The sequence below is a fragment of the Mesoplodon bidens genome (genome assembly GCF_964165515.1).
Source record: "Mesoplodon bidens genome assembly, chromosome: 9".
NCBI classification, from domain to species: domain Eukaryota; kingdom Metazoa; phylum Chordata; class Mammalia; order Artiodactyla; family Ziphiidae; genus Mesoplodon; species Mesoplodon bidens.
Genome location: NC_138166.1, coordinates 15,665,382 through 15,953,739, shown reverse-complemented (window position 1 = coordinate 15,953,739; position 288,358 = coordinate 15,665,382). Strand labels below are relative to the sequence as shown.

Genomic DNA, 288,358 nt, shown 5'->3' with positions numbered 1-288,358 from the left:
AACAATCCCAGTTGATATGTTTCAGCACTTGTTGAAAGCAGCTATAAAATAGAAGTACACCGCTAAACCCCCTGTTTTGGGAAGGAAATAACCACAGTAATCATCTTTTTGCAGTATACTGATCAACTGTGTGTTCAAATTTCTACTATGATCTTGATTTCTAGAAGTTGCAAAGTATTTTTCCATTGTCTTGAACAACTTAGTTGAGCGGGGGAGTATTTTAACTAAACAGCAACCATAATTTTTTCATGTATTAAAATTGAAAACAGAGAGTTAAAGTATTTTTAGGTTATTAGAGGTTAAATCATCAAGTATCCTTAAAATGGCTAAGGGATGTGCATATGTGTTTTCACTAATTAGATTGCCTCATTTTCATTTTTACTCTAAATTCCTTAATCTCTGGAATTCTAGACATAGGTTTGTTTACAAATGGATAAAGTTTTCCAAAAAGAAACAACTTTAGTTCCTAAATTAAGTATTAACATTTTGCCAGGAACAAAGTATGACTGTCTTAGATTTGAGCCATAATGTTATTCATTGTTCCCAGAAACCTTTTGACTATTACTACAAACACCTTTTATATTAGCAACATTAGAAATACACTAAGAAATACACCTAAGAATGTGTAAAAACTCCTCTGTTAAAGATTTGAAGCAGAGAAAATGAATACAGCAGTGATCTATTTTTCATACCCTTGAACACCATCTGCTAATATGAGTAGTGAGAAATTTTCAAACTGGGGGTTCTTATATCACAGCCAAATTTCCACAAAATCTCTTATTTTCCCAAATTCTGACCTGGGGCCTTTCATCCCACAATCATCACTTCTGCCTACCACTCAGCCAACATCTTGTCAAATCTGGCTGCAAGATTAAGTTTCCCGATTCGGAATTCAATATAGGAACCCTAAGGATATAAGATCCAAGCTGGAACATTCTGTTTTTTTTTTTTTAAAAAAAGGATAAGATTGTTTCAACCCAGAGACCACGGTTTGCCCTGACCATCATGATGAATCATCAGGGCTGACTCGAAGTGCAATGAGCCTGATGTTCTTGGCTTTATTTGTGCACATTAAGCAGAATTTTACATTTGTCCCAACTCTCAACCTTTTCTCCAAAAGGTTGAAAGAGCCTTGCTTTTGAGTATCATTTAAGGCTTACAGAATTAACTAGCTCTAACAAGCAAATCTGGCCTGCCATAGCCTGATATTGTGCGCCTGGCTCCATTCTTACCCATGCTACCCTTCAGCTTTGGATGAATACCACTGAACATCTAAGAAACATCTACCTTTCTTTTCATATATCCTCAATATCCATTAGGGTTTCTGGTGCATGCTTCTGTGCTGGTGCAATCTTTGCCTCTCACTCTCAAAATAAACAATATTTGCCTCTCATTCTCAACAATATTATCTCTCAAGTAAAAGTTTGGCTATAAATACAAGTTATTTAAAAGATTTGTAATTTGGATTTTCTTTTAGTATTCAAATTCAGGTCAATATTTACCTCTTGGCACATTGTTTCTTTCATTAAAAAAAAAAAGCCTCTGTATAAGTTCTGCACTTTAAAAAAGCACTTTGTTGTTTCAAAGAAGAGTTTACCTGAGTTCATCCGATCAAGGCTAAAAACACCACGTAGGGCTTCCCTGGTGGCGGAGTGGTTAAGAATCCACCTGCCAATGCAAGGGACACGGGTTCAAACCCTGATCAGGGAAGATCCCACAGGCCACGGAGCAACTAAGCCTGTGCGCCACAACTACTGAGCCTGTGCCCTAGAGCCCGCAAGCCACAACTATTGAGCCTGAGTGCCACAACTACTGAAGCCCGCATGCCTAGAGCCTGTGCTCCACAAGAAGAGATGCCACCGCAATGAGAAGCCTGCACACTGCAACTAAGAACAGCCCCTGCTCGTCGCAACTAGAGAAACCCAGGCACAGCAAAGAAGACCCAATGCAGCCAAAAATAAATAAATAAATAAATAAATAAAATTATTTATTTATTAATTAAATAAATAAAAATAAAAACACCATGTAACAGGTATTTAATATTTTTTAAGTATACGTGTTTCTTTAAGTTTTTAGGTGTTAGAGATCGATGTTCACTTCTTAAAATAGTTTCCAATTAATCATGAGAAATCAAAGTCATAAAATATGCAGAGTCAGCATTATAATAACCACCAGAAACATGTATATTATTAATAAGGTTGCTATTTCACAACACCCAAGCACTGGTTACACTCTTGTAAAAAGCTCCAGAAAAAAAGTGTTTCTTAATTTTAAAATTCGTGTTCCAGCATTGTGAAGCTAATTTTTTTTCCTTTTGGCTTTGTTTTAAATGTTTATTTGTCCTGTCCTATTGTTTCACTGCCTATTTGTGTGCTCTACTATTGCTAGACGAGATGAAAGATGCTTACAAAATACCTTACTGAAAACACTACCTACAGAAGCAACTGTGTTGGTGAATTTTCCACTAACGTTTTGCTTTGTTTTGCTTCAGGTCTTGTCTCTCTTTCCAGTGCCCTTTGCTGCCTGGGCAGCCCACGAGGATTCACTTTTCACTTATGACTCATCCGACTGACTCTGGATTACAGCGGAAAAGAGAAGAAAGGCTGATGGAAAAATGACACTGAAGGAAGAGAGCAAAATACCAGAGCAATGAGTTTGAGTAACTATGTTCTTTTCATTCAAGGTGTCAACACGTTGATTTGCATCTTTGACCTTAGGAGGTGGGAGCTGGATATTGTAGGAGTATCTCTTCCCACTGGAATAATCCACCCCCCTGGGGGAGGGGGTGGGCTGAACATAGGTGAAATTTAGAATATTCTGTTGATTCTCAATTTTTATTTCTTGTTCTCTGGTTAGAAAAATGCTGCTAAGGGAATAAGGTGACAGTTCACCTAGAATCAGTACCAAGTACCAACAGCTAATCTCTCTCTTTGGAAAAAAGAGTCCTTCATATCACGGGGGTTTTAAAGCTAGTGATAAAACAAAAAGCTATTTTCTGAAACCAGCCCCTTGAAAAATAAAGTGTTCTTAAAATCTACAGAGTTGCCTTTAATATAAACAACCAGAGATGTTTTCAATTATCTTGCTACTACTTACATACAAAGGTTTTATATTTAGGAGAAGTGGTAGCATTGAAATAACAATAATATGGTTATTTACAGTTGGGCTAAAGAAAACAATACAAGCATAGGGTAAACAGGAAAGAATTTATCAAATAATAATTAGTAAATTTTCACCAAAATTGGCTCACGTGGTATAACTGGGAAGAACGAGACAATAATAGCTAGAAAGAAAAACGAATCTTACTGAAATGTAATGACAACCTCTCACAACCCCTTCTATAAATTTTGATTACAACTTTGGATCAGCTCAAGACATTATGAGTCAACAGAGTAATTGACATGTGATCCCAGAACAAGGCTTCACTCAGTAATTTACTTTATTGGACACACATTTCACCTACCAAAAAAGCAAAAAGAAGGAAGGGGAAAAAGAAGAATATAAAGGCAGGCTTGAAATTATATTTAGAGCGGCTATTATCTCTCAAGTAAAAGTTTGGCTATAAAATACAAAATTATTTAAAAGATTTGTAGGGCTTCCCTGGTGGCGCAGTGGTTGAGAGTCCGCCTGCCGATGCAGGGGACACGGGTTTGTGCCACGGAGCAGCTGGGCCCGTGAGCCATGGCCGCTGAGCCTGCACATCCGGAGCCTGTGCTCCGCAACGGGAGAGGCCATAACAGTGAGAGGCCCGCGTACCGCAAAAAAAAAAAAAAAAAAGATTTGTAATTTGGATTTTCTTTTAGTATTCAAATTCAGGTCAATATTTACCTCTTTGCACATTGTTTCTTCAGGTCTGATCCTTTTATATTTGCATTTTATTTCACAACTTTATTTTCTACTCAATCAAGCATTAGAAAAAAAAGCATCAGCTTATATGATATCATAATGAGATTGAAAAGTGGAGTTTTTCAATATTTGTGAACATGTTAGTTAAACTGTAATTTTGGTAAACAATAAAGTTGAAAAGAGAAAGATGCTTTAAACTGTATGATTAAATGCAGCTGACACAGCAAAGAAATGGTCAAGGAAGGAATACCTCTTTCAATGACCTACAGAACAAGTACTATAGATTTTACACATAGGAAACATATACATTCAAACTTTCCTTCATAAGCATTCATATGTGAAATGTTTCAGCAACCTCTCTCTGTATTCTAGATATATGAATTCAAAAGCTTTAAATTCTTAAGCATTGAAATAATACTTGAATAGTATATAGAGTTTCATTAATTGGCCTTAGAAATAGAATAGAAAATTTAGTTTCAAAACCAGATTTCAGGGCTTCCCTGGTAGCGCAGTGGTTGAGAATCTGCCAGCTAATGCAGGGGACACGGGTTCGAGCCCCGGTACGGGAAGATCCCACATGCCACGGAGCAACTGGGCCCATGAGCCACAACTACTGAGCCTGCGCATCTGGAGCCTGTGCTCCGCAACAAGAGAGGCCGCAATAATGAGAGGCCCGCGCACCGCGATGAAGAGTGGCCCCCGCTTGCCACAACTAGAGACAGCCCTCACACAGAAATGAAGACCCAACACAGACAAGAATAAATAAATAAATTTACAAAAAAAAAAAACATTTCATGTGCTGGTTGTTCAGTATTATTATTAATATTACTGTATAGTATTATTACTGTATTGACAGATTTTACTTTAAGGGACAAAATTGGCTTTACAATTTAAACACCTGCTCAAGTTACATAGTTAACTTCAATTTAAAACTATTTTAAAGGTAATAAAAACTGAGTTCATCTGATAGAATATAAAAAGCTAACATCAACTTTCCTCCAAGTATAAGTGGAATATTGCATGAAATGTTTAAGGTCAGTTAGAAATACACAGTACAAATTCAATTTTGGTGAGTTCCGCACTTACAAAAGGCATACTAGCAGCAGAAAGAATAATCGTTAATTAATTTGTATTTTTCTAGTAGATGATTTACCTATAATAATACCTTGAAAAAAGTATTCTCAATTAAATCCAAACAATAATAATTACACATCCCCAAAATATATAAATTTGTTGAAGCAAATAGGTCAATTTCAAAGAAAGGTGGGCATTCACACCTACAAAAAATGACTCTAAAGTATATGAGAGTTATGCTTGGCACACATAAAACTGGGTTAGTTTAGCCTCAAAGTTTAATTTTTATAGAAGGGGTATGAAAAGCAGTCTCCATGGACTGAGAACAATCTGCAAGTGTATAATTTACACACTGTCAGGGTCCCCTCTCCCTAGGCCACCTCCATTTCACACATCAGCTTGACTATGTTCTAGGTAAGCACATAGTTCTTAAAGCATCATTAAAATACTGTTTGGAACAAGGGAGGGTATAAACAAACTGACCTATAAAATTGTTTTGATGCTAGAACAACGAAATATTTGTGTGTTCTAGAACCCTCATATGAAAAAACATGCACTGAGGTACTGTTAAGCCAAATGCACCCAGTTACCCACACTCACTCCCCTTCTGAGCTCTTAGCACAGTCACTGAGTATGGTCTCAGACAACTGCCTTCACTTTCTAAGGTGCCACTTTCAAACACTTTAAATTGTCCAAATCTACCTTGAAAAAAAAAAAGACCCATTTTACTGGTAAGGAAAATTGCAACAGCTTTTGATTGCACCTCCCATGCTGTTAAATATGGTTTCTTTCCTCTTCTCCAAGTACTTCAGCCATGTCCACTGGGCATGCACACTAGAGCCCTTTTATCCAGCTGTCTCTCCCATTCCCAGCAAACTCTTAGATGTGCCTGATACATATTTTTATCTAATTTGCCTCATCTGTTGTTTTTATTAACAACTAATTTAATATCCTCTGTCCTATAATATTTCCAGAAGTCAGTATATAGAAACACGCAGCCAAGCCCGGACCCTCAGGCCTGCACATAAAGATGGCAGGCTAGCCTAGGGTCCTCTGGGACAGCAGTGCCAGAAGGATTGGACACGATGACCCGTCTGCATGAGATGAGAAAAAAAAAAAAACAAAAAAAAAAACCAAGAGGTCTGTAATACTGATAAACTAAGCTGTCACTCACAGGCCACCAGCTCAGGTCTGCAAAAAAGATGCAGTGAACATTGAATGACCATGAGAGGTAGAAATGTGTCTTCATTTTAAAAATGATATTCAGACCCACTGGTCAGAACCTGCTTAACTATTTAATTTGAATTGATTTGAAAATCATCTGAAGGTAAAATCCCTCCTATGGTTCCAAGGGTTAGGAAGCTTGCTACAGATGACTATCAAAAATCTGGTTTGATTTCCCAGAAACTGTATGAATGAACCAAGTTTCTTTATCTTGAGATACCAGGCTGGGAGTTTGTTCTTAAGTACTAGACTGCTTAATTGCTTGCTTGGGGAAGGGAAGGCCCTGGGGGAAAGGCACGTACAACAACATCTCTTCTATCTCTTCCACGAAGCCACTGCACTCTCCCGAGCTGGATCATGACCAGCAACGCAGAGAAGTCCCCTCTTCCCCTCCAGTGGAAGCATCTAGATATGCGATCCCAGAGATGAATGAAAAAAACCTGAAGACCCTATTTCACGGGAATCTTTCAGTATTCTGAATGGAAAATATCATTGAAAACTAGTGATTTGCTCCTCCAACTTAAAGCCATGTAGGAACGGAACTCAGACCAGAAAAAATAAAAGGACAAAAATAATTATCATTCCAATACGTATTTTGAGAAGGAAGACAAAAATTTGTATCATCAACTGAGACTGATTCACACCTGCTGAGTAGGGAAAAGATGATATTGAAATCAAAAGCTGAAAAATAAACCACCTCTTTCTGGTTATGAGTGACTAAAAAGCAAGAAAAATTATTTTCACATTCTTGTCCTTATTGTTAGAAGTAGTGGTTTGAGCCAATATTCCTACCTGTGCTATAACAGTTAAAAGGAAATCATTTCAAATCTGGATGTCATCTTTCTTTTTATATCTATAGATATGGGTTCAATTAGGTTTTTTGATTTTAATAGTATGTATATGGGACAGGATGCTCTTTTTCTTTGCTCTTGAATATTAGTGTTTCAGTTTCTGAACTAAAAATGTACAAAATAGTTTTTGTACATATTTAGTACAGAAAATTTTACAACCTTCAGAACAACTGCTTTTATAATTTACAAGCTCGACATAAGTATCTGGGTTTTTTTTTTAAGAAATAATTTATGAGAAATGAAATCTTCAGAAAAAAACTGGCTACTTTGATGCAACTATTTAGTAAGTATAGTAAGTATCCATAGCGAGTAATTAACATATATAGTTCCTGGACACACTTAAAAGCCTTTAAAAATCACTTAAAGTACACACAAAATACAGAGCGATGTAATAATAGCAACCAATATGAAATCCTGACAAATTCGAAGTTTAAGTCTGGTATTTATAAAGTGTATGCCAATTCCTTTTTTTTTTTTTCAGTATCTACTTGAACCTTTTAAAAGTATATACATGAGCAATTATTTCCAATAAACAATATTGAATAACAAATTAGAAATATCTCTTCTGTTTTTTTTAACCAAGCTTCTTTTCCCAGCTAAGGGAAATATATATGAAAGGAAATCCTTTTTCTTATTTGGTACTGAAACACAGTAATTTTGCACAGTATTAAGGCCGTACTGTGGTCTACAGAAGAGAGAACATGCTTGCCAACTAAGAAAAGTTTTATTTAGCAGGACAAGACAGTTATCAGAGCTCAAGTTTTATTTCTACATGAAAAGGCTATCTATTTTCACAGGTATGTATTTCATTCCACATGGCACAATTATTTTAGCTATATTTCACACGCTTGCTCATCAGTGAATACTTATATTGAAATGGGTACTAACAGTATATAAAATCAGTCTTTACATATTTTTTTCCTGACAAATATATGCCCAGAGACTTCACTTTATATATGTCTGTAACACAAAAACCAACTTGAAAGTTTTAAAAAATACTGTTCTGTAGAAGCAGCTATCTACGGCTTTTAAAACAGTATGAGCCTGTGGAAACACCGTATTATATATCTGACATTTTCCATCTAAAAATACATTATGAAGCATGCTGGTATTAATAAACCATGTGCTTTCAGACCCCTAAAGTGCTTTGCTATAATTTTGTTGACGGTATATTTCCATCCATACTATTAACATACAGCAAACAAATTTTAGGTCATCACCTTGCCAGCCTGTCTTGATTGGAAAGTGTGGGGGAAAAAAAAGGAAAAAAAAAACTTTTAGGAGTTCTTCAATATTCGTAAGCATATTCTGATTTATGAGTTAACAGTTCCTAAGTAAGCAGAGATAACTGAGAAAAATTTTGGTCAAAAATACATTACACACAAAAAAAGCAAACCAGAAAGCAACCACATATATTCCCTTTTTCCTCACCCCACCCCCATCACAGGCAGAAAAATCACCCTTCCTTTGCAGCAGGGCACGCTCATTCCTCTCATCCCTTCAGTTATTGGAAGGCAAATGAAAATACAATGACCCTTTCCTCTTCTGATTTAGCTCACGCCGCAAACATTTAAACACAAACTGAAACTACTGATTTCACAGAAAGCACCGAAACAGAAAGAGCAAGACTCACTGACCCATTTGGAAGAAGACAAAGACGACAGAACAGAACGGGAAAGCTCTAAAAATCAGCTTGTGAGGCCTCTGAGAGATATTCTTCTGGCATTTCATCACAGCAGCCCCAGACCAGTTCACCTCCCTAGATACAGGGTGGAGGCACTAAATAGAGCTGTTTATTAAAGCTGTTGTGTGGATTGCATTAGGAGGCGCAGGCAGACCACCTGGACCTTTCAGGCTGTGGCAGTGTTTAATTTGCAGCCTGCCCGTCCGCAGCGGCCAAGACCACTACTACATACATCTAACCAGGCTCGATCACACATTATCTAGGTTGGGAGTAAAGGCACGTGTATCTATATATTTATATTTTCCATAGAGCAAGGGAGAGAGAGCGAGAGAGAATATAGCCAAAATCAAAACATTGAACAGAAAATTGTTAACTACCTAGAAAACATAACACTTTATCCTCTTCTCACACTTTCTTCCAGAGATCACAATCTTAACGGAAAATAAATTCTAAAAAAAGTATATTTTTAAACATTCAGGCCAAATGATAAATAAATTTGTTCTTTGGGGTTTCTTTTTTGTGGTTGTATTAGTTTGGGTTTGTAAGCATCACATTGAAGTTTGAGCTGAGCTTTCCTAGCTAGATTTTAATGGGTGCCTTTTCCCTTTCACACTTTCAGCGCTATGCTGGCAGGTAGCTGAAGATACAGATAGAAAGATGGTACTGTAAATATGAATTATGTGAATCATATGGTGAGACCCTTGTGGAAAAAAGGGGAGTTGAGAAATGGCTGACTCCATACCTGACCAATTACAGCTCGCATGGTCCCCGTGTCCTGCTGGGCTGAGAGATCGCAATCCATCATATGTTGTCTTTGAAAAGGAGAATGGGGGTTTCTGGCACGCATCTGTCAATCAACTTCTGCACTCACAACCATCACCAAAAGCAAGGGGGGAAAAAAGTCAAGCTGCTCCACCAAATAGGATGAAACTGTCATGTGACCTCCGGCAGACATGCACACACACATTCACTACCTCCACAGAGCGTAAGAATCTTCTGTAGATATGAAATGACATTGACAAATATCCAATACCAAGTAAATAAAGTGAGACAAACAGCTATTCACCAAAGACAAAACATTGGCTGTAATCTCCCACTAAAGGTTTAACAAACCTCAGAGGATCTTTTTTTTTAAAATGCTCTGGAAACCTATGTTTAAAACAAAAATAAAATTAACTATTTCATGTACTAATGGAGACTTTGATTTCTATGCCACCATATAATTTTTTTCAATGATAATTCATTGTCTTATTTCTCTTAACCTGTCCCTAATGATTTTATCTTCAGATTCTCTAAATGACCTTTTGATAATATGCACTAATCTCTTCAGTTTATATAATGTCACCTTTATGGAAAAGCATGAAATGTTCACCATTGAATAACAGATACCTTGCTATTTGTTAATTGGAAACGAACATACACAATCATTTGTGTAAACTGCGATGACCACACAAATGTAAAATATTCAAAGTGTGTAAATAGTAGTCACTAAACTTTTTATCTTTTAAAAGGTTCGGATATGATTTATTTGCAGCTCGTCTAAACTGATGCAACGTGATAACAAAAATTTCAACTTTTTTTCATTTAATTTAAGCTATTTCATCCCACACACCCTAGGATAGATTGTTGATGTATTATGAGTCAGCTATTGTAAGAGTGACATGAATATCACCTAGAAGTTATTTAACCCTTTCAGGATTAAGATCAGAACCTGATTTTCAAAACAACCTGACAGATATTCCAAAGTTGCTCTTTGAAAATCCAAAACCATAAATAGTATCCATTAATTTGGTGGCTTTGTGGAGTTACTGACGTTTGCGTTTGTCCACTTTTTAAACTTAAGTTCATCAGTTGGTGTACTCTCACTTTTCCAAAAAGAATTTACAGGAATACTTCGTGTTATTAAAATGGGGATGTTTTTTCAAGGTTCAAAACTAACATTAAGCTTGAGAGGTAAAGGAGTGATGAGAAATGTTTAATAGAGAATATATATTCTTATATATAACGTTGTATTGTATCATCCCTTGAAAATTAAGTACAAGGAACTTCAAGAAAGAAAAGAGAAAAAAAGAAAAACAATTTCCAACATGTTTAAAGAAAGCTTTAAGAGAACAGAACCAAGGATTGAAATCTCATCGACTTCTCATTAAGTGTTGCCTCACAATATAAAGATTTACATACACACACGCGCACACACACACACACCCTTAAATCTGCATCCCCAAACAAAAAAAGAAACTGCACCAACTGTGTAGCCCTCCTGAGAACTGACGACGGGAAAGGTCCTCCTAGACATGATTAAAATGCACAGATAGCACTGACACCCCGTCCCTGCTCCTGGAGACACGGACACACACGGGTGTTTCTGCAGTCACCCCAGATCAGACGCTGCTGGCGCGTCGGTCACCACCTCTGGCCGGGGAAGGGGAGGCGGGGACAGCCCCCCGCCTCCCCAGCCCGGAAATCTGGGCCGGGGTCGCCGTGGGACCCGGGAGGGCTCTGCCAAAGTTGCCCAAAGCCTGAGGGCTCGCAGAAGGCAGGTGGGGCGCGGGCGCTCCTGGCGTCGCCTTCCTGGGACAGGGAGACACAGACACACAGACAGACAGGCAGACAGACAGGGAGCGCGGCGGGACCGGGAAAGTTGCGGAGGAGGGGCTGGGCTGTCGTTCTCACCTCTGCAGCGCAGCGCGGGGATCCTCTCACTGCCACCTCCCTGCTGGCTCAACCTCCCCCTGAGATCGAAGCTTCCTGGACAGTTTGGGGGGTAGGGGGCAGGCTGAAGGATGAAGCCAAAGACCCCCATTTGAAGCTCCAGGTGGTCCGGCTTGACGTAGGGACAATTGTTTGCTTACACTAGGGTTATTTACATGACCTTCTGGCCTGTGTTAATTACCGTAATTACTATCGACGCTGGGGGAGCCCGGAGCCAGGTTCTGTCAGGCGCTTGATATTATGTTACCTCACGAAAGCCTCTTAACAACTCAGTGAGGCGGGGACAGTCATTCCCATTTTACAGATGACCTACAGAAAATATATAACTGCACAAGATTAACAGGGACATGATTCACACCTGCTCGGAATCCAAAGACGGAGCTTTTCCTATGAAACCAGAGTTGTGTGACATTCAGAATAACGGCTACCATATGTACAGTACAGACTCATTCAATAAATATTTATGGAGCCTGTACTATGTGCCAGGTGCTGTGTTAAGTGCTTGAGTTTCGGCAAAACATAGTTCCTCAAGGGTTTTTACATCCTAGTGTTTGATCAGATACTTGTCAAATAATCACAGAAATGTAAAATTTTTAATTATTCTGAGAGCGGTGGAGGAAAGCAAAACCTATATCAAAGGCATTGACCTGGTCTTGGGTGTGTGTAGGTTGAGCAAAGGGGAATTAAGCAATTAACTTGAAATAAACTAAAATTGGAAGAATGTTAGGGAAGAAAAGGGAAAGGGTATGATGGAGTAAACATTCTCTGCAGAAGAAATGTGCAAAAGGCGGGGAGGAGCGTGGCTTATTGGAAAAGCTTAAGGAAAGCTTTCTGCCTTGTGTGGAGCACAGACTTGAAGGGAAAGAGAGGCTGGAGGTGAAAACCAAAGCACATAGGGTCTCTTCCGTTGTATCAAAGATTCTTTACCTGAGCCAGGAGCACGGTGAAGCCACTGAAAATACTTTAGCAGTGTCTCACACTTAAATTTTGAAAGATGTCTCTGGCTATAGCGTGGAAAGTTAGGGCTGGGGCGGGGGTAATAAAAGTGGATTTGGTGAGACCAATTAGTTATAGGGGGGTGGTGATGGTATTGCACGGAACTGGATGATTTCAAGATGAGAGGTAAAATTCACAGAACTTGGTGGCTGATGGGTAGTGGAACTGGAAGGAGGTGACTTTCTGGATTCCACAAAACATACAGTGGGTGATGCCATTTTCTGAACTAGGGAATCAGGAGGAAAACCAGCTTGGAGAAGGGCAGTATGGATCATAATTTTAGTTTGAGATTTATTTTCACTACAATCCTCAGGGTGAGAATGATTATCCCTTTTCTGATGAAAAATCTAGGGATCTCAGGGATGAAGCAACTTGCCCACGGCCAAGTAGCAGCAGGGAAGGTTCATCTGAGGGGAAATCCAGGTTCCTGACCCCTGCATTAGACTGATTTGGAATGAGTTGGTGGTTCTGGGTTGTCCAGTAGATTAAAATTGTCCTAACCAGGAAACCAAGGTAAAATTGATGACCTGAACTCTTCTTAGGAGTCCCCACAATAAGTCTCCAGATGACATGAATTAAGGCATCTTTGGTGTAAAATTTGGTTGAGACCCTAGACCCTGCCCATGCCCAAATAAAATGGAAGGAATGAAGTTCAGGTCTAGCATGGCAACGGCAGGAAGAATGTAAAGATAAAAACACAAAGGTAGTTTTGAGTTATTCAATTAACAGTCCCTATTTAGCATCAATAGTAATATCTCCTGGTAGGTTACTCTGGGTAATACAGAGACTTGAATAAGATCTGCTTCTTAACATTCAAAGATTCATAATTTAGTAGGAAACACAGACACATGTAAATGACTTACATACAGCACAGATTGCTTTTAAAAAATAAACTAAATGCATAAAAAATTCATCTGTGGGGATTGTTTGATTCTATGTGGTGGAAGATGCTTACATTTTTAGGTATCACAACATACAGGCTTGCGTCAGGATCTCCTCCAGCCCTTACCTCTGACTGGGTGTGGTCTTCAGAAAGTGGCCACTTCTCTGTGTCGTGAGTTTCTCCTCTTGTAACTCCTCAAGGGTACTGTGAGGAGGTAAGGAGATAATGTCTTCTGAGAGCTTATTGAGTTATACTCTGTAGGTATGCAGCAAATGTTAGTTATTTTCCCATATGGAAAGACCATAGGAAGCCAGGAAAGATGAATCCTTCACCACCGTGAAGATGGTGGAAGAATTTTGTGATACAAACAGAGGATATTTTCTGTTCAGGGCAAAGGGAAGAGCATGAGAAAAATCATCTGGTCCTCTGTCAGTGTGGGTGGCAGGCACTTTTAAGGTTAAAGCAATGGAAAACAAATGGAGACGGAGAGGAAATATTTCAACTAACTTTTACTCCCATGTTCACAAAAGAATTTAGGAAAGAAGATTCCTTAAGTGAAATAGTCACCATTACCATCACCTCTTCTGCTTTCCCCTCTCCCCACCCAATTTCCAGAAAATGATGCTTTTTTCCAATCCTTTAAGACCCCCTCCTTGCATCACAGATCAGCTAGAAATGCCCATTTCCCAACAGCTGACCATCTGGTATATAAGACAGAAACAGGTCACCACAGATCAGACCCAGTCCCCAACTTCTCAGGAAATGAGATAGAGATGTCCTTAATTTCTCCTTTTTGTTAGTGAAGTATAGGTGCTGTACAATATTATATAAGTTCCAGGTGTACGACAGAGTGATTCACAATTTCCAAAGGTTATACTCCATTTATAGTTAATATAAAATATTGGCTCTATTTCCCAAGATGTCCTTAATTTCCTAATGACTAAAACCCTAAGGATACTGAAAGAGAAATACTGCACAGGGAATCAAGATAGAGTAGAGGTATTGGTCATCTCTGTTTTTCAATAAATCCTCTGCAGTGTTTAAAGTGAGAAGAGATAACACAGCTGAGTGCCTCTAAAACACAAGAACCGTGAGAAGAAAACTTTCAAAAAGTCACCAAGAAGAAGCCACTTCTACTTAATCTATTTCCGCTGACGCCATCACAACATGCACATTTACTTCAGTTCTGTACTACCTGCCTTTTCTCTCCGTTAACACTTGTTCTATCTCTAGCTAATTGTTTGTTTCTTCATTTGCTATGGTTTTATCATTTCTCTGCTATTTTTTGCTTTTTATTCCTTTGTTTCCTGGTCTCTAAAAGTCTAATCTCACCATTCCTCCACCAGTTTGTTTATTTTTTCCCCAGATATCCCAACCCCTGTTCTTCTTACATGGCCACATGACTTCAGCCTTCTTCCTAGAGTATGAATCATGGCAAAGCATCCTCTAGAATATGGCTCACCATGTAGTTGTTGCATGATTTTCAAGGCTGATGTAGGAATCAGGATAACAGGTGGATGAGAGACAGCACAGGGGGAGTAGAAATACACAGTCAAGCCTTCTCGTGGACTTCCCTTTCTACAGTCTTTAGTTCACTCCCCTTTGGTTCATTTCCTACCTTCTTTTTCAAGGTCAAGTTTTCCTGGAATTTCATTTGGCACCTTAAGCCAAATGAAATCCGCTGCCATCTCTATTTGCACCCCCTCCTCAATATCACATTTGCCTCCACTTTAAAGTTTTGTAGATCATTTCTCTAGAATTGTCTTTTCAACCATGATCATTTTCCCCAAACATTCCCAACTTTAGATGGATTTTACTTCCACGGGTCCTTGAGCAGTATAACTACTCTGTACTCTGGGATCTTTTGTTGTTGTTATTTTCATATTTCTAGGGAAATTGAGGACAGGAAAAGTACCAAAAGCAGAATGATTATTTTTAAAAAAGAGAACAGGGGGTGAAGAGAAACTGCTACACAACAAGACCCAGGGGATACAGCATCCATAGCGGTTTGGCAATGCTGAGCCAGACACCATTGGTTGTGAGGACCTGTGATTTAGTTTTCTTTTACAACGTAGTTTGGGAGCATTATTTTTCCCCTGAGAGGCAATGACAAGATTTTGCCTTTGAAACGAATAGCTGAGAAGTTCAACACCCTGTTGTCTCTGGGCAAGGATAGCCTGTGAATATACTAATGTATTATCAGATCTTCAACATCATCATCTTTTTTTTACCAGGTGACCATGCTCAATAAAAACAGAAAAATCCAGCTGAGGGAGCAAATGTCCCTTAATTTCCATTTTCCCCTTTTCATGCAATGCTTTGGTTACAGCTATGCACTTTGGTCTTCCAGAATATATTTCTTCTGCCTGAACATCCTTGAAAAAAGGCATGAAAATGCTCCTGGGTTTGATTGTACGACCTGCAGTTTTGGTGTCTGAGCCCAGTGCTAACACATAACTTCGCATGAAAATTTCCCGTGGTGGTACAAACACACAGTGTGTTTCCTTACAGCAGCAGTGCACTAGGGGGACACTTTCCTCTTTATTTCATGGCTAGAGCTCACATGCCTGAAAAAGCCAAATACCACTGTCCATTTATTCCAAATATCAGTAGGTTCACAGCACTTTGACCCAAACCCGGTTCCACTCTTTCAAAGACAAGCACTTTTAAACGAGTGTCTGCATAGAACCAGTTTCACTGAGAATTTCACACATAGCTCTAACTTTGGAAAATCCACGTCTATCCTGGTTTTCTCCATCATCATCATCATCAACAGCCATAACAATAATAATCATAGAAAACATGGGGTGGTCCTCAAGGTGTAACTCAATATGATGACTCTTGAGGGTCCCTGAGACCCTTTTAGGGGGTCCATGAGGTCAAAACTTTTTCAAATAATAATAAAATGAGATTTGCCTTTTTCACTCTCATTTTCTGAGGAGAGTACGACGAAATTTTCCCAAGGCTTCCTGATGTGTGACTTATAGCAGATTGAAGGCAGAAGCAGGTATGGTTCCAAGTACCAATATCTTCTAGTAAGCCAGACACTACCAAGAATCGCAAAAATGTGAAACAATGCCGCTCTTCTCACAAATTGTGTGTGGGAAAATGTAGTTATTTTTCATTTAAAAATGATGTTACCATGTAGTTATTTTAAATGACTTCATAAATAAACCTTTTTAAAAGTTTCTTGGTTTTAGGGACTTCCATGGTGGCACGGTGGTAAAGACTCCACGCTCCCAATGCAGGGAGCCCGGGTTCCATCCCTGGCTAGGGAACTAGATCTCACATGAACGCCACAGCTGGGAGTTCACCTGCCATAACTGAGAAGGCTGTGTGCCACAACTAAGACCCAGCACAACCAAGTAAATAAATAAACAAATATTTTTAAAAAAATTTCTTGGTTTTAATTTCTAGTATAGCAAATATTGATAAATATAACCCATAAGCATATATGGGTTATATTGATAAATATAACCCAGAAGCTTTGGTGGGTACTAAACAATTTTATAATAGTGTCAAGAGGTCCTAAGATTAAAAAGTTTGAGAATGGCAGACATAATAGAGTATTTACTATATACCATGTGCTGTCCTAAGCACTTTATATATTTATTTGTTTTTTGCCAGAGTTCTTTATATATTTTGGATATTAACCCCTTACTAGATCTATCACTTGCAAATATTTTCCCATTCCATAGGTTGTCTTTTGAGAACCTTTGCATTTATAATAGTTATTAAAATACTGCAACTCGATAGCAAAAAACCAAATCATCCAATTTAAAATGGGCAAAGGACCTGAATAGACATTTTTCCAAAGAAGATATACGAATGGCTAACAGGTACATGAAAAGGTGCTCAACATCGCTAATCTTAAGGGAAACGCAAATCAAAACCACAATGAGGTGTCATGTCAGGTCCCTTAGAACAACTATCATATCGTTAAAAGACAAGAGATAACAGATGCTGGTGAGGACTTCGACAACAGGGAACCCTCCTACGCTGTTGGTGGGATTGTAAACTGGTGCAGCCACTATGGAGAACAGTATGGAGGCTCCTCACAAATTAAAAATACAACTACTGTATGATCCAGCAATTTTACTCCTGGGAATATATCTGAAGGAAACGAAAACAGGATATTGAAGAAATATCTGTATCCTCATGTTCATTGTAGCATTATTTACAATAACCAAGATATGAAAACAACCTAAGTGTCCATCAATGGATGAACAAATAAAGAAAATGTGAAAAAATATATATATATACACACACACACACACCATGTACAATGGAATATTATTCAGCCATAAAAAGAAGGAAATACTGCTATTTACCACAATGTGGATGGACCTTGGGGGCATTATACTAAGTGAAATAAATCAGACACAGAAAGAAAAATACTGTATGATCTCACTTATATGTAGAATCTAAAGAAAGAAAAAACCAAATTCATAGAGAAAGAGATGAGATTTGTGCTTATCGGAGATGGGGGGTTATGGGAGTGGGAATTGGATGAAGGTGGTCAAAGGGTACAAACGTCCAGTTATGAGTTAAATAAGTACTAGAGATATAATGTACAGTATACTGACTGTAGTTAACCCTGCTGTATGGTATATATGAAACTTGATAACACAGTAGATCCTAAGACTTCTCATCACAAGGAAAAAAACCATTTTTTCCTTTTACTTTTGTTTTGTATCTATACGAGATGATGGACGCTAACTAAACCTATTGTGGTAATCATTTCACAATATAGGTAAGTCAAATCAATATGCTGTACACCTTAAACTTATACGGTGCTGCATGTCAATTCTATCTCAAAAAACTGGGGAAAAAATAAATGCAAAATTTCTTAGAGATGAACCCACTCAAAACAATAATTGTATCTATGAGTAAATTGAGATATGCAGTGCCTCCTGGATAGGAATATTGTTTAAAAAATCATTAAATTAAGGTCTTTAAACGTTTTATACAGAATAGTCATCTGTGATCCACATCAAACCTGTGTACCAATACTTAAGGAATATCCCCAGTGACTGCCACATGCGTCACAGCAGGGCCCAAAGGAGCAATAATTGTGTGGGCCCATTCCCGTCTCTACCACTAACACCTTCATAACACTGGGCCTGAACGAAGGTGTTGGCCTTTTAATATCCTTTCTAGTTATAACATTTGTATCTGCCAAATCCCCATGTCACTTGGCAAATAGATCTGTGCAGAACAAAAAAAATGAAAATCTATAATTCTTAAATATCCATTCAATTGCAAAACTATAGTTGAAGTGCTGGACAAAAAAAAATGAAGCCCATGAATAATTGCACATTATTTAATTATTTATTTTAAAAATTCTTAGATATCTCTTATGAGAAAGGCACTATGTTAGATGCTGAGTGCAGTCTGTGATGAAGATTAAACACAGAAAACAATATGGTACCTCCTCTCAGTCAGCTTACAGACTCAGGCTTGGAATCAAAACTTAAACAAATCAACTTGTAAAAAAATTTCTAAATTACTAATTCTGATAAAGACCGTAAAGGACATAGACAAGGGGACATGAGAGAATATTAGGCTTTTTCCATCATTAATTTTTTAAACTGCACTATGTTTCACAAAAATAATTAGCACAATTATTTAGAACGATTCCATGACTCAATAAATGAACTCAAGCTTTTCACCAGCTCTTTAATATCACGAATTCCCCATTCATGGATTCCTGATTTTGATTAATATTTAAGTAGGCTGGATTCTTTTTTCAAATAAGATTTTTAGGCTATTACAATCCTGAGCAATTGCACAGTTACTGTTGCCTTAACTGTAAATAAATTCTTGGTTGGATAAAGTGTTCATGAGTGACATTAGGTTTTCTTCAGCTTTATAGACACTTCTCCATGATTTCTTTCTATCTAACATTTCAGAAGAAAAGTCTTTTGTAGGGTGACCAGCTTCATATGCTTAAATATTTGAAAAGTTTTAGTCTTTATTCTTTGAATTTGGTGTTTTGCTGAGAGTCAAACCATTCGCTTTTGTTACTTTTTAATAGGAAAAATTGCAGAAATACACAAAACTAAAGAGTACAAGGAACCTCTGTGTAATTACCATCCAACTTCAACAACCACCCTCGCTACCAAACTTGTGTTATTACCTCGTCTCTGCTTTCTTGGCTAGAGTGTTCTAGAGTAAATCCCAGATGTCATGTTCTTTCACTCCTAAACATTTCAATGTGAAATTCAAAAATATATATATAAGTAAAGAACATTTTCTTACATGACCACAGGCCATTAAATTATTATTACTTAGTACTATTAATCAGTTAATAGTATTTCATATAATATTCAATATTATAATATTCAGTCCACATTGAAACTCTCAAAATTTACATATTGTCAAAAATATGTTTTTACTGTTGCTTGGTTGAACTAAGATTCAAATAAGGTTCATTGTTTATATTTTCTTATACTGCTTAAGTTTCTCAAAAAACTTACCATAAGACATTCCCTCTTTATTTTGTTTCTTTTTTTAAAGAACTTGTTTATTTACTTATTTTGTTTTTTTGGCTGTGTTGGGTCTTCGCTGCTGCGCGGCAAGCAGGGACTACTCTTGGTTGTGGTGCGCAAGCTTCTCATTGCAGTGGCTTTTCTTCTTGCGGAGCATGGGCTCTAGATGCACAGGCTTTAGTAGCTGTGGCTCGTGGGCTCTAGAGCACAGGTTCAGTAGTTGTGGCGCACGGGCTTTGTTGCTCCGTGGCATGTGGGATCTTCCCGGACCAGGACTCGAACCCGTGTCCCCTGCATTGGCAGGCGGATTCTTAGCCTCTGCACCACCAGGGAAGTCCCTGTTTCTTAAGCTTTAAAGTTTGAAGAAATTGAGTCCGTTCCACGTTCTGAATTTTGCTGATTGTTTTCTCCTGATATGATTAAATTTGTTTCTCTAGCTCCTATATCTCCTGAAGACTAGAAGTTAGATCTAAAGGCTTGCCCATATTTAAGTTCAAATTTCATCATGGATGGTGCTGTAGTTTCACACTACATTTTATCAGGAGGCACCTAAAGTCTGGTTAGATCCTTAGATCCAAACTATTCCTTGGTTCACTTTTAGAGATACTGAAGTTCAGGGTTCAGGTGCTGACAGACTGTTCCCTTCATTGCAAAAGTTTCCATTGACTTTTCATCAATAGTTTTATGGCTCATGGATGACCATTATCTGAAATTGTTATTCTTTAGAGGTTGCAAAATGGTGATTTTTCTAATTCTGTAATTCCTTCTGTATTTATGAGCAGTTTGTGTACAGAAAAGCTTGGCCTCATCCACTGAAGACATCTGGTTCCTCTGAAACACAGTTCATACTGCAAAGGCAGGCTCAGTTCTCTCCTTTCTTTTATATATATATATATATTTATTACCATCTCTATTGGAGTATAATTGCTTTACAGTGGTGTGTTAGTTTCTGCTGTATAACAAAGTGAACCAGCTATACATATACATATATCCCCATATCTCCTCCCTCTTGCATCTCCCTCCCACCCTCCCTACCCCACCCCTCTAGGTGGTCACAAAGCACCGAGCTGATCTCCCTGTGCTATGCAGCTGCTTCCCACTAGCTGTCTATTTTACATTTGGTCGTGTCTATAAGTCCATGCCACTCTCTCACTTCCAGTTCTCTTCCTTTCGTTATCAACTTTCAGAGTGACTTGTGCCCTAGCAACCTCCAATATTGTACAATGAGTTATGTTTGATTTCTTCTTTTAAGATCACTAATAACTCATAGGTTTTTATATTTCCAGTGAGTTTTAAACAGTTGCAACCATTACTCTCATTGGTGCTCAGACTGACATCTTTTGCCATGGGAGCCCATCCAGCTGGCTATATATGCTTTTGACATGATCCCATTAGCCTTTGATGCCAACAAGATGTTCCAGGACCTTCCTGTACATTTCCCAAACTATTCCTTGGTTCTTTTTAGAGAAGAATAGTACTGAGAACCACTGATTATACATTGTTTCAGAGATCAAAACTCGAAAAAAAAAATTCAGGGAGAAAAATCATGAATTCACAATGATATTTCCAACTCAAAATTTAAAATTAGAGATTTTTCTTGACTTCTTTTATTTTGTACTTTATCTCGGTCTCTATTTTCTCTTATGATAAATATTTTGGTTCAAAAATAACATTAACGTAATTACGTGCTTGTTTTACCCCAGAGTATATGTAAAATAGTCTGTAAAATATACTATTCTTTGTTATTTTATGTCTATTTTTTGGATACAGGATAAGCCATTTTCATGAATATATGCAGTATTTCACTTGTGGGAAGTTTACATCTATTCTATTTTTGTTCTATTTATTATCAATTATGCATTATTTGAACCTTCTTTCTCTGCTATATATATTTAACATCTACTATATAATCATTTAAACCTATTAGTTCTTTTCCTCTATATGATTTTCTGCATGGTTGGGTTAGGCCCAGCTGGACAACTTATGGGGCTGTGTTTCAGGAGAGAGCACCCTTCCTGTTGTCATGGTTACTATTCATGTAAGCATGCAGGATCTTATAGGATTTCAGGATGCAAATCCAAGTTTAGGTATCAGTACCTGCAAAACTTGGGGGTCCCCATTTAGGTGAGAGTTTGAATAGGGTTTCTCCCACTGGGAGAAACACCAGTCCCAGCAAACTTTTGGAACTTTCATTGGATAGATAGTTCTGACTGCTGATCTCTACTTCAAAACACACAGGAAAGTACAATCACATGGAATATAATATCAAACAACAAATACAAGTTTAAAGGCAAAACTGGTCTGATCAGAAAGAGAGGGAAATGCATGAGAAACAGAAGTAAAAAGAAAATGGAAAACCAACACAGTAAGCTGTCAAGTTGACACAAAAACACTGAGGATGGGCTTTTAGATCTCGTAATGAAAAGGAGCTGGGATTTAAATGCACAGTAAGGACAAGAATTGAACCTCCAGGTAATGATAGATGTGAAATAGAATAAAGTCCCTTTACGAAGATCATCTCTCCAACTGGTTGAAACCCAAACCCAGTCCTAGTATATGTTTTAGGTGTGAGTTTATCTTTTGTTTGTTTGTTTACATAGTAATCATAATGAAAATTGGTCCAAGGCACATGGCTTACCTGGGGTATCAGACAGAAGCAAATATAAAACTGCTCTAGAGGACACAGTCATAGTTTTTTCATATAGAATTCCCCTAGGGAAGAAAAATTAAAGATAAGCTTATAATAAAAAATATATATATATATATGAGAAAACAGTTCACCAACAGCAAGAGTCATCAGAAACAATAAATAGGGAGATAAACACCTTATATTCTTTATATTTTTTAATGATTAAATGGATAAAATTATAATTATTAAACAAATTAAAGAAAGTATTAAATCTTAAAGAAAGAAGAAAATCAGTGGGGGGAAAAAGAGCATCAAAGAATCAAATAGACCATCTAGTAATTAAAAATATAACTAAAAATCAAAGCTCGGGGGCTGTTGGAAGATGGCGGAAGAGTAAGACGCGGAGATCACCTTCCTCCCCACAGATACACCAGAATTTCATTTACACGTGGAACAACTCCTACAGAACACCTACTGAACGCTGACAGAAGACCTCAGACCCCCCCAAAAGGCAAGAAATTCCCCACGTACCTGGGTAGGGCAAAAGAAAAAAGAATAAACAGAGACAAAAGGATAGGGACGGGACCTGCACCAGTGAGAGGGAGCCGTGAAGGAGGAAAGGTTTCCACACACTAGAAGCCCTTTCTCAGGCGGAGACTGCGGGTGGCGGAGGGGGAAAGCTTTGGAGTAGCGGAGGAGAGCACAGCAACAGGGGTGCGGAGGGCAAAGCGGAGAGATTCCCGCACAGAGGATCGGGGCCGACCGGCACTCACCAGCCCGAGAGGCTTGTCTGCTCCCTCGCCAGGGAGCTGAGGCTCGGGCTTCAGTCGGAGTGCAGGGAGAGGACGGGGGTTGGCGGCGTGAACACAGCCTGAAAGGGGCTAGTGCGCCACAGCTAGCCGTGAGGGAGTCCGGAAAAAAGTCTGGACCTGCCGCAGAGGCAAGAGACGTTTTCTTCCCTCTTTGTTTCTTGGTGCACAAGGATAGGGGATTAAGAGCGTTGCTTAAAGGAGCTCCAGAGACGGGCATGGGCCGCAGCTAGAAGCGCGGACGCCAGAGACGGGGGTGGGATGCTGGGGCTGCTGCTGCCGCCGCCAAGAGGCCTGTGTGCGAGCGCAGGTCACTGTCCACGCCCCCTTTGCGGGGAGCCTGTGCAGCCCGCCACTGCCGGGGTCCCGGGATCCAGGGGCGGCTTCCCCGGGAGAGCGCACGGCGTGCCTCGGGCTGCTGCAACGTCACGCCGGCCTCTGCCACTGCACGCTCGCCCCGCACTCCGTACCCCTCCCTCCCCCCGGCCTGAGTGAGCCACAGCCGCCGAAGCAGCTGTTCCTTTAACCCCGTCCTGTCTGAGCGAAGAACAGACGCCCTCCTGCGACCTACACACAGAGGCGGGGCCCAATCCAAAGCTGAGACCCGGGAGCAGTGAGAACAAAGAAGAGAAAGGGAAATCTCTCCCAGCAGCCTCAGAAGCAGCGGATTAAAGCTCCACAATCAACCCGATGTACCCTGCATCTGTGGAATACATGAATAGACAACGAATCATCCCAAATTCAGGAGGTGGATTTTGAGAGCAAGATTTATGATTTTTTCCCCTTTTCCTCTTTTTGTGAGTGTGTATGTGTATGCTTCTGTGTGAGATTTTGTCTGTGTAGCTTTGCTTCCACCAGTTGTCCCAGGGTTCTATTCCATTTTTTGTTTTAGTTTTTGTTTTAATTTTTTTAAAAATTATTTTTATTTTAATAACTTTATTATATTTTATCATACTATATTCTATTTTACTTTATCTTCTCTCTTTCTTTTTTTCCTACCTTCCATCCTTCCTCCCTCCCTCCCTCCTTTCTTTCTTTCCTTCTTTCTTTCTTTCTTTCTTTCTTTCTTTCTTTCTTTCTTTCTACTTCTACTAATTCTTTCTTTCTACTTTTTCTCCCTTTTATTCTGAGCCGTGTGGATGAAAGGGTTTTGGTGCTGCAGCCAGGAGTCAGTGCTGTGCCTCTGAGGTGGGAGAGCCAACTTCAGGACACTGGTCCACAAGAGACCTCCCACCTCCACATAATATCAAACGGGGAAAATCTCCCAGAGATCTCCATCTCAACACCAGCACCCAGCTTCACTCAACGACCAGCAAGCTACAGTGCTGGACACCCTATGCCAAACAACTAGCAAGACAGGAACACAACGCCACCCATTAGCAGAGAGGCTGCCTAAAATCATCATAAGTCCACAGACACCCCAAAACACACCAGCAGACGTGGACCTGCCCACCAGAAAGACAAGATCCAGCCTCATCCACCAGAACACAGGCACCAGTCCCCTCCACCAGGAAACCTACACAACCCACTGAACCAACCTTAGCCACTGGGGACAGACACCAAAAACAATGGGGACTACGGACCTGCAGCCTGCAAAAAGGAGACCCCAAACACAGTAACATAAGCAAAATGAGAAGACAGAAAAACACACAGCAGGTGAAGGAGGAAGATAAAAACCCACCAGACCTAACAAATGAAGAGGAAATAGGCATTCTACCTAAAACAGAATTCAGAATAATGATAGTAAAGATGATCCAATATCTTGGAAATAGAATAGACAAAATGCAAGAAACAGTTAACAAGGACCTAGAAGAACTAAAGATGAATCAAGCATCGATTAAAAACACAATACATGAAATAAAAAATACTCTAGATGGGATCAATAGCAGAATAACTGAGGCAGAAGAACGGATAAGTGAGGTGGAAGATAAAATAGTGGAAATAACTATTGCAGAGAAGAAGAAAGAAAAAAGAATAAAAAGAACTGAGGACAGTCTCAGAGAACTCTAGGACAACATTAAACTCACCAACATTCGAATTATAGGGGTTCCAGAAGAAGAAGAGAAAAAGAAAGGGACTGAGAAAATATTTGAAGAGATTATAGTTGAAAACTTCCCTAATATGGGAAAGGAAATAGTTAATCAAGTCCAGGAGGCACAGAGAGTCCCATACAGAATAAATCCAAGGAGAAATACGCCAAGACACATATTAATCAAACTGTCAAAACTTAAACACAAAGAAAACATATTAAAAGCAGCAAGGGAAAAACAACAAATAACACACAAGGGAATCCCCATAAGGTTAACAGCTGAACTTTCAGCAGAAACTCTACAAACCAGAAGGGACTGGCAGGACATATTTAAAGTGATGAAGGAGAAAAACCTGCAACCAAGATTACTCTACCCAGCAAGGATCTCATTCAGATTTGATGGAGAAATTAAAACGTTTACAGACAAGCAGAAGCTGAGAGAGTTCAGCACCACCAAACCAGCTTTACAACAAATGCTAAAGGAACTTCTCTAGGCAAGAAACACAACAGAAGGAAAATACCTACAATAACGAACCCAAAACAATTAAGAAAATGGAAATAGGAACATACATATGGATAATTCCTTAAATGTAAATGGACTAAATGCTCCCACCAAAAGACACAGATTGGCTGAATGGATACAAAAACAAGACCCATATATATGCTGTCTACAAGAGACCCACCTCAGACCTAGAGACACATACAGACTGAAAGTAAGGGGATGGAAAAAGATATTCCATGCAAATGGAAATCAAAAGAAAGCTGGAGTAGCAATGCTCATATCAGACAGAATAGACTTTAAAATAAAGACTATTAGAAGAGAAAGAAGGACACTACATAATGATCAAGGGATCGATCCAAGAAGAAGATATAACAATTGTAAATATTTATGCACCCAACATAGGAGCACCTCAATACATAAGGCAAATACTAACAGCCATAAAAGGGGAAATCAACAGTAACACATTCATAGTAGGGGACTTCGACAGCCCACTTCCACCAATGGACAGATCATCCAAAATGAAAATAAATAAGGAAACACAAGCTTTAAATGATACATTAAACAAGATGGACTTAATTGATATTTATAGGACATTCCATCCAAAAACAACAGAATACACATTTTTCTCAAGTGCTCATGGAACATTCCCCAGGGTAGATCATATCTTGGGTCACAAATCAAGCCTTGGTAAATTTAAGAAAATTGAAATTGTATCAAGTATCTTTTCTGAACACAATGCTATGCGACTAGATATCAATTACAGGAAAAGATCTGTAAAAAATACAAACACATGGAGGCTAAACAATTCACTACTTAATAACGAAGTGATCACTGAAGAAATCAAAGAGGAAATCAAAAAATACCTACAAACAAATGACAATGGAGACACGATGACCCAAAACCTATGGGATGCAGTAAAAGCAGTTCTAAGAGGGAAGTTTATAGCAATACAATCCCACCTTAAGAAACAGGAAACATCTCGAGTAAACAACCTACCTTGCACCTAAAGCAATTAGAGAAAGAAGAACAAAAAGCCCCCAAAGTTAGCAGATGGAAAGAAATCATAAAAATCAGATGAGAAATAAATGAAAAAGAAATGAAGGAAATGACAGCAAAGATCAATAAAACTAAAAGCTGGTTCTTTGAGAAGATAAACAAAATTGATAAACCATTAGCCAGACTCAACAAGAAAAAAAGGGAGAAGACTCAAATCAATAGAATTAGAAATGAAAAAGGAGAAGTAACAACTGACACTGCAGAAATACAAAAGATCATGAGAGATTACTACAAGCACCTCTATGCCAATAGAATGGACAACCTGGAAGAAATGGACAAATTCTTAGCAATGCACGAACTGCCAAGACTGAATCAGGAAGAAATAGAAAATATGAACAGACCAATCACAAGCACTGAAATTGAGACTGTGATTAAAAGTCTTCCAACAAACAAAAGCCCAGGACCAGATGGCTTCACAGGTGAATTCTATCAAACATTTAGAGAAGACCTAACACTGATCCTTGTAAAACTCTTCCAAAATATAACAGAGGGAGGAACACTCCCAAACTCATTCTACGAGGCCACCATCACCTTGATACCAAAACCAGACACGGATGTCACAAAGAAAGAAAACTACAGGCCAATATCACTGATGAACATAGATGCAAAAATCCTCAACAAAATACTAGCAAACAGAATCCAACAGCACATTAAAAGGATCATACACCATGATCAAGTGGGGTTTATTCCAGGAATGCAAGGATTCTTCAATATACACAAATCAATCAACGTGATACACCATTTTAACAAATTGAAGGAGAAAAACCATATGATAATCTCAATAGATGCAGAGAAAGCTTTCGACAAAATTCAACACCGATTTATGATAAAAACCCTGCAGAAAGTAGGCATAGAGGGAACTTTCCTCAACATAATAAAGGGCATATATGACAAACCCACAGCCAACATCGTCCTCAATGGTGAAAAATTGAAACCATTTCCACTGAGATCAGGAACAAGACAAGGCTGCCCACTCTCACCATTCAACATAGATTTGGAAGTTTTAGCCACAGCAATCAGAGAAGAAAAGGAAATAAAAGGAATCCAAATCAGAAAAGAAGTAAAGCTGTCACTGTTTGCAGATGACATGATACTATACATAGAGAATCCTAAAGATGCTACCAGAAAACTACTAGAGCTAATCAATGAATTTGGTAAAGTAGCAGGATACAAACTTAATGCACAGAAATCTCTGGCATTCCTGTACACTAATGATGAAAAATCTGAAAGTGAAATCAAGAAAACACTCCCATTTACCATTGCAACAAAAAGAATAAAATATCTAGGAATAAACCTACCTAAGGAGACAAAAGACCTGTATGCAGAAAATTATAAGACACTGATGAAAGAAATTAAAGATGATACAAATAGATGGAGAGATGTACCATGTTCTTGGATTGGAAGAATCAACATTGTGAAAATGACTCTACTACCCAAAGCAATCTACAGATTCAATGCAATCCCTATCAAACTACCACTGGCATTTTTCACAGAACTAGAACAAAAAATTTCACAATTTGTATGGAAACACAAAAGACCCCGAATAACCAAAGCAATCTTGAGAACGAAAAATGGAGCTGGAGGAATCAGGCTCCCTGACTTCAGGCTATACTACAAAGCTACAGTAATCAAGACAGTGAGGTACTGGCACAAAAACAGAAAGATAGATCAATGGAACAGGATAGAAAGCCCAGAGATAAACCCACGCACATATGGTCACTTTATCTTTGATAAAGGAGGCAGGAATGTACAGTGGAGAAAGGACAGCCTCTTCAATAAGTGGTGCTGGGAAAACTGGACAGGGACATGTAAAAGTATGAGATTAGAACACTCCCTAACATCATACACAAAAATAAGCTCAAAATGGATTAAAGACCTAAATGTAAGGCCAGAAACTATCAAACTCTTAGAGGAAAACATAGGCAGAACACTCTATGACATAAATCACAGCAAGATCCTTTTTGACCCACCTCCTAGAGAAATGGAAATAAAAACAAAAGTAAACCAATGGGACCTAATGAAACTTCAGAGCTTTTGCACAGCAAAGGAAACTGTAAACAAGACCAAAAGACAACCCTCAGAATGGGAGAAAATATTTGCAAATGAAGCAACTGACAAAGGATGAATCTCCAAAATTTATAAGCAGCTCATGCAGCTCAATAGCAAAAAAACAAACAACCCAATCCAAAAATGGGCAGAAGACCTAAACAGACATTTCTCCAAAGAATATATACAGATTGCCAACAAACACATGAAAGAATGCTCAACATCATTAATCATTAGAGAAATGCAAATCAAAACTACAATGAGATATCAATTCACACCAGTCAGAATGGCCATCATCAAAAAATCTACAAACAATAAATGCTGGAGAGAGTGTGGAGAAAAGGGAACACTCTTGCAATGCTGGTGGGAATGTGAATTGGTACAGCCACTATGGAGAACAGTATGGATGTTCCTTAAAAAACTACAAATAGAACTACCATATGACCTAGCAATCCTACTACTGGGCATATACCCTGAGAAAACCATAATTCAAAAAGACTCATGTACAAAATGTTCATTGCAGCTCTATTTACTATAGCCTGGAGATGGAAACATCCTAAGTGTCCATCATCGGATGAATGGATAAAGAAGATGTGGCACATATATACAATGGAATATTACTCAGCCTTCAAAAGATATGAAATTGAGCTATTTGTAATGAGGTGGATAGACCTAGAGTCTGTCATACAGAGTGAAGTTAGTCAGAAAGAGAAAGACAAATACCATATACTAACACATATATATGGAATTTAAGAAAAAGAAAAAATGTCATGAAGTACCTAGGGGTAAAACAGGAATAAAGACACAGACCTACTTGAGAATGGACTTGAGGATATGGGGAGGGGGAAGGGTAAGGTGTGACAAAGCGAGAGAGAGGTGTGGACATATATATACTACCAAACATAAGGTAGATAGCTAGTGGGAAGCAGCCGCATAGCACAGGGAGATCAGCTCAGTGCTTTGTGACGTCATGGAGGGGTGGGATAGGGAGGGTTGGAGGGAGGGAGATGCAAGAGAGAAGGGATATGGGAACAGATGTATATGTATAACTGATTCACTTTGTTATAAAGCAGAAACTAATACACGATTGTGAAGCAATTATACTCCAATAAAGTTGTAAAATAAATAAATAAATAAGTAAGTAAGTAAATTAGGGAAATAAATAAATAAATAAAAATAAAAATAAAAGCTCTATGTATAGGCTAAAGAGTTGAATTTAAGTGAAGAGAATAAAGTAAAGATACAATGGTGACTTTATTCCTGTCCAGTCCTAATGGACTTCAGGACACGGCAAGGGGGAAGAGTAAGCTGGGACGAAGTGAGAGAGTGGCATGGACATATATACACTACCAAATGTAAAATACATAGCTAGTGGGAAGCAGCCCATAGCACAAAGAGATCAGCTTGGTGCTTTGTGACCACCTAGAGGGGCGGGATAGGGAGGTGGGAGGGAGATGCAAGAGGGAGGGGATATGGGGATATATGTATACATATAGCTGATTCACTTTCTTATATAGCAGAAACTAACACACCACTGTAAAGCAATTATACTCCAATAAAGATGTTAAAAAAATAAAAAAAGAGACAATGGAGAGCTCAAAAGGAGAGATATAAATTATTCAAGAAGGTTTAAGAAAATAGAGCAGAACAAAGAGTTCAAACATATGTCCAATATATGAGAACTCTTGCTGAAAGAACTACTCAAAGGTGTATTTGGAGAAGAAGAAAATTGAACCCAGATTGAAGAATTCAAGAACCAATGATAAACCAAAAAAAAAAAGAGTAATTTTTTTAAACCTATACTAAAACAAAACTGGTAAACATGAATAAATCTAAATAAGCAAGGACAAGGGAAAAAATGGTAAAATATTAACAGGGGATGAGGGATAAAAATAAGGTGGAATTGAATTACTAAATGAAATAATTGATAAAATGAGAGGGATGGAGTGTGGAGTTAAAATATTGAAAAGTCTTTTATTATTCAGAACAAGGGTATAAATATTGATAATCTCTAGATATCAAGTATGCATGTTAATTTTTATGGGTAATAACAAATAAACAGTAATATGACTTAACCAATAGAGACACAAAAGTCAGTAAAGTATAATCCATTTAATAGAAAGCAAAAAAGGAAAAAACCTGAAAGAAATACATTGTAAGAATAAAGCAAAATATTCAACTGTGGAAATAAATTTATATACTGGAAAGTTTACAACAAAAATCAGGCAAGGATGGGAGGAAATTGGAACTATTTACCTTCTGATGAGAATATAGTTTGGAGAAAATTAGATAATACTTTGTAGAGTTGAAGATGTGCATAGTTTTGATCCTCTTTTAGAAGTCTACTCTAGAGAAAATCTTGCATCCATATGTGTTTAAGGAAACATATAAACAGATACTTATCCCATAACCATTTTCAATAGCAAAAGATAAAGAAAATCCTAATGTCTGTAGGAGAATGGATGAATTGAGGTTTATTTATACAATGGAATGCTATACAACAGTTTAACTGACTGAAATAGATCAACATGGAAAACTTTTTAAGGGTAATATTTAGTTGAAAAAGAAAAACAAGTTGCAGGACTTCCCTGATGGTCCAGTGGTAATGAATCCACCTTCCAATGCAGGGGATGAGGGTTTGATCCCTGGTAAGGGAACTAAGATCCCACATGCCTTGGAGCAACTAAGCCTGTGTGCCACAACTATTGAGCTCATGTGCCTCAACTAGAGAGCCCCTGTGCTGTAAGCTACAGAGCCCACAAGCTCTGGAACCCGCATCACAATGAGAGAAGAGAAAAACACACATGCCACAGCTAGAGAGAAGCCCACGTGCCAAAATGAAGACCTGACACAGCCAAATAAATAAATTAATTTAAAAAAATGCTACTCAAGAAAAACAAGTTGCAATAGTAATGCATGTAGTATCATCTGAATCACGTGAATTTCAAAAGCACAAAATAATATGCCCTATTTATAGTCATATTCATTTATAGTAAAGGTATACAATCATGCATAGAAAGGAAACACACCAAATTAAAGAGTGTGATTATGAGTGTGATTATCATATCAAGCATCATATCAAACATCTTTTCCGACCGCAATGCATGGGATTAGAAATCAATTACAGGAAAAAAAAAGTAAAAAACACAAACACATGGAGGCTAAACAGTATGTTACTAATAACCAAGAGATCACTGAAGAAGTCAAAGAAGAAATCAAAAAATACCTAGAGACAAATTACAATGAAAACACAATGATCCAAAACCTATGGGATGCAGCAAAAGCAGTTCTAAGATTGTATTGTATACAGCAATACAATCCTACCTCAAGAAAAAGAAAAATCTCAAATAAACAACCTAACCTTACACCTAAAAGAACTAGAGAAAGAAGAACAAACAAAACCCAAAGTTAGTAGAATGATAAAGATCAGAGCAGAAATAAATGAAATAGAAACAAAGAAAACAATAGCAATAATCAATAAAACTAAAAGGTGGTTCTTTGAGAAGATAAACAAAATTGACAAACGTTTAGCCAGACTCATCAAGAAAAAGAGGGAGAGGACTCAAAGCAATAAAATTAGAAATGAAAAAGGAGAAGTTACAATGGCCACTGCAGAAATACAAAGCATCATAAAAGACTACTACAAGCAACTCTATGCCAATAAAATAGTCAACCTGGAAGAAATGGACAAATTCTTAGAAAGGTATAACTTTCCAAGACTGAACCAGGAAGAAATAGAAAATATGAACAGACCAATCACAAGTAATGAAATTGAAACTGTGATTAAAAATCTTCCAACAAACAAAAGTCCAGGACCAGATGGCTTCACAGGTGAACTCTATCAAACATTTAGAGAAGAGCTAATACCCATTCTTCTCAAACTCTTCCAAAAAATTGCAGAGGAAGGAACACTCCCAAACTCATTCTACGAGGCCACCATCACCCTGATACCAAAAACAGACAGAGATACTGCAAAAAAAGAGAGAAAATTACAGACCAATATCACTGATGAATATAGATGGAAAAGTCCTCAACAAAATACTAGCAAACAGAATCCAAGAGCACATTAAAAGGATCATACACCATGATCAAGTGGGATTTATCCCATCTAAAAAAGAGTGGTTATATGTATATGTATAACTGACTCACTTTGTTCTATGCCTGAAATTAACACAACATTGTAGATCAACTATACTCCAATAAAAATTAATTAAAAAAATAATATTTATTAATGAGTGGGAATTTGAGTATGGGGACAGGAGATGAGTGATAAGAGGAGAGGACAGGAGAGGAGAAGGGCTGTCCCCCTCAGTAAGAAGCTGTAGCTGAGTTGATAGAATTGAGGCTTCATAAGCAGGTACATTCAGTCTTATGCTTTCCATTTTCTACTATGTGATGCTGAAATGAACTCAACACTAATCCCACCTTCCCACCACAGCCTTTCCCTATTACATGCCTGAAACTTCAGGAAACAAACACATATTCCTCCTTTGCTGAGTAGCATTCTGAAGGATGGAAGAATTAAGGAGAAGGATGAATAATTGGGAAACACAGGGACAGAAATGTAAAACAAAATTTGAAAATTCAGCAGAAGGCAGCACTCAGAGCCATAGGTAACTTGGATGAATGCAAAGGTCTGAAAATTTTTTGTAAATCTTAGTAAAACTATAGAGTGTCCACAGACTAGAGTTTGAGATTCTATTACAAGTTAATCACTAAAGGGATGTTGCTTTAAGCTTAAATTATACATAATGGCTCATCTCTGGGAACCCTGCTTCCCAGGTGATGAGCATTAAGCTAAAATACCTTCATTTAGCTCGGAAAACATCCTGACCAGGCCCACCTGTGAATGACTGCAGGGAGGGAGAAATTAACACAGCCCCTACGGAGGCTGACCTGAACCAGGAAGTGTTTGACTTTACTTCCTCCCCTGTTAGTATAAAAGAAGGCTGAACCCTAACTCGGGAAGATAGCTCTTTAAGGTGGTGGTCTGCTGTCTTCTTGGTCTGCTGGTTTTCTGAATAAAGTCACTGTGCCTTGCCCCAAGGTCATGTAGTGAGCAGTATGAGCTTGGACTCGGTAACAAATTTTGGTTAAACCAGCTAGGAGCCTTGCTGCTCGTGGCTAGCTGGCCCCCAGTTGGGGAATTTTCAGGTAAGGCCCTAGCAGCTGCTGCGACCACTTGTCCTGAGTGTCTTCCCTTCAAAATTCCCTGAAGTAACGTTGGCTGCCCCAGCACTTGGCGGTTGGAGCAAAGACTTAACATCTGGGAGCCGACCGACTCCGTACAGTAGGGTAAGTCACTCTGGCATGTACAGCCAGAAAGTCTTTTTCCTCCATTTGGGGCTTTTTTTCCTCCGGAATAAGCCAGTTCTGGCTTATTGAGTATAGCACGCTGTTGGAGAGAGGAAACAGTTGCTGGACTTTTACCTGATTTGTTAACCGGTTTGTTTGCTTCTGTTCTGTGTTCATTCATGGTGGCATGTTTATGCTTTTGGTGCTGGCATTTGTGCGCTTTTGGTGCTTTGTTGTTCTTGAACTTATAAATATGGGAAATACTCCATCTGTCCCTAAGGAAAGCCCTTTGGGGCATATCTTAAATGAGCAAATAGAGCTGTTGAGCCTATGACTAGGAAAGAGATGATATTCGATGGTAATAGTGTGTGGTCCCAATATATGCTAGGATCAGAGCAGTGATGGCTCCTGCATGGCTCACTCAGTTACTATGCAGTCTTGCAATTGGAATTCTTTTGTGAAAGAGCAGGGGGAATGATGAGATTCCATATACACAAGCATTTATGCTAGTATATCAGGGTGGGAAAGAGTCAGACAGTTGCTACATTATAGTGAAAGAAACCCAGAGGAAAATCTATCACACGGGAAGGAAACGGGAACAGTCAAAATGGCTGTCCCAGCTGCTTCAGTCCTTATGCCATTGTATTCACCTTTCCTCCCCCTCCCATTCCTATTCAGCCCTAGTTCCCAACACGGAGGCTCCAGAGTGGTCTGACTGGCTCCCCTTCCTTATAGGGATCAATTAAAAAATCCTGTGTCTCTACCAAACGTAAGGTAGATTGCTAGTGGGAATCAGCCGCATAGCACAGGGAGATCAGCTCGGTGCTTTGTGACTGCCTGGAGGGGTGGGATAGGGAGGGTTGGAGGGAGGGAGACGCAAGAGGGAAGGAATATGGGAACAGGTGTATATTTATAACTGATTCACTTTGTTATAAAGCAGAAACTAACACACCATTGTGAAGCAATTATACTCCAATAAAGTTGTATAAAAAAATAAAATAAAAAATAAAGGTGACTCCAATCTAAAAACAAAACAAAACCAAAAAAAATACGATAAGAAAATTAGGGTGCATTCATGTAAACTAAAAAAAAAATCCTGTGTCAGTTCCTGGGGAACAGGGATCTGGTCTAGTATCACCATTTAAGACCCGAAAGGGCACCCAGTTTGGGTTAGGCAATTTCCCTTAACGCCTTTATCCCATAGGGGGCCTAAATGCAAAGGCCAGACGGCTGGGTTTCTATGGATGTATAGTCCTTTGTCCACCTCAGACTTGTTTAATTGGGGAGATCAAAACCCTCCTTATAGGGAGGATCCTTTCCAAATGACAGAATTGTTTACTTCTGTGTTTGATACCCATCACCCTTCACGGGCAGACATACCTTCTTCTCAATCTGATGCTTACAGGAGATGAAAGGAGAATGGTCACTGATAAGGCCAGGGAAGAAGCATACTAGCTCCACGTAACAAACTCAAATGGTACACCTGAAGCCCACTTGGCAGGACCCACAGCTGAACCATATTGGGATGCTAGTGAGGGAGGAATGCGCTTATTAGAGCGCTACTCATTAGTGCACCTTGGCAGGCTTTAAAAGGGGAAGCAAAGGAACAGAGTTCGAACAAAATTCAAGAAATTGAGCAAAAACCAAATGAAGACCCCTCTGAAGTTTTGGAAGGGATTTATCAAGCCTAGTGATATTATAATGATGCAGATCCCAAGGCCCCTGAAAATACTGAGGTAGTAAATTTGATCTTTTTGGGCAAAGCCCTTCAGATATCAAGGAGAAATTTGTGAAAATTCGATGGTGCATTTGGAATAAACCCTTCTCAGGTGGTGGATGTTGATTTTAGAGTGTTCAACAGCAGGGAACAATGACAGAAGAAAGAAGATGCAAAACGAAATGCCACATTTTGGGCAGTGGCATTGGATTCCCTGAAGGTGAGTAACCCTAAGTGAGGGAAGCCCCCATTGGGGAAGGAACAGTGCACTTGCTGTAAGCAGGAAGAACACTGGAAAATAGATTGCCCTAGGCTAACACAGAAGAAGAAAAACAAGACGAGAGCCTCTCATATAGGAAGAGAGGAACACTGATGAATGAGGAGGCCCAGGGGCTCCCTTGGACTTGAGGTGCCCAAATCCAGTATCTCCATGAGAGCCCTGGGTAAAATTTATGGTGGGGAAATGAGCTGATTAACTATCTGATAGATACAGGTGCAACACACCCTGTGATAAACACCAAGGTGGCAGAGAAAACATCTCAATCCATCCGGTCACAGGAGTCTCTGTAGGGGAACAATATTGATCATTCTTTACAACCTCTAGAATGCTAACTAGGGGACCTCACCTGAAACATAGTTTCTTATATATGCCACAGTGTCCAATCCCTCTTTGGGGCCAAGATTCTTTGTAGAAAAGGATAAAGAGGGAGCCAAAGAGTGGGGTTTCACTGGCACATCACACCTCGCCTGGCTGGAAATGTAGTGCACAAGGAATTGTTTCGATTCCTGAGGCACTCTTGGACACTTTGCTGCAGCACATTCATAATAGTGCCCATCAAGGGAGAGATGCCACCCTTACAATGGATTCAAAAATACATATAATGGGGCTCAACCTACAAAAGACCATCCAGCGAGTCATTCAGAATTGTGAGATTTGTGCTAAAATAACCCAAAGACTGCTGCCAGACCTCCCCAGATGGGGACTCAACACAAAGGAACCTGCCCCATCAAGAACCAGAAAATAGACTTTACTCAAATGCCTTGAGCTGCAAGAAATTTCAGATAACCTGCTAGTGTCTGTGGACACTTTTTCAGGATGGGTGGAAGCATATCCCACCTGGACAGAAAGTCTCTGATGGTTAAAGCCCCCCTTAGGGAAATGATCCCCTGATTTAGATTAAGACACTGAAACTACATTCCTCCTGGAGACCACAATCAACAGGGTAAGCCAAGAAAATGAGTCGTACATTAAAAAACATTGCTTATGTCAAGAGGTTAATTTAACTTGGGATAAGGCCTTACCAGTTGCCCTGCTACCGAGCGGTGGCTCCCAGAAACAGGCTCAAATTTAGCCCCATTGAGATATGGTATGGTATGCCATTCCAGGTGTCTGCTCAGGCAGGAGAATCTGTAAATGCTCTAAAAGACCTAGCAGTTGCCAATGATGTTAAAACTTGGGACTCTGTACTAACCTCTGTTCGTGACTTTGCCTCCAACAAGTCTGCCTATGCAACTGAAGGAGATGGGAATTTCATTGCAGCTGGAGAAGGGTCATCCAATCTGTTTCCAAATAAATAGCACAGGAATTGAGTATGTGTATTGGGACCTGGAACCAAAACCCCAAGTTCAATTACAAATTGGACCACACAGTGCTAAGGGGTTCCGTCAGGTTCAAGTAGTTGTAGATAAACAAGGAAAGAGGATTGTACTACTGACTATAAAGATGGTAAGGAATATTCCCCATCCAAGGCTGATCAGTTCCATCCCATAATCACCCCTTTGCTGCCCTGCCGACCACTTTCAGCAAGAAGTAGCCAGGGAGGTCTTTTTCCGTTTTTCCACAGGATTGTGGAAATGGATCATTGACAGTGGGGAACTGTAATACGGAAGAACCTTTGTATTCTATTACAAGTTAATCACTAAAGGGAGATTGCCAATAAGCCTAAATTATACGTAATGGCCCATGTCTGGGAACCCTGCCTCCCAGTGAGCTCTAAGTTAGAATACCTTTGCTTAACTCACAGGAAACATCCTGACCAGGCCCATCTGTGAATGGCTGCAGGAATGAAGAAAATAACATTCCCTCTGGAGTCTGACCAAAACCAGGATTTCACCCCTCCCCTTTTAGTATAAAAGAGGCCTGAATTCTAACTTGGTAAAGATGGCTCTTTAGGGCACTACTCCACCGTCTTCTTGGTCTGCTGGTTTTCCAGATAAAGTGGTTATTCCTTGCCCCAATGACTTGTGTCTCTCAATTTATTGGCCTGTCGTGCGGCAAGCTGTATGAGCTTGGACAACAGTCTTAATAAGATCTTAAGGGTCCATGTTAGCTCTATTGACACCTGGTTTTGTAACTTGCTTTTAGCATTTGATACAGATGACAAAAACTACTACTTAAGAGATACCATACCTAAGAAATAAGCATAATATGGACATAAAAGCTTTTCTTATTCCAGCAAAAATGGTAGATTTAGAATAAGGGAAGTAAAACCATGCTCAACATATCCTACACAGTCAACAGGTGCTATTTCATGCTTCATGTTAATAGAGAAATACAAGTTTAATCCCGCAAGACATCAGACTGATCCGCTATTTTAATATCTTGCCAAAAGGGTCTGGAGAGCTAGAATGATCAGGAACACTGGATGCCCTGACGACCCACAGGTATGCCTGACAGTCATAATTCTAACGCCTTGAAGACAGACTAAACCAGAAATTATGGCTTGCCACTACTTTAAGAAAGGAGAAAGGATATGCCAGCTATATAGAAAAAAGGGAAACTAAGGGCTTGAAAACTGAGGAGCAGGATAGAAAGGGACAGCTACCCTTCATCATAAGCCTCATTACTATTTCACTTAACTGTAAGCCTATACGTATTATTATGACAAAAACAAAAATTAATTTGAAAAGTAATCATTTTCGTTGGTATATTAACAAAAGTAAAACACCTTATTCTTAAAATTAATCTCATCTTTGTTTTAAAATTAAATATTCAGTAGAAAAATTTGAGAGGGGGAAATTAAAATGTGTTTTGTAAGTGTTTTCATTTTATTCGGTCTCATTTTCTAGAGATGCCATGACAAACCTATTGCCGGGTAATACTTGCTTCCTATGCCATTTGCTTCTTCAGAGAATTATTAAGGCAACGGTGTGTTCACTAAGTTAAATCTCTGGTCCTACAGAAGAAAGCACAAGTGAAACCTCTCGAAACCTATGTGGTGTACTCACAGTGAATGGTAGATTGTCATTGCTATTTGAAGGGACATCATTGTTTAGGACTTAAGAGGAAAATTTTGCACTTTATTGCCTATTTAGATTTTGCAACGGAGTATGGAAACGTATGTTAAATAACAAAAGTTAATTGTTCGGGTTTCTTAAAGTTAAAATCTGTCCTATTTATAGTACAATCTCTAATCAATGTTGGCATCATTGCTACTCCCAGTCAGCTGAGTATTGGGCAGGTAATGACCCACTTTCCAATATACCAGTGCTTAAATCCCCTTTTATTGTCTTTCCTTTTTTTAAATAGATCTTTATTGGAGTATAATTGCTTCACGATACCATATTAGTTCCTGTTGCACAACAAAGCAAATCAGCCATATGCATACACATGTCCCCGTATCCCCTCCCTCTTGAGCCTCCCACCCACCCTCCCTATCCCACCCCTCTAGGTCATCGCAAAGCACCGGGCTATCTCCCTGTGCTATGGTGTTGCTTCCCACCAGCCAATTTTATATTCGGTAGCGTATATATGTCCCAGCTTCCCCCTCCCACCCCTTGTCCTCAAGTCCATTCTCTGTGCCTGCATCTTTATTCCTGCCCTGCCACTGGGTTCATCAGTACCATTTTTCTTTTTTTAGATTCCATATATATGTGTTAGCATATGGTATTTGTTTTTCTCTTTCTGACTTACTTCACTCTGTATGACAGACTCTAGGCCCATCCACCTCACTACAAATAACTCAATTTCATTTCTTTTTATGGCTGAGTAATATTCCATTGTATATATGTGCCACATCTTCATCCATTCTTAAATCCCCCCCCTTTTTATCTTTGCGGTACGCGGGCCTCTCACTGTTGTGGCCTCTCCCATCGCGGAGCACAGGCTCTGGACGTGCAGGCCCAGTGGCCATGGCTCACGGGCCTAGCTGCTCTGCGGTATGTGGGATCTTCCCGGACCGCGGCCCGAACCCGCGCCCCCTGCATCGGCAGGCGGACTCTCAACCACTGCGCCACCAGGGAAGCCCTTAAATCCCCTTTTAAATGAAGAGCTCTGCCTAGGGTTCAGAAACTTCTTGAGGAGATTTGCTGCTTTTTCGTTAAAACAGTGGAGAGCTTTAAAATACCTTCAGAGCTTTATGACCATCCTGTTTTCAGTCTGAAGTCTCTGTCACTTGGTGAAGTGACCTTTCAGGTAAGTTTTATAAGATTTGACCTCTCAGGTAAGGTAAATTACCTATTGTTGACCTTAAAAACAAAACAGTCAGTTATTCTACCAGCAAAATGAGTTTATTAGGGACTAGCAGAGGAATTGCAATTCGGAATATGCCAACTATGGCATACCATAGGCAATTCTGGAGAGCAAAGGAGAAGAACGTTCTTTTATAAAGGAAAGGAGGAAGTTGGGAGGAGCTATTCTGAGTGAAAGTTCATTGGAGGAGAGTGGGAGTTCAGAGTGGTAGAGGCTGCCCTGCTGCTGAGCTAGGAGGAAATCTTTCTTCCTGCTGGGGTGTGAAAAGTAAGCTTCTTCCAACTGAGGAATGCAAGCCGCGATGAGTGGCAGTGCTTGAGAGCACCCTCTTCAGGGCTTCCCAACTCCATTTAAATGAGGTTTCCTTTATTTTCACACTATAAAAAACATATATATAAATTTTTAAAGAAAAAGAATAGGAGATTTTCCTTGGAGTTGGGGTAAAAGCAAGAACAAAAATCTCTCATTGTGCAGAGTCAGGTTACCCTGTACAGCAGCTTAGGTTGTGTACAGCACAACTCCGGAGAGTGATATTCACATAGACTGTGATGATATTGGTACTCCCAGAGATTTACAATACATGTCCCTGTAGTGTCAAGCAAAGCCAATGAACCCCCAGATCACCAATGATATGCTTTCATTCAGCACACAAAGATATTTTCAGCACCTAAAACACAGTAACATTTTAACTTTTTCTGATTAAAAATGTATATATGTGTGTGTGTGTGTATATATACATATATGTGTGTGTGTGTATATATGTATATATATACTGCTTTTATAAGGTTTAGTATCTCCAGGAAAGTACAAGCAAGGGAATAGAAATCACCAGAAATATATCACTAATGTATCTATTAGGAGTGTGTTAATTTACAAATAATTGGCATCTGTACTGCTTTTAGTCACTCAGTCTAAGATTCTCACATTGTCCACTTTTCTTTTTTTAAGTTTCAATAATGTCTTTTTTTTTTTATAACTTCCTCAAAACTCTGGCTAAGTTTCTTACTGAATAGCTTTTGGTTTTGGTTTTTATTGTGAGTAGAATTTTTTTTTGAGATATGTAAATGTTGACCTTCTGGCTATATTGCACCCTTCTTCCAAATCTATTTTTCTGAATCCTCCAAAACTAGGCTGTTTACCTTTTCTTAACTTCATCCTTTGATTCTCTACCCCTGAACCCTGAAAATCTATTGCTTGCTCAGTAACTAGTGGGAAACCGTATGTCAAAATACAACCTTTGATATTTTATTATTTCTTGTATTCCAGCCAGAGCAAATGATTAACATTGTGTTTGAATTGGCTGATGCTATTCTGAAAAACTCTGATCCAAGACCTCTCTTGCTACCTATTTTACTCAGTTATTAATATAAAAAGGCACACTTCATGATAAATGGCAAATCATCATGTCCTTCCAAATGAGACATTAACTTGTTAAGAGACCCTGTAACAAATTTTTCACTGGGTTTTCAGTTTGAATAATGAAATTCCATTCAACTTGAGTTACATTAAGTATATCCTGTAATGAGTACTTCCAGCATATCTTCCTCTATGGGGACAATTATGTCTTACTGAACAGCAGGCTGAGAATACATCAAAGAGGACTATTCTAGGGCTTCCCTGGTGGCGCAGTGGTTGAGAGTCCGCTTGCCGATGCAGGGGACACGTGTTCGTGCCCCGGTTCGGGAAGATCCCACTTGCCGCGGAGCGGCTGGGCCCGTGAGCCATGGCCGCTGAGCCTGCACGTCCGGAGCCTGTGCTCCGCAACGGGAGAGGCCACAACAGTGAGAGGACCGTGTACCACAAAAAAAAAAAAAAAAAAGAAGACTATTCTAACAGCCCAGTGCTGTGAATTGATGTCAAGAAATCATAGTTTGCAACAGCTAAACAGACAATAGTTTTTGTCTATAATTGTGTATAGACAGTTAATATGATGGTTAATATTTCCTACATGAGAAAACATTGGCAATTTCAAGCATCCTGTAGCCTTAATGTTGAACATGGTAAACAGAGTAGATTAAGAAGCAGCAGAATCATCTAATATTAAATTTTAAAGAAATCTGAAATTTGAGAGACTCTCCAGCCCACTCCTTAGAATAGGAGTGATCCAAGGGTGTCTTTTAAAATATGAGAGCAAGCCAATAGCAGACTGAATCCAACCCACAGACACCAACTAGAACTAAGCTACCCAATGAAATACCTGGTTCTATGACTTTACCAACTACTGAATGCTTCATGAAATATACTTTAGATAGACAGCCCAGGACATGAGAGGTAAAGGCCATAGAGGATGTTTATTCTTACCAATCTCACCCATGATTAAGGGCAGAGGGAAATATTCTCATTTGGTTTGTAGCTAGTGTATGAGGATTGAAAAGCCAGCTTTGGATTATTTACTAGTAGTGTTTCCAAGCAGTAGCTCCCTAAAGGTTTGACACAGACTTGAATGTCAGCATGATTACCGGAAGGTAATCAAAATTAAGTGTTTTAAAGTAAATCATAATGTCAGTCTCTGTATGAATTTGTTAGGACTGCCATAACAAAGTACACACACTGGATGGCTTAAACAACAGAAATTTATTTTCTCACAATTCTGGAGGCTAGAAGTCCTTAATCAAAGCGTCAGCAGGGTTGGGTTCTTCTGAGGCCTTTCTTCTCCCTTTGCAGAAGGCCGTCTTCTCCCTGTGACTTCCCTGTGTGTGTTCTAATATCCTCTTCTTAGAAGAACACTGGTCATGCTGGATTAGGGCCCACCCATGACTTCATTTTACCGTAATTATACTTTAAAGCATTATACTTTATTATACTTTAATAATACTATACTATACAATAATACTAATAATACTATACTATAAATAATACTATAATCATTATACTTAATTATACTTTAAAGTATAATTTTTATTATTTATTTATTTATTTATTTATTTATTTTTTTGCGGTACATGGGCCTCTCACTGTTGTGGCCTCTCCCGTTGCGGAGCACAGGCTCTGGATGCGCAGGCTCAGCAGCCATGGCTCACAGGCCCAGCCACTCCGCGGCATGTGGGATCTTCCCGGACTGGGGCACGAACCCGTGTCCCCTGCATCGGCAGGCGGACTCTCAACCACTGCACCACCAGGGAAGCCCCTAAAGTATAATTTTTAAAGTGTAACTTTAAAGACCCCATCTCCAAATATAATCACATTCTGAGGCAGGGGGAGTTAAGACTTCAAAATATGAATTTGGGGCCGGGGCACAATTCTGTCCATAATAGTTCTGCACTAAACTTTTCCTGTGTAGTTTTTAAAACACTTCCTTCTGATTCTCCCTCTTGCTCACTAATCTCCAGTCCTGTTGGTCTCCTCTCAGTTACTAAGAAGTACTGAGATCTTTTCTGCAAGAGAGCTACCTGGACGGCTCAACCCACCCAGCATTGCCTCACTAACACCTCGCCATCCTCAAGGTCTCAGCTTAAATGTCTCTTCCCCAGAGTCAGAAGTTAGGCTTTCCTCTTCTTTCATAGTATTCTGTACTTTTATTTCACAGTGTGCATCATAGTTTGCATAGATACATTTATTTGCAAAAGCATTTGTCATTCAATAATATAAATTAACAGGTGTCACGTACAATAATCAAAACAGATATGCTCCCTGCCTTAATTAAGTTTATAGAGATTAAAAATAACAAAAAGTCATTATTTTGTTTACCTACATATTTACCATTTCTAGTACTCTGTTCTTTAAAGTGGATCCAAATTTCTATCTGGTATCATTTTCCTTTTGCCTAAAGGGCTTTTTTTTCCCCTTGAAGTACAGTTAATTTACAATGTTGTGTTAGTTTCAGGTGCACAGCAAACTGATTCAGTTATACATATATACAAGTAAATATATACTTTTTTTTACATTCTCTTCCATTATAGGTTATTACAAGATATTGAGTAGAGTTTCCTGTGCTATAGAGGAGGTCCTTGTTGGTTATTTATTTTATATAAAATAGTATGTATATTTTAATCCCATACTCCTAATTTATTCCTCTCCCCTTCTCCTTTGGTAACCATAAGTTTGTTTTCTACATCTGTGACTCCACTTCTGTTTCATAAATAAGTTCATTTGCACCTTTTTAAAGATTCTACATATGAGCAATATCATATGACATTTGTCTTTCTGTGTCTGACTTACTTCACTCAGTATGACAATATGTAGGTCCATCCATGTTGCTGCAAAAGGCATTATTTTGTTTTTTTTATGGCTGAGTAATATTACATTGTATATATGTACTACATCTTTATCCATTCCTCTGTTGATGGACCTTTAGGTTGCTTCCATGTCCTGGCTATTGTAAATAGTGCTGCTATGAACACTGGGGTGCATGTATCTTTTCTACTTATGGTTTACTCTGAATATATGTCCAGGAGGGGGATTGCAAGATCATATAGTAGGTCTATTTTTAGTTTTTATTTATTTTTGGCTCTGCTGGGTCTTTGTTGTGGTGCCCGGGCTTCTCACTGTGGTGGCTTCTCTTGTTGCAGAGCATGGGCTCTAGGTGCGTGAGCTTCAGTAGTTGTGGCTCGTGGGCTCCAGAGCACAGGCTCAGTAGTTGTGGCACAAGGGCTTCATTGCTCTGTGGCATGTGGGATCTTCCTGGACCAGGGATCAAACCCATGTCCCCTGCATTGGCAGGCGGATTCTTAACCACCGCACCACCAGGGAAGTCCCCTATTTTTAGTTTTTAAGAAACATCCATACTGTTCTCCATAGGGGCTGTTCTATTTACATTCCCACCAACAGTGTAGGAAGATTCCCTTTTTCCCACACCCTCTCCAGTATTTATTATTTGTAGACTCCTTGATGTTGGTCATTCTGACTAGTATAAGCTGTTACCTCATTGTAGTTTTGATATGCATTTCTCTAATAATTAGTGATGTTGAGCATCTTTTCATGTGCTTTTTGGCCATCTGTATGTCTTCTTTGGAAAAATGTCTATTTAGATCTTCTGCCCATTTTTTGTTTCTTTTTTGATATTGAGCTGCATGAGCTGTTTGTATATTTTGGAGATTATGATGTCTGTTGCACCATTTGCAAGTATTTCTGCCATTCTGTGGGCTGTCTTTTTTATTTATGGTTTCCTTTGCTGTGCAAAAGCTTTTAAATTTAATTAGGTCCCATTTATTTCTGTTTTTATTTCCATTATTATAGGAGATGGATCCAAAAAAATAATGAGGTGATTTATGTCAAAGAGTGTTCTCCCTATGTTTTTCTCTAGAGGTTTTAGTGTCCAGTTTTACATTTAGGTCTTTGATCCATTTTGAGTTTATTTTTGTGTATGGTACTAGAAAGTGTTCTTATTTTATTCTTTTACCTGTAGTTGTCTAGTTTTCCCAGCACCACTTATGGAAGAGGCTGTCCATTGTATATTCTTGCCTTTTTTGTCATAGATTAATTGACCATAGGTGTGTGGGTTTACTTCTGGTTTTCTATCATGTTCCCTTGATTATGTTTCTGTTTTCGTGCCAGTACCATACTGTTTTGATTACTGTAGCTTTGTAGTATAGTCTGAAGTTAGGGAGCCTTATTTCTTTCAGCCTCCATTTTTCTTAAGATTGCTTTGGCTATTTGGGGTCTTTTGTGTTTCCATACAAATTTTAAAATTTGTTGTGTGAAAAATACCATTTTTAATTTTGTAGGAATTGCATGGACTCTGTTAGATTGCATTGGGTAGTATGCCTATTTTGACAGTATTGAATCTTCCAATCCAAGAACATGGTGTATCTTTCCATCTGTTTGTGTCATCTTCGATTTCTTTCATCAGAGTCTTATAGAAATATATCCTGCCACTCCCTTCTGGCCTGCAGAATTTCTGCTGAAAAATCAGCTGATAACCTTATGGGGATTCCCTTGTATGTTATTTGTTGTTTTTCCCTTGTTGCTTTTAATATTTTTCTCTTTGTCTTTAATTTTTGTTAGCTTGATTAATATATGTGTCTTGGCGTGTTCCTCCTTGAGTTTACCCTGTATGGGACTCACTGCTCTTCCTGGACTTGAGTGACTATTTCCTTTCCCATGTTAGGAAAGTTTTCAGCTCTTATCTCTTCAAATATTTTCTCACGCCCTTTCTTTCTCTCTTCTCCTCTTGGGACACCTATAATGTGAATGTTGGCACATTTACTGTTGTCCCAGAGGTCTCTTAAACTGCCCTCGTTTCTTTTTATTCTTTTTTCTTTATTCTGTTCTGCAGCAGTGATTTCCACTGTTCTGTCTTCCAGCTCACTTATCCATTCTTCTGCCTCATTTATTCTACTATTTATTCCGTCTAGTTTATTTTTCATTTCAATTGTATTTTGCAACTCTGTTCTTTAAATCTTTTAGCTCTTTGTTAATCATTTCTTGTATCTTTTTGTCTCTGCCTCCATTCTTTTTCTGAGATCTTGGATCATCTTTTCTATCATTACTCTGAATTCTTTTTCAGTACTCTGAATTCTTTTTCAGGTAGATTGCCTATCTCCACTTCACTTAGTTGTTGTTCTGAGGTTTTATCTTGTTCCTTCATCTGGGACATAATTCTCTGCTGTCTCATTTTTTCTAACTTTTTGTGTTTGCAGACACGTAGGCTATGGAATTGTAGTTCCTCTTGCTTCTGGTGTCTGCCCCCTGGTGGTTGAGGCTGGTCTAAGAGGCTTGTGCAGGCTTCCTGGTGGGAGGGACTGGTGCCTGCCCACTGGTGGGTGGAGTTGGGTCTTGTCCCTCTGGTGGCCAGGGCTGTGTCAAGGGATGTGTTTAGAGGCAGCTGTGGGCTCAGGAAGACTTTAAGCAGCCTGTCTGCTGATGGGTAAGGCTGTGTTCCTGCATTGGTTGTTTGGCCTAAGGAGTCCCAGCACTGGAGCCATTGGGCTGTTGGGTAGCGCCAGGTCTTAGTGTCAAAATGGTGGCCACCAAGACAGCTCACACCAACGAGTACTCCCCAGTACCTCAGCTACCAGTGACCTTGTCCCCACAGTGAGCCACAGCCAACCCCTGCCTCCCCAGGAGACCCTCCAAGGCCAGCAGGTAGGTCTGGCCCAGGCTCCTATGAAGTCACTGCTTTCCCCTCTGCTCCTGCTGCAGGAGACCTTGTGTGTGCCTTCTAAGACTGCCATTTCTGTTTCCCCCAGTCCTGTGGAGTTCCTGCTATCAAGCTCCACTGGCTTTCAAAGACAAAAGCTCTGGGAGCTCCTCCTCCTTATGCCAGACCACAGACTGGGGAGCCTTATGTGGGGCTCAGAACTCTCACTCCTGTGGGAGAACCTCTGCGAAATAATTAGTTTCCAGTTTGTGGGTCGCCCACTCAGCAGGTATGCGATTTGATTGTATTGCAAATGCACCCCTCCTACAATTTGGCTGTGGCTTCTTCTTTGTTTTTGGAAGTAGAATACGTTTTCTGGTAGGTTCCAGTCCTTTTTTGTTGATGGTTGGTTATTCAGGAATTAGTTATGATTTTGGTGTTTTCATGATAGGAGGTGAGCTCAGGTCCTCCTACTCCACCATCCTGTCATCCTAAGTTTTTCTAATCAAACACAGTCAGCCTAATGTTTTTAGACATGTTAAAACCCAAGTAAGATTGATGGAGAATCCAAAATGATAATTTACGTAGAGAACCATTACAGCACTTTGTACAGGGGTGGGGAGTGATGCATAGAGATGGTTTGCTTATGAAGAAACTTTCATCTTAAAGGCAAACTTGGCCTCCTCAGAATCAGAATCTAGGGTTGGGCCTTTCCTGAATATCCATAGCACAAGAAAGCTCCTTGGGATACATTTTAGAGGAATGTACATTTTATGATCTCAAAGTCATCATATTAAGTTTTGAAAGGCTGCTCACATTGAATTAAGAATAATCAGATTTCATTAAATTCAATAGGATTTACTTTTCTGCAGGAGCTTGAAGATGGCAGCATTTTTTCCTCTGTATCTTTAATACTTAGTACCATGCCAGACCCTGGTACTGGGCAGGGTGTAGAGACACAACAGCTATGATTTATGTTACAGTCTTGCTTTAAATACCAAGTCATTCTGACATCAAAAACTTTTTAATGAAGATATATTTTTAATCATAGAACATTGCTGCCTTAAAAAAATTTCCAATGGAAGAAAACAATTAATTTTCTCAGTTAAATAAACAAAAATTCCTTGAATAAACTCGCTGCATTTGGGGACAGTCAGTATTGGATGAAATTTTTCTCATTCTAATGTAAGTTCAAATTGCTTTGTTGTCTATGACAAAATGTAACAAATGGATCAAACAAATGTCAAGTGATGCATTCTAGACCTAAATCTGCTTTTATTTAATACCAACTTCTAGTTCTAGATGTCTTCCAGTCTCCTGGGGCGGTCTTTCCTTTAATATCTGAAGTGGGATGACACCAACTTATATCACATGTATTGTAGGAAGTCCAAGACTTCACCAAGATTTTAGAGTTCATGGTCACCTCCCACTCTAAATGTATGCCTTTTCTGAATTCTTAATTGGTCAGTTGAGTTCAGAAAGAGACCGATATTCATTGGTCAATGAGTGGGCTGCTCTCCTCTCCCTGAACTCCCTTAATCCATACTCTACCCCATCTCCTGTCTTTCATTTCCTCAAAGGACCACTAACCACCACTGTTCTATGTAGCAGACATTTTATTGAAGGCTTAGGCTAACAGAAGTGAATTATGTACAGACAGGTTAGAATTGGCAACCACATAAAATTGAGTATTAGACATCACTGTGCTAAGATGCGGAGGTCATCTCTACTGCAGATAATTTTTCTGTGAGTCTTTCCTCCCCTCCAGACTCCACTTGCTTCCATTTCCCTGGGTCCCTACTCTCAACTATATCACACCTTCTCCATCTCTCCCTCTATGCCCCCAACTCCCATTCAAGCTTGACACCTCCTAATGACTCCTTTTATCCAAGGGGGAGAAATTCCCATTACTTTGTAATGTTGAGTAATTCAGTTCTCTATCAGCCTCCATCTTAACTTTCCAGACTGTGCTCTGCAGATTTTGTGTCAAGGAAGCTATTTTATTCTAGAAAAGAGAAGTTTTTACCCTAGGAGGAATTCTGCCTTTCTCCAAGGCCTGCAAGCTTAAACTGAAAGATAGATAAGTAAATAAATAAACTTAAAATAGCTTTTTTCCTATCTTAGTAGAGTTGTTATTAAGGAGTATATTTAATATAGATAATTTCAGAAAAGGGGCCAAAACTCCATTCTTAAATTCTTCCTGAGCTTTAATACTATTTGGAAGAAACTGAAATGGTATTAAAACTTTGTATATCTTAAAACCCTGTGTTATATCTTAAAACCCTGTGTTATAATGTCTATAATTTGCTTAAAAATACTTCAGTACAGACAGCATGATGTAAATGGATGTGTGTGTTAATTTTAATCCACACCCTAGGGGCTGTCACTTAACCTAATCAGGAAATTACACTCAAAGTGGGGGGGTCAGCTAGCATTTAATGAGGAAGGCCACAGCTCTCCAGAGGCTACAGCTATCTTTATCTTCAATCAAAACTAGACACTTTGCTAATTGACATACTGAATATTGAAATGGATTTGTGTTGGTAAAATTACTGGCTTGATCATTAGGGCAAGGAATGTTAGAAATGGTTAAGTTAGCTGAACTTGTGGCATTTGATGCGTATGGACTGAGTAAATTATTTTAGGTGTGCCCTGTCCTTGCACGAACTGGAAAGCCCTCAAGATGGCATCCGGGGTATGATGCCAGTCTCGATTTTAAAGGCTAATGGTTTTCTATGGCCAATTATCAGGTCAACTATCTTCTGTCTTCGGACTGTGGCTACATTTGCTTCAAATGAACCTTCATTCAAGGGGTTCACTGATCATTTAAATAACAGAACTAGGTCTCCATGGAGCATACGGACTGAGTTGCATGATGGTGTATGTGTCCACTTGCTAAAAATGTTTAGCCAATATTTGTACGTGTGGCAGAATTTGTTCTGAAACATTGCTTTCCTTAACACCAGAATGTGGAGAATTAGCTAACTATCAGAGTTTTGATATTAGTGGCTACCAATATCTACAAAAAAGAAGCTAATAGTTGTGTGTGACCAAACTGACTCAGATGGGTTCAAAACCCTTTGATAGCCAGAGTTTCACTATGTCAGGGTCAGTATAGACTCGGGCAGCACACTGTACAAAGTTGGATGAGTAGAGCATTCTTAGTAAATGTTGAATGAGTGAATAACTAGGGTGCACCATAAATCTAACTAGGCTGGTGGCGAGATAAGAATGAAGAAGAAAATGGATTGTATTTGTTCACTTTGTCGCTTTGGTGTATCCTGTAGGAATCTGAATATGGATGAGGTAGAGCTGAGATGAAACAGGCTAACTAGATCAGGACAGGGTCTTTCCTGTCTTTCATTAGACACTCTTGTCAGCATGCAGAAGTGATCAGGCCCAAAAAATTGTTTCGCAAAACTAAAGTGTTTGCAAAACTAAGTTCTGGCACCAGAACTACCAGTTTGTTGATTTGTAATAAGAAACAAAGGTCACATGGGCCGAAATTCTGGCATCAAGGTGACCAAGGAAAGTCCTATAAAAGAACCTAAATGGGAAGATAAGTCAAAATAAAGTTACCTGGTAAACATGGGCATTAAGTAGAAGAATCAACAAATCAAATGTTTAACCCCCAGGTTGTGCTATTTCATCTTATCTATCTCTACCTTAGGGACAGTGTTGACAATGGAGCACAAAGTGGATAGCCAAGGCTCCGTCTCTACTGATAAGTTCTGATTGTCTTGCAATTATGTCTTTCTCTAGAAAAGTTATACCTTAAATTTGGTCACCATTGAATCTCGCAAGTCTGGGTCCGCATGTCACTTTAAGGTGGTTTAGCATGACTTTTTATGTGGACCCTAGTGATGTGCTTCATGTTAGGGTATATTTGGCATCTCTCATTCTTGGTACTAACAGCTGGTAAATATCACCCTTCATCAAGGAAGCATAGCACATACTACAGCACATTACAGTACACTTCACAAATAACCTGTCATTTTGTCTACATGCTTGTGATAAACATGGCGATCTGAATCACAAAGCTTGAAAAGATATCTGAAGGTAGTCTGTTCTAAGCTATCTTTTTTTTCTCAGATATGTATGTCCAAATTATGATACTTATTGCATTTTTTCAGTGCCCATTATGAAAACATTACATTAAGCTTTATGATTATTCAAAAGAAGCACAAAAATCATATCCTTTCTCATGAGGAATCTTTTTTTTTTTTTTTTGCGGTACGCGGGCCTCTCACTGTTGTGGCCTCTCCCATTGCGGAGCACAGGCTCCGGATGCGCAGGCTCAGCGGCCATGGCTCATGAGCCTAACCGCTGCGCGGCATGTGGGATCTTCCCGGACCGGGGCTCGAACCCGGGTCCCCTGAATCGGCAGGCAGACTCTCAACCACTGCACCACCAGGGAAGCCCCTCATGAGGAATCTTAAATTTAGGAAAACTTGGTTCAGGTACAGCACAACCACACTTGTTACCTGGAAGTACTCAGCTTTGGATGCAGAAAGAAGCCAGTCTCTTGGACAAATGTGGTCCTTTCTCTGTAACATTCATCTTAAAATACTTGTCACTGAAATCAAGACTAGTCTGATAGACTTCTGTGAAGACAGTGTAAATGAGTTTCCATAGACCTACGAGACACTTACAAAAAAAGGAGCTATACAAGTCCTAAATTGTTGACATTTGCTATACTCATACGTACACCCATGCAGGGAGATGCATAGGCTGCATCTTAAATACAAAACAACTGGGGCAAAATCACACTTATGTCTTGGAAACAAGAAAATCAGCGGTTAGAGGCTTGGCATGTCTGTAATTCTGCTGTTTTAATGCCATTATCAGTCTCTGAACAGAAAAGTTGGTGATTTTTATTTTGAGATGATACAAAATTGTTCCACTGATCTTAAATTTGACTTCAGAAGACACGAGATGCTACATTTTATTCCTAAAGCAGCTGGATTAAAATGTAGAAATTGCCGTATACAAGAGTTTTCTCAAAACTCTGAGTATGTGTTCTAGTCAAAAAGGGGTGTAGTTTTGTAAGGAGAATCATTAATTTTATCTTCATGATTAAAAAGCCTATTTTAGCATCTGATTAAATCTAGAGCTGTGCAGGACACTTGACAGAGAATTGCCTGTATTTGGGGACAATAACAAAAAAATAATCCCCTGTAATCTCATCCCAGGAGGAAAGAATGATCACTTTTTTTTTTAGCACCTCCTGACATTTTTCTTATGGACAGGGTTTATATAATTATAGTCTAAGACAAGAATTTATTGACAGACTCACATGTCTGAGATCAAGAAATGTGTTTTATAACAAGGAGCTAGTTGTCTCTTGCTGCAAGAGCCCTGACAGGCAGTGAGGGGCATCTGGCCTGTCCTTGTTCTTGGCTACTACCCTGTATCTTGGGGTGACATTACTCGCGCTGACTACAAACTCTTAGTGGTCCCCTGATCCCTCCCCTGAAATGCACTTCAGGGCTTCTTTCCTGCAGGTAGGAACAAAGTCTGTACAATATTTAATGCTCAGTCATTCCTGAGACAGTTCCCCTAGATTCTCTCTAGTGTTGGATGTTAACAATTTTAAAACTCAGCCTTCTACATGTCAAGCAAAATATGTCTTTCATTTTTATTTTACTTTTAAATTTCTTTGAATACGAAATATGATACATTTTTTCATGTGTTTATTGGCAATTTCAGTTTCACTTTTGTGAATTGTCTTTTCCTCCTTTCTCCTGGATATGGTTTGCAACTAATTTATATGTGATCTTTAAAGATGAACATTTTAACTAATAAGGACCTGGACCTACTGTATAGCACAGGGAACCCTACTCAATACTACGTTATGACCTATATGGGAAAAGAGTCTAAAAAAGAGTGGATATATGTATATGTACAACTGATTCACTGTGCTGTACAGCAGAAAGTAAGGCAACATTATAAATCAACTGTACTTCAATTAAAAATATATACATTCAAAAAAGATGGACATTTTATGATTTGTCTCCCTTTAAAAGGTTTTTAAAAATATATTTATTGCTCTCATTTTTATTTTTTAAATATTTTTATTTTACATGGAGTATAGCTGGTTAACAATGTGTTAGTTTCAGGTATATAACAAAGTGATTCAGTTATACATATACATGTACATATTCTTTTTCAGATTCTTTTCCCATATAGGTTATTACAGAGTATTAGTAGAGTTCCCTGTGCTATACAGTAGGTTCTTGTTGGTTATCTATTTTATATATAGTAGTGTGTCTTTTAAAGGGTCTTTGATGCACACAATTTTTATCAAATTTTTCATTTCTCTTTTAGTGTTTTTCATTGCATTTATAATCAGAAAGTCCTTCTCCCTACTAAGAGTAGTTACAGGTATTCACCTGTTCTGTATTTTGTTTTCTCAGATGTTAAAAACTTAACTCCATTTGTAATTTATTTCAGTGTATTAGATAGGATGTAATGCTTCTGTTATTTTTTTTCAAATACCTAACACTCTGAACGCCATTTATTGGATAATTCATGTTTCACCATGTAGGTGTGTTGTTTCATTTTGGTTTTGATCAAGTAGTATGTAGAATTTATTTTAGGTTCTTTATTCTATTCCATTAACTGGTATCTACATACTGTTTTCATTACTGTAGCTTCACTATATGTTGTAATATTTTTTAGGGGAAATAATTCAGCATTGCTTCTCTATTCAAACTCCTTTCTGCTAATATTGCCATTTCATTCCTCAAGAATAACTAGAGACATTTTTCAGGTTCGCAGGAAACATTTTTTTTTTGTATTTTGATTTCATAAACCTATAAATTCATTTGAGAAAACCAATATATTTATAATAACAATGGGATATGATTTTTGAAATATTTTATATTTAGAAAATGTTGCAAAATTAATGTAGCCACCATTTATGAAACACTTGCTAATATTTATGTTTTAGGCAATTAAATAAACAATTAAAATTAGCCTGCAATATGTCCATGCTATGTTTATCAGAATATGATTTATGAGAGAGAATGTACCTAACACTACTGACCCCATTTATGAAGGACTAATGTAACCAATACACATTACTCTTATAGATGGTTAAGATGGTTTATTTTATGTTGTACATATTTTACCACAATTAAAGAAATTTTAGTTGTATATATGAAGGACAAATGAGGGTAGAGACAATGGAAGGGACAGGGCAGAATTGCCTGATTCCTCTCACCAAAATCATCATAGCCTCTGCGCCTGCCAGGACACCAGCCATTCCTTGGGTCTATGCAATTGCAATGCTACATTTTTTTGCTTGATTTCATGGGTACTTCAGGGGGAAAACACGGCAGACTGAGTCAGTAGTTGTTAGCTAGGCATCATTTTAAGATCCTCCCCTTTTACAAATACACATACAACATTTTACAAAAATACATCCAATATTATGTTGGATCACACAATGATATCAGGGAAGGAATGGGGAAAAATTCAACCTTTTTAAATCTAAGGATATGCCAGGGCTTTTTTTTTTTGTTTTTTTGTTTTTGTGGTACACGGGCCTCTCACTGTTGTGGCCTCTCCCGTTGCGGAGCACAGGCTCCGGATGCGCAGGCTCAGCAGCCATGGCTCACGGGCCTAGCCGCTCTGTGGCATGTGGTATCTTCCCGGACCGGGGCACGAACCCGTGTCCTCTGCATTGGCAGGCGGACTCTCAACCACTGTGCCACCAGGGAAACCCTGCCAGGGCATTTTTGGTGCTGTTCGTTTTCATCTTAGATCCTCTGATTCCAAACCTGGAGATCCACACACTCCTCTTCCTAATTCTTCCCCCCTCATTTTAAAGTGCAAACCCTGGTTTAGAGCAGTGGTCCAAGGATAGGACTATAATCGAAGGTATTGTCCTAAGAAATTCGGCTTAGAATAAACCTCTTCCTTCTCAGGAGCTCTGTGTGTGTGCATGTGTGCGCATGTTTGTGTGCGAGTTTTAATTTCCTCCTATTCACCTCACTGGTGAAGGAGGGATCCCCAACCCTAGGACTGGGGGGTTGGTTGAACAGATGATACCAACACTGGACAGATGCGATGGACAGCAGTTTATTCATTACATAAACTCACCGTCAGAGAGAACATCACACTCCACACAGGGCCACATGGGATTTGTGCTCAGGGACGGAATGAACAACCTAGAGGGTGACCTAGAGCATGAATAGAGGCACACTGGGGTAATTAGCTAATAAATCTACATTTATACCCCCAAAAAAGACAGCTGTGTGAGAGGCAGTCTTAGTATCAGGACGATGGGATGCCCCTGGTTCCCACGGGAGCATGTGATTGGCTTGCTTGAAAAATCCCATGCACTGGCAGGGAAGTGAAACCCACTGCTAAGGAATAAGCAGGAATGGTGTTGGTCCTTTGATAAGGAGGGTTTTTTAGGAGGTGACTGTATCTGTGGGAGCAGAGTGGGGAGGGGAGATTGTAGCTAAGTCATTCAAGGCCCTTCCAGTGTTACCAAATGCCAAGGCAGCACATAATATGAACCTTACTTTTAGGCCTTAAACCACTGTGTGTGTGTTTGTGTATGTTTGCGTGTGCACGTGCATATGTTGGGGTGGGTAGGGGAATGGAGATGTGTAGCCATTGAGTGTCTGAGGGAACAAAGGGCACTGAAGGGTAGATGGGGGGCCGACAAGATGAAGGGCACGCCTAACCTGTTGGCCTGCAGGGTCCCACAGGAAAGGGTGTGCTTTTACGCAGCTGCCATTCCTGTTAGCCTGGCCCTGCTCCCCTGCTCGAGTCCTCTTCTGACCTCTAGGGCCAAATACCCAAAATGGTTCTTTTCACATGTACTCATGTGTGTGCACACACACACACACAGACAAACCCATGTCTCCCTTTCTCTCTGAAACTGGTAAGTTGAGAGCCAGCTCTGTCGGGTCATCACAGAACCCCCCGTTGTGTTGGTATTCATGGTGGTCGTGCAGGTTACTTTGGCAACATGTACATTGCTTTTTTGGCTTTTATTGTACAGTCACTACTATACATTTTCTGTTTTGAGTTTTGTAACTTTGTAGCATTTTAGATAATATTGTCTTTGTACTGTGTTGTGTAGAGGAAAGAATTGTGTTGAATAAACCTAGGATTAGAGTGCAGCTCCAGTGTTGGGTTCGCTGCCTCCTTCCTGTCCCTTGGCCCCAAAGGCAGCTTCAGTTGTGAGGTAATTAAACATGGTTGTCTAAAAAAAAAAAACAAAGATGAAGGGCACGGCCCCCTTTCCCCCTCACACCTAGGCCAGTGCTCTCAAAGTGTCATGGGCAGAACAGCACTGGTCCCCAAACCACTGTCATCGGTCTGCAGTGGGACAGGTACAACAATCCAGAGTAAGCATCTAGATGCTTTTTTAGCAACTTGACACAGAACTGATAGTACATGATTCTAGGCACATGTGGGCAAAGCAAGCGCGTCACCCGGGAAATGGCTTAACACCCAGGAGCAGTCAGGCATTTTTACCAACCAAAGTGGCACCTGGTGAATGTTGGTCGAGAGAAGTCTTATTTCATTAATGGGGAAGTCTGCTCCTGCCCTCCTATCCCCATTCCAATTAAGTATAAAATACACAGTTCAGGATTTGATGCCAAACCATAAAGGCTAGAGACGAGCCTTGCCACCCAGCACTAAATATTAAGGGAGAGATTTAATGTAAACGGCAGCATATGGTAAGGCTGATGATTTCTCATAAACTACACGGACTAATTTAGAAAGGAAAAAAGAAAAAGGCAGAGAAGCCTGCAAGGAAGTAATAACCCAGAGGTAAAAAATATTGATTAGGGAAAAATATTATCTTAATCAAAATATGTCTTTTAGCTAGAAGTTGTCTGGGCTCCAGAAAGAGAAAACAAAGCACGTTTCTAAGATGCACATTTTTCCTTGTGGTTTTTGTTGAATAATGAACAAGGCCATTGCTCTTTCTGAAGTCTTTGCCGTGTAAATAAAAATAAAGGCTTTCCTAATTCTACAGGAAACCTTATTTACCAGTCTGGTCAGAAGTCAACAATATTAATTATTTTTTAAATATCTCAATATATTCCTGTGACTTTTGATATTTCTTGATGATATATCCTGACCATTTGTATAGGGTTTGTCACATACTTTTATTTTCTTCTAATGAGAGCTGCTTACTTCTGATCTTTTTCATCTGTCTTCAGAGGCAAATGATTCCAAGTAACTTGTTTCTCTCAGCATGTGTCTGGTGTTCAAGCAACTTCTTTGTAATCTCCTTCAAGTTTAAGCTTGATCTTTGAAAATAAAAATGCACATGGCATATCCCAACTATTACAATTGGACAATTGGTTACGCCACGTGTATTTTTATCTTTAGGGATTTTTATAAATTCAAAGTGAATCTGAATCTCAGTAGGTAAGAATTACTTCAAATTCTAACACCTATCCAGTTTTTTTTTTCATCTTATAATGCACAGTTGCCCTCGAAATTTTATATGCCAAAATGTCTTTATTTTCATACGCCATTTGGACACCAAGGAGTTTATTCATAGGAGAAACTGTCCGTGGGAACCCATGATGATCTCATTCTGCATACTATACCTGGAGAGGCTGAGAACGAGTGATGTACTAGGAGCAAAGGGGGGAAAGCAAAACTAGAACATATTTTCTCACTACTCACTCTGTTTCAATGAACACAAAGTAAGAAGTTGATAAATTATCCAATAAATGTAGTCATTATAGCCTAGAAAATTCAGGTGTGATTGATGATCAATGACCCAAATCCTTCAGGGACCCAAATCCTTCGGTACCTCGATCCCCACTTCATGTATAAACAAACACTGGCTCTCCCAACGCCTCCTTTACTGACCAGTGCTCTCATTCACTTTGCTTCTGAATATATTTGCAAAACCTTTGTGTGTGAGAAGAACGATAGTCTTTACTTTTGCGTTGAAAGTAAAGAAAAATAACACCAAAGATTGTTCTTCAAATCCTTTTTCCCTTCATCCAAATATGCAGTGAGCGCCCCCTGTTGGCTGCCTGGCAGCCAGCAAGTCATAAATATACAGCCTTATCAGTCATAAGCACACAAAGAAGGGAGCAAACCAGAAGGGCCATGGTCATTTGGCCTCCTGTATCAAAAGCGGGGGAGGGGAAATCAATATTTGCTTAATAGAAAAGAAAAACATTGATAGGGAAGGAAGTTTTATTCTCTAGCTTTTAATAGGCCTCTAGGGAGGGGAACGTTCTCTTTCTCTCTTTTTTTTTTTTTTAAGCTTAAAGCTATAATTCACTTTCCATGTTAGATGAGTAAGAGTTTCTAAAAAGAAGAGTGAACAGAAAACCTAACAAATATATTTGCTTTTGCCAAGGCCATGTTTGACTTTTTAGCTTGTGTCTTTATTCATGTCAAAGGCTAAGAAATCTACTGTAATTGCTAGATTCTGTCCCCCTCCTCTACTGCAATATTATCAAGTAGGATGACCTGGGCATTGAAGGGAAGAAAAATGGTTAGGAGAAGAATACATAAGCACACGCATATACTTTCCTTTTGATATCCTAAGGATTGAATCAATAAAAATAGATTTCCTTTCTATTTATCATAAATATGCTTTCATCACCTCCAAGCCTACCTGCTAAAATCTGGTTTTACTCATCTACAGGGAAGTATAGATTTTACATTAAAATTGTTTTAAAAGTACAATCATGGGTTACTTTTAAAACAATAACTATTTCATCAATCCTGCCAATAGAGGAATAAGATGAAAATTTCTTCAAGAAATCTCTTCTCTTAGAAAGTTTAAATATTTATTTTGTTACTCTGCTATATACCTCTTCCTAACTATAAATTTGAAATATAGGATTAGTGAGTGGCATGGCAAGAACGCTGGAATAAGAATCAAAGGACTTGGGTTCTAATCCTGACTTTGCCACTTTCTCTTCCTAGAACTGTGAAGGCCATTTAATGTCCCTGAGTTTCAATTTCATCTGAGAAGTGGAAGTCATTAACTTAATCCTGAATTCAAGATATATGACATGCTAATTACCAGAGGCATTGCCAGGCGCTTAGCTCTGGGTGCCATGTGGGAGAAGGACTTATGCTAACAATAAGCTTGTCCTGAGCTTCTGCTATGGCCCCATCACTGGGAATATCAGTGACTGGACGCATAGGAACTCATAGGAGCTCAGCTCTGGAGTCAGATTGGGTCCCCACCCCATCTCTGCCACTTTCCATCCAGTTAATGTTTCTGAAACCCAGTTTCCTACACAGAAACATTGAGTTGTTTCTCTGAGTCACAAGGTTGGAAAATGGCAGGAACAGGATTGGAATGCAATCATGCACTTGAAGACCACAATCTAGAAGAGAATTGGCCAGAACTTCCCTCGTGGTCCAGTGGTTAGGACTCTGCGCTACCACTGCTGGAGGCATGGGTTTGATCCCTGGTCAGGGAACAAAGATGCTGCGTGCTGTGCATGTGGAGGAAAAAAACAAAAACAAAACACTTAGAAGAGAACTGGCCACAGCCATTGGAGGGTCATTCAGCTTTGTCCCTTTATTTTTCATTCTACTTCTTGAAGGATGCTGAATGTCATGCTAAAGAATTTAGACTTTATCTTGTAGTTTAAGGGAAGTTAGTGGAATATTTTGAGTAGGGAAGGGACATGAGCATGATTAACTCACCAGTAGGTTGAGAGAATTTAAGAAGCAACTATATGTGAATGGAATACATTTGTGTGAATTATTATGATTCTATTTCTTATAGGTAATCAATTACAGGTGATCATATAAGGAAAAGACTCACAGACTATCAGTCCATTATCAGATTATGGTGTTCTAATACGATATCCTCTGGGGATAAAGTAAGAACACTCCCTATAGTTCCGAGATACCTTTTCCTCTAGAGGAGGAAACTTCCTATGTGTCCGTCATACTGGGAAGAATATTCCAGAACAGGAAATGAGAAATTGGAAACTGAGCCTTAATCAGTAGCCAGAGATAAACCTTTCTTGCCTGAAGTCATCTTTCCTTTGGCCTGGATTCTAAAAAAAAAAAAAAGCTTGAGGACTGTCTACATTGATGTGGAAAAATGGCCTCAGCCAAGGGAGGCAGCCAGGGCTGGGCAGCCAGTCCGTCCCACCTGAAATTTCTCTCTTGCCAACCTTGGAACATATCAATGTGATGAAGCTGCTGCCGTGTATGTGAAGAGCAGAAATAATTTTAATATTGTTGTCTTAAAAGGCACACATTAGTGTTGCTATAAAGCTAATGTACATCACCAATGGCACTTCAGTTCAATACCTAGTCCTTAATCTAACTAGTTAATTTTTGACAAAATGTGGCAGAGTTATGTTAAACTTTGGTCATAATTTCTAGTACATGTAGTTCTGATTTCTAGGTTGTACCCTTTGGAGTTCATTTGGGGGCTGGGAGCAGGGAGGGGGGAACTGTGCTTATTATGAAAGGTCGGCATTCAGTGATTACAGCTTTTCTAAAATCCGGGTCAGGGGTTCATAAAAGGCTTTTGATCCATCAAAATACCTTCTCTGAGTCTCCAGAATGAAAAGAAGGTAGAAAAACCATTTTTCAAGGAGATGCTCTGCCTGTTCTTAAGATGTGGTCAGTTCAGTTATTGACTTATTCTGTATCACAGTCACCCAGTTAGAATGTTCTACTTCAAGTGCATGTCTTTGAAATGCCACATCATCTTTTCAAAAGCATATGTCTTCAATTTCTAGAAAATTCCTCTCCCTCGTGGATTAAGACAGTGGTTCACTTCTTTACCAGGGGCAGCCTCCTCCAGGAGAGCTGTTTGGTTCCATCTTAACTATCCTGCCAGGGGGTGGCCTGGTTTTTAATTCCTGGAAACCTACAGATATACTCTCCACCCTGGAAGAGGCTCTTAGCTCAAAATGTACTTCTTTAGAAAGGCTCACTGAGAAAAAGAAGTAGAGGGGAAAATACCCATCACAAAGCCATGTACTTAAGCTGTCTCGTTCAAGCACCACTTAATGGCTTGGAGCTGACCTGCAGAGACCAGGATTTTGACGTGGGATGCGACCAATCAGTGGCCTCTTAATCAAGGGCTGCCCAAGGGTGTCAGGCTCTGGGTGAGCCTCAATTATTGAAGGGGTTTGGGGAGGAAGAGAGGAAATAAGAAGGGCAGGCTACTTCTCTGAAGAGGAGAAAATTGATACAGCAGTGGAGCGGAAATTGTACTGAAGGAGGCCATCCTGTTGGCAAGGCCGTGATTAGGAGCCAGACCCGGTGGAAAGCACTCGCAATAGATGGAAATGGCCTCCTACACTTCCAACAGAACTTATCAATAGAAGTGGGGAAAATGATCTGTCAGAGGCTCTTCGTGCATCGTTTACCCTGGGTTTTTTAAACTGTAATTAATGCCAGATTTCACCCCTTGGGAAATATTAAAGGAAAGCTCTTTCGTTCAACTATACAGGTTGAATGTTTATGGCTAAACTGAAATGAAAATTGTGACAATGAGGGGCAGTTTTGGACCAAAAAATTAATAATAATTACCAAATGAAAGAATGGAAGAGGCCTTGGGGGGGCACCCAGGCAGACCCCCGTTCCATAAGTTCTTTGAATGGGATCAGATACATACACTTCTGCACCCACAGCTGCTCTACACCGTGAGCGACATGAGGGTTGGGATCTTGTATTAGTCAGCTTTGTGTTATCAGTGCCTAGCACTGGGCTTAATTCACATTGGTTAACATCTGTTGAGAAGCCATGAAACAAGAAAGTATAAAATAGTTGAGTACAGACTGACCGAATACCTCTCTGGCACTATATATATACATGTACATATAAAATACTCAAGTGTTGTGGTGACGGTAAAGGTATGTGTTGGGAAGCTTGGGGATCAGGTTGGATTTGGTTTTTTTGTCTGTTTGTTTTTTAACTTAAGTTTTATTTTATATTGGCGTATAGTTGATTTACAGTGTTAGTTTCAGTTGTACAGCAAAGTGATTTAGTTATACATACATATATCCATTCTTTTTCAGCTTCTTTTCCCATATAGGTTATCACAGAATATTGAATAGAGTTCCCTGTGCTATACAGTAGGTCCTTGTTGATTATCTATTTTATGTATAGTATTATGTGTATGTTAATCCCAAACTCCTAATTTATCCCATATCTATCCCCTTTGGTAACCATAAATTTGCTTTCTATGTCTGTGAGTCTGTTTCTGTTTTGTAAATAAGTTCATTTGTATCATTTTTTTAGATTCCACATATAAGTGATGTATGATATTTGTCTTTCTCTGTCTGACTTACTTCACTTAGTATGATAATTGCTAGGTCCATCCACGTTCCTGCAAATGGTGTTATTTCATTCTTTTTTATGGCTGAGTAATATTCCATTGTATATATGTACCACATCTGTTGATGGACATTTAGGTTGCTTCCATGTCCTGGCTACTGTAAATAGTGCTGCTATGAATATTGGGGTGCATGTGTCTTTTTGAATTATGGTTTTCTCTGGGCGTATGCCCAGGAGTGGGATTGCTGGGTCGTATGGTAGTTCTAGTTTTAGTTTTTTAAGGAACCTCCATACTCTTTTCCATAGTGGCTGTATCAGTTTGCATTCCCACTCTCATTGTCTGAGGGTTCCCTTTCACCACACCTTCTCCAGCATTTACTGTTTGTAGACTTTTTGATGATGGCCATTGTGACTGGTGTGAGGTGACTGTAGTTTTGATGTGCATTTCTCTAATGATTAGTGATGCTGAACGTCTTTTCATGTGCTTTTTGGCCATCTGGGTTTGTTTTTATTACTGCCTAACTCTGGAGAGATTTCAGCCTGACAGTAATTTGCTTCATCCAAGATGCAGTGAGCTTTCCTTTCTCCTCAGTATTCTCTCTCTATGTGTCCAGGCCCCTTGCACTCCACTTCAGGTGGCTTTTGTGTGTCTCAGTTGGGGTTGTCTACCCATGACTAATGGGCTGGGTACATAGGGACCTAAAGAGGCAGTCTTTCTACCAGACACTCAGCAGACTATGTGGTGACAGCAATGGAAGAGAGATTCTCACAGAGCCTCAGTGCAGGGATGACTAACAAAACTATTCAGCACAGGGAACGTATGGTCCTCACCTAACTGGAGCCAGGAAGTCTCCCAGGTGAACCCTGCTCATGGGACCAGATGCTGGAGCAGAACCGGGTGAATTTTCCTAGGGTCTCTCCTAAATTTCTCCCACTCATACCCTCTTCATTTCTCACTCCCTTCAGCCTGGGTATTCCTTTCTGGTCTTACAGTTAGAAAGCTTTTTATCCTATTAATCACACCTCCTTCATGTTCTCCTGAAGCCCAAGTAATCGAAAATTAAAAGCCAAGACTCTGTATTTCTGCAGTGCTGGCCCACTTCTGGCGAAATGAATAAAGAATGCCAACCTGACTGAATGGGAGAAAAGAGAGGGGTAGAAGAAGTGGTGGCGGGGAAGGACCTATGAATTAATACTTAAAATACTCTTAAAATAGATTATCCTGTCACATAAGCCACTGAACAACCCATTTCTCCATGGATGTAAGAAGGGAGATTGAAAATATCCTTTATTAATATTTCCAATATGGACAGAGCATGCATGTGATCTTTGCACTCACATCACAAATATCAAGCCTTCTGTGGCCATCTGGTTTACCTTATTATCAGGACTCTTCCACTCAGCAGGTTAGAAAACTCAATTCAAAACAGCTGAAAGAAAAAGAATACTATCTGATATACCTGAGAAATACAAGATACACCTAGAATTCCTTACTTCTTTATCCAGTGGCTCAAACACTCTTCCCAGGACTCTCTCTGCCTCTTGCCATCCGCCGGTAGAGCTTGGCTTCATTATTCGTTTAGGCTTTCTCCAGCAAGATGAAGAGGGCTGCTAATCACCTACACCCATATCCTCACCAGTTGGCAACCCCAGAAGAAAGAGGCCATCCTCGACACTCATGCCAGCAGAGAAGTTTCAATCAGTGGGGCTTGGGTTAAACGTCCTTCCTTTTCTGAAGGGGTTACTGTGTCCAGGAGGAAATGTATTATAATTGGCTCAACTTTAGTTGCTTGAAGGCTGAAAATGGTGAGAAAGCCAGTGTGATTGAGCCCCACCAGGATCACCTATAGATCAAAGGAGAAAGGATGTGAAAATGTTCTAGAAAGTCAAAAACTAGAGTTAATCCAGTCTACTTAACCTTGTTTTCTTATTATCAAAAATTATTATCCAGGGCCTCCCTGGTGGCGCAGTGGTTGAGAGTCCGCCTGCCGATGCAGGGGATACGGGTTCGTGCCCCGGTCTGGGAGGATCCCATATGCCGCGGAGCGGCTGGGCCCGTGAGCCATGGCCGCTGGGCCTGCGCATCCGGAGCCTGTGCTCCGCAACGGGAGAGGCCACAACAGTGAGAGGCCCGCATACCGCAAAAAGAAAAAAAAAAAAAAAAAAATTATTATCCAGTGTTTTTCAAATTGCTAGGTTGTACCTCAACTGCAGATAATGAAATCAATTTAATGGGTAGTGACCATAATATTGTAGCATAGCATAGCAGAAGATTGGATAGAATGAAAAATTTCAAGATGTCAGTGTGAATCACATAAACTAAGGGTATGATTTCATGGAAATTTTGTTTCAGTTGTGTGCAGTGTGTCTGTGTGTGTGTGATCTATCTACCTGTCTAACTAGGTCATGATGTAGAGTGAGTTTCTTCCTGTGGGATGCAGTAGGTAGAAAACAAAATGAAACAAAACAAATAAAACCCCAAACAAATAAAAACCTTTAAGGTACAGTGAGTTAATCCACCTGACAGTGAGACTTTAAAGCACACTCTTAATTTTTTGGAAGATGAAAATTAATTCTACTTTACACTTGGAAAGATTAACTACTCCCATTAAGAAAACAAATTTGCTTTCCATATTTAATGATTTTATGCCAATATGTTTCTAAAGGCTTTGGTCATGAAAGCAATGGAACAAAAAATGTTTACAGCCCTAACAATAAGTGCCTATGATTTGAATATTCTAGATCAGGTACTGCAAACTCAAAACCTCAGAGGCAGTCCACATAGCTGGCTGTGAAACAACACAAATGGCACATTTTATCAAATATATTTGTCAAACATATTTTATAAGAGCTGGAGAGAAAGCAGCATCCTGATGTCTTTCAGAAAGCAGAATGACAATCTGCAAAGACTCAGGAGAAACTAAGTTTCCAAAGTCGTAGGTTTGTTTGCAGGACTAAGTTATTTTCTAACTTACTGGATGGAAGACATATAGTAAAATATTTAATTGTTTTCATCCTCAAAGGATAACCTGGAATGGAAGGGGGGAAATTTGTTATAGCCAATATTAAACACTGCAAGAAACTTACTTAACTGGAAGTTGAAGTAAACAGTCATCTGTTTATGGAAAAATACCCTAAAGGCTTAAAAGACCTCTAGTTTCCAAGGGGCCCCAATTCACTTGCCTAGGATGGAAGAACCATTCTATGGCTGCAAAAAAATGTTATAGTCTCGTGGTAACTAGGCATAGAAAACGGCCCCTTGCACCTGCCTAAAATTCTAGGAAATTTTCTATAAGTACAAACCAAGATATGTTTCCTTGAGAATAGATTAATAGACAATTTTTATTGCTGTTGTTAAGGCAATAAGAAGTGATGGTTCTGAAGCCTGAGACTTTAGCAATCAAGTATGGAAGTGGGTTAGAGGGACAGGGGATAGGGAGATTATTCTAGGTAAAGAGGTCAACATGTGCAAATGCCCAGAAATTAGAGAGGGTGAGGCATGTAAGGCACTCCAAGTGATTCTTCATGGCTGGAGAAGGAAGAGGTAGAGAGACTGGTGGTAGGTGAGGGTAGTGAGTTGGTGCACATAAAGCCACTGGATTTTATCCCAAGCGCAATGGAGAGCAGATGAAGGGTATAAAGCAGAGGAGTTTTATAATCATGTATCCCTTCTAAAGTATCATTCTAGCTGCAGTGTAAATAAGGATGTAGAGCGAGACAGGAATGGAAGCAGAGAGACCAGTTAGGAAGCTGTTACAACAATCTAGGGGAGGGCTGGTGGTGAGCTGAACTAGGAAAGACAATGGGGATGGAAAGACGTTTACAGAGAGGAATGTTAACAGGTTGAATTAACAGAACTTGGTGACCTGTTGGAATCTGGAAGTATGAGTGAAGGAGATGAATCAGGGATGACACCCAGCTTCCTTTTTTTTTAATTGAAGTATAGTTGATTTACAATGTTGTGTTAGTTTCAGTTGTACAGCAAAGTGATTCACACATACATATTCTTTTTCAGATTCTTTTCCCTTATAGGTTATTACAAAATATTGAGTATAGCTCCCTATTCTATACAGTAGGTCCTTGTTGGTTATCTATTTTATATACAGTAGTGTGTATATGTTAATCCCATCCTCCTAACTTATCCCTCTCCTCTAATTCCCTTTTGGTAACCATAAGTTTGTTTTCTATGTCTGTGGGTCTATTTCTGTTTTGGAAATAAGTTCATTGGTATCTTTTTTTTCATATTCCACATAAGTGAGGTCACATGATTTTTGTCTTTCTCTGTCTGACTTACTTCACTTAGTATGATAATCACGAGGTCCATGTTGCTACAAATGGCATTATTTCATTCTTTTTTGTGGCTGCGTAATAGTTCCTTGTATATATGCCACATCTTTATCTGTTCATCTGTCAATGGACATTGAGGTTACTTCCAGCTTTCTGACTGGGGCAACTGCATTGTAAGGTGGTGCCAATCATGGCTAAAGGAAACTCAGGAGGAGGAGGTTTGGGAGAAGAGATAATCGATTCTGTTTGGGGTGTAACCTCAAAAAGGGGAGAAGAGAAAGACTTAGTAAGAAGTATATCATATGGCAACAATGTATTTGAGTCTCTGTAAATTTAGTTGAACACTAAATTCTCACACTCTGTGGTATCTACTCTTAGGTAGAACTGTTCCTTAATCTTTGGGTTCATGTATCCACTCTTGCTACAAGCCAGTTGTTAAATGAATCAGTACCATCTGGGTAAATGAATAATAAAAACCATGCCTTTTGAACAGTGTTCAAAATAAATTACATATAATGGTATGTTGTTAATATTTTTGAGAGGGAATCAGGAATCTTAGATACATTTCATGGATAAAAGGATCCAGTGAAGGGCTCAAGAACAAACTCATGGAAACTCAAGGACAAGCTGCTGCCCCATGTAATCTTTTGGAGAGATTAAATAAATATCCTCCCAGAATCCTTCCTGAAGTAAACGGTGAGAGAAAGCATTGAAGCACACTGTACTCTGACAATATTAACTATGTGTCACCAGGTTTAGTGTATGTAAATGCCAGTATCTCATGCATGGAGTGAAAGATAACTTCCTGACATCATAAGTGGGGATGGTGCCAGCTGAGGAACCAACAGCCCTTGACCTTGCAAAAATCCTCATCTTGTCAATGTTGGAAGAGAGCTTTCAGGTTGCAATACATGTTACCCAAAAGGTGGCACAGATCTCGCATGGCCAGTGGACCTGGACTCACTCTGGCATGATTTCTAAGAGTTTCAGCTAGGCTCTCCCAATTCATGGAATGCGGGATGAGCAAATACAGAGCCACTGTTATAGGACGAAATGACTTTTGGGGTTGTGGATGCAGTCAAGGCATTGATCTTCCAGCCACTTGCAGCACCGTGGCACTGGGAGAATAGGGTATGTTACCAGTGGATCCTTTCCCAGGTATGAAGTTACACTGAAATGATAGCAGGTCTGCAGAGACTATCACTATTAGAGTCTGAATATTTTCTTCAGTCTTTCAGTGTAGCATAAAAGAAGCATATTAGATGATATTTACAAACCGTAGACCACAGTGCAAACTTAGCAATATTTTACATCATTAGAAAGAGAAAAACCTGTCATTCATCTCAGTCTATTTGAGGAAGAGGAATGATTTCCAAGAACTCTAAGATGAGAACTCAAAGAAGGTAGAAATCAACGCTCTGCAGGTTAACCGTACTTTATTTAGGAAGTCTTGAATTGCAAAAAAGTCATGTCTAAGTCCCGGTCATTCAGAGCTTTATTCCTTTTTATTGACAAGCAGAAGACTTATCTTCTAATCACATGCCACTTAAATAAGAGGAGATTTGTTCATTTGAACTCAAAGTATATTTCTTACAATAGGAATACTCCCGTGGCAGTTGCAGGTAGGTTTGGGGCTAGCCTCCTGGCTGGCATTAGGATTTTCCTGAACACTCTCTCCTTCATAGTCATCCTACCTCCAGATCAACCAGGAATGGGAACCCAAGACTAGTACACTCCTGACCTAGTCCCTGAACCAAATAATGAGCCAGTGTCTCTGAGGGGCTTAGTATCATAGTTTCTCCTGAATTTCTTGAAACTGCCTTTCAACATGGCTCATGGCCCCATATCTGGCTCATCTGAAATCTAGCAAAGAACGTATGGTCAAATCAGTTAGGGGCTGAAATCCAGCTAACATCAGAAGGATGTCAAAGTCCTGCAGGCAAGTGAGGCAACATACCAAGGAGAGGTGAGAGTGGCAATTGTATGCTCATCCAAAGAGTGGAGAATTGAGTCCTGTCTTTATTTTGAGATATGTTTCCTTAATCCCTAAGGGCTGGGACTCAAGACATGTTTCCCTGGTTACCAAAGCCCATTTACTAGAGCAAAGGGCAGGGAGGATATGACATGAAGATTGCTTAGTGGAGAAAGCCAACTGTGCATGAGTGCATGTCTGTGTGAATGGGTGTGTGTGTTTGTGTGTACGTACATATCAGTTAAAAGAGTTAGGACTTTTTTGACTGTAAGCATCAGAAAGCTCATTTAAACTTGTTTCAACAACAAAAATATTCCTGGGATATCTCACAGAATCAAGAATTCTTTTTAGCTCTTTCAGTTTTATTTCCAAAAATCCCAGGGAAAGGATGAAGATCAATAAACGATTGATATATCCAGCAAGCGGAAGGGCTTTGCAGGCACCATGTGGGTGGTAGGCCAGAAGCATGAGGTGGTAGGGAGGCAAGCCAGAGAAAAGGGTGCTGGACAGAAAATCTAATCTATGTCTACCACAACATACCATAAATACTTAGAAGAGGCTTTCTGTACCATTAGGCTTTCTCAACTGCAACAAAGAGTCCAGGAATGGAGAAAACAAGGGTCAGCCTTGGTAGAGAGAAGCCCATCATTTATATCAACTTATGGTGAGACATGGTTTTATTCTCCCTGGCCAATCCTATCATAAAGACCTTTCCACTCTCCTGCACCAATGTCAGGCACTGAAACACAGTGAAAAGAAGGGGGGCAGTGACTCTAGAATGAAATAAGGGAAAGGGGGTGGGACCTGGCCTGTGGGATCAGCAAGTCTAGAACATCCCAGTTCAAAGTAGGATCTACAGGAACAAGAGTGAGGGAAAGCCATGAAGGGAAGAGCATTCGAGTTGGCCTTGGGAGGTGGTTGGTGGGGAGATGAGGCAGGGGAGTTTGCTTCAGAACTTTCCAGGAATTTATATGGCAAAGGAGAAGTTGGTAATATATCAACTAGGGATGGCAGGCCTTGGGTTCTTGTGCTGCTACATGTGTATGGTGCGGACTGGGGTAACTATTTTTCTCCAGTAGCTGTCAAACCAGCTAGAAATCACATGGGACTCTAACAAGGATTACCTAAAGATGCAGGTCTGGCTTCGCTTTAGGATGCAATGTTATCTTACATGTTCATTTTGTGAACCTCTTTCTTCCTTGTATTCTCCTTGGTAGAGCTCTTTTTTTAAGGGGATAAGGCTTCTCTGGTGATATTAAAGTCACTTCCCTCCTTAAAGCAACAATCAAAAGGCTCTAAACCCAATTTCTCTGTCAGGGACCTGTAATTAAGATGGTGCCGTCCTATGGTAACGATGTCTTAAACAGTAGAGAAGCTCCATGGTTGTCACATCCCAATAAATGACTAGAATCCAAGGGAAACACAATAAAGTAAAAAATAAAACCATGTGATGATTAGGTTTGGTTTTCTTCATGAACCAATATTCAATGTAAGTACAAAATCATTAAACCAACATGATATATATATATATAATTATTTAATATAATTATTGCAACAGTAATGTTTTCTCTTTTTCATAACATGTATAGATTCAAGAGTATTGTGGATTAAAGTTTTCTGTCTAAAAAACATATTACTGTTTATACAAACAAATGACTATTAAGTTTCAATCAGTTAACATACTGGTTACATTAAATTTTGAAACACAACTGAGGGCTGTCATTGCTTTTACTTAATGAAGCAGGCCCTTCCTCGTCCTCATCTTTTCTCTTCTCTTCGTTTTCAATTTGTAGTGTCTTTGTGTTTGAAGGACTCAAATACATAGGAAAGTCTCTTGTTCCACAAACATGCCTTGAAATTGGATTCTTGCTGAAAAATGGACCTTGTTTCACAAATGATATTTGGATCCAATGGCAGGATGTGTTTAAGTATTTTGTTTCAAAATTTTGATTGAAAATGAAAGATTCTCTATGAAATAATACATTTTCTTGGCACAGCTAAACACCTGGATTCTGAACAGATTGAATCCATGCTTTAAGTTAAAAAAAATTAGTTTTGTGCTTTTCTGTCAAAAATATGAAATAAGTTCAGTAAGTGGATTGCACATAAACAGTCTGTGTCTGGGGAAAACCCAAACAGATGGCCTTTGAAATATTTGTTAGTAAGACATACAATTGGAATCCAAAGGATGAATAAAAGATTTCCTAAATTATTCAAAACTAACACATTAGAGTATTCAAAAGATGGGTTTATTTTTAGACATTTCTTGATACTTCCAAAGAACTTTTATGACAACTTCAAAGGTCCTCTGACCAAGCTATTCCATTTCTGAATATTTTTCTAAGGAAATACTTATAAATTGTACAAGTACACAAAGTTACAATGCACATCACAATATGGTTTTAATAGCAAAAATTGAAAGCACTTTAAATATTCAAAAGTAGGGGATTGCTACTTAGATTATGATAACTCAATAGAAGACTATACAAGCATAGACAATTAGGTAGCTCCATACTTATTCACACGGAATTATACTTTTCTATATTACTAAGTAAAAGAAAAATGTGCCACAGAACTGTAGAGCATGATCCAAATTATGTTTAAAACTTAGGTAGTCCCCTGTATATACATATGGGGAAAAATCCTGGGAAAATATCCCCAAAAATGAATATAAGAAAAAAAATCCTTCTAGACCTCTTCTTTCTCTTGTTCCTTATTGAGTAATATTTGACAGTCCACTTATATATTACCTTTTTCTTTTTACAAAGAGATTAAGCTTCACCACTCCTTATGGAAACCGATAGATGTAAAGCATTAACATATATAAAGCGATGATCACTTACTGGAAAAAGCATAAGCAGTAGGATTTTCTACCCTCATTATTGGTAAGATACAACTTTGTACCCTCTATAATTATACAGAAAAGATATATTTTTAAAATACATATTTTAGAGCAGTTTTAGGTTCACAACAAAGTTGAAAGGAAGGTACACCCTTCCTTTCTCATATACACCCTGCCCTCACACATACATAGCTGCCTCAACTAAACGTCAATCACAAAAGTGGTACATTTGTTACAATTGATGAACCTACACTGACACATTATAATCATCCAAAGTCCATAGCTTACCTTAGAGTTAACTCTTGGTGTTGTACACTCTATGGGTTTGAACAAATGTATAATGCCATGTATTCATCATTATAATATCATACAGTATTTTCACTGCCCTAAAAATCCGCTATGCTCTGCCTGTTCATCCTACCTCCAGTCCATCCCCAGTAACCACTAATATTTTTATCATCTCTATAGTTTTCCCTTTTCTAGAATGTCATATATTTGGAGTCAGATGTGCTACCATTGCATAATGAAATCCTAGAATGTCATATAGTTGGAATCATACAGTATGTAGCCTTTTAAGATTGGCTTCTTTCACTTAGTAACATGCATTTAAGCTTGCTTTCTGTCTTTTCATCGATGGACAGCTCACTTCCTCTCGGCGCTGAATAATATTCCATTGTCTGGATCTACCACAGTTTATTTTCCCATTCACTTACTGAAAGACATCTTGTTTGCTTCCAAACTTTAGCAATTGTGAATCAAGCTGCCATAAACATCCATGTGCAGGTTTTTCTGTGAACATAAGTTTTCAACTCCTTTGACTAACACCAAGGAGCAAGATTTCTGGATAGTATGATAAGAGTATGTTTAGTTTTGTAAGAAACGACAAGACTGTCTTTCAAAGTGGTTTTACCATTTTGCATTCCTACCAATAATATATGAGTTCCTATTGATCCACGTCCTTGTCAGCATTTGGTATTGCCAGTGTTCCAATTTTGGCCATTCTAATAGGTATGTAGTGGTATCTCATCATTGTTTTAATTTGCATAATGTCCCTGGTGTCATACAATGTGGAACATCTTTTTCATGTGCTGATATGCCATCTATGTATCTTCTTTGGTGAGGTGTCAAGGTCTTTGGTCCAATTTTTAATCAGGTGTTTGTTTTTTTATTGTCAAGTTTCAAGAATTCTTTGTATATTTTGGATAAGTATTTTATCAGAGGTATCTTTTGCAAATATTTTCTCCCACAGTGTGGCTTGTCTTCTAATTCTCTTCACACTGTAGAGCTGAAGTTTTTAATGTTAATGAAATCCAGATCATTATTTACTTCATGGATCATGTCTTATTCTGTTCCATTGATCTATTTGATTTCTTGCCTGTACCACACTGCCTTGATTAGTGAAGCTTTATAGTAAGTCTTGAAGTTGGGTAGTGTCAGTTCTACAACTTTATTCTTTTCCTTCAATACTGTGTCCACTATTCTGGGTCTTTTGCCCCTCCATATAAACTTTAGAATTAGTTGTCAATATTCATATAACTCACTAGGCTTTTGACTGGAATTGAATGGACTCTTCAAATTGTGAAGAACTGACTTCTTGATAGTATTGAGTCTTCCTCCTATCCAAGAACATGGAATATCTTTCCATTTATTTAGTTTTTTGATTTTGTCCATCAGAGTTGTGTCGTTTTCCTCATATAGATCTTGTACATATTTTGTTAGTTATATCTAAGTATTACAATTTTTGAGGTGCTAATGTAAATGTTATTGTTTTTAATTTCAAGTTCTACTTGTTCATTGCTGGTATATAGGAAAGCAATTGATTTTTGTATATTAACCTTGTATCCTGCAATGATGCTGTAATCACTGTTTAGTTTCAGGAGATTTTTGTTGATTCTTTTTTTCAGATTTTCTAAATAGACAATCATGTCATCTGCAACAAAAACAGTTTTTTGTCTCCCTTCTCAATGAGTCTACCTTTTATTTTGTTTTTCTTATTACATTAGCAAGGACTTCCAGTGCAATGTTGAAAAGGACTGGTGAGAGGGAACATCCTTGCCTTGTACTTGAACTTAGTGGGAAAGCTTTGAGTTTCCCACCATTGACTATGATATCAACTGTAGGTTTTTGTAGATGGTCTTTATCACGTTGAGGACATTTCTATTTCTAGTTTACTGAGAATTTTTATCATGAGTAGGTGTTTATGCATCTATTGATATGATCATGTGATTTCCCTTTTTTAATCTGTTGATTAGATGTATTATATTAACTGATTTTGAAACTCTGAATGCCAGAGATAAATCCCACTTGGTCATGGTATATAATTACTTTTTATACCTTTTGGGATTTGATTTGATAATATTTTGTTTAGGATTTTTGAATCTATGTTCACGAGAGACATTGGTCTGTAAGGTTTTTTTCCCTCTTAATGTCTTTGTGTGGTTTTTGTATTAGATTAGTGCTGCCCTTGTAAAATGAATTAGGAAGTATTCCCTCTGCTTCTGTCCTCTGAAAAATTGTAGAGAATTGGCATAATTTCTTCCTTCAGTGTTTGGTAGAATTCACCAATCTGGGCCCATCTGGGCCTGGTGTTTTCTGATTCAAAAGCCTATTAAATATTAATTAAATTTCTTTAATAGATCCAGGTCTATTCAGATTGTCTATTTCCTCTATGAGTTTGGGTAGGTTGTGTCTTTGAAGGAATTGGCCCATTTATCTAGCTTATCAGATTTGTGGGCATAGCATTGTTCATAGTTTCCCTTTATTATATCTTTAATGTTCATGGGATCTCTAATGATATCCCCTCTTTATTTCTGATATTAGTAATTCATGTTCTCTCTTTTTCTTAGTTAGCCTGGCTGGAGGCTTGTCAATTTTACTGATCTTTTCAAAGACCCAGCTTCTGGTTTTGTTGATACTTTCTACTACTTTCCTGTCTTCGATTTCATGGACTTCTCTTATTTCTTATTATTTCTTTTCTTCCAATTACTTTGCATTGAATTTGCTAATCTTTTTCTAGTTTCCTAAATTGGGAACTTTAGATTATTGAATTTAGATCTATCTCTTTTTCTAATATATGCATTTGAGGCTATAAGTTTTCCTCTATGCCCTGCTTTCACCACATCCTATGAATTTTAATAAATTATGTTTTCATTTTCATCTAGTACGAAATATTTAAAAATTGTTCCTGAGATTTCTTCTTTGACCCATGTGTTATTTAGAAGTATTTTGTTTAATCTCGATGTATCTTGGGATTTTCCAGTTATCTTTTCATTACTGATTTCTAGTTTAATTTCATTGTGTTCTGTGGGGAGACATTGTATAATTTCTATTCTTTTAAATTTGTTAAGATGTGTTTTATGGCCCAGCGCATGGTCTGTCTTGGTGAATGTTCCATGTGAGCTTGAGAAAAATGTGTATTCTGTTGTTGTTGGATGAAGTAGTCTATAGATGTCCGTTATATCCAATTGACTGAAGGTGTTGTTGAGTTCAACTCAGTCCTTACTGATTTAATCTGTTCAATCTGTCCATTTCTGATAGAGAGGTGTTGAAGTCTCCACCTAAGATATGGCATTCATCTGTGCATTCATTCTCCTTGCAGTTCTATCAGTTTTTGCCTCACATAGTTTCACACCCTGTTGTTAGGCACATTCATATTAAGAATTGTTAGGTTTTCTTGGAGAATTTATCTCTTTATCATTATGTAATGTCCTGTTTTATCCCTGATAACCTTCCTTATTTTGAAGTCTGCTCTGTCTGAAATTAATACAGTTATTCCTGCTTTCTTTCGGTGCTATATTTCTCTCTATCCATTTACTTTTAGTCTATATGTGTCTTTATATTTAAAATGAGTTTCTTAGAGTCAACATATAAGTGAGTAGTGTTTTTTGATCTACTCTGACAACCTTTGTCTTTTAACTGGTGCGTTTAGGTTATTGACGTTCAAAGTGATTATTGATATAGTTAGATTCATTATTTACCATATTTGTTACTACTTTCTATTTGTTGCCCTTGTTCATTGTTACTATATTTGCCTTCCAGTTTTTTCTGCCTTTTGTGGTTTTAACTGAGCATTTTATATAATTCCATTTTCTCTCCTTTCTTAGCATATTAGCTATTCGTCTTTAAATAATTTTTTTACTGGTTGCCCTAGAGTTTGCAATAGAAATTTACAACTAATCCAACTTCACTTTCAAATAATGCTATACCACTTTACAGGTAGTATAAGTATCTTATGATGACCAAATAATCTTAATTTCTTCTTCTCATCCTTTGTATCTTTGCTGTCATTCATTTTACTTATACAAAAGCATACAAAAGCTTATGTATGCAACATAAGATATATACATATGCACACACTGTGTTGAACATGTAGTTGAAAACTTTGTTATTATTACTGAACAGACGTTTACCTATTAGATCAATTAAGAATAAGAAAAATAAGTTTTTATTTTACCTTCACTTATTCCTTCTTTGTTGCTCTTCATTTCTTTATGTAGATCTGAGTTTCTGACCTGTGTTAATTTCTTTTTAAGAACTTCTTTTAACATTTCTTGCAAGGCAATAAATGTTACTACTAGCAATAAAGTCTTTCAATTTTTGTTTGCTGAGAAAATCTATTTCTCCTTCACTGTTGGAGGATCATTTCACAGAACTACCAAATTCTAAGTTGGTGTATTTTTCTCTCAACATTTTAATTATTTCACTCCACTTTGTTTTTGCTTGCACAGTTTCTGAGGAGAAGTTGGGTGTAATTCTTATCTTTGTTCCTCTATGGATAAGGTGTTTTTTCCCTCCAGCTTTTTAAGGATTTTTTCCTTATCTTTGATTATCTATAATTTGAAAATGACATGCCTAGGTGCAGTTTTTTTGGACATTTATCCTGTCTGGTGTTCTCTGAGTTTCCTGGGTCTGTGGTTTGGTGTCTCACATTAATTTGGGGAAATTCTCAGACATTGTTTCAAATATTTCTTCTGTTCCTTTATCTCTTCTCCATCTGGTGTTCCCATCACACATACATTACACCTTTTGTACTTGCCCCACGGTCCTTGGATATTCTGTTCTCTTTTTTTTTTCATCTCTGTTCTCTTTGCTTTTTTGGTTTTCGAGGATTCTTTTGATATATCTTCTGTTTCAGAGATTCTTTCCTCAGCCACGTCTAGTTTATTTATAAGCCCATCAAAGGCGTTCTTCATTTCCATCACACTGTTTTTTATTGCTAGCATTTCTTTTGGTTCTTTCTTAGGATTTCCATCTCTTTGCTTACGTTGCCCGTAGGTTCTCGCATACTGCCAACTTCATCTATCAGCATATTGGATTAATATGATTAGCATATTAATCATAGTTGTTTTAAATTCCCAGTCTGATAATTCCAACATCTCTGCCATGTCTGGTTCTGGTGCTTGCTCTATCTCTTCAGACTGTGTTTTTGCCTTTTGGTATGCCTTGTAGTTTTCTCTTAAGAGCTGGACATAATATACCAGGTAAAAGGAACTGCTGTAAATAGGCCTTTAGTAATGTGGTAGTGAGGTGTGGGGGGAGGAGAAGTGCTCCTGTGATTAAGTCTCAGTCTTTTAGTGAGGCTGTGCCTGTGGACTATAAATTTCACAAGTACTTCTTATTTTTTTCTCCCCCCTTAGGTGGAGCAGGGTGGCTAGGGTCTGGAGTTGGGTATTCCCCTTCTCCCATGTCAGTTAGGCTCTGGTTAACTACTTGACCCTGAGGACAGGCTTTGTTAAGAACCAGGCCTCTGGCTAATTTCACAATGGTTTCTTTTCCCCTCTTCCTCCTGGAAGCATGATGGGATTTTTCTCCTTTATTTACTGTGGGAACCTGGTTCAGGTCCTGGAGGTAAATCTCACAATATTGTGGTGGTGGGGCACTCCAAGTGCTCCTGGAGTTTCTAACTCTCAGACTTGTCTATGCTTATGCTAAGCCTCCAGCACCTTGTCAAGTACAGTTCAGGTTTTCCTACCCTGGCACTGGTTTACACAGTGGTTTTTCCTTGTGAGTCTCTTCTCTCGGATGCCATGACTCCCTACACTCCCCTGTTGGTCTCTCAGATCTTGGGGACAGGGTTTGCCCTGTGCCTTCCCCCCATTACAGATCCTAGAAGAGTGTTTATGTTTTCCATTTGTTCAACTTTTCACTTGTTCGGATGGAGTGGTGACGTCCAAGTGCCTTACATGAATGGAAATTGGAAGTACCCAGAAAATAACAGTTTTTAGGCTACTCTCCTTTTATCTGCACAAGGCCTCTGATAATCCCTGCATAAAACTTCCTTTGAGGGTGCACATCCCCAAAGTTCTTTTTCTTCTTCTTATGTAAACAGATAAGACTGGAGAGTGGTCATGTGCCTCTACGTGAGGATCAGGAGGACTGGAGCCTGGAGAGGACGTTGTTGTGTTTGTTATGTGGATATTCAAGTGCAGGAAACACAGTAACCACGTGTCTATAATGAAAACACCTATGTCTCTGCTTTCTGCTAAGAGCTTTGTGTACATTTTCTCATTTATTTTTCACAATAACCCTTGGGGGAAGTTAGTATTAGCTCATTGAGAATACTGGAGCTTAGTAAAGTTAACTTGTGCTTTTGTAAGATTGTATTGTAAATAGCACAGGTAGGATTTGAGCCCTGATCTCTGAAGTTCTCAAGCTCTTAAACATCACAGTGAACTAGAAAGAGACAAAAGCAAGTTTGTACCCAGGGACACTGTTCTAGCCCTGTAATCCAAGATCCAAAAACTTTATAATATAGAATTTTGTTCTTCTCCCACACATGCATGTGTGATCTCTCCTTTTCTTCTTATTTCTCAAATGTGCAAGTAGGAAAATGATAATTCACTCATATGCAGTAGGTGATGTCCTTATGGCCATGTCATTTCTAGTCTCAAAAATCCTTAATATGTCTCCATCACTGTATCAGTTAGGATTGAGTCTGGCTGCCTGTGATAGGCAACCCACAATAACACGAGGGTTTCTTCTTTCATTCAAAATCAGTATGGAGGCAGGCAGTTTAGGGGGGGCATGGTGGCTCCAAAAAGTCATCAAGAACCCAGGCTCCCTCTATCTTTCTGCTTCATCCTTAGCACTTGGTTTCCACCCTCAAGACCACCTCATGGACCCAGATGGTTGCTGCAGAATCTAGTAGCAGAAAGGGTAAAAGGGATATTCCCAGCTGTCTGTCCCACTTTATGAGTCCTTCCTGGAAGGCACATAACAATTCCACTTATATATCATTGACTGGAACTTAATCATAGAGCCACACCTATCTCCGTTACGAAGGCCAGGAAATGTAGTCTTTTATCTAATGGAATTGCTGTCCCCAGGGTTACAGGAGTTCTTTTGTTAACTGAGAACTAGGTTCACCTCTTGGTGGGTGTCAAGCCAATAGACACAACCAAGCCAAAGTTCAGGAGAAGGAAAGATTTATTACTTGCAGCAAGTAAGAAGACTACTGGTAGGGATCTTTTCCCAAGCATTATCTCCCCAAACAGCCAAATTGGGGAAGTTTTAAGCTAAGGGCACATGTATATTCATGGAAGGGCTTGAGCAGAGGAGAATTCAGTATAGAGTTGGGGCAAAGGTTGAAAGAGTCCAAGCCTTAGTTGATTGAAGTCAGGAGGGTCAAAGTCATCATTTCATTCTCCACCTGGGTTGGAGCCTTAGTTCCTGCAGAACTTGAAGATATATTATTATGTATATCTCTTGAGGAGGAACTAGGACTCTGCTGCATCACTGTACTATTATTTGACTGCCTTTTCTCTGTTCCTGCATTCCTGTATTCCCTTAAGATCATTGATTACTGATACCTGGTCAAGGGCAAGCAATGGTGGTGAGGCTTAGGCCAAAATGGCTTCTCTTATGTCAAGAAAGTCATTCCTGGTTCTCTTTCTCCAGGAACCCCTTAATCTCTCTGCTTACACTTTTACTAAGGAAGTAGAAGTTAATGGATTTCAAGCAGGCAATTAGCAATCTCTGCCACAACTGCCTGTGGAAATATGCACAAGTTTATGCCTGGCGACAGACTCTAGCATCCTCCTATCTAATTAGTGTTATGTCTGACTCTTTGGATGCTATTTCATATCTTTATGGCTCTTCTCGTGCTGTTCTCTCCACATGGGATATCTTCCCTTTCCTCTGCTTTCTACCATTAGCTTCTTACCTTTCCTTTAAGGGCCACCTGACGTGGCGCTTCCTCCATGAAGTCTTCTGAACCTGCCAACCAATTTAGATCACTCCCATCTTTGAGGGCTTCCACGGCTGCTGACTTAAACTTCCCAAACACCACCCTCATCATGTCATTTCACTGCTCTGCTTAAACTTTCAATGTCTCCTTATTTTCTCACAGATCAGATGGTGGCAGGACACCAAGAAAGTCTATTACTTGGGAAAACGTAATGAAATAGAGATATTTAATTAATTCACTAATTAATTAGTCAGCAAATAATTATGGAGCTCCAGTTATGTGTTAGGCACTGCGCTAGGTGCTGGGCACACGTTTATTTAAAAATAAGGAGCTGTCGGGCTTCCCTGGTGGCACAGTGGTTGAGAGTCCGCTTGCCGATGCAGGGGGCACGGGTTCGTGCCCCGGTCCAGGAAGATCCCACATGCCGCGTAGCGGCTGGGCCCGTGAGCCATGGCCGCTGAGCCTGCGCGTCTGGAGCCCGTGCTCCACAACGGGAGAGGCCACAGCAGTGAGAGGCCCGCATACTGCAAAAAAAAAAATAAATAAAAATAAGGAGCTGTCAAAGCATGCATGATAGTTTCTTTCTGATTCTTTTGTTAGGATTTATTTACTGTTTTTGATTTAGTTTTTGGTATTGGTGCTTGTTTGTAGCTAAGTAATAATAGCAAAGTCAAAGATTGCAAGAAAACATGTAAGAGAGAAAAGTTTTAAATGGTATATGTTCCCCGTTAATTGATTTTTTTCCCCTATGAATTGGGAAAATGCTGTGACTATTTAATTTTATCAATAAAACCCCTTGATCAAAATCAGGGCACACTAGTTTCATAGCTTAGCCACAGTGAGTCTAAACTACATCCTCTTCAGTGTCCTTCAAATTTGCATATTCCCAAAGATTATATTTTAGGTTGCATTTTCCCTTTATTGCTTAGTCCCTCTGAACTTCAAACATCCATTGTATGCTGAAGCTCTCAGAATATTTATCTTTAGGACCAGACTTTTCTTAGCTTCAAAACCAGCTAACCAACTGTCTCCTGTACGTTATTTTTCAAGTCAATAAGAAAAAGATTAATTTCCTAACTGAAAATGAGCAAAGAGCAAGAGTAGAAAATGTAGAAAACAATCAAAAATATTGACTCATCAGGAATCAAAGAAATACAAGTTATAAAACAAAAAGTAAAATACTATTTTTCACCCAACCAAATTGATGACGTTTTTAAGAAAATGATCATACCGAATGTTTGATGGTAGGAAGGTATAGAGATCTCATATACAACTCTTAGGAATATAAATTGTGGGAGTTGGAATATACAAACAGACAATGGCCAGACCATATTAAAAAAAAAAAACACAACTCTAACCCACAAGCTGTGGCAACCTACCCAGGAAATCAACCCCTTTTCTATAATAGCAGTGCAGGAAGCCAGGCTGCTGTTAAGTTAGACTTGTAGGCAGTCAGACTGCTGTCTCTAGTAATAGTCAGGAAGCTAAACAATAACTTCTGTAACAGCCCAAAGTGACCAAGACTTGATTAATAACTGACAGCTTCCCTAATTTTTGTCTCTGCTTCCAACTTAGAACCTGATAAAACTAAATATGCACCCCTAGCCACTCACACAGGATGTCCCCCTTCTAGTAGCCCTCTTACCACTTCCCCATGCCAACAGCCTCTAATCAGGGTGCACCCGAAGCCTTCCCTTTTTTCCACCATGAAGATTTCTCACTCCTCTGCCTGCCTTTGAGTCTCTGTCAAAACACCGGTGAGGGTGGCTGACTTCCATGCTGGAGCAGCTTCTGAGTAAATAGCCCTGGTGTTTCTTATTTGGTTGGCTTTGTTTCTATAATGGATACCACCTTTCATTAGACCACCTGACAAAATTATGCACAAGGATGTTAATTAGATATACTCAAAGTATGCAACAAAAAAGTGTTGATTATACAACCTCTGGTATTTTTACAGAATGCAATTTTGATGTGCACCATTAAGTCATATTTTAGAACAACATTTTATAATGTTATTGGAGAATGATCTTAAAGTATGACTGAGTGAAGAAAGCAGATGACGAAACTTGACGATAGAATTTTTGTTGAAAAATTTAAATAAACATAGAGAAAGAAAGGAAGAGAGGGAGAGAATAAATATATCCAACAATGATAATCGGGATGGAGAAATTATGAGTGGTTTTTGAATTTATTTAATAACTTTTGGTATTTTTCCAACTATCATGATTTTGCATTATTTTTGTAATTAGAAAAAATGTTTCTTTTTTAAAAATAAATTTATTTATTTATTTATTTATTTTGGGCTATGTTGGGTCTTCGTTGCTGTGCGTGGGCTTTCTCTAGTTGCGGCGAGCGGGGCTACTCTTCGTTGTGGTATGCGGGGTTCTCGTTGCAGTGGCTTCTCTTGTTGTGGATCATGGGCTCTAGGCGCGTGGGCTTTAGTAGTTGTGGCTCGCAGGCTCTAGAGCACGGGCTCAGTAGCTGTGGCGCACGGGCTTAGTTGCTCCGCGGCACGTGGGATCTTCCCGGACCAGGGCTCGAACCTGTGTCCCCTGCATTGGCAGGCAGATTCTTAACCACTGTGCCATTAGGGAAGTCCCAGAAAAATGTTTCTTTAAAAAATGGTTGCTCAGGGAAAATTACAATAAGCTGTATCTTTAAATGACATTTGAAATATTAGAAGGGAACAGGTTTCAGTGGGTACAGGTTTTGCAAAACCAAACTGCAAAATAAGCTGAGGCTTACCAAAACTGATAAAGAAAATATAAATATTATTTTAGCTATTTGGGAGAGGAAGTTAATTAAAGAAAGATTAATATCATTGCTCAGAGTTAGTAGAATAATGTGGTTCAACTTTTCTTGTTACTGCCTGTCAAAGATCTTTAGACTGAAAAAGGTAGCAACCTAAGAAGGAATGGAAGCTAAAGGACTGGGAAAAGATTCTATAAATCACCATCTAATTAGAAGGGATAAAGAGGTGATTTTTTTTAACCTCATATTTCCACTTTGATTTTTCAAGTTTCTGAAATTTAGAAATACTGTCTTATAATGGAAAATATTAAGGCCCTTCATAGTGTTCAAACAATGAAGTAGGTTATTATGAATAAAATGACTAAATTTATTGAGCTGGTCAACTCTTTCAGAGCTGTACAGCAAACTTATGAGACAGAGCCTAAAAGCCAGTGAACCACTCTACACTTAGAAAGTCTTAGCTCTGGTTTATGAAAACTATTCACAGCACTAGGTTCTATACACTTAAAATGAGAAGTTGATGCTTACATTTACCGCCATAGCTTGAAGTTGGGAGAGGTGACCTGATGATGGGAAAGAAAGAAACAGTCAATTTGCCATAGAATGAAAGACTGTTAGTCTGAACATTTCTCAAACTTTATTCTACATGTTTATATCACCTGGGGATATTATTAAAATCCAGATCCTTGCTCGGTAAGTCTCTGGAGGGGCCCTAAGCTCTTCATTTCTAACCAGCTCCCAGGTGATATGGATACTGCTGGTCTGTGGACCACACCCCGAGTAGCAGGGACTATAGAACCTTCTAGATAAGAGAGCCCAAAACTTTCATTTCACAGAAGAAAACTTGGAGCTCGAGGTCACATGTGAATTTCATCTTGGCCACAGGCATAGCGTGAACCTGCCAGCTGGCAGTGTCTTTCTTCCTCTAATTCGTCTTTCCGTATCTGTGTTGCTTCACTTACCAGTCTGCTTCAGTCAGGCCCATAACACCCTTTCTGAGGAAGAGAGAGAGGCTGAACATTCTGCATTCCAGAAAAGTAGAAAGACCAGGAAGGCCCAGGGTCAATGGTCAGCCTCCAACTTTGCTTGCTTGGGCTGCCATTGGATGGATGTTCTCTGCCAGGAGGGCCCCCAGAGCAGAACCTATGTGACAGATGAAAGGAATGTATCCCTTGGAGAATTTGTGGAGATGACTCATCCATCATACAAACCTAGGGAGCTCCAGCCTCCAAGAAAACAAAAAGAAAGCATATTCAGCAATGAATCAGAGAGCAGCAGCCCTGGGCAAGGAGCTGATTGTGACTCTCAGAAGACCCTTTCAGTAAAGGCTTTCTACTGATCCCCACCTCTCATTCTACCATCAACAAGGGGCCAGGTGAGAGTGGTCTGGGAGAAGACTCAGCACAGTTGGCCTCAGAGGCCAAGAGGGCTCAGGAGGAAGACTGCCAGCCCAGAAGGAGAGAGAGAAGCTAGCACCTCCCCAGAATTTTGAGGGGGCACATACTGTTGGGAAAGAAAAACAGAATTTTTTTAAACTTTTTTATTGAAGTATAGTTAATTTACAATGTTGTGTCAGTTTCAGGTGTACGGCATAGTGATTCAGTTATACCTATACATATATTCATTCTTTTTCAGATTCTTTTCCCTTATAGTTTATTACAAGGTATTGAGTATATTTCCCTGTGCTATACAGTAGGTTATTGTTGTTTATCTATTTTATATATAGTAGTGTGTATATGTTAATCCCAAACTCCTAATTTAAAGAAAACCAAAATTTTAGAACAAGATTTTGTTCTAAATTTCAGTGGTGATTTTTCCACCTGTCTCCCAGTATTTAGTCACTCTTTTTCTGGAGGTGTTACCTGACCTCTCACCACAATAAAATTGAACAATAAAACAAAAACACCCTCGGGGGAAGACAGTGGTTATACTCCTCTATTTTCCCTTTTTTTTTTTTTAATAATCCTCTATCTTCCTTCCTAATCCTGAGTCTGTGTTTTCATCAAAGCAGAAGAGATTGCCAATTTGGAGAGGGTTTGGTCCTAGAAGTTAATGGGAGGGTCTAGGTCCTAATGGAAAAGGGAAAATTATGGTGTGTGAGGGAAGTCAGAAAAGTAGAGAAGCTAGGCTTATTTCTTTTTTTCTGTGGAGACTGGATTGGGGGCTTCCACAGCCTCTTTGGTTGGTATAATGATCCTTGTGGGACTGGGAATCCATCATGAGCAATGAATGTTTGTTCTCGGCCTGTTTTGTAAGAGAAAATCTTAGAAACTCAGACTGGAAAGGTTGATACTTAGGGTATTGGGTACTTGGCTATGTATATCTAGATACCTTGGCATTGGTGTATCTTTATTCCCTGTGACTAAGTGATCAGCAGACTAGAAGAGAGACTCCAACAAGACTTGGAGGAAGAGGGTGGAGCTAAGGCTCTTTCCACCCTGGGGAGAAGACAGGCGTCTCAGATGATGTCACCCTGGCAGTTGAGGAATTGGTGGGTCTAGCAGGTTACAGCTAGAGACCTGGGAGGCACAGAGTGTTGAGTCCATGACTTCCTACTAGGTCAGAGTCCATGCAGCACAGGGGGTCAATACCACTTGCTGCCATTTGAGATGCCCTCTGGTAGTTTGTATCTACTGGAAATGAGTGGAAAGAAGTAAATGCCCACCTTTGAACAGGATACTGCAGATTCTGAGGTCTAGGAAGGAGAGTTCATAATGCCCAGAAACATGGAGAGGGGATCATTCATTCTGAAGGATGGAAGTAATACAGTGGTTTTACAGATTTTACCAAGGAGAGATTTATATTCTATCTTGAATATTTACCCATAGAATCTACTCAACAAAAATTTAAACGAATAATTTAATTAAACATAGAGGTTTTTTAAAATTTCAATGTCCAGGTGCCAGAAGAGAAAGCTGACTTAAAGTAGTAGCAAACAGTAGGAGCTAAATCTTTTTGGAGGATAAATTGTCTCTGGTTCTCAGTTTCAAAGACTGTTTTATATTTACTTAATATACTTAAAAAAGAAAAAAGCAAAAAACACTTTTAGACTAAGCTGGATTTGGTAATCACAGTCTTTGGCATCAGACACAGCTGAATTCGAATCCTAGTTCTGTCCTTGACTAACTGTGTGACCTGAGCCAAGGTGTTCCCCTCTGTAAATGGGAATAACAGTAAGGTTTGCTGGGAGGATTAAATGAGATATTTCATGCAAAGCTGTAAATCCAGGACATGATATAGAGTAAGTATAAATAAATACTATGGTAACCACGGAAACGATGAGACCAACAATAAAATAAATCGTAGCATTAACTCTGGTTATGTTTGGATTCTCCAAAGCACAATTCCATTGAGCTTGGGGAATTGGAAGCCGAAACGAGGCCAGGTAGGTTCCTCAGCTAGAATACATTTCCCGACTCAGACGATGCTAAAACTACATTTCCCAGCAGGCGCCGGGCCCCAGGCTCTTGTTTTCTCTCATTTCCGGGTGTGTCATGTGACTCCCCGGCTCAGCCATGGCGGAAGCGGAGGAGCAGGTAAAGGCTGCAACTGCTAGGCAGGGGAAAGGGAGGCGAGGGTGAGGCGATCGGAGGCGTGCAGTGGAGCGTGCGGAGGTGCGGGGCTCCTGCGGGACGAGGCAGGCCCACGTGGGGCGGGGAGACGGCAAAAGTCCGTTTCGGGGAGCGGAGAGGCGGGTGGGATGTCGGCTCCTGGACGTCACCGCGGAGACAGCGCGCCGACACACCCCCGGCGTTTGCGGGGCGGCCCTTCCTTTGGCGCTGCTCTTGTGGCCTGTGCCCCGTGAAATTTTGGCTTGAAGGCAGGCCGGGCTCTCCACGGGTCTGGCTGCCCGTGGGAGGCATCACGCATGATTTGAGTTTTGAGGTCAGGTGGCTGAAATTTAAGTTCCTCTCGAAATAGGACGGTAGAGGTGATATGCAGGTGGACTAGGAGAGAGTAGACGGGATGAGTTTTGTTTCGGATCTATTGACTATTTCATTTAGGTACAAAGCTGAGTCAGTGTTGCATCCGATGAGTTTTGTTTCGGATCAGTTTCATTTAGTTACAAATCTAAGTCAGTGTTGCATCAGGCAGTAGTTAAGTGCATCTATCAGTCCGGGAGCAAAAATGTCTTAGGCTCCAGTGCTGGTTCTCATTCTTAAAATGTTTCTTTGGGCTAGTTATTTAACTTTAAATACGAGATAGAGATAATAATAGTACTGTCCTCGAAGGGTGGTTTTAAGATGGAGTGGGTTTAACACAAATTTAAAGTGCTTGGGAAAAGTTGGGCTCAGTAAAAGTTATGTGGGATTATTTGTTGCTGCTAGGACATCAGATGGCAATGTCCAGTCGACACCTGGCAATGTGACAGTGGAGTTTAGGGAAAAGTTAGTGATGGCAATAGTTATTTTCATATAGGCAATAGTGGTAGCCAGACATTAGTTGAAATGACAAAGTTACATCAAAAAGCCAAAAAAGGGCTTCCCTGGTGGCGCAGTGGTTGCGAGTCCGCCTGCCGATGCAGGGGACACGGGTTCGTGCCCCGGTCCGGGAAGATCCCACATGCCGTGGAGCGGCTGGGCCCGTGAGCCATGGCCGCTGAGCCTGCGGAGCCTATGCTCCGCAACGGGAGAGGCCACAACAGTGAGAGGCCCGCGTAACGCAAAAAAAAAAAAAGAAAGAAAAAAAGCAAAGACCCGAATTTGGGAAAATACCTTAAATTTCCATTTCCAGTGTCATTTCAGCTTGGCACTGTTTTTCCTTATAAATTAACAAGGCGGTCAGGTTCCATAGTTGCTTCTAAACAGTGACTTGATGATGAGCTGTTTAGTATAAGAGAAATTTATTTAGTTTAATAATCTACTTTGTACCATTTCCAACATACTTCACTTACATAATAAAACTTTGCCCTGTGTACATTTGATATATGCCAATAAATAAGAAATTTGCTGAGGTAGAAATTAAATTTGGGCCGTCACTGTGTTAACAGAAGAATCTTCTGCCTACCCTGGAGCCTCCTTTTCCATTTCAAGCAGTTCAAAGGGAGATGCTCATTAAGCTCATGTAATTTCATGACTCACAGCTGGGTTTGATGATAGTAGTGAGATTGGTTTTCACACTGTTCATCTCTCTTGTTGAAATAAAATTTTTTGGTGGTTTGATTTAAAAGCAAGAAACCAAGCTCCTACATTCTTAGATATAGTGTAGTAGGAACAGAGAGAGTTCTTAGAATTTATTGCTGTTTTGTGCAGGAGTTTGGCAAAGCTGTCTGATGTAAAAAGACACTTAGAAAGTTAATGATATAATAAGAATCCTTTGCATTTTTACAGGATTTTCCAGTTTAAAGAACCCTCTCACATTGCATTTGGTCCTCACAGAATAATTCTGTTGGTAAACTTTATTCTGATATATGTCAGGTCAGGCATCTCTCATGTTCCAAACCTTCCAGTGGCCTCCTATTGCGCTCTGAAAAAAAGCCAGAGTCCTTAGAATAGTCTAGTTGCCCTATAACACCTTGTCACAATTGCTCCCTGTCCTTGTCCTCAGACCTCATTTTCCACTATTCTCTTCCCCTTCTGTCACTGTGCATCAGCTATCCTGGCTTTCTTACTCTTCTTTCAACAAGCTAGGCATGGACCTGCCCCAGGGCCTTTGCTCATGCCGCTCCCTTTGTTTGGCCCCAGATATTAACAGGGCTCTTTCTGTCACTTCCTTCCTGTGTCTGTCCAAGTGTTATCTTTTTGCATGAGACCTTCCGTGACCATTCTTTGAAACCTCCTTCTTGTGTAATTTTCTCCTTAACGCTCATGACCATCTGACATATTGTGTTCTTAAATAGCTTTTTTTTTTGTATACTCTGTATATTTCTGTATATTCTTTCCGTAAGACTATAAGCTCCATGATGCAAGGATTTGTTCACATTGTATGCCTGACACCTGGAAAAGTGCTTGGCTCTCAATATGTTAGTTGATTGAATTTTACAGATAAACAAATTGAAATTCTGTCAACTTAAGTAACTTGCCAAGGCTTGTGTCTAAAACATCTCTAGTTGTGTCTCCAAAACTCACGATTTTTCACTGGCACACTCTGCCTTTTTAAAAATACTTAAGAATGTATCCTAAATCACTTTTTACTTTGTGAAATAGAATTAGCTCTTATCACCTTAATACATTTCCTTCAAGTTATGATTTCACCTGTGATGCTTTAACAGCCAGTATATGGTTAGAGCAGGCATTTGTTCCCCCAGTGGTATCCGTGTCATTCTCAGAAAGAATGTTCTCAAAAAGACAACAGCAGAAAGAAGCTAACATCCACAAATTGTTGTTCTGTTTATTTTTTTAAAGGAAGCTGCCAGATATTGTACCTGTATTATGGGGCCTTTATAGATTAAAAATGGTTAGACTTTCCCCACTCTGCTTGATTTGTGTATTTTGCATTTCACATAGGAAGCCATTGAAATCTGACCAAGATAGGAGGCCTTTATTACATAGTTTTTGGAAGGCTAAAAGAGCCCAAAAGTGGTGATAAATAAATTTGCTAATTGTTCTGTTCTGCTGCTTTGAACCTTTTAGACAATCTTGACATAATTCTCCTCACGTCTCCTGAATGCTTTAAGAATCAAGATGTGTTTTAAAATTAACTATGACAAACAGGTTAGGGTAAAGGAAGCATTTTTCCTTAGCGCCATGTACTGTAAATGGAAACAGTCCTCCAAGATGAGCAAGACAAAACTCAACCTCTCCTCTTAACTTTTCTGAGCATTGTACTTTTGGTGATGGATCTTTTACCCACCTTAATTTTAGGAAGAGCCAAAAGAGTGAGATCTGAACTGAGTTATTATAATACAGTTCACAGACTCCCAAACTAAAGATCCTTTTTTGGGGAATTCCCTGGCAGTCCAGTGGTTAGGACTCCTCGCATCCCGTGTAGGGGGCAGGAGTTCGATCCCTGGTCGGGGAACTAAGATCCTGCAAGCCACAAGGTACAACCAAAAAAAGAAGTTAGAAAAAAAAAAATCACTTTTTGTATATGAATGAACTTCTTTTTTTTAAGTCATTGGGAAACCCTTGTTTATGCTGGGTATGGTTAAGGTAGTTAGTAAAAATAGTGACATATATTTATAGCTCACAGAAAGCACTAATACCCTGCATTGTGCCAGGAAATCTTCTAACCAGCTGTTTTACCTAGCTCCAAAATGACTTACAGTTGACCTTCGTAATCACAGATGCCCAACACTATTTGTCCATGCCTTGCTTCTGAACAGCATTCTGCCTGAAGTCTGGTTGTTCGTGTATTTGTCTTACCTCTCCTGCAGATTGCTGAGTCCTCAAGAATCAGCACCGAGCTTACTCATGTCTGTATCTCTCACAGGGCAACTGCTTTCCAGGTACTAGGTGCTTAATAAAATGTTTAAACGGATTTATTAGGGGGAGAATAGCCTTCTGAATTGAAAACGTCAAATGGTTAATTTAGGTTCAGTAGAATTTGTGTTAAATTGTTCTATCTTACTTGAAACTTTTGAAAGTTATTAATTCACATGAATTGTAGATTACATTTCCTACATTGCTTACTGTGCCAGCTCCCTGGGTACCCTTTCGTCTTTCGTACCAACCAGCAGAGAACCTAGTCCACTAAAATATTTGGTCACTCAGACCATCTATTCTTTGACCAGATAGGAGAGTTTCTGCTTTGAATTTCCCACTACATTTTAGGAGTGAGGAACGTTCTATCTGTATTGTAGAGCATTTAAGGATTATCAGATAGTACATTCATGAGTAGTTATACCCTCATGTGATTGTGCCCCGTGTATAAAATAAAAACGAAGTTGACAAATATTTGAGTGTCGCAGTTTTCTTGCCTGTAGCTTGGGGATTTTACTCTCCGGGACTCCTGGGAGTATGAACTGAGATAAAGTATGTTAAAGTGCTAGGTTGAAGTGGTTGGTGTGTAAATAGGACAATGATTTATAACCCAAACGTGGGTTTGGCTTAGGTGCGCACAATTCTCTTTTCATATAGTTTGGCCAAGATAGGTCATTTAAAAACAACTTTACTAATAAATAACTACAGGAAAAACAAAGCCCCGAACAAGAAGTTGCAAAAGCACAGGATCAGAGAAATCTTTAGAGGGCCCACTCTTTACCATCATCTAACAAATATAGTCACAAATTAGCTCAGCTGGGTGTGCTTATTACCTTGTGAGTTTCTTCTCGCATCTTCCTCTGGGCTGGTTGGCTGGAGGCTGATGTCATTAGCTGATTACTGGTAGCCTCCTTGGCTCCCATGTTACCACCTTGGGGAGGGAGCATTCATCAGATCAGGGGCTTCTGTGTTTCATGCGGCTTCCCATTCATGGCTACTCAGTCACAGTTGCCTTTGTTTCTTCTAGAAACTTTGTCCTCCTTAGTGGGGTTTTTTCCCCTTTCTTGTTTGTTGGTTTGGGTTTTTTTTTTTTTTTTAACCAAATCCTTGTGATTCTGGACCCTTATTTATACCTACTGAAGATGGAGTGGATACTAAGAAGTCAGAAAGAGAAAGACAAACACCATATGATATCACTTATATGTGGAATCTAAAATGTGACGCAAATGAACTCGTCTACGGAACACAAACAGACGCAAAGAGAACAGGCTTGTGCTTGCCAAGGGAGAGGAGGGTGAGGGAGGATTGGATGGGGAGTTTGGGATTAGCAGGTGCAAACTGTTATATATAGAATGGATAAACAAAAAGGTCCTACTGTATAGCGCAGGGAACTATATTCAATATCCTGTAATAAACCATAATGGAAAATATATAGAATGGATAAACAACAAGGTCCTACTGTATAGCGCAGGGAACTATATTCAATATCCTGTAATAAACCATAATGGAAAAGAAAAAAAATGATGGAGTGGATTAGCAAATATTAGCCAGTTCTCCCTACTGCGTTTAGATGATTCTGATGCAAAGTCAGATTTGGGGCTGGGTCACTAGGCAGCAAACTGGGGCAGACCTCAAGGCTTTTCTTCATTTGCAGGATAAGTATAGTAGTTGAGCCTAATTGGTTGAAAAGGTTGGTAACCTGAGTCTCCCGGCTTCTGCCAGCTCCCTGGGTACCCTTTCATCTTTCCTCCTCAACCAGTCTAGTCCTTGGGGACCCAAAAGCTTTCTGTAATGGAGGCTCTGTGCACAGGGATATCAAATACATCTCACACAAAATATTTCTTCTTTCCCGTGCCGTGCCTTTGTGAAACGTTGGAAACACTCCATCAGGCTCAGCTGTGGCACACAGTTGTTGGGAAGGAAAAGAAGGTGGTAGTAAGTGTTGTGTGTTTAACATCCGTCTCCAGCCTAATCTGCTTTCCCGGGGCCTGGTCTCTGCTCTTTTTCTTCATCCTGCGAAGTTTGTAGCTAGCTTTCCTCAGGCTCCAGCCTCCCATTTCTCCCCCAGATTCTCTTCGTTGCCCTCAACAAAGAGTGTGTATTCCCTCCAAACTGTGAGGACTTCACAACCTGGGAGTCCCCGGCTTCTCTTTCTCCTCCTGGGTTGACCATCTTCTTAACCCCTCCTGGCCTCTGAGGCTGGCTGTGCTGAGTCTTCTCCCAGGCCGCTGTCACGGGGCCCTGATCGTAGGCTTAGGGGTCGGGGTGGGTTGAAAGCCCTTATTGGAGGGGTCTTCTGAGAGCCCAGTTAGCTCCTTCCTGGGGCTGCTGCTAGGTTGTTAACGTTCCGTTTGGGTTTCTCTATCCTTGTTTGTTGCTGCTACCCTTCGGTTCCCCTTCTGTAGCTGTCCTGTAGCCACGAGCTAATAATTCAAGCATTTGCCTGGAGAAAATGCACTTGGTTTTGCTCATAAATGGAAAAGGAATATACAGAGGAGGTACAATGTTACTGCTTTGGATCGGCAGCTTATTTCTTTTTTAAAATTTATTCTGTTGAAGGATAGTTGATTTACAATGTGTTAATTTCTGCTGTACAGCAGAGTGATTCAGTTATACATATAAATACTCTTTTTCATATTCTTTTCCATTATGGTTTATTATAGGATACTGAATATAGTTTCCTGTGCTATACAGTAGGACCTTGTTTATCCATTCTCTATGTAATAGTTTGCAACTGCTAACCCCAAACTCCCAGTCAATCCCTACCCCCTTGGCAGCCACAAGTCTGTTTTCTATGTCTGTGAGTCTGTTTCTGTTTCCTAGGTAAGTTCATTTGTATCACTTTTTAAGATTCTACATATAAGTGATATCATGTGATATTTGTCTGACTTACTTCGCTTAGTGTGGCAATCTAGGTCCATCCATGTTGCTGCAAATGGCATTTCATTCTTTTTTTATGGCTGGGTAGTATTCCACTGTATATATGTACCACCTCTTCTTTATCCACTCATCTGTTGATGGACATTGGCTGTTGTAAATGGTGCTGCTATGAACATTGGGGTGCATGTATCTTTTCAAATTATAGTTTTCATCTTTTCTGGATATATGTCCAGGAGTGGGATTGCTGGATCATAGCACAACTCTATTTTTAGTTTTTTGAGGAACCTCTGTACTGCTCTCCACAGTGACTGCACCAATTTACATTCCCACCGACAGTGTAGGAGGGTCCCCTTTTCTCCACACCCTCTCCACATCAGCTTATTTCTTCTCATCATCATTGGCAAACGGGTATTGACCTGTTCCTTTGGGTAAGGTAGTTGGAGATAGGCAAAAGCCTTTGGGTTCATCCACAATGAATTAAAAAGGATAACTACTAGGACCAGGCAATTAATATTAGGTGCAAGCTGATGGGTATAGAAGAAAGAGAAGCCATAGGAGGCCAGGCCTGGACCCTTGTGGCCTGGACTGACTGGAGACAATTCTGTGAATGAGGTGAGACCTACGTTGGGCCATGAAGAAAGTTTAGGATTTAGAAACAGCCAGTGAGTTTCAGTCTTTTTTTTTTAGCCTCAGATGGGCAACATGAAAATTGAAGACATAAAATCTAAGCTCTATTGTTAAAGCAAGAGTGAAGAACCTCAGCCTGACTGTCACCACCTCCCAGAGGTACCCCCTGAGAGCTTCCCTGTAGAGCATGCTGGGAGTTTGAGGACCGCTAGGATGAGTGCAGAGTTGGGCCAAGGGCCTTGTAAGCTGAAGGAGGCTCTGCGCAAGCATCACAAGCTTAAGACGCTGGGTGGCAGTGGAAATGAGGGGGATTTTCTGGTGTAGGGAAGTTGGGGATGTTGGTGGTGAGGTGCATTCTGTCTCTGGGGCCGTAGCTGCTCAGCTTCAACTGCTGTTATATGGAAATATGGATTTCAGGTATAGTCTGAGTTTAGGAAGTCAGAAATACAGAGTTGTATGGGAAAGTCTTAAAAACACTAGCCAGGCCAAACAAAACACCTACTGGCCACATCCAGACTGCAGGTTGCTCTTCTGCCACCAATGACAGAGAGATGTGACAATGTGATCTCTGAGTGAGAAGTCACCGGGTGTGGCTGGAGGGCTGTGGGTTTGTGCAGAGAGTGGGGAGTGAGGCTACAAGTGCCCTGGGTGCCACATTGGCCTGAGCTTTGACGACCTTGCTGGGGAATCTGAAATCTGACCCCCGAGGGTTCTTTGAGGAGGGTGGTGACCAGGGTGTTGTGTGTTCTGGGAAGATGATCCTGATGATGGTTGATGAATAGATTCAAGAGGTCACAGGTCGGGACTTCCCTGGTGGTCCAGTGGTTAAGACTCTGTGCTTCCACTGCAAGGGACACGGGTTCGATCCCTGGTCAGGGAACTAAGATCACGCATGCCATGGTGTGGCCAAAAAAAAGAGGTCACAGGTCAAGGCACCAAGATGGTTCGTTAAAGCTGTTTGGGCAGATGATTAAGTTTCAGGGGTTGGTTTGCAAAAGAAGGATAAAGTGGAACAACTGTTGAGTTTAGCTTTCAGCCTGTTGCCCAGGATTTGTCCAGCTGTACATCTGTATCACTGGGTACTTTCCAGCCCTTCATTTTTCTTCAAGCAAAACAGCACAACTTTTTTCTTATTACGGTAAAACGCACATAACATAATATTTATCATCTGAACCAATTTTAAGTGTTGTGATTCAGTGGCATTAAGTACGTTCATGTTTGTGCAACCGTCACCACCATCCATGTCTGGAACTTTTCATCATCACAAACTGGAACTGTACCCATTAAACAGTAACTCTCATTCCCCTAGCCCCCTGCACTAGCTGACCTCTGTTCATCTTTCTGTTTCATATTAAGTGGAATCCTGCAATACTTGTCTTTTTGTGTCTGGCCTGTTTATCTTAGAAACTAGCAATTTTTTTTTAACGTCTTTATTGGAGTATAATTGCTTTACAGGGGTATGTTAGTTTCTGCTGTATAACAAAGTGAATCAGCTATATGTATACACATATCCCCATATCTCCTCCCTCTTGTGTCTCCCTCCCACCCTCCCTATCCTACCCCTCTAGGTGGTCACAAAACACTGAGCTGATCTCCCTGTGCTATGCAGCTGCTTCTCACTAGTTATCTACTTTACATTTGGTAGTGTATATATGCCCATGCCACTCTCTCACTTCGTCCCAGCTTACTCTTCCCCCTCTCCATATCCTCAAGTCCATTCTCTACGTCTGCATCTTTATTCCTGTCCTGCCCCTAGGTTCTTCAGAACCATTTTTTTTAGATTCCATATATATGTGTTAACATACGGTATTTGTTTTTCTCTTTCTGACTTACCTCACTCTGTATGACAGACTCTAGGTCCATCCACCTCACTACAAATAACTCAGTTTCGTTTCTTTTTATGGCTGAGTAATATTCCATCGTATATATGTGCCACATCTTCTTTATCCATTCATCTGTCGATGGACACTTAGATTGCTTCCATGTCCTGGCTATTGTAAATAGAGCTGCAATGAACATTGTGGTACATGACTCTTTTTGAATTATGGTTTTCTCAGGGTATATGCCCAGTAGTGGGACTGCTGGGTCGTATGGTAGTTCTGTTTTTGAAACTAGCACAATTTTGTAACTTACACTTTCCTGATTTGAAGGTAGACTCTTTGAAAGAGAGAATATGAAGTTAAAAAAATGTTTGAAAATCACTGACTGTTTCTCGAGGTTCAGCCTCGCTTCTGGGATCCCTCGCTGGGGACATTCACTCCACGTCTTCCTGTTGCCTCTGTCTCTGGAGCATTAAGGGAGGGGGTCTTGATGAATAAACGAAGCTAAGAAGTAACAGACCAGGCCAATTCCTGAAGGGACTCATGCATGGTTTTGGTAGCACTGTGGAAAGAAGAGTCATTTTTTCGAGGCCACAGCTAGGTCTGGGAGGTTCAGACTGGTGCTGAGGCTGAGTCTGAGAGTGTCCTGGAATAAAGGTTCTCTCTTGATAACCGGCAGCCACAGAGGCTCCTCTGAGAGCCTGGTTTTCTTGGAGGACTCAGATTTCTGAGATTTGCAGGCCTTGAGGTATCCGATTCCACCACTGCCTGCTTTCCGGTGGGAACAGAAGTGTAATTTGATTTTGAGTTTTTGGATTGAAATTGCTGGTTGGGGGCCCGTTTTTATTTTAATGACACATGGAAGTGGGACGTTTGCCCTTATACGCCATGTGCGTATTTGAATGGATCTCAAATTAGGAAAAAATGTTTCCTTCGGTTTAATGTAATTTTTTGAAAAGAGTAGTCAGGTGTTCTTCGAGAGTTCTAGAGGTGGGAAATAATCTTGCTGTGGCTTATTGGCACAGTTGTTAAAGACTTGTTTAGCTAATGCTAATAATTTAATGTGCAGGCACTGTCAGAGATGTTAGAAGTCATTTAAGTTCAACCTCGAAGCCTCTGCATTTTACCTCCGAGGGCATTAGGAAATTTCAAGATGCTACATGTAAAACATTTAGCATCAGGGGCAATATAGTATAGATGTTGAGTAAAGACATCAGAATAGTGACTATTAACATTAAGTGGAGTGTGTCCGTGTCCGAAATAGAAGGATCCGGATGGCAGATGCCGTAAAACCAGGAACTGGGGATGGTTAGCGGAGGGGAGAAACAATTTAGAAGGGTCGGCCTGATACGTTTCATTAAGTATCTGGAGAACTGGCAAGCAGTAGAAGAGCTGGATTTTTTACGTGTCGTATTAGGGCGAAGAACAAAACTTACTGTGGAGAGATTGTCGCTCCAAATTAATAAGGACTTTCTAATATGTAGATTGCCATGAAACCAAAACAGGCTGCATTGGGAAATAGAGGAGATGCTGATATTCATCATGGTTAATGATAGAACTGCAATCCAATTCTTAATTACACCTAACATTCATCCCTATTTCACAGGTGAACTTTGAGAGTAGGGAGTGTATTGTCCATTAGGCTCTTCTGGAGGCAGCCTGCCACCTGCTAGGTTCTCACTGATTTTCAATGAATGAAATTAAAATATTTTCAAATGCCCGATTTGTGTTTATCCCGCAGTCCAGTTTGCACTGAGTAATATATGCATCCAACTTTCTTTAAAATGTTTATTTTTTTTTGGTCTTGCTGTATCTAAAATGTCCTTGCCCCATTTTTTTGGTTCTTTTTTTTCCTTTAATCTCGTGGATGGTTGCGAAATGCTTACGTTCAGTGTCAGCATATTAGTTGTAACCTTTTATTGCTATTGATATCTATAAGCACGTTAAGTAAATCTTCATTTTGCTGACCTCTTTGAGGATGCGTGGTATCAGCAGATTCCCTTTGAGTGGACAGGTGAGAGATTAGCGGAATCAGGTCCATTTTTTTTTTCCCTTTTTGCTTTGTTTTCTCCAGAGCAGCAAGATTCATTGTCTAGCAAGAGGGAAACCGTGTTAAATGGCAGAATTTGTCTTCCAGTTAATGGTTTAAAGAGTGGATGTAAATTATACAGCTTGTTTGCACAGCGTCTGATAGGTACCACACTAGGGGAGTTCTGTTGTAAAAGCTGTTAAGCAAGACAATCATTTTGACTCAGCCAGATTCATAGCATAGTAATTAATAGCACAGGAGCTTTGCCATATAAAAATTGGCTTATAGATAATTTGAGATGGCAGTTGCCTCTTCTGAGATCAGTAAGGCTGCTTTGCCAGACTGATTCCCATCTTTAGCAAAGGAAGAGCCTTCTGGGTCCTCCCATGAGGAATTCCTGGAGTCATTTGTTAACCTGCTGACCAGTCAAGGGAGGTCACTGGGAGCAGTGGATCCATGTGGCCCCAGAGCGACCATCTCAGGGTGCCCTGCAGGGTATGGAGAAGGTGTTGTAGGAGGCCTTCGAGAGTCGGACCATGTGGAGTTCTTTAAACTGGAGTTGCAAATTACCTCCAAAAAAGGGCAGATGGGTATTGGTGGTGGGGACATGATGACTCTTGTTCCTTGAAAATACTTTTTCTCCTTTTGTCACGTGTTCTGACTGTTTTCCCCGCTCTCTGCTTTGTAGGAAACTGGGTCTCTTGAAGAATCTACAGATGAGTCTGAGGTAAGGTGGGGATTCAGAAACCTGGGAATTTCTAGCTAAGCCAGCATCTTGAGCTGGTCATGCCTTGCTAAATGCAACATTCCCCGGAACTTGGCGTGGTAAAGTAGGGCCATAGGTGATTAAACCTTGGGGAAGGACATGCTGGTCATCTTTAAAACTAGTAAATGGATTGGCTTGAAAAATAAACAGGAAAAGGAACACAAAGTTTTTTCCTCAGTTTGAACAGTATTTTAACCTGAAGCATGTTGGCAGTGGTGAAATTGATGCAAAGTTTTACAAACCAATCTTGACACTTAAAAACCTGTTTTTGAAAATAGCCACCGTTGGGTCTGCAATACTTATTCTTTCTTTTTTCTTTTAATGAATATGGCGTGCTCATTGGTATAGTTTCTGAATCATTGAAATAGTCATTTATTTCATAAAAAGGGAAGTAACTACCTTAAAAGCTGTTGGGGAGCTAAGTTGTATTAACGATTGAATTTAAGGAGAAAAAAGTAATATAGAAAGGAGGGCTTTAAAAAAATTTCTCAAGGCTATGCATAAAAAATAAGTTTAAGCATAACACTGATTAATTAGTTTATTAGTTTTATAATAATTACTTTTTTCCTTTTAGTATATCCTTTGGCTCAGAGGAATATAAAAGTATTTATGGTAACCTTTTGGAAATCCACACCAATGTGATATTTAATATAATCTATTACATTTGGATTGATGTTATAGTTATTATCTTTTTTGCTTTTGGAGGGGAAAGGGGGACTTATACATATTCTTCTAGAGAATATCTTACATATCACGCCATCATGCATTTGTAGTTTGGCTCTAGAATTGTGGTTCTTAACATTTTCACTACTAAAGACCTCTGATACTCTCTTCAAAGCCCCTGGTAAGGTGTTACTGAATTTGCTTATAGATAGGATATAACAGTTGTTCATTTCTAATGAAGCATTGAAAGCATTTCAGAGCAGCACCATTTTTATTTTTGGAAAGTTCTACTTAACTGAGAAGCCCGTGTTCTCAGAATCACTGGTTCAGAATCCTGCAGTGTCAGAGCCCTGACCAGGAATTTCATTTCAGAGATAAGGAACATGTTGGCAACCACCTACATCTAAATCTTTCCCCACATCCTTCAGATACTAAACGGATCCAGAAGGAAAGCAAACCAAAGCACGCATAACCCCTGTCTCCAGCATAGTTAGGAAACAGGGAGTACTCTAAACTTCCAAATAAGTGGGGAAATAAATATCTGAAACCAGCCAAGAGCCAGCTCTGGATTGACTGGAGCTGAGGGTCAGATGGATGGGAATGAGGGGAGAGTAGCTGAACCCCAGCGGTGGCAGAAAACAGAGGGAAATCAGAAATCATGCCCCATCCTGAGTGGGGAGGTTGTGAGAACAGGTCTGAGACGGGTGGATCTGAGCACTGACTGTGCTGGAAATTTTTTTTTTTTTTACTTTTATTTGCATTTATTTTTTTTGTGGCATTTATTCCCAGGCCGTAGGTTTTTGTTTCTTCAGTTTTTTCTGGGCTATCTTTTGTGCAACCTCCTCTTCTGGTTTAGGAACAATCTGTTGTTTTTCAGTAAGGATCATTTCAGTGTGGCAGGGAGAGCTCGTGTATGGGTTGATCCGACCTTGAGCTCTGGAAGTCCTGTGCTACATTGCGGTGAATTTGTTCACCTGGCTGTGTTCAGTGACCAGAGAATCTACATCTAAGCCGTTAAGTTCAGCGTTACTCTCTGCAGTTTTGAGCATGTGCTGTAAGAATACAGCACTCTTTTTGGTCCACTGACCCTGCATCCAGCCCCACTGTTTGGCCTGGGCACACCTACCAGCTCCACCATTGTAAGGACAGATAGGCACACATTGCTTCTGTAAAGTAACATCCTTCAGATACTTGGTGGCTTTTGGATATGCAGACCCTTAATGGTCTGGGCAGTTTCACAAGCGTTCTTAAAGTGAACACAAAGATTTGAACCTCTTGCATGATTTTGTGGGCTTTTTCTGGGTCAGGTGGATAGCGAACCATTTTTAGAGGTCACCTCAGGCCGCTTACTGGAAAAGCAGAAAATTTAAAGAAAGGTTTGAAAATGCATGAAACACTGGCCATACAGCGTTGGGGTGGGACTGCTTCTCGAGAGAAGGGGGAGGCATCCCCTGGAGGCCTGGTGGTGAAGGGAAAAGGAAAAAGCAGGGAAATTCAGGGTGCCCAGAAACAAACAATATCATAGAGTCAGGAGATTTACCTATTCTTCTCTCCCCATCACCAAAAAAAGATGCCACTTATTAAAGAAAACGGCCTTCATTTACCAGTGTAACTAAGAAACCTAGTAAAACACCCAAATACCTCACCTCTAAATGGGAGCACCTGTTGGTGCTGTCCAGGAAAATCTAAGACATTTTAAAATGATCTGAAACAGCAGGTAGCATCTGTATAAAACTACTATAGGAAAAAAACAAAGTGAGAATCAAAAATTTTCCAAGAGAACACCGACATAACACTCCATCATGAGTTGAATATCTTTAAACAAGCCTTTGCAGATGTGAAAGACTATCTTAAACCAGGAATTTAAAATCTCAGAACAGAAATGAATCAAAAAACTAGGAAGTGAAGGAATAAGAGTTGACCACACCCAAGAAAGAAATGGACGGAAAAGATACATGAACGTTGAGGAAACTGAGACCCAAAAAGGAACCTGAGCATCTAAGGTTGTAGCTGTTTCATGGGAGAAATGGGTTCAGATTCTAGTCCCCAGACTCTAGGCTCTTTTGGTCATTTTGCCTTCCAGCCCTGGTGCCTTCTCCGGATGGTACCTCAGGTTCACATCTCAGCTGTGCTTCATACTTGCTGCGTGACCTTGGGCATAGCACTCAACCCTTGTATTCTTCAGTTTCCTCATACGAAAAATGGGAGTTACTGCTAACCTTGTATGGTTGCTGTGAGGATTAGAGAAGAGTGATGTTTGCAAAGCATCTTATTTGGCATTTAGCACATGGGAAGCACTCCGTGAATATTAGTGATCCTCAGCTTATATTTTAGCCATGGTGCCAGTGGCTGATTTTACAGCCTGGTGCTTTAACCTGAGGGCTTGGAGAGATTCCTCACTAGCTCGGAAGTGGTTCCTCTCCCAGAGATTACTGATTCTAGGGAGTTTACGGACGACCAGAATAGTCAGGCTGGTGGTAGAGCCGAGGTTAGACTTTGTAGGTAGAGTGAGTTGGCTTGCAGTCCAGTCTTTGGAGAAGTTTTTCTTGGAATTCTCACTCAGTTTGAACCACTTTCCACTTCTAGGGTTGGTATTGGTATTGAGACACCACTTGGTGGCCAGAGAATCTTTATTCTTCCTTTTCTTCCTCTATCTCTTCTTCCCCTTAGGTTTTGTAACTGTTAATTAAGCTTTCTCAGGGCAGGCATTTCCTTTATGTATATATACCTCTTGTTTATTCAAATGCTCAGGTGATTTCCATTTTTGTGAGCAACAATACTCAATTGTTTTCAACCACGTAATATAACAATTTATTTTTCTATCACTTTATGAAATGCTGCATTTCATATAAATTGGGCTTTCACGTTACAGGAAAACCATAGTGTTAGGTTATTCTGAAGTTCTTTTTTTAACTTTTAGTTAATTTTTAATTTAAAAAATTTTAGTTGTGGTAAAATGTACATAACATAAAATGTACCATCTTAACCATTTTGAAGTATACAGTTCAGTATCATTAAGGATATTCACATTGTTGGGCAACCTGTTTCCGGAACTTTTCTCCACCAACACTTATTTTCCTTTTTGTTTTTTGACAGTAGCTATCCTGACGGTGTGAGGTGATATCTTACTGCGGTTTGATTTGCATTTTCCTAATAATTAGTGATATTAAGCATCTTTTCGTATGCTCATTGGCCATTTGTGTATCTACAGAGATATATCTATTCAAGTCCTTTGCCCATTTTCTAATCGAGTTGTTTGCTTTTTGTTGAGTTGAGGAGTTCTTTATATATTCTGGATATTAACCCTTTATCAGGTGTAGATATGGATATCAGATAGATACCTGGATATTAACCCCTTATCAGATAGATACAGATACAACTCAACAACCTGTGGATAGGATGGATAGATGGATAGCTAGCTAGCTAGATAGGTAAAGGTCTGTAGAGTTATAAGTGATTTACCTTTATCTTTATCTGTGTATTATATATAAAGGAAAAAAGAATATATAAAGAATATATATTTATCTGTGTGTATCCCTTTTTAGTTATATGAATACAAATATTTTCTCCCATTCCATAGGGTACTTTTTCACTTTGTTGAGTGTATCTTTTGATATGTAGAAGTTTTCACTTTTGATGTAGTCCAGTTAACCTATTTTCACTTTTGTTTCCTGTGCTCTTAGTGTCATATCCAAGAAATCATTGCCAAATCCAGTGTTACGAAGCTTCCTCCTGTGTTTTCTTCAAAGTTCTTATTTTACTGTGTTTGAGAAGAGAACACAGAATGCTCAAAATTATCCATATGTTTTCCACTAATCTTGAAAACTGCAGCCAAAGGAAATGAATTTGAGGTGTGGAGTATAATTAAAGTAACGAAAGTGGTGTTTATGTTAGGATGTCAAACTTTAAGAATGTTAACTTGTTCTTTATACTTAAAGTAGAAATTTAAAACCAGATTACGCCCAAGATAGTAAGTAATGTTATTTAACAAGCTGCATAGTTAGGGGTCTTGTATTCATGTTAATACTTAATTATGGCAAATTTGGAGGCTAACTAAACTGGCCCTCATGTCTAGGATATTTTGTTTTTAATATACAGTCTACTGTTTATTCCACCTTGAAATGGTGAGCCAGACTATTTCTTAGATGGTGTCTTGTAAAGCTTAACAAAGAAATATGTTGTCTTCGAAAGGATTTCATTCCCGTTTTGAAGCTCTAAGATGTTTTCGGTTTTCAGGGATGAAGGCTGCTATCATGTAGGTGGTAGCACAGTGCTCTGGGAATTCAGAGGAGTGGATGTTTGGTCAGGAATGGCTTCATTAGGAGTCTTCAAGAGCTATTATGGGGGTGAGTCTGGGCAGAGAGGCTGGGCAAGTCTCTGGGAAGGAGGGAATGTATGTGCCGAGGCCAAGTCATGAAAGCGCATGCACGTTCAGCCAGCTGATGAGCTGATGAGCTCTGTGTGGCCGGCATGCAGGAGGAAGTTGGGGAGACGAGGTTAGACAAGGAAACCAGGGTGCAGATGTGAAGCTCGTAATGTGTCGAACCTGGCAGTTTGGACTTGACCCTGTGGACACGGGGGCGGGCGGCAGAGGGGAGGCAGCCAAAGCCTTGATTGTCAGGGGTGGGGATAGGGGCTGGTGACAGATGAACTGGCCGGAGAGACCCACGGCAGGAAGTTTCCAGTGGAAGCCCCCATTAGAGATGGGGTATAGGGGCCTGGGCTAAGCAGTAGCAGAAGGCAGAGAGGAAATACTTCTCAAGTTCAGTGAACAGGAAGTATAGGCTGGTATGTGAGAGATGAGCTAGATGGGGCGGGGGTGTGTGGTCCAAGATTTCCAAAGTATCTAGTGCTGCTGTATGGTGGGAAGCAGAGTAAACCCCATGATTAGGCAGTTTAAGGCAAAAGACATTCTAAGCCTAAAATCTGATACCTCTGTATTCAATTTTTGTTCCTCAAAGGTGGTACTTTTTACTTCATTGGTGACTCCTTTTATTAATGGCTTTGTTCTGGCTGAAACAAGCAATAAACTTTTACACACACACACGCAAGTGAGCAAGCTAATATCTGGGATTTTATTTTTAAAATCCTACAAGTTACTGCTTATAGAGGAAGGTTCTGAGCTCTCTTTGGAGCAAAGATGGTATTGTGGAATGAGCACAGTATCGGGCATCTATTTGGATAATGAGGCTCATTACAAAAACAAGCACGTTCAATGTAGGAAACAGTGCTTACATGTATTAATCGGCCCTATGACTTGGCCATGATTCTGTTTTACAGATGAAGAAACAGACTTAAGAGTGTTTAGTTAACTTGCCCAGGGTCACCTGGCTTGTAAACCGATTAGAACCCAGCAGTCTGACTGCAAGTTTTGGTCTTCTCACCTCAGTGACGCTACCTTCAACTTCATCCTGGCCTCTGTAATTTTATGCCAGACTCTTCCTCTATGCACTTTTATAGAAGTAGACAGGCCTTAAAAAAAAAACACCTTCCTTAGAACTTCTTCCTATGTATAAAATGATATTTTGGGTGATGTTACAGAGTTTGGCTTATTCAACTAGTAGGATAAGACATAAATTTTGGAATCTTTGAACTGGCTTTCTGTTCTGGAGAAGAGAGGATTGTCTAGCTAATGTATGTATGACATTAATAATCTAATAAAATTCCTGTTTTGTCATAAAATAAATGATGTTATTTATTTACAAAATAATTAAAACATATTTATAAATAATTATAAACATACATATAACATACTCATTTATAAAATAATGTTATAAGTTATATCCCCTTTGAAAAGTACATTCATCTCTGTGTGCACAAATTTAGCTGCAAGAATGTGCATTACAACTTTGTTTATATTATAAAAATTTGAGAACAGGCTAAATATCTAGAAATAAGGAATTGCATTATCTTTTTAATTTAAAAAAGCTTTTTTACAAAAATGCAGTTTAGAGGTGGGGGTGATTGGCAAGCTCTTTTTGTAAATGTTTAGATAGTAAAGCTTTGCAATCAAAGAGGCAATACTGAGGATATTATGAAGGTATGTAAGCATATAAACATGTAAAAACCCTTCTTTGTGGGTTGTACAAAAACAGGCATCTGGCTGGATTTGGCTGTGGGCTGTAGTTTGCTGATTCCTGATTTAGAGTATAATCCAGTTTCTCTTCACCCTCCAAAGTCCACATATGATCATAGAAAGAAAAACTACGAGGCCATATTATCACTGGGTCATGTGACTCTTATTTATCATAATCTGCCTTCATTTTTCTAAATTTTTCATAACATATGCATTACTTATATACTTAGCAAAACAATACAATTATTACTTTTAAACAAAACTTGTTAATGTCTGTACATATTACAGAATTTTTGGGTTGCAAAGCTGTGGAACCCAAAATAAAACTGCATGTCCTTCCTTCCCTACCTCAAACTCAAACAGGGAGTTAGGGAAAAAGTTTGGTTTATTTCTTGCCCTCTTTATTTTATCCAAGATTTTATATAAAACCAAAATTGTTTTTACTCTAATAAGCAATTTTTTCTTGAGTTTTTTAAAAGTTTAAAAATTTGAGACAATCGTAGATTCACAATCCATTGTAAGAAATAATACAGAGAGTTTCTTTATACCCGTCACCTAGTTCCCAAAGGGTAACATCTTGGGTAACTCTAGTACATCACAACCAGGACATGATATGATATGTGATGGTTATTGATGCAATCTACAGACCAGACCTTATTCAGATTCCATCAGTTTTATATGCATTCATTTGTGTGTGTGTGTGTGTTTGATTCTGTACACTTTTATCACATGTGAAGATTCCTGTGACCACCAGTGCTGTCAAGATACAGAACAGTTTCATCACAAGATGAAAAATAAGTTCCCTTTTAAGTCACAGCCACTCCCTCCCCCTCCTCCACCACCTGGCAACCACTATTCTGTTCTCCATTTCTATACATTTATCATTTCAAATGTATTATATGGATGGAACTGTACCGTGTATTTACCTTTTGAGATTGGCTTTTTCCTACTCTGCTACTCTTTTCATTGGCGTGGTTAGACCATTCACATGTAAGGGAATTATTGACATATCAGGGTTTCAGTCTGCTGGGTTTTTTTTCTGTTTGTTTTCTCTGTTTTTCAGTTCTCTTGTTTCTCTTTTCTTCCCTTTCTGTGAGTTGCTTGAACATTTTTCTGAGATTCCATATTGATTGATTTATAGTGGTTTTGAGTACATTACTTTGTATGTTTTTTTTTTTTTTTTTTTTTTTTTTTGCGGTACTCGGGCCTCCCACTGTTGTGGCCTCTCCCGTTGCGGAGCACAGGCTCCAGACGCACAGGCTCCAGATGCGCAGGCTTAGTGGCCATGGCTCATGGGCCCAGCCACTCCACGGCATGTGGGATGTTCCCCGACCGGGGCATGAACCCATGTCCCCTGCATCAGCAGGCGGACTCTCAACCACTGCACCACCAGGGAAGCCCTGTATGGTTTTCTTAATGGTTGCTCTAGGTGTTAAAATATGCATACAAAACTGGTCACAGTCGGTATCCAGGACATTTTACTACTTCTAGTCACATATAGAAACCTTACTTTTATGTCCCTTTACCATTCCCATTTTTAAAATACAGTTGTCTTAAATATTTACTTTGTTCATTGAGCACCACATCAGTTGGTATTAAACTTTTAAATTCAACTATCAAATATGATTTAAGAAACTCATGAAAAGAGGGATAATCTGCTATGTTTACCCCATTATCACCCATTTTTTATGTTCTTTTTAAAGTTCTAAGCCTTCTTCAGTTTTCTTCTATCTTCTTTACCTTCCTATTTAGAAAAATTCCTTTAGCCTATCCTTTAGGGGTAGATTTGCAAGCCACAAATCCTCTTAGTTTTTCTTCATCTGAGAATGTCTTTATTTCCCTTTCATTCTTAAGGGATATTTTTACCAGATATAGCATTTGTGGTTGACAGTTCTTTTCTTTTAGAACTTGAGAAATTATGTGCCACTTCCTTCTGGCCTCTGTCATTTCAAATGAGAAATCTGTTGTCATTTGAATTGGTACTCTCCCATAAGTAATGTGTCATGTTTCCCTGGCTGCTTGCAAGATTTTTTTTTTTACTTTAGTTTTTAGAATTTTAATTAGGATGTCTCTTGGAGTGGTTTTCTTGGATTTCTCTTCTTTGGAATTCGTTTAGCTAATTGAATCTGTAGGTTTATGTCCTTCACCAAATTTGGACAATTTTCAGCCATCATTTCTTCGAATATTCTCAGTTCCTCTATCTTCTCCTTCTGGGACTTTGATAATGTGAATATTAGCCCTTTTGTTATTGTTCCACAGGTCCCTGAGATGGTTCATTTTCTTCAGTCTATTTTCTCTTTGTTGTTCAGATTGGGTAAATTCCATTGATAGATCCCTAAGTTCATTGGTTTTGTCCTTGTCATCTCTACTGTTGAGCCCAACCAGTGAGTTATTTCTTTTGGGTATTGTATTTTCCAATTTTCAAGTTTCCATTTTTTTTTTTTTTTTTTGCGGTACGCGGGCCTCTCACTGCTGTGGCCTCTCCCGTTGCGGAGCACAGGCTCCGGACACACAGGCTCCGCGGCCATGGCTCGCGGGCCCAGCCGCTCCGCGGCATGTGGGATCTTCCGGGATCGGGGCACGAACCCGTGTCCCCTGCATCGGCAGGCGGACTCTCAACCACTGCGCCACCAGGGAAGCCCCAAGTTTCCATTTTTTAAATGACTCATTTCTTTGCTGAAATATTCTATTCCATTTGTTTCAGGAGAATTTATAATTGCTTGTTGAAGCACTTTTATGATGGCTGCTTTAAAATCCTTGCCAGATAATTCCAACATCTGATTCATTTTGTTCTTATAATATACATTTTAATGGAAGACAATATTTAGATCATGAAGAATTATCAGGTACTTCCATTTTATCAGGTTCACTTATTTCCATGTGTTGTGCTCATTGCTTTACATGGATTATTTCATTTAATATGGACCACAGTCCTTTTAAGTACTGTATTAGGCAGGATGCTGAAGTAATAAACAGTTCCAAAATTGTAGTGGTTTGACATAGTAGAGATTTATTTCTGAGTGGAATCAGTGACACAGGGAGAGGAAATTGAGGCAAAAGCAATATAGAAATGTCATCATCTTCCATAAGACCTTTTCTATTTGTGGACCAGGTACAATGTGCTGTGGGAAACTTTCACAGAGCTGGAAATTGAAGCAGTTCTGTTTCATAGAGATATGTATTTTTTTTAAATGCTGTTTTGAATAGGTTCTCAGTGTACTGTTTATTTAGAAGTATATGCCACCTTTGTAGAGGAGTTTAGTGGGTTGTACAAAGAACTTTGCAGTAGAAGCATCGAATTGTTAGCCTAACCTTTCAAGATTAAACTTGCACAGCAAAGAGGAGAGTAACAGGGGGAAAGCCATCAGGCTAAAGAGGGTTGCCAAGGAAAGAGAAGAGCCCCGAACGGAAACTGGTATGTAGTGAAGTCTGCTTTCTACCAGGTAAGGGTTCCAGTGACCTTTAGTTACTCATGAAGGCAACCGTGAATAGATAAACGAAGGCTTATTCTGCCTATGGTGTGTTCCTTTGAATTGCATGTGAATTACATGACCTGTGCCTGGGCCATGGCATGTAATAACAGAGGGTTAGTGACTGTCACTTCTGTCTTTATCATTTTTGTTACCATTATTTATAAACATGCCTCCTAAGTGATGTCCATTCAGATCTGGCTTAGTTCTTGCAGATATCACAATTAGGAGGTCTTGAATATGTTAGATATATTAATTTTACTAAACCAAGAAGACTGACAAATAGCTGAACCTATTTAAAAGAAACCTCTACACAGTTTATGTTGAATGAGGAATTAATTTTAAAAGGTACCTTCTCAGTGCATCTGCCACAAGGAGAATTCTTTTTCAGTTTTGTTAAAATGAAAACCAGTCATTGTGAGAAATCAGGAGATAGGTTTTTTAAATGAGAAAATGCATCAGGGACAAATAATTTATTTTACCTGGTAGGTAGAACATTGTGAATCATTTATTGAAACTTAAATTGGTTCTTTATATCTATTAATTTTAATAAACAAATTTATAGCAACTGGTAACTAAAATGGTAATGTACCTTGTTATGAAATTGACTGGTGAGAGAAAGGGAGCATGGGGTAATAATATTGTAACCTTCCAAATAGCCCTTGGATTAAAATTTTGCTTTTTCATTTAATGAGCTATTAATATTAACAGGTTCTGCCGATTATTGCATCATTCAGGCCAGGATAAACATTCTCTGTGAAGCATATATTATAAAAGTGATATATTTGGAAACTTAGTAGAAACTTTCCAGAGGTAGGATTTGTGAAACTGTATTTCTGCTGCTGGTTCGAGATTGAGAAGATGAACATGACTTTTTCTGGTATGACATATATTTGAACAGAATTTACAACTTCACTAGGAGAAATTTATGATTTACATAGGAGGAAAATTATTTTAGACAGCCCAAGGTGGACTGATTATTTTATTTATACAACAAATATTTATTGGATAGTATTATGTTTTGGGTGCGAGGATACACCAGCATTTGATAAAGGAGGCAGACAGTAAACAAAAACATATATATCAGGCGGAAATACATGTTACGGATAAAAGTAAAATAACATTGGGTAAGAGGACTGTGGAGTGGGCTGAGGGATGCTCTTTTATCCTGGACAGTAGGGGAGGGCTCTCTAATAAGATGACATATAAGTAAATATCCAGGGGAAAGATCTCATAGGTGAAAGGAAGAGCAAATACAGTACCTTCAGTTGGGGTCCTGCTAGAGTAGAGGTCTTTGAGGATACGAGCAGGGCTGCAACAGAATAATAGGAAATCATGTCTGAGAAGTAATGAGTGGTCAAGAACTAGAGCCTGTAAGTCAGCTTATGGACTTTGGTTTTTACCGTGCGTAAGCTGGGAAGCCATTGGAGGATCATTGTTTGGTAAGATCCCTTTGGATGACATTTGAAAAAAGTCAGGGAGGTGGTGGCAAGTAGGAAGCAGTGAGACCAGTTAGGAGGCTTTGGCAACACTCTGGCTAGAGGTGATGAAGATTTGGGGCATTTTTTGAAGTAGAGCCAATGGATTTCTTGACTAGGAGGTAGACGTGTAAGTGAAAGAGAGGAATCAAGCATGAGCAGCTAGGATGATGGAGTATGTTAAATGAGATAGGGGAAGACTCTAGCTAGCACTGGTTTTGGTGCTCAGGGTGAGTTGCTGGTGATGGTGGTAGTTGGGCGGGGTGGGTAAATCAGAAATTCCATTTGGGGTATCTTAAGTTGGAGATGTCGATTAGCCATCCAAGTGGAAATGTCAGGTCGGTCATTGGATAAAAAAGACCAGTGCAGGTCTGGACTGAAGATAAGAGTTTGTGAATCAGGGCTTCTCTGGTGGCGCAGTGGTTGAGAGTCCGCCTGCCGACACAGGGGACACGGGTTCGTGCCCCAGTCCGGGAAGATCCCACATGCCGCGAAGCGGCTGGGCCCGTGGGTCGTGGCCACTGGGCCTGCGCATCTGGAGCCTGTGCTCCACAACGGGAGAGGCCACAGCAGTGAGAGGCCCGCGTACCGCAAAAAAAAAAAAAAAAAGAATTTGTGAATCAGCATTTGGATGGTGTTTAAAGCCATGAAACTGGATGAGATCATTTAGGGCGTGAAGACAGATACATAAGAAGCCTGATGTCTGGACCAAGGCGTACTCTAACGTTTTAGAGGTCTGGTAGATGAAGAGGAATCTTCAAAGGGGAGTGAGAAGGAGTAACCAGTGAAGTAGGAAGAGAACCACTAGAAAGCAGTGACCCAGAGGCCAAGGGAGGAATGCATCTCAGGAGGAAGAGCGTGGTCAGTTATACCAAATACTGCTGGGAGGAGGAATAAGATGGGGTTTAGGGCTTCACCCTTGGATCTGTAATGAGGCCATTGGTGTGCTCCTTACAGGAGCAGTCGTGGTGGCTCGTAGTGGTGGAGTTGGTGGTGGGACCTGACTGGAATGGGCTCAGGGGAGATGGGGTTGGCAAAATGTCTCAGATGCTTTCAGAAATTCTTGTACTGTGTATTACAAGATGTTGATATCTAGAATGCTCATAAGGGACGCAGTTGTTCAGTGACTGTTAAAGGAGATGATAGTTATTTAGCACTTTGTCATTAAAACATATTCAGTAAGCATGCTGCTGCTACTGCTGTTTTGTTATTTTTGTCCAGTTCTATGCCAGGTACTTTGAAGAAGTCAGGGACCCTGTCACCAGGTTCTCACTAGCAGAGCTACTTGTGAGTGAACAAATGAATTGCTCTTCACAACAATTATAGGAAGCTGGCATTGTATGTTTACTTTGAAGATGGTGAAACCAAAGGGACCTTTGAGAGGTCCCTTTGTCAAAAACATGCACCAGTAACCACCCCTGGCCTCCTGACTCAAGCTGAGAACAGTTTTATCCCACCCCGTGTCCTCAAAAGGATCATGATTTAATTTAGGGGCAAGCAATGAGAACTCTTTTAGTTTGGGGTTCAGCTTGGGGAATCCAGCTCCATAGCCCGCCATCATTTTTATCCTCTCTGATTGATATATTATTCTCAATAACAGGCAGATAGGTAGAATAATGGTCCCCCATGGATGTCTTCATCCCGATCCCTGGAAGCTGTGAATATGTTATGTGACATGGAAAAGGAAATTAAGGTTGCAGATGGAATTAAGGTTGCTAATCAGCTGACTTTAAGATAGGGAGGTTATGTTGGATTATCCAGGTGGGACCCATGTAGTCATAAGTCACAGTGTAGTTTTTACAGGTGGAAGGCGGAGGTTGAGAAGGTCAGAGTAATGTGATGTGAGAAAGGACTCGACTTGCTCTTGCTGGCTTTGTAGGTGGCAGAGGGAGGAGGGGACCCACAGCCAAGGAATGCACGTGGCCTCTAGAAGCTGGAAAGTACAAGGAACCAGATTCTCCCCTAGAGCCTCCAGAAGAAGGCAGCCTGCTACCATCTTGATTTCAGCCCAGTGAGATCTGTACTGGATTGTAAAATAACAAATTTGTGTTGTTTCAAGCCAGTGAGTTTATGGTGATTTGTTACAGCAGCGATAGCAAATTAATACAGTAAATAATGTGATTGTATAATCTTGGTCCCTTAGCACTTTTCATTGGTCTTTATTCTTAGGGTTTTAGGAGTAAAATACATCCAGCAAAGGAGAACATACAGAAGATACTTGTAACAAAATTGTTAATACTGGGAGCTATATTTATAAAAACTTAGGTGTGTCTTTTCTGATAATTGCTCAAGAATGTTGTTTAAATGGTAATTCTACTTAACAGTTAGGGCCCGATACTACCCTGTCAAGGCTTTAAGGCAGCTTTTTCTCTGCAGACTCCAGAAATGCTATAACAAATCTAAATAACACATAGATTTATTTTCATCCGTGAGCTATTTCGGTTTGAGTACAACCATTTTTTTGTGTGTGTGTGGCTGCGTTGGGTCTTCGTTGCTGAGCACGGGCTTTCTCTAGTTGTGGCGAGCGGGGAGATTCTCTTCATTGCAGTGCACAGGCTTCTCACTGTGGAGGGTGCTCTTGTTGCGGAGCATGGGCTCTAGGCACCGTTTTTAAATATAGTGATTCACAGGCATCCATGTAATCATAATTCTTTAGAATATGACTCTCTTCTTCAAAGACCTCAGTGGATTAAATAAATCTCTCAAAATAGTATCAAAGAGATGGGAGTGGGGAAACCTCCGATAAAGCTTAAAACTTTAGTCTGTTTTCATCATTTCCATCAGTGGTTGGGCATTTTTGAGATACTTGGCCTGTGATGGGCTACTTGTGGTCAAGCATCCAGGAGAGACTATTGGCTTAATAAGAACGGGACTGTAACATTTCCTTTAACTTTCTATAACAAGATTCACATTTAGATATGTTTGAAAACATTTTTGAAACGATGTGACAAACTCAAAAGTAATATATCTTCATTTTTTGAAAGTAGTATAAAACAAAGATGGAATTAGATTAGAAATAATTTTGTTTGCTCAATTTTATGTCTGGAAATAAACTCCAAAGGGAGGATACGAATTATACCGTTTAAACTTGGGGGCTATAATACAAATAATGGTAATATTTTTAGTAATTGACATTCACTGGATACTTAGCTGATCTGTGCTTTGTGCTTTACGTACATTTATTACATTTAATTCTCACAACAATCCTATAAGATACATATTATCATCCTCCTTTCACAAAAGATGAGGTACCTGAGGTTTTAAGTAACTTGTCCAGTGTATGAGGACTGTGTATGGTACAACTGGCATAAGAAAACTTTATTTTAGCTTATTTTGTGACTGCCCACTTGATTTTGAATTCCAGTAGATTTTTGAATAACTTTCTATCCTTTCTTCCCCTGTCCTTTGTTAACAAATGACATTAGTGAACTTTACCAAGATTTTTTTTTTAATTAAAAAACACTTTTATTTTATTTTTTTTGGCTGCGTTGGGTCTTCGTTGCCGCACACGGGCTTTCTCTAGTTGCAGCGAGCAGGGGCTCCTCTTCGTTGCAGTGCACGGGCTTCTCATTGCAGTGGCTTCTCTTGTTGCGGAGCACGTGCTCTAGGCGCGCGGGCTTCAGTAGTCGTGGCACACGGGGTCAGTAGTTGTGGCGCACGGGCTTAGTTGCTCCGCGACATGTGGGATTTTCTCGGACCAGGGCTCGAGCCCGTGTCCCCTGCGTTGGCAGGTGGATTCTTAACCACTGTGCCACCAGGGAAGCCCTTTACCAAGATTTTTTGAGCATTCTTATTTCTCGTATCTCTTACAGCATCTCCTAGATTTTTGCTTTCTATTTGGATATGTCCTCGAAAAATATGTTTCAGCGTGGGAGTTTCTGAGAGTCTTATGAGCCTTTGTAAAGTGCCCTTGAGGTAAATCTACAGGGAAGCAGCCCTGGGAGGAGGTAATCTCCACTTGGTGGTGGAAGGCTAGAAGACAGAGGAGTGAATGCAGGTCAGTCCTCACCCTTGCAAGGGCTCGGCTGTTCCTGCTGATTTCTGTAGTGAAAGGAGCAGCAAAGCCTCCAAGTTAGGCATTGTGGGGGAGAGGTGAGCATCAGGTCTTAACAGCTCCCCCTTCTAGATGATTTCACTTGCTTCCATGGTTTCTCACTCAGGGATATTATTCTGGAATCCCTCCTTCCTATCATTTTTATACAATCTTCAGGGTTGATTTAGGGGAAGGGGGCCAGCAGCCCAGGCCAGCTCTCTCTGGCTTGGCAAGAGCTGTGTATTAGTCAGGGTTCAGTAGAGAAACAGAACCAATGGGCTCTATTTAGGACCAACAGGAGCTGAGAGAGAGGGAGGGGGGAGGGGGGAAGAGCGGGAGAGATTTGAGAGAGAGAGGATCTGAGAGAGATCCGGTAGAATCTGAACGAGGATCTGAGAGAGACCAGTAGAATCTAGAAGAGAGAGAAAGGTTTATTATAAGGTACTGGCTCGCGTGATTATGGAGCCGGCAAGTCCCAAGACCTTCAGGGTGAGTCAGAAAGCTGGAGACCCAGAAGGAGCTGATGTTTCAGTTCAAATCCTAAGACAGGAAAGAAGTCACCCACTTGCAAGACAGTTAGGCAGGAAGAACTCTTTCACTCGGTGAGAGGGTATATTTAGGCCTTCACCTGATTTGGTGAGGCCCACCCACACTGGGGAAGGCAATCTACTTAACTCAGTCTACCAATTTAGATGTTATTGCCCTCCAAAAACACATCACAGAAACACCCAGGATAATGATTTGCTGAATATCTGGGCACTCCATGGCCCAGTCAAGTTGACACAAAATTCATCATTATAAACTTTGTTTTTTCCATACATCTTCAACTACCATCCTAACAATGCTACATTTATTGTTTTTCATCTTCTTGTCTTTCACCTTGGCTAAAATTTCTAAATCAGTTTTGAAAAATAAAGTGATATTAGATCTCTATTTACTGAAAGTTGTTTTTTTTTTAAATCAGAAATGAGTGTTTAATTTTATAAATGCTGTTTCTGTATCTGTCAGTGTGGGCCTTTGGGGCTTTTACTTTGACCTATCAGATGATGAAATCAGATCTCTTAATAGCCAGTCTTTGCAGTTCTACAATATTTGATCGATATGATCACCAAGCTTTCTATTAATATATGCAGAGTTTGCTTTATGATATTCTATTTTGAATTTTTACATTTACATTCTTGCATCAGATAACTGAACTCTGTTTTTTTCTTTTTTTTTTCCTTTGTTGTATTCTGCGGGAGTTTTGATATTACAGTTATGCTCCCTTTTCAAAATGAGTTAGGAAGTGTTTATTTCACTGTCGTGGGATAGTTTAAATAACTTAGGAATTTTCTATTCTTTGAGGGTTTTTAATAGAACTTGCTGCTAATACAGTCTAGGCTAGGTACCTTTCTGCAGGAGGTAGGTAGTACTTTGATGATTTTTATTTTGTCAGTGTGTACGGTGGTTATCTTATTCTGTTTGTCTTTAAAAAGTGCTAACCCTTGGACTTACTCATTATTCTGTATTCTGGTTTATTAATGCATTTTTGCTTTTACCTTTATTAGCGTTCTCTGGCTCCCTGCAATACCCACCTTCCTTATACCAGTGTTTTCTCGGTCCTGCAGTGCTTACAGCTGGAACTCCCAGACTGTCAGTAATGCACTATCCAGCTGTTAGGGACTTATAGTCTCTGCCCATAGGAGGGCGATGTAAGCAGATGGTGGCTAAGGTTGAAAGTGTAGAGAAACAGCGGGCAGAAGCTGTAGATAGTCACCTCCTTCTGGAGAAAAACAATCCCTAATGGGTGGGGTGGGTGTCCGCTCTGTTGAGTGGGGCAGGCTCTGAGTCATGGGCATGGAGCGTTGGTGGGAGAGCCAAAAGCATCTTTCTACATTTTGTTCAGGTGGGTTACTTTTTCATGAACCAAATCAAGATGTGTCATGAGTTCATGTTCAACATACGTTATCAGTTTCTCCTTGACTTTGGTAATGGTTTATCTTAATTTTTATTGCTATGCGGGGCTTTTATCTGTATCTGTTTCTTCATGGAAATTATTGAGAAGCTGTCAGAGGCTTTGGTGGGGCTAGCTAGCCATGTGCTTCTTTGCACCTGGAATAGGGAATGACCAATTGAAAGATGCTCGAGAGGTATTTAATCTCCTCACAGACAAAATAATCTCAAGGAACTGTGGCATTTTACTTTTTAATATAACAATAAACATAGAGATTAAAAATAAATGTGGGCTTCCCTGGTGGCGCAGTGGTTGAGGGTCCGCCTGCTGATGCAGGGGACATGGGTTCGTGCCCCGGTCTGGGGGGGATCCCACATGCCGCGGAGCGGCTGGGCCCGTGAGCCATGGCCGCTGGGCCTGCGTGTCCGGAGCCTGTGCTCCGCAATGGGAGAGGCCACAGCAGTGAGAGGCCCGTGTACCAAAAATAAATAAATAAATAAAATAAATGTAAATTTGTCATGAACATTGAGTTTGCGGGACCTCTGTTGCTACTACTACTGTCTGCTGCTCTTTGCCTTTGTTTGGTATCTCCATCTCCCCATCCCCTCCCCTCCCCATGTCTGTAAGATAACACATAATTTCGATGATCTCTGAGGTTCCTTTTGGCTGCTATTCTATGATTTGGATTTTCCTGTGTGGAAATCTAAATGAGCATGTCTCAGAAAAGCTTCTTCCTAAACTCGGTCTGCCGTTAACGATGTACTTGTGTTTTCACTGGCCTTTATTAGGTACCCACGGTTTTGTTAGGTGAAGTTCAGAACAGTGAAAAGGCATAAACCCTGCTTCTGAGGCTCTTGGGATCACCAAGGGGTATTGGGAAGAAAGGAAAAGAGGGTTTTGTTGGCTTTAGTGGCGGAAATTGTGCACCTGAATGGCATATCTTGAAGATTGGTCAGGTTATTCCATATGGCTGGAAGGAAATGAAAAGCTTATTTGCTTTTCTCATTTTCCCCCCTCCTCTCTATATTCTTAGCGCTTTCCCAATATAAATTCCTCCTTGAATTGAACATGAAATTCTGATACTACAGAGCAAAAGAGAGATCAGGGTTTATGAAGACTGCATATCTTGTGAATCTCAAGTAGAGCGCTTCAATGATTAGAGGCTCAACTTTTTCTCACTTTTCTAGTCAAAGTGTTAAACGGAAGGAGAGCAGCTTTAAGAGATAAGAATCTCAGTTCAGGTGCTTCCCTGGTGGCGCAGTGGTTGAGAGTCCGCCTGCCGATGCAGGGGACACGGGTTCGTGCCCCGGTCCGGGAAGATCCCACATTCCGTGGAGCGGCTGGGCCCGTGAGCCATGGCCGCTTAGCCTGCGCGTCTGGAGCCTGTGCTCTGCAACGGGAGAGGCCGCAACAGTGAGAGGCCCGCATACCGCAAAAAAAAAAACAAACAAAAAAAGAATCTTAGTTCAGTAGATACAAAATTTTGAAGAGGATGTTGAACAGTGGTTGTAAAAATATATAAATATAATAATTCTATAATAAATATAATGCATATTGATTTTAGCAAGTTTAGAAAATATAGGCAGTAGATCACAGTAATGATTTTTATTTGCCATCTTCTGTAATGGTTACAGCAACCCTGTGATGGGAGTCCTGTTATCACTCTCATTCTACAGATGAAGAAACCGAAGCTTAGGGAGGTTACTGTTGATATTTTGGTGTTTATTCTTCTCATTTTCCCCCCACATGTGTATATGAATTTCTTCAATAACTCTTGGATCACGCAAAGCAGGCTTTTATGACCTCCTTGTTCACCTAATAAGACGTTTTGAGAACCTTTCCCTTTGTTATTAAATCGTCTTTGAAAACAGATTTTAGGGTCTCTGTCATATTTGATCTTGTGAAATTTATTTAACCCAGGGTTTCTTGACCTTGGCACTATTGGCATTTTGGACCAGATAATTTTTTGTTCCGGGAGATTGTCCTGTCCACTGTAGGATATTTACCATCATCCCTGGCCTCTACCCCACTAGATACCAGTAGCATCTTCTCCCCCAATTCAGTTGTGACAACAAAAATGTCCCCAGACATTGCCAAGTAAATGACTTGGGGGGTGGGCAAAATTACCTCCAGTTGAATACTACTTATTTAACCATATGCATTTTAAGCTTTAAAAATAATATATGCATATGAGTAGACTCATCGGAATTTTCTATCTATATGAAAATGTTAGACCCATGTCATCTAGATTACATTTATCGGCTCCTAATTTCAGCTACTTGTTTTTGATTAATATGTGTTTTCAATAATAGCAGTATTGCTTGAAAGTAAAAAATGGAACAACATTATTTGCATTCATTTAAGAATGTAATTGCTTGTCTGTCACCAGTCTGATGGAAAGGCATCCTGGGAGCTTTGACCACAGTTGTTTTATTGTAGATGAATTCCATTATCTCCATGTCAGTTTCTTAAAAAGTTTGGTCATTGAGGCAGCTGTAATACCTTGTGTTGTTAATGGAAACCAGAAGTTACTCTCTTGGCTTGTTTATGTAGTTTTCTTGATAGGTTTTGACATTTTAGAAGGCTGTATGAAGCCATCTTCCCTACCAGCTAGTCATCTTTTTGTGTAAGTAAAATCATCCTTTTGTAATAGAACTGTCACCTATAACAGTCAATAGTGGCACTTGCCCTTTTAAGGAGGTGACAATCATTTGGGGAGGGGGCAAATACAAAGTTAATAAAAAGGTCCTAATTTCTTGATGAATTTTGAATCTTACAGTTCGTCTTTTTTATACAGCTTTTCTAATCATAAGCCTCTTCTACTGTTTCTGGAAAAGCTCCAGATTGATATGACGTAGGTGGAGATGTCCTTTGTTGCCCATGTACGTTTACTGGTAACGTTACAGTTTCAAATAAACGCATATGCACAATACTAAATAGTTCTTGACTATTTATATTACCTTTGTTGATAGTAAAGTTGATGCAGTTACTGTTGTAGTGAATAGTTCTATTCCTTAAAAATTTGTTAGTTATGTTTTTGCGACTTGTGTGTTTTGATTGACTTACAGTGTAATTTCAATTACGCTTTAAAAAATTCTTATTTGTATCTGGTACCTACTGTGTTTTATTTTTTTCTTCTCTATCTCCTCTAATAAATAGTGATCAAAAAGAAATATTTTAATATATCATGGGGCTTCTTATGAAGTGAATTATTTGTTAAGAGAGAAAATGGTTTCAAATACAAATTTTCTAAAGTTCAAATGTCTGACACTAGATTTTGATAGCTTTTTAAAAATACTTTAAACTTATAAGGGTGACTACCAATTTTGAGTATTTCAATTCTTATTAAAGTAACTAGAATTCTAGAGACAATGTTCTCAAGGAAGAAAACCTTTATACTTTCAGACTGATGGCTGGTTATTGATTTGCTTTTTATTAAGACTTGGTTTTTTCCTGTGGAAGTTCAGACTGTTTTTTTTTTAGACAATGAGAATTTTGTTTTGTTTTGTTTTTGAGGATGTTAGTGTTCCCTATTGTATCTAGCTTGAAAACATTGGATATTTATTAAAAGGATTTGCCCCTGGTCAGATGTAGTTGATGATGAGATCAACTAATCCATTCATCTTATTAAAACTCCTAGAGGTTCAACTGAGGTCTTTCTCATAGGTGAGGCTGGATGTGATGAAGGACATGTCCATAGAGTGAGATTGTGAATTGTCCAGGAGTGCTCCACTGGTGATATTCTCCACTCACTTAACTTGGACTTTGTAAATATCTCAGCTCACTCCTTCAGTGTATCTAGTATCATTTTGTTTTGTGAAAAACCCCCCACCAAGACAAAACTGTATTTTTTTTTTTTTTTTGCGGTACGAGGGCCTCTCACTGTTGTGGCCTCTCCCATTGCAGAGCACAGGCCCCGGACGCGCAGGCTCAGCGGCCATGGCTCACTGGCCCAGATGCTCCACGGCATGTGGGATCTTCCCAGACCAGGGCACGAACCCGTGTCCCCTGCATCGGCAGGCAGACTCTCTACCACTGCGCCACCAAGGAAGCCCCAAAACTGTATTTTAACAAAGAACTGATATCCAGAAATAACATTTTAAGTTCTATATTAATAGGAACAGTAGAAAATGTAATGATCTTTCTGTGAACCCCCTGAATTCATGACACACTTTTTTTTTTTTTTTTAATAAAATTCAGGTCTTCATTTGAATTGTCACAGTGGTACATAAAATGTACTGATGTGGGGCTTCCCTGGTGGCACAGTGGTTGAGAGTCCGCCTGCCAATGCAGGGGACACGGGTTCGTGCCCCGGTCCGGGAAGATCCCACATGCCGCGGAGCAGCTGGGCCTGTGAGCCATGGCCGCTTAGCCTGCGCGTCTGGAGCCTGTGCTCTGCAACGGGAGAGGCCACAGCAGTAAGAGGCCCGCGTACCGCAAAAAAAAAAAAAAAAAAGTACTGATGTGTGAAAGATGTGGATAGAGTTAAAACAGTATGAAAAAATTGGTTATAAACACCAAACTATTTTTTCTTGTACACAAAATTTAAATTATCAGGTGAAAAGTACAATATTCTCATTGGTTACATAAGTCAGTAAATTAGGTGGCCGGACTTCCTATGTGTAAATTTACCCTGTGGTGCTAGTTACAAATTACTAAATAGTTTTTGAGCAGAGATCTTTAATTGCCTTAGTCTGTTGTCCCCAAAAGGAATTTTTTCACTTTTAAGTTCAAAACTCAGTAAAAAATGACCGTGATAAGAAATTTATTTTCAGATAGTGTTTTAGAGTCCTACAGGATGATCTAAAGGACCTGTCTTTAATTAAAAGTGCTGTACACTTAGTGAAAATCCATGTTAGTTGAGGAATTGATTCTTTTTGAAGGAAAGCTGCAGATTTTTCTTGTATGGGTAAATGTCACTCTGTTCATATCTTCGCTTAGCTGCAAGTCAGGACTTGTACTATTCCTCTAGGTTGTCATAGAAACGCAGTTAACTGTCATCTCAACTCAGACTGTTGATGGTTTTATTTGTAGGCTTGCAAGATTATTAAAATTTAACAAAAATTATTGATTTGCTTTTTATTAACACTGGGTTGTTTTCCATGGAAGTTCAAATTGCATGAAAGTCTTTTTTTCTGTTTATTTTTACAGTGAAACTCTGAAATCTGTTTCTTTTAAATGTTTTTTTATTTAAAATGTGATATATAGTTTGCAGCAATGGAATAACCTCCGCGATGTATTTTTGAATCACTTTCCATTTTCTTTGTTTACAGCAAGCAGAAAACACCTTTAAAAATTCACCTTTACCCCGCTTTTAACTTAACATAAAAGATACCTGTCAGAAAAGCGTGAAATGCTACGTCAAGTGCCTAATATTGGAGCTTTCATTTTATTTATGGTTTTCGAAGCCTAGCACAAATGCTTCAGTGAACTGTGCTGTGAAAGTATTTATTTTTGTATATTTATGTGAGAGAAATTATTTAGTTTTCACTTATAAATAAGACAGGCAAACCTTATTTACCATAACTTTACCTAATGGTCCGTGGATGAGTGCTTTTATGCAAAATAGTCAAGAGGCTAGAATTAACTTTTCCCATTGGATGCACATTTGATGTCTAGACCTGAACAACATGTGACATCTTATTATAAAGACTAACATTCAGGATTCAATTTTTATTTAACACATTTACTTCAGAATGCACACATCCTGCCTTTGCTACATTTAGTGTTAGCTTTGAAATGATTTCTATTTCTTGCTTGTAGATACATAAGTAGAAGTGTTTATTTGTTGCTTTTTCTAATTTTATTTTTTCTAAGTTTTTTAAGACTTGGTTAATTAGCTATTTGATATTTTATTTTAACAACAGGTCACTTTTGGACATGTAGCATCTCCTTGGGTTGGGGTGATTATCGCAGTTACCTTTTTAAAGAAGGGTAGGTCTTTTAAAGAACCATGAACATGATACTTCCTTTTGTGGCTGTTAGTTCTTAGAGTTCTTCGTGGAAAGTTAATAGTAGGTAGACCATCTTTGATTTTAACACCCTTTTACTAAATAACCAACTAATAGCTTGTGTATACTTGGAGAAGAAAATTTAAGACAGCTCATCAGTAGACATGGAATATTGACTTTTTAAATTAAACCAGGTTTATTGCTCTTAAAATTTTACTACTCTTCTTGTAGCTAGTCTGCATGATGGCCCCTGGTGATCCTCACCTCCTACTATTCCTGCCCTTGTGTCCTCCTTTCCCACACTGAATCTCGGCTGGCCCGCATGATCAACGGAATATTGCAGAAGCATCAGTGTGTGACCTCTGAAGCTAGGTCATATATAATATTAGGGTTTCCACTGTGCATATCACTCTGGGGAAGCCACCTCTGCCATGTCCTAAGGACACTCAAGCAGCCCTTTGGAGAAGTCGAGGAGGCCAGCAACTGAAGCCTCCTGCCAACAGCCAGCCCCAGCTTGCCACCCATTTGAATGAGTCATCTGGGAAGCCAGTACTCTAACCCCAGTCAATTCTTCAGATGCCCAGCTCACACCTTCCCTGCAACCGCATAACAGATCTTGAATCTGAACCACTCAGCCAAAGCCACTTCTGTATTGTTTACCCACAGAAACTCAGTTAAATAATACATATTGATTGTTGTTTTAAGTCAGTAAATGTTGGAATAATATGTTATGCATCTATAGATAACTAATGCACCTGCTAAAGAAACACATTTTTAAGCAATTCCTATTGATCACATAGTTTATAGTTGTAGGCATGAAAATTATGGAGGCTTCTGTTGTGATTTGTAGTGTAATTTTTATAGCAGTTTTTATACAAGACATTGACATTAGAGCATTCATAACTGAATTTGAATTTTGGCTTTCCTTTCTACCCACTGTGTATCTTAAGGAAATTACCTAAAATTTCTGATCATCAGTTTTTACTGAAAATCTGTAAAATGGGATAATGATATTCAACTCTCCATAATTTTTTTAAAGTCAGGATGAAATGAGATACCTATTAATTCTGTAGCATGATGTTTGATATATCTCATCCTTTCTGTTTAACCAGAAATTAGCCCCTTTCCATGTGAAGCTGCAGGTCTTTGCTCCAGGGGTAAAGACTTCTGTAAGCATCTGAGTTTGTGGTCTCTGTGTGACTGTTTATTAGTATTATAATCTTTAAGAGGCTCAGTACTTACTACTCTGCAAGTCATTTTTCTTTTACATAATTTTCTTTTTACTGTGATGAGCCTAGGTGTGATTTTCTTCATATTTCTTGCTTGGGTTTGCAGAGCTTCTTCAACTTGTGGGTTGATGTCTTATAAGTTTTGAAAATTCTCAGTTGTTCCCTCTGTAAGTGTTCTTCCTGTCTTTCCTCCTTCCCATTTTCCCATTTTCTTTATCCTTGTGGGATTGTGTTGAAAAGTATGTTAGCCCTTTTCCCCGTGTTCCACATATTACATATAATTTTTCTGTATTTTCCATACATTTTCTTTCTCTGGCCTTCCCTTTGGATATCCTTTTTTTAAAATATTTATTTATCTATTTATTTATTTTGTCTGTGCCGGGTCTTAGTTGTGTCATGCAGACTCATAGTTGTGGCATGTGGAGTTCTTAGTTGTGGCATGCAGTGGGATCTAGTTCCCTGACCAGGGATCAAACCTGGGCCCCCTGCATTGGGAGCACAGAGTCTTACCCACTGGACCACCAGGGAAGTCCCCCCTTTGGCTATCTTTTGACCTGTTTTCCATCTCACTAATCCTGTCTTCTGCTATGCTAATCTTCTGTTGAGCCATCTATTGCCTTCTTAATTTCAGTTATACTTTTCAGTTCTAAAATTTTCATTTGATTCTTTTTTACAGATTACAATTCTCTTGAAAATCTCCCTTTTCATCTGTCTTATTCATCTTTTCCTCCCTCCCTCCCTCCCTTCCTTCCTTCCTTCCTTCCTTCCTTCCTTCCTTCCAGAACATACTAGTTATAGTTATATTAAAGTCCTTTTCTTCTAACTCCAGTTAGTAGGTCACCCATGGGTCTGTTTTTACAATATTTTTTTCTCCTTGATTTTCAGTCATTTGGTCCAGTCTTGTGGTGCACCTGGTAATTTTTTATTGAATTCTCGGTATTGTAAGTGAAGAATTGTAGAAGTCCCCATAATATTCTTTTTCCAAGGGGTCAACCTTTCCTTTACTGGACAGATGGGTTGAGGGTTATGTACCTTACTCCAGTCAGGGATTGAACTGAGTCGAAGCTAGACAGAGGTTTGGGGAAGCTATTATGCTTATCCCCTGGGGACCAGGAGTCCCAAATGAGAGCCTGTGGTATTCACCAGGATCTCATTTCCCGATGGCTCCTGAACTCTAATTCTTCCCTTCCCAGCATATCAAGGCAGCGAGTTTGCATTTTTGAGGCTTTCTGTTTAGCATTTTTGTCACATACCTTATGTAGCTTTGGAAATTCACAGTTGTCCTTTGGGGAAAAGTGGCTGTGTAACAAACTCACTTCTTTGCCTCTGTCTTCCACTGGGGTCTTAGCCCATCAGGTCCTCAGTCCCCACAAGTACCAGAAGGCTTGCTGTTTTCCATCCTCCCAGTAGTGGCCATGTGGAAAGATTCTAGGCAGAGATTCTCAGCCTCTTGTTGATAAATGCCTCCATGAAGAATGGCTGTAGAATGCCAGCTCACCTCTCCATGGTTTGTCCACTATCTTGGAATCCTGACTCTTCTAGTTCAGGTTGCCTCAGCAGTCCTTTAATTGATGCCTTAGAGTGATGTTTCTCTATAGTTTATGAAGCCTTCCTAGTTATTCTAGGTGAGAACATTGATGTGCCTCAAACTACCCAAATGTTAGTTAGCTGGAAGGTGAGGACTACACAATTATTTTTGAAGGAAATGTCAATGATTAGATTATTTTTGTGAACTCTTTTGGCCAGCTTTATCCAATCATAGATGTTGGTATATGCATATTTTCTTGTTTCTCATTACATACTGATGAAGTAAAATGGAATATTTTTCTGAATCATTGTAATAATTTTTATAACCTTGATTTATTAATTCATGGCCATTATAGTCAACATAGATTCCTAACTTTATTTTATAACTGAGGATTAAGGATGTCTTATGATGCTGTATCAACAGTGAAATTGAACATATAAAGTTAGTGATAATATTGAATACATATAAAATGATTGAGTCAACAGTGAATATTCTAACATAACAATGAGAGTCAACAGTGAATATTCTAACATAAAGTAAATAAATAATGACTGTTCATGGTTTACCAGTTATTTAAAATAAATATTAAAATATTTTTTCTGAAGAGTAATATATAGTTTGTTTTATATAAAATTTCTAATTTTCTTTCACTTTGACTTAATTTTTATAATTATATTTTTTCTAATTAACATGAGATATTCTCAAATCTGACAAAAATACTTGTAATCTTGAAATGCAAAATTCATGTCTTTTAGAGGTTTATTATATTCCTATCTCACTGCTGTGTTTTATGTCCATGAGGGCACACTGACAAGTATTTTGCCCATATGCTATTTATTGACTTTGTCTGCATAGTCAGACAGACAGTATTGTATTTAATATGCTAAAGTTGACTATTGTCAACAGTGAGTATATATAGTCCTCTTTCCAGCTTTTGAATTTATTCTGCCATTGAAATTGTAGCAGTTGATAGACCAGTTGGAAAAATGAAACATGAGGATCTTAACCTTTAGCTGTAGTTGGGTTGCTGACAGTCATTGAGGGAACCATCTCTGGTTCCCCCTTACAGTGTGTGTTTTGAGTCTTTCAAATAAGTCCTTGAGGGCTGTCATGTTCTCTGCTGTCTGTGCAGGAAGAAGAGAGTGAAGAGGAGCCCAAACTGAAGTATGAAAGGCTCTCCAATGGGGTAACTGAAATCCTTCAGAAGGATGCCGCTAGCTGCATGACAGTCCACGACAAGGTAAGGTGGCCCACGTAGAGGATTCTGCTGTGGGTTGTTTCTGTGGTAAGTTTGTTGATACTTTGGTGTCTGGGTGCTTTGCATGGTGGGTTTTTTTTTTTTTTTTTTTTTTTTTTTTTTTTTTTACAGTAATCGTGTCTCCTTTCCATTCTTCCTCTCTCCTTTCTCGCCAACAAAAAACCAGAACAACAACCAGAGATATTATATAAATGTATTTGTACACACACACACCACCCACTGCAAGGGTATATCAAGTAGGATTCAGACGATGATGGATGTGAAAGGTTTGTAGCAAGTGGTTCTCGGAAACCCTAGTGCTTAATTCCTCAGCTCTTAAGTAGTAGAGTAGGAAAGTGTTAAGATGAGAAGTATTGTGGAGCTCATTGCTTTCGTGAAAGTAGAAGAGATTCCATTGGAGGCCTTAGGAATCAGCAGCAAGGCCCCAGATGATTACTTATCATCTGAATGAATTACTTATCATATGAATGAATGAATAGATTCCACATCTGGGTCTTTGCTATAACAAAGCCCTCCCACCAACTTTCTGAATCCAGGCTAAGTACTATACAGGACGCTTAGCCCATTCTTAGACCAAAACAATCTGGGTCATAATTGGAATATCAGAGGCCAGGGAGTTTCACCCATTGCTCTGTCTTCCCTATCAGGCCTGTGAGTGAGCCTTGGTACCTCCACAAAAGGCAGACCCCCAGCTCTGATCCATCTCCTGGCTTTATCCCTTTGTTACCAGCAGTATTGTCCCATCCTCCTCCTTACCGCCACCCAGTTCCCCTTTACTACCGATTTCATTCCATTGTGAACAGATTCCTGCACTTGCTCAGCACGGCAGTAGGATATGTGCTGTCTGTTCTGTTTTTCCAGAAACCCCCTCCTTCGGCCCTGTTTCATCTCTCTACCCTTAAGGCCACACTCTAGAGGGTGTCCGTCCCTGGGACTTGAGGATCTTTTGGGCAACGCTCTCTTATCCTTTTTTCCTTGCAGCTATTGTGTTCGTCTTCCCACTAACCCTGTTTTGTGACTTTATGGAGCCCTGATCTCTAATCCATTCTTTCTCTTTCTTTCTGTCAAGTGGTCAACTATCCTAAGTTAACTTTACCAGCAGATTCAATTCTCTAATGGCCCTGACCCTCATGTGCCCCCCAGCTACACTCTCAGCTCCGAGTCAGTGCTCAGATGACCAAAGCCGCCCACTATGTGCTGGTACACATTGCGTGCCGAGGTGCATATGCCACTGAAAGGGCTGATATTTATTTGTCCTTCATCAGCTCCTTCGGTCCCCAATCCGCCTCTTCAACCACAATCCCTTCACTCTCAGAGGATGATCTCATTTCTATTTAATTAAGAAAATGGAAACTACCAAGCATGATCAGCCTCAATTCCTGACCCCTTTCCCAGCTCATCTGAATCCACACCCATCCTTCCCCACAGGAGCTGTTCTTCCTCCTGCTCAAGGACCTTTTAGTCCACTTCTTTACTTCACCTCCCCTCATTTCCTGCCTTCTCTCCTAGTGATCAGGCTATGTCATGGAACAGACATAACTCTAGCCCCACGTGACTACTGATCTACTTTCTGATTCTATGAATGAGCCTTTTTTGGATGTTTCATATACATGGAGTCAAACATTGTTTGGTCTCTTGTGTCTGGCTTCTTACACTTACTATCGTGTTTTTGAGGTTCACTTGTGATGGAGCACGTATCAGCACTTCATTCCTCCTTATTGCTGGATAATATTCCAGTGTATGGACAGAACACACTTTGTCCATTCACCAATTTGTGGAAATTTCGATGCTTTTGACACTGTGGATCTCACCTTTCTTAAGACTTCCTTAGCATGACACTATTTTCTTATCACTTTCTTGATCACTTCTGTTATTCCCTTCTGGTTTTCTTTCAGTTTCTTTCACCTCTACTTTTCCCTTACATGTTGGTTTTCCCAAGATTTGGTCCATTGGCCACATGTCTTCTAAATGTGTATTTTTTTTTTAATAAATTTATTTATTTGGCCACGTTGGGTCTTCGTTGCTGCACGTGGGCTTTCTCTAGTTGTTGAGAGCTGGGGCTACTCTTCGTTGCGGTGTGTGGGCTTCTCATTGTGGTGGCTTCTCTTGTTGCCGAGCACGGGCTCTAGGCACGTGGGCTTCAGTAGTTGTGGCTCACGGGCTCTAGAGCACAGGCTCAGTAGTTGTGACGCACGGGCTTAGTTGCTCCGTAGCATGTGGGATCTTCCTGGACCAGGGCTCGAACTCGTGTCCCCTGCATTGGCAGGCAGATTCTTAACCACTGCGCCACCAGGGAAGACCAAATGTGTACTCTCCTTGATATTTAAATTTCATGATTTCTGTGGCCACCTCCACTCTGACCCTTCCAAGAATAGCGTGCTTATTTATCCAGGTGCCTCCTACACAGCTCTACCTTTGGTTCTGTTTATACCTGAGACTCGCCATGTCCATAATGAGCTCATCTTCTTTTCCCTTCCTTCCCTTGCCTCTGTTGTTTTTGGGTTCTTTGCCCCATTTGGTGGCATCACCTAAGCCAAAGCTGACTCCTTCTCCCCTTCCGCCCAGTCATTCCCTAAGTCCTGGTGGTTCTCTCACCACCCCTGCCCTAGCCAAGGCCCTCATCTTCTCCTGGCTGTACTCGTGTGCCTCCCATTTTTCTACCCAGATCTGATTTTCATCATCCAGTAAATAAAAGTCTGAGTTCCTTCATGTGATGTTTAAGGTCCTCTGAGATCTTACCTCCTTGTGTGATTGGCCCCATATCTGACCACTTTCTGCCACAGGTGCGATGCTCTGGCAGCAACTCCTGACTCTTCTTACTCACAGCATCTCTTCTGCCTGGCTTCTACCCCCATGTCACCTGCTTGAGTCCACTCCCAGGCTGAGTCAAAGATCTTTTAATACAGGCATTCATCATTTCTCCCTGGAACTAATGAACACACCGTGAACCAATCTATTTTCCTTCAGATCTGATTTCATCCTAGTCCATTTATAACACTTGTTTCTACTGAAATAATCTTCCAGGAATTCAGATCTGATCATGCACTCCCCCTTCCTAGAATTCTGTATTGGCTTCCTGGTGTCTTCATGATTTGGACACACTCCCCCCCCACCCCACCCCCAAACACACACTCACTTTGTTACCTTTCATCTCTCCATAAATATTCACTGGTGGCACAGTGGTTAAGAATCCACCTGCCAATGCAGGGGACACAGGTTCAAGCCCTAGTTCGGGAAGATCCGACATGCCGCGGAGCAACTAAGCCCGTGCACCACAGCTACTGAGCCTGTGCTCTAGAGCCCGTGAGCCACAACTACTGAAGCCCGCGTGCCTAGAGCCTGTGCTCCGCAACAAGCGAAGCCACCTCGATGAGAAGCCTGCGTACCGCAACCAAGAGTAGCCCCCTCTCGCTGCAACTTGAGAAAGCCCACGCGCAGCAACAAAGACTCAACGCGGCCAAAATAAATAAATAAATAGATAGATAGATAGATAAATAAAACTCTTCAATGGCTCTCATTACATGCAAGATGAAGTCTGAAAAGTTAAAAAAAAAAAAATTCAGAAGTCTCCTGTTAACCAACCTTGCCAATCTCATTGCCTGTCTCCTGCCCTGGATGCTTCCACCATATAAAACTATTTGTAATTTTTTGCCTTTGTCCTGCTTTTTATGTGACTACATGCCTTTGTGCAAGTTGTATCCACACTGCCTAAAATGGTCTTTACCACAAGCCTGTCCCATCTGCCTCAGTGTCTACTGTCTAACACTCCTCCTTCAAAGTTGACCCTTGAACAACACGGATTGGAACTGCACGGGGTCCACATATACATGGATTTTTTTCAGTAGTAAATACTACACGGTCCCTGGTTAGTTGAATCTGTGGCTGTAGGACCACTGATCTGGAGGAACCGTGGATCTAGAAGGCCAACTATAAGTTACATGCACATTTGCAGCTGCAGGAAGGGTGGGTGCCCCTAACCGCCCCCCAGATTGTTCAGAGGCCAGCTATCTATGATTGAAAAAAATCTGTGTCTAAGTGGACCCTCCCAGTTCAAACCTGTGTTGTTCACGAGTCAATTGTACTTACTTTTAAAGCATACTCTAAAAATTTAATCTTACTCAGTTTTTTATTTCTGTCTCCATCATTTTACCGTCATCCTTTTAAGTCATACGTGCTTATTGTCTAAGCATATCATAGGTGCTTTGTGTGTGTGTGTATGTATGTGCGTGTGTGTGTGTGTGTGTGTGTGTGTGTTGAATAAACCACCAAATTGATGAAAAGGAGAACAAAGTTTGCCTCCCCAGAGGTCAAACTTTATTAACACCGTACTTAATCCAACTTGGCCAAGGAGCCTGACGGTGGGAACTGTAGTCAGACTAAGTTTGAGAACATGCACTCTTGATCTGAGGCTCATGTTTCTATTTACCAGGCTTCTGATCCAGTTGAGAGAATTTTAGCTCTTAATTCTGGCCCTAGCTCTGCCACTCATTGACTGTCTCCGGGGAAGTCACATCAACTCCCAGAACTTATTTCCTTATGTGTAATTGAAGGCAGTCCATGCTCTAATGCTTTGAATGCTGTAAAGTGCTAGGTGAAACATAGATATTACTATACAGCTGAACACATTTGAAATGTGCTCCTTCTTGTTTCTTTCGTGGTGTCCAAAAGACTGCTTATTGCTGCTTCTACCCGTTTACTTACAAAAAGTCCAATTGTTCAAAGGAAAAGCCGTTATGCTAGTGTATTGTTCAGAAGGATTCAATGCCCAAATGATAGTTTATAAAATGAGTCAAGTGTCTGTATTTAAACAGGAAAGGGACTAATTAAATTATGTTTATTCTTTGCCCATGCTGGATTTTAAGTGCTCTCAGGTTAAAAGAAAAAAAAATTCAATAGTTACAAAAGCACAAAGCTTTTCATGTCTGGAAGGAGGGTCATATTTAAAGGATTTATATTTATGTTTGTGACTTGTGGCCAATTCTGCATTTTTTTCTTGTATTTTAAGTAATGGAAAGCAACTTAAAAACTTTCATTAGCAAATGAAAGTATGACTCATTAATAGTTTTGGTAGTTAAATTTTTAAGAACTATACGATTGCCTTATCAAACTTGATTGTTTTAAGAGCACATAAAGTTATTTCTAAAAGGGAGCAACAATAATTTATCTAATCCAAATGATGAAATATTTTCCTAAACAAAAGGTAGCTTATCATAAAAACCACTGCATTTTTTTTCAAAGATGCTCTAAAGTAATTATAGTTTTAGGTTGAAATCATACAATCAAAATAATTATTTTATGTTTCCTTTCTGTCTTAAGTATTAAATGAATTAAACTAGTAATTTTGAAAAGAAAAAAGGAAAGAATTAATATTTGGGATAAAGTACTGTGTATAGAACCTTTAAAACTTTGATAAAATATAATAGGAAGTTCAAGAATGGCCTTCACAGAGATATCAGAGAATGACCCAGTATTAAAGCATTGGCCCTCTTGGTTTTCTTTCTTTCTTTTCTTTTTGACTTTTGACCACGCCATGCAGCATGTGGGATCTTAGATCCCCAGTGGGGGATTGAACCTGTGCCCCCTTCATTGGCAGTGTGGAGCCTTAACCACTGGACCGCCGGGAAAGTCCCCCCCTTAGTTTTCTAACAAAGTAAATACAGTGTTTATGAGCAGAGTCAATACTGTCGAGTACTTGGGTGTAGTGAGCTTTTAAAACCCATTTATTCTTTTACCATAGGTGGCCTCAGAATGGAGTATTGTTTGTAGCTAGTATTAAGTGGTATTTTTCTATTCACATATTGTCAGAGTGTCACTGTGGAGAAGAAATTACACCCCTCTGAGTCCTCTATTTCTGATTAGAATGTTCTTTTGCTTTGGAGGAAACAGCCCTGTTTGGTTTAAATATTCAGACTCATTTCCCCCCCCAGAACTACCTCTTCCCCTGCCCTTTCCAGGGCCCCGACATCCTGTTTTCAGCAGCCTTGTTGTCTGTCCTGGATGAGTAATCGGCCTGGCACCTTGTGCATTCAGGCAGCCCTGTGCAGTGGAATCGTCATACCTAGTTATGTCTGCACACCTGATGTTTTATTAACCAGTATTGATTTTTTTCCCCGGGGGACTTTTTTTTTCTTCCTGAAAAAAAGGCAACCTTGCAGGAGTGAAAGGCATTGCTGGGACTGAATTTCTAATGAACCCCCTCCTTTTCCTTTTTGTGACGCCTCTTTAATGTAGCTTTATATTTTAAGCGCCTGATCTGAAATTTCATTTTCAGCAATTCCTTTCTGAGAAATCCTTTTCAATCTTGACTTTCTGTAAGGTTAATTTTTTCAAGATTGTGCTGCTTGACTGAAAAACTCAGTAGTGCCTATAAATTTAAGCGTTTCATTCTAGGTTGCGATGAAGCATGTTCACATGCAACGAAATACAGAGAATTTGGAACTCTCTGAGTACTGCTTAGAGAAATAAAAGGGAAGAGAAATCTCATGTCCTATTTCAGGAAGTCCTAAAGTTTCTTCTCATTTCTTTAGGGTTAGTTCAAAGAATTAAAGAAACAGTGGGAGTTATGAACTAGTTTTATGTCATAAAATGAATACAAAGCTCAACAGTTATTTTTGTGACAGAAAAGGATTTTTTTCTTTTTTGCATTCAAAAATAAACATTGACACTTAATATCACACGTTTACTTTTAGAGAGGCATTCTCACGATGACAGTATAAGTACATCTGAGTTTTTGCATCTCAGTGTGACATGGATTTTCCTTCCTAAATAAGATTACTTTGTTGTTTCTCTGTGTGTGTGTGTGTGTGTGTGTGTGTGTGTGTTTATATGTTTATGAATGTGTATGTTGAACTTAAATGATAGCACAGATTTACGCAGTTGCCATAAATTAAGGGGAGCTTACAAATCATTCCCTTCAGACGCTGAGTTCAACTGTGGGTTGGTCGTACGTTCACAGCTGCATTTTAATTTGCTGCCTCAGTCCATCAGGGCATTGTGTACAGGCCACATGCACACCATTAGTTGTCAGTAGATGAGGGTCCTCATGAGTCATTCTGACAGCTAGCTTGCATGATCCCAAGAAAGAAGGCCCCGTTCTGTGATTTCCTCCAAGCTGGAAACAAGCCTTCTCAAAGGAATGTGCATCTTCCAAGACATCGCAGATCACTTACACATTAAGTGTCTTGACTTTGCAGATGGTTTTATTACTAATTATGTATGAATGGTCCATTAAGAAACTGACTGCTGGGGCTTCCCTGGTGGCACAGTGGTTGAGAATCTGCCTGCTTATGCAGGGGACACAGGTTTGAGCCCTGGTCTGGGAGGATCCCACATGCTGCAGAGCAAGTAGGCCCGTGAGCCACAACTGCTGATACTGCGTGTCTGGAGCCTGTGCTCCGCAACAAGAGAGGCCACGATAGTGAGAGGCCCGCGCACCGTGATGAAGAGCGGCCCCTGCTTGCTGCAACTAGAGAAAGCCCTCGCACAGAAACGAAGACCCAACACAGCAAAAATAAATTAATTAATTAATAAACTCCTACCCCCAATATCTTCTTTAAACAAAACAAAACAAAAAAAATGCATACGCCCTTTAAAAAAAAAAAGAAACTGACCCCTGTACCCCTCTGTTCTTCTTACAGTTCTTGGCACTGGGCACACATTATGGCAAGGTTTATTTACTGGATGTCCAGGGGAACATCACTCAGAAGTTTGATATAGTAAGTATCCAATATAAAATAATGTGCGAGCTAAATTTCATGCTGAAATCTGTGCTTTGAAATATTTGTTTTAGCCATTTGTTTTTAGAGCATAAAGAAAGGATCTTTATCGATGAAATAGGAGTGCTAAGAGTTCAACTCTGAACTTTGTAACCTGTGCTAAAAAGTTTTAAAGGCGAACTTACAAAGAAAGAAGTCTGTATTTATACATAATGTATTTCACTGGGTATCTGCTATATAAACTCCTTTTAAAAATTTATTTTTATGAATCTGTTTAATTGCAGTTCTTTAGTTAATTATAGTCATCCATTTGGCTTTAAATGAAGCATTTAAAATACTCCTATGTGTATTTGTTTTAAACTGTAACAGTGTAGAATGTCTAGATGAATTGTTAATCAAAGAAAAAAGATTGCTTTTATTGGTGATTAATGGTGCTAATTTACATACTCTGGGGGTTTGTGGAATCCTTAAAGTGTGAACCCCCTCATTTGATGACTAATGTCGATTGTAACTACATGCCCCATAATCTTCTCCAGATGCCAAATGTAATTGAAAATTGATTGATCACCTTGCTGTTTCAGTTTATCTCTTCTAAATATATAAAGCTAATATTTTATGTGAATGTTCTGCGAGTTGGACTCTTAGGGGATTATACTGACTAAAAGAGAAGAGCCAGGCTTTTTATTTCTTTAATTGTGATTTGGAATCACCAAGGATGGAAGGAAATGTTGAATCTGAAGCTTGATTTTGGTGTTTAAGATGGGCCGAGAAAGTATCAAGTGTCTGTGGTTGTGTGAATGTGAACCTTTGGGATGAAAAAGGTGGTCATTTTGGGGAACATATTCCTTTTTTTGAAGAAAGCGTCAGCACTTGTTGAAAGATCCATCATAAGGTATTGGTGTAGTTTACGAAGGACACCACAGTTTCTAAAGCTGATACATTATATATTAAAGGTACCAGGTTGCTTTGTTTGGCTTAAAAGAAACAGAACCACAGATGATGACAGTATCCTTGGAATCTCTGGAATAGTCCTGGAAGGGAATTGTGTGCTCTAACCACTGATCCATCAGGCAAATCGTGGGGTCTTGTTTGGCTTCGGCATCCCTTTCAGACAAGAGGATACTTTTGAGCCTCTGTCTTCTCCCTCCTGGACACTGGCCACCCATTTTGATGATTTAATAAACATTTGGTCTTCCCATTGCCATGCATGAAAATGTGAGCTGGTGCTAGGCAGAGCTCTTTTTTTTATGGTGTCACCCATATCTCCTCACCTTGAAAAAAGAGCTTGCCTGGATGGTCTCTTAAATTTACGGCTCCAGTTTAATGATTCTGTTAAACTATGCTTCTCAGTAAGTCTTTTAAATATTATATAGAAATTACTTGATTGCTGAGGTTCACAGGACAAACACTGCTGGTTCCATGGCCAAAAGAGAAACCAGGAGTAATACTGTACGAGTTTATTCGTGTCTTTCTTTACCCATTCATTCATGTGGTCCTTCAGTATAAGCCTTCAGCTTTATCTTTTCTGATGTCAGTTTTATGTCAGGTATATCCTGCGTCCTTTTCCAGGTAATTCCTGGTTCTTTCTTTTCAGTCCTGCCTTTATGACATCTTTGAAAATTAAGTTCTTTAGAGCTTTGCACTTATTTTTGGGCAGGAGAGGAAGATGGTTTGGTGCTCTGTTTGTTTGTCTCCCTCACACAGGAATTTAATAGTCTGCTGTGGAGAAGTTTTTTCATGAGGCCTTGGGTCTTCATGACCATTACCTTATGAGGTATATGACTTTCAGGTGACAAATTTCAGAATGTCATTATCTTTTGAAAGGAGGCTTAATCTTCAGCTTCTCATCTCAGATGAGTTTTTTCCTTTATTTTTTTATTTTCCTGTTTCTGATGATGTGGCTGCTTTGGGGGGCTCCGTATCAGTGCTCTTAAAAAAAGGATTTTTTCAATTCTAAAAACACTTATGGCTTGAATTTGCAGATTTTCTTTGGATGTAATGATTGCCATATTAAATCAAGAACTGTTTTCTTCATTAGAAATGCAGCGAGAGTGAAACAAGTATTAAAAAAAAAACTAGTGAATTAACACCTCTGACTTTAGTTTTTACTTCTAGGTGAAACTAATTTAAATGAATTAAAATTAGATAAAATAATAATACCTTATACTTGCATAACATTGTTTTAAAATTTTCTCAAGAAATGTCTCCTCAACCCATTCATTGCATTTATAGCTTTTGAATGCAGTAGTAAAGTCACAAAGCAGTAGTTCAAAATTCTCACCTATCAATAGGGTTTTGTTTGGCAGAGGTTGGAGGCATAGAGGAATCTTTATTTTTAAAAGGTTTCTCAGATGATTCTGCTATTTGTGTTGGAATGGAATCATTACGTTAGAGGCTGTATAACTTTAAATGTATATGATACAAAAGAAGAAATAACTAAACAAATCATTCTGCATGTTGAAGAAAGTGATTTGTTTTTCCATTAATATTTCAGGAGAAATACTGTTTAGCACACTCTACAAAAGCTAAGCATATGCCTTCCTAATGACCCAGCAGTTCAAAGTATATATCAAGAAAACGGAATACAGTGCATATGTCCACAAAAAATATATCTGTAGAAGAGTGTTAATAGTAGCTTGATTTGTAATAACTCCAAACTAGAAACAACCCAAATGTTCATCAGTAGTAGAATGGATAAGCAAATGATGGTATATTCTTAGCAATTAAAAAGAACAAACTATTGCTACATGCAACAAACATGGATGAATTTCACTGTCTTAATGTTCAGCCAAAGAAGCCAGACACAAATATGTACATGTTGTATGATTCCTTTTATATGATGGTTGAGAGAAGGCAAAATCATACTATGATGATAGAGGTCAGATAATGATTTGACCTGGGAGAGAGCGCAGGAAGAATCTTCTGAAGTGTTGATAATAGTCCCTATCTTGGCGGTTTCCCAGGAATATACATATGTAAAAATCACTGAACTGCACATTTGAGATTTGTGCACTTTATTCTATATGAGTTATAGCTCAATAACATGCACACACACGTACAGAAATACCTATACACGTGTATGTCTCTTTGACCTTGAGCAATGTTCAAATTATCCTTTGTTGAAGCAACCTTTACTCGACTTACTTCTAAATCCCAGAACACTTCCCAGGTTGGTGTCTTGTTCAGAGATCTTGATATAAATGAATCATGCCACTAAGATTATTCTTACCGTTGTATATTCTCCTATAATTACATAAAAAGTTTGATAGAGAGGATTCTGTGCTACCCAACCATCTATGACTGTTCTTTTGTGGATCAAAAGCAAAAACCACTAGGGTGATGATTTACTTTGCATGTTGATATTCAGATTTCAGTCCATCTGAAAGGATATTCAGAATATATGTTAATTAACATGCTTTAGCCACACGTGTGTTTTTTAAAGATTTTTTTCCCTAGGTGTAACTTTGTTAATTCAGATTTAATTGATAAAGTTCAATTTTACTGAAATCACAGAATAAAATTAAAATAGGTCTAGCTTCTCAGGTAAAGGGGCTCAAGTTGCTAAGAAAATTGCCTTCTTGAATATAGATCAAGCCATATTCTCCTGAATAATGGGTGTCTCAATTGCTTACACAGTATGTAACATATGACTTCAAAATCCTTAGAGGATCTCAAATTCCTTTTAAATTCCCACATGGCATCTATGCCCATATGATGTCATTAATCATAGTAGTCACTTTCTCTTTAATAGCCTCCACTTTCCTTAAGCATGTTAATTTATGGCTTACTAATTAAGAGTACTATTGTACTTTGAAGCAATGAGCAAATTATTTTGGAGCATTATTCCATATGTTTTAAATCTTTATTCTATTAAGTGTGCTAGAGGGAGAGCAAAGAAGTCCGCTGACCAAATAAATCTCTGCTCTTTACCTTTATGTGTTTTCTTTCTTTGCTAGAAATAGGAAATGAAAAGTTTGGCTGTCACCATGCCATGGCAGAAGACATCAGGTAAATACTTACAAAATGGATCGTTACAAAAAAGAAAGGAATAGGAAAACAAAATAGAACAGGGGCTTATTAGGCATTTCATATTAAGATAAATATGAAATTTAAAAAATTAATCTCTTAAAGAAGAGGTGGTTTCAGGATTCTCCTTGAACTCCAGATAGTAGCGTCTTTTGCTATTTCTACTTTTTTAAAATTTGGCTGTGCCACATGGCTTGCAGGATCTTAGCTCCCACTGGACGGCCAGGGAATTCCCATCTTTTGCTATTTCTATGGCTGTTTTTGATTTGGGATTAGACTAACACACTCTTTTCCTTACTGCCGAGCTTTGGTACTTCTTATGGTCGTATGGTATTGAAAACCCAGATTTCTGTGAAAACTAGCTCACACTACGGTATTTTAACACCCTCTTAAGAGTTCTTTTTATTTCTGCTTATCTTCCCCACTCATCAGTTCAATCCCTGTGTCTTTGAGAACCCTGGACAGCTCCTCACAGCTTCCCAGATCAAGTCCTAATCTGTGGCTAAGACCCTTGCCGTATGGCCGAAACCTACGTTTCCAATCTTAGTTTTAGTTTCTTCCCTCTCCAGTCATTCTGATCCACTCACCGTCTTCTGGTTATTGACTTGGACGTGCTTGTTCCAGCCTTTTAATCACATATTCCAAGGACGCCCTTCTTCCGTTAAGTCTCGTTCTTTCTGCGATGTGCTTGTGCTGCAGTGACTTCTCCTTTGAACTCCTGAATTATTGCTATTTTCACTTGCAGTGTTAATCCGTCATCATGTCAATTCCAGCTTCATGTTCATATTCAAGGTGGAGGGCAGGGGCCATGTCTCCTACTATACCGCTCCCCTCTTTCTCTCCCTCTCGTCTCTGTGGCTGTTTGGTACCTAGTGAGTGTATCAGCTGATAATATCTTCTTGAAACATACTCATGGAACTGGCTCTTTCTGTCATTACTTAACCTCTTGGGAGGGCATCTGGGAGTCAGATCTCTGCTCTCCTGTGTATTATTCAACCCTCACACCCCTCTGGATTTATAATTTAAAATGTTTGTATTGAGATCAGAACCTTAACTCTTACTTATGGAAAGTAAGCCTTTTATTCAGTGATACTTGGAGAGTTTTTAAGATATACTCAGACTTTGCCTAGTTCCTATGGAGAATCCATAAAGTCAATGGAATGCAGAAGCTGAGGAGACTTTGGAGATCATTCTAGATACAAAAGGTGCCGAGTCAGGCAACTGGAGGGAAACTGAGCTTGAGCTGCTTTAGTTCTCTATTCCCTGCCTGCTTCCTGTTGCACTCGCCTCTTCCAGTTCATTCCAGGCCTTCCTCACATCTCTAGACATTTCCCTCACCTAAGGTTGAAAAAGATGTTTTTGTGACTGGATCCTGCCTGGGAGTGACCATGGTTTCATTTCTCTCTCTGGGCTTTGGGACTCAGCCATCTTTTGGATTGCATTCCTGGCCTTTTGTGTGCTCTCTTTGTCTTAGAGGAATTTATTTCTAATATAAATCAGCTCCTCTTTTCTCTTTCCTTGGTATTGATATATAAATGTTGATGATAGGATCACCCATCTTTATTTTTATGTTTCAGCAAAAGAAAAGCTTATCTTCTCTCTCCTGGCCAGTGTTATCCTGAAAACTGAGGGTTCCTTTAAGCTTCTCAGATTGCATCTTTAATATTCACGAATACCTCTTTTATCCTTCCCATGGTTTAATCATCTCCTTCTCCCTGGCACCTCCACTTCTGGAAACTACAGTACTTTTGTCGAGGTTATTTGCATCTGTGTCGAGGTCATTCCATCCAGAGAATGTGTATTTCCTGAGGGCGGTTTCTCTCATTTCTCTCTGCATCCTTAGTGCTCAACATAAAAGCTGATGAATAGCGAGACATTGATGGAACTTGGCTGAACCAATAGTTCTAAATCTTTAAAGTTCCATGTATCTGGACTACCTTCCAGATAATCAGGGTTTTACACCTTCCTTTCCTCCATCAGGATAACTGTGTGTACATTATGGGGAATCATGTGGGCATGACCACCTCTTCGAGAGTAAATACAGATCCCAGGCATTCATTATTACCCTGAAGAACCCAACTCTTTGGGGCTCATTCATAATGTAGCCAGAATAGTGGGGGTTGACTGTTCATTAAAAGAACCCTTGGAGCAGATCTAAAAATGTAAGCTATCTATCCGTGAACAAAGAAACCCTGCTCTACTATTGGTCGCAGGGTACTTGTTTATCGACCTGAAGCACATCCCATCCATATGTGCAATTCCAGGTGTGGCATCATTACTTGGGAAGCAGGGCATGTATCTTTTGATATTATCCAAGTGGTACATTGTTGGCTCAAATGTGGCAGTGTCTGTACTATCTGTCTAAGACTGACTGACAGGTCTCAGCTTCTTATGTGTTTAAAGAATCTGTTTTCTATATTTGGACTCAGTATCTTGAGTGATAAGAAGTATGTCCAATGAGGTGAGAATTATTTAAATGGAAATCAAACTTCTGAGAAATGATGCCAAGGAAAGTCCTGTTTCCCATTTTCTGCATTTTTTTTTCATAAATAGTCTCTAGTGTGTGGATTGGTTATCGGTAGGTTGATAACTTTGGTAACATCTGTGTGCAGAGGTGAGTAAGGAAACAGGTTCAGCTTTTTTTTGTTTTTATAAATTTATTTATTTATTTATTTATTTTTGGCTGTGTTGGGTCTTCGTTTCTGTGCGAGAGCTTTCTCTAGTTGTGGCAAGCAGGGGCCACTCTTCATCGCGGTGCGCGGGCCTCTCACTGTCGCGGCCTCTCTTCTTGCAGAGCACAGGCTCCAGATGCACAGGCTCAGTAGTTGTGGCTCACGGGCCCAGTTGCTCCGTGGCATGTGGGATCTTCCCAGACCAGGGCTCGAACCCGTGTCCCCTGGATTGGCAGGCAGATTCTCAACCACTGCGCCACCAGGGAAGCCCCACAGGTTTAGCTTTAAGAATGCTTCTCTCATTGAAAATAAAGTGTCATGCTTACAGAATGTTGTCATATCTGATCTTTAAGTGGTAACTGCATTTGGGCAAATATCTCTTAAATAGCCAACATTTTAAATATTTCTTCACCAAATTACCCTGGTGCTCCACCCATTTCATAGTCAGGGTTGAAGTAATTGTGACTTTTTGGAACTTGACTCTGAGCTGGGTAGTAGACTGGAGCCTAAGTGTCAGAAAGCCCGTGGACTCTATTCTGTGGTAAAGGAGAGCCTCGTGGTGGGGCTTCTTTGGGGATCAAGCGCTTATGGCAAATTCAGAACAGTAAAAGGATCGTGAACAGTGTGGAGACTCGGAGGAGGAGTGATGAAGTTTCCAAGCGGGAGAAAGTGAAATTTGAGGTGAATCTTGAAGGTTGAATGAGCATTTTTCGATTGTTGGAGTGGGTTTGGGCCAGGTGATGGATGCTTCCTGTGAAACAGGGAATCACAAAGGGCAGGGAACTTTGATCACAGACTTTACATTCACACATACATGTTGTTTTTCCTCCAGTAGCTCAAGAATAAGGGAGTGGAGAGGAAAGAATGGATGGGGAGGTGCAATGAGAGAGACTAAGGCAGCAGGTTTGCAGAAGGACTGAAGGAAAAAGAAAAGTAGTGTTTTCCTGAGTGTCTTCGTGGGGACTGACTTTGGAGTTTGGACTGTTTAGGGAAGCAAGTGAAACGAGAACAGTGATGGGAAATCAGGTGTCATGGACCAGAAGACAGGGGCTTTACATATGGGTGTAAGTGTCTGTGTATACAGTTTAATAACAAATAATTTATACCTTGAGTTTTGTTTTGTTAGTAATAGACTTCCAAAGACTAAAAAGTCTCGGGAAACCCTTACAGAGCATGTTTCAAAATAAGGGTGTATTACTTCTTCCTTGAACAAGCTCTGTTTTTCTATCTGAATTGTTTTTTTTTTTTAATTGGAGTATAGTTGATTTACAATGTTGTATTAGTTTCAAGTGTACAGGAAAATCATTCAGTTATACATATATAAACATTATTTTTCATATTCTTTTTCATTATGGTTTATCACAGGACATTGAATATAGTTCCCTGTGCTATACACTAGGACCATGTTGGTTATCTGTTTTTTGGTTTTTTTTTTTTTTGGCTGCATTGGGTCTTCGTTGCTGTGCACGGGCTTTCTCTAGTTGTGGCGAGTGGGGGCTACTCTTCGTTGTGGTGCATGGGCTTCTCATTGCAGTGGCTTCTCCTGTTGCGGAGCACAGGCTCTAGGCGGGCGGGCTTCAGTAGTTGTGGCACGCGGGCTCTAGAGTGCAGGCTCAGTGGTTGTGGCGCACGGGCTTAGTTCCTCTGTGGCATGTGGATCTTCCCGGACCAGGGCTCGAACCCGTGTCCCCTGCATTGGCAGGCGGATTCGTAACCACTGCACCACCAGGGAAGCCCGGTTATCTGTTTTATACATAGTAGTGTGTATATGTTAATCCCATGAATTGTTTCATTTTATGAGTCTTTTCTAGAAATTATTTCTTGTCTATAATCACCAAGTTTTTTGCATTTGATAAAATCATGATGTATTATGATAAATGGGAACTTAAAGGATATTTTGTTTATCTGTCCATCCAAGACATGAAATTCTTCTATAGTATTCTTATTACGTGGTTGTTTAGTCCTTAGTTTATATCTCTAGTAAGAAGAAATCCATTACTTTCACGGGCAGCTATTAGCTGTTTGCACTTAGTTTTAATATGAATTTTCCCCCTTTCTATCAATTAAACCAGCAAAAGCTAGGTAAAATGGAATAACACATACCATAAACACCTCTTAGAGTGGCTAAAATTACACTGAAAGACTGACCATCAGGTGTTGGTGAGGGTATAGAGAAACTGGAACTCATGCTACTGGTGGAAATGCAAAATGGTGTAACCTCTTTGGAAAACAGTTGAGCAGTTTTATAAAACATTAAACATGCACCTACTATCTGATCCAGGCATTCACCCTTAGGAAATGAAAGCATATGCTCATCCAAAGACTTGTACGTGAATGTTCACTTAATTTTTATTTATGATAGCCCCAAAGTGGGAGCAGTCTATATGTCTCATCTACAGGTGAATGGTTAAACAAAATGTGATATATCCATATGATGGCATTCTAATCATCAGTAGAAAGGAATGAACTTTTGGTACACACTGAAACATGGATGGATCTCAGATCTATCATGCTAAGTGAAAGAAGACAGACTCAAATGGCTACATATTATATGGTTGCATTTATATAAAATTCTAGAAAATGCAAATAAATCTATAGTGGCAGAAAGCAGATCAGTGGTTGCCTGGAGATGGGCAGAGGGATGGTGTGATGGGATTATAAAGTGGTGTGAAGGAACTTTCAGGGCTGATAGATACATTCATTATATTGACTGTGGCAAAGGTTTCATGAGTGCATACATATGTCACAACTTTGCCAGATTTAAATATGTGCGGTTTATTGTATGTCAGTTATATCTCAGTAATGCTGTTTTTAAAAAACAAAAGTGACAAACTACAGAAAAAATAGAATAACACGTTCCCAGTGGTGATATTTACGTATCAAAATGTTATTTGCATGTATGTAACCCCAAACTGTTGGGTATTCTTTAAGGTGCTTGATATTATAAAGGACACCGTACAGAGTGGGATCTAGATTATCTAATTGCTGGCTTCTTTGGTCTTTCTTTAGGTTGTGAGTCAAAAGAAAAAAAAATTCTTCATTTAAAGTTTCTTCATTTAACATTCTCCTTGTTTCTTTTTTTTAAAGTTAAAGTATAGTTGATTTACAATATTGTTACTTTCAGGTGTACAGCACCTGAATACTGTGACTCAGTATTTTCACAGATTATCTTCCATTATAGGTTATTTCAAGATAATGAGTATAATTCCTTGTGCTGTATGGCATATTCTTGTTGCTTATCTATTTTATATAGTAGTTTGTATCTGTTAATCCCATATTCCGAATTTGTCCCTTCCCTGCTTGCTCTTTGGCAAACATAAGTTTGTTTTCTATATCTGAGTCTGTTTCTGTTTTGCATATACACTCATTTGTATTATTTTTCAGATTCCACATATAAGTGACATCGTATAGCATTTGTCTTTGTCTGTCAGACTTATTTCACTAAGCATAATGTTACTCTCTAGGTCCATCCATGTTGCTGCAAATGGCAGCATTTCATTCTTTTTTATGGCTAAGTAATATTCCATTTTGTGTGTGTGTGTGTGTGTGTGTGTGTGTGTGTGTGTATACACCAACCACATCTTAATCCAATCTTCTGTTGATGGGCACTTAGGTTGTTTCCATGTCTTGTCTGTTGTAAGTAGTGCTGCTATGAGCATTGAGGTGCATGTATCTTTTCGAATTAGTGTTTTCGTTTTTTCCAGATATATACTCAGGAGTGGAATTTCTGGGTCATATGGTAGCTCTGTTTTTAGTTTTTTAAGGAACCTCCATACTGTTTTCCATAGTGGCTGCACCAAATTACATTCCCACCAGCAGCTTATGAGTGTTCCCTTTTCTCCACATCCTTGTCAACATTTGCTATTTTTAGACTTTTGGATGATGGCCATTTTGATAGGTATGAAGTGATACCTCACTGTGGTTTTGATTTGCATTTCTCTAATGTTTAGTGATGCTGAGCATCTTTTCATGTGCCTGTTAGCCATCTGTATGTCTTCTTTGGAGCTCCAGTGGCACCCTCGAGTAGTGCATTGTTACTTACACAATGTTATCCTTGTTTCTCACCAATGAAATATGGCTGGAAAAAATACCAAAAGTTCAGCCTACATGAGAAATGGAAGAATTTCCCTAGTATTATCAATATTTTTTCCTGTTTTGGTTATGTATTTGCATAAGTAATACATGTTTTATATTGTATATCCCTTTTGGGGGGAGCTCCACCTTTTGTAGAAATGATACAGTGACTGAGAGTGGAATAACTGAATAGGTGGGCATTTGTTTTAGGTTTCCCTGTGGCATGGGTACTCTATTTTAGGCAGGAAAAATGGGCTTGTTTGAAATAATGGAATGAGCAGCTTCTGTGCCCGAATATCTCGTTTGGGTACATCTGCTGTGTTAGCAGAAAGTCTACCAGAATTTTGTTAGATTTTCTAGAAGAGTTTCATCTCAGAGGGAGAGAACAAAATGCCCTGTGAGGTAGTCTAAACATTTGATTCCATTTTACTTTAGTGTATAAAAGTTAATGTATTAGGGAACTTTGGTTGCCCAGTGACAGAAATCCATCTCAGCCGGGCTTAACTAACAGGGGGATTTACTGGCTCTTGTTGTAAGTTATGTGGGGCTGAAGTGGGTTTTCAGGGTCTGGATAGCATCTTGGAGTACCCATTTCTGTGACAGACTTTTTTTTTTTTTTGGTCTCATGGGCAACATGGTCAACCCGCAGTCCAAGACTAATGCCTTAGAACTATAGTCCTCTTAAACAAGGTAGGACTCCTTCAGTGACTCTGGCAAAAACCTGCCAGGAAGGACTTTGATGGGCCTGGTTGGGGTGCGTTCTTCTACCTGAAGCAGTTGCTGTAGGTTGTTTGATAGGATACTCTGGCGAGGCCTGAGTTGGAAGTGGGAATTAGGGGAGGGGGCTGAATCCCATTCTAATCATAAAGAATACGTTTCTTCATGGAGAAAGCAGGTCTGTAATTGCCTGGAGCCATCCAGGAGCCAACTTTTCAGTGCCCTGTACACCTAATGAACGATGCTAAATTGGGGAGTGATACAGGGATGAACATCCTTGGATGGGCTGGGGAATCTTGTGACTGATTATTTCCTTTGAACAAATCCCTTGAGGTGAAATCACTAGGGTAGACACTATGAACATTTTTAAGGTTCGCTGCATATTCCTGTATTCCACTGTGCTTAGGTTATACTAAATTATATTCCCACCAGCACTGGATGAGAATATGTCAGTATATCTCGTCATCTGCATAGGCTGTCATCATTCAAAAAACTTTGCCACTTAGATTTCTAAAAACTGGGAATTTATTGATCTAGTGTGTGTTTGGTTACTAATGAGGCTGTGTACTCTTTTGAGAATTGCTGGTTCCTATACTTTGTCAGTATGTATGTAAAGGTCTAAATTGATTTATAATTAAAAAGTTCACTGTTGACAAGCAAAAATAACAACATTGATCTGGGCTACTCATGCGATGGCTCAAAATCAGAAGTCACCAGCAAGTCAAATTTAATACTTGCAAGTAAATCTTTCTACTATTAAATAAAACGCTGCTTTACTTTTAGGACAACATCCATTTTAAATTAATACTTGAAATCTGAACTGTATTGTTTTTGTTTGGTCACCTGTTTTGATTCTTTAAGTTCTATAAAAGCTTGTAATCATAAAGTTTAGCAAGTTTTAACAATCAATATATTTTTGTTAAAATATTACTTACAGAATGAACTCATACAGATCAATAAGGAAAATGCAGACAACCCAGGAAGAAACTGGGCAAACAGTATGAACAGGAAGTTATCAGATGGAGAACAGCAAACGTCTCCAATAACCACATAAAAAGATGCTCACTTTCTCTAGTAGTGACAGAGTAATCAGGAAAATGTGAAGTAAACCAACAGTGAGATATAATTTCACACCCATCAGTTGGGCAAACATTTAAAAGTCTGATCAGTACCAGGGCCAGGGAGTTGGGTGCTCTCTTCCTTGAGGGCTTGTAGAGTCCAGACACATCTCCTTGTTGGAAGAGTAACAGAAGTCTTCTAGTCTATGGTTTATCTTTTAATTCCTCATTTATGATATTTTCAGTTGTTCAGAGGTTTTTTTTAACAGCTGTATTGCATTTTAATCTAAATGCAATAAATACATATCAGTCTTCTCATTACACTATTTTTTGTCTTCTGAGGGAAAATTTTTTTGGTCCCCCCAAAGTTGTAAAGATATCCTTCCACACTTTCTTCCCATGGTTTTAAAGTTTTGCTTATTACATTTAAGTCTACATTCTTTTTTTAAAAAAATGATGTTTTATTTATTTAGGCTGCGTTGGGTCTTCATTGCTGCGTGCAGGCTTTCTCTAGTTGCGGCGAGTGGGGGCTACTCTTCGTTGCGGTGTGCAGGCTTCTCATTGCAGTGGCTTCTCTTGTGGAGCACATGCTCAAGGCACATGGGTTTCAGTAGTTGTGGCATGTGGGCTCAGTAGTTGTGGCTCGCGAACTCTAGAGCACAGGCTCAGTGGTTGCGGCGCATGGGCTTAGTTGCTCTGTGGCATATGGGATCTTCCCGGCCCAGGGCTCAAACCTGTGTCCCCTGCATTGGCAGGCGAACTCTTAACCACTGCACCACCAGGGAAGTCCCTAAGTCTTCATTCTTCCTTAAGAAAAATCATCCTTACTGTACCACGAGGAGAAAGATTTATTTCTTGATTTCAAGATGGAGTCTGAAGTTCCTGCTTTGCCCAGAAAAGAAAGGACACAAAACTTATAACCCCCTGAGCCTACTGATGTCCCATGTTCTTTTCTTGGCCCTACTTCGACCTTGACTTGGTTGCATTACTGGCAGTCCAGCTACTCCAGAATAGGTGTGGAAAGAGCAGTGCTGATGGGTGATTGGAGATGAAGGCTGATGGCCAGCAGAAGGGTGGTGGCCAGGTTCTGGAGAGGGCAGGGTGTGGTCCTCGGGTGGGGGTTGGGCACTGTGGTGCTGTGGCTGCCAGTCAAGTTCAGGGTCAGACTCCTAGCTTTCAGCCCTTGCCCCACCTTCATTAGCTTGGGTGGGTTCTTTAACCTCTCTTTCACTTTCTTTATAAAATGTAGAGCATAGTCACACCCCTGATTTATGTGACTATTTTAAGAATTATTTGTGAAATAATTTATTGTCAAGGATTTAGTGCAAGGCTCAGCCACTGATAACCACAGTGAGGAATGGGATCAAGTCCAGAGTCTGATGGCAGACATTTACGATGCTTCCCGAAGGAGAGCAGTTATTTTTTAATTCATTGATGAGGTTGGCTTTCATACTGTTCGCTGTGTATAGGACAGGCAGACATACAAGGGAGAGAGGGAGGAAGGAAAAAGGAGAAAGAAGGGAAGAAGAGAGAACCTTCTGTGACACGCCTCTTCCTCCCACTGATTTGCTACCTGCTTCAGCAGATCCTTTGTTTATTTGGGGAGCAGGCATCTTTTCTCGTAGGGCTCAAATAGGCTTACTTCTTTGACGTTTGAAGAACATGTTTCCTTATTAACTAGGTTCTGCAAATGGATCCCAGTGCTGATGCAGTGAGTTGACTTCAGGAGTTTCTTTTCAGTGTAGACACTGCAACTTGGTTTGCAAGATGCTTCTTTTGAGAACCGTTGAGAGATGGCAGTCTACTTGGGAGGTGACTTGATAAAGCAGTGATTTTACACCAGAGAGCATTATAACAATAATTTCTGTGGTAAAAGTAGAGCTGAATTTGTGAAGTTTTAAGTGGTCTTTCTTCATCTTATGTCTGAAAAGGAACTTAGGCATTTTCTATTTGGTTAATAACTTACTCGCAGTCATTTAAACTATTTGTACTGCCCTTATATATATTTTTTTGTGTGTGGTTCGCGGGCCTCTCACTGCTGTGGCCTCTCCCATTGTGGAGCACAGGCTCCGGACGCGCAGGCTCAGCAGCCATGGCTTACGGGCTCAGCCGCTCCGCAGCATGTGGGATCTTCCCGGACCGGGGCATGAACCCGTGTCCCCTGCATTGGCAGGTGGACTCTCAACCACTGCGCCACCAGGGAAGCCCTGTACTGCCCTTTTGAGATAAGTGATTTTTTTTTCCCCCAACCTGTGGAAACACAAAGCCTTTACTTTCTCAGAGGTTGGTTTTAGATAAAGAGAATTCATTAACATCCCTGCTGCTCTTATTAAGTCATAAATGAAAGTGAGAAGTAAGAACATTTGTACTCCTAACAGACTTTTCCTTTATTATTGATGGTATTCTTAACTTGATATTGAGGAATTAAGTAGGGATATCTGGTGAGATGTTCAGATAACTTTGTTGCCATCATGGGTTTGCATTGTGTTCAGCTTTCTTGAGCTGCTTTTGTTAATGAAGTTTGTCCTCAAAGGTGGACCAGCAGTGGCATAGCAGATCCTTAGGACTTGGACAGTCTAAGGGGTAGCCCTCTAAAACTTAATTTTAAAGAGCAGTAATATGCTTATTATTCCTTTTTGAGTTATATGGTCTCAGGGATGACAACCCCATTTCTGTTGCCTTAACTCTTATAGGACAAATGTATTATAGGCTCTGGGGCAGTGTTCTCTGGGAAGAAAAGGAGTTTTGTTTTCTGGAATTGTAGTTTTGAACCCCATAGGATGGGAATCTTGGGGACATGGCCAACTACAGAGGACACCTTATTCACCACCTTTCAGTCAAACCTATTTGGGTGTTAAAACATCAGTGTTTATTTCTAAGCTCAATTATTATTTGAAATAATTTAGCAAGTTGGGCTGTATGACGTGTGTAAACCTCTGTGTTGTGACTTACTGTAGGGACGGAAGGGCTGGCCGTGTGCCTTCTCTGCTGAGTCACGGCTCTCTGTGGTGACACCACTAAACTGCTCCCAGCAAGGTCCTGCCTTTTCATTAGATCATGTATCCCTCATAAGTCCTTGTTTCTTTATCAGTGGCGTCTAGTGGGCCAGACCAGGTTAAGCTTCTTTTTGAATCTAAATACTCCTCCCGACAAAAAAGCCAATCAATCTTCGCCTACCTGCAAAGACTTGGCTTTTCCAGGCCCCTGAGGGATAGCATCCCTTCAGAAGCCGCCATCTCTTCTCCTCCTCGCTGTTTGCTTCTGTCTCTGTGACATTTAGCCTCCATCATCTGCCTTCATCATTACCCGTTTATCCCCTAGATGCTGCTCACAGCTCGTTCTTTTGCTCGTTCCTTTTACGGCCACCACCCTTGCTCAAGTCTGTATTGAGTCTCACTTGGGTTATTGCAGTGAAACGCCACTGATCTGCCGTAGACACCTCAGGTCTCCCCTGATCTCTCCTTCACACAGCGGCCCAAGTCATCTTCCCAGAAGAGTGCTGGGATTTTGTTACTCTCCTTCCTGAAAATACTCCTTGTGCCTCCCTGATGCCAGTGGAATAAAACAGAGCTCTCCCTGCGGCCCTCAGGGCTTCTGCTGTCTGGGCTACAGTCTCCTCCCACATCGAGGCCTGCACTGTATCCTGCTTTGTCCTTTGGCTCTTGCTGGAATGTGCTCTCCTGTCTTTTGTCCGTGGAAATGCTGTGTCCCTCTCTCTCTGTGATACCTTCCTGATGACCCCACACAGAAGAGCACATCCTTCGTGTTCATTCAGTGATTGCTTCTTTTTAAAAAAATTTTTATTTTATATTGGAGCATAGTTGGTAAACAATGTTACGTTAGCTTCGGGTGTATAGCAAAGTGATTCAGTTATACCTACACATGTATCTCTTCTTTTTCAAATTCTTTTCCCAGGCTATTGAGCACAGTTCCGTGTGTTATATAGTAGGTCCTTGTTGGTCATCTGTTTTAAATCTAGCAGTGTGTACATGTCATGGTGATTGCTTCTTATTCCTTAAGCCAACATTCTGTAAGGATGTGCAAGGGGTATAAAGAATAATAAAACACAGCCCCTGTTCTCAGGTTGGATCAGTTGTGGAACTAGTCACATAAACAACGATCTGTAATATAACATATTAAATTGTAAAATAGAGTAAAAAAAAGTGTAAAGTTGTACACTTCTGTATACAAAGTGCTGCCGTCAGACTGTGTACACAACCACCTTGAAGGCAGGCCTTGTTTATTTTTGTTTAATCCTCTCTGTATTATGTAGGGGTTTTGATGATATCAGTTAGTCTTTTGTGAAATGCATTTATTAGTGAATTGTCCTTCTGCATTTTTCCCTTGTAATAATATGACTTTGCCTTTCTCTGGTAACTCAGTTCTCCTTTTTTTTTTTTTGGCCCTGCTGCGTGGCTTGCGGGATCTCAGTTCCCCAACCAGGGATTGAACCTGGGCCATGGCAGTGAAATGCCGACTCCTAACCACTAGGCCACCAGGGAACTCCGTCTGCTTTCCTTTTTCTATCACTCCTCCCTCCGTATCTTTGTTGGGTACATGTATAAACAAGGAAACTATTGCCTCAGGTCAAGAACAAATCATTTTTATCACACTTCACACATTATATTTCACCATTTGAAAGCTGTCAGTTGTATTTCTTTTCAGGTCATTTATATATGGAACAAATGTTAATCCCTTTAATACTGGTTTTCCAGTAAAACAGATTGTTTTTACAGTGGCGTCACAACGTAGCACAGTGTCCGGTACCAATACCAGAAAGAGAATTTCTGCTGACAACTTCTGCTGTCACTCAGGGTGATTCACCTAGAAGGTTCTGCTAAAGTTTTTCTCCCTGACCTGCCACATGTAGTATTGTAGATAACCAGCCAGGGCATCACAGGGAGACTTCTCCAAGGTGTCCACTCTGAACTGTTAAGCACGTGAGCATGGCAAGCTCTGGGGGGAATGAACTCCGACCCTGACTGGCTACTCATCCATCTCACTGCAGAGGACCACTGTGGCTTAGTCGCATCCCTGGAAGGTCACTGTCTTTTTTAAATTATTTATTTATTTATTTATTTTTGACTGTGTTGGGTCTTCGTTGCTGCGCACGGGCTTTCTCTAGTTGTGGCAAGCGGGGGCTACTCTTTGTTATGGTGTGCGGGCTTCTCATTGCGTGGCTTCTCTTGTTGTGGAGCACGGGCTCTAGGCGCGGGGGCTTTAGTAGTTGTGGCACATGGGCTCAGTAGTTGTGGCTCGTGGGCTCTAGGGTGCAGGCTCAGTAGTTGTGACGCACAGGCTTAGTTGCTCTGCAGCTTGTGGGATCCTCCCGGACCAGGGCTCGAACCCATGTCCCCTGCATTGGCAGGCGGATTCTAAACCATTGCGCCACCAGGGAGGTCCTCACTGTCTTAAGTGTGAACAGTGTTCCAGTGATTTGCAAGCTTCCTAAGGGCGAGGACCCCATTTAACATGTTCACTACATGCACCTGGCGTCCAGGACAGTCCTTTGCCTTTGAATTAAAGAGGGAGTGTGGACCAAAAGGCTGTTTTTGCCTTCTATCAAAGTAATGTTTTAATTGGTGCCGAGATCATGACTCTGACTTGGGTCCATGTCGTGTGCAAGCCAGCCTCCTACCCTTGTGGCAGGGGATGTGGCTGGCAAGGCAGAAGACGAAGTTTAACAAAAGGAAAACAGCTCTAGGAGTCAGCAGTGTGCCTAGTTCTTAGGAGGCAATCTCTTCCAAATCCTCCCTGTGCTTTTAAAGGTTGTCAGGATTTAGAAAACGAACATCTATCTAATACATCTTCTGTAGGTGGCAAGGCTGTCCATGACCCCGCCGTGCTGAGGTTGTGTGTCCACGTCTGTCGCCACCAGACAGGGACAGCAGTGGGGTCTGTGCGGTCAGAGGAGGTTGCACATGGTCCTTGTAAATTGCCAGCATCTAAGTTACATCCAGTGTGCTCTTACGGGGGTGGTGGTTAAGAACTCTTGATGGGAGAGTAGTTTTCAAAGTTAAAAAAAGTATATTTAGGAATGTTTTAGTGAATAGCAGGGACTGATTTATAAGCAGTCTTAGAAATGCAGAAAATTTAAGCTCAAGTGTTCACTTAAAACAGTGATGACAGTAAGTGGACAAAACTTCTTTTCTTGCCAAGCAAGGTGATGCTTCCTCAAAACTTCTCTTCATTCTTCTCATTTCCAGATGATTTTCATTTCTTTTGGATGATTTTCAGGGTATTGGTTAGAGTTCAAATCAAGGAATTCATTTTCTAATAGGATAATTTGATTCTTTGATCATTAGAATGGAAGTTAAATTTAAGTGGAGAATTAGAGACATTTAATAAATATATATATTTTCCTATCAAACAGTATTCTTCTTGTGGAAGTTATAGAATATGAAGGCTATCTGGTGATAAACGTAGACAGTGGACTCTGTACCTTAAAGTAAGCACTTCCTACTATTCACATAAAGTTTGTACCATCAAAGAAAAGCTGTGATGAACTATAAAGCTACTTGGAGCACTACAGCGAGTTTGAAATCACTGAGGAGAGTCATCTGTAGTTCAATAAATGATGATATTTGGGGAGTATTTTTGAGTTCCTGTATTAGGAGTACAGCAGACCTCACCTGAAATAACAGACATGTAATTGTTTGACTTTATTAAAATAACAATATTGGTATGCTCAGTATTTAACTAACATGTAAGTTATTCAAGTAAATACTTTTCACTCTGAAATCAGCTTATGTAAATAGGTTGTACTTTTTAAAAATTGAAGTATAGTTGATTGACAATGTTGTGTTAGTTTCAGGTGTACAGCACAGTGATTCAGTTATATCTATCTATCTATTATTTTTCAGATTCTTTTCCCTTATAGGTTATTACAAAATATTGAGTAGAGTTCCCTGTGCTATACAGCAGGTCCTTGCTGTTTAACTATTTTATATATAGTAGTGTGTATATGTTAATCTGAAACTCCTAATTTACACCCCCCTTTTCCCCTTTGGTAGCCATAAGTTTGTTTTCTATGTCTGTGGGTCTATTTCTGTTTTGTAAATAAGTTCGTTTGTATCTTTTTTTTATTTTAGATCTCTCATATAAGTGATATCATATGATGCAATTTTATTTTTTTCCCGCTTCATTGACATATAATTGACATATAAGTTTAAAGTGTACCATGGGATGATTTGATACACATATATGTTGTGAAATGTTTACCACAATAAGATCAGTTAACACATCCTTCACGTCACATGATTACCACTTTGTTGTTGCTGTTACGATGAGAACCTTAAAGCTCTATTCTCATAGTAGCTTTCAAGTATACAATGCAGTATTGTTAACTCGGTCACCAGGCTGTACATTAGACCCCTGGAACTAACTCATCTTGTAACTAAATGTGTATACCTGTTGACCAACATCTCCCCATTTTCCTACCTCTTGGACCTTGCTGCCACCATTTTACTCTGTTTCTATGAGTTCATTGTTTTTAGATTTCACGTATGAGTGAGATCCTACAGTATTTATCTTTGTCTTTCTGACTTATTTCACTTAGCATAATGCCCAGAAGGTCCATCTATGTTGTTGGAAATGGCAGAATTTTTCTTTTTTTTATGGCTAAATAATATTATATATAAATACACATCACATTTTCTTTTTTCCTTCAGTTGTCAGTGAACACCTAGGTTGTTTCCGTGTCTTGGCTGTTGTGAATAATGCTGAAATGAATATGGAAGTGCAAATATCTCTTTGAGATCCTGATTTCATTTCCTTTTGATGTATATCCAGAAGTCAGGTTGTTGGATTGTATGGCAGTTCTACTTTTAATTTTTTGAGGAATCTCCATACTGTTTTCCCCAGTGGCTGCACCAATTTCCATTCCCACCCACAGTGCACCAGGGTTCCCTTTCCTCCACACCCTCCCCAGCATTTGTTGTCTGTGGTCTTTTTGATAATAGTCATTTTAACAGGTATGAAGTGATACCTCATTGTGGTTTTGCTGTGCATTTCCCCGATGACTAGTGACGTTGAGCACATTTTCACGTACTGTTGGTCATTTGTATGTCTTCTTTGGAGCAATGTCTATTCAAGCCCGCTGCCCATTTTTTAATCAAATTGTTTGTTTTTTTTTTTGCTACTGAGTTGTATGAGTTTCCTTATATATTTGGATATTAACCCCTTATCAGATATATGGTTTGCAGATATTTTCTTCCATTCTTTAGGCTATCATTTCATTTTGCTGATTGTCTCTTTTCCTCTGTAGAAGCTTTTTAGTTTGACTTAGTCCCACTTGTTGATCTTTGGTTTTGTTACCTGTGCTTTTGATGTCTTATCCAAAAAGTCATTCTCAAGACCAACGTTAAGGAGCTTTCCCCTTTGTTTTCTTATAAGAGTTTTAGAACTTTAAGTTCATAATCCATTTTGAGTTACTTTTCATGAGTGGTGTAAGATAAGGGCCCAGTTTCATTCTTTTACATGTGAATATCCGGTTTTTCCACCATTTATTGAGGAAACTCTCCTTTCCCCATTGAATTTTTTTGGCTTCCTTATCAAATATTATGTGACCTTATATGCATGGGTTTATTGATTCTATTCCATTGGTTTATGTGTCTGTTTATGCCAGTAACCATACTGTTCTGATTACTATAGGTTGTAATATAGTGTGAAGTCAGAAAGTGTGATGCCTCCAGCTCTTTCTTTCTCAAGATTGCTTTGGTTATTCAGGGTCTTTTGTGATTCCATTTGAATTTTAGGAATGTTCTTTCTATTTCTGTGAAAAGGGATGTACTGTCAAAGGTATACATTTATAAAAGATGATCAGTAGTTGTTTGTGGAATAAGGGATATTCCAGCCACATTATCACGCAAAGTTTTAAATGTAACTTATAGGCAGCTATGCCACATTTCACCACTACCCCTTTTGTTTATTCAGAGTGGAAAATAAGTGACGTTTCAGATTTTTAAATTTCCTAATCGTTTCTAAAGTTGGAATGAATTGCTACTGATAAAGCATTTCCCCCCCCATCTGCAGAAACAGCAGCTTCTATAAAAGCTGAATTTATCACTTCAAGAACCTCAAATTAATGTAGTTATTAAATCTTAGAGAGGTCATAAGATAAAGAAGACAGTTTATTAGTCTTCATAAGAAGACAGTTCTTGTATATTCATTTGAGCTATGAAATACAGTTGGTACCACAGGAAATGATCGCTATATGTAAACCATCAGCTCCTCTTCAGCTTTTAAAGCCTGATGTTGAGTGTTGACAACCTTGGGTCCCAGAAGAGCAGGGGCCTGTTAGAACTTAACTCTTTCCATTTAACTTGTTTTGAGCCTTTACCTTTCTTTCTTTCTTTCTTTCTTTCTTTCTTTCTTTCTTTCTTTCTTTCTTTCTTTCCTTCCTTCCTTCCTTCCTTCCTTCCTTCCTTCCTTCCTTCCTTCCTTCCTTCCTTCCTTCCTTCCTTCCTTTCTTTCCTTCTTCTTTCTTCTTTCTCTGCATTGGGTCTTTGCTGCTGCGCACGGGCTTTCTCTAGTTGGGGTGGGCGGGGTCTACTCTTCGATGTGGTGCGGGGGCTTCTCATTGTGGTGGCTTCTCTTATTGTGGGTTGTGGGCTCTAGGTGCACAGGCTTCAGTAGTTGTGGTGCCTGGGCTCAGTAGTTGTGGCTTGTGGGCTCTAGAGCACAGGCTCAGTAGTTGTGGGCGCATGGGTTTAGTTGCTCCGCGGCATGTGGGGTCCTCCCGGACCAGGGCTCGAACCCGTGTTCCCTGCTTTGGCAGGCGGATTCTTAACCACTGCGCCACCAGGGAAGTCCCCTAGGCTTTTCCATTCTTTAAAACTTCTTATTTTTAAGAAAATAACGTTGTGCACAATTCTGTTTTGGGTTTTATCTATTCTGCTCTTAATTAGTTGTCTTCTTACAGAGCATTTATTTTATTTGTTTGTTTAACCTGTTTTCTGGTTCAGAGCCTCAGACTCTGAAAGATTGGGGTTCTCATTCTTTTGGCAGCATCATCAAGTTCTTCTGTACCAGCCTCTGGGTTTAAAGTAGATTCTGCTCTCTAGGAGCTCAAGTGAAGTGCCAAAGGTAGGCAACAAAGTGGGTTATTGTTGTGAAATAGATGTGCTCTGGTAAAAAGAGGGAGAAGGAGAGGACTTAGTCATTTTTGGTTGCTCCTGTGGAGTGTGAGGGAGAAGGACTGCTCTGGGATGAGTCAGTGCTCTGGCTTGGATGTCTAGATGGGCTGAGGATCATTTGGTGAAACTGAAATACAGAAGAAGGCACCGATTCTGGAGATGGCTGGTTGACACGGAGCTGTAGGGTAGTTGTTGAATTTGAGTATACAGCTCTGAAGGGAGGCCTGAGCTGGAGTGAAGCGAATACAGATACTAAACGAGGCACGCCGAAGAACTATAGCCTGGAAACCTGACTGAGGGTTGTGACTAGAAAGGCAAAAAAGAAACGAGGAGAAGTGGGTAATACAGAAGCCAGTGGAGGAGAGTTGCAGATGCCAGAAAGTCACGGGGACTGAAAGACATCCACTGGCTTTTAAGGTAGGTCTCTGTTGGTGACTTTTCCCTGAGCAGTTTTGGTGGCAGCTTTTGGGCAAAAGACCACTGCTCTGTGTTAGCGAGTGAATCGACTTAAGGAACTGAAGGCACTAGGTAGTTGTTTCCTTTATATACCTTGGGCGATTGACTCCTTGTGAGAGCCTTCCTTTGATCATCGATTGGCATAAGTGGTGACATGGCCTGCGGTATCTACCACATATGTGCCTGTGAGAAATGGAAAAAGAGGCACAGATGAGGCGGTGAACCAAGCTTTATTTATGGATGGATGACTGATCAAATTTAAACAATATTGTAATACTTGAAAAAACACTGTTTCTCTTCTATTTTGTAGACAAGTTCTCCACTCTTCTCAGGTGGTTATCATAATTCAGTTCTAAGCATACTTACTACATGCCTCAAACTTTAAATATCTTCCCTTGGTTCTGAATGGAAACAGGGGACAGGAAGTGAAGTTGCTACCAACACAGTGGTGACTCTCAGCTATTCATGGACAGGAGAGCAAGGTCACCCGAGAAACTCATGTGCAGGTTAGAAGTATAAGGCTGGTGAACTGGACCAGAGAGTGTGGAGGTCCTTTCCTGTTCATTATCTGACCCTGGTATGAAAACATTAAACAGCTTTACCATTTAAACAAAGGTCCTCATCTAGTTTTCTGGTAATTAATTCAATATTTTAAATTTCTGATGGTAACTGAATTTTCCAGCCTCTTAATTTTTACCTCTGTCATTTAAAGTTTAGTGTTCATTTTTGCATTCTTTTGTTTTAATGTTTTAATGCTGCATTACTTTGTTTTACTGTTGTTTCTCTCTTTTGTTGCTGTTGAAGATTTTTTAAATTTTCATCTATTTAACATTTATTACATATCCAGAATTTATTATTGCTTTGAAGTTAGACTAGGAGTATATCCTTCATCTTTTATTATAGGATTTTTTTCAGTCTCTTCCCCTAGTCTTTGCCATGCGTGTACACTTGAGATATAAAGTTTTTTGATGGTTCCCCCTTGCCCCCATTTGCTTAAAGGAAAACATGTTATATTTATATCCCCCAAACAACATACAATGTGTTCATGTTTTCTTAGCCTTTTACTTTTGGAACTGATGTGTTAGGTAAGAACGATGTATTTCACTTTTGTCCCAGGATGATAGATAACAAAAAGGGTCCTTAACCTTTTTGTTTATTTATTGTGTTATTCAGCAGTGTTTTTATAGCCCGTTGTGGTAGGTTCAGCAATGGAGAACGCGGTCCTCACACTGAGGGAAGAGAAAGTTGGAAGGAAGCAGTGGGCAGCAGGGTCCGTTGTCACAGAGGGGCCGAGCGAGGTGAAGTTGAAAGACCTCCCATTGCTTCAGCCCCAGGAAGTTCTTGGTGGTCTAAGGGAGAGCAGTTGGCAGTGAGGATGGGCTGGGCCCATTGCCAGGTTGTTCAGGAGGGACAGAGACATTGAGAGGATCTGAGGAACAGGCTAGAGCCTTTACACCTTCTCTTTTGCTTTTAATGAACCCATATGCTGAGACCTTCGAGAAGGCTCCACACAGGTTCTCCAACTTCAAGATTGCCTGTTGGTAAATTTATTCCCCATCTGGATTGGAAGAAGAATTTAATGTGAACCTAGAGAAACTGAGAAGATTTGAGAGTTTATAGGTAAAGGTTAGGCCCTTCTGCATTTGCAGCAACATGGATGGACCTAGAGATTATCATGCTAAGTGAAGGAAGTCAGAAAGAGAAAGACAAACACCATATGAAATCACTTATATGTGGAATCTAAAATATGACACCACTGAACTTATCTACGAAAACAGAAACAGACTCACAGGCACAGAGAACAGACTTATGGTTGCCAAGGGGGAGGGAGGGGAGGGGAGGGACGGAGTGGGAGTTTGGAATTAGCAGATGCAAACTATATATATAGAATGGATAAACAACAAGGTCCTGCTGTATAGCACAGGGAACTATATTCAGTATCCTGGGATAAACCATAAAGGAAAAGAATATGTGTGTGTGTGTGTGTAACTGAATCACTTTGCTGTACAGCAGAAATTAACACAACATGGTAAATCAACTATACTTCAATAAAAATTTAAAAAAAGAAAGAGGTTAGGCCATTCTGGCCATAGAATAAGTCCACAAGACAGTAAATGTTTGTTTTGTTTTCTTGTGCATATGTGTAGAAAACCCACAGTTAGGTGTATTTTGAAGAGACTTCTTAAATCCAGCCAGAGGTCTGGCTTACCTCAGGGTGTATCCTCAGGGGAGAGAAAAATAAGCAGCAAAATGAGCTTTTCCCAAGTATGAAAGGACAGGCGTTTGCTTTTCACACATGCTAACAGTGACTAAAGAGCATGGACCTGCGTAGACAACCCTGTGGATGTTGGGATTGCTAAGTCGTGGATCTCTGGGAGGATGGAAGTGAAATCCCATCTTCTGTTTCTTATTCATTCCATCCTATGTCCGTGGGGATGCAGCATTTGTGAAGGAATCAATTATCCATTTGTTAGTCAGAGGAGCCTTACAAATTATACATTAGCAGATTGATTTCTGAGGTTCACGTTGGGGGACCAATAGCTTAAGGTGGGTTGATGAGGAGCATCAGGGGAAAAGAAGTGGCCACAGAGAACACCATTAAAAGCAGCTTTCGAAACGACCGTGAATTTATTCCTAATTGAAGAGCTGACATAATCCATACTAAGTGTATTTATTTCAAGCCTCATACATTAAGTAATTGATTATCACATGAGGTGTACATGTGGGTGATTTTGCCTTTTCTTTAAATTTAAGACCTTGAGACCACCTGTAGTAGACTTGGAGTTAGAAGGTATGTGCTGGTCCTGGCCCCCTCCTGCTTACTGGGCTTCTTTTTTTGTTCCATTAAGGAAACATTTTCGTATGTTCTATGGTGTCAGCTTGACATTATTGATTTTTGAACAAACTCACTTATATTGTCCAGAATTCCAAACATGTCTCCATTAGGAGTAAAATTGTAGCTAATGGAAAATACAGCTGAGGCCATTTTTCTCTGGTCTTTTTTTTCTTCTGGTTCCTTACCCTTGTCTGCATCTATTTCAGTGGCCCGTCTTCACAACATACTCCCTAAATTGTATGTATAAAACAGGAAAGGTCAGCATTGAAGAAAGACCGAATCTTGCCCTCCTTTTTCCCTCCTGTATCCTTTCTTTCCTGTTCAGTTGTTGTTGTTGCTTATTTCTAGTGTTTAGAAGTGGCACATATACGTAAGGTATTTGTTTCTGCCAAGAATGATTATGTACCATTGACAGCTGTACTATTGAAATCCTGTTATTTATTCTTTATTAAATGTTATAGAACAATTATAGAAACTAACATGCATAGTGATGATACTCAATTATTGCTCAAGATAAAAATGTGCTGCAGGTCCCCCAAAGGATGGCTTTAACAATTAAGATTAACTGTGGTTTCATTTTGTTTTTAGATTCATGGATTTACTGTGTAATTGTTTAAAAATATTTATCTTTTGATTACAAACCATAAATACTTGTTGTAGAAAATTAGCAGATCCTAGAAAGGGACAACCTACATAGTAATAGTATGTCAGCACCCAGATATAAGCAGTGCTAATATTTTGGGGAATCTGCTTCTAGTCACATATATTACATTCAAATACCTGTAAATAGAGTGGTATTTATAAACATCAGATTGTACTTACCCAGAGTAGCCAAATTATAAGTTTTGAGGGCACAGTCCTCCAGACTGCCGAGTCTGCTGAAGACTTCTGACACCAGCCGCAAGTTCTGGTGGGTTCCTAAATCCTCTCTCATGTTTGATAATTATCTAAAGGCCTCACAGAACTCACTAAGAGCTATTATACTCACAATTCTGAGTTATTACGGGAAAAGGATACAGGTCAAGAATTCAGCCACAGGAAGGGCCGTGCCTGGGATGGTTCCAAAAGTGAACTTTTCATTGTCCTCAGGACATGCAACCTCCACCCCGACATAGATGTGTGGCAACCATGGAAGCTGAGCCCCATATTCAGGGATTTTACTGGGGCTGTGTTATAGAGGCATGATTGGTTGCTGGGTTGTCCACGTGGTTGATTTCAGCTTCCGGGTTGACCGATACCTTGTGACCCAAAGCCTCCACCCTAAATCACAGGCTTGGTCTTTGTGGCCCAGGCAGCCCCACCATAAGACGTTCCTATCAGGTGTGCAGGTGTGACATAGATGACTTCCAGAAGCCAAGGGCAAAGGCCAGACCTCTCTTTGTCTAAGACCATATTCTTCTCTAAATAATGCTTCTTTTTTAACTTAATTTTAAAAATGAACATTTAGATTCCTAGCTTTTAGAAATTTAGGTAATTTTTAAATTATTTATTTATTTACTTACCTACTTACCTATCTATCTATCTGTTTGCACCGGGTCTTAGTTGTGGCACACGGGATCTTTGTTGCAGCATGCAGGATCTTTAGTTGCAGCATGTGGGCTCTTAGTTGCGGCATGTGGTATCTAGTTCCCTGACCAGGGATCCAGCCCTCGCCCCCTGCATTGGGAGTGTGGAGTCTTAGCCACTGGACTACCAGGGAAGTCTGTAGATAATTTTCATTTCTCAGTGTCTTACAAAAGAAACCTGCTGTGGAAAGCATCTTGTTGCAAAATAATCTTTGTACTTCTCCTTGGTTATAATAGGCAACGCATATTTTAAAGAATTTTGATACACGTTGCCAAATGCTCCTTCGGAAAGTTTCTCCAAATTTGAATTACCACTCCCAGTGTAAGAGGAGTGTCTATTTTTGTGCTTTTTTGCCAAAACTAAGGTGTTTGAAAAATCTTTGCTGATTCCATAGGTAAAATATCTCATTGCTTTACTTTTCATGTATTGATTGTTACTGAGGTTGCCTCTTGTTCCTGTTTACCTACAGTTTGTCTGTTTCTTTTGGGAGTTGACTGTTGACTTGGTTTGATTTATGTGAGTAGAAAACCAAATTTCTTCAAAAACTAAAGAATATTTTAAAATGTACAGTAAGCTGCCAAGTTGTTTGCAGTGTTCATGATAAGGGGTAAATATTCCTAATCTATAATGAGCTGTTGTGAATCAATTTTAAAATTATGGACACCCTGATAGCAAAACAATTTCTTTCTCTGGCTTCATGCTTAGAATGTATAGTTTAAGATTGCAGCTTTTACAGATGTATTAACTAGCTTCTCTTTCCAATTCTATCTGAAGTGACCTAAGAAGTAGAAAATATTTGTGCTCTCGTTTTAAAATAGGGAAAGAAGGAAGTAGTAAATAAACATGTGCTAAATACCTCATCTTCTAAATGAGCCAGTTAATACAATTGCATTTATTTCGGGTGGGGGGAGGAGACATAATTCAAGTATGATTTAGTAATTTAAAGATAATCACTAACAAGATAAAAATAGAATAAACTATCTAAATTCTTCTTCGATGGGTCAAGAAAAAGAATTTGAGTAACATAGCAAAAGAATAATAATGAGATGGAGAAACGTAATTTTTAAAAGTATAAAGGAAGGTAGCAACTAAGAGAACACTAAATGGGCCAGGTGTTCTGTTACTAAAAGAAAAATAGCCTCAGCTTTGAAGGACAAATACCCCACCAGCCGATGGAAGTGAAAAATAAAGATGTGAGCAAAAATGTATTGTAAAAAGCCAAACAAAAATTAAGCATGTTGGCAGTAACAATATAAGAAAAAATAGAGTTTAAGGCAAAAGAGCATTAACCAGCAGAATGCATATTATATTTATGATAGGTACAAGTGAAAAGGAAAATATAACAATTATACCCATTGATTTGCCAAATTATAGGTCATCTAATAGCTGGATCAAAATGGATTTGAAAATCAAGGAGGAATGGACAAAACTATAATTGTAGTGGGAAGTTTTTGAAGCATGTTTCTATCAGTCTTTGCTAGATCCAGAAGAAAAAATTAAACAAGGACATATAGAAATTAAATAACATATACAACATTATTAAAAATATATGTATTTTGAACTCTAAAATAGAAAATATGAATTACTTCAAAATGATATCTTATGTTTCAAAGATCTACCCATCAATTTAACAGACACAGACCACATATCCGACCACAACTGTAGTCACACTAGAGTTTATTAATAATTTGATAAATAAGCAGATAACACCACCACCACCCTTAGAAATGAAACCAAAAAAAATGTTACTTTTCCCAAAGGAGATATAATTATTACAATAACACAGTATTTTCTGGTCTCTGGTTTGTGGCCATTGGTATACCCAAAGGCAAATGCAAAATATTTGATTATTTTATGATTAAGAAATGAGCAGTTACAACTAACGAGCAATATACTAGTGCCAGGAAATTAGAGTAAGGTCAACGAAATTGTTCCAAGGCAAAAAGGGCATAATTAGTATGGACTAAGAGTAGAAATTAATAAAATAGAAAACATTTAAAAATACAGCAAATAGGTACTTCCCTGGTGGCACAGTGGTTAAGAATCTGCCTGCCAATGCAGGGGACGTGTGTTCGAGCCCTGGTCCGGGAAGATCCCACATGCTGCGGAGCAGCTAAGCCCATGCGCCAAAACTGCTGAGCCCACAAGCCACAGCTACTGGGCCTGCACTCTAGAGCCCGTGAGCCACAGCTGCTGAGCCTGCGTGCCACAGCTGCTGAAGCCCGCACACCCTAGAGCCCGTGCTCCGCAGCAAGAGAAGCCGCTGCAATGAGAAGCCCGCGCACCGCAATGAAAGGTGGCCTCCACTCGCTGCAACTAGAGAAAGCCCGTGAGCAGCAGCGAAGACCCAGTGCTGCCAAAAATTTTAAAATAAATAAATAAATAAATAAATTTATCAATTTATTTATTTATTTTAAAAAACCCAGCAAATTGATTGAAGGTAGTATTGCTTCTATAAAAAGGCCAATACAACTGATAAATATCTGATAAGGATAATAGTAAAAAAGGAAATAAAATATTAATATACATGTGAGATAGTGCTGTGTATATATTTTCATATTTCCAAATAGGAAAACTAATATTACCTACCTTACAGAATTTCTGTGAGGAGTAAATTATATAATATGTATAGAACTCTTAGAATAGAGACTGATGTATAATAAGAATATAGTAAATGTTTACTTATTAGTAGTCGTATTACTACTTACTAGTAGTAGTAGTATTAATATCATTAGTATTATTAAAATATGAAAAGAATACAAAGTGAAATGAAAATATTTCATCATTAAGAACTTGGAATGCACAGTTTTCTGGGAAAATGTCAATGACCAGAATAGCATTAGGACATTTGAGTAGCTTGACAGTTATGGGAAAAATAAGTGTAAACCAAGAAATAATCCATTGACGGTGTAGATCCCAGACATTTTTATGGATGGGCAAATTCTTCTTAATTTTATTTAGAAATCTTTACTGTTTGTTCTTATTTTGAAATATAACTTTTTTTTTTTTCTCGGTACGCGGGCCTCTCACTGTTGTGGCCTCTCCCATTGCGGAGCACAGGCTCTGGACGCGCAGGCTCAGCGGCCATGGCTCATGGGCCCAGCCGCTCCGAGGCATGTGGGATCCTCCCAGACTGGGGCACGAACCCGCGTCCCCTGCATCGGCAGGCGGATTCCCAACCACTGCGCCACCAGGGAAGCCCTGAAGTATAACTTTTTAAAACCCATTTTAAAATGTGCAGGGGAACAAATAGTAATAAAGCAAACGATCCTGTTAACTACCACTCTGTCAAGAGCAGACCATGTGATCCCCTTCCCCACCCACACTCGCAGTTCCCACAGTGGGAGCCACTGGGCTGAGCTTCGTAGGAATCACTGCTTAGCTTTTCTTTTTCATTTTATGTCCTCTGTGTGCACCCCCTGGACACTATGGTGTAGTTGTGCCTATTTTTGTTAGGTTGTGTAAGTGGAATCATATTGTACGTATCAGGAATGAGAAAAGCCTGCTGACTGTCATTGCTACTCCCAGAATAAAACAAAGTATGAGACCTCTAAGGGGAGACATAGGAAACTTTATTTAGAGACATTAAAGAAGGCCTAATAAAGGGAGAAATGCTCCGTGTTTATGGATTAGAAGACTCAACATATTGTAAACGTATCAAAGGGAGAGCTCTCAATGCTTCACCTTAGGTGAGTTTGAGGAAGTTTTCTCCTTAAATGCTAAGAGTTTTTACCATGAATGAGTGTTGTTTCATCAAACACTTTTTGCATCACTGAGATGACCTTATGAATTTCCTCTTGAGATCATCTTATGATTTTCCTCTTTTATTAATGTAAAAAATTATCATATATTAATTCCGCCATCTTGTATCAGCCTAGTAGTTTTAGAGTAAAATTATCTTTTTTATGTATGCTGACTTTGTTAATATTTTCTTTAGGATTTTTTCATTTCTGTTCATGAGTGAGATTTACCTGTATTTTTTCTTTTTCATAACACCCTTTGTTGAGTTTTGTTGTTGTTAGGTTATGCTGTCCTGGTAAAATGAGTTGGGGAGCATTTCCTTTTTATTCTGTTGTCTGGAAGATTTTGTGTGTGATTGGAAGTTTGTGTTCTTTGAACTATCTCGTGAAATTAATACTCTAGTGAGTGAGTTTGACAGTAACTAAGATAAGTAAAATACATAGTAAGATAGCGGTAAGTGCTAAGGAGAAAAAATAAGTATCACAGTGAAGGAGCTATGAGTGTTTGGGTGAAGCGTTGAAATTTCAGATCCACTGGCCTGCAAAGATGACTGCCAGTGAAGAGCTGGCAGAAAAACCATCCCAGGCACCGGCAAACAAATGCAAAGGCTCTAGGACTGAAGAAACAGCAACAAGGTCGTCGTGGCTGGAGGAGCGAGAACAAGGCCGAGGGTGGATAAGGCAGGGCCTCAGCCATATCATTTAGGACTGTCAGGTCATCGTAAACACTTTGGGTTTTATCCTGAGATGGGAGGCCTTTGGAGGGTTTGAAACAAAGGAGTGACATCGTCTGATCCACCTATTACCAATATACTCTACTGGTTTGTTGAGGTTAGATTTCTGGGGGAGTTAGGGCGGAAGGAGGTCTACTAGTTTGGAGACTATTACAGTAATCCAGACAAGGGTGGTGATAGCTTAAACCAGGATGGCAGCCATAGGGGCGGTAGAAGTCTGGATACACTGTGTTTGAAGAGATGGTAGGAATTGCCGACAGACAGCGATGTAAAGTGTGGAAGAAAGACAGGAGTCAAGACTGGCTCCAAGGTTTTTGTCTTGTGCAACGAGAGGATTGGATCAGTCCTTAACTACTACGGATGGGCGAGACATCAGGAAGAGCCCGTCCAGGAAGGAAGATCAGATTCTCAGTTTTGGATATGCTTTAGTTCATATGACCGTTTAGGCATCCAAGTACATATGTAAAATGGGCAGTCCTAGATATTGGTCTGGAATAGGGAGAGGCCCAGTCCAGGGATTTAAATTCAGGAGTCATCCCATGGCCTGGAGAGAATACCAAGAGAGCTCGTGTGGATGTAAAAGGGAAGAGGTGCCAGGACTGAGCTATGAGGTACAGGGATCAGGAGATGAGGAGTATTCGGCCGAAGAGACTGAGACGGAACAACTAGAAATTCCAAAGAAAACTCAGACAAGTATGATACGTTGGAAGCAGAGAGGGGGGGAGAGTTGTCATCAGTGTTCCATGCTTGTATTAGGTAAAGTAAGTTAGGATTGAATAATGACCATTATGTGTGGCAACATGGGGGTCCTTTTATCTTGTAATTCTCATGAAAGTATAAATACTTGAGAAATACCAAGGAAAGTGTGAAGAATTGTGACTGGGACTCACCTTACCAGATATCAGAACATACCATGTACGTCTTCTATAATTAAATCAAGGTTGAAATGATATAACAATGGACAAAGGGACCACAGTTGAAAACCCAGAAGATTATCTCAGTGTATATAAATGTTTATTATATGATAAACATAGTTCTCTTCAGGAGGAGAAGGGTGTGGTTTTCAAAAAATGGGGCTAGTCCAAATGGGTATCCATTTGGAAGAAGATAAGAAGTGTAAGCTGTGTCAAAGTGAGAGAGTGGCACGGACATATATACACTACCAAACGTAAAATAGATAGCTAGTGGGAAGCAGCCACATAGCACAGGGAGATCAGCTCGGTGCTTTGTGACCACCTAGAGGGGTGGGATAGGGAGGGTGGGAGGGAAGGAGACGCAAGAGGGAGGAGATATGGGGATATATGTATATGTATAACTGATTCACTTTGTTATAAAGCAGAAACTAACACACCATTGTAAAGCAATTATACTCCAATAAAGATGTAAAAAAAAAAAAAAGATGGGCTTCCCTGGTGGCGCAGTGGTTGAGAGTCCGCCTGCCGATGCAGGGGACACGGGTTCGTGCCCCAGTCCGGGAGTATCCCACATGCCGCGGAGCGGCTAGGCCCGTGAGCCATGGCCGCTGAGCCTGCGCGTCCAGAGCCTGTGCTCCGCAACGGGAGAGGCCACAGCAATGAGAGGCCCGCGTACCGCAAAAAAAAAAAAAAAAAAGATGAATCGTGAAAGTATTACAAACTTAGATGTGAGAAATAAAGCAATAACTGTCTTGCAAAAATATACAGGCGACCACATATACAATGTCAGGGTAAGGTATTGTACCAAGACCTCATACCCTTTAAAAAAAAAAAGAAGGAAATGGACAAGAAAAGAACAGACATTAATAGAAAAAATAAGAGATATGAACAGAGTTTTTATCTTATTATTTATTTATTTATTTATTTATTTATTTTTGTGGTACATGGGCCTCTCACTGTTGTGGCCTCTCCTGTTGCGGAGCACAGGCTCCGGACGCGCAGGCTCAGTGGCCATGGCTCACGGGCCCAGCCGCTCTGCGGCATGTGGGACCCTCCCGGACCGGGGCATGAACCCGCGTCCCCTGCATCGGCAGGCGGACTCTCAACCACTGCACCACAAGGGAAGCCCTGAACAGAGTTTTTAGAAGAATAAATTAATTGGCCGACAGGCTTAAGAAAATGTTTAAGTTGTTAGTAGTTGGGGAAATAAATCAGTGAATATTGATCGTTGGCAAAAAAAAAAAAAAAAAGCTAACCATTGCTAACAGGTATAAAGGAAAAAGGATTCTTATACCTTGTCATTATGATTTATTTTCCCCCATAATATTGCTAATGTGGTGATACAAATTAGTTTCTACTCAGGAAGAAACATGTTGTAATAAAAAGTTGGGTTTATTCGTATTAAGAATACCACTGTGTGGCCTAGCCACATAGCAGTACTAAGGCTCTAGACAGCTCACGTAAACTCTTGAGGCCTCATTTTCCTTATTGTGAGGTGGAGGTAACCATCCTAGGCTGACTGCTTTCGCCAGAAGTTGTGAGGATCAGCTAACGTGTATGCCAGGTCTTTGAAAATAATAGTGTGATTCCTAGAATCTTAGCACAGGCCGTGAGCACAGAGTCCAAGAACAAATGATGTACAGTTTGACAGGTGTATAGGGAGAAGATATACTTCTCGATGTAAGTTGTACAGAAGGGCCTTGTGAAGAAGCGTTGTACTCAGCACTGAGGCTCAGTGCTGCCCTGTAGAACTTACTGAAATGATGAAAACATTCTGTGATCTGTGTGCTTTTTCATACAGTAGCCGCTAGTCACATGTGGCTATTGAGCACTTGTGCAACGGAGGACATGAATATTTAACTGTGATTGATTTTAACTAACTTAACTTTCTATATAGTCACATGTGGATGGTACCATATTGGTTAGGACAGGAAACCTTGGCAGTGATCAAGCTACACACATCTATTGAATTATAATCTGAGGTAGGTTATAACCAGAGACCAATTAAATTACAGTCTGAGGTATGTGGGGTTTATATTTGCCACAAGTAAAATGGGCATTATAATGTTGTTTGGCGAACAAAAGATCAGAATCAGGAAGTTGTTAACAGAAGGTACTCAGTGAGGAAAGCATTTATCCAAAGAAGACTGTAGAAGCTGCACATTCAGACTCGTCGGCCAGAAGTCCAGACACACTGGCCTCATTGCTTTCCCAGTTCAGCTTTTGTTTTGCATCTTCCTTGCTGCCCATCACAAAGTTCTCTTCACTGCTCTTAAGGTCAGAGCCCTGGCTCTGCTTTTTCTCTGTTGTGAATGTCATCCATGGGGTTGGTTTATTCTCCTATAAATGGATCAGATATCTCTGTAAGGTCCTTCCCTGTTCTAACATTCTAGCATCTTTTAAGGAGATAGCTTGGTTTTCATGAGCTGCGTTTCAGGCGTGATTTAGGGATCAGGGTGAGAACGGGTTCTGTAGCCAGCTGTCTCCACCTGTAACATGGGAGTTTCTCTCAGCAGCATCAGGCAGTGGGTGGCCTTTCCAAGGTCAGGGAGTCTTGGTCTGTCCTGGCCATGACTTACTAGCTTGGAGATATTTTCCGTTGAGCATAGAACAATCAACTTTGTGTATTTCCATTTTATTCTTATGCACAAACCGAATTATTATAAGGTTAGGTATTGAAAAAAATGAATTTGCAGGCTCATGTTGAAATCGATGAAGTCTTCTCTTTTTGTGGTTAATTTGTTCTATCATGTTTTGTGGAAGATAGTTGTAAACTGTCATGACGTAAGAAGCAAAAAAAAAAAGAAAAGGTTGCCATTTTTTTAATGTTGTCAACATTTACTGATTTTGATTTCTCTTTAGAAAATCCACCTGTATGAATATTTTAGTGAGTAAACAGTTGGCTACATAGAGAACTGGAAAACTGTGAAAAATATTAAAAGTACAGTTGTGTGTTTACTCTTGGGAAAATACATCCAAAGTAGAATGCCTAATTCCATCTTAACAGATTTTTTTTTTTTTTTGCGCGGTATGTGGGCCTCTCACTGCTATGGCCTCTCCCGTTGCGGAGCAGAGGCTCCGGACGCGCAGGCTCAGCGGCCATGGCTCACGGGCCTCCATTCTTTTGAGTAATCTCAAACTTAAAAATCTGTGAAGATGGGGCTTCCCTGGTGGCGCAGTGGTTGGGAGTCCACCTGCCGATGCAGGGGACACGGGTTCGTGCCCCGGTCCGGGAAGATCCCACATGCCGCGGAGCAGCTGGGCCCGTGAGCCATGGCCGCTGAGCCTGCGCATCCGGAGCCTGTGCTCCGCAACGGGAGAGGCCACAGCAGTGAGAGGCCCGCGTACCGCAAAAGAAAAAAAAAAAATAATGGAGGATGACAAAATTAGTTACTATCAATTAGACCCTGGGGAATTCCCCCAGAAAGTACTAAGCATAGAGTATAAATAAAAAGTTGACTTAGTAATTTATACGAGAAGAAGAAATGGATTGGCTGGTGAGGCAAAGTAAAATAACTAAGATTTTAGAGTTGCCATATGATCCAACAATCCCACTCCTGGGCATACATCCAGAGAAAACTCTGATTTGAAAAGATACGTGCACCCCAATATTCTTAGCAGCACTATTTACAATAGTCAAGACATGGAAGCAACCTAAATGTCCATCAACAGAGGAATGGATAAAGAAGATGTAGTACATGTATACAATGGAATATTACTCAGTCATAAGAAAGAATGAAATAATGCCATTGGTATAGACGACCTTATTTACAAAGCAGAAATAGAGACACAGACATAGAGAACAAACGTATGGATACCATGAGGGAAAGGGGGAGGTGGGATGAATTGGGAGATTGGGATTGACATATATACGCTATTGATACTATGTATAAAATAGATAACTAATGAGAACCTACTGTATAGCACAGGGAACTCTACTCAGTGCTCTGTGGTGACCTAAATGGGAAGGAAATCCAAAAAAGAGGGGATACAGGTATATGTATAGCTGATTCACTTTGCTGTGCAGTAGAAACTAACACAACATTGTAAAGCAACTGTACTCCAATAAATTAAAAAAAAAAAGAATGAAATAGTGCCTTTTGCAGCAGCATGGATGGACCTAGAGATTATCATAGTAAGTGAAGAAAGTCAGAGAAAGACAAATACCATATGATATCACTTATACGTGGAATCTAAAGTATGATGTAACAGAAACAGACTCACAGACACAGAAAACAAACTTACGGTTACCAGAGGGGAGAAGTGGTGGGGCAGCGATAAATGAGGAGTTGGGGGTTAGCAGATACACACTACTGTATATAAAATACGTAGACAATAAGGTCCTACTGCATAGCATAGGGAACTAAATTCAATATCCTGTGATAAACCATAATGGAAAAGGATATGAAAAAGAATATGTGTGTGTGTGTGTGTGTGTGTGTGTGTGTGTGTGTGTATATATATATATATCTGAATCATTTTACTGTATACCAGCAACTAACATGACATTGTAAATCAACTATATTTCAATTAAAAAAACTAAAATTTTTCTTTACATCATGATTTTTATTTTGGTTTTTGTTTTGTTCTTTTAACGAATTTGGCTGGGAAAGAATTTTAGGACTGTGGAGTAAATAGAACAGAACAAATAAAAAGGTACATAACAGGTAAGAAAAGTACCATTTTCAGCTGGGACTTCAAGTATGTGAAATAGGTAATTTGGGGAAATCTTAGGTTTCTGGGCTTATTACATGTATGGGAACAAAGCTATATTTTACCATTTTCATTTGCAGAAGCAAAATATGTCTTGGACTCCTGCATCTAAACTAATAGACAACTTGTATCACTTACATTTTACGAAAAGCCAAGGCATTTAACTTTTGCTATATATGTTTCTGAAGGTTTACCATGTTTGTTTGTTCTTTTGTTTTTAATAGAGTCCTGTGAAGATAAATCAGATTAGCCTGGATGAAAGTGGCGAACACATGGGCGTGTGTTCAGAGGATGGCAAGGTATGGGGCTTACATGGTCACGTGGAAAGCAGTGCTCCAGCTCTGTGGGCTGTGATGTTACCAACTCCAGGGGCTCGGAGCAGCGCTGTGCCTACTGTATACCTGCAGTAGGAGAACCTTGATTATTCTTTTTGGGTATCAGACTTGTTCCCGATTGCTCATAATTAAAGTAAAATATATTTTGCGCAAATGTGCCTTAGGAAAAATAATTACAAGAATGTCAATAATGTAACTAGTATTAAGCTGATTAACAGCTGTGGCAGAGGGACATGTCACCTTAATCATTACTGCCGTGCCACTTAGGCTTCAGCGACTGGTTTGCAGTTCCTGCAAGACAGTGGTTTAATGCCTTTCTGCCATAAATCCACAAAATTGGATTTTGTGGGCATGATTTCTGTGGGCTGGTGGTTTTCGTTTTCACACACCAGTTATGAATGTTTCTGTTGAATTATAGAATCTTTTGGTAAGCAATCATAGTTTATCAGAAGAATAAAGTGTCTTACAGTGGCCACATTAAATAAATGTAAAATCAATATATGTACAGTTTGGAAAAACCTGGCCCCTACTTCCTCGACCGAGGACATACATCATTTGTGCAGTGTATAACTAACAATTATCAGTGCTTCTTGCTGATGTTGAGCTGTGACATTTAGTGGTTGTGGTGATTGATTTTCCACTTATAAGAATGTCTTTTGTTTTTCAGTCAGTGGAAGGCTTTTCTAATGTTGGTTTGCAATGATAAAATTCTAATGCACAGCGTATTTAAGCCACTCTTCTAAAATAACAGTTGAAGAAGAGAGTGCATTAAGAATCATTACAGAACCTTCCATATTCTTGACTTCATAGAGCAGATTTCCTAATCTAATTTTATGTTTTTTATGGGATCTACATTCAATGGGCCATTAGGATAAGTAAATTAAAAACAGTGTAATCAGTGTAAAAGATTTATACCCATTTAATCTGTTAACAAAAGAACAATGAAGTCTTCTTGACAGACAAGAATGCATTTTTATATATCTAAGCCTAATGTTACCCAAAGAGTCTAGTAATAGTAATTGGAACACTCATGCATTTCAGAAAGCACTGTCAAATTTTCTGAAATTCTGAGATGAACCAGACCATCAAAGATAGATAAGGGAGGAGTTGGTATGTGCAGAAATTGAGAATAATTATCCAAACTCTTGAAACATTTCGTATTTATAAGAAAGATCATCTTCATTTTTGTTTTCTGAAAGGTGAGGAGGAATTCCTTCTGGATTAATGCCAATGTAATTGAACTAATTTGTTGAAGGACAATATTGTTTTTGAATTGGAAAAGAACTTATACTAAGATACTTCATCTAAGAATTTTCAGAACTCTAAATTTTGAAGAATTACTATTTGATGCGGCAAAGCAGTATATTTTAACTACTGTGTCTGGTGGATAACGAGGTGACCCTCAGATATCTCCTGGCACACTTCTTGGCAAGCATCTCTGTTTTCCTATTTTAGTCAAATTTATAACTGCCATATTTTGTTGTAGACCCATGATGCATTTTTGAAGAATGGTTTTCTCATATATTTTATCAGCGTTGATAGAATTGAAAATAAATATTTCAGCGCACATAGTTGTGTAAGCTAGCCCTCCTCGTGGGTTAGTCAGAATTGTGAAAATTGAGGTGCTAATATACAGTGATCTGGTAAAGTGGTTAGTGATGATAGTACCAGAAAGATTTTTAAGCAAGATCAACTCCAGATACCTAGATCTCGTGCATCTTTCAATGGCTGTTGCGATTTTTCTTTCTTTAGTGCATTAAGATTCCTAGATAAATCATTACCTTCTATTTCACAGATAACCTCTGATATTCAGTTTTAAAGTCATAATTCTAACAGTTGTTTAAAATTTACTCTGTTTAGTCAGCTGGTGCTAAGTTCTAATCTTTTTATTTATCCTCGAGTTCCAAATTTTGAAATACACTCACACATATACTGTGTGTGCGTGCACGCGTTTGTATGTGTGTGTTACTGGTATACATTTTTAGGTACCTTTCCGCATAAGTATGTACCAGCCTTATTTTCTGATCTCTTGCCTATGTTGCCCTCATACATAAACTAGAATTAATTTAATATAGAATTCTGGGTTGAACTATTTTCTCTCAAAGTTTAGGAGACTTTGCTCCCTTCTCACTAACCTTTATTTTCCTAGACATGTCAGAGGCCAGCCTATTTTTGTTGTTTCACAAAACCTTTTTAATTTTTTTTTTTTTTGTCCTGCCTTGGAGCTCAGACTCATCATAATAACAACAGCACTACCAAGGGCAACGAACAGCCCTTGTAATTCAGTTTGCTAAGTTAATGTCTTGTTTGGGTCTATTTTCATTCATTTTGTCTGGAAGAGGGTAAGTCCTTTTGATCCATATACTGAAGTATTGTTTTCATTTCAGGAAAGTTGACTTCAGTCCTGATTTTGATTATTGCTTCAGTTCCACGTGTTTTCATTTCTTCAGAGAAACTCAATAATGCTTAGGCTGGAGGCGGTATTGCGCTGAGGCTAAGAGCATCGCTCTGCACCGCGCCTGCCTGGGCGGCTTTCCCACTCTTCTCTTTTAGGTCAGGGATGTTGCTTGACCCCCGGCCCCTCCACTGCCTCAGCTGGGCAGTGGGCACAGTGCGAGGCCTGGATGGGAATGTGGCAGAGCCAGTGCTGGGTGTGTGGGCAGTTCTAAGTTCATTGTGTTTTTATTGCTAACCCTTCACTAACCACCTGTAGTCTGGCCTCTTCCCCTCCCATTTTGTTGTACCTCACTCACCTTTCCAAGGTAAGCTGGTGAATGGATAAGCCGTATCCACCCTTCTTCTCTTTTGAAAATATATGTGGGGGGTTCCCTTTTCTCTGCACCCTCTTTGGCATGTACTGTTTGTAGATTTTTTGAGGATGGCCATTCTAACCGGTGTGACGCAGTACTTCACTGTAGTTTTGATTTGCATTTCTCTAATAATTAGTGATGTTGAGAATCTTTTCATGTACTTTTTGGCCATTTGGAGAAATGTCTATTTGGATCTTCCGCCCACTGGCCTCCCACTGTTGTGGCCTCTCCCGTTGCGGAGCACAGGCTCCGGATGCACAGGCTCAGCGGCCATGGCTTACGGGCCCAGCCGCTCCGCGGCATGTGGGATCTTCCCTGACCGGGGCACGAACCCGTGTCCCCTGCATCGGCAGGCGGACTCCCAACCACTGCACCACCAGGGAAGCCCCCCGCCCACTTTTTTGATTGAGTTGTTTTTTTGATATTGAGCTGCACGAGTTGTTTATATATTTTGGAGATTAATCCCTTGTCGGTCACTTCATTTGCAAGTATTTTCTCCCATCCTGTGGGTTTTCTTTTTGTTTTGTTTATGGTTTCCTTTGCTGTGCAAAAGCTTTTAAGTTTAATTAGGTCCCATTTGTTTATTTTTGTTTTTACTTTCATTACTCTTGGAGGTGGATCAAAAAAAGATCTTGCTGTGATTTACGTCGGAGGGGGAGGGTTAAATTGGGAGATTGGGATTGACATATACACACTACTATATATAGAATAGATAATTAATAAGGACCTACTAAATAGCACAGGGAACTCTATTCAGTACTCCGTAATGGCCTGTATGGGAAGAGAATCTAAAAAAGAGTGCATTTATGTGTATGTATAACTGACTCACTTTGCTGTACACCTGAAACTAACAGAACATTGTAAATCAACTGTACTGAAATCTTTAAAAATTAATTTTTTAAAAAGAAAGAAAATATACTGTAAGAAAAATTGGTCATGTTTTGTGACACACACACACCCACACACCCCCCCACACACACATATACACACACATACATATACCTCATACATGTGCTTTGCTTTCTCATGGTTTTTATCCTCTCATTTCTCTGTAGTCAGGGAGAGTTTCTCTTCTTGTTTGGCCCCTTTGCTGAGGTACTTTGCTTCCAATATCAATTTTGCTTTCTGGAGTAGACTTTTATTCTGTTTTGCCTTTTTGTTTTTGCTGAACTCTTTCGACCTCTCCCAAGTTTCTTTTCACGTCAGCCTGATCTATGTTTAATTTTTAAAACCAAAAATTATGACTTCTTGCATGTCTTAGAGTGTCTTAGAGGTGGAGTGGTTGGGAGTGGAATTATCCTGCCACATTTGAGCTGTGTGTTGTCAGCTAAGTGATTCAAACCTCTCTGTGCTTCACCCTATTTCCTCCTCTATAAAAGGGGGGATAGTAACAGTACCTGCCTCATTAATCATTAGGAGAAATGAATTAGTTAATATATGTTAGTGGTTTGGAATAGTATCTGGAATAAAAGAAACACGTAGTAGTCGTCAGCTGTTACCATCATCATTATCATTGTTGTCCTATCCTTTGCTCCAGACTCATAGAGGTCTCTTCTTCTTATTGAAGTTGACAAATAGTTTTTGTAGTTTGTTTGTTTTTTTCTTTTCTGGTTACTATTAAAACTTTTTTTTTTTTTTTTTTTTTGGCCGTGCTTCACGGCATGTGGGATCTTAGCTCCCCGACCAGGGATCGAACCTGCACCCTCTGCAGTGGAAGTATGGCGTCTTAACCACTGGACCACCAGGGAAGTCCCTATTAAAACATTTTTTAAAGCATGGTTTTTCTCCCTCTGAGTCACTGGAATTGTGTTCTGCGGTATTCTTTTTATAGACCTTTTGTGCATTTTTGTTACTCATTTATCTATTCCAGAACAGGGAGACAAACTCTTTCTGAACCTGGGTTAGCAAACAGATTCAGGCCCTGCTTGTTATCCTTTTGGGTGTTGTAGAGTCACCCTTCAGCTCACATAGGGACCTGTTAATGAGCTCCATTTCCTCTGACTGGAGGTATCCAGTTAAGGCAGCTCCTCCAATGAACCGGGAGCCTCTCCTATCTTCCCTCCTGGGTCTTTGACACCCTCCATGGGTGGAGAATATGAAAACCTGCCATCTCCCCTGCGAGGGTCCCTCCAGCCACTGCCCTAGATGGAATGACAGTTTACATGTTCACCCCTTTTCTTCTAATGCTTGACCTGTTGTTATTTGCAAGCCGGGGTTTGAGAGGGGCTGTTACAATGAAGTAATAGCTGGGAGGGCTGTCCAACACTCTGGTCACCTCATTCACAGTTTCTCTATGTCAGCTGGCCCGTCGCCCAGTTTTCTGGTTTGCAAATACATAGAACTCCATGCTAAAGGGAAGAAGGCTTATACATCTTCCTGATTGTTTCATGAGGGTAGGGTCTCTTTACTTCTGGTGGTAAACACATAGCACATACGTTTTGTGGTCCTCCTATGGCTCTGTGGGTTTGTAGTTAATGAGAAATCCTCCAAGACTTTGCAGTAGATCGACTCTAAGGCCAATTGTTCTGAATTTTCTCTTTTTCTTCACTAGGTATTTTTGTGACAAGTTGGGAGAGGTTGTCAGGGCTGCTATAGGGGATACCATTATCAAAAGGATCCTCTCTATTTTAACCTTTAAAAATATGATTCTTAACTCAGATGCAATCTTCCTAAAAGCCCAAACTTTCTAGGCAATCATTCAACGGATTCTTTTCACAGAGGAGTGTGCTAATCACTGAGAAAATGACAAATAAAGAGGGAGAGAGAGGGGAAATGAATGAGAATTGTTTTGGATTTTACTAGCTTTAGTAGTTTAAGTTCTGACCAACTAGTTTGGGTGTCACATTAGTGAAATGAACCAAAATATCAAAGGTTTTACAACTCACCCTGCTTGTACTGGTAAAGTTTATGAGATTTGTCTTGTGAAGTCTCAGTGTTTTCCATACTGAAGGAGACAATGACAGTTGAGGAAAATGTTATTCAGTTAAACATACTAATAGAGACTAATCTAAGAGTTCTAATCTTGTTTTGCCGCCTTCAGCAAACACCCCTCCAGCCCCTAATCCGGGTACGCTATGACATTTTTGCTTCCACTAGTTCTAAAGGGTAGTTATGAGTTTCAGCCTGTTTTCTAAGAACTTCTGCAATTTGTTCTCTTCTGTTTATTCCTTCTTATCACTCTACTATTATATCTTCGTATGGATTCATTTTTTTGTTTGTTTTGTTGTTGATTTGTGATTTGTAAAGGGACACCCCTGGAAATTCATAAGTTAATTTTCACCATTAGATTTACAATATTTCTAATATTTATTTTCTCACTGATACCTCAGTCTTTTTCGACGGGCTCATATTTGTTTGTTTTCAGCGCATGTACTTTTCCCTGCAATAAAAATCACTTAACTTTTGTTCTTAAAATCATCTTTACCCTGTTATAAGCAGAAGGAACTTTATCCATTGGAATGAATAGTCTGCTGCATTTAGTGTCAACTTCTGTTGTAGCATTGTCTAATTCATTCCCTTTCATGTTAGTTTGGCACATATTTGAGGCTTTTGATTTTCTTTTCCCTATTCTACTTTTCTTACACTTTATATATTGTAGAACGATATCTTTATGATTTGCAAAGTTTAGGCTAGCTCCTATAATGATAGAGGGTAGAAAATAGGGCTTGGAATACTCTTCTTGATTTTTACAACCTCAGGTGAGTCATTTATTTTTCCACAGAATCATCTGTTAAACAGGCATAATGGTGTTTGCTTTCATCCCTAGCTGTCTTGCTATAAGGGCCAAATAAGGCAGAGCAAGATTTTCACTGCTAGTTACATACTGTCCGTTATCAATCTAAAAATATCATCTTAAAGGTATTTCTTCTCATTTTCAAATCCATAAGGATAGTTTAATTCAGAATAAAATTTCTAAAAAAGCCAGAATGACACTGGCCATTTTCATAGACAGCTTTTCCAGAAGGTTGTTCCCTCCACAATCGGAGAAGACTGAGAAGTGACATCACATCTTTGAGGAGAGGTTATCGAAATATACTTTGAGATTGGAATGTGAGCCTAGAACGTATGCTGTGCCTCACACGGGACTTCCCCATTGGTTAAAAGTGAGTCAAATTACAGCTAAAAAAAATCAATTTAGAACTAAGAGGAACATCTAGACATTGTAGATGTTGACCACAGTATGAGTGAAATAAATATGTTCCACCTGAAAAAAAAAATACATCATTTTACCCCACCAGAAAGTTCAGTTTGTCTAGGGTGGGATGTGGCCATTAATTTCCAGGAATCCTAACCATGCAGTCTGGCCTGAGACCCACGGAGGTAAAGCACGTGGAAGCATTTAGAGGTCCAAGTTGGTAGTAGGAGTGTAAGAGTTGATAGGGGACCACGTTGTCAGCGACATTGTTAGAATGAATTCACAGAAGTAGCTTATGTTAGAACAATGTAAACTTCCTAGTTTAGCATGAGTTTCTACTGATGTAACATTAATAAGTTGAGCACTTGTTAATTTACTCCATTAAGATTCAGGTGATACAGTACTTGTCTTATTTTGACCCCGTTTTCTTGGATTTGTTGGGCTCATTCAACTACAACTTCCTGGGATAGAGTAAAACTCTGAATGCAGTGCTTTTCTTTTGAGCTTCTCTACCGCCATTTTATAAGAAGTTCAATGCATCCTGTGCGTATACATTCACATAAAAGCAGTGATGCAATGCCCTCTGAACAGTGAGAAGCAAGGTGGTAGTGGGGCCTACATGTATTTGCCATATCAAGAATACATTTTAACAGACTACCTCTGAGTAAATCAAATTCCCTCTGTGTTATTGTACCATGTGCTGTTCTTGGAACCCAAATAACATACTTGGTACAAGGGCATAAAAACAGCAGTCACAAAATGAGTGGAATATTCTAAAGATTTTATAGTTTAATGAAACAATTTATCTCCTCAAATGATATCATAACATGAGTACATTTTCCTCTTGGAACTTGCACACATGAACTACTCAGAACTTACTAAGATGGGGACTTGCCTCGTGGTCCAGTGGTTAAGACTCTGCACTTCCAATGCAAGGGTCATGGGTTTGATCCCTGGTTGGGGAACTAGGATCCTGCATGCTATGCTGCACAGCCAAAAAAGGAAAAACAAAAAAACAAAAAACTTACTAAGATGAAAGCAAGAAAAAGTCTAGGTAGTTTTATATCTATTTAAAAAATTGAATTTGTAATGAAAAACTTTCTCACAGAGAGCCATTGGACCTAGATGGCTTCACAGGTGAATTCTTAAAAATATAAAGAAGAAATAACACCACTCTTCTAGAGACTAGAAAAAGAGTGAACACATCTCAAGTGTTGGGAAATAGTTCTAAGTGCCCCTAATAGCTGGTTCCAAGTGTTTGAGAGCTCCTGGAATTCATACACTGTGCTTGTGAGAGTATAAATTGATTGGAACCACTTTGCAAAGTCGTTTGTCTGTCTATTAGATGTGAACAGATGCATAACCTGTGACTCAACAATTCCATTTCTTCATAAATGGGTATATAAGTGGACCAAAAGATTTGGAAAGAGTTTTCACTGCAGCATTATTCATAATATCCTCCGTCTGGAAACAACCCAAATGATCAGTGGAAGATGGATACATAAATTATGATGTATTCGTACATTGAAATACTATAGGGCAATGACAAAGAACCAGCTCCTGCTGTACGTACATAACAGTATGGATAAATATCAGAAAGAAAATGTCAAGTGAAAGAAGCCAGTGAAATAGTTTATGATTCTATTTATATAAAATTCAAACATTAGGACAACTTACTGAAGGTGATAGATTTTGGAGGAGTGGTTAGTTTGTGAGGGTGTGAATGAATGGGAAGGAACACAAGGGAGCTCCTTGAGTTCTACTTCTTGACCTGGGTCGTGGTTGCAGCGATATGTTCGTATCATAAAAATTTGTCAAGCTCTGAATCTGTCATCTGTACCCTTTATGTACATTACTCAATTGAATATGTATGTTATTCAATTTTTAAAGTCAACCACTCAGAGAAAAGGTTAAGATTAAACAACTTTTAGGGAGGCACTGATAAGGAGAAAATTAAATCTTACATTTATACACTCTAAATAGATTCAAGGTAAGATTGTAAATGAAGTGCAGTTCACCTAATCTTTTGCCACTTTGATCTGCACAGTTGATTTATATATCTGTGACTCAAAAAAGAAGCTCCTTTTTCCTTCAAGGAAAGGAATAAATAATTCCTTTAGGAATAATCTATGGGAAGTTCATAAAAGGGTATTAGTAACCTATTCATATCTATTTCATTTTTAAAGTTGACATCCATTTAATAAATAAAACAAACTTGTGTGCAAAGGGAACTCTATCCATGAGATACATGTAAAAATTTAATTTCAGCAGTGTGTTTTCACCCCCATAGAATTGTTTTCATTGGATATTTAATAGAGATTACAAGGGCTTTAGATTACTAAGTGTTCTACTTTTTTTAAAAGATTTTTAAAAAATAAATTTATTTATTAATTTTGGCTGCGTTGTTGGGTCTTCGTTGCTGTGTGCAGGCTTGCGGGCTTTCTCTAGTTGCAGCGAGTGGGGGCTACTCTTCATTGCGGAGCATGGGCTCTAGGTGTGCAGGCCTCTGTAGTTGTGGTATGTGGGCTCAGTAGTTGTGGCGCGCAGGCTGTAGAGCGCAGGCTCCATAGCTGTGGTGCACGGGCTTAGTTGCTCTGCGGCATGTGGGATCTTCCCAGACCAGGGCTCGAACCCATGTCCCGTGCATTGGCAGGCAGATTCTTAACCACTGCGCCACCAGGGAAATCCCGTATTCTACTTTTTTATTGATAGTATGTGTTCTCATCGACACAGCAGCCATCTTTGTTACCATCATGGTGAACTGACAAGATCCATTTACTTTTTAGGTGCAGGTGTTTGGCCTATATTCTGGAGAAGAATTTCATGAGACTTTTGACTGTCCCATTAAAGTAAGTATTCAGTAAGTTTTAATTTTTCTAAGGATTTTCTCAACAAAGGCAATAGGATTACAATACTTTGAACACTACCAATCTTGAATTAATTTTGTCAGTAAGTATCTGTTCAGCCAATGTACCAGATACTATTTGATGCTGGGAAGGTACACAGAATGTATGTGACTGTGATCTCAGTCTATCCTCAGGAATCTTTTGTTGTAGTGGGTGAGATGATACACACACACACACACACACACAATCTGTGATTAAAGACTCAAAGAGGTAAAAACAGTATTAAGGAATCTAAAACTGAGAGAGGTTACTTCTAGCTGTCCTCGTTAATGATGGCTTTGTAGATGGACTGTTGTTTGGGCTTTAATATACAGGGCTGATGGAGAAAGCTGACTTCCCATGTGGAAGAACAGTATAATATAAACGGAGAGGCTAGAAAATTCAAATCGTGTTCAGGAAGTGGCAAATAGTCTAGTTTAGATGGTGCATAAAATACTGACTTGGCAGGAAAGCTGCACAGGCTGATTGACGCTGGCTTTATATTCAGGCTAAGGAATTTGGACTCTGTCTGGTAGATAAGGAGAAATTATTGAATGTTGGAGAGCAAAGAAGTGGCGTAAACTGAGCTAAGCTTAAGGAAAAGTAATATGGCAGCTCTAACAGTGTTAGGTGTGAGAGCTGATAGACCCGAGGCAGAAGGACCGATTTTAGATAACAGTCACAGTAGTTACGGTGGGTATTACGGTTGTTAAAGGAAGAGGTCGTTCAGTTTTCTCAGGTGTTTAGTCAAACATTTATTGATCAACAGGTGAAGGAGAGATGGGATCTGATGGGTGTTTTAGAAAGCCAGCCCCGCCACAGTGCAGGGGGATGTAAGCAAGAGAGTGATTGGGGACAGGAGACAATTTAGAAGGCTAATGCTGTACTCTAGAAATGGTGTTACAGGAGCTCAATGAAAAGAGGGATAGTGAGTACTCAAGATGGTGTAGAAGGAATGAATTGGGAAAGCCTCGAGGAGGCAGACGTACTAAGACTTAGTGATGGCGTGGCCGAGGGTCATAAAAGATGGAGGAGCTGAGGGTAGATCCAGGTTCTTGCTTTGGTAATGGTGTGTGGGAATCCCATCAGTGGAAATAAGGGATGGTTTGAGGAAGGATGTTGCCAGTTTGGGCTTGAGTCTAGATAACTGTAGCACATCTGGTGGAAATGTTATGTAGGAAGCATTCATGGAAACATGAATATGGACCTCAGTATGGAGATTGGCCCTAAAAACACAAAATGAATAACCACAGCTGAGTAAGATGAAACCATTTTGAAAGATGTTATCCAGTTAAAGAGTGAGATGTGGCACATGTATACAATGGAATATTACTCAGCCATAAAAAGGAACGAAATTGAGTTATTTGTAATGAGGTGGATGGGCCTAGAGTCTGTCATACAGAGTTAAGTAAGTCAGAAAGAGAAAAACAAATGCCGGATGCTAATGCACATATATATGGAATCTAAAAAAGTGGTACTGATGAACCTAGGGGCAGGGCAGGAATAAAGACACGGACACAGAGAATGGACTTGAGGATACGGGGTGAAGGGGAAACTGGGACAAAGTGAGAGAGTTAGCATTGACATATATACACTACCAAATGTAAAATAGATAGCTAGTGGGAAGCAGCTGCATAGCACAGGGAGGTCAGCTTGGTGCTTTGTGACCACCTAGAGGGGTGGGACAGGGAGGGTGGGAGGGAGACACAAGAGGGAGGAGATAATGGGGATATATGTATACGTATAGCTGATTCACTTTGCTGTACAGCAGAAACTAACAACCTTGTAAGGCAATTATATTCCAATAGAGATATTAAAAAAAAGAAGAGTGAGAAGACTGATGGTGAAATAATTCTGGAGCACTAATTTAAAGATTAAGATAGTGGGAGAAAAAAAAAACAGTGAGGGATCTAAGAAGAATTAGGGGGATCGGAGGAGACCCAGGAGAGTGGTGTCAGGGAAGCCAAAGGAGAGAGGGTTTCCAGAAGGAAGGAGTGGGCATTGTGGGAAAGGCAGTGCGGAGATGACACGCGGTGGGGACTGAAACACGTAGCAGGAGGCTCACCACGTGTCAAGGAGTAAATTGGAGATGAAGAAGTAGAAACAAGCCGTGTAGACTCTTCTTCCAAGAAATTTCATGATGACGAAGGGAACTTATCTGATAGACGGAGAGAAAGCCAGGGTCCCAGGAGCATTTCTGCTGGTCATGTTTTGGTTGATGGTAAAAAGTCAGTAGAGGGGGAAAGATCAAAAATAAGAGAAAGGGAAGACTTAGTGGAGCGGCACTAAGGGATGGGAGAGAAACCTTGGATATGAGTCCTCCAGCCCCCAGCCGGTGAGGCCAAGCCCAAGTGTTGCTACATTGGGCAGTGAAGGACCCGCAGTCAAGGGCAATGACCCTGATGGCCTTGGTTTCTTATGGGTGAGGAGGAGAAAAAAGGGGTAAGGTAATGTGGTGGAGGGGCATGGGGATGTCTGGAATAGCAGCTGCAACATAGGATGATGCATTGTAAGAGAGCTAAGAGGACTCTCCTAAAAGATCTTAAGAATGTGTAACAACAGAATATGCAAATGATTCCATTGATATCCAGGATGGATTAGGGAAATGTGGAAGGGAAGAAAGGCTAACCTGGGAAGGAGGAATAGTAAGAGAAATGAGGAGTCATATGCTAAATGCCCTCAAAATGACCGTGTAGGAAGAGGAATCTATTCTGTTGGAGGGTGGAAATATATTAGTTAATTAATAAGAGTGTAGAATGTATTTAGTTGGAGTTTTATGAAGGTGTAATTGTGTGAATTTTTTTTAATGCCCAGAAATATTCTGTTAGGTTGGAAAAAAACACAGTGTATTAGTTGATGAATACGTGGGTTTGGGGGTAAGAAAATAAGGAGGCAGTCTCTGCAGGCTGACAGCCATAAAAGGGGAGCCCCGAAGATGGGTTTACACTGAGTGCAGCCACCAGGCCTTCAGAAACGCCACTGGCAAGTGAAGTAAACGGTTATGAGGGAGGGAGCAGCCTTGAGAGCAACCTTTCCCAGGGGTTGGGAGGAGATCGTGGAGAGCGGATGAGAACCAGCGGGCCAGGAACTGAGGCTGGAGGTGAGAGGGAAGGGCCTGGATGCTGAGCTCTGGAGCTCCTGGGTCCTGCAGCTCTGTTGTCTTTCTGCTGTTAGGGTGCGGATGTAATTGTGCTAAGTGTCTGAGGCTGTATCACCAGTCCTGTTCCACTGGGTGCTCTCAGTCACTGGAAGGCGTCTGCACAAGGAGATAGTTGGGTTCTTTCTCTGGGTTTCTTCTATGAAATGTATTCAGTTACAAACATTTGTGATATCTCGCTGCCTCTACTGACTGCCTTGGCTGTCTCTAAAGAGGGGCGCCCACTCGGAGGGTCCCACTCAGCCAGAAACGACAACTGTTCACTCTCATCTTTTAGCTTTGACCCAGCTTCGTAGAAGAAACCTTTTCATACCAGAGCAAAACTCATCCTCGGTGCAGAATATTACCTGCATAGATTACTTCCTACCAGGATACCGGGTTGATTTTTAGATCATGCTGCCGGTAATGTACAAAGGGCTTTCATTCTGTGCTGGAGCTGTGACTCCTAAACCACTGTTGGGTCCTTATTCCCTTGCAGATCATTGCCGTGCATCCGCATTTCGTGAGATCCAGCTGCAAGCAGTTTGTGACCGGAGGGAAGAAGGTAAACGCTGCGTGTTGACCGTCACATGCTGTCTTTGAGGGGGTTCTGTTTGCTCTTTAATTTATCTTTAATATTTTTAATGTCTGCCTCTTCATGCAGAGAAAATTCGCGAAAGCACAATGTAGTGAAATCATGAGACCATCACCTCCTGGGGGAGGTGTGGCCTCAGTGCTTCTCACTGACATTCCTTTGAAGCAGATGTAGGGCAAAAACAGATGTTACTCCAGCGACCACCTAGTGCTTTGAAATATTGTCCCTTCCACAAAGAAGAAGTAGCATTTAACAGTAACAAAAGAGCAAGTGAACTAGTGTTTTTTCCCCTTGTAGAAAATCTCATACAGGCCTTGAGAAAGTGTTAGAACAATTATGGCTCTTTTTTACTGACATGTTCCTGGCATATTTTATCATCTTAGTGCTATTTAAAAAATAAGAGAGTAAAATAATCCTTTTGTACATTTACATGTTTGTAGATAAATTCTAAAATTAAAGACTCTGCTTATAGAATAAGTTCATTTTTCTATTTTTATTCACCAGGGATTTTTTAAAAACCATTTTTATAATAAAATGCTACCACTGTCCTGTAACTCTGAATGTTCTTTCATATTCAGTTTGGGGATCAGTGGAGAGAAGGCTCTGTGCGGTATTTCTATAGCAGGGTATAGCTATGGAATGGCTGCTTTGAGGCTCAGCTACCAAATGATTTGGAATGTTCTGTAGTAGTTATCTGTCTTTTTCCCTTGGTCAGCAGCTTCATAGAATGATAGGGCATTCATAGAATGTCTATAGAATTAATCAGTGGGAATTACAGATTTAAACTAACTTTATCTTAGACCTGCAGCTAATTCACTCCTGAAAGAAATAGCTACCTTACTTGTCTTTGTTGGCCTCAGGAAAGAGTAACTTTAAAATTCCTCTTGTTAAAGTATTTCTTTACTAAGTACTTTTCTAGTTAGGAAATTTTATGTGAGATAGAGCATGAATTCACTTAGCTGTTGTCGACTGAAAAAAAATGCACAACGTGAGAGTTGTGAGTTAAGTTTTATCTGGGGCAAAATGAGGGCTATAGCCCGGGAGACAGCATTTCAGATAGCTCTGAGGAACTGCTCCAAAGAGGTAGGGCGGAAGGTCAGTATATATGTGATTTTGGTGAAGGGGGAGTCCATGCAGTCAAGCACACATTTTTTGCACATATTTTTCTACTAGTCTCATGAAGGTTACTGAAGGAGCAGACGTCTCCATGAAGGATTTTAGTGTTTTTCTAGATACGAGGAGATGCAAGAATTGGGCTCATAAAATTGGCTCCTGAAAATATCTAACTATCTGAAGACCTGTTCTGCCAGGGTTTTTTTTTTTTTTTTTTTTTTTTTTAACCCAGAGCACAGAGTGCCTGATTTCTGATCTCCACCCTGAACTCCTTTCAGAGGGTTTTGAAGGTCAGCTGCCACAGTGGCTCTTAATTTAATCCTTGTAGAGGTAAATAGCAAGTGCCAATTTGTAGGTGACAGTATAATTTAAACCCAGGCATTTTAATTTAAAACTCAATGGGGATAAAGAATGCTGAATTCACTGTGTTTTTTTGTTTAAGTGGCCTAAAACAACAAACTTTCATTATCTCACAGGTCAGAAATTAAAGAGTGACTTTCCTGTATGGCTCTGGCTCAGGGTCTCTTGTGAGATTTTCAGTCTATTTTTTGCCCAGGGCTGCACTCATCTGAAGGCTTGACTGGGGCTGGAGTATCTGCTTTCTAAAAGATCTGTTGCCTTCTTAAGAGCAATCTCTCATAAAATGTTGATAACTTAAAATATTGATAAATCACTTTGGTTGAAGTATTTCCCTAGTGGGGATGCAGTTTTGAGTTCTAGCTTTCCAGTTTCAGAAGTTAGAGATTTTACAGTTGTCCCCTATTTTTTGAAGGTATTGGTATGAAAGAACATATTAGAGATAATATGAGTGATGTCCAAGTGGACTCAAACTCATACTTTGGGATTTTCCTGATGTGTTGGTGTGTGTTCTTAATAATCAGCTTATTGATGGAGGTTAATAATTGCTTTTATACTGTGAAGGATACCTATAGTCTGATGTAGTTTGCCACAGTAGTTTTGCTACATGAATGTCTTGTCAACCTGCAGGATGCCTGGGTTAACTGTGTCAGTTTCATGTTCTCCATCCTTCTACTTAGCATTTGACATGATTTACAAACATCTGTAGGAAGGACCTTGTGAATGTAGCTGTTTGGGCCAAAGCTTGTTGAGTAGATACATGAGTAATTATATGGACGACAGAGTAGTCCAGCATCCAAGTGCTGGCAAGGTCATATGGAGAGAAGTTGGAATTTATACAAAGACTACCTTGTGAATAGCAGTAAAATAAGTAGAATTCACTGAATGCTGAACAGGCAAGAACATCAGAGATTTGGTTCATCTTTTTGGTTATCACTGACTGCTTGACAAGTTCTTCTGTGTTCACTGTTCTAAGAGACAGCATTGTCTTTTCTCCTTTTTTCCTATTCACTTCTCCAGAAATGCATGGGTAGATATTTCTTCCCAAGCACAAAAAGATGTTTAATTATGTGTATATAAATTAAAAACATTTCAGGTCATCTGGTGAAAAAGTTTTAAAAAAATGATATTGTTAGAATTTCTGGATTAAAATAATTTAAAAGAAAAAACACACACCAAAGGGTTAGTATATTGTATAAAGGACTTCGGATATTGAGCTTGATAAAAGTATATGTGTGATATTTTGAAGTGAAGAATCAGAGGATTCCACATGTCAATGTAAATGATATTGTCATCTCTTTTAGATTTTTTAATAGCTTTATTGATATGTAATTTGCATACCATAAAGTTCACTAGTTTAAAGTGTACAATTCAGGGACTTCCTTGCTCGTCCTGTGGTTGAGACTCCACGCTTTCACTGCAGGGGGCGCAGGTTCCACCCCTGGTCGGGGAACTAAGATGCCGCATGCTGCGCGGCACAGCCAAAAAACTAGAGTGTACAATTCAGTGGTTTTTAGTATATTTACAGAGTTGTGCAACCATCACCATAATCTAATTTTAGAGCATTTTCATCATTCCAACCTCGTCCCCATTAGCAGTTACTCCATATTCCCCTTCCCCCACTTCCCAGCCCCAAGCTACCACTAATGTATTTCACTTCTCTATAAATTTGCCTGTTCTGGATATTTCATATAAATTCTGGGTATTTCATGTAAATGGAATCATACAATAAGTATGTGGCCTTTATGTCTGACTTCTTTCATTAGTTTTCTAGGTTCATCCATGTTGTAGCATGTATCAGTACTTCATTCCTTTTTATGGCCAAATTACATTTCATCGTATGGATATATCATATTTTATTTAGCAATATTTAATTATTATTTAAATATTTTATTTAAATATTTATCAGTTGATGGACATTTGGGTTGTTTCCACCTTTTGACCGTTATGAATAATGCTGCTGTGAACAGTAGTCAAAACATGGAAGCAACCTAAATGTTCATCGAGAGATGAATGAATAAAGAAGATATGGTATATATATATACAATGGAATATTACTCAGCCACAAAAAAGAACAAAGTAATGCCATTTGCAGCAACATGGACCTAGAGATTCTCGTACTAAGTGAAGTAAGCCAGACAGATATCATTATAATATAGCTTATATGTAGAATCTAAGAAAATGATACAAATGAACTTACTTACAAAACAGAAATAGACCCACAGACATAGAAAACAAACTATGGTTACCAAAGGGGAAAGGAGAGGGGGAGGGATAAGTCAGGAGTTTGGGATTAACATATACACACTACTATATATAAAATAGATAACCAACAAGGACCTACTGTATAGCACAGGGAACTCGACTCAGTATTTTATAATAACCTATAAGGGAAAAGAATCTGAAAAAGAATAGATAAATATATATGTATAACTGAATCACTTTGCTGTACACCTACTTCAGTTAAAAATATAATAAAATTAAAGGCCATTATAATTTTTCCTACTTACGTTAAAGGCTTAAGAAACATTGGTATGTAAATGTGCCCTCTATTCAGGGACTTGTAACGTACAAACTATTGACTGATTTCTCTGGATTCATTAAAGTTTATTGTGTAAATATGTATTTAGTGAGTAGTAAAAATTAGTGTTTAATCAATAAACTATAGTGACTTCTTTGTACAGGGTTAAATAACCAGAGATTTCCAAAACATGCACCAGCTTGGTGTGCTTTGCAGAAATCTCCGGAGAGATTTCTTCCTTCTGTATGTGTATGGTATGTACTTTTAAAGATCACTTCCGCTACATGGTTTTTGGCATTTGTGTGTTTTGTTTGTTTTAAAATAGGTTTATTTAGTTGAAGATATTTCAGGAAATATTTCTGATTTCATTAAGGAATGCATCTTTGATTTTAAAAACTAAGAGAAAGGCTTTTTGGAAGGTGACATTAAGAAACAGATACTATTGTGAAAAGATTCTTTTCTTTTTTAGGGTGTTAGCAAATTTTTAGGAGGACCTCATTTTTTCCCCTTATAACCGAGTTATGGCATTTTGTTCCTTTGATAAATGAGAAGAACAAAGACTGTGTTGGCCCAATCGCAACTCTGATCATTTAACTGCAGTTTTCAACCAGCGCCATAAACTAAGCAGAGCTAGTTTGAAGAGTCCAGCATTTAGCAAATGGTGATAAACTTGCAATAATCATACACTGCAGATACCAAGACCTCCCTGTTTAGAGTAGATGGCAGACCATATAAGGGAAAAAAGAGCAAAGACAAATATCATGTAACTGAGAGGTAATGACCTTCTGCCTTTAAGAAATAATTTAATCTTAAAAAAAATTGGAGCAAAGACTAGCCAAATGAAGGTGTAATGTGGAATAAAGGCATTCTTAAGGCATTCTTAACCCTTAAGAACACTGATCTTACTTAGACTGAAGCTAAATGCATCTAGGAATTGTATGCCAACTTCTGTAAACAATGATGAAAGCAGCACAGCGACCACAGAAGCGGAATAGGAAAGATGGATGTCCTACAGTGAGATATTCATGGTATCATTTCATAAGAAAATCTGACAGAGATGACTAATTTAATATTTCAGTTGATTTGATTTGATGAGAAATTTTGATTCCTGGAAAAACATTTCTTTAAAAGTAATCAGAAGATACATTTCAGAATGGTTCCATAAAACAGCCATGTAGCATAAAAAACCTGAAACTGCAGTTTGACACATGTGTTGATACTTCCTTTTTTTTTTTTTTTTTGCGGTACGCGGGCCTCTCACTGTTGTGGCCTCTCCCGTTGCAGAGCACAGGCTCCGGACGCACAGGCTCAGCGGCCATGGCTCACGGGCCCAGCCGCTCCACGGCATGTGGGATCTTCCCAGGCCGGGGCACGAACCCGTGTCCCCTACATCGGCAGGCGGACTCTCAACCACTGCGCCACCAGGGAAGCCCGATACTTCCTTTTTAAGGTTCTAGCTTTTTAGGTCTTTAGAGAGAGCTCCTTATCCACCCAGGACTAGGGAAGAGGAGGCAATAGTTCTGTGTGGCATAATCTTTTATTTTAGGTTTTTAAGGTAACTTCTTAGTAGTTGAATGTCATAGCTGGATTTATGGACTCCGGTGCTTCACACATGAGCATAAAAAGCTTATTCTTGGGCTTCCCTGGTGGCGCAGTGGTTGAGAGTCCGCCTGCCAGTGTAGGGGACACGGGTTCGTGCCCCGGTCCGGGAAGATCCCACATGCCGCGGAGCGGCTGGGCCCGTGAGCCATGGCTGCTGAGCCTGCGCATCCAGAGCCTGTGCTCCGCAACGGGAGAGGCCACAGCAGTGAGAGGCCCGCGTACCGCAAAAAAAAAAAAAAAAAAAAAAAGCTTATTCTTAATTCTGTTTTGTTTCCATGTTGAAAAAAAGAAAAGGAAAAGCACATCTCTTAAGAGTGCCATTGGAGAGAGCTTTAAAACATGAGAATCGATGGATTTTTTTTTTTTAAGTGTAACCTCCTTGTGTAGCAAGAATTAGAATGCATGAGCATAGCAATGAGGTATCTCTTTGAGAAATAAGTCTGCAAAGCAGATCTTGTCTGGGTTTGTTTTTTTTTTAATTACTCAAACTTTCTCTGTCAGCAGATAAACTTGAGCTCCCTACGACCTTTACCTTTGAACTCTGAAATACACTTCATAATAACTGATTCTCCTCCTTTGACAAATTATTAAATTGTCGTGATGCAGTTTGCAGCAGAGTTCATTTTTCGAAACGAGGGAGTCAGCTGTTTGGCATTGTGGTGGGCCAGGTCCCCTCATTTTAGCCGCAGGGACAGCTTGCTTTGTAAGCTGGAAAATGTCAGTCAGCAAACGAGGTAAGGACCTGCGTGCATGAAATGAGAAAAAGCGCTTCACTGTTTGGGGCTGAAGGCTTATGGCAAATTTTACCTGAAGGACAGATGTAGATGCATCAGCTAGCTTCTCAGTGTCCAAGAATGATCGGCAAAAAACAAATTGCATTTTGGATTCTTTTTGGAAGAGGATGCCATGGAGCAGCTTTTTGTAATAATGCGAATCTTTTTAGAATTTAGACAGCCCAGCGAGCTACTATGACCACTGAGTGTGAAACGTAGAGGTGCTTCCTTATATGTTTGCTTGTCTCCTGGTCAGATGGAAAATGGGGTTCTTGGGGTCACAAAGGCTTTTTTAATTAAAAAATTTTTTAAAATTAATTATTATTTTTTTTTAAGTTTTGGCTGCGTTGGGTCTTCATTGCTGTGCACGGGCTTTCTCTAGTTGCGGCGAGCGCGGGCTACTCTTCATTGCGGTGTGCAGGCTTCTCATTGCAGTGGCTTCTCTCTTGTTGCGGAGCACGGGCTCTAGGCACACGGGCTTCAGTAACTGCATCACGCCAGCTCAGTAGTTGCAGCATGCGGGCCCTAGAGTTTGCGGGCTTCAGTAGTTGTGACCTGTGGGCTCAGTAGTTGTGGCGCATGGGCTTAGTTGCTCCGCGGCATGTGGGATCTTCCTGGACCAGGGATTGAACCCGTGTCCCCTGCATTGGCAGGCGGATTCCTAACCACTGCGCCACCAGGGAAGTCCCTTAATTTATTGATGTATAGTTGATTTACAATGTTGTATTAATTTCTGCTGTACAACAAAGTGATTCAGTTATATATATTCTTTTTCATTCTGGTTTATCCACAGGATATTGAATATAGTTCCCTGTGCTATACATTAGGACCTTGTTGTTTTTCCTCGAAAAGGATTTGACATCAGTTATGCTGCCCAGTCCACTGACCAGTGGATCTTCAGAATTCTTCTGCAGGCGATCAGATGCTTGATCTTAGGCAGTTTTCTACATGCAAATTTTCTTACACATTACTTCCCAGGCAACCACCAAATTTATGTCCTGGTGGTTGTATGTAGAACCATTGTAAAGAAACACCTTCATTTCTTCTAGGCACTGTGTTATAAATTGTGGTTCCATTCCTAGAAATTCATCTCATGCTGTATACATACCAAAACTGATTAAAAACCACCAATAGGAAGTAAAGCACAATGTAACCTTTACAAATATTTCTTAGGAATGTAAAGCCAAGTTGTAAAATAGCCATATTGTAAAAGTATATTTTGGTGGGGTTTTCTCTCTGTGCTGTACTGGTTGAAGCTAAAAATTGAAATCTAGGTCTTAAAATAGAAATCATTTTCAGTGTCAGAAACAGACGTTGTTCCTTGCTTTCAGAGTTAAGTGCATTTGTCTCAAACATCAGTTGCTTTTTTGATGTTGATATATAGAGCTCCCAACATCCTGGAGATGGGTCCATGGCAACTGCATTTTCTTCAGTAATCCCCCATGTTTCATAGCCATAAAAAGGCTGGTGAGGGACTTCCCTGGTGGCGCAGTGGTTGAGAGTCCGCCTGCCGATGCAGGGGGCGCGGGTTCATGCCCTGGTCTGGGAGGATCCCACATGCCGCGGAGCGGCTGGGCCCGTGAGCCATGGCCGCTGAGTCTGCGCATCCGGAGCCTGTGCTCCGCAACGGGAGAGGCCACGGCAGTGAGAGGCCCGCGTACTGCAAGAAAAAGAAAAAAAACAAAAAAAAACAAAAAAAAGGCTGGTGAGAACAGAAACCTTTTTTCTTTAATGAGTTCAACTAACTTTTCCATGTGTAATATTTCCATATTGTTTGCGGCTTCCCCCTGGATTCTGATGATAAGCTTTACCACCTGTCTTCCTAGAGCAATCAAACCATCCTTTGCTCCTTGCTGAAAATATCTTCCTTTGCATGTTGAGAATGCTGTGGCTGTTCTTAAGTATTTGGAATAGTTATTTCCTCTGCAAGAATCATTGTTTGGTTTAGTATGCTCATTATCGTTTTTTGTGGGGTTTAGTACCAATGGACTGTCATTAACACTGGGAAGCCCCTCTCTCTCTTTTTAAAATAAGGCTGTAGAGCACAGGGAGCTATATTCATTATCCTTAAATAACATATAATGAAAAACAATATGAAAAAGTATACGTGTGTGTGTGTGTGTATATATATATATATATATAACTGAATCACTTTGCTGTGCACCTGAAACTAACACATTGTAAATCAACTCTACTGCAACAAAAAAATAAAACAAAATTTTTAAAAAGATAAGGCTATGTAAATAACTGTCATTAACCTTGAGAAGTTTTTCCCTCCCCCCCCCCTTTTTTTTAAGACAAGGCTCTATAGCAAGGGGTCACAGTTACTGCAGTTATAAGTTGGTGTCACCAGTACAGACTACACCACAGTCATTTCACAGGGCTATTTGGCGTGAATAGTTCTGCCTCTTGAGCACAGCTCAGTTAGAGGGTCCACGTAAGGTGCTGTGAGCATGTAGAATCTGGATTTCAGGAATGGTAGTCCGTTTCCAAAAGGAGATAGGAGGAATCCTGCTGGTGGAAAGCAGTTAGCCCATAAGACCATTAGTCAGAATGGTGACTTGGTAGGAAAATGAGTATTCCCAGTCTTTTGAGAGGAAAAAATATGTGTATGTGTATATGTATGTATATAGCACTGTTGGGGTAATTTTGCAGTCCTTTGTCTTTAAGCATTTGGGGCTTCCCCCACCACCCATTGTTTGTTTGATCCCTCTCCGTTTTCTAATTCATTTTCAGCCAGTATTCCTCTGTGATGTTTGTAACAGTGCAAATTTGAACAAAATCAACATCTAACATGGTGAATTAGCTGTGTCAGTGCCCTGCAGCCAAAGATCTCCAGAACACACCCACCAGGCATGAGGAAGAGGGTGTGTTAGAAAGAGGGCATTACAGGATTTGGGCTGATGAAAGATGGTCTGGGGAGGGTTTAAGGAAGCAGAACTTTGCTCTGGATCCAGTGCCGTCAGAGTAATTCCACCCCTGGGTATCTTAATACATCCTATCTAGAAGGAGGACAGACCAAATGAAGGCTAGCGACATGTTGATAAAGAAGCAGCAGTCTCTCCTTTTAGCCAGGATAAGGAGGTGTCTGGTCATTTCTGTGGCTTGGAAAACATTGATATCCTGTCAGTGTTCAGATATAATTATGGAGTAGTCCTGGTTTTGTCCCCTTCTCCTGGTCACGGGGCCTTGTCTGATGTTGGTGTTCTGTGACATTGTTTATATTCACCCTGAGAACACGAATGGCAGGCCAGTTCCTGCAGGCCAGCTTTTTTTCTCTTTCTTCGTTTTGACAAATAAAATGCCCAACATTTGCTCGATGACTTCTATTTTGAGGTACTTTATGAAAATATGTGTATGGTCTGATTTCGTTTTTTGGGTAGAAATATAAATGTTTGGTGGAGCAATTTCTTGGAAAGCTGTGTACCAAATTATTAACAATATTAATAATATGAACATATATTATTAACAATATCTGGGCAGGATTATTAGTGTTCTTTCTGGCCTTCACTGGCTTTTTTTCTGCTTTTTTTTTTTTTGGTAGAAAACATGCCTTTTATAATAATAAAAAGCAATAATAAAAGAATGTATAAAGTAATCCCAACTCTTTTTTGTTGTTTTCAACTTAGCATTGTAAATCATATGAAATTCCCTACATTATTGAAGTCTAATCTTAGCTCAGATGTTCTTTAATGGTTACATAATATTCTATCCTGTGGGTCTATTTACTTTTCTTAATCATTCTCATATTATTGGACCATTAGGTTGTATCCAGTTTGGGGTTAGCATAAATCATGCTGTAATGAAGCTAGAAATCTTTGGGCGTGAACTTTTGTCTGTGTTTCTGAATGTTTTCCTAGCACTGATTCTTACGATGAGAATTACTGGGTCAAAGATTATGATTATCTTTTAGGCTTTGGATACATAACTGCCAAGTAAAGGTACATTCCAGAAAACATACTGATTTACACCATCTGTGTTAGAGGAACCGTTTCACCGTATCAGCCTGCCAATTTGATATACATAGAAAGAGATTCCAATGTGTCGTTTTGTAACTTCTTTGAATTATTAGTGATTTTGAGCATTATTATTTACCAGTCACTTATATCTCTTCCTTTGTGATTTCTCTGGTTGTATTCTTAGCTCGGGGCAGCTTTTACTATTACCCTAGAAGCCAGGACAATTGACGACTGTCCGTTTGATATTTATTGTCAGTTTGAGCACAAATTATTGCTGCTTACTGAATAGCCTGCAGCCTTTTCTCCAATTTTAGCTAAACCTGGAATAATTATTCTTGTTCTAGGGAGGCCTTATATAGGAGTCATAATGAGGCTTTAGAGTAGATGCTGAACCATGTACAAAGGAGACGACTATACTCCACTCCGTAGATGTGAGTCTGCCCCCAAACCATCTGTCCTGCTGCTTCCTTGGAGGCTCTCAAAGACAAGCCACGGTGCCCAGTTAAAGGCAGGTTCATTTCACTTGGTTTCTTCTGTAGGCAGGGTCCCGATCTTTACTTTCCCCCTTTTGCTTCACTTTGTTTTGTTTTTTTTTTTACTTGAAGTATAGTTGATTTACAATATTGTGTTCGTTTCAGGTGTACAGCACAGCGATTCCATTATATATACATGTATATATGTGTGTGTGTACATATTCTTTTTCAGATTCTTTTCCCTTATAGGTTATTACAAAATATTGAGTATAGTTCCCTGGGCTATAGAGTAGGTCCTTGCTGGTTCCCTTTTGCTTTACTTTGCATAGAGTGAAGTGCTTGTTCAGATCCATAAACCTGTGTGTTCAGGTGACGCTTTGTCTTATTCAAGACTTAGCAGTTTTGTGTTTCTTTTTCATAACCTTGCTGTGCAAAGATCTCCCCCTGAGTCGTCTATGATTGAGATTATGCGTAGTTAAAATTAGAGATATTTGTTCATTGCACAGAACATCAATTCGTTTCATCACCCAGTGGATGGCTTTTGTGTTTTCTCTGCTCTTAGTGGGGCAGGGGGTCCAACCTTGAAGCCAGCCCCAGGAAACAGACCCTCAGACAGCTGCAAACTGAAAAACAGACCCAAGGTGTTTGACATGAACAACCAGCTCTATTAAGTCTGCAGGACCCACCTGGAAGGTTTTCTGTTTGCTTGCTTGTTTGTTTTGTTTTTAGTGGTAAAACTATTTTTTAAATGCCCCATTCGTTTCTGGAATCCCATTTACAGTTGTGAGTTGCATATGAAGAAATTGCAGATTGCTAGTTTGAATAGGAGTCTGCCTCACATGCTGGCTACAGTTGACTGCTAAACCCATATAGATGGGCAAGTAGATACATAGATATATATCTCTCTGTCATTGCTAGTTTTTTTGTTTGTTTTTGTGTGGGTTTTTTTGTTTTGTTTTGTTTTTTGTTTTTCTTTAATATAAAGGGACTGCTCCTAAGCAGCATCTCTTTTTTTTTTTTTTTTTTTTTGCGGTACACGGGCCTCTCACTGTTGTGGTCTCTCCCGTTGGGGAGCACAGGCTCCGGACGCACAGGCTCAGCAGCCATGGCTCACGGGCCCAGCCGCTCTGCGGCATGTGGGATCTTCGCGGACCGGGGCACGAACCCGTGTCCCCTGCATCGGCAGGCGGACTCTCAACCACTGCGCCACCAGGGAAGCCCCTAAGCAGCATTTCTTATGTTTAACTTCTTTGGTTCACCTTGAACCCATAGCTTGTATTTCTTGGTCACTAAATTGACTGTTACCTTACGTTGATATGGTGTTTTTTTAAATTTCAAAGCATATATCTGGCTACATAGTTTTCACAGGAATAGTTAACTTCAAGGATTTGTCCAAAACCTGTGTTGTATTTTAGTTGTGTTTATTCAGATATTGCTTGGAAGCAGGTACCCTGTGCGGTGGCCTCTGGAAATCCATCTGTGTACAGAGAGACTTTCTCTGGTAACAGTATCTGGCCTGTGTTTAACTGCTCTTAAACGTGTTGACTCACCTTTTGGGAAAGGGGATGCAGGAACTAACCGCTGAATGAAAGCAGTAATATATTTGGGAAATGCCTGTCTTCTTCCTACATGTTTTAAGTTCTCTCTCAATGGTGTTTCGAAAGGCTGTGTGCTTTAAACTTTGGTACTGAGCCAAAGCAGGAAGCAGGACAAAGGTGTTCTCTGCTCTGTGGGCTTCTTCTCGGTCACTTCCGTCTCCATCAAGATTCAAGACTCCTATCTGCTGTCAGCAGCCAGCTACCACCGCAGCTCTTCTCCATGCTCACTAATTTTTGTTTACTTGCCCTCTTGACTTTTTCAGTTTTATCCCTAATCTCTTCCAATCTTGGATTTTAAAATCCTTCTGTGACAAGTCCTCCCCATCATTATACCCTGTGTCTATTTTTCCTGGGACAGTCTTATTTGGCATATGTTAACTTGCTGGGTTTTGCGTTTCTTTCACTATTTCTCTGTTTTATGATCTCACACTCCAGCATCTTCTCTGATCAAGCATTTTGTCTTTTGTGGAGTCTGTTTTCTCCAAGCCTCTCGATCCTTCCTGGTGGAACACCCTTGCCCATGGGCTTATTAGACCCCAGACTCAGAGCAAGAAGTGATGCTGGTGTTTAGGGAGCCTGAAGGACTCAAGTGATTTATATACTTGGAAGATCACAAAGTGATTAACAAAGGGCCAATCACCCTCCCTTTCCTCCATGAGGGAAGAATGGTGATGGGTAGTGACGGGTGTTAGGCTGCCAGAACTGGCAGCTTTATTACAGCCCAATAGGAATCATGCCCATGTGTGGGAGATGCTGGGATGTGGTGCAGGAAAGTTCTAGATAGATTTATCAGCACAAAACATAGGAGAATAAAGTACATTGCTGAGGATCTGAGGGCTCCTATTGAAATATAAGTACTGAGAGTGCTGACTGCCAGAATGTGGATTTATGGGAAATAAAGCCCTAAAATACTTTCTCCAACAAAAAACAGACCTCTTGGAAACAGTTTTTCTTCTCTATGTACTTAGCTCCCATTGAGCTTAAATTGCTCTCAGTATTGTGATAATGACAACTCAGTATTACAGGATGTGGAAGATGAACCAGATAAATTAACCAGCTGCTTTTAAGGGTAGTTCACCCAATGGCTTCCCCTCTAAAATGCTTTGTAGAAGATTCGTGCTCAGTAGGTCTCTAGGCAGTTTTATGGCTGCAAGAAAGAAATGGATTTTATTAAATGTCAGTGAAATACAGGCAGATAGTTTTGTGGTAGTTAAATTAGCGTAGAATGTGTGTAACAAAAGCAGATTGTCTCGTCTTAACTTGACGAAACAGAGCTTTCTTTGGCATTCCTGCCAGTTAGTGTGTTTCTGCCTGAAATGCCCATAGATCAGGATGGAAAAATCCTGACCCCTCCTGTCTGAAACTGTATGTCTTATAAAATGTTATCCATCAAATCCTGTATGTACAGCATGCTTGTACTTGGAGAGTTTCAAAGGACAGTAATGGGAATAATTCCATAATTACTAGCTGACATTTAAGGTTTTATACTATGTGTGGATTAGGAAATAGGACTTATAAGTAAAGAATTAGGTGAATTGGGAGTTTGGGATTGACACGTACCAGTACTATATTTAAAGTAAATAACCAACAATGACCAACTGTGTAGCACAGGGAACGCTGCTCAATGTTCTGTAATAACCTAAATGGAAAAAGACTTTGAAAAAGAATAGATACACATGTATGTATAACTGAATCACTTTGCTGTGTACCTGAAATTAACACGACATTGTTCATCAACTATGCTCCAATATAAAAATAAAAAAAAAAGAATTAAGTGGAGTGGAGAGGGAAGGCAGAAATAAATGCTTCAAGGGGTCAGGCAGGTAACATAGAGGAGAGAGGCAGGCTGGGCGAGGGAACGGCTGGGAGAAGTGGGCCCTGTGACAGTCCAGAGAGCCCTGGAGCAGGCAGTCAAACCCATTCCGGGGATCACTGCTCAGGCCAAATGGGAGGCCAGTGGACATCCCTGAAATCAAGGGGCTGCAGTTAGGGGAGGACTCACCTTCAAAGGACTTTGCAAATTTTTGACAACTTGTACACAAATTATATCCTCTGGCGTTGAGCAAAGGGAAAGAGACCAGCATTTCAGGAGTAGGACATAAGAGTCAGAATAAGTGAGCCCTTTCTCAAGGTACAGATGTTTTCCTTGGATGAATCAGTCTCAGGGTCCTTTTCCTGTAGAGTTTTGAGATTAGGGCAGATGCCAATGTGTCTGAAATAGTGTAGGGACCTTACTAACTAAAGATGGGCCGAGTAACTGGAGGATTTGGGAATCACACAGCTCTTCCTGTAGCAAATACATTGTGTGTATGGACCACAAAGGAAAGAATAAGACTTGCAGACCTAGGAAAGCCTACTCAGTATCTAATATTTGTTATTCCTGTGTGTCTAGTAAAGTACGTATAAGATGTGGTTTCTCTCCCCGATGGATTTGCAGTCTGCTAGGAAGATGAGAAGAAAATACCTGATCTCAGTGAACTAGATATAAAATGGTGCTCGTGATCCCATGACTCAAAACCAGCATGACTGTAAGACGTATGTAGAACCAAGAAATCAGGGGGAAGTTATTTTGACTTACGGAAGAATTCTCCAAAATGATGGTCCTCTCTAATATATTTAAGGCTGTTTGTTTAGTTTTCAAATATAAACTTATATAAAATTTATATAAAATGTAAATTTCTTAGTTTTCAAATATAAAGTGATGAAACTACCGCTGTTTCAAAGACATGGGAAAAATAACATGAATCGTGTCTAAAATTGTAATGTAAATTCGTTAAAATTTATTTCATTTACAGAAGCTAGGATATTAGCTGCCCCCCACCTCCTGTTTTTGAGTACCCATCAGTGGCACAGAATGGGTACCACTGATGCCGCCGTCCGAATTATAAAAATAAGGGAGAAGCTCCTTTGCTCCTTTGATTTGTGTCAGAGCAGGTTACACAAGGTTTATTGTAATAGAACTCTGAAAACTCAGACTGAATTCAGCACTCTCTCCTTTTCTTCCTGCCCTCTGCTGGAAGCTTCCCTTGGAGCTAGAGCAGGAGACAAAGGAGGCTGGCGGCCTCGGCTTCATTCTATAACTGAAAGCACACTGACCACAGCAGAAAGGATGGAGTGGAGTGAGTTTGATTTGAATTGGAATTACAACAGGACTTTATTAACATTTTCTAAAGTTGAATGTTTTATTTAAAAAATAGGTACCGTTTATGTGAATTAATTCTAACGCATAGTCAGGATGCTGCAAACATTCCTTCAAGTTCCAGTGAACTTTTTGATAGTTTTATTTCAAATACTCCCCTAAATTATCCTGACTATAAAAATTAGAGAATGGATTTTCATCCGCATATTAACACTATAAAAAATAATTCACATGTGCCATGCGGAATAATTATAAAATAGAAATAATATAAAATCACCTGTCACCTCTTTCTGGAATTAATTATGATTACTTTGTAATGTGTCTTTCAGATTTTAATGCGTGGATACACATTCATATTTTATTTAAAAGTCATCATATTTAATCCTGTTTTGCAGTCTGCTTTTTTATTTAATATGCCCTGAACCTCTTTTTCTGTTAATAAGAGTCCATAAATAAAATCATTTAAAAATGAATGTATACTCTTCAGCTGTCTAGCTCTACTACATTTTACTCAGTCTATTTCTGGCCATTAGAAATAACTTTACATAACTCTTTACTCACTTATCAGATCACTCGTTAGCATAAATTTCTAGGCTAGGACTTCCTGGGGACATCTTTAAAGCTTTGAGCCCATAATGCTAAAGGACCCTCCAGAAAGATTGTGGGTCCTACATACACACACAGACAGCCATGTCCCTGCCCCCAGTGTCTGACCTTATCATTTTGGTTCATCTTTGTCAGTTTTTTTCTTTCCTTTTTCCTTCACCTGTCAATTCCGAGACCACTGGTATACTGTTTGGGGTGTTACTTTCATATAACGTTTTACTGCCTGGCAGGGCACATCCACAGCCCCACCCCCAAATTGCTTAATTAAAAAAAAAAATTCTTGTTATTCTCACATATTTTCAAATGAATTCATAGCATTTTGGAAGCTCTAGAAAAAATTCCTTTGGGATTTTCTTTGGGTTTGCATTAAAATCGTAGGTTAACTTCGTAAGACTTAAGCTCTTCAGTAAGAATTTTGAGTCTTATCATCCAGTAACGTAATATATCTTTCCATTTATTTAGTTCTTCTTCTCTCTCCCTCAATAAAGTATTTTGTTTTTGCTGTGTAGCTAGTACACACACATCTGTTTTGGTTCACTATTAACTTTGAGAGCTATGGACTTTCCCTTGTTTACAACTTTGATTACATTCCCTAAAGTTTAGGTTTGTGCTATTTGTATTTTCATTTTCCAAGTGCTCTGGTTGCAGTTCGATTTCCTCTTTTTATTTATTTTTTTGGCTGTGTTGGGTCTTCGTTTCTACGCGAGGGCTTTCTCTAGTTGGGGCGAGCGGGGGCCACTCTTCATCGTGGTGCACGGGCCTCTCACTGTCGCGGCCTCTCTTGTTGAGGAGCACGGGCTCCAGACGCGCAGGCTCGGTAGTTGTGGTTCACGGGCCTAGTTGCTCCGCGGCACGTAGGATCCTCCCAGACCAGGGCTCGAACCCATGTCCCCTGCACTGGCAGGCAGACTCTCAACCACTGTGCCACCAGGGAAGCCCCGATTTCCTCTTTTACCCAAGGAGAGAGAGTATTTTTTTATTTAAGTTTTTTTTTCTGTTTTGCTCTTCTTATCCTTTGTTATTAATTTCTTGCTTAATTTTCTTGTCACCTGAGAATAAGGAGAATTATTTGTAAAATTCTTCTCTGCTTTACGGAATGTCTTGTTCATGTGTCAGGAGTGGAAGATTTTATCTTATTCCCTAGACAAGTTTTATTGTTTTCAAATAGTGTATTTTTCCATATTGCTAGTTTTTCTTCTTGTTAGCTCATATTTACTAGAAGTGGCTGTGAAGTTGTCTGTAGATTTTGTGAGAACGTTTCCACATCTTTTACTCTGGACAGTAGTGGGAGAAGGAAGTTTTATGTTTTCATTTTTGCTGAACACAGTGTCTGTTGGGAAAACAGCTACCAAAGAATGTCATCATTGGTGCAGCAGGGAAGTGCTGTATTTTTGTTAAAGCTTGCTTTCTGTATTTATTAAGGTAACTTTCTACAGGCACTGCCCACCTCACATAACTGGCACAACTGCCCTCCTGTGCCAGCCTGCCTGCTTTTTTCTTCCAAGCTGTGTCTCCAAGCAGTAGCAGGAATAGCTATTCAGGTGTGACTCTGCCGGTGCTGATCAAGGCCCCTGTGTCCCTACCTGAGATTTTCCCTGTGACTTCCCTCACCTCCAGCCGCCACCGCACTGAGTGTCATTCTGCTATATACTTGACCGAGGTGGGCTCTTTCTTGTAACGAGTTGGATCACAGCCTTCACTGGGATCTTCTTTCTATCATGTTTTACAGAATTTCTAATTTAAAATTGAGGGCATATTTAATTTTTCTCACCCAGGTACAGATTATTCCCCTTTTAATACTACGTTGGCCGTTTCTAGGTGGGGATTGGTGAGGGAGGGGAATTTGATGCCATGGTGTATCTCCCCCTGGCCGTCCAGCCAATCCTCCCTTCCAACAGGTGCTTGTGGAGCACTCCCGGGCCCCGCCCACTTCTTACAATCCCCTCCGCCTGACCCAGGCCACAGAGGCAAGACAGACATTGTGACCTTACCAATTCCTCATGTTGAATACAGTTGTCTTTAGCTACCTGTCTTTAGTGAACTGTGATCTTATATGTGGCAGGAGTTGTATTCTCAGGCTTTCACCTCTGATCCCAAGTTTCAGAGCTGTCCCGTCACAAAACGCTGCACACGCTCCGCGGCCGCCTTGGCTCTGTTCTCTGCGTCATGGCCAAGGGAGAGGCTGAATCACAGGTGGAGGCCGTACCTAAGTGTCACTAGCTGGAGGCAGGGAGGCTGGTGGTGGTGATTTCTTGGAACCTGGGCGGGGGGGAGGATGCGCTGGATTAGAAAGTCGTTGAGCATATGTAAAGGAGCTCCGTCCTGTGTTTATCCGACGGGAACACCTGAGCTCAGTAGGCGCCCTGTCTCCAGTCTCCCCTGTGGATGTTGTGAGGCCACCTTGCTCTTGCATGGATGATAGAGAACTTTATACATTTCTGGCATTTTCACTTGACTAAACTCGGCTTATTAGTGACGGTGGACACTTATTTAATTTTAGGGTTTTTTTTTTCTTTCCTTTTTTCCTGCCGCTTCTGGCTCTAGGAGCCTAACCATTGAGAAAGACATGTGAGAAATATAAATATGGTGAATTTACTCTCTACTATTCCCTATTTTTTCCCCTATTTGGGGGGTGGGATATACTAAGGTAAACTGAAATTGATGCTTATGATAGGTATTTTAAAAATTCTGTTATGGAATCTCTCATCAGCAATTGCTTTTAAAAGGTTAACTGTATATTTCAGGATTACATGTCTAAAGTTATATAGTTACACATTGTATAAACTATACCTTGTATGTATTAAGTGACATTGTATAAAGATCTTTTTTTACAGGATTTAAATTGGATATATCAAGAAAAAAATTTTTATTGTATCCTTAATAATGCATGAATTCTAGAACTACATATTTATGTTGTAGAGGTTTTGATTAAAGTAAAGACCCTAGCTACTCTGAAGTTTTTATAGAAGTTTAATCCTAAAGCAAAATTCTCTTATGACATGAATTACTGCTCAAACGTCATTGTTAAATTATTTTTCTAGGGTTAAGTAAAAGACCCCTTCTAATCATTGCAGTTTAATCTGTGGCTAATATTTTATTTTCAGGGAAAACATTATCAGGTTTTGATTTCCCAATTTACTAAATAAATTAATTCATGGTCAACTATTTGAGCAACTTTCTGTGATAAAAATCTTTTGACTAGCGTACATTACTTTCCCTGAATTTTGGTGTTTTGGTGCCATCTTGTGGCTGGACTGTGTAGTAACCTCAACACTCGAACACATTTTAAACAGCGTCCTCGATAGGGTAAAAGATAGACTGGGAATACTTTCCAAAATGCAAATCTTGTACCACTAGAAACCTACATTTAAAAGGCTGAGAATAGTTTGTTACTCGGTGAATGGACAAGCAAAAATAATAAGGAATTTGATATATGATTCTTGGTTTCTAAAATTCTGTTTTCGTGATATTTGCCCCTAGTTGCTGCTGTTTGAACGGTCTTGGATGAGCAGATGGAAGTCTTCAGTTCTGCACGAAGGAGAAGGGAACATAAGGAGTGTGAAGTGGAGGGGCCATCTGATTGCCTGGGCCAATAATATGGTACAAGCGGTCTCCCTAACGCTGGTTCAGAGCTAGAAGGACAGCCGAACCGAGAGGGCTGCGACAAAGGGCAGGGATGCTGCTTCCTGCCACCGCCATTTCTCTGTTTTTTTTTAATATCCCCATATCTCCTCCCTCTTTTTTTTTTTTTTAACATCTTTATTGGAGTATAATTGCTTTACAATGGTGTGTTAGTTTCTGCTTTATAACAAAGTGAATCAGCTATACATATACATATCCCCATATCTCCTCCCTCTTGCATCTCCCTCCCTCCCACCCTCCCTATCCCACCCCTCTAGGTGGTCACAAAGCACCGGGCTGGGCTGATCTCCGTTTGCTCTGCGGCTGCTTCCCCCTAGCTATCTATTTTACATTTGGTAGTGTATATATGTCCATGCCACTCTCTCACTTCGTCCCAGCTTACCCTATGCCCTCCCTGTGTCCTCAAGTCCATTCTCTGTGTCTTCACTCTTGTCCTGCCCCTAGGTTCTTCAGAACCTTTTTTTTTTAGATTCCATATATATGTGTTGGCATACAGTATTTATTTTTCTCTTTCTGACTTACTTCACTCTGTATGGCAGTCTCTAGGTCCATCCACGTCAATAGAAATAATTTAATTTCGTTTCTTTTTATGGCTGAGTAATATTCCATTGTATATATGTGCCACATCTTCTTTATCCATTCATCTGTCGATGGACACTTAGGTTGCTTCCATGTCCTGCCACTGCCATTTCTAAAAGGTACATGTAGCGATTGATATCCTACCCAGAGGGTAAAGAAATTACATTACTTTTGGTGTTCATGAGAGAGTAATTTCCAACATATTCTGGACTCTATTTTAGAGGAAGAAACCCTAGGCATGGAGAATAGCCAAGAAAATGAAAAGGCATCTTAATAATGAAAGGGCTGCATTGGAAATGTGGTCTTGAAAATACCATTTGCATATTAGCCAAGGGCAAGTGCCAGTTGCTATGAAACAAGGGCAGGATATTGCTGATTTTTCTTTTACTCTCAGTATAATCACAGACCCAAAACAGGCCTACCTTTGAAAAAGTGGATCCTAATTTTTGGTACTTCCCTTATCTCAAGTTTACTCAATATGAGTAGGGCGAGTAGAAAATTTAAAAATTACCTTTTGGACATCTGGCATAGCTTTTGGAATTTTGAGGTATAATTTAGCAAATCAGTGCTATTCCTTTTTCTTTTTGGCCTCACCGCGTGGCATGCGGGATCCCAGTTCCCCAACCAGGGATCGAACCCATGCCCTCCGTGCTGGAAGCGCAGAGTCCTAACCACTGGACCACCGGGGAAGTCCCCTGCTATTCCATTTTGAATGGTAGAAACCTCCCAGAATCTACCGTGCTAGTCAGGACTTGTCTTACTTCTCCTGGGTCACAGTCAAGGTCAACAGACGTGTGGCCTCTTGGTTTATTTTCATTTAGCTGCTTGCTTGATGTTTCCATTTGAGTACTTTAAAATGTCAGGCGTGTTTTTCTTTATATAGTGGTTTTTCAGATTCAAAGCTTTTCTGAAAACCAAACCCCGTATTTGTGGTGGAACAATACAATTAGACATGTGACTTTCTGGCTTTTTGGAAATGCAGTTGTTGATATCTGTACATTTCCCACTTGTGTTGGATTTGAGTGGCCTGTGCCATCCACTCATAAAATCTAGTTTGCCTAGAAAGAAAGACAGAGGTTTTCTTTTGTTTTGGGTTTTCACAGGATTCATGTGGAGTAGGAACATTTCTGTGGCTCCCAGCAGCACCTAAAACACACTGTCAATACTTTGCTGGGCTGGTTATCCCTGATGTTTAGCAGTGGCCACTAATAAATTTTCTTTGACCTTCCTTCTCCCAAGTAGAGGATGCTTAATGCTATTTTATTTTCCAGGGTGTGAAGATTTTTGACATCACCTCCAAGCAAAGAATCACCAATGTGCCCCGGGATGATATAAGTCTTCGCCCTGATATGTATCCCTGTAGCCTCTGTTGGAAGGACAGTGTGACACTGATCATTGGCTGGGGCACCTCTGTCAAGGTAGTTTTGCTTGTCTTTCTCATAAGTCTGTGTTGTTACAGAGCTACCAAAGATGGTCCACAGGAGTCTGAGTCCTTGACTGGCTTCTCGGAACCAGAGTATTTTCACCTGCCTATTATTGTCATGTGATAATCACTTCATGCTTGAATTCTTCCATATGCATAGATTTTCAGATCTATCCTTTCTCCTGAACTTCTCCATGTTCAGAATGGTGCTGCCTTTTTGATCCTTTTTAAATTTCCCATAACCCGATTGGCCTTAGCTATGTGTAAAACACGTGTTAGGTGGTGTTGGTTCACCTGGGCCCCTTTCGTTATTGTTCTTTTCATTTCCCGTAGCTTTGATCCTGAACTTCTTCATTAGGACCTGATGGTGGAAAAAGAAGGTTGAAATGAAATTGTCCTGCTTGTTCACTAGTAGTTTGGTGGAGTAAAGGCCCAGGCTTATTATGGATAAGATTTGGGGCTATTTTGTCATGTATATTATCTGCCTATTATGTGCCTGGGTAAATGAAGCTATTTTGCAAGAGGAGGCCCCAAATCCATTCACCTTTATTTCATGCCTAGTTGTTTTCCTCGTATTAGATGTTTCAGAGCCAAACGTTGTTTTCTTCCCTTTAAAAATATACACCTTAATCTAAACAACGTAAACTAAAACTTAGCTGAGTTAAAGACGCTGTGAGAAAGTAGCCCAGCAATAGTCTAATGGAAGAGCTCGGCTCTAAAGAGTCACACAGACCTGGGATCCATTCCAACTTTTCCACTTAACTTCTTGTGTGACCCTCTCTAAGTCTTACTCTCCTCATCTGTAAAATGGGAGTGCTAATTGTTCTCACATCACATGTTTTGGAGAGGATTAAATGAAGAGCTTAGCCTAGGATCTGGCACATTGTACTTAATAAATATCGGCTGTCCTTGTTATGCCATAAAATTCCAGAAAAGTCATGAAAGAGACATGGCTATTTCAAATTCTTCTAGGGAAAGAAAAGCCTAAAAATTATTAATGCAGTGATTGTTATCATCAAAATAAATGTTGTTAATCTGAGGTAAAGTCTCGTTGATATGATTCAGGTTCTCTTTCTTTCTTAATTGAACACGTGGTCATTGTTTCCATGTGTTAAATGAACACAACGTGATTCACATTTAAGGTAACAGGAAGGAGGTTGTACCCCCAAAGTCTATGATAAAAAAGTGATTCCCAGTCTCCCTATCCCATGCGTGTGGTTACTGATCCAATAAAGTGATGTTCTTGATATTTCTTAAGTTTCTTAGATGGACCAAGTGGCTTTTTCCTCTGTTGTGATTTGCTTTTCTTTTGCTGAAAGACAAGGGAAATTAGTCTGTTGGGACGTGTGAAAAGTTTGCTGATTGTTACCAGAAATGCTTCCTCTATTAGGCTGAATAATGGTCCCCAAAGAGAGCAGGTCCTAATTCCCACCACCTATAAATGTTTCTTTATGTGGCAAGAGAGTCGGGCAAAACATGTGACTAATGAAGCATCTTGAGATTATCCTGCATTATCTGGGTGGGCCCTCCAAGAGGGAGTGCTACCCCAGAAGAGGAGAAGGCAGTGTGACCATGGATGCAGGGATTGGAGTGAGGCAGCCAAGGAATGCTGGAAGCCTCCAGAAGCTAGACGAGGCGAGGAACAGATTCTTCCCTAGAGCCTCTGGAGGGAGCGTGGCCCTGCCGACACCTTGAACTTGAATCTTAGGGTTAGGAGTCCGTGCGGCTGCCGGGGAGGGGTGTCAGCCGAGGAAGCAGGAGGGGCAGATCCTTGAGACTGGAGTGTGATTGATGAGTCTCTGTGGTACGTAAAGGAAGGCGTTATTGCCGGAGTGGATGGAGCAGGTGTGGAGGAGATGGATAGAAGATGACAAAAGGGATACGGAGAGAGGGAGGGAGGTGTGTGTGTTGTGATAGAGAAGATTGCCTAAGGGCTCTTTGGGACAGAGCTCAGACCACAGCACCTAGGGGATAGAATAGGCCATGGCCCAGCTGCCAGTGGTGTCATGTGTCCTTGTCTTCAGAGAGGTTGTAGAATGGCCAGAGACACCATCAGGCTTTGGCGTGAGTCCCAGCTCCAGCCTTGAGGTCCTGGGCAGCTCTCAGAGCCTCTGTGTTCTCGTGTCTACGTTAGGGCTGGTAGTATCACCTTCCAGGGGTGTCTGAGGATTGGAAGAGGCCCGGGCAGTCCTCGAGTTCTGTCACTCTCTCTCAGATCTCTCCACTTCTCTCCATCCCCCTGTCGGGTCCCCTGACTCGAGTTTTGCCCCCCTTAATTCTGCCCTAAACAGTGCAGCCAGGATGATCTTTTCAGAGTGCAGATCAGGTGATGTCCGTCTCCTGGTTAAACCCCTCCAGGATGCTCATTGTTCATAGGATGACATCATCCTCTTTCATGATGATCTGCCCCCTGTGCTCCTGTCTAGCCCCTCCTTCCCCTATCCTCTCTGCTTCTGTCTGATTACCTTCCAGTTGAGGGCCCCAAGCTGTCAAGTTGCCCTTTTGCACCTGTCCTGCATCTCCTGCTTCAACTTACATGGCGCTTCTTCCAGGAAGTCTTCCATCCCTGCTAGTAGATGCCCCCTGCTCTGTATTTCTGTACTTCTCCATCACACTTCAGTAAGTGCCTTATTTAGTTGTTTGTCTCCCCCACTGCACCATAATCTTCTTAAGAACAGAGCTCTATCTGCTTTACAAAGCCCTCAGCTCAGGACAGGTGCCCAGTAGTTGCTAAAAAGTGCTAATTAATATTGCTATTTCATATATATATATATATATATATATTATTGTCTTCAAACCACGTGGAACACTGCTCCTTGTATACTTTTATCAACACATTAAATAAAGCAGTTGTTCAGTTGGCATGTGGAGCATGCCTATTAGACAATTTAGTAGTTTCCCTAGTAAGTGTGGATAGAAGAGTGGATAACTTATACAAAGAGAAGGAAAATTGGGGGAGCGGACAGGAAATTGTCTGTGATGGACAGGAAACAAATGACAGAAAGCAGGAAATTGTCTGAGATGGACAGGAAACAAATGACAGAAACCAGTCAAAGGAGGAAATAGCCTGTCACTTCTCAGTAAATGCCTGTACCTCCACAGCACTGGGTTCAAGTCCCGTGTCAGAGAAAGAGAGTACTGTGACCCTCTGTGTCTGTGGGTTCTGCATCAGTGGATTCGACCAACCTCGGATTGAAAATATTTGCGGGAAAAAGATCCAGAAAGTTCCAAAAAGCAAAACTTTAATTTGTTGGAAACCAGTAACTATTAACATTTACATTGTATTAGGTATTGCAAGTAATCTAGAAATGATTGAATGCATATAGGAGGATGTTTGTAGGTTATATGCAAATACTATGCCATTTCCTATAGTGATCTTGAACATCTTCAGATTTTGGTATCCTCCAGGGTCCTGCAGATACCAAGGGATGACCGTATTGTCATGTAGTTGCCGTGTTCCTGGACAGTGATTTGGACATGGATATTAGCCAAACCAAACCTTAAAAAAATGTACATTGATCTATCAATTCTACTTCTAGGAATTTATCCTAAGGAAACAAAAGTCCAACAGTTTTATACACGAGTATGTTGATGGCACTATTGCTTGCATCAGAGATAGATAGAAGAAAAACTAATGTCTAAAATAGGATTGAGTAAATAAATTACAGTATATTCATGTAATGAAATACTATAAAGACATTAAAGAATTATGTAAGGATATTTAAATAATACATTAAATTATTTGTAGTAATTTTAGGTTGAGAAAAGTAGCTTCCCCAAAAGTGTGGATTGCTAATAGTGTTCACTTTGTGCTGGGACAACAGATAATAATTTGGTTTTTTCCCTTTGGGTTTTCTGTATTTTAGAATTTTTCATATGGTAGCTATACTTAGGGTTGCAGCTATACATTAACACAATAAATGCTGCCTAAAAGAAAAAGGAAAAAAACCTAGTCCCTGATGAAAGTTGTATAAGATCAGTACTTAACTTGAGGTTCAGCCTTTTTTTTTTTTATTGAAGTAGAGTTGATTTACAGTGTTGTGTTAATTTCTGGTGTACAGCAAAATGATCCAGTTATACATATATATACATATATATATTCTTTTCCATTATGATTTGTTTCATATTCTTTTCCATTATGATTTATCACAGGTTATTGAATTTAGTTCCCTATGCTATACAACAGGACCTTGTTGTTTATTCATTCTCTATATAATAGAGTGCATCTACTAATCCCAAGCTACTAATCCTTCCCTCCCTCAGCCCCCTTCCCCTTGGCAACCACAAGTATGATAATCTCTGAGTCCATCCATGTTGCTGCAAATGGCATTATTTTGTTCTTTTTATGGCTGAGTAATAGTCCATTGTATATATGTACCACACCATCTTTATCCATTCATCTGTTGATGGACATTTGAGGCTCAGTCTTAACCTGGATGGCTGAACTTACATGGATTTTTCTCATTTCTTATTACAGAATAGAATACATTTCCGTTAGAAAATAGAGCAAAGAAAATATAAAGTATCCCTAGTCTTACCACCCTAAAACATCGACTGTTAACACACATATGTGTTAAGGGTTGTGTGTAAGTGAGATATATACAAAAATAAATATATAAAATCTCTATCCCAACTGTATATATATAATTTAAAATAGGGGTTGGCAAACTTTTCTGTAAAGGACTGGTATTAAATATTTTAAACTTTGCATGCTACGTACTGTTTCTGCTGAGTATTTTTCCTTTTATTTCTGTTTTTCCCTGTCTCTTCCTCCCTCCCTCCTTTTCATTTTTTCAAGGCTTCAAAAATATAAAAACGATTTTTAGCTTCCAGGCCATAAAAAAAAACAGACCAGGGGCCAGGCTGTTGTTTGCCACCCCTGATTTAAATTATATAATACATTGATTTTAATATGCTCAAGAGAAGAAGAGCATGTGACACTTCTGCAAAGTATTATTTAGCAACAGTGAAATGTTACTAATATGTGATCAGAAACACAAGACCTACTGTGGGTGTTGCCCAGATTAGCCATTGGGCATTTTTGACTCTGCTTCTGTCAGAGATAGATAGAAGGAATCTGTGAGTAGAGTTGCAGAGAATGGGTCATTGAAACCATATTAAAACTGTATTAGTTTCCTTCCTTTCTTTGTCCTCGAATAAAACTTTATTGAAGAATAGCGTCGGAGACTATAAGTAATGGTTGCTATATGTCATTGAAGTTAATTTCTATCACTTAAGTCACAGGGTAGGTTGTGTGCATTCCATCTTCAGTGCTACACGACCAATTTAGCAAAAGTACCATGTGGTGAATGACCTGTGATGAAGAGTTTTCTATCAGATGAATAAAATAACCTGTGAATTTCTTTTCTAGATATGCTCGGTGAAGGAACGGCATGCCAGTGAAATGAGGGACTTGCCGAGCCGATACGTTGAAATAGGTATGCCTTCTGTGTTGTAAACCTTCAGAAGAGAATCCATGTTATGAAGCAAGTCCTAAGGCTGTGTTCTTCAGGGCTCATCATTGGTACCTTGATGAAATAGATCAAGAAACTTCTAAGTTTTGAAATTTGGCTGTAGAGACCCTTTATTCTAACTCTATTTCTAATTTTTACACAATAATATTGTAAGTTGGCTTTGAAGTTGAATAACCATGAGCTTGGGTTCTGGTACTGTTATTTACCACCTGGACTTTGGACAAATTTCTGCATGCCTCAGTCATTTTCATCTATAAAATACAGAAAAGAATACCTGTCTCACAGGTTGTTCGTCAAAATTCCAAGCCTGCGTGCACAGCTCATAATACATTACTCACACTGGGTGTTGTCAGCGTGTGCCTTCTAAATATTTATTTCCCTCATCACTGGTCTGGTCCCAACTGCCATGGTCTTACCTGGATCCCTGCAGCAGCCTCCTAACTGGTTCACCTCTTTCCACGGTGAATTACTGTGCTCTGGTCCCCCGCACTGCAGTCAAAATACAAGTGAGTTGGTGTCACCACCCTTCAGTCCCTTCCCATTGTTCTCAGGATAAAGATGAGACTCCTTAGCTTGACCATGGGGATCTGCGTTGACCTTCACCTGCCTTTCTAGCTTCAGCTCATAACAAGCTTCTCCTTGGTCTCTGTGCTCCGGTCACACTGGCCTTCTTCCATCTGCCCGTGCTGCTGCTTCCCATCTCTCTAGAATGCTCTTCTTGCCTCTTTTTACTGCATGGACCCCTTATCATCTTTAATCACACCTCAGCTCAAGTGTTGCTTTTGTGGGAAGGCCCACTGGTCCTCCCTAAGCAGGTCAGATCCCCCCATGATAGGCAAGTAGCATTTCCCTTTCTAGCCCTTGTTTGAGTTGCAGTGATCGTGTGATTATTCAGTGCATTTCTGTCTCTTCCACCAGACTATAACCTCCTTGATTTTTTTGTTTTTTTGTTTTTTTTAATAGGATTTACTCTTTTTTTCTTAATTAATTAATTTATTTAGGGCTGTGTTGGGTCTTCGTTTCTGTGCGAGGGCTTTCTCTAGTCGTGGCAAGCGGGGGCCACTCTTCATCGTGGTGTGCGGGCCTCTCACTGTCACGCCCTCTCTTGTTGCGGAGCACAGGCTCCAGACGCACAGGCTCAGTAGTTGTGGCTCATGGGCCTAGTTGCTCCGCGGCATGTGGGATCTTCCCAGACCAGGGCTCGAACCCATGTCCCCTGCATTAGCAGGCAGATTCTCAACTGCTGCGCCACCAGGGAAGCCCCTAACCTCCTTGTTTTTGCTCAGTGTTTGTATCTCAGTTACCTGGCACCATACCTGGCACATAGTAGGTGCTAAATAATATTGGGTTGAATGAATCAGTGACTCTGGAAACAACTATTCAGGAAAAGTATGCCAAGGAGGCTATGCCACTACTTTTTTTTTTTTTTTTTTTTTTTTTTTGCGTTATGTGGGCCTCTCACTGTTGTGGCCTCTCCCGTTGCGGAGCACAGGCTCCAGATGCGCAGGCCCAGCAGCCATGGCTCACAAGCCCAGCCGCTCTACGGGATGTGGGATCTTCCCAGACCGGGGCACGAACCCGCGTCCCCTGCATCGGTAGGCAGACTCCCAACCACTGCGCCACCAGGGAAGCCCTATGCCACTACTTTTATAACTTAGTTTTAGGACCTAGTGCCAAAGTTGCTCAAACAGAAAGGGTGAGAATTGACCGACTTTTGTCAGTTAAACAGAGTAAAAGCTCTTTTTGTTTTATTTAGAGCTGAGTAATAGGAGACAGTTTTGTGGCAGAGAAGTTGTGCCATGTTATATGTCAACTGAAAAGTTTATTTACCCATTTGGGTGGTGGATGGGGAATATACATTTGATGGGTTGTTATAATAGGATGAAGCTGAGATAAATCATTTGCACATGACTGTACTTTTTTTGAAAATTTTTATTTATTTATGGCTGCATTGGGTCTCCGTTTCTGCACGTGGGCTTTTTCTATTTACGGCGAGCGGGGGCTACTCTTTGTTGCGGTGCGCGGGCTTCTCATTGCAGTGGCTTCTCTTGTTGTGGAGCACGGGCTCTAGGCGCGTGGGCTTAAGTAGTTGTGGCACATGGACTCAGTAGTTGTGGCACACGGGCCTAGTTGCTCTGCGGCATGTGGGATTTTCCCGGACCAGGGCTCGAACCCGTGTCCCCTGCATTGGCAGGCGGATTCTTAACCACTGCGCCACCAGGGAAGTCCCATGACTGTACTTTCATAAACAGAGAAAGATGTACCCACCAGGCAAATATGGTTGTAGCATTTAAATCTGAGATATTTTATACTTGAAGTTGGAAGTTGGTGGTAGGGTTTTAATAGTTTTGCTGTTCTCTTGTTTGTTTTGCCTGAGAAGGATAAATACATAATTTCATAGTTCGGATTTCTCAGGGTCTGGATGAAATAGGCAAATACAGAATATAATAATACTGAGGAACTAGGTAAGACTGAGAACTAGAAGCTGAAGATAATTATTTCAGTAGCTCTATTTTCTGCCCCTCCCCTGCCTACCAGAATAAAACCTGAACATCTCAATGCATAGTGTCCTGAGAGGTAAGTATTAGAAAATTTTAAATACAGATGAGTTTAAAAAATAAATAAATAAAAAGGCAAGAACTCTGGGAACTTTAGGATGTAAAAATTGCCAGGATGGGCTTCCCTGGTGGCGCAGTGGTTGAGAGTCCGCCTGCCGATGCAGGGGACACGGGTTCGTGCCCCGGTCTGGGAAGATACCACATGCCGCAGAGCGGCTGGGCCCGTGAGCCATGGCTGCTGAGCCTACGCGTCCAGAGCCTGTGCTCCGCAACGGGAGAGGTCACAACAGTGAGAGGCGCGCGTACCGCAAAAAAAAAAAAAAAAAAAAAAAAAAAAAAAAAAATTGCCAGGACGGCATAAAAATGCAGCAGTGTCATCTTCTTTCCTTAGTTGGTGCTTGCATACTAGGTATGGGCCATTGTGCTATGTGTATTACCTGCTTTAGTTCACTGTCACAGCAGCCCTTTGAAGGGCAAGTAGTAGGCTTCTTATTCTATGGATGAAGAAAGCTGAGGCTCAGAGTGGTAAACAAGTCCAAGGTCTTACTGCTGTGGCATTAAAATGGATAGAATCTGGGCTTCCCTGGTGGCACAGTGGTTGAGAGTCCGCCTGCCGATGCAAGGGACACGGGTTCGTGCCCCGGTCTGGGAGGATCCCACATGCCGCGGAGTGGCTGGGCCCGTGAGCCATGGCCCCTGAGCCTGTGCGTCTGGAGCCTGTGCTCCGCAATGGGAGAGGCCACAACAGTGAGAGGCCCGCCTACCGCAAAAAAAAAAAAAAAAAAAAAAAAAGGGTAGAGTCTAACCCTGCAGAACAACCAGGCAGGGAGGCCAGGCAGTTTGCCAAATTCCTGTCTGATCTTGATAAGGTTGCTTTACCTCCCTAAGCCAGACTTTCCTCACCTGGCCGTCCAGTGGTTCAGACTCCATGCTTCCATTGCAGGGAGTGTGGGTTCGATCCCGGGTCGGGGAACTAAGTTCCCACACACCGTGCAGTGTGAACAAAAATTTTTTTAAAAATAAACAATTTAAAAAGTAAAATGGAGATAAAACCTACTGTCTCAGAAAGTTGGGAGAATTAGACATGGTTCTAAGGTCTGTAACACTGTCCTTGGCACACAGTAGGTGTTCACTGAATCACGGTGGTTATTATCACCGTGCAGACCTCCATCCCAGCTCCATGACTGCTAACAGCCGGCCCAGTGGTGGCCTAGATCCCTGGGATCACATTATTAAAGTGTGTTTTGTCTGTACAACAATTTCCGTGAAATAGACCGTGTGTGAGTACTAACAATATCACATTAGGGACATCTTACTACTATGGTTAATGGTTAAGTACCATTTTTTCCCCACTTGAGAGCAAACCTTTAAGAATATAAACCATTTCCACAGCAGGAGGGAAAGTGGTTTAGATAACGAGTCCTTGACTAGAATAAAGGAAAAGAGAAATGTTAGGAGGTCTGGATTACAATTTGCTTTATGACAGTGTAAACCACTGTACTTTAGTAAATGAGGTGAAAATGACATTGACATGAAAGAAATATCTGTGGCTGTACATTACGTTTCTTAGAAGCCAGATGTTTATAACTCTTCCTTATAAGTCAGAGTCTCAAAAACAATGCAAAAGTTATTCCTCTCAATAAGATATTCTTGTAAATGAAAGCTAATCATGATAATAAAGATGAAGCTTACTGGCCAATCTCTAATCCATGAAGACATAAGGTTACATAAGGTTTGGGGGATGTCATTTCTTCTTCCAAATTACAGTTTTAAAAGTAGGTTGTGGTCCATGCCTGCTGTACTTATTTTAACTTAACTTGGGTCTCTTACTGTCACAGGACTCCCTAACTCTCTGGCACTTTTTACCAAAGTCGTCCATGTTCTTAACGGAATGGTAGCTGGGAGCTGATACTATGTTGTTGGGAAATGAAGCCAATACTGGTGTGTCATTTTGGGGGCATCTACCGCCAAGGGCAGATAATTTACATGCAAGGAATTAATGATTGACTCCCTAGTCTTGATTTCATATGGAAGTCTACTTCAAAAAACATAATAATCAAGAGAAAAGCTACATGGGAATCTACATAAAATGACAGAGAGAAGCCAGGAAGAAAGAGAAGGAGAAGAAAATAAGGGACATCTTTTTCACTTTAAGTAGAGGCTGTATTGTTAGTTTATTATATGCTGTGGCTCTATTTAGTACATTGTTCTATTTTCAGCCTCTTGATTGACTTGGAAATTGAAGGCCTTTTTGCGTGGTGGAAGAGAGCTGTGAAATTAATGCCTTTCTTAGATCTAAGTATCTCTATCCACCTGTTAGCATTCTCACCCAGACACACAGGTTCCAGCAGTGGGACAGTTCTCCCGTGCCTGTGAGTGACGAGGCTCACCTCCGTGTCTTAAGTCTCAGTAGAAATCAGGACAGTTCAAGGTGTCCTTAAGGATCTAGCTCTGTGTGGTTTTCTGTTCTGTTAGAATCCAGTTTGATTCTGTCTAATCTATTAATTCTTTTGTTCTGCATTGAATTTTTCCCCCAGCATTTTTAAATGAAAATTATTAAACATAAAAAAAAACTAAAGAATTTTACAGGATCTATTTACTCTCCTCCTTGATTCCACAGTTAAGATTTTATTATACTTGTTTTATTACACGTCTGTTCCTCTATCCATTTGTCACTCAGTGCTGGAGACTCAAATACTTGTTGGAAATGGAGTTAATAAATTTTCTCTCCCATAACTAGCGTTAAGAAATTGGAAGCACCTGAAGTAGGAAGTATATTTTGTTCATTTTATAACAACTACCACCAGCCACATGCTTAAATACATTACAAACAGAATTTTATTTAATCTTCACAATGGTCCCAGTGGGTAGGGCTGCTGTCCCATTTTATAGGTGAAGAAGCTGAGGTTTAGAGGGACCAAGTAACCTGCTCAAGATGAGGACATTCGGAAGCAAAGAAGGCAGCATTTGAACACAGATAAGCCTAGTTTCAAAGCTGTTTCTTCTCGCTGCTGTGCCATGCGTTCATCCATGCATGCCCTCCGCCTAGCCCCAAGCCCTCATGTGCAGCCAAAGTAACTGATGAGAAGAAAAGCAGCTTGCTGCAGGCACTCAGATACCAACCATGGGGCAGAAATTCTCCAAAGACCCTTTAAATATGCAGTGATGATGTCTGCTCCACTGTTCTTCAAACAGCCAGATGAAATGGACATGCAGTAGATTTGTTTTTTTATTTTGGTTCAAGTGAAGTCTCTCATTTAGAAAAATAGAAATTTTATTTCCCCTTGTTGTATTCTGGGACTGACAGGTCTTCATCATTTCTCCTCCAAATGCTTAGGGAACCTCTAGAACCTAGTTGCCTTGGATGGCTATCAAAAGTGTTTCTAAGGAAAGGAAGTCAAATCCAGACGGTGATATGATTCTTTCAGCCCTCTTGTGTGCCCTTTCTTAGTGTTTGGCTTAAGTTTAGTTGATGCATCAAGGTAGTTTTGGATTTTTTTGTTGGGGTGGGTGGTTAGGTCTCTGAATGTGTGTATGTATGTGTCTATTTTTAAATTTTATTTTATTGTGGTAAGGACACTTCACATGAGATCTACCCTCTTAACAAAATTTTAAGCGTATGTACAGTACACTTTGTACCCGTTGATTGGCAACTTTCTTTTTCCCCCTCCCCCCCCCCAGCCTTTACAACGACCTTTACTCTTTGATTCTATGAATTTGACTATTTTAGGTACAATGTTTGTCTTTCTGTGTCTGGCTCATTTCACTGAGCATAACTTCCTCAATGTTCATCCAGATTGTTGCATATTGCAGAATTTTTTTTGAGGCCAAATAGTATTCCATTTTACATATATAATATATACCACATTTTCTTTATCCATTACTGTGTCGATGGCCATTTAGGTAACTTCTGTATCTTGGCTGCTGTGAATAGTGCTGCAGTGAACATGGGAGTGCTCGTGTCTCTTCAAGATCCTGATTTCAGTTCTGGATAAATACCCAGAAGGGCGTTGCTGGGTCATATGGTGGTTCTATCTGAATTTTTTTTTTGAGGAAACTCCACACTCTTTTGCACGGTGGCTGCACATTTTGCATTTCAACCGACAGTGCATAGGGTTCCAACTTCTCCACATCTTCACCAACACTTGTCAGCTTGTCTTTTTTTTTTCTTTAATAGCCTATTTACAGCTTAAAGTATAACTATTTCATTTTGAACCTTTTGACCCAGAGGTCTTTGACCATCCCCTTGTCTGTGGTCTAAGCAGTGTGTGGTCAGCTTCTCACAGAGTCACTCTTTATCAGTGCTGCTTCGTGAGTGCTGAAGTTTAGTATCTGAGATAATCGCATCCGCTTAGCTTTGTCACAGCGTATGCTGAATATCGATTAGAAAATATAGAATTAAATTGCAGGCTAAACTCATTTTATATAGCTCTGATTTACATGTAATAGTGGCTCCTGATTTGAATGTTTGTGTTATTTTGTCCATTAGCTGTTCTCTTCTGTTTCACTGCCATATATTAGGTCTTCTCCTTAACTTGCTGACATAAAGCATTGTAAAGTCACTTTTACTTCAATGCGTCTGCTTCATAGCAGTCCCAAGGATGTTAAAATGGGAGTTCCAAATGTATTTTCTTAGCTCAGTCGTCATGCTGACAGAGTGTCCAAATTTCTCAACGTTTATAGACGTTATATCTAGTTGATTAAGAGATACTAATATCTGGTTATTAAAGGGTCAGATTCTCTTGGGAATAAGGCACTATCATAAACGGACTTCAGTGCTTTTTCATATGTGAATATAAGACAAGGGAAGATAATTATTCTTATTTACAAATTGCTTGACAAACTTTGTTTGCTTCTTTAAGAATCATAGAAACTAAAATCTATAGGGTATTACTTTATTTAGCTCCAGTGAAGATACCAAATCCTTCTGGGTCACATTTAGCTAATGGGCATTTTGCAACCAGCAAAGGGAAAACAAGGGCCCCAAATAAAAAAGCAACACAAGTTCAATGTACTGCAGTGCATGGGAAATTCAAGAGGAGGACAGGGCACCCTGGCTGCGTGCAGAACTGGCAGAAAGTGGTCAAGCCCTTCACTTCGTCTGTTCCTGCTAAGGTAGCGCCATTTTCCCCTTAGCACCTCTGTGTTCTGATTTATGTTTTCTAGTGTGACATATCTAGGAAGAGTAAGATTTCAAATTCTACTTTTGCTGGCCTTCTACTTAAGGGACCTTAGTCAAGTTACTTAACATCACTGAGCTTCAAGGCCCTTTTAAAATGTATATAAGGTATTATGCTGGAAAAAGATGATGTATGTGAAATATTTAACGTCCTGCTTGTCAGTATAGCAATGTTCATTAAATAGAAGCTATTATTAATATTACTATTCTATTTCCTTAGAGGGGAAAACAGTGGTTTCTTTTAACAATCAGGAGACGAAAACATTGTGTTTTATAAAGTCAATTGAAAGAGAATGGGGAAAGATATAAATAAGGATTTACTGAATTATTCTGAAGAGGTTAATACATTTCATGATACATTTCATAGGTACAAGTAATAATGAAGACTATGGACTTAAATATCATCTCTTATAGGTCTGAATACAGTGATATTAAGTGAGATAACCTAGTTATGAATTATTTGGAGATGGTCTTTTTATACAGAGCCAAATAAAATCTCGACTTTTATTCTTTACAATTTAATATACATTAGTGTTTTTTTAATCTATTTTAATGAAGTTTTTTTCATGAAATTTTTTTGAATGAACATTTTGAGAAATGTTCCTCTCTCATGTATAACCAGCATTCCTGCCCTTAACAGGCACATCTAGTCATGGTTATTGCCACTGTTCCCACCCCCATCTCCACCCCTCTGGGAATAAATTTTCCTGCTTTGTATTCTTTCTTGCTTTACACCTGTTTCCATTCTTGCATAGCACGTGGTATTTTAATTATTTCTTTAGCTTCTAGACTCACAATCTCTTTTAAGTCAGAGGCAAACTCTTCGTCTTCCTGATGCTTCTGGAAGAGTGTCTTCTGCCTAATTGGTGCTCAGTAATTCTTTATTAAGTTGTTGATAACTCTCAGAGATGTAAGACCCAAGGTACAAGAAGGCTCTGTCTTATTCACTTTTGTTTCAATCACATGCCAATCATTCAGAAACTTAGAGCATGTATGGTATTGATGGCCCAACAATATTTATGCATTTGTGACTGTAATCCCAGCCCTGGCTTATATCAAGTTGGTGTCTAACCCTGATATGTTAACATTTTGTGCTTGGAGGATTCTGAGAAGATGGTGGTAGCGGCCACATAACTGTTCCATCCTCCTGAGTCCTCAGGAACAACTAGATCATGCAACCAAAAACCCGTAGACAACACTTACAGCAAGGTAGCCCTAGGAACCCCAAGATACGAGCAAATGGCAAAATCCACCAATAGCCATGGGACCCGCTATGGTTCCAGAGGGAGCAAGGGGGCTTCTAATGCACTTGAGATCAGGAGATTTCCCAGACAATCTGCAGGTGTTTTCTGGAAGAGACCCAGGCTGCTCTGAGATGGGTGGGTGCAGGGCTGCAGTTAGGGTGAGGGGCTCGGGCAGCCCAGCAGCCCCTGGGAACTCTTACCGTTGAGTGGCCAGTGTTTCCTGCCAGGGCCGGGCTCACGCAGGAGAATAAATCCTGAGCAGTATGGGCATGATAGAAACAAAGAGAAGGTCCAGATAAAAGTGGGGAGGGGACAGGGCCAGGAAATCTCAGAAAGCAAGGGACCAGATTTTTAAAACTATGTGAAAACTATGAATGAGGGAACCCTTGGAGGTTAGAAGAGTTATCTCAGTTCCTCCCTCCTCCCAAGAGATCAGTGGCTGATTTCACCTAGAAACAAGTGCAGAAAAGTACCAAGGTCAAATCCCATACTAAGGTTTAAGAAAAAGCGAATAAGGAGTAGAATGACATCCTTGGCCATGAAAGCACGCCAGACAGAAACACCCACAAAATCGATCATGACTGTAATTTACTGTTTCAGAACAAGCTACAGGATAGTTTAAAGAAGTGATGGGGGCTTCCCTGGTGGTACAGTGGTTAAGGATCTGCCTGCCAGTGCAGGGGACATGGGTTCGATCCCTGGTCTGGGAAGATCCCACATGCCATGGAGCAACTAAGCCCGTGCACCGCAACTACTGAGCCTGCGCGCTAGAGCCTGTGAGCCACAACTACTGAGCCCACGAGCTACAACTACTGAGCCCACGAGCCACAACTACTGAAGCCCATGCGCCTAGATCCTGTGCTTCACAACAAGAGAAGCCACCCCAATGAGAAGCCTGCACACCACAATGAAGAGTAGCCCCTGCTCACCTCAACTAGAGAAAGCTCGCGTGCAGCAACGAAGACCCAATGCAGCCAAAAATAAATTTAAAAAAAAAGTGATGGAAGGCATGAAAGAACAACAAAAATCGGAACTAAAAAAATTTCAAATGAGGTGACAGAACTCAGGAAACATTTATAAATAAAAGATTGTTTCAGAAATGAAGGTTAAACTGGAAGGAACACAGGCGCAAATAGACACAAAGACAATGCTGTAAGAAGAGAAATAGAAGAGGAAAAAAATTTTCATCACAAGTTAGGGGAAAAAAAGATTTATGATTAAATGATAAATACTGAGGCAAAGATAATTCAGCCTACAAGTAAGAGTCATGGAAAACAAAACAAGGGAATGGAATAAATACCAAAAACAGTAATTCAAGAAATATTTCCTGAAACTACAGAGAAACAAAACTAGAAACTATAAATTAAAATAGTACAGTTGTGTATCTGAAAATTATGACCCACGATGAACATCTTCAAGATATATTTGAGTAAAATTACTGGACTTTAAAGACAATGGGGGGCATCTGGACCTGCACTGTCCAATATGGTAACCACTCGCCACTTATAGCTGTTAAGTGCTTGAAATATGGCAGGTGCGGGCTGAGATATGCTGCATCTAGGATTCCAAAGACTTAGTATGAAAATGAAAAGTAAATTATCTCATTAATAATCCTTTATGTTGTTAAATGTTGCAATGACCATATTTTGGATATGTTGCATTAAATAAAATACTTCTTAAATTTCACCTCTTTTTACTCTTTAATATGGCCACTATAAAACTTTAATGTTATGTTTTTGGCTTGTGTTAATATTTTGTTGGACAGCACTGATCAAGAACTCAAGCCCCTCTTCTAGATCAGAGCTTTGTACACAATTGTCCTCTTTCTGGATCCAAAGAACTTCCTTGAATAAAATTTTTATGTGAATAGTCCCTCTGAAACTTTCTTTCTCTTTCTCTCTTATTCTGCATAGAATCTCTTTTTTCCTTGAATTATTTCTTCTAGCATGTCTAGGAATACTTTATTCTCCTAAATAAACCAGAGCACTGCAGGCCTTTCATCCCCATCAGGATGAAGGCTGTGTTGCAGCTGTAATGTGCATCTTTGCTTACCTCCATCACAATCCCAGGGACCCCAGAGCACTTCCTGCAGGGCCCCAGAGCCATTGACTCACTTTCAGAACTCTTTGATCTGAAGAATAGCTACTGCCTTTTGTGGCTGCCTCTAGAAATTCTGCATTTTTCTCTCCCCCCCCATCACCCCCCAACTTTTGCTTTCTATTTTGTTTTAGTGCTTTCCAACATAATTTGTCTTTTTCTTTATGACTTATCTTTTCCAGAGAATGGAAAGATGAGCTTCCATGGTATGAGACCTATAAACCACCTGTATTCAAACTGGTTTTCCTTTGGAAAAATTTTTTCATTAGTTATTAAAAATCATTGTCATGTGGAGAAAAATAGAATTTTAGAGAAAATAAACGGAAACTTCAAGTGTTCCACTAAATTTTGAAGTAGAAAGGCAGTAATTACTTGAAGATACTTTATAAAGCCAGTCCGTAAAATTTTACATAATTTATGTATGTTCCAGAAGAATAAATACTACCGTTCAGTGTTTCTTTCTCTAAATCTGTTCATTATTATCTGTTCATTAAGAATAGTCCTTACACTTTCCTGTTCATTTTTTTAAATTTAATTTAATTTAGTTTAATTTAATTTTATTTATTATTATTATTTTTTTGCGGTATGCAGGCCTCTCACTGTTGTGGCCTCTCCCGTTACGGAGCACAGGCTCTGGACACACAGGCTCAGTGGCCATGGCTCCCAGGCCCAGCCGCTCCGTGGCATGTGGGATCCTCCCTGACCGGGGCACGAACCCGTGTCCGCTGCATCGGCAGGCGGACTCTCAACCACTGTGCCACCAGGGAAGCCCTGTTTCTAGATTTTTTGATGATGGCCATTCTGACCAGTGTGATATGATATCTCATTGTAGTTTTGATTTGCATTTCTCTAATGATTAATGATGTTGAGCATTCTTTCATGTGTTTGTTGGCAATCTGTATATCTTCTTTGGAGAAATGTCTATTTAGGTCTTCTGCCCATTTTTGGATTGGGTTGTTTGTTTTTTTGTTATTGAGCTGCATGAGCTGCTTGTAAATTTTGGAGATTAATACTTTGTCAGTTGCGTCATTTGCAAATATTATCTCCCATTCTGAGGGTTGTCTTTTGGTCTTGTTTATGGTTTCCTTTGCTGTGCAAAAGGTTTTAAGTTTCATTAAGTCCCATTTGTTTATTTTTGTTCTTATTTCCATTTCTTTAGGAGGTGGGTCAAAAAGGATCTTGCTGTGATTTATGTCATAGAGTGTTCTGCCTATGTTTTCCTCTAAGAGTTTTATAGTGTCTGGCCTTACATTTAGGTCTTTAATCCATTTTGAGCTTATTTTTGTGTATGGTGTTAAGGAGTGTTCTAATCTCATACTTATACATGTACCTGTCCAGTTTTCCCAGCACCACTTATTGAAGAGGCTGTCTTTTCTCCACTGTATATTCTTGCCTCCTTTATCAAAGATAAGGTGACCATATGTGCGTGGGTTTATCTCTGGGTTTTTTATCCTGTTCCATTGATCTATATTTCTGTTTTTGTGCCAGTACCATACTGTCTTGATTACTGTAGCTTTGTAGTATAGTCTGAAGTCAGGGAGCCTGATTCCTCCAGCTCCATTTTTCGTTCTCAAGATTGCTTTGGCTATTCGGGGTCTTTTGTGTTTCCATACAAATTGTGAAATTTTTTGTTCTAGTGCTGTAAAAAATGCCAGTGGTAGTTTGATAGGGATTGCATTGAATCTGTAGATTACTTTGGGTAGTAGAGTCATTTTCACAATGTTGATTCTTCCAATCCAAGAACATGATATACCTCTCCATCTATTTGTATCATCTTTAATGTCTTTCATCAGTGTCTTATAATTTTCTGCATAGAGGTCTTTTGTCTCCTTAGGTAGGTTTATTCCTAGATACTTTATTCTTTTTGTTGCAGTGGTAAATGGGAGTGTTTTCTTAATTTCACTTTCAGATTTTTCATCATTAGTGTATAAAATGCTAGAGATTTCTGTGCATTAAGTTTGTATCCTGCAACTTTACCAAATTCATTGATTAGCTCTAGTAGTTTTCTGGTGGCATCTTTGGGATTCTCTATGTATAGTATCATGTCATCTGCAAAGAGTGACAGCTTTACTTCTTCTTTTCCGATTTGGATTCCTTTTATTTCTTTTTCTTCTCTGATTGCTGTGGCTAAAACTTCCAAAACTATGTTGAATAAGAGTGGTGAGAGTGGGCAACCTTATCTTGTTCCTGATCTTAGTGGAAATGGTTTCAGTTTTTCACCATTGAGGACGATGTTGGCTGTGGGTTTGTCCTGTCAATTACAGGAAAAGATCTGTAAACAATACAAACATATGGAGGCTAAACAATACACTACTTAATAACGAAGTGATCACTGAAGAAATCAAAGAGGAAATCAAAAAATACCTAGAAACAAATGACAATGTAGACGCGATGACCGAAAACCTATGGGATGCAGCAAAAGCAGTTCTAAGAGGGAAGTTTATAGCAATACAATCCTACCTTAAGAAACAGGAAACATCTCGAATAAACAACATAAACTTGCACCCAAAGCAATTAGAGAAAGAGGAACAAAAAAAACCCAAAGTTAGCAGAAGAAAAGAAATCATAAAGATCAAATCAGAAATAAATGAAAAAGAGATGAAGGAAACGATAGCAAAGATTAATAAAACTAAAAGCTGGTTCTTTGAGAAGATAAACAAAATTGATAAACCATTAGCCAGACTCATCAAGAAAAAAAGGGAGAAGACTCAAATCAATAGAACTAGACATGAAAAAGGAGAAGTAACAACTGACACTGCAGAAATACAAAAGATCATGAGAGATTACTACAAGCAACTCTATGCCAATAAAATGGACAACCTGGAAGAAATGGACAAATTCTTAGAAATGCATAACCTGCCGAGACTGAACCAGGAAGAAATAGAAAATATGAACAGACCAATCACAAGCACTGAAATTGAGACTGTGATTAAAAATCTTCCAACAAACAAAAGTCCAGGACCAGATGGTTTCACAGGCGAATTCTATCAAACATTTAGAGAAGAGCTAACACCTATTGTTCTGAAAGTCCTCCAAAATATAGCAGAGGGAGGAAAACTCCCACACTCATTCTACGAGGCCACCATCACCCTGATACCAAAGCCAGACAAAGATGTCACAAAGAAAGAAAACTACAGGCCAATATCACTGATGAACATAGATGCAAAAATCCTCAACAGAATACTAGCAAACAGAATCCAACAGCACATTAAAAGGATCATACACCATGATCAAGTGGGGTTTATTCCAGGAATGCAAGGATTCTTCAATATATTCAAATCAATCAACATGGTACACCATATTAACAAATTGAAGGAGAAAAACCATATGATCATCTCAATAGATGCAGAGAAAGCTTTCGACAAAATTCAACACCCATTTATGATAAAAACCCTGCAGAAAGTAGGCATAGAGGGAACTTTCCTCAACTTTCCTGTTCATTCTGACACCACTGTCTCTAACCAGCCCTTCATGGATTCAGCCTTAATATAAAGGATACACTAAATCATGATAGATCTTCAAACAGTCCTGTTTTGTTGCATTACTAAGTAGTAATGGAAAAACAGCACCCTGAAATGTTATTCATTCTGAAATGTCTTTTTTTTTTTTTTTAATGCAGAGTAGCTGTAGACATTTTCCTAAATTAGGACCTCATACCGGGAAATGAGTCCTCTTTTTTACATGATATCATTACTAATGGGTATTAATGGAGATGAATTTCTAAGTGGTAGATTATTCAAAGGTAAGAAAAGCAGCCATTATTTTAGAACTCTTTATTTGTGACTCAAAGGGTGCGACTATAATTGCAATTTTGTTTTCCATAAGAAGATTTCTGTTGATAAGAAATCATTTTAATAAAATGAGAAGAATTATTTAATTGCAGCTGTATCTGAATGGTGATAACTTGCTTAACTGTGCCTCTGGAAATGTTGACAACACTATTTTTATAAAATACCACATCTTTTCTTCGTAAGTAACATTTTTTTTTTTGTAATTTAGTCACTTCATGTCATTTCTACCTAAATTATTACCTATTTTCAATTAGTAAAGTGGTAGGATTTAGTACTTAATAAATAAGCATTTTGTTATAGTATCTGGAATTGAGAAGGAAATATCTGCTTCTTCACATCTGTCCTTATTTTCTTTAAGAACACATTAGATTTCTTATTATGTTCTTAATTAAAGAACAGGAAGTTTTCTGTGTTATTCATGCAAGCTCTCAAGGACAGAAATCAGGATGTAGAGGAGGAAAGATTTGGGTAGAATTGTTTTCTAGTTTCTCTGATCTGTATCTTACGGCTCATTCATATAAACCAAAGCCTTGATGTGGATTTGGTTACCTTTAGGAGGGATACTATGTGATGTTCCTTGTCAGTGAGCCTAGGCAGCCCCTTTGGCGTCTCAAATGGGCAGAATACCTCGTTCACCCACCATTTCTTAGATGATGCTCTCCCTTGGGTGCCTATGGCAGACAAGCCCATCAGAGGCTCCATGTGATTCCCACGAAGGTCTCTGTAGCATCTTTTTTTTTTTTTCTTTTTGCGGTATGCGGGCCTCTCACTGTCATGGCCTCTCCCGTTGCGGAGCACAGGCTCCGGACGCGCAGGCCCAGCGGCCATGGCTCACGGGCCCAGCCGCTCCGTGGCATATGGGATCCTCCCAGACCGGGGCACGAACCCGTATCCCCTGCATCCGCAGGCGGACTCTCAACCACTGCGCCACCAGGGAGGCCCTCTGTAGCATCTTTGATTGCTCTTCATCCAAGTTGCTGTATGCGTAGCATTTCAATGATGGAATGCAATTTAGTAAAAATACACAAGTCCGTCTCTACCAAAGAGTTTATGCAACCTCGGGAGTGCTGGCGTCCAAAACCTCCTGTTAACCGGCCCGTATGTCTTGATGAATGTGAAACTGTCACCTCTTTGATCAGTAGGTCATGTGTGGCCCACACTGTTCAAGAGCATCTGCACATTCCAACCCCTCTGTCTCCCCCCCTCCCCCCTGCCCACCCCCCTACATTCATAGGGAGCACTGGAGAAGCTTCTCCAGAACCTTCTGTGCCTGGCTACACGCTGCACTGCTCATCTCTGAACACGTGGTTGTGGGAAGTTCTCTACGCATGTGCTTCATGAGAATATTGATCACATCACCACTTTACCAAAAATTATTTTCAAGTGCCTAGATAAGAATAGTCAGTGCAGGTTCAGCGGGTGAGCAAACAAGTCTTCGTGGCAGAGCTGGCACCATTTGGACTCCCATTGTATGGCTCTGTCCAGGGCACCCTGACCACCTATGCGATCCCACCCAGGACAAAGCTTAAGAAATGTTATCCTTTTTAATATTTATGTTATTAACTACTTAGTGTTTTTTTGATTATCCTCAGTCTCATTTTGGTGTGAAAATAAAATTTTGAAGACAGTTAAATAAGGAGCAGGCATTAAACATCAGCAGAGTCAAGTAACACTAAGTGATTTACGAGGAGGATGGAGAGGAGGAAGTAGAAAAATTCAGTACTGCCTCAGTTTATGTGTTATGGGTTTTATTTCTATTCTGATACCTTTATTTATACATGGGAAAAGCCATACCCACAGAAATTAAAATGAATTATCCAAGTTCAGTGTAATTGCAGTTATGACCCAGATTTCCTAACTTCCCTTTCAATATTGTTTCCAATATGCTACACTGACTTCCCCTGCTTTGGAAAAGGTGGTCATTTTATCATAAAAGTTAACTCAACCTGAAGCTAATACCACAGAACTGTGGAGAAGAACTGAATCAAGAAACTCTTAGAAAAAGTGGTGGTTTCAAATGAGAGTTTACTCTCAAATGAATCTGTAAGTGCCGTGTATGATTCCTGGAAGAGTCTTTTCCTGGCACTACTATTGTATCAGTTGGCTTTGCTGCATAACAAACCATCCCAAAGCTTAGTTGCTTAAAACAACAGTCATTTATTATAAATATTACAACAGCTAGTCATTAGAATCATACTGTAGCAATATTTGTACTTCTACCATTGAGCCTTCTATAAGATCTTTGAGGTCCATTGTAATTAAATCTATATACCTCTTAGGTGATGCAATAGAAGAAATAGAACTTCTTCTACATTTTAATGACTATCTTTTAAAAGGAAAGAGAAATTTCTTATTTTCTCTGACCTTTATTTCACTGAAGAATTAATGGAGTTTCATCATAATGTAATGTGTATTTATACCTTTTTTCTTTTAAGTCTAGATATAATGTTTATTAAATGTTAAAAAAGGAGTAATAGTTTCATAATTACAAATAGCATTTCTTGTGACCATGATACCACTGTAATGCCCTAATTGTGAAAGATTGAAATTTATGTTCAAATTATTTAAAAAGTATTTTTGTCATTAGTAATATTTTTAAATTATTTAAAATATTTTTTAATATTTAAAAGTATTGTTATCGATAATTGTTTACATTGGGTTTTATGGATTTTAAAGTGTCTTCATGGGATTTAACTCTGTCATTTTTAAACTAGATAGTGTCCCTCTTCACCATTCATGCTGCTGTTATTGTCGAGTTTGCTTTTTATTTGTAATAGAAACTTTCAAGCATAAGTTCCCAGATAGTCTTTTGGGCTACTGATTATTGTCCAGAAAGTATGTTTATCTCTGCCCCCTTTTTGTTAGATTTCTAAAATGAGTCCATCCTGCGTTCGTAGTCGACGTGTCCTTTCCTTTGCGTGCTACTTTTTGCTGCTAATGGTGGATCTTCTCTCCCTTTTGTTTGCAGTGTCGCAGTTTGAAACTGAATTCTACGTCAGTGGCCTGGCGCCTCTCTGTGATCAGCTTGTTGTACTTTCCTATGTAAAGGAGGTTTCCGAAAAAACGGTAATTTTTTTTCACCCCAAATACAGTAGGGTGGGTTCATTTGTAGCATTTTTACCCAGATGAAGTTGCCCATGAAAGAACTTAGCTTGTCTGAGCAGAACTTCCTGACCTATAAAACAACGTCAGCAGAGATTACCCTGCAGGCTTAATGTATTTACGTTTCAGAAGCTCCACTCATTGGTTGCCTTGTTCCTTTTGCCAAGCAAAGGGGAGTCTTTTTTTTTTTTTTGCCTTCCCTTTTTTCCATCTCTCTTGGTATTTTCCGTCAAAAGGAATGAAGGATTCCTCTTGCCAAAAGGCCAAGAAACTAAACTGACACTGTGCATTAGCAGAAATGACAGCAATGAAGTTGATCTGTAGCATCAGCAGGGGTCCCTGTGCTCAGAGTGAATTACAGAGAGGGTGGTCCATTATTTCCTGCGATCCAGATATATTTGTTTGCTTCCCAGTGGCCCAGTGATTCTGAGTAGCTTGATTCTTGCTTTGAAATTAGATTGTTGCTAAGTCTCGGTTATCACTGCAAATGACGGTATGAAATGTACGGCTCATAGGAAGCAGCAGAGAACCTGCATTTCATTATACATGATTTTGGAATGAAGCCTGTTACAGGGTCCAGTGGAGGGGCCTGCATACTGAGTCTTTCTTTGAAGCCTAGGTCGGCCCCATTCTCAGTTTGTCTTTATTGTCAGAGTCCAGAGTTCCTGTCAGGAAGGGGCCAGGGGTGGCTTCAAGGCATAAACAAGGAGAGTTTATTGTAAAGGATTTTCTTTGGGATGCTGTGGTATAAAAGAAATGCAATTGATTGTCTAGCCTTTTACAGTGAGTGGGTTCTCCTTGTCTGTACGCTCTCTCTCTCTCTCTTTCTCTCTTTTCAAATAGCAAGGAATAAAATGGAGAGAAAAACCCTGGGAGTCCTGGTTTTGAAGTGGTAGCTGCTCTCCAACATTCCTCTGAGCGAGCTCTTACATCAGGAAGCCATCGCTATAGTAACCTGGAGCTCTGGGTGCCCATGTTGCTAGGCAATGGGATGCAGTAGACTTAAGTGAACACTCAAACCTGCTAAAATCAATAGGGCTGGCTTCCAGCCCTGTGCAGGACATCAGTTTATTATTATTTTATTTATTTATTTTTTTTGAAAATAAAAGCATTGGCTCCGGAGGGAGTAAATACAGTGCTTTTTGATGGGGAATGTGGGGAGCATTCAGGATGTGATTGAAAGACATAAGGAAAGAGGCAGTAAAATGACAAAGGGAAGGCCTAATAAACGGTTGACCAAAGAAAGAAAGAAGGGAAGGAAACCTTTGTTAATAAGAGGGAGTATTGGAAAGGAGTAAAAACCAAGAAAAGCCAACCTCAAAGAGCAAATTAGAAGATGGAATTTTTTCAGAGGAAGAAGTGAGGGTCTTGGAGGTGCTTTAAAAATGTGTGTGTCAGTGTATATAACTCTTCATTTTCTCTAACACCAGAGGACACCTGAAATCCTTAAATATGGAAAGAACTGATCAAATTAAGGCAGAAGGAATAAAGAAGCAAGCTTGGGGCCAACCACGCCCCCCTTTTCTTTTTCACATCAAAAAGTTTAACTGCAACAGTAAACAGAATTCATTTTTATATCAATTGTAATGTTATTCCAGCATATTTTCCTCATTACACCTTTTACATATGTGCCTGTTCCCACACAGTTGCAGTGATAGTTACAAGCTCTTCTGTGTGGCCATAATTCTAGGAGCATCGTTCCATTCTCTCTGCATATGGCTGTGCAGTCTCCCATCATCTTTCTGGTGGTTGTGAACTGTTTCATCTGGTTGATATAACCTAATTTCTGAAGCTGTTCCCTTAATGTTTTGTTTTTCTTCCATTCATTAATAAAGCACGTGTGTTAAGAATGGTGCTCAGCGTGGAGTATCAACGATCAACAAGACCAAATTCCTGCTCCTAGGCAGTTCACGCATAAGCAGGGCTGTTAGACCAGTGAACAAAAGTTGTAAAGTAATGATAAGATGGATTTCTTATCCATCACCTTGTTGATGGATTCCTTATACATGTGAAGGAGCTATTTATATGGTCTAGCAAGGTGATTTTCTTTTAACATTATTTGGTTCAATTTTTTTTCTATTTTGCTATTCTAATTTTGATATTTTTTGTCATTGTTATAGCTGTTAATTTTTTAAATAGTCAAAATTTTCATGTTTTTCCTTTTTGTTGTTTTAAAAGCAAGATATTTGTCATTTCTCCACAGATGTGATAAATTATCCTGTATATTCACTGGGGTTTTTTCCTCTAATAGTGGATCTTTCATAATTGCTTTTTATTTTGGATTGTTTTAAATATATGAGATGCAAAGCTGACATAATCGCTTCTCAGTTAACCTAACAAAATTGATCAAAGGAATCTTCGAGGCTTACTGTTTTACTGGGGAGCCTTGGAGAGTTGGGAGTAGTTCTGGATTTCTTTCATTCTGTTCCTTTCATCTGTGTTCTCTATACCAGTGTCACACTGCTTTAGGTCTTGCTGCTTTGGAAAATAGTCAAGTGTATCTTTCATGCCTCTGTGCTGAATATTCAAAGAGCTTGAGTTTTATAGTCAAACAAACTTGATTTCAAATCCATAGTCCCAGTTTTCCCACAAATCCCAGTCTCACTGTTTACTTATATAACTCTGACCTCAGTTCCCTCATCTGCAAAATTAGGAAGAACAATACTTACTGGAGGGTGACTTAAGGACTCAGCGAGAAGAATCTGCGGACAGTCACCTACTAGGCTAGTGAGATGGTCATAGGCCCTCAATAAGGCATCTTTTCCCCTTCTATCTTGATCTAGAACGACAGTGTCCAAAACTGTAGTCATTAAGCTATGTGCCTATCCAAGTTGAAATTAATGAAAATGAAATAAAATTTAAAACTCAGTTTCTCAGGCACAGTCATCCCATTTCAGGTGTTTGATGGCCACTCGTGACTCATGTCTACCACGCTGGGCAGTGCAGGCACAGAACATCTACATCATCTCGGCAAGTTTTGCTGTAGACGTAACTCTTAGTCTCTGGCTTCTCAGCATCCCCAGTGAAAGGACTGGTAGTGGCAGTGGTCTGGATCGTGGAGCAGTTCATAATGTAATTTTCACTCTGTCTCATATTTGTGAGGAAGATGTAACAGAGTTATCTAAGGATGTGGTAGCCGTCCCTTGGAGTTGAAAGGGCTGCAGTGGTAGACCGTGGACATAGTACAGTGGTACCTGTCCTGTGTATCTCATCCAAGAGGTCAAAATAAACCCCTGCTATGAGGCCATCCACAGCAGGTGGTGAGAAGGGCTTACACCTGCCGAATTTATAAAACCAAAGCACTGGGCTTCCCTGTTGGTGCAGTGGTTGAGAGTCCGCCTGCCGATGCAGGGGACACGGGTTCGTGCCCCGGTCTGGGAGGATCCCACATGCCACGGAGCGGCTTGGCCCATGAGCCATGGCCGTTGAGCCTGCGTGTCCGGAGTCTGTGCTCCGCAACGGGAGAGGCCACAACAATGAGAGGCCCACATACCGCAAAAAAAAAAAAAAAAAAAAAAAAAAACCAAAGCACTTAATTATGGCTACCTAGAATTAATTTGTATCATTTTTTTAAATATGCTGTGACACTTGGCCACTTAGTATCCATGTGATCTTGCACAAGGCACTACTTTTCTTTTTTTTAAATTAATTTATTTATTTTTGGCTGTGCTGGGTCTTCGCTGCTGCGTGCGGGCTTTTCTCTAGTTGCGGCGAGCGGGGGCTACTCTTCATTGGTGCGTGGGCTTCTCATTGCAGTGACTTCTCTTGTTGCAGAGCACGGGCTTCGGTAGTTGTGGCACGCGGGCTCAGTAGTTGTGGCTCGTGGGCTCTAGAGCACAGGCTCAGTAGTTGTAGCGCACGGGCTTAGTTGCTCCGTGGCATGTGGGATCTTCCTGGACCAGGGACTGAACCCGTGTGCCCTGCGCTGGCAGGCGGATTCTTAACCACTGCGCCACCAGGGAAGTCCCTAATTTGTATCATTTATAGAAATGTAATTCAAATGAGGCTTTCTTTTTCCCCTTAGGAAAGAGAATACTGCGCCAGGCCCAGACTGGATATCATCCAGCCGCTTTCCGAGACTTGTGAAGAGATCTCTTCTGATGCTCTGACTGTGAGAGGCTTTCAGGAAAATGAATGTAGAGATTATCACTTAGGTGAGAGACATCAAGGATCTGACTCACGTTATTTCCTTTATTTATGTTTTTTCCCCTCCACTTGAGTAGCACAACCAGGAATTTACATTAAGGTGCTGAAAGGCTCTTGGAGCCTATCGGGGCAGGCCTTTTATGTTGAAAATGAAGGCATCAAGGCTCAGAGATGCTGTAGAACTTGCTTGAGTTCCCACAGCAGACGGGAGGGGTAGAGATGAGGCCAGGACCAAGGTGAGGAGGCTTTGTGGCCTTTGTTCTTGTATTTGGTCTCCTGTCCTAACTATTTCATGTGACACCTGACTTACACTGATGCCAAGCAGTGTGGTTCTCTAGTTGGCGTATCACTCCCAACTTTATATCCCTAGAAGGTGTACTCTGGGTTGCCAAAGAAATTGTCTTTCTTTGACCGAATGCTCAGAGCTTGAGAGAGCGCCTCATACATACTAGGCTTTCACTGAGTATTTGTTGAGTGGATGCATGAATGCACTTAGTCACTGCTTGGAAATAAAGGGAGAACCATTGCTTTATAGTCATACCAGCGGCCTCTGTGTTTTGGTGTCATCATATCCTTGAAAAAGACATTGATGGAAAAATAGAACAGCTTTGGCTGTTGAGAAATTCTTTCCTGCTTTAAAAAACAATAGACACGTTTTGAGAATATTTTCAGTTCTCATTTTGGTCAATGAAGAAATATGCTATATCTGTTAGAGCTTTCTTATATGAAGCCCTTGATCAGCTGAGAAATGGGAGTGTATATTCTGGACTTAGCAAAAAGCAAATGTGATTCACAAGTGAAAGCATCCAGTTGAGGTATTTTTTGCTCAGAGCAAACTCTGCTGCACATTTAGAAACCCTTCAGAACAGGTTTTATAATTGAATTCTTCAGGAAACCCTTACCATCGGCATTGTGCACAACATGCTGAAATGATAGATGATGTCTCCAGGGCTTGGGGCATCTGTCATTTATGCTTTAGGTGGCCTTGACCTTGAAGAGGAGGAAACATTTATCGCCCACTGTGGGGTGTAATTGTTCTGTAAAAATAGAACTGTGCTGTAAATGGCCATCAATAAAGTTTATATACAGTAGATAAATTATATACAATAGACATGGAGAATTTTGAGCGCTATCTTTCAGCTGAGGTCAGAACGTTAATATATGAAACAGAATTTTTAAGCCTACCTTATTTTTTTCAAGTTTTTTTGGTACCTCCTCCCCCCTTCCCTCCCTCCTTCCTCCTTCCCTTCCTTCTTTTTTCATTCAAATCATTTTACGTGTAAATATTTTTTAAAGCACTGGAATAGACTCTATCATCCTCTACCCTGTCTCCCACCCCTACCTTCAAACACAGCCAAACACATTTATTCCAAAGGTAAGAGAGTTTTCTGTTCGCTTGTAAGTTGGGTAGCCTAACCCTGTCCCCCCCAAACCACTGCCAAGGTTTCTACTGTTGAGTCCCCCAAGTTGTTGCTCTCTTATCTCTAGAATACTCGGAAGGGGAGTCACTCTTCTACATTGTGAGTCCAAGAGATGTTGTCGTAGCCAAGGAACGAGACCAAGATGACCACATCGACTGGCTCCTTGAAAAGAAGAAATATGAAGTAGTTTTGCTTTTACTTCAAAGTATTGACACGTCGGTAACAGAGAGGGGCTAAAAGGGCTTTGTAATAAATCTTTCACGTAGGTGAATTAGAATGTTCTAAGCTAGTAACATGTAGGAGGCCAATAACTTTCCGATACTCTTTTCGCAAGTTAGGGGGACTAAAGACTGCAAGGAGGTCGACTGGCCTTACTGTTCAGTGGAAGAGGCGTTGGTGATGGAGGGAGGGGTGGGTTCGATCCAGCCTACTGATAAGTTTATTTGGTGGCCTTTCAAGAAAAATAAAATAAAGCTAGTATTTCAGAATCATCCATTTGGATATTTTAGTGAAATCATTTATTTTGTGCTTATATCATGTGTAAAAAGTAAAGCTATCAAACTGTACTCAGGAGGGTTTGAACTACCTGTTCAGATGGAATGATATCCATGTCATTAGTCTTGGTTCAGACTAATTTGAGTAGATAATGCCCCATCATGGCTTTTTTTAAAAAAGGAAAACATTTTAAAGTTTTATTGCTGCAAAGGTATTATTGTGTTGGTTTAGTTAGAGAAACTCTCTGGATAGTCTTATATGCTAATCAGCCAAAAACAAACAAAAAATAGTCCACTTATTTGGTGCTTTAAGTTTGTAACCACCTGAAAGGATTTGGAAAAAAAAAGTTTTTATTTTATAAACTCTTTGGAGTCCAGGTATTGATACCAAGTTCGTACCCCAGTTATTACCATTATTGCTTTAGATCCAGCAGCTTCTTAAAGAAATAATTTTGTGTTTCAAACATTTGTGTTAAAGTAATCATAGTGAACTTACCAAAATAAAAATAAAATCAGAGATTTTCAAAATCTTAGTGTAGTTGTACCTAAATGTTTGCATATAGGTTACTTTTTATGCTTCAGAAAGGAAAAGTGCCCCTTGATTAATATATGTCATACAGATTTAGAATGACAGATTTTTTTGTTTGAACATAAGAGATTTTGTTGTATTTTGAGTTGCGTCTGAAATGTGATTCCAGGATCCTAATGTGGAAATGAATTCAAATGGAAATAAGAGAAGCCTTCATTTTGGTTGACTGCTTTTGTTTGAGTTTGAATTCAGTGAGGTTCACTCAACCATAACATTAAAAATTCCTGTGCTTGAAGCAAAAGCCATGGGAAAATGGGGCTTATTTATGTAGCCCAGAACTTTAAAACATAATAAATATAGTGTTTATAACCTCAATGTCTCTCTCTCCCATTCTCTCCCCTTTTCCCTTCCTCCTTTTGGACTGCTTTTATCATGCTTATGTAAATACAGGAAGCTCTGATGGCAGCTGAAATTAGCCAAAAGAACATTAAAAGACATAAGATTCTGGTAAGTATGTAATTTTACTATTTGAAACATAACTTTTCCTTTCAATAAGTTATAATGAGGCTGAAAGTAATTTGAAAAGAACGGATTCTTGCTACCTTTTGAGAAGTTATTTCAAACGAATTCCCTAACCTGTGAGGTCATAATAGTTCATTTTACTGAATCAGTTTCTGCTTATAAACAAGAAACTTGAACAACTGCTAGGAGGTAGTTTTAGGTAATTTGGAAACTGGATTGATAAATACACTTTAAATACAAAGCTTTCCAGTTACGCATGGGGAAGTTTCTTTAAATCACAGGTAAAATCACATTATCATGAAATTTATCAAAAGAGTAGTTTCATAAAACTAGACTGCTTCAGTGGCTCTATAAGAAGAGGCTCAATTTATTTTGTTATGATGACTAATCTAGGACATCAAATATATTTTAATTACATTTTGGACTTGGGAAAAATATTGTGAGTGAAAGCCCATTTCTTTGCTAACTGTGAAAATGGATGTGCAGATGGAAAGCAGAAAAGAAATGTTATCCTCTGAGTGTGAAGGGTCCTTAGAGATCATCTAGCCCAAGACCCTAGTTTACAGTTGAAAACTGGAAACTTAGTTATTTATGGCTATTTGGGTTCCAGTGCAAAGTCCTTCTGCCTACACTTTCCCCACCTTAAACTTCTCTTTAAAACTTCCCAAAGAAGCCTAATTCCCAAAGAGTATACAAGCAAAATAGTTCAGCAACTAAAAGGGAGAGAGAGAATGAGAGCATCTTATGTTGTTGTGTTTTTTTTTTTTTTTTTTTTTTTTTTTTTTTTTTTTTTTTTTTTCTTTTTGCGGTATGCGGGCCTCTCACTGTTGTGGCCTCTCCCGTTGCGGAGCACAGGCTCCGGATGCGCAGGCCCAGCGGCCATGGCTCACGGGCCCAGCCGCTCCGCGGCATATGGGATCCTCCCAGACCGGGGCACGAACCCGTATCCCCTGCATCGGCAGGCGGACTCTCAACCACTGCGCCACCAGGGAGGCCCCTTATGTTGTTTTATTCATTCAAAATTGTAGAGAATAAGCAAGGATTACCTAGAAATGGAGTATTCCAGCCAGTAGAAGAGTATAGTTGAAGTAAGCAGGTCAAAAGTAAGATAAGCTTAGCTTAGTCAGCTGTACATTGGGTTTGGTAATATGAAAGTGACAAGTGCATTTTCTGTATATATTATTTATTCTCAACATGCTTGATGGAGTGAAAGTGAATAGGAGATGATGAAGTTGAGTTGAATATAGACTAAGGCTAGCCTCGAAGCGGAAAAGAGTCAAGACTATGGCTGGGGACTGTGACATCATGGGGAGGTTTTGGGTGATGGTGGGTATTTCGTGTAAGACATTTAACGTGCTTATGTTTAAAGGAAAAGAGAGAAAATCAGGTTGAGGTTAAAGGAGCACAGAGACAGAGGATGAGTTGGGAGGGAGCATGGACATGGGGAGAAAGGTTAGAGAAATTGACTCTGCAAAAGAGGCATCTCTTCTCTGAACCTGTAGACTCACTGTAGATACTGTGATATGTGATCTATTTTCAGAGAAATAAAGTTAAGCACCTTTTCTTCACTCCGTAGTTCCAACCGATTTGAAATACGATTTCCTACATAGTAGTCATTAAAGTGAAAGTTTAATAAACTAAGCACTTTGGGTATTTCCCTTCACTCTTGACATGGGCATGCCCTTTACATTAATCACGCCTGGACATTCTTCTCCTAGGATAAAGCAGGCAGAGAGAAAAATGGGCTCCTGCCATTTCTGCCATCCAGGAAGAAGCTCCGCAAAAAAATTTTTGTGCATAAAGTAGAACTTAAAATCCAAGTTTTGTTATATATATTGAGTTCAAGCTTCTCATGCAAATGCTTTTAGGTGGAACTAACCTTTCATAAGAGTCATGAGGCAATCAAGCAAGAGGTCCCCCGTCTCTGGTGACACAGGCCACCTCAAATCCTTTCAGGACTAAGGTAGAATAAGTGAATGAGCACGAATCCTGTGAAGCCAGTCAGTTCATTGCTTTGAGCTCCAGTCTCCTCATCTGTAAACTCGTGGGTTTGAATGACCTGGTTTTCTGAGCTCATTTTCACTTTTTTTTTTTTTTTTTGCGGTATGCAGGCCTCTCACTGTTGTGGCCCCTCCTGTTGCGGAGCACATGCTCCTGATGCGCAGGCTCAGCGGCCATGGCTCATGGGCCCAGCTGCTTCATGGCATGTGGGATCTTCCCGGACCGGGGCACGAACCCGTGTCCCCTGCATTGGCAGGCGGACTCTCAACCACTGCGCCACCAGGGAAGCCCTCATTTTCACTTTGATGTTAACTTTAAATATTTCCCTTTCAAATGATCTGTCATTTCATTTTTCCTACAGCATTTCCTCAGACTTGGTATAGAGGAGACAGGTAGCTCACGTTTTAGGGATGAAAGCACAAGAAACAATTTTATATCCAGTGACAACATGAAATTGTTGGATCATGTTTCTCTTATCAGAGATTTCTTTGTAGGAAATTTCTTAGAAGAGGGCAGGTTAGGAGCCTTTAAAGTAGTAACGTTTTTTAAAATTGTAAACTCTAGACTTTGTGAGAATACAAGTATATTTAAATATGCTCAAGAAAGAAATGAACATAATTACATAAAGCAGACTAAGATGTATGAACAGGTTCCAGTCAGCAGGTCCACTCAGGAACGGAGACCCAACTTTCCATGTGTTCCAGTTAAGTATGAAATTCCTTCATTTCATTTTCCCTAGGACATCGGCTTGGCATATATAAACCACCTGGTGGAGAAAGGAGAGTACGACATAGCGGCACGGTAATCAAAATGTTTTCACAGTTATTTGTTCATATAAATAGAATTGAGCCATGTTAGCAATATGAATAAGTCATTCTCTGCAGTTGACAGACTTTTTTTTTACATCTTTCTAATGGGTTATTTTTGAATAGTAATGCTTTTAACCACAGAATGGATTGATACATGTTATTTACCCATCTACTGTCGCATTTGCACTAAATGAAAAATGGTTTTCTCATTATTTAATGAGAAGGGTGTCAGAAATCATGAAGAATCTGATATTTTACCCTTTTTATAAGCTGACAAGTTTGCCTGCCAGTTTCATGAGTGCTGGCAAAAGACCTGATACTCCGGGGTCAGAGACACAGGATCGTCTACCTCAGCAGTAGTCGTGGCCAGACTACCAGCACTTTCTCCAGATCCCACAGCATGAGGCAGAGAGGCCCAGGTGACCCTGCCCAGGCAGCAGGCTGTGTTACAGGAGAGGGACCCTGGGCCTAGGGTGTCTGATTCTTTTATAATGGGCAGTAAGCCTGCCTGCCCTTGGCTCCAGAGGAAGATGTTATTTGTATTTTACTGGGCAGTAAACAAACCTGCCCTGTGCTCCAGAGGGAGACACAGTCTGTGTCCTCTCACCTCCAGGGCTGTTCACGCTACAAGCATCCCAGGAGAGACAGAACAAAAGGGAAAAGAGAGAAAAAGAGACAGGTTTTTGCAGGACAAAAACCTAAATGGTTTGTAGTGGTCGTGTGGGTCTGTGTGGGCAGTTCCCCCTCAAGCTGCGCAGTGCCATCTGCAGGACTGCATGGCTGCCCGGAAATATAGTCTTCAGGGCCACTTTTTGTCCCCTGATTTAGGGAAATGTGTTTCTTTGATGTGTAAATCAAAGTTTTATTCATACATGAACATTTTTCTGAATTATATACTGAAGTAGGATTCTAATTTTCTAAAGTCTGATTTTGTAGTCCAGTATTTCAAGCCATTGAAAAAGTGGTTTCATTGACACTTTTGGGTATGATGGTATTTCTTCGAGGCAAGAAGTGTCCCCAGACCAGCAGCACTCATCTGGATAAGTAGGAAACTCAGAACAGAAAAATCAGTGGGAAAACCCCTAATCAAAGTCTTCTGAAAGGGATTCATCTTTATTTATAAGTATTTCGTATTTTCATGATTTCCATCAACTTTGTATATGCAGTCAAGTGAGTACCAGTAATACCTTTATGTTCATTGGCACTTGAAATGGAAATTTGTCAAAGTTCTGGGATGAGAGATTTATCTAAACCACTAGGGGAAATGTCTACTTATTCTGTCTCTGCTTGTTTTCTTTATTTATACTTTCTTTTCCCTGGGATGTTTTTACTGCCAGCAAATGCCAGAAAATTCTTGGGAAAAATGCAGCACTCTGGGAATATGAAGTTTATAAATTTAAAGAAATTGGACAGCTTAAGGTAAGCATAGCTTTATTTTTAACTCTTTAATTTTTGTATGTAGTATATTAATATTGAGATGGAAATAAAATTAATAGTAATCAGTTCTTTATTGGGGAGCGAGTACTATTTCAGCTAGAAAGAAAAACTTTTAGAAATTAGTTACCAAATAGAAATCTGGTTTATATTTTATGTGCATAAAATATATACAAATGTATTACATATATGATACGTTCACTTTCTAATCTCCCTCCAATTCCCTCTGTGTTCAGATGGAAGTTTTCATGTTCTTTTTAATGAATGTGGAGAACAGGTATAGTCTCATCACAGTAGATTATAATAAACATAAGGCTTTTTTCACATGTACTGAAGAATTAGTGCATTTTCCAACATCTTACTTGCTGGAAGACAAATGGAAAATTTTGACCAGGTAGCTCGAACAAATAATTTTGATATTTCATTTTTTTAATCTTTCATTTTAGTTTACAATATCTAAACTAATCAATAAAGTATTCCTATGTCTGGAGATCTGTTTAAAACATTTAAAAAAAACTTTTCACTATTTGTGAGCCTTTTCAGTATTCTCTTAGAATTATGAACATGCTTTTAAAAATTCCAGTTATTCAGCTGGCCAGCCCTGTGCCTTGTCCTCTGCTTGCCCCATAAATATAACTCTTCTCCAGGAGACCCTCAAGGACACTTCTTGTCATGTTTATTGGGTTGACCTTGGGGGATCTCCAGTCCTATGGCCATGTTTACTATGATGGCTCCATCACCCAGACCTCTATTTTGAATTCCTTATCTATGTTGGAAGTGTGTGATGGACATTTTTCCTTGTGTGTACATGCTGCTGAGAATGATCACTCAGATTAATGTGAATCCACTTCCCTCCCAAGTTTGGTCCTTCTCCTTTCAATCTGTGTGTACCACATCACAATATACTCATTTCTCCATGCTTAATAGCTCAAAGCCACTGTCTTTTTTTTTTTTTAACATCTTTAGTGAAGTATAATTGCTTTGCAATGTTGTGTTAGTTGCTGCTGTATAACAAAGTGAATCAGCTATACGTATACATATATCCCCATATCCCCTCCCTCTTGCATCTCCCTCCCTCCCTCCCTATCCCACCCCTCTAGGTGGTCACAGAGCACTGGGCTGATCTCCCTGTGCTATGCAGCTAAAGCCATTGTCTTGATGAGAACATCTAACTCACCTCCTTATTCTGTTTTATCTCCAATTCTTGTCAGTTTCACTTTGTCAGTACCAGTTGGGCCTCTCCTCCCCCTCTGGTACCACTGCCTTAACTCCCGCCTGAGGTATTGCAAGGGCCTTCTGGCAGATCTATAGACAACCCTAACCCACAGTTAGCCGTTTAAAAACTAAATGTGTTCCTCTCATTTCCCTCCTGCTCAGAGCATAAAATCTGAATCCCTTTCATGACCCCACGTCACCTTCCTCTTCAGCCTCATCTCCCTCCCGTGACCCCCGTCTCACATGTCTGAGCCATGCTGACCTCCCTGCATGCAGAGTGTGCATTCATGGTTCCATGCCTTTGCCCATGCTGTTCCCTCTACCAGGGTGCCCTTCCCCCTCTCTCTTGGACTGACAGGCCCCAGGCATCTGTCACTTCTGCTTCAGTCTCCAAGATCCACCTCGTCACAGCATCTTGTTTGCCCCTCTCTCAAGACACTTAGCATGCAATATTGCAACTGGCTGTTTAGATATCTGCATATCTTCCCTCTGAAGCTGTGAGCTCCTGGGGACACTGCCTGGAGCTCTGGGTCCCCAGGACAGAGCATGGCGATTGGTGGGTAGTGCACTGCAGAACCATTTACAGTGTTTGGAAATTCAACACGTAACACAGTGCTGAAGTAGCTAAAAACACAAGGTTTATTTTCCCTTAATTTCAAACGATGATTATGGGTTTTTAAAGGTTGATGTATTCCATTTTAAGGGAAAAAAAAGATGAATAGATGACCTATAACTCCTTGATTACTTAAAAAGTTGACTTTTATCATCATTCTCCCTCATATTACTTAGATTTTCATTAATTCATCAGGAAGAACAGAGAGATAATGTTTAACTTAATCGAGGCAGTGTCTTTTATTCATTCATTCATACACATAGACACCTTATCTATACTTTTTAAAATGTTTTGTAACATGTTATAAGAAGGTAGAGCTTATCTGAATCTTTTCTCTTCGTAATATTTTTCCAAAGTACTCTGTTGCCTTAAGTTTTTAAAGTAAATGTACATTTTTATATTTTCTGCCTCTTTGGAGTACAGTTTTATTTTGCTACTTTTTAAAGATTTTTTTTTGCCTTTTCCTTCCTTAGGCTATTAGTCCTTATTTGCCAAGAGGGGATCCAGTTCTGAAACCACTCATCTATGAAATGATCTTGCATGAATTTTTGGAAAGTGATTATGAGGTATGACATTCCAACATGGTCAAATTGTTTTCAGTGGAAAATGTTATGAAATCTAGAAAAATGGTACACTCGAGCAGCTGGCTTAAAGGCAGCAGATTTGCAGTTTCTCTGTGGTAGATGAAACTGAGATACATACACTCTGATGACCACTGATGTTTATGTGGACCTTGTTAGAGAAAATGTCTAATCCATGGACATTTTGAATATTTCCTTAAAGCTACCTCCTCGATAGCGCTAAAGGGAAAGGACCAAGTGCCATTTGGGGGAATTCATAAATAGAATAGCATCTGCTAATGATGCTTCTACTACCCTTAAATAATTCAGAACTTTCTAAAACTTGAGCCTCAGAACTAAGTTTGCCAAAGGAGGATTGCAGAGAAATTGGGACGCAGGTAGGAGGAAGGGGATTGGAAATGATCTGTTTTGCTTATTGTTTAAGGAGAAAGGTGGTACTTAAACTGCTTATCTACTGTACACGCTGCACTTTTACATGCGTGTTGCAATATTATACTCCCAGCAACACTATACATGGTAATATCCAATTTTACAGAGGAACTAAAAATTAAAACAATTAAATAACTTGCCTGAGGCCATCCATAATAGGTATGCCTGGGTTTGACTTTAAATTTGGTGTTTGCATGCACCCACAATGGATGATAATTTTTTAAGTTTGTTCCTTTAAAATGCATTTATTCAGAAAGTCTCTGTTCCGTGCCTACTGTATTCCAGGAATGTGCTGGGCGCTAAGCATGCAAATGTGAATGAAATGATGTGCATCTAGCGATAGCTCTAGTCTGAGTCACACCCAAGCATATAAACCAGCAATTCTCAACAGAGGTGGATTCCGCCCCCCCGCCCCCCAGGGGACATCTGGCAATGTCTGGAGATATTTGTGATTGTCACAACTGGGGAATTGGCACTACAGGCATTTAGTGGGTGGCGGCCAGCAAGGATGCTGCTAAACATCCTGCAACACACAGGGTAGCCCCCCTATGACAAAGCCCCCCTATGACACTTATCTGTCCTCAAGTGTCAACAGGACTGAGTTTGAGGACCCCTGCTATGAACAGGTAAATTATTACGTTATATGCTGGGTGCTCTAATAAAGCTATCCACGAAATGTGGTGGGAAGACTCAGCCTTCACCTGCTTCTGACTAGAGGAAAAGATGGTCTTTCTTGTGGGCAGGTTCTAGACAAGGCTGGTAAGCTCTTTATCGGAGCTGGTGCTGAGACGATCCATAAATCAGGAGATACTGGACCACCGACTGCTGTCCTCCAGTTTCTGCCCAAACGTCAAAGTCTTATAAAAGTGGCACCATCTTCAGCTCCTTATAAAGTTCAGGGACCTAACCCAGTGATCAGTTTTCATTTTTGGTACCTCACTGTATGTCGCAGGTTGTCACTGCCTTCGTACATTCTGATGTTATGTTTTGAAAATAAGGAAGACTTTATTTACAGCTTTTCTCCTTCCCACAAGAATGGGGAGTGGCTTGCGGAAAGGTTAATAGATAGAATGGAAATTCCCTAGCGGTCCAGTGGTTAGGACTCCGCACTTCCACTGCAGAGGGCATGGGTTTGATCCCTGGTCAGAGAACTAAGATCCTGCATGCTACATGGTGCAGCCTTAAAAAAAAAAAAAAAAAACACCAAAAAGAAAGGTTAATAGATAGAGACAATCAGAGAGGGAATGAGAAAAAGAACTCCTGTGTTTTGAGTGCCTACTGAGATACTTTTTTAACAAATAACTGATTCAATTTAAGGAGGAGTAATAATGCAAACACTCTACTTTAACTCTGAGATGGTTTTTAGAGCTTAAGATCTAAAGGGACCTTTAAGATGGTGCACTTTTATCCTGGTAACTCACACACTTGGTCAGTTACTGTCGGCCACGTGTTCCTGGATACGTCAGATTCAAGCATCCTGACGCCTGTGTGACCTATGTAGTGCCTTTACTGTTCCAAGCCTATATTCTTATCAGAGGAAGGGACTACGTGCTTTCGGATGAATTCAACTTGAACAACGTATTTCTTTAATAACTGTACAAGCTAATGAAGGCAGCATCTCTTATCACCATGTGCTCTGTTACCATAATCCAGTCTTCCCTACCAGCATGGGTCTGTTCCTTTCCAGGTCTGTACGGAAGAGTCTATGGTAATCGTTTCTGCCATTTGTGCTAGGTGCCAACTGCCAGAGTCTCGGAGCTTGGTTTCTCTTCATTTCCTATTCAGTCCAATTCGGCACATCTTTATTTAGAACCTACCGTGGTCAAGAATTGGGCTGAGTACTCATTTGGATCCAAGAGAAATAAAAACACAGTCCCAGGCTTCAGTGGGCTTACAGACTGACTGGGAGACTGTGTTAATAAGCTTTAAGCAACTAGAAAATAAGGAAGACAGGCAGAGCAACGTGTTTTAAGAGATCTAATGAGAGGCCATTATTGGCCGTAGTTATTGGAAAAGGTTTCTTCTGTGAAGAAAGACTTACAATGGACTTCTCTTTCTTTCCAATATGTTCTGAGTACACAGAGTGGCTGTTATAAAATTTCCATCTTTGTACATCTTCCCGAAAGAAAGAAAATTCTGAGTGTTCTGTGAAAATGATGGGAAGAGTATGAGCTTTATTCTGAAACACTGAAGCTCAGTATACTTGTCCTGTTTTTAAAGTCATGTAATTTAACCATAAAAAAGCAATTTTATTATTTGTATGACTCTGTTACAATTCATGATTCAACCCTCACTTTTTCAAGAAACTGTTTTAAATCCTATATCGTTAAAGGTATCTTGTTAATTCATATCTGGAAAACTTTTGACTGAGACTGAAAGAAATAAGCATGACTCAAAGCTTGTAGATGTTTTTTCCTGAATATTTTCGGGTGTCTGCCTGGTCAGTACTATTAAGAAGGTTACAAATAATTTGGTTTGTCATAAGCTCTTATAAATAATTAGCATTTTCACTTCCATCATTCTCCATTTCATGTTTAATTTTGAATTAAATTGTCACATAATTAATCAGATAGCAGTGTTCTGTAGCAACATTTTTGATCACATATAATGTGGATGAAAATTTTGTGCTGCTAAACAGAGCACTAAACGTCAGATTAAAAATAAAATAAAAATATATGGGGGCTTCCCTGGTGGCGCAGTGGTTGAGAGTCCGCCTGCCGATGCAGGGGACACGGGTTCGTGCCCCGGTCTGGGAGGATCCCACATACCGCGGAGCAGCTAGGCCCGTGAGCCATGGCCGCTGAGCCTGCGCATCCGGAGCCTGTGCTCCGCAATGGGAGAGGCCACAACAGTGAGAGGCCCACGCACCGCAAAAAAAAAAATATATATATATATATATATATATGAACAGTATTTTCTTGGAGGTACTGGCTCTTCATAACTTCTTTGTACGGGGTTTCTACTGAAATGCATACAGCTTTGCCTTTTAATTTACAGCCTAGCAGAATTATTTTCAATAGTGAAGTTTTGCTTCATAATATTAATGACAAATGTATAAGCATGTTAAAAATGGGACAATTTCTATGGCATTTCATTTAATGAATAGTCTTTAATCTTACAGAAAGACCCGAACGAACTTTCAGACCAACCCAATATGATGGGCACCAGGGGGTTCTCTGATTTTGCCACTGGATCATAATAGTTCCCTGACAACTGTGTCCTCTAATTAATAATAAAGGCCCCAGGGGTGATTTCATCAGTATTTTTTAGCACATTTATTCAAAGGTACACAAAACCAGTTAAGCAGAGAAAAGCCTAACGTGAAATGTGATCAATGTTTATTTCAGTTTATGTTGGAGTCCTCAGGTTTTTATCGCACAACATGACCTGTCATGTTGTCTTGTTTTGTATTAGAAGTTGGCAGTACTGCAAGGCCGTTGCCTGAATCATGGAAAAGAGGGAAAGGAGCCAGGCTTTCTTCTTTTCCTGAACAGTATTACCTCTGGTTTCAGGTCTACTGGGAGCTGCCAGTATTGGGGTGGAAATCTTTTCAGGACTTTTATCTTATAAATTGCAGAGTCTTAAGAAAACAGAAACTTGATCCAACATATTTTGATTCAGAGAACATTTTAGTGTTCTGGTTTAGTAGTTTTATGAAATGTATGTATCCCCTTTACTTCATGACTCTCCTCCCCAAATCTCTCAAGTCAAACTGCTATCATGTTCATATGAAGGAAGGTTGCAGTTTGAATGGAAAATGTGCAGCCTCTTCTGGTCTTTTGCCATCCTTGCTAGGGGTTTCTTTGGCAGAAAAAAAAGTATATTCCTGATTATTTTTGTGATTTTCTTCTTAGCAAATCCTGGTAGTTTATAGAAGCAAATTCCACCACACAATTTTCATTTCTAAATATCATTTAAACCAATTCAAAGTAGTTCATTAAAGCATTTGTTGAGTTATTTAATTTAAATAATATGATTTTTTTCAATAATGTGAAGGTTTTTACTTCTATTTGCTACCTTTGAAAACATCTACAGTTTTTTTTTTTTTTCCTAAAAGTTGTCAAGGATCAGTAAGTAAATAGCTACCCAATACTTTTAGTCACAAAGGCTAAAGTTGAGAATCAGGATGGCACGGCTGCCCAGAACACTGGCCAAGAATCAGCCCTGGAGGGAAACAGGATCCAATCAGGGGGTCTGGAGTTTTCTATCAGAACCACAAAACTTGAGATCGAGAGAGAGTCAGGGTAAGAGCAGGGGGCAGACTTGAACCAGCGTCCTAAATCCCCAAACAAAACTAGGTTTAGAGGCATGAGTGGAAGGAAGATAGAGATGATAACTTGTTGAAGGTGGGATGCTGGGTGATTCCACTGTGGAAGCAAAGCCACTGTGTGCTCAGTACTGGCTGTGTAGCTGACTTGGACAGTATCTGTAAGATGTTAAAGATGTTCTCCAAGTGTTACAGCTAGTCCAGAATGAGGAGAGAGCAAGTCAGACCTAAATTCTGCCTCTGCAGTGGCACTTGATGGAAGGACCTGGGGGCCTTGCTTCCTTGTGCATTTCATCCAATCACAAGAGAAGGGATGGCACCGCCTACTTCTCAGGAATGGCGAATGGGGATGCGTATGCAGACATTGTGTGCCTCCCTCACCACCCGTGAAAATTGATGATATGTTTATGGACCAATGTTTTAACCCTAACGTGATCTTATCTGTTTTCCATGAATAGTTTTAGGAATTGTATGAACTCTTTGTTTTCCTGTTTAAAGAGTGTTCTTCCTCTGTTCTCCCCCTTGGTTAGGGTTTTGCCACACTGATCCGAGAATGGCCGGGAGATCTGTACAACAATTCAGTAATAGTTCAAGCAGTTCGGGATCACCTGAAGAAAGACAGTCAGAACAGAACCTTACTTAAAACCCTGGCAGAATTGTGAGTATATTTTAGCGCTTCTTTTTTCCAAATCAATCTACATGAAAAGTCTTCCCTATTTTAGATCTGTCAAACTGAATTGGCAGGATGCAGATCTATATTCTTTTCCTATATTCACTCGTAGTAAAAATCTTTCGTAAGCCTCTGGTCAAAAATGAGAACATAAGGTAAGGAAATTGTGTGAAACTTAACTATTGTAATGTCATCTGCTTCCCAGAGGAGACGAACCCTAACCAGAATCACTTGGTAGGGGCAGTGGTTCAGGTAGGGAAGGGTGCCAGGTCTCCTCAAGCAAATCAGTTTCCCAGAGAGGTGCTGGATTCTGTCATTCTTGGATCTGCAAGTCAGTAAATTTCTCAAACCACAGACTCTTTATCCATAAGATCACAGGTGACAGTTCCTTATGGGATGGTTTTCATGAGAATCTTGCATGATACCACTACACCAGCAGTGCAAGGGATGGTTTTAATGAAGTTTCATCATTAAGAGCTAAGTACAGTGCCTGGCACTGAGTTAGGGCTTAGAAAACGGAAGCCTGGTTAATGCTTTTCATATTCATTGGGTGCTTTCGGTGACCCGGGCTTTGTGCCATATGCCTATGATGCAGAGGTAGATAAAGATACACCCATGCCCTCTAGGAACTTTGGTTTAGTGAAACAAGCAGCACACTGCAGTTAATCTCAGGAAGACCATCCCACTTCAGCCCCTCAACACTCCCCCCGCCTCAGACAACCCGCTCCAGCATCCTCTTACATCTTTTGCCCAAGACCAAGAAAGGTACACCAAAATGGCCTAGAATTTCAGGGCTGCTTAAGACTTTCCACAGAAAGGGACATGTGTCTGGCCTTCTGAGTTGGAACACTAAGGATTTTCTTCTGGAAACACTGTTCTAGTTTTCCTTGGATTCTGTAGTACTAACATGGTACTAGTAATACTAATAATTCTGTAGTGCTAAGAATGGATTCCCAGTGCAGTTTAGGTTCTGTTGGCATTTAGGAGCTGGCTCAGGGAATTAAGCAATGTGAAAAACACTGTTTCAACAGAAAAACACATTTAAATTTTATACAGCCTCCTTACAGAGAAGCTTTTGGAATATCACCCCTTTGTCAGCTGAACACCGCTTGTAAGAATTTTAACTGATTTTCTGTTACTAGAATAAGAATTTCCTTCATGTGGGGTCGTAATTTCTTTGGTATATGGATTTCTTTAAAAATTTTTGATTTTACTTTTTTAAGGAAAATTTTATTAGTTGAATATTGTAAATATTCTAAAATTTTGGTGAGATGGGAAGCAAGGTTCTGAGAAAGAAATACTTATTGGTCATATATAGTTAAATCCCAAAGAACACTTTTCTAAATAAAGTTAGCTTTTCTCTCTAAACAAGTTTTTCAGTTTTCATTAATGTAAAACATGATTTACATGTGTGTATCTGTGTGTTTTATTAGATGTGTTGGTGAACATTAATGTAAAAACTTTTGTCTTACCAGGTACACCTATGACAAAAACTATGGCAATGCTCTGGAAATATACTTAACGTTAAGACATAAGGATGTTTTCCAGTTGATCCACAAGCATAATCTTTTCAGTTCTATCAAGGATAAAATTGTTTTATTAATGGATTTTGATTCCGAGGTAATGTGTTTTTTTTTTAATTTTTATTTTTTAAAAATTTTTATTGGAGTATAGTTGATTTACAATGTGTGTTAGTTTCAGGTTACAGCAAAGTGAATGAGGTATAATGTGTTTCTTATTTTACTACTGATAAATTGCGCTGTCCCAAGTTTTTAATAATTAGACATTTGTCCACATGCTGGAGGAGATAATAAATCACATAACTTGGCTAGATGCGGATCATGTTCAGAACCTTCTGGCCGTCCCTGGATGTTACTCTAGTAGTCGGCATTCAGGAATCCTTTACTTGATGTGGTTATTCTGTAAAAGCAACCATAATTTGATGTGGAACTTTTTTTTTTTTTTTTTTTTTTTGCGGTACGCGGGCCTCTCACTGTTGTGGCCTCTCCCTTTGCGGAGCACAGGCTCCGGACGCGCAGGCTCAGTGGCCATGGCTCACGGGCCTAGCCACTCTGCGGCATGTGGGATCCTCCCGGACCGGGGCACGAATCCGTGTCCCCTGCATCGGCAGGCAGACTCTCAACCTCTGCGCCACCAGGGAAGCCCTGATGTGGAACTTTTGTAGTTGTGTGTGTGTGTGTGTGTATGAAATAATTTTTTTGGTAAAACAATTCATATAACTAATAGAAACAGAATCTAGCCATATGCTTTAGCTCATTCAACACTATTAATTGTATGTCCCAGAATTCAAATTTTAAGTAAACTATTTTGATCCATTTGTTGCAGTTTTATTCCTTGGTATTCACAGCTTTAGCATGTGGAGTTTCCACTGGTCTCAGATGATGCTCAGACTGATACATATGGGATGTATCACTTTATTACAGGACAAATTTGAAGAATGGAGTGCTTGTCTCAGGAGGGCACCCTACCTCCACTGCTCACAGTGGCTCTTGTAAAGTGATACAAACTGTGTGTTTTAAACAAAGAAAAGTTAATGCAAGTGCTAACGATGGAAAGAAAGAGATTCATACAACACAGTGGTTCTTATTCCAAAAAATCGAAATTTTAGTTAAAGAGTAGAACCCTTAAGGCTCTAAAAGGGTCACTTGAATTTTTAAAAATTTTATTTTACTGTATTTAGTGGTATTATGTGTTATATATCTATTATGTGCTATATATTAGTCTTCACACGCTTACACTTAAACAGGAGCTAAATCTACTTTTTTCTGAAAGATGCTTTTAGCCCATTTTTCATACTGAAGGAGTCAAGTCCTTAGGCAGTACAGATCTAAAAATAATTAGTGCAGTTCCCAGGAAGTTCAGGGAACAGAGGTTCTGCTTTTCTGGCAGAAGATGATTAAGAGGATGAGAAGCTTATATAGAAATTAATTACATTTTCCCCATATCCAGTCTCCCCTTACGCCTACCCCACCCCCAAGTGTCTTAAGAGCCTAGTTTTGCCTATGAAGCTATAGACAAAAGTTGAATGAGCTGAAAATAATTGCTATTCACGAGCATGGACCCAAGTTAAGGAATCAGAGAACTTTCTAATTAGAAAATAACTTAAGGATAATCTCTTCCAACGTCCTAATATTTCAGAGAGAAAAAAATGTTCGCAGCGGGCAGGTAGGCAATGTAATAGCAGAGTCAAGGACAAGACCCAGGTATTCTGTATGAGGCTCAGTCTGGGCTGTCTTCCCACTACCTCTTGCTACAGGCACTGTCTAACTTGTGTTTCATGAATGTTAACGGTGGCTAAAGTCAATTCTAAAAATCCATAAGCTTTATATCATTATGAAACTTCAGCTATCTTTTCTTTTTTTTTTTTTTTCCTGACTCTTATCCTCTTCACATAAGATCAGCCTCTTGTATCTGTGGAATCTGTGGAGGGACTCAGTTAATATTCAGGTGGCCAGAAGCAAAGCTCATTTTTGTGGTACTGCAAACTATACAGATGTTTTGTATTAGTGAGTCGTAGCAAGGCACTATTTTAAGCCTATGCAAAGCACAGAGACCTCAGATTGAAACACATTTTAAAAAGCATTAAGAAATATCTCACTGAAGGACCATTGTAAAGCTAAGAACCTTCTTATCTGTGTAAAATAAGCCCTCTGCCTTTAATGGTGATACCTTATCCAATACACTGTATTCTGTGTTCTCTTTTTTCTATGGCAAATTTCAATGACTGGTTATTTTTTCATATTGCAGAAAGCTGTTGACATGCTTCTGGACAACGAAGATAAAATTTCAGTGAGTGCCTTTTGTTTTTACATGTGTTCAAACAGATGAGTGTCTGGGACCACTATCGCCATAAAGAAGAGAGATGTTTATCAGATAATTTTGCAGCTATGTTTGTGTACTCCTAAACTCTACATTAAAAAAAATTTTTTTTTTCTGTAGATTAAAAAGGTAGTGGAAGAATTAGAAGACAGACCAGAGTTGCAGCATGTGGTAAGCATAACAGTCCTCTTCTTTTGCCCTTTGATTGAACAGGAAGGCAAATCACCTTACAGTATTGGTTTGAGAAGACTGGAGTGAACACTTCAGGTTCATATTCAGATGGGAGGTTTGACCGCAAACAACATTCTGTAATTATTGTAATGCAGCATATGCTCTGAATCCAGATGAGGAATTAATAACAGCTCAGGTACTTTTAACTTTGACTCACAGTCGAACTGTAATTAAAAAAAAACGTTATCACATTTTTGTGTTATCAAACTATGCCTGGGAGTAAGCACCTTCCTTCTGTTGACTGAAAAAAAAAAAAAAGCGCAACCTAAAAGTTGAGAATTATGTTTTATTTGAGCACATGACTGAGAACTATAGCCTGGGAAAGCAGCCTCTCAGATAGCTCTGAGGGACTGTTCCAGAGAGGTATGGGGAGCCAGGATATATAGGAATTTTTGCTGAAGGAAAAAACAACAACAACATGGTGTCAAACATCAAAAGATTATGGCTAATCACACACACACACAAAAACAGACATCTCAAGTTAATGATTTTAGTGCCTTTCTCTGTATGGGAAGATGGGAGAGTCTGGGCTCATTGGAATTATTCCTTACACATGCACCTTAACTATCTAGGTCCACTATGTGTTTTTCTTCATCCTGAATTCCCCTCAGGGCGCACTGGGAGTTGGGGGTTGGTGAGGGGCTGCAGTGTCTGAGGGCTTGATGGCGGCAACATTCCTTGTTTACCAGAGTGACGGGCAGTGTTCTTTGTCCACACTTCTGTAGTTACCATTTAATATAATTATGGCATAAATTACAGCAAAGCCAGTGCCCTGATCTGTGCTCTGTGGATATCAAGTTCTGCCTAGGAAACACCACACAGCAATTCCGTGTTCAGGACCACAGAATGATCACAGAACAGAGCCTTGTTTGTGTCTCACCCTGACATTCCCTGTGCCCGCTTCTCTTGTGTGGTCTTGTGCTGGTGCCAACAGTCCCCTGATTCTAGATTTCCTTTGGGGGGGTTGGGAGTTACTTGGATTCTCTGCATCGCTGTCATCATGGGCGTAAAGCAAGACTAGGTGTTTTCCACGTCCTTTCAAAATTATGCAAGAGAAGTCTTAAGTGAAAATAGGGATTGTTTCAGGGGGACTGTGGGCATCAAATAAGATCAGGACTCTTGTATCTTTGCCCACCTCTTTGCACCCCAGGAGGCAGGTTAGGAAACAGAGCGTTTTATTCTAGTCCGTTTTATGCATTGACGCCTTTGAAGACTCCACGATAGGAATGTGAGGTACTTTGGGGTTTTGTTTTGTTTTGTTTTTTGCTCAGAGGTTGTACAGATGCTTTTGCCCTTTTGTTCACGATTGGAAACCTCCCGATTACCTGCTTACCCAAGCCAGGTACCTCTGTGCCGGCCACCATGGGATTTGTTTACAAAGCAGTGATTTCTGGTCTCCTTGAGCCATGAGACAGGATTACAGGCAGGAGGTATCTAGTGACAGTGTCATTAGGGCAGTGGTGGAATGGTGGTGGAGCTCCCACTGAAGTGGCCCATCTTCCCTGTCAGGCAAGGTAATGTCTCTATAAATCTGCCCTGAAGGGGCTTCCTAACCTGTCTGTGCCTCTGGGAAACTGCAGTGTGTCCAGCTCACACGCTGACCCTGCACCAGTGGCCTGGCCGGAGTCTGCATCAGATCGTGGAGTTCTGTGTGACTCCCCCCAACCTTCTTGCCTGAGGGCAAGGGGAGCAGTTAACCCGAGGAAGGGTTTCTCAGTGTGTTTGTGTCCTGGTTAGGCTTATTTAGTGACCCCGTGCAACAGTGAATGTCAAACTCCAGTGACTTCATTCCCAGTCACACCTTCAGGGCCGGCTGGCGCTCTGTGTTTCTGAAGAACCAATCCACTCAAGGGGCGAACGCACTTGGTGTGATGAAGTCCCCCCACGTCAGGTGGGTTCTGGGGTGTTTGTGTACATTTGACATGAACTAGACATTGAATGTCAATTTCTGGCTTCTGCACAATATATTGATAGACTTGCTTCCAAGTAGAAAGTCAATCGCTCACTCCCTTGGAGGTCCATTAACTTTTTCTGACGGTCAGGGAAAGGAATCAGCTTTGAAAATGGGTTCAGAACACCTGTACTCTTCTCGATTTTTTTACTTTTTGTTTTTGAGGTCACCAGGAGAGGCAGCATGTCATTGCAAACACAGATCTCAATAAGACTTAAGGAGAGAAGATGCAGAATGTATGAGAATTAATTTAGCGCTTGCTCCTTGAGTTTTTAAGAACATGCTCTTGTCTCATGACTCTACCCCCTTTTACATAAAGGATGAGAATTTTTATGATCCAGGAACACCACTGATCAAGCATTTCGTTTCTGAGGCGATGTAGATGATTGTGATGATATTAACCACTCCTGTCATTAACAGTTCTGTGGTGCCGAGTACGTTGCCAGGCATGGTTCTGTGATTTACAAATGGTAACTCATTCAGCTCTCACAACCACCCCAGGAGATTTTTGCAGATGAAGAAACTAAGTCACAGAGGTTAGTGACCTGCCCAAGGTCACATGGTCAGTGGCAGAGCCAGGTCACTCGGGGCCATTCTAGAGAGCATGTCAGCATATCCTTGCTCTCCCCAAGGTGTTCTCCTTCCCACTTTCCCTTCACCTAGAGAGTTTTCCTGAAAACTGCTTTTCTGCCAGCCTCTCCGTGGAAGCTGTTTGGAACTTCAAACAGCAGTGTTAAACAGCTACTGCTTTTCTTATTTTAATATTCCTGGTTTCTTCCTTTGTTCTTTTTAGTATCTGCATAAGCTTTTCAGAAGAGACCATCATAAGGGGCAGCGCTACCACGAGAAGCAGATCAGCCTTTATGCTGAATTCGACCGACCCAACTTGCTTCCATTTCTCCGAGACAGTATCCATTGCCCCCTTGAAAAGGTAAGTCACACACGCCCCTGCTCAAACACTTCGAGGTGACAGAGTCATCACTGTTGGTAAAAGCTCTGGGTTTTCTTAGTCTTCCTGTCTCTGCTTCACCATCCCCGTTCAAGGGGAAGCCTTGCTCTCAAAGCAGTAGGTTTTGCTGGGTATTCTGATGAGAACAGGAGGTCCTACTGGATTCGATTTCGGTGAGGAGCTCAAGTATTTCTGTGCCAGGTTTAATTGGAAGAAAGGTTTAATCCAGGGTCTAGGACTCAGTCAACCATAGAACACTGTCGGGAGTCTGAGGCAGTTTACCAGCATCAGGGTGGGACCTCAGAGTCAGCCTGGGACAGGGACACGGACCGCCCCAAGCCGGAGGCAGCTGCCCCAGTTGGGACTCAAAGTCTGTAACGTCAGTCCTACACACCCTCTGCTTTAAATACCCACCTTATATATTTTTGTATTTCTCTCCCACTACATTCCATTATAGTTTTAATAGACGTAATTACTAGTCTCTCCCACCATCCTATAAATTCTTCAAGGACAAGGAGTTTGTCTCACTCATTTTGATAAACTCAGTAGCCGGCACACATTAGACACTAAATGTTTTTTGCATCCTGACCGAGTTAGTGAATGGATAAATTGATACACACGAGGTTCTAGTTAGGGCTGAATATGAACTAGTAGGTGTTATGAGCCTGCTGTTTCAAAATAAACTATAATACTTACTATGTGTGTACTAGAAACTGGCCGATAGAAGACCATCAGTTTTGTTTCCCATGGTTCTTCAGACCATCTGGAATACTCGCTACCACCTACAAGTGTCTTACTAAGTTCAGATGGCCAGAGAGCAAGTACTTTTCATAGTCACCTGTGTGTGTCAACAAAACATACTTATTTGACCCATAAGAGATATGTACTAAGAAGGTGACTGATAAAGCAACTTTTCTAGTTGCTTCCTCAGCCCATGATGATTAACTTCAAATGTACTGAATTTACTATGAGCCAGTTTCAGCTCAATGTGTTCTCAAAATCTGCAATTAAAAAAAAAATCTTGCCTGCATATTAGTTTATGAAAGACATTAACATTTTATGTTCGGGCCCTAAGGCTTTTTCTCAAGAATAAATTTGGAAACACATCATCTTAAAAAAGAAAAGCAAACGTTCCTCTCTTTTTTCACTTTAGAATCTATCATCTAGAAAAAGAGGGAGAATCTTACTCTTTGAGTGCCCGTTTGTTTTTGTCTCACTTTTGGAGGAAACATCGTTTGTTTCCAGGAGGACGCGGCTGTATCCCGCAGACTCCTCAGCCAGAGCCCCGCACGCAAGGGTGATCAGCACCCACCCAGGCTTCCTTCATCCCATTCACTGAACACAGATGCAGAGGGCCCACAGGGATTCCATAACGTTCGTGTCTAGAACACACTTTCAGCCCATCTGGTTTGTAGTTTTCCAGTCCGGTAGTGTTCAACAGAAGTCACACTGCCCTGCCCACAAAGGGAGCATCAGAAAATCTCCACCCCACACATGGTACTTCTAATACAGAGAACTCACTTGGAGCATTGTGTAGACCTTTTTGAATTTTTCTCTCTGATCTGCTGAGAAGAACCAGTTGCATGTAAGAGAACTCAACACAAGCATCTGAAAACAAGTATGTTTTAAATAGTTTTTTTTTAAGTTATCTCATGTTTTCCACTGAAAGAGAATTTTGAACAAAATGGATTCGAGATGGTAGTGGTGGAAGCATGTCATTATAATCAAGTCAATAATCCACATTTTTAGCTTTCATGTTAAAGGTCATTGAGACATCTTTATAAGAGATTATCTTTGCACCAGACTCCATTGTGGGAAATCTGTATATTTGCAAAAATATACCACTATCCTTGCTCAGGTACCCCAAGCCATCTTAAAGCAGATTTTCTTGACTTTAACTCATTAAGGATCTCATTCCTTTCTCCCTAGAAATAAGAACTCTGTGCACACTTAATCGTCTTAGAAACAAATTCCTTTTATGTTTACTTGTAACATGAAAAAAGCTACCAATTCATATAAAGCAAAGTAGATTTTCCTTCCATTAAAAGCATCCTACTAAAATATGACACAAATGAATTTATCTACAAAAAAGACTCAAAGACATAGAGAACAGTCTTGTGGTTGCCAAGAGGGGTGGGCGAGTGAGAGATGAATTGGGAGTTTGGGATTAGCAGATGCAAACTATTATATATAGAACGGATAAACAACAAGGTCCTATTGTATAGCAACAGGGAACTATATTCAATATCCTGTGATAAACCATAATGGAAAAGAATATGAAAAGGAATGTATATATATGTATAACTGACTGACTTTGCTGTACACCAGAAATTAACACAACATTGTAAATCAACTATACTTCAATAAAATACTTACCAAAAAAAAAAAAAAAAGCATCCTAAGCATGCTGATGGTAAAATGAAGGTCATGGGGTACAGATTCACCTGTTTTGTCTAAAGAGAGACTCAGAAAATTTGGTCTCCGTTTCTACTGAATATAAAGTTAAGAACTTAAAAAATTTAATCCCCCCTTCCACCCACCCCCAAGACATTTCTACTTCAGAAGAGTTTATAGATTGTTTAGTCCAAAAGACGTTGAGGTTATATTTTGGTGTTTGTTTTTATTTTAAATGGGAAGTGTTTAAGGTTTCACGGCATTCAGAGCATGTGGACTCACTACTGTAGATAATTCACTTCCAACAGAATACAGCTCTGTCTTTCTCATTTCTGGTTGTCTGCCTTTGCTGGGATTGGGTAATCGCTGAGCAAAGGAGTGAAATCTTCAAGAATCCAGGTCAAACTTTTTTTTTTTTTTTTTACACAACTTTATTGGAGTATAATTGCTTCACAATGGTGTATTAGCTTCTGCTTTATAACAGTGAATCAGTTATACATATACATCTGTTCCCATATCCCTTCCCTCTTGCGTCTCCCACACTCCCTATCCCACCCCTCCAGGCAGTCACAAAGCACCAAGCTGATCTCCCTGTGCTATGCGGCTGCTTCCCACTAGCTATCTACCTTACGTTTGGTAGTGTATATATGTCCATGCCTCTCTCTCGCTTTGTCACAGCTTACCCTTCCCCCTCCCCATATCCTCAAGTCCATTCTCAAGTAGGTCTGTGTCTTTATTCCTGTTTTACCCCTAGGTTCTTCATGACATTTTTTCTTTTTCTTAAATTCCATATGTATGTGTTAGCATACGGTATTTGTCTTTCTCTTTCTGACTTACTTCACTCTGTATGACAGACTCTAGGTCTATCCACCTCATTACAAATAAGTCAATTTTGTTTCTTTTTATGGCTGAGTAATATTCCTTTGTATATATGTGCCACATCTTCTTTATCCATCCATCGGATGATGGACACTTAGGTTGTTTCCATCTCCAGGCTATTGTAAATAGAGCTGCAATGAACATTTTGGTACATGACTCTTTTTGAATTATGGTTTTCTCAGGGTATATGCCCAGTAGTGGGATTGCTGAGTCATATGGTAGTTCTATTTGTAGTTTTTTTAAGGAACCTCCATACTGTTCTCCATAGTGGCTGTACCAATTCACATTCCCACCAGCAGTGCAAGAGGGTTCCCTTTTCTCCACACCCTCTCCAGCATTTATTGTTTCTAGATTTTTTGATGATGGCCATTCTAACTGGTGTGAGATGATATCTCATTGTAGTTTGATTTGCATTTCTCTAATGATTAGTGATGTTGAGCATTCTTTCATGTGTTTGTTGGCAATCTGTATATCTTCTTTGGAGAAATGTCTGTTTAGGTCTTCTGCCCTAAACAGATTGGGTTGTTTTTTTGCTATTGAGCTGCATGAGCTGCTTATAAATTTTGGAGATTAATCCTTTGCACAGTGAAGGAAACCATAAACAAGACCAAAAGACAACCCTCAGAATGGGAGAAAATATTTGCAAATGAAGCAACTGACACAGGTCAAACTTATTTTGACTTGATTGAAATGCCTCAGTCAATAGCATTTGGCCAGAAAGTTTGTAGAGACTTTGCATCACATTAGAAGCCCTTTAGGAATGTAGTTACCAAAGACCAGAGTTCAGGATTTAAAATCACCACAACTCTTACATTCCAAAACGAATCATAAGTTTTTATGAAACTGCTCATTCTAAAGGAGATACAGGGTGGGTAGGAATTTATAACATCTAAAGCAATTTGAAAAGACCATAAACATAGGCTTTTTAAAAAAGTATCCCGAAACAGTTTTTGTTGTACTTTATCATGTGTGCTGTGCTTTCATGTTCCTTGGTTTTATTTAATCTCTACAAAAGTGCAGGTCGGTGGATAAAGTCATTTTATACATGACAAGCTTGAGTCTTGAGGAGTTGAAAGAAACAACCCAAAGTCTAGAGCTACTAAGTCAAAGGGCCAAGACTTGGAACCTGGGTCTCAACTTCAGGTCCCGTATTCTTTCCTCTATGATGAGAAAACATTTTTCAGGTTTAAACAGTTAATTAAAATTACAACAGTAATAAAGATATTCCTTAGTACTGCAATAATCATGAAAGACATCGGTTTTTAAACTGCTCTTTCGTCTGTAATTTCCAGGTAGGGTCATCAGGCACTAGTTTTCATTTGCAAACCTGATTTGCTTATGCCTAGAATAGTTAAAAGCAGAGTATCAGCTTTATTATTAATACCTGAATCTATGATCGCTCTCATATCTAATGGCATTCACAAGGTGGCAGTATTTATGAATTTGGAGGCATAAAGTGGGAGATGCACAGTTTATAAATTTTCCTTAAAAAATAAGACTGGATAAAAGATGACAGGGTGAAGGCTAGGTAGAAATCACTATGTAGTCTATATAGTTGATAAGGTTTCTGTTAGTTAACCCCAAATTTCTAACTGTTACTTACCTTTTACATTAAATCAGGAGAAGGAAAATTAAAATATTATTTTTGCATCATTTTTTACTCAATTTCTGTTATTATTGTCTTGTCACTTTTTTTCTATTATTCTCCTTTTCTGAGCTTGTGTGTGTGTGTGTCTCCTGTTGGCTTTAAAAATCTTTGTTTCCCTACTCTTTTCCTCTAGAGGGAGCTCTATGGCTCAGGAACATTCAAGAATCTAAAATAAGAAAACATGTTTTTATGCTTTACTTGTGTCAGTAATAGAAAAATTCTGTGTGCCAGAAATTTTTTTCTACACTTTACTCGAAAGTCCAGAGATTTCTAGAGTCTCTCCTTTCTCATATAGGAGAAAAGGGTTATTCAAAATACTGTTAAGGAACTTGTCATAAAACATTTATAAATCTGTGAAGTTCAAACTGCAGAGACCCAGATTACCTCTGAGCTTGGTGTTACACATCTGCCTGCCTTCCAGACCACTCTTGACTCCAGATCAGCCTTCAGACATTTCTCCAAAAATGAATGGTCATTTTTGACAGTCCAGCAGTGATGAAAATGGACTACAGTCTACTCTAACAAGGTAGCCACTAGCCACATGTAGCAACTGTGAGTAATTGAAATATGGATAGCGAGGAATTGAAGTTTTAATTTAAATTTAAAGAGCCACTTATAGCAAGTGGCTACTATCTTGGACAGCTCAGGTGAACCTTCAGGCCACAAACTCTCTTTGTGGTTTGAGACACTCATGTTTTCAAGCATCCTCATGTGTTCAAGAATAGGAGGGTGGCTCTGTTTGCAACTCCTGAGTGGTACCTTAAAGTGTCAGTGAATTTCCAGGTACAGAATTGATTTATGGATACCTTTAAGTAATACACCACTTTAAGCATCATTCTCATCTTTATTCACATTGTCTTTCTCTAAACATTCTATAATACCTATCCAGTTGTATTACTGTTACCAAACATGAGTTTGTGTGCCCGACACACAGCGAGGCCACACCAAAACATCGGAGTTTGGAGCAGAGAAAGTTGTATTGCAGGGCCATGCAAAGAGACGGGTGGTTTGTGCCCCCAAAAAACCCAAACTCCCCAAAGGGTTTCTGCAAAGCATTTTAAAGGCAAGGTGAGGGAGGGGTGTGGTTGGTTGCTGCAGACTCCTTGGTGTAGGAATCCTTTGTTCTTGGAGCTGTCCACGTAGGTCAGGTCACGATGTTCCTGTAAACCTTCAGCAAGACAGATGTTACTCTGTGTTCTGCAACTTTTTCTCTCTATATGAATGGAAAAGTTTTACACCCTTAAAGGTCAGAGTCTTGAAAATGGGCTATCCTGTATATTTTAGGCTCTAGGCAACATTCTTAACTGGTAGCAAAAGCAATGGAATACAACGGTTAAAATATAAGAAACAGATCCAACATGGAGTCAGATTTGTTCTTCCCTGTTACACTACCATTTGCCGTCTGTCTGTGAATGACACAGTCTCACCAGGCCATACACTGTTCGTCCAGCTGTATCTTCAGCAGCTAGCACAAATCAGTTGGTTTCTCAATAGTTTTTTCTTGGAATAGTCCCAGACCCTCTGACTTACAGTTTTGCTTTTCCCATTACTATTTAACTTCTCACATGTCTATCCTGTCTTTCCTCTAGTATGATTCCAGAAGAGTTAAGAACTGGTAAGAAAGTTCCATTCTTTATGATGATGACTTATGGGTATGACCATATAGAGATTCATAAACCATGTTTTAAATCTAAACGAGTAAGGATTTTCTAATTATGAGTTAGGATTTGCTTCATCTACAAAGTGATAAAAATACCAAAATAATAATGGCTTAAACAGAGGAGCAGTTTAGTTCTCTATCATGTGGAAGTCTTACTGGAGTGACCCTGGTGGTGGTAGCAGCCACGGGGTCAGAGACCCGGGCTCTTTTCTTGTTTCCCCCACCTTGTATGACCTTGACCTCATGATGTAAGATAGTATCATCCATGTTTCCAGCAGCAGTTTGGATGAAAGGATTAAAAATGAGAGCACGGGTTCACATTCCCAGAAGCCGCCATCCCACGTTTCTGGTTCACCTCCATGGTGAACACTAGTCACATAGCTCTCCTACCACTGGGGAGGCATGAAGGTTTTGTTTTAATTCTGGGCAGTCACACACCCACCTAAAGTCTTATTACTATAGAAGAAATGGGTAAAGGATATTGGGGGAACATCTAGCCATCTCTACCATGTAATTTTTTAAAATTTTTATTGGAGTATAATTGCTTTACAATGTTGTGTTAGTTTCTACTGTATGGCAAAGTGAATCAGTTATACGTATACATATATCCCCCTTTTTTAGATTTCCTTCCCATTTAGGTCACCACAGAGTACTGAGTACAGTTCCCTGTGCTATACAGTAGGTTCTCATTAGTTATCTATTTTATACATAGTAGTGTATATATGTCAATCCCAGTCTCCCAATTCACCACACCCCACCCTTCTCCCCTTGGTATCCTTAAGTTTGTTCTCTACATTTGTGTCTCTGTTTCTGCTTTGCAAGTTCACCTGTACCATTTTTCTAGATTCCACATATAAGTCATATTATACGACATTTGTTTTTCTCCTTCTGACTTACTTCACTCTGTATGGCAGTCTCTAGGTCTATCCACATCTCTGCAAATGGCACTATTTTGTTCCTTTTTGTGGCTGAGTAATATTCCATTGTATATATGTACCACATCTTCTTTATCCATTCCCCTGTTTGATGGACATTTAGGCTTCTTCCATGACCTGGCTATTGTAAATAGTGCTGCAATGAACATTGGGGTGCATGTATCTTTCTTGAATTATGGTTTTCTCTGGGTATATGCCCAGAAGTGGGATTGCTGGATCATATGGTAGCTCTGTTTTTAGTTTTTTGAGGAACCTCCATACTGTTCTCCATAGTGGCTGTATCAATTTACATTCCCACCAACAGCACAGGAGGGTTCCCTTTTCTCCACACCCTCTCCAGCATTTGGTTCTAGATTTTTTGGTGGTGGCTATTCTGGAGACTGGTGTGAGGTGATACCTCATTGTAGTTTCGATTTGCATTCCTCTAATAATTAGTGATATTGAGCATCTTTTCTTGTGCATTTTGGCCACCTGTATGTCTTCTTTGGAGAAATGTCTATTTAGATTTGCCCCCCATTTTTTGATTGGGTTGTTTTTTTGATATTGAGCTGCATGAGCTGTTTATATATTTTCGAGATTAATCCCTTGTCGGTTGCTTCGTTTGAAAATATTTTCTCCCATTCTAAGGGTTGTCTTTCCATCTTGTTTATGGTGTCCTTTGCTGTGCAAAAGCTTTTAAGTTTAATTAGGTCACATTTGTTTATTTTTTAAATTTTCATTACTCTAGGAGGTGGGTCAAAAAGGATCTTGCTGTGATTTGTGTCATAGAGTGTTCTGCCTATGTTTTCCTCTAAGAGTTTTATAGTGTCTGGCCTTACATTTAGGTCTCTAATCCATTTTGAGTTTATTTTTGTGTATGGTGTTAGGGAGAGTTCTAATTGTATTCTTTTACATGTAGCTGTTCAGTTTTCCCAGCACCACTTATTGAAGAGACTCTCTTTTCTCCATTGTATATCCTTGCCTCCTTTGTCATAGATAAGGTGACCATAGGTGCATGGGTTTATCTCTGTACTTTCTATCCGGTTCCATTGACCTATATTTCTGTTTTGTCTGCCACGTAATTTTTAAAGGAATTGTGCAAGTAATCAAATTAGTGGTGTCTCCTCCTCACTGTGACCTTCAGGTCTGCTCATTTAAATGATTGTGTACTTTAAAACATATCTTAGTTTCATTCCAATTCTAAAGTAAGGTGTTATTTAAAATTTTTTTTTTATGTTTAGTTTGGTTTTTTTCCCCCTCCATTGATCTCTATGATCTGCCTTTCTTTCCCCTCCCTTTTAGTTGTTAATCTCCAACCAGAGACACATATTTAAAGATATATTCTGCATAAATCTTTTAAATCAAAAATCACAATCTCAAATCTAGCTTCTGTTATTTTCCAAGAACAGCCTTAGTTAGTTGTTTTTAAATGACGACTCTAACTATGCAACCCAGTAATCTTCCTCTGAAACCTTTTCTGCCTGCTCACCTATTTAAAACATATTTCTTGCCCACTTACTGTGAGCCAGGCGGTGTGCAAAGCACAGGGTTTAGAACGCACATGGTTCCAGCCAAGGGAAGTCAGATGAACAATTGGGGGAGCAGTTCACTGCACCTGTGATTAAGTGTGGTGAAGTGTGCAGGATGCAAGGAGAGAGAGTACCTGGGATCTGACCACGTGTAAGGTCCAGCAAGTATTTGCTGAAGGACCTGCCAGGGCTGGAGGGGGGTGGGGGAGGTGGTGTTCCAGGCCGAGGAACCACAGCAGGCAGGCGAGCAGGGTCTGTGATGGAGCTGCTGGGAAAGGCAGGGCCAGATCGCAGGTGCCTCATAAGCCACCAGAAACAGTCTTGGCTTCCATCTGGAGCACAGCAATGCAGTGTGCAGGTTACATGGGAGGTGTGTGAGCTGCGGTTTCCTGCTGGACCCCCTCTCATCACACTGCACCCAGTTCAGGGGGCACCCCTTCTGTGAAGCTTTTCACAAGAGGCCACAACCAGAGCCCACGTCCCGTATCTGTGCACGTGGCCCTCTATTCACGTTCCCCCAGTCGTGGGACTCTGTGCTACGTCTGGGTGACCCTCCCTGGACGTGCGCTCCCTTGGGTGGACTCATGCGGCTGTTCCTTCTCTTACATGGCAGTAGCAGCAGGGTTTTTATTACCATCATCTGTGCATCTGCATCCCTCCTGGCCCCCTAGTACCCAGCAGAGTGCAGAGTGAATGTGTGCCAGTTCATTCAGGATTGAATTCTTTATAAATGCCCAGTGTGTCTTCTTTCTTACACTCAAGGAGATGCTGTCATCTGTGTAATCCCTCTTTTTTTAATTTTTAAATTTTATTCATTTATGGCTGCGTTGGGTCTTTGTTGCTGCATGTGGGCTTTCTCTAGTTGCGGCACGTGGGCTTCTCATCGCGGTGCCTTCTCGTTGCAGAGCACAGGCTCTAGGCACGCAGGCTTCAGGAGTTGTGGTTCATGGGCTCAGTAGTTGTGGCACACGGGCTTAGTTGCTCCATGGTACGTGGGATCTTCCTGGGCCAGGGCTCGAACCCATGTCCCCTGCATTGGCAGGTGGATTCTTAACCACTGTGCCACCAGGGAAGTCCCATCCCTCATTTCTTGATCTCCTTTTTGACACTTCTTGATTGTCACATGTGTTTTTTCTCTTTTATTAACTTTTTATTTTATATTGGAGTACAGTTGATAAACAATGTTGTGTTAGTTTCAGGTTAGTACAGCAAAGGGATTCAGTTATACATAAACATGTATCTATTCTTTTTCAAATTCTTTTGCCAATTAGGTTGTTACAGAATACTGAGCAGAGTTCCCTGTGCTATACAGTATCTCCTCGTTGGTATCCATTTTAAATATAGGAGTGTGTACACGTCAATCCCAAACTCCCTAAATATCCCTTCCCCTCTCGGTTCATCCTTGTTTCTGCAAAAGGCATTATTTCATTCTTTTATGGCTAATATTCCATTGTATATATGTACCACATCTTCTTTATCCATTTTATCAGTCGGTGGACATTTAGGTTGCTTTCATGCCTTGGCTATTGTAAGTAGTGCTGCCATGAACATTGGGGTGCACATATTATTCCAGTTTTCCTCTCACTTTTGACAGATCCTTGAGCAGAGTTCTCTTAGGTCTTGTGAGCCGGCAATAGAAATATTCCCAGTGTTTAATTCTTTACGCAGCAGATGTGTGCTGAGCTCTGGTGTGCTCCATACTGGGAACTTGCAGCCGTGAACAGTAGTGCCTTCCTGGAGGGCACAATTCAGTGGAGGGGAACAGGGCTTAGACCAGTGCCTGTGAATTAGGTGGGGGGCAGTGCCGTGAAGAAACCTCAAGTAGCATAAAGAGAGAAAGCCTCGTGGGAAAGAGCCTTTCTTTTAGCATCGTGCTCTCTGCCTTTGCTCTGGAATGTTCTGCCTCAAACATGTTATCAGGTAAATTGTGTAGGGTCCAGTACCTCTCTGAGAGGTAAATCAGGACAGCCACAACAAAACTGAGGAGGTTTGTGTTTTGTTTTGGCTCTGTTTTGTTTTTAAAGGGAGGCAATGAAAAAAATTCTTTCAAACTTGTATGTTTAAGTGACTCTATAGATATTTGTTCTTGGCTGGTAACCCATAATAACTTTTGTACCCTGCTTTACTTCAAGGCTCTTGAGATCTGTCAACAGAGAAACTTCGTAGAAGAGACAGTTTATCTTCTGAGTGAGTAGCTTTTATTCATTTTGGTCCCCATAAACTAAGGAATGGGGTGACAACGTGATGTAAAGTGTATAAGAATGGACATAGGTTTTAGACCAGAGTAACACAGAGGTCAGAGCCTGATTTGTATAAGAAATTGAATATTTAGTAAAGGAGACTTCACAGCTCAATAGAGAAGGTCGCATCATTGAATATATGCTACTGAGATAACAATTAGAATTGTGTACTAAATGACCAAAGCTGTATCAGTTCACACCTTACAATATAAATCACAATAAACTGTAGATGGGTTGAGAACTTTTGTTTTTTTTTCCCCAATTCTCATAAGAAGGAAGTCAGAATCTGACAGACCTTGATTCAGATTCCAGGTCTGCCATTTAGTAGCTGTACGACCTTGGCAAGGCACTAACATTCCTATGTCCTTTTATAAAATAGAAATATTAGTAGAACATACCTCATAAGATTATAGTGATGATTACATAAAATAATTCATGTGAAGCGCTTAAATGAGTACTCAGGACAAAGTAAACACCCAGTGAGTAGGAAATACTGATTTTACTGAGTTACAGATGTCATATAAGGAAATATGTTTTTTGTCACAGCCATCAAACTACGTAAACAAATTAAGAGATATGTGATTTCTCTTAAAATGTTTCATTACATTATCCTAAATGTATTTCTCACATTTGGCTAGGCCGAATGGGTAACAGCCGAAGCGCCCTGAAGATGATCATGGAGGAATTACATGATGTTGATAAAGCAATTGACTTTGCCAAGGAGCAGGATGACGGGGAACTCTGGGAAGATCTGATTTTATATTCCATCGACAAACCACGTAAGCAGAAAAGCCATCTGCAGTCACAACCTCTTTCTCTCCGTTTAGCCAGTTGTGTCTAGAGTAGGAATCATCTCAAGATGCACTGAGTTAAAAATACGGTGAAATATCTGTAATAAAAATAGGCCAGGGTACATAGTAATGATTTCCAGTACTCTTCTTGTGCAGGGAAGCCTGGAGCCTCATCACTTCGTATTAGCTGAACTTGATAAAGAACACTTGGTTGAAGCATATTTCTACCTACTGCACCCAAATGGAATAGAAGATTTTGGTTTCGTTTGTACACAGGGGGCATTTATTTTGAAAGTGTGTGGTCTAGCCCTTATCGAGTCTCTTTATGGAAACCCATAACCGTTACTGGACATTGACCATATATGGAGGTTTGCTACTGTAGCGTTGAGCCTCTCTTTCCTGCCCTGTTTTATCAGTGCAGCACCAGGAGTGTCTATCTGCTGCCTCTCCCTGACCATCTGCCTGGGGTCTCCCATTTTGGAAGGAAACAAAGGCAGTCACCTAACGGTAACGCAAGTCCTCTTTTAAAGATACAGATATGATTCAGAAACTAGCAGTCATGGTTTAAAATCTTTCCCCTTTTCCCTTTTTTATTTTTTGGTCAGAAGGCTTGTCTGTTTCAAGATTTTCAAGTTCTAGAAACCGCTGTTATGATTGTTTTTTAATAAGAGATTCAAGAGGAGGGTGTTATTCAAGTCCATTTTAGATTAAGGTAGCTACATGCACATATAGCTCGAAGAATCTAGTTTAGCCTGATAGAGTGGTGGTCTAAGGATCTTAAAGGAGGCAAAGTTCGGGTAATGAAGCACACTGTGAACCTGGGCCTGCCCTGGGTTTGAATTTGGGTTCAAAAATCACTAGCTGTGTGACCCTGGATGAATTCATTAACCACCCCATTTTCCTTTTCTGGAAAATGGGAACAAATAGCATTCCTACCTTGGCAGAATAGGAGAAACGTATATGATAGCTGAGCCTTAGTAAATTCTCAAATACTAGTTGCCCCCCTTTGGCATTACAAACTGTGTTCTGAAGTAATCATTTGTTCTCATCTCATTTTTTCTTAATCCCTTCTCATTTAGCTTCTCCTTCGAGGAAGGTAAAGGAAGATTAGTTCCTGGGAGGATTTAACAATTCAAATGCTTTTTAACACTTACTTAAAGGAAATAACATTTTCTTTGAGTGACTTTCGAGCTAAAATTGCATTAGCTACACTGCTTATATGTTGTTTCCCACGGTGTCTTGTAGCCTTTATCACCGGCTTGTTAAACAATATCGGCACGCATGTTGACCCAATTCTACTGATTCACCGTATTAAGGAAGGAATGGAGATTCCTAATTTGAGAGACTCCTTGGTTAAAATTCTGCAAGACTACAATCTGCAAGTAAGTATCTTTTCTTGGACAAATGAGCATGCTGAATAAGTTGACTGACTACTGGATAAACATTTCTAGGGCTTATTTTGGACATCAATTCAATTTGATAGTCACATTTTACTTAGGCCCAGATATTTGGAATACCATTCAAACAGAGAAATTAGAAATACCGCCCTTGCAGGAAGCCATCGGTATTTCTTAACTATCCCCAGACTTACTCTTCTTGATGAGTAGGCATTCTTACATTTATGGGATAAATATAGCATGGCACTGGGGAAGGTGCAGGCATTGTTACAGTGGCTATTAGATCAGACCACCCAAACCACTTTTAAGTAGAATGAGCATTGTGTCCATTTGGAGAAATGAAAAAAAAATTTTTTTTTCAAATAGTTTGATCATTTCCTTGAAGCCACTCAGTAACCTGTTGCCTGAAAGATGTTCAAATAACAGAATTTCATTTTACCTTTTGTCTGTTTTCTAGAGTATTACAAGCGTACTATCTGCAGTGATTCAGAATTTGTGATCAGAGCCATTATCTTCCTATAAATAATTAATATGCTAATCACAAAGCATCCCGATCTTCCTTAAAAAGCCGCTAACAGTGACTGTATTTCAGAATGCTGGTAGCTTTCAGAGAACTTGAAACTATTTAAAGCCCATTTCTTGAAAAATTCAGACTGTTCTTTCTCTAGCTCGTTTGAAAATGAGCCTTTGGTAGAATGTGGATGAAATGGCTTTCCTGGAAACATTGAGATTTTGCAGGTAGAGCTGAAAGACGCGGTCGTGGGGAGAGAAGTGGTCTCCAGGGTAGGAAAGGAGGAGCATGTGATGACGACTTGTGGGCTTGTCATCACTGGGAAGGGTGCAGAGCTGGGGGGGGGCCGCCTGCTGAACTCGGGGTGGTGGCCTCAAGGAAGAGACTTGGGTGAAAAGGAGAAGAAGATGAGGAAGGTCAATGGCGTCAAAAAGAAAAGTCAGAGCTGTAAAGGAATTGTTTTTGGGAAGTCATTTAAGTGTCTCTGAACAAGTCTACCCCAAGGAAGGGGACAACATCATTCCCCCTCCTGTCCTTCAGCTCTACTGTGTGAAGCCTAAGCTGTAAAGACAGAGCTGGAGGGCCAGGATCTTGTGGCCAGGGAGGAGGATACTGTTACTTGAAAATCTCCAAAGGAGTCGTTGTGAAGGTGTTCAGACAGTGGGGTGAAGGGAGAGGTCCGGTGGAATTAGTCAAGAGACCATGAGGGCAGGAGTCGTCCAGGGTCCAGCTTCCTCCTCGAACTGGGAGGTTAACCCTGCAGCCCACAGGTGACTGTGGTCTTACGGGGTAACACAGCTTTAAAGAAGAGGTCTTCCTGAGGGTGAAAAGTGACAAAACAAGGAGCCTTGGCTTAGGAGGCTTTTGGGAAATTGGGGGTCATGGGAAAGAAATGGGTATTTGGTTTTGGCAAGTAGGTTGACGATCTGTTCTACAAAAATCTTCCAGATGAACAGGTATTTATTTATGGTGGAATTCGGGGGCTTGCAGGTGAGGTGAGCCAGGGAAAGGTTATTGCAGGAGGGCCAGGAAGGAAGGAGAAATAGGAGAGGTGACGTGAAGGGCTTGTGCTTTGTGCAGCACCTGAAGGATACAGAAGAGCCATCCAGGCAGGAAATGATTCACTTCATTCTGAAGCATGCGTTGGCTTTGGGGAAAGCAGTTCCAGTGTCAGACCTCGTAAAGCTCAGGACATGAGTGAGTTCGATAATGATGTGTATCTCCTCAGTACTCACCACCCCCGGGTCTGCCTGGATATGCTCCAAGTTGCAAATTCCAGTTTGTTGGGAAGTCATTTAAGTGTCTCTGAACAAGTCTACCCCAAGGAAGGTGACAACATAATTCCCCCTCCTGTCCTTCAGCTCTACTGCCTGAAGCCTAGCCTCTAGGTTGAAAAATGTGCCTACAAAAACACCTAATACATCCCTCTTCCTAGGTTCTTTCTGGAGAACCAAGCTCAGGGGCACCACTGGGTCTCACTGCTCATGTTTTATCAATGTAATTTGCATAGTTCTGAGTCAGCCTGGAATAAAAATAAAATTATTATTAGGTGCAAAGTGAATTCTGTCTAAAAAACTGGCCACTAAACAGCTGCTAAATCAATATTTTATCCTCTTAACTTTTAAATGTAATGAGAGCTTTTCCTTAAGATGTGTAAGTGTGCAGTTGGTGGTGTGTTGAGGAGGCTGGGAGTTACTTTACCAGTGAGTCCGAGGAGTGGTGGCAGCCTGTAAATCCCCGACGGGGTGGGGGTGGGGAGTCTCCTCTGGCCCTCAGACATCTTCCTGGAGGATGCAGAGAGAAAATACTCTACTGGGGCAGGTTGTTCAAAGAATCCCAGGAGGTACTTCCTACTTATACATGAAGAAGGAATTTCGAATTATTTTCTATGAAAAAGGTGACCTTTTTTATTAATAGAAATTTATTTTCTTTCTCTAGAAATCACTGTAAAAATATATCTATTTATAGAGCATTTTGAAGCTTCCAGAAGGTTTCACATTCATTTTTTAAAATTTTTTATTCTGTCTAGTGTCTTCATTTGTTTCATAAAACTATAGTTGAGTTTCACATGTTTTAATGGGATAAAAAATTCCCAAGATTTTGCAGGTCCATGAATTTGCAAGGATCTGGACCCTGCTGTGCATGAGGGGGAATGACCGTGGGGGACATTAAGAACCATTCAGTAAACGAAGGAATCCATAGTCAAATGTTAGGGAAAGGTTATCTCAGGGCTTCTCAGCACTTTTTTTTTTTTTCTAATTTGCATTCGGAATCCAAGGGTCAGCTTTACAATCAAGTAGACAGCATTTTAAAACTTATTTGGCCACTGAAAATGCTTTGGGAGATGACTCCTTAGTGAATTGCTAACTGGAAAGAGAAGGTACAGAGAAAGTTCAGGGGAAAAATTTCTTCTGGTTCTAATTTCATGTTTTCTAAAATGCAACAACTTTTCTCAGTTGAAGTTTAGCATGAGGCATGTCAGATGTCTATGACATCATTAAAGTTAAGGAAAAACCAACCACATTATCAGTGTTTCAACTGTTTAACTTATTTTTATACCTTGTTACATTGTTAGTACAATGCGTCAACAAAATTTAGCTTCAGTGAAGTAAGAAGGATAAAAGTACCCCTTATACTTCATAAACCTAAAATGTTTCTAGGTCTGATTTCAAGGACAAAGAGCACTTGTTTTGATATAAATTATTTATGAAACAATATGATATAAATGATATTTCTATTTTTACATTAAACTGACCACAATTTCCAAATTATTTTTATGCTGTTTCATATTTGCAAGACATTTTATTTATAAATTTAGCATTTATTTATTGTATTTATTTAGCATTTATATCCACTTCCATTGCTTTTTTTTTTTTTCCTCTTAAGAGTTCCAGCATCTTTGTTCTTAAACACTTCTCTTTTGACAGTCTTATTTGACAGTCATTTTCAGTAATGATCCTTAAGGAACTGTCCTCTCCATTTTACATGTAAGACTGAGTCTCAAAAAGTTTTGACTCGCCAGCCTGGGAAGGTGAGGAACTGGGTTTGAACTCAGATACTCTGACTAAATGTTTTTCTCACTAGTTGTCCCACTGGTCTCTGGAGATGAAGTCACTGTACTGGCAGGTTACAACACAGGAATATATAGGATTGTCTTGGAAGATGAACAGGCAACCTGTTGTCTTTAAAGAGCCATGGACATGGTATTTGCAGACCTGGACTCTAGTCCCGGCTTTGCCATTAACAAGCCTGTTGACCTTTGGGGAGGGCACATAAGCTCTCTGGGTGTCCATTTTCCCATTAGATTAAATCAGTATTTGTTAAGCCTGGCAGCACACCAGAATTATCTGAATGCTTTTCTTAAATTACCAAGTTTCAGGTACCACCCCAGATCTGCTGGAGAGGATTAGGGACTAGGTCCTTAGACCACCTTGGTGTTTCTTACACACTCAGCCTGGCACTGGGCTATACATTGACATTTAGGAGCTTCTAGATTAGATGGTCTCTGAAGTATTTCTCTCAAGTTCTCAGTATGGTCCTTTTATAAGCAAGCCTTTACATAGCGAATGCAGCTGCGTAGTCTTAACGATATTTCTATGGAAATCATTCGTAATACTTATTTTGGAATCTGTAATAAAGTAGCTTAGATTTTTCAGCATAAGTTTTTTAAGTTATATGTTTGACTGTTAATAAACACATTTATTTAAATATTTGCGTGCCTACTGTGTTAGATCCTGTGCTGGGTAGGTACTTACAGGGCTTCCACGTGTTGTCTCAGGGACCAGGAGATGAGTAGAATGCAGCTCGAGCAGCTCATGATCTGAATGAATATTTCTAGGAGAAGCAAAAAGCTTTCTTACGTTTCGTTGAACTTCACACATGTACATGAACACACACACAGGAAAACTGACTCCAGACATCTCTGCATCTATCAAAGTTCTTTTCCCATATTTACATTTGCTACAAACTCCATGTGCCTTTATCATTTCCCCATAGGTCTCTACTTTGAAACCCAGAGACAAATGAATTAAGAGGAAATAGCGACTTATTTCCTATCTGCCTTTTTCAGGGGCCCACATAGGTTTCTTTTTGACCCCCCAGTGCATAAGCCCTTAATTTCTTCTAAGAAAGAGTTTTTAAATTTATATATCCCCCAAATAAACTTTTAAAATAAAATCTATTTTTTTCCTTTAAAATTATTTCAGTTTGGCTTCACCACAGGTAGCCTGTGACAACCAACTATAGCTTCTTTAGTCAATTCGGTACATGCCTACTTTGTGCTATTGTAAATTTAAATGCAATTGCATTTATAATTCTATTTTTGAACTCCAGCATGAGGCCTTAGAGTCTTTGTCTTTTCCTTCTTATTTCTCTGCAATTCATCACCTTTGACAATAATCCCAACAAAAAGCAAAGTTTTTTCAAGTAGAATTTAAATCCCATTGCATTGTGGCCTAAATAATGGATCAGAAATTAGGTAAAGTGGTTTCTAGGTCTAGCTCTGGTATCTTATTGGGGGCTTGTAAAACCAGGTAACTATCTCACGTGCAATGCCGATGATAAGCACTACAGTATGAACAAGGCAATGTCAGCAAAAAGTTCAACATTTCAAAGAATCATTTAAAATAGAAATCTCAGAAACTTGGCAGTCTTGTATGGCATTTTTCCCATGGCAGCTGTTTTTCATGAGCCATAATAACTTTGCTGATGTACAGTCCTTTTATTGCTTTATAAAATGTGAGTCTTGGTGCTTTTGCTTTTGCTTGGAATTATTATCAATGATGATGAACTGCAGAGAAATAAGGAAAAATAGGGAGAGTCTTGTGTTAGTTTTCAACAGCTATCTTATAAATATGTTCTTATTTAATCTTATAATAGAACAAGGTATGCTTGTAATGATTACAGAAGCTACAACTGATTGACATGAAAACGATGAAAAAGAAAGAATAAAGGTAATATTAAACATAAAATTTAGAAAAACTGAGAACTATGGAGGGAAACAATGTAATGTTAAGGAAACTAGAGTGGTTGAGAAGGATATAGGAAGAAGTTAGTAACATACAAAGCTCTACTTGTGTATTTTCCCTTCTCCTGGCTATGTGCCTCTGAATACTAAAGTTTTTCCTAGAAAATACTTTCTGTGGGCAGACAGATTGTGCCTATTTAGAAAAATGTAATCCTGGTTAAGAAATGGTTCCTTCTTAGTTGTTGTTGTTTTTTCTTCCCTGTTTTCTAAGTTTGCAGACACCGTGGCTTCTGTCTAGACTGCCAGGCCCACCATTCATGCCATGGGCCTTAAAGACCCACTCAGGGTCATAGCCAGCTCTTTTTGAAGCATTTTGCTGTGTTTTTTATTTTATTTTGCTAAGTTTTTATTCTAGTATTAGAGCCTGAGCAGCTAGATACGTTTGCTTATAAGTTTTCTTAAAGTTTACCAACATTAGTATTTGTTATTTTCCTCTTCCAGTATGCTTTTGTGACGTCTGTTACAGTTTTAATGTCTTTTTAAAATGAATCTGAAAATTTCAATTTCTAGCATCATTTTAAAGAATAAAACTTAATAGGCAGTGTCTCAATTAATGTAGAAACAGTAAAATCATGTAGTTTCCTGCTCATCAGCTTTAGAAATGGTGGGTATAGAACTCTGGACATCTGTTTTCTTGGCTCATCTGTTTTCTCGGCTCATGTAATTAGGCGAGAAACCCCCTGGGTGCATTCACCCACTACCGCTGCTCCTCGGGATCTGAGAGGAGGACATGTTATCATAGCCGATTGGGGATGGAGGACCACTGCTGACCGCTTCCAGTTCCCTTCCCTGGTGGCATGAATTGAAACCACGTGAAAGCAGAACGTCCACGTAGGTTTTAGAGTTGAGAGTGACTTTGGTGTGAAGAAAGTCAGGATGCAGCTCCGCCTTTGCCGTGACCCAGAGCTGAGTGGCGGTGATGTCTTCATTGTGTGAATTTCCATGGCATTTCCACAGAGCCGCACAGAACCACGTGCACTAAGACCCACTGGGCCAGAAGATGTGGGCACTGCACCAGAGTCTCCCAGCCCTTCAGGCCTTGAGCATCTCCCTCTTTGAAAAGCAGCATCAAGTTCTGGTGAAAAATGGCATCTGGCTAAAGCACACCTCACAACTTGCAATAAAATACCGCCCCCCCCAAAAAAAAAAAACAAACAGAAAAGGGTGGAAGCTCACATTAGTGCCAGAGGAATTGGTCTGAAAGGGAAAGGGGTCACCTCTCCCTGCTGTGCCGCTGCATGGGAGCAGTACGTGGCTTCTCCCCCATATTTGAGTCTTTTTAAGATGGCTTTTCTTTCACAATGTGTGCATTAGATTCTGCTTCGTGAAGGCTGCAAGAAGATTCTCGTAGCTGACTCTTTGTCCTTACTGAAGAAGATGCACCGAACTCAAATGAAAGGCATTCTGGTTGATGGTGGGTAAAATTGAAAGAATCCTATTGGAACTGCCTGCCTTGCTATCAGAAAGGACACAGCAAAGAGAAACATTGTATAATCCCAAGTGTATGTGTTTCCTTGCAGAGGAGAACATCTGTGAGTCCTGTCTTTCCCCTATTCTTCCATCAGGTAATATATGGTTGGGAGGGGAAAAAATCCCCAAATACGTGTTAAAATTTTGAAGTTAGCTGATTACAATTTATAAAATTATATACCTTTTGGGATAATCCAGTTTAGAGAAGAATTTCAGCCCATGTTGCTACTCAGTTGCATGCTGGTGCTGCCGTTCCTTAGAGCTGAGGCTCCCAAGCTCTTGAGTGAGTTGGCATCGGCCGGCAGGCTTGTGAAAACTCAGGTTGCTGGTCCCATCCCCAGAGGTGCTGATTCGGTAGTGCGGGGTGGGACCTGAGAATCTGCATTTCTAACAAGTTCCCAGGTGATGTGGATGTGACTGGTTCGGGGGCCAGTCTGAGAACCACTGCCCTAGTACAGAAGGAAAGAAGATGAAAACTTACCATCAACTTGTTAGATTCCTAGCTAGCAGAACCGTGTGTGTGCCTGGGAAAAAATGTATAGGTAGCTTTCCCTTTCCTTTAAGCTTTTCACTGCTATATGGATCTAGGCACCCAAGTTATCTCACATTTCAATGGAAACAAATACCTTCTAATGGGAACTGTGACTCCTTAAAAGACACGTACATTTGTTTATAGTTCCTGGTAGCTATATCTCTCTTCATATAATTAAAGCATTTTATGTAAGGATCATAGGTCCTGAGAAGAGGAATTTCCGTAATTTGAAAGTAGAAATTAAAGCATAGTTGTTGAGATGCTAAAAAAAATGCTTCTTGTGTATAAATTCAGCATAGAGAAGTACTAAAAGACCTAGTTTGTGTGCCATTTATTTAGCTTTAAGGGGTTATTTAGCAGAGCAGGAGCACAGGAAGTTCCCCGTAGGGTGTTTTTTAGAGGTTTAGATTTTAAGTGCTTGTGTTAAAAACTGCAGTGGGCAGAGGAAAAGCAGTGAGCTTTCATAGGGTTTTAGGCAGTGTTTTAACAGAAAGAGAACACATGCACCTGCACTGTATAGTTAGATTAAACTCCTAATTTAATCTGTTAAGGATTCAGTCTTACCGGAACCAAGCTGGCCACACAGAACACGAGCAGAAGAGGTGTGGTGCCCCAGCAGAAGTACAGCACAGGGCAAGGTCACAGCCTAGGATGTTAAGCCCAGCTGTGCCCTGAAGAATGGCCTTGGCAAAGGCAGTAGGTGAACCGACAGAAAGCATTCTCCCAAAGCCACGGAATCCACTTCAGTAGTGTCATGACTGTGTGTACGGGGCTGGAGGAGGGAGAGCTTTGCACATACACATACTGATGCTGGTTTTCACAACAAATGCTATTGCCTTGCCATGAAATCGTCCCCAGTAATGAAGCTGTAGTAACTGACTTGGAGGCCAAGCAGGTAACCTGGGACCCCCATAGCAACAGGACTGTCACACCTGCCCTGTGTTCAGCCATGCTGCACTGCAGGGATGCGCTCATCAGTTAGCATCCCCCCGAGGCAGCTTACTGCTGGAAAGTGAAACTTCTCCTATTGCACTGAGCTCTCCTCTCTTTCCTGCCCTCTCCCCCAGACGCAGCTAAGCCCTTCAGCATGGTGGTCTTCCACTGCCGCCATATGTTTCACAAGGAGTGCCTGCCTATGACCAGCATGGTAAGTTGGCTGCTTGGCCACCAGCAACTCGAGAGAAATCAGTGCAGCCAGCGGGATGCGCTTAAAATGATAACCACAGTCCATGTCTCAGTTATAATATAGTTTATGTCACATCAGAAAAAGCAACGTACCTGCTTCTCAAATGTAAAAATGCTTAGTATACGATACTAAACATTTATAAAAGCATCTTCATGGAAGTAAATTTGTTGAGATAAAATTGATGACAGTTGAGCTTTAGAAATGAGCTACAGTGAGAACCATTTTCTATAACTTTCTCACCCAGGTTTCTGTATCATGACACTGCTATTTTTTCAGTGTCAAGTCGGTTCCCCCAGGTCCCCTTGGGTCACGTTAGACTTGTCTTGCTGTGGGGTGTCTTTTGAGTCCAAGAATAACAGCTGGTCTAGACAGGATCCTGTGTGAACCAGCAGTAGCCTCCAGAAAAAGGAGCAGTGTTTCATCGCCTGATCCCCATTCCCCCACCAGTGCTCCCATGATATTTCTGAATATGAGAGTAGAAAGGGTTGATCTTTTAAAACCTGCATTTTTAATTGCGTTTTTAGAATTCTCCCGTGCAGTTCTGTAACATCTGCAGTGCTAAGCACCGGGGACCAGGAAGTGCCATTTTGGAGATGAAAAAATAGCCCAGTTCTGTTTGTCAGCCTCTTCCTCGCCGCTCTCTGAAGACCATTTCTGCAGCAACAGAAGCTTTTGTTGACACCAGTGCTGTCAAGAGATTTGTACAGGTTTATGTCATGCTTAAGAAAAGCTTCTTCATCTTCTCCCATTTACTAGATGTTTCTCTTTGCACTTGATAAAGTGAGGGTTTTCCCTGTCCATGCCTTGATGGGGGTTCACAGTCAATATTTCATCATTTATTTGTTTGACTCATTATTTAGGAATGGAAACCTAAGTCTTGGAGTTGGAAGTGACTTTTTAGGTCCTAGTAAAACTGTCCGGCCATAATGGGGACGGCTGAGAGTTGTCCCTGGCTGGCCGAGTGCATCTTCACTGTGGCCCTCCAGCAGCTCCTTGGACCTTGTTTCCATGTGCTCTGCCAGCAACAACTCTCAAATTCTGGGTTTGGCTTTTTTTTTAATATGTCATCAGCTGTTATCTTCTTAATAGGCATTGAATGATACATGGTGCCTGGTGCCACTGACTCAGTGATGTCTGGGAATAACAAGAGCCATCTGATGCTCTGCAGTTTTATGTTGACTAACGACACGTTCTCTTTGTCTCGATGACCAGCAGTGTCTGGCCCTGGCAGGCATTCCGCGTTTGTTGATTGAATAAACATTAGCTCTTCCCACTGTGAAAGACTCACTCTTCCTGGGTTGCACAACTTTAATCAAGCATTCTGACACCCTCTAAGGAATGCAAGAGTTCCAGCACCTAGAGTGTGAGGGAGTGTGGATAGGTTTTCCTAGCAGGGAGGAAACGAGTAACACTGTAGAATCTGAGAGGGATGCTCAGGGGAAAGGGGACCGTGTGATGCCAGAGGATGGACACAACGACGTTTCCTGGAGCATTCTCTGGAGCCTCCTTTGCCCTTGTAGAATGTAGAGAGCATGGAATAGAGGGAGAGAACTCAAACTTGTGCCCACGACTCATAGTTATTGGTTTCATCTCCTTGGGATACATTGCCATCCTCTAACCAGTGAAAAGCACATACTTGCTGTCCCTGCTCTCTTTGTCCCATAAAAGGGAATAAAGGCAGCTTTCTGCATCTGTCTTTTTGGGGAGAGGGAAGGATGCTCATGGCTACCAAGCACACCATTAAACTTGGCTCAGTCATTTCCATGAGGAGTATCTCATTTCATTCTCACGGGACCCCTAGGAAGAAGACATTATATCCCCAGTTTTACTGACAAAGAAACCAAAATGCAGAGATGTTATCACAGTCTCCAAGGCGACTGCCTGACTTTAGAACAGGGCTCTGTGCTAAGAAATCACATGGCCAAGTTCACAGGAAATGCACAGTACATCTCTTTGCACTGGAGTTAAAAATTATTGAGTAGAAGACAGACTTTTTCGGTCACTCTTAAATATTTAGAATTGGAAAGTCTTTGTTATTATTGTCAGCCCTCTCAGAATTTCTGTATTCCAAGACTAGGGATCTCTCTGCTATGCTGCTAGTTTTTAGTTTTTGTTTTAACGAGAGAAACTCTTCCTTCACAAAAATACCTTACAAATGAGCCCAATTTGAAACACAGCTAAAAAGCAAACTTACTTCACTTGTATTGGAGAAGAGGAATGTAGTTGCAGACTTCTTATTTTGTACCCTCTCCTGAGTGTGAAACTGCCAAGTTCAAAGTTATTTTGTGAAAACAGTTTTAAAGGATTTTACACTGTCTAAGTATGTCCATCTCTGAGAATTTGAGATGTTCTCAATCAATTTAATTCATTTGGCTGTTCTCGTGCTAAACCATGTATATTTAATAGTATGAAAATGAACATTTATTGAGCAATCACTGTGTGTCAGGCACTGTTCTAAGCACTTTGCATGCATTATCATCATAACACTATGAGATAGGCATTATCATCATCATCATCATTTTACTTAAAGGTTAAGCAGTCTGTCTAAACTCAAGGAACAACTCATGGCACAAGATCTCAACAAGATGGTGGAGTAAAAGGACCTGAGCTCACCTCCTCTCACGAAAACACCAAAATCACAACTAACTGCTGAACAACCATCAACAAAAAAGGACTGGAACGTACCGAAAAAGATATTCTACTTCTAAAGACAAAGAAGCTGCCACAGTGAGATGGTAGGAGGGGCACATTCAGAATACAATCAAATCTCATACCCACCAGGTGGGTGACCCACAAACTGGAAAATAATTATATTGCAGGAGTTCTCCCACAGGAGTGAGAGCTCTGAGCCCCACATCAGGCTCCCCAGCCTGGCATAGGGAGGAGTTCCCAGATGGCTTTGAAGGCCAATGGGCCTTGATCACAGGAATGCCACAGGACTGGGGTAAACAGGCCACTCTTGGAGGGCACACACAAGGTCTCATGAGCATTGGGACCCAGGGGTAAAAAAAGTGACTTCATACAAGCCTGGGCCAGACCTACCTACTGGTCTTGGAGGGTCCCCTGGGGAGGCGGGGGGCGTGTGGCTAACTGCAGGGACAAGGACACTGGTGATGGAGGTACTGGGTACTCACTGGCATGAGCTATCCTAAAGGCTGCCATTTGGACACCAAGACCTGGCCTCACCCAACAGCCCAGCGCCTCAGGCCAAACAACCAACAGGGTGGGAACACAGCCCCACCCATCACCAGACAGGCTGTATAAATTCCACCTGAGGCAACAGCCACGTCTAGACACACCCCTTGACACGGCCCTGCCCACCAGAGGGACAAGACAGTTCTGCCCACCAGTGCACAGGCACCAGTGCCTCCAACCAGGAAGCCTGCACAAGCCTCTTAGACCAGCCTCATCCACCAGGGGAGAAATACCAGAAGCAAGAGGAACTACAGTCCTGCAGGCTGCAGAAGGGAGACCACAGACATAGAAAATTAGACAATGAGATGTCAGAGAAATATGTTCCAGAAGAAGGTACAAAACAAAAACCCAGAAGAAATACTAAGTGAAGTGGAGATAGGCAATCTCCCTGAAAAAGAATTCAGAATAATGATAGTAAAAATGATCCAAAATATCAGAAAAAGAATGGAGGAACAAGAAAGAAGACACAAGAAATGTGTGACAAAGAGCTAGAAGATTTAAAGAACAGAGCTGAACAATACAATTGAAATGAAAAATAAACTAGAAGGAATAAATAGTAGAATAAATGAGGAAGAAAACCAGATAAGTGAGCTGAAAGACAGAGTGGTGGAAATGACTGCTGTGGAACAGAATAAAGAAAAAAGAATGAAAAGAAATGAGGACAGTTTAAGAGACCTCTGGAACAACATTAAATGCACCAACATTCACATTATAGGGAGGGGTCCCAGAGGAGAAAAGATAGAGAAAGGGCCTGAGAAATTATTTAAAGAGGTAATAGCTGAAAGCTTTCCGAACATCGGAAAGAAAATAGTCACCCAGTTCCAGGAAGCAGAGAGCCCCAGGCAGGATAAACCCAAGGAGGAACATGCCAAGACTAACAAAATTTAAAGACAAAGAGGAAACATTAAAAGCAAAAAGGGAAAATCAACAAATAACATACAAGTGAATCCCCATAAGGTTATCAGCTGATTTTTCAGCAGAAACTCTGCAGGCCAGAAGGGAGTAGCAGGACATATTTAAAGTGATGAAAGGGAAAAACCTACAACCAAGATCACTGTACCCAGCAACGCTCTCGTTCAGATTCAATGGAGAAATCAAAAGCTTTACAGACAAGGAAAAGCTAAGAGAATTCAGTAACATCAAACCAGCTTAACAACAAATGCTAAAGTAATTTCTCTAGGCAGAAAAGTAAAGCCCCCAACTAGAAACAAGAAAATTATGAATGGGAAAGCTCACTGGTAAAGGCAAACATACAGTAGGATGTTTGGTAGGAATGGTAGGAAATCATCCACACACACATATAATATCGAAACCAGCAATCATGAGGAGAGTACAAATGCAGAATATTGGAAATGCATTTGAAATTAAGACACCAGCAACTTAAAACGATCTTGTATATATAGAAACTGCTATATCAAAACCTCATGGTAACCGCAAACCAAAAATCTACAATAGATACACACACACACACAGGAATCCAAACAGAACACTAAAGATAGTCATCAAACCACAAGAAAACAAAACAGGAAGGGAAGAAAAAACACCTACAAAAACAATCCCAAAACAATTAACAAAATGGCAATAGGAACATACATATTGGTAATTACCTTAAATGTAAATGGATTAAATGCTCCAGTCAAAAGACACAGATTGGCTGAATGGATACAAAAACAAGACCCGTATATATGTTGTCTACAAGAGACCCACTTCAGATCTAGGGACACATACAGACCAAAAGTGGGGATGGAAAAAGGTATTCCATGCAAATGGAAATCAAAAGAAAACTGGAAATAAACACATGAAGAATGCTCAACATCATTAATTGTTAGAGAAGTGCAAATCAAAACTACAATGAGATATCTCACACCAGTCAGAATGGCCATCATCAAAAAAATATAGAAACAATAAATGCTGGAGAGGGTGTGGAGAAAAGGGAACCCTCTTGCACTGTTGGTGGGAATGTAAATTGATACAGCCACTATGGAGAACAGTATGGAGGTTCCTTAAAAAACTACAAATAGAACTACCATACAACCCAGCAATCCCACTACTGGTCATATACCCTGAGAAAACCATAATTCAAAAAGAGTCATGTATCACAATGTTCATTATAGCTCTATTTACAATAGCCAGGACATGGAAGCAACCTAAGTGTCCATCAACAGATAAATGGGTAAAGAAGATGTGGCACATATATACAATGGAATATTACTCAGCCATAAAAAGAAACGAAATAGTTATTTGTAGTGAGGCGGATGGACTCAGAGTCTGTCATACAGAGTGAAGTCAGAAAGAAAAACAAATACCGTATGCTAACACATATATATGGAATCTAAAAAAAAAATGGTCATGAAGAACCTAGGGGCAGGATGGTAATAAAGACGCAGACCTACTAGAGAATGGACTTGAGGACATCGGGAGAGGGAAGGGTAAGCTGGGACAAAGAGAGTGGCATGGACATATATACACTACCAAATGTAAAACCGATAGCTAGTGGAAAGCAGCTGCACAGCACAGGGAGATCAGCTCGGTGCTTTGTGACCGCCTGGAGGGGTGGGATAGGGAGGGTGGGAGGGAGGGAGATGCAAGAGGGAAGCGATATGGGGATATGTATATGTATAGCTGATTTACTTTGTTATAAAGCAGAAACTAACAAACCATTGTAAATCAATTATACTCCAATAAAGATGTTAAAAAGATAAAAATCATCTGAAAAAAAAGAATACTGGAGTAGCAATACACGTATCAGAAAAAATAGACTTTAAAATAAAGACTATTACAAGAGATAAAGAAGGACACTACATAATGATCAAGGGATCAATCCAAGAAGAAATTGTAAATATATATGCACTCAAGATAGGAGCATCTCAATATATAAGGCAAATACTAACAGCCATAAAAGGTGAAACTGATAGTAACACAATAATAATGGGGGAGTTTAACACCCCACTTACATCGATGGACATATCATCCAGACAGAAAATCAATAAGGAAACACAGGCCTTAAATGACACATTAGACCAGATGGACTTAATGGATATTTATAGAGCATTCCATCTGAAAGCAGCAGAATACACATTCTTCTCAAATGCACATGGAACATTCTCCAAGATTCATCGCATGCTGGGACATAAAGCAAGCCTGGATAAATTTAAGAAAACAAATCACATCAAGCATCTTCCAACCACAACGCCATGAGATCAGAAATCAATCACAAGAAAAAAAACTGTAAAAGAGACAAGTGGTGGCTAAACAATATGTTACTAAACAACCAATGGATCACTGAAGAAATCAAAGAGGAAATTAAAAAATTCCTAGATACAAGTGTAAATGACAATACGACAATCCAAAACCTATGTGATGCAGCAAAAACAGTTCTAAGAGAGAAGTTTATAGCAATACAATCTCACCTCAAATACAGTCTCAAATAAACAACCTAACCTTACATGTAAAGCAACTACAGAAAGAAAAACAAACAAAACTCAAAGTTAGCAGAAGGAAAGAAATCTTAAAGATCAGAGCAGAAATAAATGAAATAGAGACGAAGAAAACAGAAAAGATCGAAGAAACTAAAAAGTTGGTTCTTTAAAAAGATAAACAAAATTGATAACACTTTAGCCAGCCTCATCATGAAAAAAAGGCCGAGGGCTCAAATCAATAAAATTAGAAATGAAAAAGGAGAAGTTACAACAGACACCACAGAAACACAAAGGATTATAAGAGACTACTACAAGCAACTACATGCCAATAAAAAATGGACAGCCTAGAAGAAATGGACAAATTCTTTGAAAGGTACAATCTCCCAAGACTTAACCAGGAAGAAATAAAAAATATGAACAGACCAATCACAAGCATTGAAATTGAAACTGTGATTTAAAAACTCCCAAGAAACGAAAGTCCAGGATCAGATGGCTTCACAGACAAATTCTATCAAACATTTAGAGAAGAGTTAACACCTATCCTTCTGAAGCTATTTCAAAAAATTTCAGAGGAAGGAACACTCCCAAGCTCATTCTACGAGGCCACCATCACCCTGATACCAAAACCAAAGATACCACAAAAAAGAAAATTACAGGCCAATGTCACTGATGAATATAGACACAAAAATCCTCAACAAAATACTAGCAAACCAAATCCAACAATACATTAAAAGGATCATATACCATGATGAAGTGGGATTTATCCTAGGGATCCAAGGAATTTTCAATATCCTCAAATCAATCAGTGTGATGTGCCACATTAACAAATTAAAGAATAAAACCATATGATCATCTCAACAAATGCGGAAAAACCTTTTGACAAAATCCAACACCTATTATTTATGATAAAAACTCTCCAGAAAGTGGGCACAGAGGGAACCTACCTCAACATAGTAAGGGTCATATATATTATGACAAACACATAGCCACCAATATACTCAATGGTGAAAAGCTGAAAGCATTTCCTAAGATCAGGAACAAGATGAAAATGTCCACTCTCGCCACTTTTATTCAACATAGTTTTGGAAGTCCTACCCACGGCAATCAGAAGAAAAAGAAATAAGATATCCAAATTGGAAAAGAAGAAGTAAAACTGTCACTGTTTGCAGATGACATGATACGATACATAGAAAATCCTGAAGATGCTACCAGAAAACGACTAGAGCTCATCAATTAATTTGGTAAAGTTGCAGCATACAGAATTGATGTACAGAAATCTCTTGCATTGCTATACACTGACAACGAAAGATCAGAAAGAGCAATTAAGGAAACAATCCCATTTACCATCACATCAAAAAGAATAAAATACCTAGGAATAAACCTACCTAAGGAGGTAAAAGACCTGTACTCTGAAAACTGTAAGATAATGATAAAAGAAATTGAAGATGGCACAAACAGATGGAAAGATATACCATGTTCTTGGATGTTTGTCAAAATGACTATACTCCCCAAGGTAATCTACAGATTCAATGCAATTCCTATCAAATTACCAATGGCATTTTTTTCAGATCTAAAACAAAAAGTCTTAAAATTTGTATGGAAATACAAAAGACCCCAAATAGCCAAAGCAATCTTGAGAAAGAAAAACAGAGCTGGAGGAATCAGACTCCCTGACTTCAGACTCTACTATAAGGCAACAGTAATCAAAACAGTATGCTACTGGCCTGAAGACAGACTTATAGATCAAAGGAATAGCATAGAAAGCCCAGAAATAAACCCATGCCCCTATGGTCAATTAATCTACAACAAAGGAGGCAAAAATATATAATGGAGAGAAAACAGTCTCTTCATTAAGTGGTGCTGGGAAAACTGGACAGCCACATGCAAAAGAATGAAATTAGAGCATTCTCTAAACTCAAAATGGATTAAGGACCTAAATGTAAGACCGGATACTAGAAAACTCTTAGAAGAAAACATAGACAAACGCTCTTTGACATATATCAGAGCAATATCTTTTGGCATCCACATCCTAAATTAATGAAAATAAGAACAAAAACAAATGGGACCTAATTAAACTTAAAAACGTTTGCACAGGGACCTCCCTGGTGGTCCAGTGGTGGGGAGTCTGCCTTCTAGTGCAGGGGACACAGGTTCAATCCCTGGTCAGGGAACTGGGATCCCACATGCTGTAGGACAGCTAGGCCCACACGCCACAACTACTGAGCTCCCATGCCTCAACTAGAGATACTGCATGCCACAACTGCAGAGCCCACGCACCCTGGAGCCCACATGCCACAACTAGAGAAAAACCCACACACCACAACTAGAGAGAAGCCTCTGCGCCACAATGAAGAGCCCACATGCCACAAAGAAGGGTCCCGCATGCCTCAACAAAGATTCCACATGCCGCAGCTAAGACCTGACACAGCCAAATTAAATAAATAAACTAAATTAAAATAAAAGCTTTTGCACAGCAAAGGAAACCATAAACAAAACGAGAAGACAACGCACAGAATGGGAGAAAATATTTGCAAATGAAGCAACTGACAAAGCATTAATCTCCAAAATATACAAGCAGCTCTTGTAGCTCTATATTAAAAAAAAAAAACCCTCAATCCAAAAAAGGGCAGAAGATCTAAATAGACATTTCTCCATAGAAGACATACAGATGGCCAAAAAGCACATGAAAAGATGCTGAACAACACGAATTATTATAGAAATGCAAATCAAAAGTACAGTGAGGTATCACCTCACACTGGTCAGAACAGCCATCATCAAAAAATCTAGAAACAATAAATGCTGGAGAGGGTGTGGAGAAAAGGGAACCCTCCTACACTGTTGGTGGGAATGTAAGTTGGTGCGGCCGCTATGGAGAACAGTATGGAGGTTCCTTAAAAAACTAAAAATAGGGGACTTCCCTGACAGTCCAGTGGTTAAGACGCTGTGCTCCCAATGCAGGGGTCACAGGTTCAATCCTGGAACTAAGATCCCACATGCAGCACACTGTGGCCAAAAAATAAATAAATAAATAAATAAACAAACAAACAAATAAGATGCACAACCCATTCATTAAAACATTAAAAATTTATTTTAAAAAAACCCTAAAAATAGAGCTACCTTAAGATCCAGCAATCCCACTCCTGGCCAAATATCCAGAGAAAACCATAATTTGAAAAGATACATGCACCCCAGTGTTCACTGTGGCAGTAATTTTACAATAGCCAAGACATGGAAGCAACC

General features: G+C 39.9%; 2 protein-coding genes across 2 annotated transcripts in view; one reads left to right on the top strand and one right to left on the bottom strand.

The window, feature by feature from the left end:
• Positions 1-9,526, bottom strand: part of POU6F2 (POU class 6 homeobox 2) — a gene marked incomplete at its 5' end in the record, with an annotated part of 481,865 nt that extends 472,339 nt beyond the window's left edge. Inside the window, one exon of the mRNA XM_081244434.1 lies at positions 9,422-9,526. Within this exon, the coding sequence (XP_081100560.1) occupies positions 9,422-9,526 (105 nt within the window). The remainder of the gene's footprint in view (positions 1-9,421) is intronic.
• A 76,604-nt stretch (positions 9,527-86,130) lies between these two features.
• On the top strand, positions 86,131-279,785 carry VPS41 (VPS41 subunit of HOPS complex). The gene is made up of 29 exons (XM_081243488.1): positions 86,131-86,176; positions 98,046-98,084; positions 125,617-125,724; positions 133,380-133,457; positions 171,324-171,398; positions 181,166-181,228; positions 184,900-184,965; positions 204,617-204,736; positions 206,629-206,775; positions 212,152-212,218; positions 230,092-230,189; positions 234,250-234,379; positions 235,860-235,975; positions 237,266-237,322; positions 240,078-240,139; positions 241,485-241,566; positions 243,883-243,975; positions 249,217-249,344; positions 250,832-250,976; positions 253,125-253,166; positions 253,317-253,367; positions 256,172-256,309; positions 267,484-267,538; positions 268,230-268,370; positions 269,628-269,764; positions 276,631-276,730; positions 276,837-276,881; positions 278,386-278,465; positions 279,029-279,785. Exons 1-29 carry the CDS (start codon positions 86,156-86,158, stop codon positions 279,107-279,109), a joined length of 2,565 nt encoding a protein of 854 aa, XP_081099614.1. The 5' UTR covers positions 86,131-86,155; the 3' UTR covers positions 279,110-279,785.
• The last annotated feature ends 8,573 nt before the right edge of the window (positions 279,786-288,358 follow it).

Excerpts from the sequence above, each read along its gene's own strand:
- VPS41 (XM_081243488.1), top strand. The coding sequence starts at position 86,156 with ATGGCGGAAGCGGAGGAGCAG. Across the intron at positions 204,737-206,628 it reads TTGCCTGGGCCAATAATATG|GGTGTGAAGATTTTTGACAT; the intron begins GTACAAGCGGTC and ends TTTATTTTCCAG. Across the intron at positions 276,882-278,385 it reads TTCCCCTATTCTTCCATCAG|ACGCAGCTAAGCCCTTCAGC; the intron begins GTAATATATGGT and ends CCTCTCCCCCAG.